This window comes from Oncorhynchus mykiss, chromosome 19 (genome assembly GCF_057628025.1).
Source record: "Oncorhynchus mykiss isolate SJ-2025 chromosome 19, ASM5762802v1, whole genome shotgun sequence".
NCBI lineage: Eukaryota > Metazoa > Chordata > Actinopteri > Salmoniformes > Salmonidae > Oncorhynchus > Oncorhynchus mykiss.
Window position 1 is genome coordinate 55703175 of NC_143040.1, and position 226153 is coordinate 55929327.

Sequence of the window (226153 nt, forward strand, 5' to 3'; positions counted from 1 at the left end):
GATATCTTTAAGAAATGGCTTTCTTCTTGCCACTCTTCCATAAAGGCCAGATTTGTGCAATATACGACTGATTGTTGTCCTATGGACAGAGTCTCCCACCTCAGCTGTAGATCTCTGCAGTTCATCCAGAGTGATCATGGGCCTCTTGGCTGCATCTCTGATCAGTCTTCTCCTTGTATGAGCTGAAAGTTTAGAGGGACGGCCAGGTCTTGGTAGATTTGCAGTGGTCTGATACTCCTTCCATTTCAATATTATCGCTTGCACAGTGCTCCTTGGGATGTTTAAAGCTTGGGAAATCTTTTTGTATCCAAATCCGGCTTTAAACTTCTTCACAACAGTATCTCGGACCTGCCTGGTGTGTTCCTTGTTCTTCATGATGCTCTCCGCGCTTTTAACGGACCTCTGAGACTATCACAGTGCAGGTGCATTTATACGGAGACTTGATTACACACAGGTGGATTGTATTTATCATCATTAGTCATTTAGGTCAACATTGGATCATTCAGAGATCCTCACTGAACTTCTGGAGAGAGTTTGCTGCACTGAAAGTAAAGGGGCTGAATAATTTTGCACGCCCAATTTTTCAGTTTTTGATTTGTTAAAAAAGTTTGAAATATCCAATAAATGTCGTTCCACTTCATGATTGTGTTCCACTTGTTTTTGATTCTTCACAAAAAAATACAGTTTTATATCTTTATGTTTGAAGCCTGAAATGTGGCAAAAGGTCGCAAAGTTCAAGGGGGCCGAATACTTTCGCAAGGCACTGTAGATCTAATGTTGATGATTTCTTACCGAAATACCGCACTGAGTGACTCAGAAACTGGATGGTCGTATTTTTGGGGTTAAATGTATTTTATATTATAAGAAAATGAAATTTCCTAACTAAATTGCATTTTCTTGCACTATGAGCCTGTGCCTGGGTGGACACCCTATAAAAAATACCTTGCATAATCATTGTGGAATGTATTCACAAATGTGGTTGTTTGAACCTGTTAAGACAGCGATGTGCATGTTCCAATGATCTAATAATCCAACGTGACAGTCTTGACGGGATGAATGGAACAGTAGGAAAAATGTCTGGTGGAGGGCTTAGCAAAAACTTTTTTGTAGGCTATTCTTAGAATGACATGACACCTTTGGAGAGTTGTTCATTACCAATGCCACTGTCTGCTTTCCCAATGTGACAGTGCCATTGTAAAAATGGCCCGCTCTACTGTATAAAATATATGGTAGCCTGACAACATTGAGTTAAAGTAATGATTTTGACCGTCCACTGGAGGGGCCACTAGTTTTTAGGATAGTCTACAGTATAGCCTACAATGTTTAATACATTATCCTATTTCATTTGATACCCTATCATGCACAGTTGCATGATTTCATTAGTAATTGACACAGAGAGCAGAGTCGATCGATATATGCAGCATTGGTCATTCAATGTTTTAAAGAATATCTCCGACCATTGGTGTGCCTGTTATGATCAAATAAGTATCTAGTTTTGCCTATTGTTAATTATTGAATGTGGAATGGCTAACAGTGCTGCGAATCACTGTTTAGAGGATCAAATTGGAGCCCAATGACATCTAGCTACAGGTGTGATCTCTACTGTTAACTGCATTTTACGGACAAGTTGTCAAGCCTGCATGTGTAGTTATGGTGACCTGCATGTGTAGTTATGGTGACCTGCATGTGTAGTTAAGGTAAAGTAAGAAAAGTGTGTTTTGGATGTCTACCTTAAAAGTGGAAAGCGACAGGTTTAACCGTCCTTGTCTTGAACACACCTGCCTTATTATCACCCTTGGCGTCAAGGGTGATAATAAGGCAGGTGTGTTCAAGACAAGGACGGTTAAACCTGTCGCTTTCCACTTTTAAGGTAGACATCCAAAACACACTTTTCTTACTTTAGCTGCTTCGATGCAGCATTTTGATAACTGTTAAGCCAATTTGGACACAATTTCTGGTGCGGATGCAAGTTGAAAGTGAAATCATATCATGGAACTTTGCTGATACACGAAGCAATTAAAATGCAATTGAAATTGCATGCAACATCCAATCTTGTCCTACATCACATTATGGTTCCATAAATAATTTGTTCATTCAAACGTTTGGTAATTGTAACAGAAAATGATGTCTGTACAATACAGCTATCTAGCCAAAATGTTGCCTATTGCCAACCATGTTTTACTAAGCTAGCTAGCTAGCAAACCAAGCTAACGATGAGCTAAGCTAGCTAGCTAGCTAGATAGTGCAGTTCATATTGGACAATTTCTGTTGAAACTGGACAGCGAAAGGTTTGGGTTCACTTTTAAAATGACATTTGAAGTGCCTTCAGAGAGTATTCACAACCCTTGAGTTTTTCAAAATTTTGAATGGATTACATTGAGATTTCTCTCAGTGGCCTACACACAATATATCATGTCAAAGTAATTCATTAAAAATGAAAAGTTGAAATGGCCTTGGCCAATAAGTATTCAACCCCTTTTGTACAGCAAGCCTAAACAAGTTCAGGAGTAAAAATGTGCTTAGCAAGTCAATTAACAAATAATAGTGTTTAACATGATTTTTGAATGACTACCTCATCTCTGTACCCCACACATTCAATTATATGTAAGGTACCCTAGTTTAGCAGTGAATTTCAAACACAGATTCAACCACAAAGACCAGGGTGATTTTTCAAAGCCTCGCAAAAAAAGGGCACATATTGGAATATGGGTCAAAATAAAAAAGCAGACATTGAATATCCCTTTGAGCATGGTGACGTTATTAACACTTCGGATTGTGTATCAATAAACCCAGTCACTGCAAAGATACAGGCGTCCTTACTAACTCAGTTGCCGGTGAGGAAGGAAACCGCTCAGGGATTTCACCATGAGGCCAATGGTGACTTTAAAACATTTCGAGAGTTTAATGGCTGTGATAGGAGAAAACTGAGGATGGATCAACAACATTGTAGTTACTCCACAATACTAACCTAATTTACAGAGTGAAAAGAAGGAAGCCTGTACAGAATAAAAATATTCCAAAACATGCATCTTGTTTACAACAAGGCACTAAAGTAATACTGAAGAAAATGTGGTAAAGCAATTCACTTTTTGTCCACAAAGTGTTATGTTTGGGACAAATCCAAAACTACACATTACTGAGACCCACTCTATATATTTTCAAGCCTAGCTGCATCACGTTATGGGTATGCTTGTAATAGTTAAGGACTGGGGAGTTTTTCAGGATAAAAAAAAGAAAACAGAATGGAGCTAAGAACAGGCAAAATCCTAGAGGAAAATCTGGTTCAGTCTGCTTTCCACCAGACACTGGGAGATGAATTCAACTTTCAGCATGACAATAACTTAAAACACAGGGCCAAATCTACACTGGAGTTTCTTACCAAGAAGACAGTGAATGTTTCTGAGTGTCCGAGCTATAGTTTTGACTTAAATCTGCTTGACAATCTATGGCAAGACCTGAAAATGGTTGTCTAGCAAATGATCAACAACCAATTTGACAGAGCTTGAATAATTTAGAAAATAATAACAGGCAAATGTTTCACAATCCAGGTGTGGAAATCTCTTTAAGACTTACCCAGAAAGATTCACAGCTGTAATCACTGCCAAAGGTGATTCTAACATGTACTGACTGAGGGACTCACTTATCTAATCAAGATGTTTAGTGTTTTATTTTTCATGATTTAGTTTTACCCTTAGAATCTTTCTTCCACATTGACATTACAGAGTATTTTGTGTAGATTGTTGACAAAATGTTTTTTTTAAATAAATGTAAGCATTTAAAGTTGCATTAATCAACATTGGGAGATTTGTTTTAATGGTCACCAATATTTAGTGGAAGATATCTCAAAGATATAGGCCTAACTATCTCACTATGTAAAATGATTTCACAACCACGAATAATAATACTTTCAGCAAGCTGAGCAAGCACATAAAGTTTCTACTGTAACGGCCTTTTCTAGTTACTATTATCATCATCGTCAGTATTATCATCATCTTTATCATCATCATGAGCAGCAGTATCACACAAACATCCCAGACAAGAATGGTAACCTTGAGCCTGCGTCTGCAGGTGTGAACATCAGACACTGCTGTGTGGCCCTCCTAAACACAGCAGTGTTATTGCATTATAGAGTCCTATCTCATCATGTGGCCGGCGCGCGACTGTGCTCCACTCCCCCTCGTCTGGCAGCCGCTGGGCTCAGAAGCAGTTCCCATGGTTCCTCTGTAGTGACGGGGCGCATCCTCAGGGGTCCGCACCCTCTCTTTGTTTTGTTTTCATCCTTAATGTGAGATCACATTACAACAACTCTCTTTCTGCAGCAGGGAGAGAGCTCTTCAGACACCAGACACCTTTACTTTCCTCCATTTGTTTTTGCCCATAAGGCAAAGGAGAGAAAGATGAAGGGAGAAAAAAATACTTTTGAATAGCTGCGTCTGTTTGAAAGCATTCATATTTAGGGAATAATTGCTTTTAAGTGCTGAGATAAAAAAGCGAAACGGGAGAGGGAACAAAGCCTTCTTATGGGGGGAAAATAAAAATGGTGCATTTACACTCTGGGCTCAGTAATGAGGGGATTTTCCTGAGAGATGACAGCAATGAGGAAGATCAGAGAGAGAGAGAGTGCTAGAAATGTGCTAACGTCCCCGACCAAGGGGGGCAATTACTGCTGATCCCAGACAAGCTTTCTAGCTGTAAAGATCCCCCTCAGATTAACTCACACATATCACATACTCCTCCAAACACATTCATACAGACATACCACTGGATCAGACACCACTATCACACTCCGCATTCCCTCTCACTGTTTAACCCCACAGGTGTCTGTGTTTTCACTGAGGCCCCTCTTTCCCAACCAGGGGTTTAGATAGTGGCACCTGGAGTGTCCTGGCTACACCCGATGCACTCATTATGAAGAGAATTTCTGTCTCTACTCTACACTGAGTAAAATCTCACAGTAGGCAGGGAACAGACAACCTGAGTGAAAAAGCTGCCACGCCTCCTGGTCAGAATCATTATTTAACATCCATCTCTCCCCGAACCTCTGTTTGAATAAGAAACACCACTGACAAGAACAAATTCACATGATTAATAGCCGAAATAGCTAAACTTTCAATTGTCAAAAGCTAGAATTATGCGAGGCCAGGGAATGCTGTATTAGTAAAGAGTAAGAGAAAAGTGCCTTCAACACCATCAACCACAAAGAGTGCCATTCCATATCAGTCCCGATGCCATTCCATATTTTGCCTACGAGCAGCCCTGGAGTTTTTCTTTATGTGGTTTTTGGAAAAGACCCCACTTTTCCGACCCTGCTCCAATTTTCTTTAAATACGACCTTAATTGGTTTGATTTCCTACCTCCGGCCCTGTGGCGAAGGGGGTGCTGGGGGGTTCTGGTGGCAGGCAGGGTGGGGGTGGAGGGCGGTGGTGAAGGAGACCCAGCCCACTGCAGGCGATCGGCACGCTTGGGTGGCTCTACAGTCTGGGCCTCCATGGCAGCGCTACCAGTCCCCTGTTTAAATGCTGTTTATGGACAGACCTTGGAACCCCATCACTGGAAACTGACATAAATTTACACAGCAACCTCCTCATACACACACTTACCCACAAGAACACACACACTTTTACTTTTCCAGTTCTAATTTTGCCAGTCTGGCTAAACCTGTCTGGATGAGTCTGAATCACGAATGCAGACATCTTCCACTCTCCCCGCTAATCACTCACTCACTCACACACACAAAAGTAAACAGATGCACACACACAAACACAAGCAAACACACACATATCACACCCCCTGCCTCCAAAATCAAAACCAGTCACTGACAAAAATCCTTTTCTTTGTAATTTCTCTCGCGGACAGACAGACAAGCCTATGAGTGCGCCTGCTGCTTGTGAGGCAGACATGAGTAATCAAAGAGGAAATAAGACGTAGCGTCTGGGCGAGGCCAAGCACAGCTCTACAGATCTGGAGCCAGGCCATTGTTCTGCCCAGCTATTGTTTCCACCACTGCTCTCAGACTGGATACCAGCCCACTGCCCACCAAACATTATACAGTACTTGTACAGGTCTCAGATTCAGACAGGCTAGAAGTGTAGGCAGAGTACTTGGCTGGGAGAGAGGGAGGTGCTGGCACATCAAAATGACAGTCGAAAGACAGTAAATACTAAAATCAAGTAAAATCTCATTTTATTAGTCACATGCGCCATATACACCAGATGTAGACCTTACAGTGAAATGCTTACTTACGAGCCCCTAACCAACAACACAGTTTTTTTATTTATTAGAAGAAGAAGACATTTTAGTAACAAGTCATTAAAGAGCAGCAGTAAAATAACAATAGCGAGACTATATACAGAGTCAATGTGCGGGGGCAAATGTTAGTCGAGGTAATTGAGGTAATATGTACATGTAGGTAGAGTTATTAAAGCGACTATGCATAGATGATAACAACAGAGAGTAGCAGTGGTGTAAAGGAGTGGGTGGGGGGTCTAATGCAAATAGTCTGGGTAGCCATTTGATTAGATGTTCAGGAGTCTTATGGCTTGGGGGTAGAAGCTGTTTAGAAGCCTCTTGGACCTAGACTTGGCATTCCGGTACCACTTGCCATGTGGTAACAGAGAGAACAGTCTTTGACCATTTTTAGGGCCTTCCTCTGACACCGCCTGGTATAGAGGTCCTGGATGGTAGGGAGCTTTGCCCCAGTGATGTACTGGGCCGTACGCACTACCCTCTGTAGTGCTTTGTGGTCGGAGGCCGGGCAGTTGCCATAACAGTCAGGATGCTCTCGATGGTGCAGCTGTAGAACCTTTTGAGGATCTGAGGAACCATGCCATAAACAGGAAAATCAGGAAATAAAAATGATGACAATGAAAATAAAATGGGTATAGAGTGTTACAGGAGGCATTTTTTTCATTGAGCAACACCATTACAGTATATCATGAATGCCACTTTATGAGGTGTGCGCAGCAGAAAGTGACTCTCACTGGGTCATCATTCATCACATACAGATAATTGTTCTCAGGTATAGTATGATGCAATGGCTGCCACTGTGGTCTACCACTGATGAGATGGTTCAAGTCAAAGACATGCTCATCATCACGTTTACAGTGAAAACTACAGCCCCCTCTCTCACACACCCTCAGAGGCTGCAGTTACAGACCTTCAGAGGTAGAGGAGAGTTTTGGCAAAGACACTGGCCTTGCTGATGACTGAGCAGACACAGTGCGCGTGGGGAAACCGGATACACACACTGAAATGCCTCAGTCTGGGGCAGGCGAGGTGTTGATTGTTACTGTAACCAGCAGCAACCAGGCCAATTGATCTGTTTAATATGGACTGGAGAGAACGGAGGAGGCTCTCCTTTTTATGAACTGTGGAAAAAAAAATAAACATTTCCAACTGATGCTCCATCCCAGGGCATGCGGTTGAGCCGCAGGAGAAATGGACCCGCGGGGCTTCCGTAGCTCTATGATTCTCCTGAGCGCTGGAGCAGAGAGAACACAGGGACTCTTCCAAAAATGGTACACACACACATCCCCGGCAGACGTCTCTGTGGAAAAATGTGGTCACAGAGTGAAAGCCCAGGAGCCAGAGGGAGAGCAGGCCAGAGCAAGAATAGCATGGTGAGTCTCTCTCTCAGGGACAGGCCAGGGTAGGAGACACCGTGCCCAGCTGGGACAGAACCCAGAGGGGCAAACTGGGGCAGGATATCCCAGGTCTCTGAACTCTCTATGGAGGATTTACTGGGCTGGTGAGAGAAAACCAATACACTGATTTTGTGAGGCTGTCTTTTAGTTCAACTCATAGGCACTACATCAAGGAAGTATCATGAAATACATGTGGACTGGTGTGTGTGTGTGTGTGTGTGTGTGTGTGTGTGTGTGTGTGTGTGTGTGTGTGTGTGTGTGTGTGTGTGTGTACCGAAATGTGTTTCTCTGTGAGTATATGGCTGCGTTCACACACGCTGCCCAATTCTGATATTTTTTTCAGTAATTGGTCTTTTGACAAATCAGATCAGCTCTGAAAAATATCTGATGTGAAAAGATCTGATTTGATTGGTCAAAAGACCAATTAGTGGAAAAGAAAATCAGAATTAGGCACCATGTGTAAACAGCCTAAGTGTCTGAGGCATGGCTGTTGTACCATCAAAGCCACTTACCCAATAATCACTTTGATTTGAAACAGCGTCGTCTACAACATATTTCACTAAAACCGAGAGGGAACTCACTCCTAATAAACAATTTTAATAAAAACAAGATGTCCGCTTCGCCGTCCAGGAAAGCAGAGCCAGACACAAGCGAACAACAAAATCGAGCAGGCTCCTCCAACCTACCCTACCTTTAAAGCTACGCCAGCCCTGCGGTCCTGCTCAAGGTTCTGGTACCATATAACACTGACTCACTTCAGACCCTGTTACCCATATCGCCCCACCCTCCCTTCCATCATTAAAGGTACAGAACCACACCATTGTTCCACCTCCTATTTTTACTTCAAGAGGTCCCGGGCCGAGCCAAGGCATTTACTGTAACATGTCCGGTGAGATTATCAGCAGACAGGGTTGAGTCTGGCCACAGCTCCCTGCAACAAAGGAGCAGGCTAATCTGGGCTTTGTGGAGGTCTTATGTTCAGAGCAGGTCTCCTGGTGAACTGACATCCTTCAGGAGTAACACTTGCTGTCTTATTAATGGTTAAAGCATTCCGACAGGCCTTCTGTTACTTACTTAAACCCTGCACTGCCTAATGGATGGCTAAAAGCCATTAGGAGAGACAACCTGCCTCTATTGTCTGCTATGGTAAAGCGGCAGGGCAATCGATAGGGCTTTTCCTTCTCCTCCTCCAGTGTTAATTTGAAATGTGATGGCAATATGGCTCCTGGTGAGTAAAGTAGACACCTTGGTTCAGATCAGAGGACTGAGAAACTGGGGGCCGGAGGAGCACCTGCGGTGAGAGGTAAGATCAGAGGTTCAGTTTGGAGAACATCGCACTGATGTCATGCTCCTGTCGTGCTCTACTCTACTAAACCATGTTCTATTGAACTCTATTCCATTCTGTTCTAGTGAACTACAGTCTTCTCCACTCTACTCTTTTCTATTGAACACACAACAACACTTTACTTGACACCCAACGTCATAACACTTTATGACACGGTCATAACCATGTCGCAATATGTCATAACACACAATATGGTGATAATACTGTCATGACACATATTTAGGCCTGCTGTGACATATACTGCATTATTTTATGGCTAGTTATGACACCTACATGAGAGTGTAAAAACCCACAACACCTACCTCACAAGGCAAAACATTCCTTTACACCATAGCCTATGTGTCAACAGTATGTTTATACTATATCAAATGTTTTGAAATTGACCATATTACATTATCATTGTAATCGTGCACACATTGATGTCGGACATGCACCTACCCCAATGCTCTGTTGCTGATGACTGGGATGAATGCGGGAGTAGATTTCGTAGCAGGACAAGACACCCTCTTTTTGACTGATGACTGACATAAGGGCATGTATGTGATAGGCCTATCTGGCTGATATGGTTATGATGGTCATAATGCTTCATAACAGTGTCACAAAGTGTATTTTCTTAGTCCAAGTAAAGTGACACAGGGTGGTCATAATGCCTCATGACAGTGTCATAAAGTGTATTTCTACAAGTTATTTAAATTATGATGAAAAAAAACATGATAATGAATTCATTATGGGTCATGACCAATGTTCCCTCACATGTTTGGAGGCACTGAGCAAATTTCAGGCCTGCTGAGCACAAAGTTGTGCATGTAGTGAAAACACACGTTTACTGTGAACACCGAGGCTGTACCTGCTTTAAGTTACAGTTTCAACAGAGGCCAAGTAGGCTACTGTGGCTATTTTATCATAATGTAGGCCTACCAGAGTGGCCTACCATCAAAAACAATGGAAATAGCTGTTCTATAATTCAGCCTACAGTACAGAGGCAGCCAATGTGTGGTGTTCAATGCAGGCCTACATACCATGAGACTTGAAGGGCTTGACATTAACCTGTTTATACACTTGTCCTTCAGACAGGGGGTGACTGAAAATATTTTTGTGTTGTTTGATGCAAGAAACCAGTTAACAAAATCAAATGCATTATTATTCCCATACCATTATTACAGAGAATCAGACAAATTCTGCTACCCTCTGACTATTGGCTATTTAGCTTTTTAAAGCCTGTCTCAAAATACAACACTGCCCATTCAAGACAAAAAAACTCTTTACTTGACTCGCTTTTCAAAGATGTCTATAAATGTACACGTTTTGTGCTCTTGTAGGAAGCAATCACTCCCCTATTGCTGACTACAAATGATCTATAACTGGACTAATAACTCACTAACTAGCAAAATATGAACAAAATGTGCACACGTGTCTACATGCATCTCTGGCTTTGATCTCAAAACAAAGGCATCTACTCATGACTACAGCTGTAAATACAGTCCAGTTCAATGTAAATGACACATATCCATATATGGCAAAGGTCTATTTGCATATAGACTTACTGCAGCTCTGATTGGTTATGCTGCACTGGTCTGTGTAGAGTACGGGCTGAGTCTTGTGTGTCAATGCAATATAATCCTACCTACTCCGATGAAAGAATCAGGAAACACCAGTATGTTGAACAAACAGATAATCCAACGTGTGTGTGTGTCTGGAAGTATGTGTCAGTGTGTGTGTGTGTGTCTTTGTACTAAAGTGAACTAGCAGGTTCCCATTTTAGACCCGTGGCACATACAGGGGGATAGAGGTCTTTGAAGTGCTGGGTCTGCCATCCATCTCCAGCTTGCGGGCTTTCATTTCATGCCAGCTTCTGTAGAGGCCAGGGATATTAAAGAGAAACGCTCACTTGGCCCCTGCCCCTCCCTACCACATCTCCATGGTGAAACTATAACTAGAGTCCTAGGCCACTGACTCAGAGACAGAGTACAGCACAACTGAATGATATGGTGAGGAAATTATTATATTTTCAGAATGCTTTAGTGTCGGGCAGAACACAATTTAGAGAACTACAGTGAAGTAAATAGAGTATGGTGGAGCACAATATAGTGTGTTCGACAACACTTTACTTGATAAACACATGCAGACAGACTTAAACACACACACAGACACACACACACACACACAGCAATATAGTCTGCCACATACCAGACAGATATGCCTTGAGGGCAACTATGACACACTAGCGTAATACATTGCAAGGCAATTCTCATTGTGGGTAGAAAAGGAAGGTGTTACAGAGCAAGTCTTTTATGTCTAATCATTTTTGGTCACAGACATAACAAAACAGACTGCTATTGAAGTCTCATAAAACAACCCACGCAACATGATCAGACATAACAAAACAGACTGCTATTGAAGTCTCATAAAACAACCCACGCAACATGATCAGACATAACAAAACAGACTGCTATTGAAGTCTCATAAAACAACCCACGCAACATGATCAGACATAACAAAACAGACTGCTATTGAAGTCTCATAAAACAACCCACGCAACATGATCAGACATAACAAAACAGACTGCTATTGAAGTCTCATAAAACAACCCACGCAACATGATCAGACATAACAAAACAGACTGCTATTGAAGTCTCATAAAACAACCCACGCAACATGATCAGACATAACAAAACAGACTGCTATTGAAGTCTCATAAAACAACCCACGCAACATGATCCGACATACAAAACAAGAAGAAGATACTTAACTCAAGTATAAGCAACTTTGCACACACATGTACTTACACACACACACATACACACACTACCTGAACACACATACACACACTACCTGAAAAAGTGCTGACCATATAGAGGAGATAAGATAAAAGCAGAACAGTTTCTGCAAGGTCAGGAAAACCGATCCCTCCAGGCTGGCTGTGGCAGAGTGTCCTCTAGTGGCCATTCTGTTGAATAATACCATAGTGGAGCCTGAGGTGCAGTCTCGCTGTCTCCCCTCCACAGACTGTAATAAGCCCTTCACTACCAGGCCAGCGCAGAGCCCGCAGTCACCACAGCCCTGCCACAGTGTGTGAGTGAAGGGGCCAGAAGGGGGTGAGACCAGACCACCTCACTGGACAGCTCAAGGGGACCACCACACCGTCCTATCTCCCACCACAGTCTCCCCCGAGCCCTCGGGAGAAACCTACCCACTCTCCCACATTTTAATTAACACTAAAACAAACAGTATGCACACAAACCCACCCTGGTTTACTGCAGACCATACGGAGAACGGCTGCTCTGAAAAGAATAGAAAAGTCTGGTTTCCAGTTAGACCGCCCTGTTAAGATGGTGGAGAGGTGACACGGCGTCACCTTGTACAGTGTGTACATACCCATACTGCTGTTGGCACCCTGCTGTGCCCCAGTTACATCCACTGTGTGTCACTGAGCCACTGGCACATTGTCATCAAAGAGAGACTGCAGGAAAGTCACTCACTCACAGACACTGTCACATTGCCAGAAACTGTCAACCCCTCAGAAGAAACACAACTAATCAGTCAACTGCAGTTAACATCAGATAGCCCTATAATAAAACATTGACCGGTGTCCTTCTGATATAAACCAAAACACATACAAATCGAAACTTTAAAATACTTCATATTAGCAGAACAGCAGATACATACAGTAAATAGCCTATACCCCCAACGGAGAAAGACCTATATATCTGTTCTTTATGGTGATTGTTGCTGTATTTAGAGCAGGCTAGGCCTATGCAGTTGATAACAGATAAGGCCTCCGTTAGGACTAACACAGCCCAAAACTAATATGCCTACATATAGGAGCATGATACGTGGTGCTTATGACTTTCATAAAGCCGGATAGAAAAACACACCTTGTTGGAGGATCAACATTTCAAACCCCCGGCGCTTTGGTTTTCGCTAACAAGTCGCAGACGCTGTTTTTTTCTTAAGGGACGTGTCGGATGCCAACATATTTTCTGCATAAAGCCAACGCTGCTGAAGATGTAAAGCGTAGATAAAGTGAGTGAATGGAAAGCATTAGGGGACTGCGAGATTTACAGAACTGGAGTCAGGGAGGAATGTTTCTGCCCCGACGCCTTCCAAGAACAACAACACACCGCGTGCCCGCCATGCCAGAAGCGGGCGCTTTTTCGCGTCTCGGGTGGGTTGGTGCGTGTGAAGGGTGCGTTAACGTTTTTCAGCAGGGAAGCTTGGGCCTATACAGTGAAAGCAGAACACTGTGCTTTGTATCGTGGCCCGTGGCACAAATCAACGGTGAACAGCTCTTGGCAGCCAAAGTGGCAGAGCAAAAACGATCATGAAATTAATATTTGTCCATAAAAGTTCATTTAACACCCGTCTCCCGTGCCTCTAAGAAAAAAAAGCGGTCCTTCATCAGGAGTAATGGGATGAGAAAGGCCAGATATTGAGTATGAATGGCATGATGTTACTTCAACACAACAGTTACAATCCACTTTAGACTGTCTGGCTCTATCAAACTAAATTGGACTCAACATAATACACCTCTAATGGGTCTGGAGAAGAGGGTGGATTTTGAAGATTGCCTGCTCTCCCCCAATGTTGAAAAGACTTAAATAAGATTAGGCCTGACTAAAGACAATCTTATGACAAAACTAAATATTTTACTCCAAGAAAGAGTGAAACAGGTCACATAATGAAGATAAACATGTTGTCCCCCACGAATGATGTGAAATGCTAATTAGCAACAGAAGCCCTCAGCAAGACTACAAATTCCTGCAGGAAGATCCTGAACGTCATCTCTAGCAACAGTGTCAGCTACCGTTCACCAGCGCCATCAGAGACTTATGCACAATCCATGATGAATCCATGTGCTGTATTGAAATGAATTGAATAAAGTGTTGAACTTCTTACACACCCCTTCACTTTCTTAGCTAGCCACTGACTACACTTTAGCCAGCTAGTTAGAAGAGCAGTAGATACAACAACGTTTTTTAGCCTAGATAATTGTTTGTACAGTATGTCAACTATTTGTCTAGTCCAGACCTTATGGCATTTTTCAAGGGTGAGTGTAAGAGCATTAAACTGTTACATTGGTGCCGTGACCCGGATTACTGGTTGCTGCGGAAAAAGGAGGAAGGTCAAAAGGGGGGTAACAGATGTGAAACTTAGTTAGCTTAGTTAGCGTGGGCGCTAAATAGCGTTTCAATCAGTGACGTCACTTGCTCTGAGACCTTGAAGTAGTAGTTCCCCTTGCTCTGCAAGGGCCGCGGCTTTTGTGACGCGATGGGTAACGATGCTTCGAGGGTGACTGTTGATGTGTGCAGAAGGTCCCTAGTTCGCGCCCGGGTATGGGCGAGGGGACGGTTTAAATTTGTACTGTTACATTGGTGCCGTGACCCGGATTACTGGTTGCTGCGGAAAAAGGAGGAAGGTCAAAAGGGGGGTAACAGATGTGAAACTTAGTTAGCTTAGTTAGCGTGGGCGCTAAATAGCGTTTCAATCAGTGACGTCACTTGCTCTGAGACCTTGAAGTAGTAGTTCCCCTTGCTCTGCAAGGGCTGCGGCTTTTGTGGCGCGATGGGTAACGATGCTTTGAGGGTGACTGTTGATGTGTGCAGAAGGTCCCTAGTTCGCGCCCGGGTATGGGCGAGGGGACGGTTTAAATTTGTACTGTTACAGGGGCAACACACCAGTTTTGTCAGGGCCATGAGGGATAAAGACTATCCCGTGTCGGTGGGTGTAGCTATTAAGTTAAGCTTAAGCATCTTAGAAATACAATGTTTTCTATACAGCGGTCAACATTCTACAAAGAACTTAATCAATTGTATAGTCATTAACCAGTTTACCCTGAATACCAGACTTAGATGAATGATAACTCAGTTCTAGAATGTTGTCATTGATGAGAATGAATAAAAACATCTATTGTTATTCAGAATGATTGACTTTGTTAAGACATCCAGTCTGTATTGTAGTCACATGACCAGAGACTAATCTCAAAGGCAGAGTATGTATTTATTTGGATTGGTACATGCATTCACAGTTTTGATTTATAGTATCCTTCCCACTGTATGATTGATAAAAGTTTGTTTACTTACAGTGCATTCGGAAAGACTTCAGACCCCTTGACTTTGTCCCCATTTTGTTATTTTACAGCCTTATTCTAAAATGGATTAAATCGTTTTTTTTCCCTCATCAATCTACACACAATAAATATCCCATTATTACAAAGCAAAAACAGTTTTTTTTAAAACTGGGAAAAAAAACTTAGGGTAGTTGTCCTGTTGGAAGGTGAACCTTTGCACCAGTCTGAGGTCCTGAGTGTTCTGGAGCAAGTTTTCATCAAGTTTCTCTCTGTACTTTGCTCCGTTCATCCTTCCCTCGATCCTGATTAATCTCCCAGTCCCTGCCCCTGAAAAACATCCCCACAGCATGATGCTGCCACCACAATGCTTCACCATAGGGATGGTGCTTGGTTTCCTCCAGGCGTGACTCTTGGCATTCAGGCTAAAGAGTTCAAGCTTGGTTTCATCAGACCTGAGAGTCTTTTGGCAAACTCCAAGCGGGCTGTCATGTTCCCTTTACTGAGGAGTGTCTTCCGTCTGGCCACTCTACCATAAAGGCCTGATTGGTGGAGTGCTGCAGAGATTGTTGTCCTTCAGGAAGGTTCTCCCATCTCCACAGAGGAACTCTAGAACTCTGTTAGAGTGACAATTGGGTTCTTGGTCACCTCCCTGACCAAGGCCCTTTTTCCCCGAATTGTTCAGTTTAGATGGTCGACCAGCTCTAGGAAGTCTTGTTGGTTCTAAAATTCTTCCATTTAAGAATGATGGAGGCCACATGTGCAATCAATAAAATGTACCATGGGTGGACTCCAAACAAGTTGTAGGAACATCTCAAGGATGATCAATGAAAACAGGACGCACCTGAGCTCAATTTCGAGTCACATAGGTCTAAATACTTACAGTATGTATTTTTTTAACAAAGTTGCAAACATTTCTAAAAACAGGTTTTTGCTTTGTCATTGTGTGGTATTGTGTGTAGATGGGTGAGGAAAAATATATTAGAATAAGGCTGTAATGTAACAAAATGTAGAAAAGGTCAAGGGGTCTGTCACAGATCCCCCGGTACTGCTGCTCATTCTGTTCACCAGCTCCGAAGGTCTACGTCACTGGCCTTCTAGGCGTCACTGAACTGGATTCATCACCACCAACCCCAGACTGTCGTCTCATTACGCATACCTGGTTCCCATTCCCCCTGATTAGTATGTGTATAATTGTGCCCTCTGTTCCCCATTGTTCTTGTCTATTATTGTCCCATGTCCGTTGGTCTTGTGAGTACCTGTGCTCTGTTGTATCGGCTTTCGTGCTACGTGTTTGTGCACTTGTTAGTACAGGTCTCGTCCCGTGTATTATTTAGATGTTTACACCTCGCTCTTTTGCTTGGGTTACATCCCTATATATACAGTGGGGCAAAAAAGTATTTAGTCAGCCACCAATTGTGCAAGTTCTCCCACTTAAAAAGATGAGAGGCCTGTAATTTTACTCATAGGTACACTTCAACTATGACAGACAAAATGAGAAAAAGAATCCAGAAAATCACATTGTAGGATTTTTAATGAATTTATTTGCAAATTATGTGTGGAGTAAAAAGTACAATATTTTCTTTAGGAATGTAGTGAAGAAGTAAAAGTTGTCAAAAATATAAATAGTAAAGTAATGTACAAATACCCCAAAAACAACTTAAGTAGTTGTCACGCCCTGACCTTAGTATTCTTTGTTTTCTTTATTATTTTGGTTAGGTCAGGGTGTGACATGGGTGCTGTATGTGTCTAGGGGTTTTGTATGTCTATGGGTGTTTACTAGTCTAGGTGTTATGTATGTCTGTGGTTGCCTAGATTGGTTCTCAATTAGAGGCAGCTGTTTATCATGTCTCTGATTGGGAACCATATTTAGGCAGCCATATTCCTTGGGTATTTCGTGGGTTATTATCTATGGTTAGTTGCCTGTGTCTGCACTTGTTTATATATAGCGTCACGTTCGTTTTGTATAGTTTGTTTAGTGTTTCTTCGTTAATAAATAGAAGAATGTAGAATGTATTCACATCACGCTGTGCTTTGGTCTCCTCCATTCAACGAACGTGACAGAATAACCCACCAAACAAGGACCAAGCAGCGTGAAAAAGAGGAGTGGAGGACATCCTGGACCTGGGAGGAGGTAATGGCAGGGGACAAGACCCTGCCATGGAAGCTTTACCAGACAGCATAGATGGGATACACATACAGAGACAGCGGGGTGTTGTTCCGTTCGCTTGGATAATCACTCCAGTGAGATACATTCAGCCTCTTGCGAATTGAAGGAAATTTATGAAACACAAAGATGAAAGAATTTTTTTAATGTTTTTCTTTTGTCTTTTTTTGGGAAGCCTGGCTTTCCATGGCATCCATGAAAACACGCCATAGGGTACCAGTCAGTCACTATGATACCAGTCAGTCACTATGATAACAGACATGAATTGGGAATATGGCAAAATATATTGTCTCTATTGGATTCTTATGTGACCACAGATACCAACAAATAAACAAAATACATATTCAGTTCTAAAGAACAAGGGTATTGGCTGAACAACTGTCATATTAGTGCATTTAATATTGTTTGGTTAAAAAATCCTTCCAACCACTTGCTCAAAAACATATTTTATGACCATATAGTAACCAGAGATACACTCATAACATGTCATTGTCTCTCTCAGGAGATAACATCACATTGACACTATGGTTATGGTGACTAGCGCCCCCTGTTGGTGATCTGGCTCCTGCCTTCCTGTTCACGCCCAGAGCAGAGACTGGAACACAGAAAAGGCTATATGTACACTCCTGACCTGCAAAGCGATATTTAACTTCAGAATTTGTTAACATTAGGTTAGGGTTAAGGTCAGTTTTAGAGTTTAGTTAGTCGTTTTATAGGTCAGGAGTGTCCTTATAGCCTCTCCCCTGCAACACAGAAAAGACTTAACATATCAGACACACAACAACCCCTCCTGGTTTCTCCCTCATTACACAATTACCATAATACACCACACTCACCTCACCCCTAATAACTGTGGTCTGACAATGATAGCCAGCCTTGTTTTGGTTACACACACACAGCTCCAATTCATCTGTTTATGTCTGGGTGGATTTCCTCTGTGTGAGTTATGAGGAAAGACAGAGACAGTGTGAAAATGTTATTTAGCCAGAAGAGAATGTCTGGGAGTGAAACGTGACACTTTAATGATCTGGAGGACACCCCTGCACCTCTTCCTGCTTGCCAGTATAACTTGTTTGTGCAGTGCAACACGGAAATAGTTCCAATTAGGAGCAGACAGGGTCCAAAACATGATGAAGCAGCTGAAGTCTGAATGTGAAGGCATCTTCAGTTGGAAGGAGGGTGGACATTCATTCCACTTTAGTGAAAACTATGAGGTCAGTTAATTAACAAACTGAGGGGTATCCACTGAAGCAAGCTAGATCTACTCAGGGTTTCCTAAAGCTAACCAGCATCAGTTAGCTTCACATTCCAGCTCAGACTTCATATATACTACAACGGTGGAGATTGCTCGTCAGCCTGCTGATATCTAGCAGGCTTGTAACTTCGCGTGCATGTCGCACATGGCTAGTCGAACGCTAAACTCTTCATTGAGACAATGCTGAAACGTTATTCCATGGGCGAGTCAATTCCGCATTTAAATTTGTGCCGAAAGAAAAGTTATCGTGCAAATTCAGCAGGCTATAGTTTGAAATAGGCTTTTATTACATATCTTTAACACCGACTTTGTTGTGCTTCTCAATACATCTTCAAATGTATCATAAAAAATTATCATACAAGTGTTTATACTGTGCGTGAAGTTTAAAATGCAATCTGTCATTACTAAATGTGTAATGTCATACTTTAACAACTTTTTTTTTTTACACAAAAACAATTGATTAATAAAATATTTAATCAGTAATCTTCCTCAAATGAAAGGGATGATGACGCAATCTTTGCAAGAGGGAAGGAATCTAATTACATTGGTCCTCAAATCGTGGCTCAGTCATTTAATTCAGGGTGAGTGAAGTTCAGTGGAGGCTGGTGGGATGAGCTATAGGAAGGCTGGCTTATAGTAATACATTGAACGTATCAAACATATGGAAACCATGTTTGACTCAGTTCCATTTATTACATTCCAATGACCCTGTCCTCCTATAGCTCCTCCCACCAGACTCCACTGGTGGAGTTAGCTGTGAGCAGGTTAGTTCTGAAGGGTTCGTTGCCATATAAACTTACCTGGCTAAAAGGTGAGCCACTTTCATATGACCCGGTTATCCCGATCAGAGTTGACCAAAGATACCTCTCTAACTCATTAAGAAAGCTAAACTTAGATATGTATTTTTGGTTGTTGAAGCAGTTAACCTTGAAATGGGCATGGTCCATCTTTGTGAAAAAATAGAAAGTGATTTCAGAATATTAAGGCAAGTTAGCTGGCTAATGCATTGATCTTGCTTTGGAGTATACTCCCCTCTGCTCTGTCTCCCCTCAATCACACATAACATAATGACATGTACAGTGACTGTAGGCCCACTAGGTAACTGATTTTAGAACCTATTGATCCTGCGTTCTGGAACAGCCCCTAGCAATCACAGCTACAAACCAGAGTGCCAATAAGAGGTTTATTTCAATGAAGTCAATATTGTTTTTAAAAAAAATCAGGATATTTTCTTCTGACATTGACATACACGTCATTACAGTGATTTTGGAAAATCTTCTGCGCAGGAGAAAACAAAAAAGGCCAAAGGAGATGTCTTCTAGTATTAAAACCCAAGCAGGTAAAAAATGCCTATTTTCCCCAAAATCAAACCAATAAGTGTACAAAATGTACACATTGAATTCTGAATAATCAAAACAAATATTTACAATTCCTTTTATGAAATGTGTATTACAACAAATGTCTGAAAAGATGGCGGCAAAACACGAGGAGATAAAAAACAAAACAATATATATTTCTGCTTTATCCACACCAAAGCATTTTGGAACTACGAAAGAAAACTACATTCACTACCTTTTGAGAGCATTTGAAATAATGAGAAAATGAAATCCTACATGATGTTCATTATATTACCATTCTCCTCTCCCCGATTCCTTTTCTCATAAATATCTTTAGTGTCATCTTCCCTGATGCCTGACTGCACATCACCGTTCCTCTGTATTCTATGGGAGAAAGAGAAAGTGTGTGGTTTTTATACTTCACTAGTTTAGATAGCAGGAGTCATTCAATCCACAGTGAGACCAGAATTAATGTGCCCTTTTTGGTGGCTGAAGTATAATATAAGCTACCACTGCTGCCAGAACAACACAAACTAAAGACGTCCCTTCATGCTTTACAGGAGAAAATAAAAAACAGATGTTATTTCTGGTAAAATAGAGCTTCACTGCCCAGAGTGTCAGTGTCTATATGGAGCTGTGATGTGAGGCAATGGAGTGATGAAGTCTATAAATGGTTGTTTTTTTCTGCTAGATATGATCTAATATTTCATTGCTACATATTTCATTAATCTCAGGTTCCATTGTCCTGAGCTGAAAACATCTCATCCAAGCACCTGCTACAGGTACATCTCAGAAACACATCTGAGCTCAGCATAAGGTCAAGGAGGAAAATGGTATCAGAGCATGGAAAACATGTAGCCTTACTTCTATTATAGTTATTGCAATTGACTTAAGCAGCGCAACAGTAAAATGAAGCATATCGCACCAGTATGTCCAACTCGGTGGTTTGGCCTAGCGTCTGTCTACATGCAGTGAAACCTGCCTTCATTTATCCTCTAGAGCCAAAAACACTGAATCTTTCAACACTGCATAAATCAACTCTGTAGCCAAAACACAAAACACAATTTCAGCTTTGTAATTTTCACTTTCATAGCAAGCCTAAAAAGCAAATTAATATTGAATAGCTGAACTGAAAATAGAAAAACACAGGTTGTGACCATATTCCCATGAGGAGACAGAGGGTCAGCCGGAAGGCCACTTCATAAGGAGTGTGTTTAGATTGCCCTCCAACACTGATAAGCTCTGATACACACCAGCCTGCGTCTGATCTGGGAGATCGCCATTCAAATCATCATATCAAAGAGAAAACCTAAAAAAAGTTCTAAACAATGGACCGTCAGTAAACTTTCTGAGCTGCTTCAGATCTCCAAAAATAAAAGGGAAAAGTAAGAACAAAGGAGCTCATGCATTGTGTTTGCTCTAAATTAGGAGAGAAGGAAAGGTAGTCCATAGTTTTCTTTCTCCTGTCTAAACAGACCAGTCCCAGTGTTGGGTGTAAGGGGGGGAGCCTATTTGATCAGCCTCTTGGCCACGTCTTGGTAGGCGATCTCGATCTCTTTGTCACTGGGGCAGGTGTTGGTGAACTCCTCGTGTGTGTAGGCGTTCTGCAGGTACTGCCAGATACCTATCATGTCCTTGGGGATGTCAAAGCCTCTGTACTTCTTGGTCACCACCTGTGGATGGAGGGGGACATTGACTAATTAATGTAGTCTTAGATAAACTTCTAGAGAAGAGGTCCCACTGTAGGCCAAAGATGGTACAAAATGATTTGGGTAGCAGAATGCATATATCATTAAGTGCTCTGGGCTTTGCTGTGTCAAGATGTAGATTTGTCCAAAATAAGCATTCCATTTTACAATAAGAATTCAACTGTGTGTGTACACTGAGTATACCAAACATTATGAACACCTTCAAAATATTGAGTTGCGCATGGACGGGGCATTCGTCGGGGCATGGACTCTACAAGGTATCGAAAGCGTTCCACAGGGATGCTGGCCCAATGCTTGACTCCAATGCTTTCCAAAGTTCTGTCAAGTTGGCTGGATGTCCTTTGGTCGGTAACCATTCTTGATACACACAGGAAACTGTTGAACATGAAACTATGCAGCGTTGCAGTTTTTTGACGCAAACCAGAGCACCTGGCACCTACCATCATACTCCATTCAAATGCACTTAAATCTTTTGTCTTGCTCATTCACCAACTGAATGACACACATACACACCAATCCACGTCTCAATTGTCTTAAGGCTTAAAAAGTATTCTTGTAGTGAATTTAACAGGTGACATCAATAAGGGATCATAGCTTTCACCTGGATTCACCTGGTCAGTTTATATCATGGAAAGAGCAGTGAGTATACAATGTTCTGTACACTCAGTGTATAATGTCATGTTTATTGGCCTCTGCTCTTACCTTGACGATGTGCAACTTGGGAAGAAGGTTGCAGTCAGCCAGTGTCATGTTGTCACCATCCAGGAACTTGCGAGTGGAGTTCTTGACGTCCTCAATGCTGTTGTGGTCGATCTCGTCGGGCAGTGGGGAGCGCAGGTACTCATCCAGCTTCTGCAGGGTCTTCAACAGCCCACGCTCCAGACCTACAGCAAAAAAAGGAACATTTATCATCTCTATCTAAGTTTGTTGGAACCTCTCCAGCTTGCTGATACTAAATAATGATTAATTTAAGATTGACTTCAGGTGTCCCTGGTGGTAATTACCACAACACTAGCACAACAACTATAAACTGCATATAGCAATCACAAACCAGCCTGCCTGCATTGTGTTGAATATTCTAGACCACTTTTCAAACCGACACCACAGGATACGCACAGCAGTTCTGTAGTCTGCCACGCGAGGGCGGCATTTTATAGCAAGATGGCAGAACTTAAGCTGCCTTGCTGAAGTATTTTGAGAGAGTACATTCCTTGATCCTAGTTTTTGGCATTATCTTGAGAGCCCAAATAAGGAGTAGTTCATACAACCAAAATAGATAGCTGGGGTTGGACTAATTGTGGCTCACTGAGCAAATTCGACTTATTGGAATGTTATGTATTCAAGTCAGTTGGAGAGTGTGTGACTGGGCATATTGTGTTTTACATTTTACAGTGTGACTGTCCTATAAATAGGGCATGCCTATCATTCAGATATGACTTTCAGCAATAAAGTACTGTTGACATAGCCCAGAAGACATTCAAAGCCAACCATAACGATAGGTCAATATTTCCACAGGGTGGAGAATAGAAAGAAACCATACCATCCAAGATACCAGAGGACATGAACTGATACTGTGTCATAAACAGCTTACCCCAGATTAACATGGCATACAGACAGAGAAACAATAGCCAATATGACGGAGGCAAAGCTACAGTATACTGTCATCTGTTGTCTTGTACAAAACAATGCCTGTTGGCAATATATTTATAGCTGTGGCATGCCTGTTAAACAAAAGCCAGGGGAGACAAGAGAGTTGCTGTGAGCTCATTTCCAGACCATCTCGCTCTGTTGTTTTTACCAGGCTGTTTGGTTGTTTCTTTAGAGAGCCCAGCCAGGTGACATGGGGTACAGGGGGACAGTGTCAGGAATGGTACTGGGGACAGAGAGAGGCCACCACGGAGAACAAAAGCTCTATGTTGACATGTTAGCCAGCCCCCCCCCCCCCCCCCCCCCGCGCGTTGTCACCCAGCCACCAATGACCTCAGGCTACTGCTGTCACCTAGCAACCACAAAACTGTTGAAGCACATAGGTTTATGTGTGTGCTTGTTAATTCTGTTATAGGGAGTGGAAGCTCACCTTCGTTGGCATTGGGTTTTGAGTTTTTGATGAAGGCTGAGAACTTGGCAAAGATGTCCATCCCAGCTGTGTTGGACTCAGGGTGTCTGGCACTAAGCTTGGTGAACCTAAACACACACACACACACACACACGATACACCTGGTTAGATCTCAAACAAGCAGAGTGTATACTGTAACCTAGGTATCTACACTTGGAGGCAGTGTGATGTACTTAGTGGGCGTGACGAGCTGTTACCACCCAGACTCACTTGGGTGGGCTGAGGACATCCTCCAAGAACTCCTCTATCTTGTTGACGTCTGTCTTGACCTCCCCGTTGAAGGTGATGAAGGGAGGGTGTGTGCCTGGGGCCAGGTTCTGGAGGTCTGCAGGCTTCCTGGGAAGAGGAGAAGACAGGGGATTTAGTGGGCATGTCACAACACACTGGTAAATACCCATATCAGCCAAATGCAATGCATACCTTTTACTGAGTAAAGTCCTTAATGTTGTTGAAATGTCTGTCTCATTTGTATGGATGACTTTGCTGCAAAACCAAGTTCCCCCTGGGGATAAAGTTTTATACTACTACTATACAACTGAGACGTCACTGATTACTCACTAACCTTTCACTTTATATCCCTATAATCCATCTGGTCTCGGTCTAGTCTTTGACAATCATCAACTATCATTAGTGTTATTCTGTTTCTTCCCAGGGCCCAGTTCTATTGCTTTCTCATGTCATTGGAGGTGGCTGTGGCCCACGGACAGGACACAATTCCCAGTCCCAGTTCCATGCTGAACTGTTCTAGACTTTTCTAGCCCTCTCTAGTGCTCCCCTCACACACACAGACCCTGGGCTGGAATTTATTTTCAACAGGATTGTGTACGTGTGTTTGTGCATGTGTGTGTATGCCAAGTTCATTCCTCTGTCCACAGTGCTCAGAGCAGGCTTGTTTTGTTCCAGGTGACTGGGAGGTGAGATATGATGAGAACACACACAACATAATGAGGATGTGATGAAGGACCTGTCAACAGCACAAAGCCCTTTGTCATGTTTCATAATGACCCACACAAACCAAATCACTAAATTACAAAGCAAAATAAAAACCTTTTTAGGTCATACAGTGTAGAAGTATTAGCATTGCCATGACTGAGTTAATTGACAAAATAATATGGAGCAAATTAACTTTGATGCAGAGAACAGCCTACCACTGACCTATCCATAGAGTGATTCACATGCAAGCCAAGTCAGTGGTTAAGATGTCCCTATAAGGGGAGATGTGAAACACATTCATAGGACCAACAAGTCACAGGGGCACCAAAACAGGAAGTGACCTCAACCCTTTGGAATGAGCACAGGAAGCACACTTGCCCCATGGCAACATTAAGGGGGAGGAGGTAAAAGTGTTCACTCAAGAAGATAAATAAAAACGCTTTAATCATAGACCAAAAATAGTTTTCCATACCAAGGTTGCAAAATATAAGATTAGAAATCGGAATTCTACATCTTTCCTTACTAAGTGGGCTACTCACAATCACATCAATGTGGAACGGTAGTAAATCAAATGTAATGTATTTTGAGTTCCATATAGTAATAAAAAGGGATAAAATAAGACAAATGATTTTGCAATACTTTGCCTTTCTGTTGACTGGAGAAAAAGTGAAGCCTTTATCAGTCCTGGTCTGAACAGCTGAACAAAGACATGTTTGACAGAGGGGGAAACAGACACTGTTAAGTGGGCGGACATCCTCCACTGCCTTTTACAAGACCTCCAGAAGCTTGTTTCCCATTACACACCCTCACCACAGACATAGACGTACATGCGCAAATACATTCACAGACACCCACAGACAACATTCACAGACACTGAACGACAACATTCTCAGACACCCACAGACAACATTCACAGACCCCCACAGACAACATTCACAGACAACTTTCCAGTACCTTCAAAAGTGAAAAGGTTGCTCTTGGTACTACTCAGTCTTGTCTTGTCTAGATTACCCTCAGGACCGACCCTGGCAGAGGTAGCAGTGTTTCTGAGCTCTCTCAGGAGAAGAGATGCAAAGCGATAGAAAAGCATCTACGTGGATGAGCTTTCCCCTCTAAAACACTTCATCAGAGAGCCTGCTTTATACTGGACTGTCTGAGTCAAACAGCAATGATGAAAGGCCCATGGAAATGAAGAGTTCATTTGACCATATCTGAAAATAATCACACATATGCCAGCAGCCTTGGCCTGGGAAGAGGAAAAATAATCAGGTTGACTCATCGAAGGACATAATGGCTGGGTAAGGAGCTGCCAGGCAGCATTACAGTGAACATGGGGAAGAAAGTTTGCTGTAGTTCCAGCCGAGGCTAAATAGTGTTCAAATGACTTTGGGAGGGGAAGATTATCATTTTAGATCCTGTTTTAGAGTAAGAAAAATAACATCTAGGGAGGAAGTGAGCACAACCTCAATTAGCCCCTCCAAAACGCAGCTTGTTTATTTTCCAGATTTCTCGGGTTTGGAAAGGTCATGAGAAATAAGACCAAATAAGCAATTAGGGCGGTGTGCCTGTTTGAGGTGTGGCTGGATCAAAGTGTTCTGCTAGGCTACTAAGGTCTTAGTGGAGAGCCCAGAAAAGCTCTGAGAGCCAATGAAAGAGGAGAGCAGAGAGAGAATATTCCCCTGGCTTTCCAGGAGCTAGTTGAGAGCTAGGGGACTGAGCTAGCTAGATAGTGTGACATGTGTTGGAGGAGTGAGCAAGCAAACTAGTGTGATGTCTGGTGGAAGAGTGAGCTAGCTAATGTGACGTGGTGGTCTGGTGTCTCCCTCACCTCTTCAGGTCCACTGTGGTGACGTTGAAGACCACTCCCTTCAGCCACAGGATCATGAAGAGTCTCTGGGAGAACGGGCAGTTCCCAATGCTCTCGCCATCACTTCCCGCCTGAGAGAGAGAGGGAAAGAGAGGGTGAGAGAGAGAGAGAGGAGAAGAAGGTTAGATTAGGTAAGACTACATCAGCATTATTCACGTGGCATTGTTTTCACACAACCACAGAGAAAATGCACCATGGCTGGAAGGATAAGAGGCAGGGAATCCAACATGGCTGACAAAGATTTAAATGGCTCTTGTAAACTGATCACAATCAAGTTAAGGTTGAGCCTTAAAATGGATAAAAGTCTTGGAACACTGATATTATCAGACCTCTGTTCTACAATCCAATGACCAGTGGTGTTTTACTGCACTGACCTATTTTGAGCAGACAATGTTTCTTTCACTCAGATTAGAGACTAGCTCCCTGAGTCCCAGAGAGCAGGCTAACCTCTGTCTCAAACCCTTTAGCACACTTCCACAGCCGCCTCCATTCATCCACACTACCAGGCAGCCAAGTGGAACACAAACCCCTGAAGTGACTGAGAGGGACTCTGAGAGGGAGCTGGACAGCTTCTTGTTTCTTTAGACCTAAAGAGAGTCTGATGTATTTGAGTGGGAGGGGGGATGATACAGTATGTCTACCAGTGTCTAATCACTGTGCTCAACCATCACCATGACAACATCACTGAAGGTATTTTGATTTGTAACACATGCATATTGATGTGTTTGATGTGTATTGAATCATGTATACAGGGCCATTCTGTGAGACAATTGGTCTCAGCATGAGTCCCTGTTAAAATAAAGGTTAAATAAAATGTCATTTATAAAATGAACAATCGACTACATGCCATCCAAACAAGAGACATGGACAAACTAGGCAACTGTTCTCAGACAATCACTGGACATGGGGAAAAACAAGCAACTACCCACTAGTACAGGCCCACTTTCACGTTGGGGATTTTCCTAACCCAAAATAGATCTGCCACCTTCACCTCCCTTTCATGACAAACTACTACCGTGCATTATGATAGTGTACACAGGCCTCCAGCCCTAGCAGTAAAAACGAGGCAGTGAGAGAGATATTCTAAACACTCCGCTGGCAGACACACTGTCCTATAAACACACCAGAGATCTCTCCAACTACCACTGTCAGCACACTCTCCCTCTCTCACTCCCGATCATCCTCCTCAAGCTGGTTCATATCAATGATGCTCTAGAGTACAAGCAAATCCCAGTTTCCAGCTTAGGTTGTGTGTACAGAAATAGTTGTGGGAGTAAGGAAAAAATGGTAGATCGAAGAGAGGGAGTTTTTGATGCAACTATCCTCCTCTCATGTAACATTAATATGTTACACGTGTGTAGTAATTACTAAATAGGAAAGTGAAATTAAATATTCATTAGTAAAGATCTTGCTTGTGTAAACAAACATACTATAGCTGGAGGAGCCAATCGCCGTTGATTTGACTCCTACTAGTAATTAGTAGGAGATTGACACCCAAACTACACAACACAAATAATTTGACTGTCACTAAAATGTCTTCTCTAGGCCGTCATTGTAAATAAGAATTTGTTCTTAACTGACTTGCCTAGTTAAATAAAGGTTCAATAAAACAAAACAAAAATTATCTTACATTGGCCCCAATGTCCCAGTTCCTTATGCCTCTTCCTCTTTTAAGAGGATCAACTCAAGCATGGTCTCAGCAGCCCCTTTCACACTGTCAAAATCTTCCCCCATTCGATTTACAGAACTGGTTATGGAGTGTTCCATAGACGGTGAGCACATAGAAGAATGCCATTCTTCTCAGTGCCAGTTAATTCTGAAGAATGCCCCGTATTCATTCATTCTGAAGTACAGGGACTGAAGGTAAAAGGAGCATTAAGAAAAGGTATGTATATTTTCTCACTGTGTATTACTTTAGCAAGTCTTGGCTCACTGAAAGGCGGCATGCTCATCAATTTGTCTCTCCTTGTCAGTCACTTTGTAGCCTACTCTCCCTTCTACCTAGCCTCCTGTCCATCTCTTTCACTTTCTCATTCCATGTCTCTCCTTCTGGCCAGTGCAGAGGGCATCTTAAGGAAGAGATAATTCCTCTCTGAGATTCAGGCCCATTCCAATGTCAAATACACTAATTAAAATGGCATACTACAGCCTTTTGAGTAATGGACTGGCGGACCTGTGCCAAGATAGGGCTGGGCTTCATGACACATTTATAAAACTTTATTTTTATTCCCATGGAGCTAACGTCCCCCTCTACCACTAGAAATCCGATAAATAATACGTATCCAAAACTTTTTTCAAAAGAGGTACGACCTGAAGTGATCTTGTGAATGAATAGGGAACTTTGTTTCCAGAATGTTCCTGGCAGTGTGTCCAGCTAACAGCACTCTGCTGGTGTGCACAGACAGTCTGTTTGTCTCTCTGTGGTGTGGAGGCCCAGTGTGTTCTCTCTGTTTGATCTGCCTGCTGGCTGTCCTACAGGCTGGAGTTGCTGTTCTGTTGTTAGAGCTCAATTCAATAAATCAAAAGGTTAGATTAGATCACAACCTTTGTTCAGTGTCCCCTCCTTATGATTCGATTCCTGTGTATGAAAGGCTTGCCATCAAATCGTATTTCTCTGTTTGGAACCTCAGGCAATTGTTATCTAACAAGAGACCAGTAGCTGATACTTGTGGGACTATAGAGACAACAATGTGTTATTTTCTGCTTTTATCCAGAGATTGTATTCTTGTTGGTGTGTCAGGGGTAGGAATGACAGCACAACATGGTGACTATTCCCATGACGATCGAGACCAGACTCATAATAAAGAACTGATTATCATTGCACAGAGGTAACCATGTGAATGGCATCTTTCAGAATAAAATGGTACGTAAACATAAAGGACATGGGCCGTGTCTGAAATCTGTCTTGCCTACTACTTACTTAAAGTGCATACTGTGTACTATCAATACTACGTACTATTTATCACGTACTGTTTGGTAAAAAGTATGCCACAGGCGAAACAGATACTTTTGGTGCGTTCAAGACAACTGGGAACTCTAAAACAACGAGCTCAGACTGGGAAAAATCGCAACATCAGTGATCTTCAGCTCAGAGAAGTCAGAGCATGTTTTTTTCCCAGTTGTCTTGAACGCACCATCTGTTATGGCTTCACATATGAACCAGACAAGATCATTTATAGCCCCACCCAGTGACCTTTCTCCATTGCCTTTCACTAACACCGGAGTGTTGTTTTGGGCTAACATTAGCTAATTAGCTAGCATTTAGAACAACATATTTGGGGTAAACTTCTGTACCGTAGGTCTATGCAAGTATCAATTGAAGAGTCAACTGAAGCTTAAAAGGAATGGGAGATGAAAAGCGCTATAGAAATATTATCAATTACTATACCAAAGATGGTTTATTTAGAACAAAAAAATATAACAAAAAATCTCTGACAAAGGCCAAGAGGCCGAAGCGTAAGCTTCAATAGAAAAAGTGATGCTAGCAAGAGCAGTGTGTAGGTTTCTTTTTCCTTTCAAGTTATCTGATCGTTACCAGTCACCTGCAACATGATAGCTCAGATGTAGGAATGTATTTTTGAATGTTGAAAGTAAAACACACCAACAGTGGATGTACTGGTATCAAATCAAATGTTTAACAAACAACAAACACATTTCAATGAAAAAAAACTGAAATCCCCCCAAAAAATGACACCAAAAACATTAGAAAATGAATAGCTAAATTAAATACCATACAAAATACATAACTACTTCATGGCCTCTAAAATGGTCATAAGACGTGCCTCCCTGTCAGTCACCTCCTTCTCCTGACTGGACCTTTCTGGGAGGGAGAGGAGCCCACAGCTGCACCTTGGGAGGATGAGGAGATGATGTTCATGACCGGTGGGGTGATGGAGTGGCAGCCCCCCAGCGCCTCATCCATCACCACTTTTAGGATGCAGCTGTGGCCTCCCCTCCCTCAGTACTGACTCCAGTGGGGGGAGCTTTCAACTCCTGAAAAATGATCACTTTCAGCATCAAACATACTACATGTAAAGCCCTGGTATTATGCCAATTACAGTACATTTCTCTGGAATACGTGAACCTTTCTAACATGTTTCTTTTCACACTTATATACATGAATGTGCAGTTGAAGCATAGGAAATATTTTTGGAAAGTTTTGGTGCTCTCAGAGAAAAGGGTAACTTTATTAGCCAAGTACAGCTCAGCAATAAATGTCAAGCTAACATACAGTAGCATACTGTGTATTTTTGCTTAAGGTTCTCCCACTTCTTTTTTCACCCATGCAGGTAATAGAGGCCCCTCCAGCTCACACTCCTTCACGTAGATCCTGAAAAGACACAAGATCAAGTACAACATTAACCAAAACATGAGCAAAGTAGAGTTGTGTGAACTTTATGTAGATAGCCAGACTGCCACATACATTATCAAATTGGAGCGCCAAGGTGAAACAGTAACGAGTGCATGTTACCATTACTTACACCATAGCAGGTTATGTGTGCAATGAAACTAGACCCATTCAAGCGGTAACCATTCAGGTATAAACTAATATTGCATGGCATGAACACTACAATCAGCTCAACGCAGATGAACCAACGTCGGGAGAACTAGAAGAGTTGTTGGGACCAGCACCGCTGTGGAAAATAGGAATGTAGGCTACCGCGTTACTAACGTTATAGCTAGTGATATTTACAAGTAGCAGCTAGCTAGCTAACATTAAATATGTTAGCTCATTAAATATAGTTGTCGCTCAACAGCAAGTGACCCTGTAGCTAAGGTTACTGTTCTAACAGTTAACTTCTAGACCTACTAAGGCATGTAGCTAGCTAAAGGCATGGTAGGCAGCAGGCTGCAGATCTGTTTTCAAATATCTATATACGATGAAATAGTTGTGATAATTTTAAGAAGAACAAAAACTACTTACATTTGAACACCACCGTAGAAGCTTTGCTATTCGCAATCTTCGAAGTTATTTACTCAAAACTTGCAGCCCCTCCACTTCCAATGCATTGTGTCTGTGAAATTCACAAAAAGTGTGCAGCGAATGCGTCATTGCGTTGTTCCCGCTATTCGTTCATTTCAGTTGGGCATCACCATATCTAATTGACAGCAGATGATCAACTGTCGTCAAATCCGAAATGAGTATGACATCCAAGCATTTCAAGTATATTTGATTTTCAAAATGTCACATACTCAAAAACAGCCTACTTTTTAGGACGAACGTATTGGTATTTGGACACCGCCGTGTATTTCAGCCATGTTTAGTATATGAATGGAGTGAGCAGCAGCTTTAGGAATGAGCTCCTCTCCTCAGGCTGCAGAACCAGTGGTCAGAGATGGCCAGCCACAGTGCAGCAGCTGAGAAACCCTTTCTCTGTGTCAGAACATGGCAGGGATGCTGTCTACTGGAACTACAGCAGCAAAGAGCAGACACAGCCCTCTGGCATGTGTTTCCGGCAAAGAACCTAGCCCTAGTCTGCTATTTCTACTGAGACTCCCTGCAGCCCTACCTTATCTGAGACAGAGGAGAGGGGAGGGAGAATGGTGTAGGAGGAGGGAATACAGGAATAGAATAGACTGGTGGAATTAGCATAAACCTAGTTAAGGAGAAAGGGAGACAAAAAGGCTAGATTGAGTGGGTGAGAAGTGTCTAGGGGAAAGAAAGCAGAGCGCAAGCCACACCCTTCTCAGCACTGTGAGCTTCAGAAGCAGCATGCTGCTTGGCACTCTCCTCTCATCCTTCTTCCACAAACTCAAACTGTTTTTATGACATAGGAACAGAGTATGTGAGCGGTTGGAAATCCAGCTCATGAAGTCACTCCATCATGTCCTTTCCAACTGCTCACTCCACGCTCACAGGAGAAAAAAAATACTGCTGCAAATTCGCACCGTTCATTAAAATCACAATTTAACCAACGTTTTTGTGCCTACCTGGACTTGCCATTTGGGTTTGAAGTATTGAAACCAAACCATATGATTTGAATGAAATATATTTGAATAAACATTAAGGTGAATGTAAGAAGCGCACATAATTTCAAATAGTCTACATGTCACATTAAATGTCAAGCTGTATAAATGATTGGAGAAAGGAGCAGGAATACGTAAGAGGGGATTTTAATACTCGACCCAAAAATACAACATGCCATGAAAGGCACTGGGATGAAGCCCAAAACAAACACGTACACAAAAACACAGGGCTGTAACCCAAACAAAAGAGCGAGGTAAAACCTCTAATAAATACACAGGATGAGACCCATAATAACAAGTGCACAACAATACACGGGACGAGACCCATAATAACGAGTACACTGTACACTCAGCACCAAAACCACAGGTACTGACAAGACCCACAAACTTGGGAACAATAACCGACAAGACAATTGTGACAAGAGGGCACATGTATACAATTACTAATCAGGGGAATTGGAATCAGGTGTGCGTAATGAGACAGTTCAGTGTCACTGTAACCCCTGTCTGAAGCCCTTAATTGTCAATGAATCATGGCTTAGTTCTGTCTCTCTGGGTGGTGAAACAGGCCATCTTAACACTGTTCTCTCTCAAGTTTCCATTGCTCTGAGCAGTGTCTCAGAACCGTTACATTCACCAGTGTGAATACAGAGGTCCTTGTGGGGAATAACAAGCAGGAATATGGAGGAAAGGCACAGAGCTCTTTTGTTCGTGGACAGTTCTGTGGGTGTCAATGGATAAAAAAACAGACCAATAAAATTTGAAGTGAGGAAATAAATTATTTTGGGCCAGCACCTAATATGGTCATGAGATCACACAGTTTCCAGAAAACAAACCAGAATCTGGGATTCAACAGTAATCGTAATTTCACATGTTATATGTGGTAAAAAAATTACTTATTTAGAAATATTACTGAACAAGTATCATTCACTACACGAAATAGCCTAGCACTATCCATTTATCTTCTTACTTTTCATGTTAAAATTAGTCAGGAGTTGCTGATGATTGCATCATATTCCACATAAATTCCTCAGAGATTACACATTGTCCCAATGTTCTTTTGGTTTGAATAGGCCCATTTCACTTACAGCAAGCAACACGTGCTACAAAAGCTGGCAATTACCAATGAACGTTAGGCTTTTGATATGAAAGTAATGAGAGAACCTGAATCAACAGAGACACGGATCGACACGTGTATGCACACACACGCACACAAACGGTCACGTCACACACACACACAGCTGTCTGTCCGTTGGAGAGGATGACTCATGCCGAAGTCACAGAATTTCCAGGGACGCCCACCGGCGCACAATGAGACCTCAGTCAGTCCCCCATCTACAGGAGACACACATACTGCCAGGTCACCAGTGGAGAGGTCATAGATCATGATATCACTTCCCCCCTGACACGGTCTGATGGTAGAGCTACTGGTGTAAAGACAGTCTTGAGCCATGTCAAGACTGATGGTACAACTATATCACAACTATATTGAACAAAAATATAAATGCATGTAAAGTGTTGTTCCCATGTTTCATGAGCTGAAAAAAAAAGTGCCAGGAGTTTTCTATTCGCACAAAAAGCTTATTTCTCTCAAAATTGGTGGACAAATTTGGTTGCATTCCTGTTAGTGAGCATTTCTCCTTTGCCAAGTTAATCCATCCACCTGACAGGTGATGCATATCAAGAAGCTGATTAAATAGCATGATCATTACACAGGTGCACCTTGTGCTGGGGACTTATGTTCCCTCTAAGCTGCTTGCGTGTGCAGGCACACAGTGGCCCAAGACTGAGAAAAGCACGAGATTGAACTCAACTCAACTTTCTTGAGTTTTCCCTGTTATTTAACACTATTCATGTTTCCCTTTACTGTGGCAATTGTGATCGAATCAACGCAATATTAGCCACTTTCAATGCAACATACCGAAACAAAACAAACTATGCAAGAGATAATGTTGTAGGCAGAACGCATCAGAGTAGGATTCTATTGAATACGACTCAGCCCGTACTCTACACAGACCAGTGCAGCATAACCAATCAGTCAAGTGAAGAGCTTTTTTTTGTCTTGAATGGGCAGTGTTGTATTTTGAGACAAGCTTTAATAAGCTAAGTAGCCAATAGTCAGAGGGTAGCATAATTTGTCTGATTCTCTGTAATAATGGTATTGGAATAATAATGCATTTATTTTGTAAAGTGGTTTCTTGCATCAAACAACACAAAAAACATGTTCAGTCACCTCCTTGTCTGAAGGATAAGTAGATAAACAGATTAATGTCAAGCCAAGCATGTTTTTTTCAAAAGTTTTTTTTTTTTTATGTAGGCCTACATTGAACATCCCATATTGGCTGCTACTGTAGGCTGAATGACAGAACCGCTATTCCCATGTTAAAATGTTATGGGATACATTTTCTCCATAGTTTTTGATGGTAGGCCACTCTGGCATTATCTACCAAGGGAATTCTCTTCGATTATAATCACAGCCGCATATATTCCCCCCCAAGCAGACACATCGATGGCTCTGAACGAACTTTATTTGACTCTTTGCAAACTGGAATCCATTTATCCGGAGGCTGCATTCATTGTAGCTGGGGATTTTAACAAGGCTAATCTGAAAACAAGACTCCCTAAATTTTATCAGCATATCGATTGTGCAACCAGGGCTGGAAAAACCTTGGATCACTGCTATTCTAACTTCCACGACGCATATAAGGCCCTGCCCCGCCCTCCTTTCGGAAAAGCTGACCACGACTCCATTTTGTTGATCCCTGCCTACAGACAGAAACTAAAACAAGAAGCTCCCGCACTGAGGTCTGTTCAACGCTGGTCCGACCAATCTGATTCCACACTCCAAGACTGCTTCCATCACGTGGACTGGGATATGTTTCGTATTGCGTCAGACAACAACATTGACGAGTACGCTGATTCGGTGAGCGAGTTCATTAGAACGTGCGTTGAAGATGTTGTTCCCATAGCAACGATTAAAACATTCCCAAACCAGAAACCGTGGATTGATGGCAGCATTCGCGTGAAACTGAAAGCCAGAACCACTGCTTTTAATCAGGGCAAGGTGACCGGAAACATGACCAAATACAAACAGTGTAACTATTCCCTCCGCAAGGCAATCAAACAAGCTAAGCGTCAGTATAGAGACAAAGTAGAATCTCAATTCAACGGCTCAGACACAAGAGGTATGTGGCAGGGTCTACAGTCAATCACGGATTACAAAAAGAAAACCAGCCCGTCACGGACCAGGATGTCTTGCTCCCAGGCAGACTACATAACTTTTTTGCCAGCTTTGAGGACAATACAGTGCCACTGACACGGCCCGCAACTAAAACATGCGGACTCTCCTTCACTGCAGCCGACGTGAGGAAAACATTTAAACGTGTCAACCCTCGCAAGGCTGCAGGCCCAGACGGCATCCCCAGCCGCGCCCTTAGAGCATGCGCAGACCAGCTGGCTGGTGTGTTTACGGACATATTCAATCAATCCCTATCCCAGTCTGTTGTTCCCACATGCTTCAAAAGGGCCACCATTGTTCCTGTTCCCAAGAAAGCTAAGGTAACTGAGCTAAACGACTACCGCCCCGTAGCACTCACTTCCGTCATCATGAAGTGCTTTGAGAGACTAGTCAAGGACCATATCACCTCCACCCTACCTGACACCCTAGACCCACTCCAATTTGCTTACCGCCCAAATAGGTCCACAGACGATGCAATCTCAACCACACTGCACACTGCCCTAACCCATCTGGACAAGAGGAATACCTATGTGAGAATGCTGTTCATCGACTACAGCTCGGCATTTAACACCATAGTGCCCTCCAAGCTCGTCATCAAGCTCGAGACCCTGGGTCTCGACCCCGCCCTGTGCAACTGGGTACTGTACTTCCTGACGGGCCGCCCCCAGGTGGTGAGGGTAGGCAACAACATTTACACCACGCTGATCCTGAACACTGGGGCCCCACAAGGGTGCGTTCTGAGCCCTCTCCTGTACTCCCTGTTCACCCTCGACTGCGTGGCCACGCACGCCTCCAACTCAATCATCAAGTTTGCGGACGACACAACAGTGGTAGGCTTGATTACCAACAACGACGAGACGGCCTACAGGGAGGAGGTGAGGACCCTCGGAGTGTGGTGTCAGGAAAATAACCTCACACTCAACGTCAACAAAACTAAGGAGATGATTGTGGACTTCAGGAAACAGCAGAGGGAACACCCCCCTATCCACATCGATGGAACAGTAGTGGAGAGGGTAGTAAGTTTTAAGTTCCTCGGCGTACACATCACAGACAAACTGAATTGGTCCACCCACACAGACAGCATCGTGAAGAAGGCGCAGCAGCGCCTCTTCAACCTGAGGAGGCTGAAGAAATTTGGCTTGTCACCAAAAGCACTCACAAACTTCTACAGATGCACAATCGAGAGCATCCTGTCGGGCTGTATCACCGCCTGGTACGGCAACTGCTCCGCCCACAACCGTAAGGCTCTCCAGAGGGTAGTGAGGTCTGCACAACGCATCACCGGGGGCAAACTACCTGCCCTCCAGGACACCTACACCACCCGATGTCACAGGAAGGCCATAAAGATCATCAAGGACAACAACCACCCGAGCCACTGCCTGTTCACTCCGCTATCATCCAGAAGGCGAGGTCAGTATAGGTGCATCAAAGCTGGGACCGAGAGACTGAAAAACAGCTTCTATCTCAAGGCCATCAGACTGTTAAACAGCCACCACTAACATTGAGTGGCTGCTGCCAACACACTGACTCAACTCCAGTCACTTTAATAATGGGAATTGATGGGAAATGATGTAAAATATATCACTAGCCACTTTAATATAATGTTTACATACCCTACATTATTCATCTCATATGTATATGTATATACTGTACTCTATATCATCTACTGCATCTTTATGTAATACATGTATCACTAGCCACTTTAACTATGCCACTTTGTTTACATACTCATCTCATATGTATATACTGCACTCAATACCATCTACTGTATCTTGCCTATGCCGCTCTGTACCATCACTCATTCATATATCTTTATGTACATATTCTTTATCCCCTTACACTTGTGTCTATAAGGTAGTAGTTTTGGAATTGTTAGCTAGATTACTTGTTGGTTATTACTGCATTGTCGGAACTAGAAGCACAAGCATTTCGCTACACTCGCATTAACATCTGCTAACCATGTGTATGTGACAAATAAAATTTGATTAGATTTGATTTGGTAGACCTACATTATGACCAAATAGCCACAGTAGCCCACTTGGCCACTGTTAAAACTGACTTAAAGCAGGTACAGCCTCAAGTGTTCACAGTAAACGCGCGCTGGAAGTTGCACAGAATTTTCACAATGTTCAAGTTTTCTCAGTGCTGAAAACAATTTGAGGGAACATTGCTGAGGACAATAAAAGGCCACTCTAAAATGTGCAGTTTTGTCACACAGCACACTGCCACAGGTCTCAAGTTTTTAGGGAGCGTGCAATTGGCATGCTAACTGCAGGAATGTCCTCCAGAGCTGTTGCCAGAGAATTGTACCATAGTTTTGGAGAATTTGGCCGTATGTCCAAGCGTCCAACAAAATTTGGAAAAAAGTGGTCTGAATAGTTTCTGAATGCACTGTAGTTAGCTTCAGGATATTTTAATAAACTGGCTACTCAGCCTTTTAACTGGTATACACAAACAGTGTATTTTTCTCACGCCCCATAACGTTTTATGGCTAGGAACATCAGCAAGAAAATCATGAGATGTCCCACTCCGCCTCCCTCTCTCTCAGCAGCTCACTTTAGGGATTGTATAAATTACCAGTCAGGTCATTTTCATCAGTGCCTTTGTAATAACGATCATCCACCTAACCTTTTAAAAAGTCCTCATCATTGAGGCCAAAATACTCCACTCAACCAAAGTGGTGGGAGATCAAAGCTTTAGACTGGGACCGGTAGCATGTCTGTTGTTTTTCCTTTGGAGAGTTCTGCCCAGTCTGCTCCAGGACTAATTTTAGTAAAATGACGGTCATATCCTCCCCTTCACTCACACTTAACATTCTAAATTGGGTGGGCTCAAATTCAAGCCACACTTTTACCAAATATGGAGCTGGCCGGCTGGCCAACAAGTGCTCCGCTGTTCTCCTCTCATCTCTCTCCCAGTGACACAGGAGGAATTTCCTCTGGGAAGGGAAGAGCCACATCATGTTATGTCACGCCTACTCTGGGCTGGACAAGCATGCAGACTGGGCTGGGCTGGGAGGACTGGGCTGGCTGAAGTTGGGCTTGGTTTGGTGGACTGGTATCGGCAGAGTTGGCTGAGGTGGGCCTGTTACTTGGAAGGGAAGGGCTGGGACAAAGGCGGACTTGGCTATGGCTGGGTGGCTGTGGCTGGGTCTGTGGTCCAAAGGATGAGAGTGTGGAGGAGTCAGACCCTACGGGAAGGAAATGCAACACACCCTGGTGTGCCTCTGATTCATGTGGACGTCATGGAGTGGAAACCAAACATCTCCCAGACAGAACCTAACGTCTCCCAGACAGACAGGCCTACAGAGGTAGTGGAGGTATGGCTTGCAACATGAAAGGTTAATTGGGACACTGACCGAGGGGTGGAGAGGGATCAAATTTAGCTGACTGAGTTATCAGTAACATGACCCATTACTCTCTCCAGGTTAAGAATAATAACACAGTATGAAATTATAACTGAAAGTCAGGGATAAAGTTGAGTGAAACATGACTCAAGTAAAGTAAGAAGCAAAGAATAAGACAGAAACAGGGGAGGGAGAAAAAGAGAGAGACACGTGCAGGAGATGTGAAGATGAAACCGTTCTGCTCATCTCCCTGTGACTGTCGTTTAAAGAGTTTGTTCCAACACAAACACTGAGGTCAGGCTGTGCTGTGACTCTCCACCGCCTTACAAAATAACAGACCCCAGACAGATGATTCCGAGACACACACTGCATTACTCACCGACCATCCCAGTCCCACTCACTCTGTACACACACATCATTAAAACACTACATGTAGTCTTCAACATTAGTGGAGGCTGGGGAGGGGAGGATGGTTCATAATAATGGCTGGAATGGCGTGGTATAAAACAGATGAAAACACTGTGTTTGATACCATTCCATTCACTCCATTCCGGCCATTATTATGAGCCATCCTCCCATCAGCAGCCTCCACTGTTCAACATGCATATGATAGAGGCAACATCAATACAAAATATGGTGGTTCCCTGAAAAGATGGCTAGTCTAGACCACTTTAAAGAACCACCCTTTTGCTCAAACATTGTACTATGGGGGTTAGCCAGTTTGACATGGCAGCTATGCCTGCACCATGGACACACAAACAAACATTAGCCTCATTGCTCATTTTAAGTATTTGGTCCAACTGGCCAGAACACCAGACAACCCACCTTTGACCTACTGTAGCGTTTCATTCTGATCCAGAGTCTGGCACACACACAAAGATGTCCCAAAGCTTATGAGCTCATTCTTACAGTAACAATGCCAAGTACTGTAAGTGGTTGACTTGAGTAGCCCATCCACACGATTGTAAAAGGTGTAGAAGTATAGGTTAAATTGTATAATTAGCATACTATGGACCTAGTGGCTAGAGCAGTTCACCCACTGACACTGAAAACCAAACATGGCTTTAAATGACAGAGAAATTGATGTGGATAGAGTGAAGGAGGGAGTTAGAGGGATGGGTCCGGTTGGTCCCTTGCTACTCTATTCTCTATGTTTGGATAGCTCACTAAGGGTTATCTACACTAGGCATGGCTCACTGTCACTCATTTTACTAGTGTGGTGCTGTGAGGATGCAGGCAGCATGTGAAACATGAGCAGAGGGGATCGGGTAGTGACAGATTGGGTTACACTGCCTGCCTCGAGGGTAGATTCTCCTCATTTCTGAGGTTGAGCACTCGAGCACCCTCTTAGCGAAGTTGATGTAACAGAGAGCTAAAGATGTCAGAGGCCATGTCTATTTGTAAACTTGTTTAAATCTGATCTATAAAGTTGAATTTCAGTCCGAATTGTTGCCTGCCCTTTCCCAACACATCCTAAACCCTTTGCTATGTCCCCCCTCTCTTCTCCATTTTCTCACTCCCTATCCATCATTCTCCCTCATTTCTTGTTGTTCTAAGCCAATCTTGTTTCCTGCCATTGGTCTACAAGATAAATGCCTCATTAGCAGAGGGCTTGCTTGGGACCAGAAGGATTAAAATGGCAACTTCCTCCCGACAGGCACCGAGCCTTTCCTCTGAACAGGATGGCATGAGGCACCGAGCCTTTCCTCTGAACAGGATGGCATGAGGCACCGAGCCTTTCCTCTTAACAGGATGGCATGAGGCACCGAGCCTTTCCTCTGAACAGGATGGCATGAGGCACCGAGCCTTTCCTCTGAACAGGATGGCATGAGGCACCGAGCCTTTCCTCTGAACAGGATGGCATGAGGCACCGAGCCTTTCCTCTGAACAGGATGGCATGAGCACACAGACACACAGTATCATAAGAAATCCCCCTAATCTTGTGTTGTGGTACATTGCTGGGTACATTTGGCCAAGGCCCAGTCCTGACAGTTTCAATGATGAAGCATTTTGAAGCCCAGATGCTGGAGGAGCAAGTCCATAGTGCAGAGAAGAGCTACCGCTCACAGTTAACAGCAGCGCTACATAACAACAGACAATTAATCTTTGTCCCCTAACTCATGATGCTGACTACAGCAGTACAATAGTGCTTGGGGAGAATAAACTGCTATATTGATTTGACTATAAAAACTGGCTACTCTCAATTGGCTTCAAATTGTCACCCCGGGGAAGAAAGAATGTCTTTACGCTGAAAGATTCAGGTAAATATGCAAACAAGGGGCAAATTAAGATTGACATGCAGAAAAAAAGGTTGAGGGCAAGTTAATACTAGAATATACTTGTGAGGCCAAAAAACAGTTCCGTTTATTGATGGTGTTTTAACTGGATCTTACAACATAATGACATGCATGACTAAGCAGAGGCAAAGGAGGGCAAAGATTAAACAAAACATATTCAAGCTATTCAAATATGTTCCTAATAATTCTCATGCCAAACTATTATTAACCTTTGATGGAAGATCTCACATTACATGGAGTCACATGCAATGTGCTATTTAACATTAAACAAATTGACAACATAATTTCAGCATGCTTATAGGGAAGGACACTCAACAAGCACAGCACTTACACAAATGACTGATGATTGGCTGAGAGAAGTTGATGACAAAATGATTGTGGGGGCTGTCTTGTTAGACTTCAGTGCAGCTTTTGACATTATCGATCATAGTCTGCTGCTGGAAAAAAAATGTATGTGTAATGGCTTTACACCCCCTACTGTAATGTAGATAAAGAGTTACTTGTCTAACAGAACACAGAGGGTGTTCTTTAATGGAAGCCTCTCAAATATAATCAAGTTAGAGTCAGGAATTCCCCAGGGTAGCTGTTCAGGCCCCTTGCTTTTATCAATTTTTACTAACGACATGCCCCTGACTTTGAGTAAAGCCATAGTGTCTATGTATGAGAATGACTCAACACTATACACGTCAGCTACTACAGAGACTGAAATGACTGCAACACTCAACAAAGAGCTGCAGTTAGTTTCAGAGTGGGTGGCAAGGAACAAGTTAGCCCTTAATATTTGTAAAACTAAAAACATTGTATTTGGACCGAGCTGACACCCCATGCATACCCCCACAAGACATGCCACAAGAGGTCTCTTCAGAGACCCCAAGTCCAGAACAGACTATGGGAGGCACACAGTACTACATAGAGCCATGACTACATGTAACTTTGTTCCACATCAAGTAACTGACACAAGCAGTTCAATTAGATTTTTTTTATATATATAAAAAACACCTTATGCTACTGCGGGAACTGTGAAGGAACAAAAACATTGGCACAGACACATGAATACACACACACACACACACACGATAACATACACACTATACATACACATGGATTTAGCACTGTAGATACGTTTTAGTGGTGGAGTAGGGGCCCGAGGGCACGCAGTGTGTTGTTGTGAAATCTGTGAATGTTTTTAAAATTGTATAAACTGCCTTAATTTTGCTGGACCCCAGGAAGAGTATCTGCTGCTTTGGCGGCAGCTAATGGGGAACCATGAGAAATACAAATAAACTCAGCAAGAAAAGAAATGTCCTCTCACTGTCAACTGCGTTAATTTTCAGCAAACTTAACATGTGTAAATATTTGTATGAACATAACAAGATTCAACAACTGAGACATAAACTGAACAAGTTACACAGACATGTGACTAACAGAAATTGAATAATGTGTCCCTTAACAAAGGGGGAGTCAAAATCAAAAGTAACAGTCAGTATCTGGTGTGGCCACCAGTACTGCAGTGCATCTCCTCCTCATGGACTGCACCAGATTTGCCAATTCTTGCTGTGAAATGTTACCGTCACTCTTCCACCAAGGTACCTGCAAGTTTCCGGACATTTCTGGGGGGAATGGCCCTAGCACTCACCCTCCGATCCAACAGGTCCCAGACGTGCTCAATGGGATTGAGATCTGGGCTCTTTGCTGGCCATGGTAGAACACTGATATTCCTGTCTTGCATGAAATCACGCACAGAATGAGCAGTATGGCTGGTGGCATTGTCATGCTGGAGGGTCATGTCAGGATGAGCCTGCAGGAAGGGTACCACATAAAGGAGGAGGATGTCTTCCCTGGAATGCACAGCGTTGAGATTGCCTGCAATGACAACAAGCTCAGTCCGATGATGCTGTGACACACCGCCCCAGACCATGACAAACCCTCCACCTCCAAATCGATCCCACTCCAGAGTACAGGCCTCGGTGTAACGCTCATTCCTTCGACGATAAACTAATCCGACCATCACCCCTGATGAGACAAAACCGCGACTTGTCAGTGAAGAGCCCTTTTTGCCAGTCCTGTCTGGTCCAGCGACAGTGGGTTTATGCCCATAGGCAACGTTGTTGCCGGTGATGTTTGGTGAGGACCTGCCTTACAACAAGCCTATAATCCCTCAGTCCTGCCTCCCTCAGCCTATTGCATACAGTCTGAGCACTGATGGAGGGATTGTGTGTTCCTGGTGTAACTCGGGCAGTTGTTGTTGCCATCCTGTACCTGCCCTGCAGGTGTGATGTTCGGATGTACCGATCCTGTGCAGGTGTTGTTACACGTGGTCTGTCACTGCGAGGACGATCAGCTGTCCGTCCTGTCTCCCTGTACGGACATTGCAATTTATTGCCCTGGCCACATCTGCAGTCCTCATGCCTCCTTGCAGCATGACTAAGGCACGTTCACGCGGATGAGCAGGGACCCTGGGCATCTTTCTTTTGGTGTTTTTCAGAGTCAGTAGAAAGGCCTCTTTAGTGTCCTAAGTTTTCATAACTGTGACCTTAATTGACTACCATCTGTAAGCTGTTAGTGTCTTAACGACCGTTCCACAGGTGCATGTTCATGGTTCATTGAACAAGCATGGGAACAGTGTTTAAACCCTTTACAATGAAGATCTGTGAAGTTATTTAGATTTTTACTAATTATCTTTGAAAGACAGGGTCCTGAAAAAGGGCTGTTTCTTTTTTTGCTGAGTTTACAAATACAGAGACATATAGACACGGAGACAGTACTGGGAGAGAAGTGCAGGACATGAGCAGCTCTTTCCGTGACATCTCTCTGGTCTGAGACTGAGGGAGAAGTGTGCTGACCTTCAGGATGTTATCCTGGGAAGACATCCCTGCAGGTGTTCTTTAAAAAGCGGTGAATGGTACATTATTGGGCTCTGTTGCCATGGTGTCCGTGTGACTCTCTCCAGCAGCACATAACACAGACAGGGACATAGTAGATTACTTCCAATGTTTATTGTCACTGTTGTCATTATTGATAGGCGGTGGAGTTGTGCCTTTATCCCAGCATGAAACAGCCTTGCCCTTGGCAAACTTGCTGGCAGAGAGACAGCATACAAAGGTAACATACAAACTAAAGATTGAAAGCATGTCATTTCTGGTTTCATCTGTGGAGTTATCTGTATTGCTTCATGTTTCATTCAGTAACTAAGGTATATGGGTGCTGGGTGATTGAGTGGCCATTGTGCATTTGTCTGCCTATAAATGGCCGATGCCCTGAGTCTCGAGATAATATGAGTCATCAAGGAAAAGTGACCACACTTCCAGAGAGGGTAGTCAGGAGGGATGATTCAGCCTGAGGTGTGGTAGGGCTGGATGGGTACAGTAGGGGTCAGATTGGATTTGAGCCATCAAAATGACACCACGGGAGTCTTCAAGCCTTCATTAAAATCTCAGGCTGGGTATCATTCTGCATAACCACTTGCAGTTCAACTTTCTCTTGGCCAGATATCCCAATTACAGTTTGCAAACCAACTGTCTCATATGAGCAAACAGATGGCAGACATTACTAACTACCTATTTGACTGCTATGAGGAGGAATCAAGAGCCAACTGAGATCAACACCATTTACTTAGTATGTGTATGCCTACTGTAAAACAATAATTCATCTGCAGGGGATCAAGGGTTAAATTGACGTCAGGTTAATTCTGGAATTCCGCATCTATAAAACCTTGAGGTCTGAACTCACTTCTACAATCCAAACAATTTCCATAGACTCCTGGCTAAACCAACAGTAAACAGTGTGAGTAGAAAATCCTGGACACTCAAATTAGCATTTGGATTTTAGTTTACTATCTTTCACACACCCGGACAATGGGGGAAGATCTTGTGTACACAAGTGCAGCAGAGAAAGATCACACAGCACAGTAACAGAGGGAGAGGTGCGGGAGAGTGGTTGTAGTCACATGTGTGGCGTCACCAGGGATGATGTAACTGCTCCTGAATGCGAGGGGTGGCTCACTCTGAGGTAGCTAGCTAGCCGTAGCTGGCTGTCGCTAACACCACCCTGTCTTCTGTTATGCAGTGAAAGCCCAGTGGCCAAAGGCAAACAGTCCAGCATTATCAATACAGAACACTCATCCTCCCTCAACAAAGGCCTCTCTCCTGGACGCTGAAGATCACCTCTGTGTCAGTAGATGAGAACAAAGGAGGATAAAGAGAGAGAAAGAGAGAGATCCCATCTGTCTACTGAACCCAAGCACCGAACAGAACAGGGCAAAGAGTTTTTGACCAATCTGTGATAACAATTAGGTATAGAGTTGTCTCCGTCTCCTTTCTCACACAGGCCGATGAAGAAGGCAGACTGCTAGATCCTGTGTCCGCCATAACTGCAGTCATATTGCAAAAAGTGAATGAGTCATCTGACAGATCGTGAGTCTGTCTATTGCCATTCACCCATTTCTTGCAGAAAAGAGACACATGTATCAAGATCTCACTGTCAGCAGCATCATAACCAGTGATGATCATAATCACTAGTGAAACACTGCTTGGAGGGGGGCAGTGAGTTTACATCACCATTAAAGCTTGTTTGCAGGCAAAAGGCCTCTGACGTTTTTCCCTAAATGAATTCAGGCCCCCAAACCCACTCACCCCTCCATTCCCCCGGGGTTACACCCCCTCCTCCTGTTTTCCCTCTCCCGCTCGTTTCCCGCTCTGCCAAGCAACTGGCAGAAGAAAATCAAAAACATTTACAGATCACAAATAGGGTTAATGGGAGTTTATAAAATATTTCAGTCCTATTCTAAGTCAGATATCAGTCTGATGTCCCGAATTTTCTAGTCTAGTTCATATACCTTTTTTTAAATTAGTAACTTTAGATTGATCGAAATGCAAGTTCAAAGATCTTCCTCACATACACTACAAGCTGTATTACTTCATCGCTAATGTATGCCAACTAAGAAGGGGGAGGTATCCTCATTCTGGCAGACTTGGTGAGGGAGAATATTGTGGGAGCCAAATGCTTCTTTCCCTTTCCTGTGTACATTTCAGAAGTTTACTCTCCGACTTCTTATAAACTTGAGGAGGGGAAAGTCTGTTTTGTTGCATTTATTTGCACCACACCACCATCACTATCAGCCTAAGCAGGACCTAATAATAAACATATGACAGTAGTTGTATAAGATATTCGTTCATTCTCTCTTAAATTGACAAATATCACAAGTTCCATCCCCCTTTCAAGTGTGCCTCGACATGACAAAATAACAACTAAGCTCCCAGATATCCCACGACCGGAATTCTGTATTTAAGTCTAGGGCAGCAATTATTTTGACCACAATGCGACCAAACCGTGCTACAATGTATGGTTTATCGATTGATTGAATGCAACAATGTTTCGCTGATTTAAGGGCTATTGCTGAACTTTCAATTACATTTACAATTCAAGCTTATTCATAAAAAAAATGTGTACCAAATCGAGACACACTTGAAAGGGGAGATGCTTTTTTCTTCCTCTCCCTCTTATGGTGGGAGAAGAGGGCCGTGGTATCCGCCCTACACGTCTGACATAAAACCACATGGCCACACTTTGGGAAGTTTCAACAAAACAAATGAACCTACTGAAATTGTGACAAATCTTAAAAGGCTTGGGCAAACTTATCACCATGTTATTTGCAAGACTCGTTGACTTGTGTAGACCTATGTACGGTAAACTACGCTTCTCCAGGCAACCGTTTTTGCAAGCAAATGGCAGCAATATAACTAAAACCAAATGGTACATAAATAAGGACAGCCCACTTTTGTAACTGTCCTACGCACTCCAATAAATAAAAGTATATATTTTTCTACTGATAAATCCACAAACGACTAAATATATTTGTCAATGTAGGCTTAATAATAATTATGCTAACTTATTATTCAGAAGAATATTGATCATTAACAAACTAAACTTTTCCCAATGCCGAATGCGACGGCCGAAAGAGAGCCTGCTACTGGACAATCTATTCAGGGACGTACCTTCACAAAGAGCTCGATAACGGGTTCGTTATCCGCCTTGATTCCATTATGGGGTACAGACAGAGACATTGTGAACTAAACTTAAAAATGTTCCAAATGAAATATATATTATTTTCCAACAAACGTGTATCTTCAGCCTACTCGCTCTTCTTCGCCACCCTCTTTCCGCGCAGTATTCGGATAACAGCTTTTCCAAGGCTAGTGACCAGCTGGACAATCGCTGCAATTCTCACACAAGAGTGCTGAGGTGCTGGGAGGAGAAAGTCGACCACGAATATAGCAATGTGCTATTGGTGCAGCCAGTCTACAAAACTGACCGCTTTCCTCAGTGTTCAGCGATCGTTGATCCCTTTGACTCTTCAGTCTTTTTGATTGCTTGAGTGCTGGAGTAGGATGAAGAGAGGAGGACGGGAGGGAATAATATTTAAAGGCGTGATGTCCTCTGCAGAGCAAACAATACAAATGTGGGCAGGGTTTCAGAGAGGAGTCTTGATGGATGAAGGATGCCTGCTGCGCTCTCTGTGCGGCATGCGCCTTTGGGCAAAGTGCGAGCCTTGCATCCACAGCCGCGGGAAGCAGGGGTGCTGAGGGTGCTTGCAATAAACCAAAATATTTTTTTTATCACAAAAGTAGTGCACTGGGCCTTTACTAGTATTAGCAGACCAATCTAAACAACTGTAGCCAAGCAATTTTGTTCAGCATTTATGCTTTGGCATGGGTGTGGTATATGGCCAATATACCACGGCTGAGGGTTGTTCTTATGGATGACGCAACACAGAGTGCCTTTAGCTGTGGTATACTGGCCATATACCAAAACCCCCCGAGGTGCCTTATTGCTATTCTAAACTGGTTACCAACATAATTAGAGCAGTAAAAATAAATGTTTTGTCATACCCATGATATACAGTCTGATATACCACCACTGTCAGCCAATCAGCATTCAGGGCTCGACCCACCCAGTTTATAACAGACCGTATATCACGGGTATGACAAAATGTTTATTTTTACTGCTCTAATTACGTTGGAAACCTGTTCATAACAGCAATAAGGCACCTCGGGGATACCATGGCTAAGGGCTGTGTCCAGGCACTCTGTGTTGCATCACGCATATGAACAGTCTTTAGCCGTTGTATATTGGCCATATACCACACCTCCTCGGGCGTTACTGCTTAAATATACAGTGCCTTGCGAAAGTATTCGGCCCCCTTGAACTTTGCGACCTTTTGCCACATTTCAGGCTTCAAACATAAAGATATAAAACTGTATTTTTTTGTGAAGAATCAACAACAAGTGGGACACAATCATGAAGTGGAACGACATTTATTGGATATTTCAAACTTTTTTAACAAATCAAAAACTGAAAAATTGGGCGTGCAGAATTATTCAGCCCCCTTAAGTTAATACTTTGTAGCGCCACCTTTTGCTGCGATTACAGCTGTAAGTCGCTTGGGGTATGTCTCTGTCAGTTTTGCACATCGAGAGACTGACATTTTTTCCCATTCCTCCTTGGAAAACAGCTCGAGCTCAGTGAGGTTGGATGGAGAGCATTTGTGAACAGTAGTTTTCAGTTCTTTCCACAGATTCTCGATTGGATTCAGGTCTGGACTTTGACTTGGCCATTCTAACACCTGGATATGTTTATTTTTGAACCATTCCATTGTAGATTTTGCTTTATGTTTTGGATCATTGTCTTGTTGGAAGACAAATCTTCGTCCCAGTCTCAGGTCTTTTGCAGACTCCATCAGGTTTTCTTCCAGAATGGTCCTGTATTTGGCTCCATCCATCTTCCCATCAATTTTAACCATCTTCCCTGTCCCTGCTGAAGAAAAGCAGGCCCAAACCATGATGCTGCCACCACCATGTTTGACAGTGGGGATGGTGTGTTCAGCTGTGTTGCTTTTACGCCAAACATAACGTTTTGCATTGTTGCCAAAAAGTTCAATTTTGGTTTCATCTGACCAGAGCACCTTCTTCCACATGTTTGGTGTGTCTCCCAGGTGGCTTGTGGCAAACTTTAAACAACACTTTTTATGGATATCTTTAAGAAATGTCTTTCTTCTTGCCACTCTTCCATAAAGGCCAGATTTGTGCAATATACGACTGATGGTTGTCCTATGGACAGAGTCTCCCACCTCAGCTGTAGATCTCTGCAGTTCATCCAGAGTGATCATGGGCCTCTTGGCTGCATCTCTGATCAGTCTTCTCCTTGTATGAGCTGAAAGTTTAGAGGGACGGCCAGGTCTTGGTAGATTTGCAGTGGTCTGATACTCCTTCCATTTCAATATTATCGCTTGCACAGTGCTCCTTGGGATGTTTAAAGCTTGGGAAATCTTTTTGTATCCAAATCCGGCTTTAAACTTCTTCACAACAGTATCTCGGACCTGCCTGGTGTGTTCCTTTTTCTTCATGATGCTCTCTGCGCTTTTAACGGACCTCTGAGACTATCACAGTGCAGGTGCATTTATACGGAGACTTGATTACACACAGGTGGATTGTATTTATCATCATTAGTCATTTAGGTCAACATTGGATCATTCAGAGATCCTCACTGAACTTCTGGAGAGAGTTTGCTGCACTGAAAGTAAAGGGGCTGAATAATTTTGCACGCCCAATTTTTCAGTGTTTGATTTGTTAAAAAAGTTTGAAATATCCAATAAATGTTGTTCCACTTCATGATTGTGTCCCACTTGTTGTTGATTCTTCACAAAAAAATACAGTTTTATATCTTTATGTTTGAATCCTGAAATGTGGCAAAAGGTCGCAAAGTTCAAGGGGGCCGAATACTTTCGCAAGGCACTGTACCACTGCTGTCAGCCAATCAGCATTTAGGGCTCGAACCACCCAGTTTATAATTAAGAACAGTATCCTGCTAGATTCAATAGTTGGAATTGTAAGAGTTGTTGCCCTGTCCCTTTCTCTGTGATTATCATTCGAATGGAATAACATGGAAAACAACCACTTTTTGTGAAGTATTAATTTACCATTCTTAAGAAACACCATGTAAATTACTGCATTGTACACAGGCTGGTCATCTAGGTTTTGTACCCGTAGACTTTCCATCACCATGAAGAAAAATAATGACCAATACAGTAATTGAGTACATTGAGACATTAAGTGGTTTGTGATGATGTGACTCAGTTGGTAGAGCATGGTATTTGCAACGCCAGGGTTGTGGGTTTGATTCCCATGGGACCAGTATGAAAATGTATGCACTCACTGCTGTAAGTTGCTCTGGATAAGAGCATCTACTAAAATGGAAAATAAATGAATAGACCATTTCAGTTTTCACATAGAAATAAGTTGCATTTGCAAAGTATTATAAGAAATATATTTTTATATTCCACAAGTATTAACAGATTAACTGTTTTGTACAGATAATTATCAGACTCAAGTTACAAATGCTGGTAAACACACAAATGCATTTAATTACATTTTTTTCACAAAAGGCCTTTTCTAGTCCTTTATTTACAGACCTATATAGAAATCTGCATCCCCTCAGCACCCCCACCCCAAAACTGCTTCCTGCGGCTATGCTTGCATCACTTGTATTGCCTGGGCTTGCAGAACAAAACAGAATAAATTATAACCTTCATAAAATGTTATTGCAATTAAAATGTGCTGCCCATGATTCCCAAAAATGTTGATACAAAACATGTGAAGAAATAGTGATTTGCTTTCAGCCAAACTACTAACTAACTTTAAAAAATTATATGGTTATGGAATAGACAATCAAATAACATATACTGAAAAAAATATGAACGCAACAGGTAAAGTGTTGGTCCCATGTTTCATGAGCTGAAATAAAAGATTCCAAAAATGTCTTTATTTGCACAAAAAGCTTCTCTCTCAAATGTTGTGCACAAATTTGTTTTCATCCCTGTTAGTGAGCATTTCTCCTTTGCCAAGATAATCCACCTGACAGGTGTGGCATATCAAGAAGCTGGTCAAACAGCATGTTCATTACACAGGTGCACCTTGTGCTGGGGACAATAAAATCCACACAGAGACATGGATTGACACGTGTATGCACACAAACACACAGATGTCGGTCCGTTGGAGAGGATGACTCATGCCGAAGTCACAGAATGTCCAGGGAGGCCCACCGGCGTAATATGAGACCCCAGTCAGCCCCCCCCATCCCCCGTCTACAGGAGACACACATACTGCCATGTCACCAGTGGAGAGGTCATAGATCCTGTTATCACCCCCCCCCCCCCCTCTGACACCGTCTGATGGTAGAGCTACTGAGCTACTAAGATGCCAGGATTTTTCTATTCGCACAAAAAGGTTATTTCTCTCAAATTGGTTTGCATCCCTGTTAGTGAGCATTTATCATTTGTCAAGATAACCCATACACCTGACAGGTGTGGCATATCAAGAAGTTGATTAAACATCTTGATCATTATACATATATACCTTTGCTGGGGACAATACAAGGCCACTCTAAAATGTGCAGTTTTGTCACACAACACAATGCCACAGATGTCTCAAGTTTTGAGGGAGCGTGCAATTGCCATGCTGACTGCAGGAATGTGCACCAGAGCTGTTGCCAGAGAATTGAATGTTACTTTCTCTACCAAAAGCAGCCTCAAACTTTGTTTTAGAGAATTTGGTAGTACGTCCAACCGGCCTCACATCCTCAGACCACGTTGTGTGGCATCGTGTGGGCGAGCGGTTTGCTGATGTCAACGTCATGAACAGAGTGCCCCATGGTGGCGGTGGGGTTATGGTATGGGCAGGCATAAGCTAAGGACAACGAACACAATTGCATTTTATCAATGGCAATTTGAATGCACAGAGATACCGTGACGAGATACGGAGGCCCAATGTCGTACCATTCATCTGCCACCATCGCCATTCTCATGTTTCAGCATTGTAATGCACGGCCCCATGTCGCAAGGATCTGTATACAATTCCTGGAAGCTGAAAATGTCCCAGTGGCATGCATACTCACCAATGTCATCCATTGAGCATGTTTGGGATGCTCTGGATTGACGTGTTCAACAGCGTATTCCAGTTCCTGCCAATATCCAGCATCTTCGCACAGCTATTGAAGAGGAGTAGGACAACATTCCGCAGGCCACAATCAACAACCTGACCAACTTAACGTGAAGGAGATGTGTCGTGCTTCATGAGGCAAATGGTGGTCACACCAGATACTGACTGTTTTTTTGTGTTTTTTTTTAGGTATCTGTATTCCCAGTCATGTGAAATCAATAGATTAGGGCATAATTCATTTATTTCAATTGACTGATTTACTTTTATGAACTGTAACTCAGTAAAATCTTTGAAATTGTTACATGTTGTGTTCATATCTTTGTTCAGTATATTTATCCCATAATCTGTATAGTGCCTCCAAAACAGTATGACTAGTTTGGTTAAGATAGCCTACGGAAAATTGACAGAGATACCCAAGCATATTCAAATCGTTCATATTCAAATTTTTTCATACAGAAATCTCAACGAGACTGTGGAGCTCTAGTCCCCCTTTGAGACCTTGTTTTGACTGGCCTCTCTGCATGTTGCCTGTGGCAACAACGCTGATGTAGCAGCTTGTTCAGCAGACACACAGCCTGCGTCAGCCCGCCTCTGGAGCTGGTGTTACAACACAATTATTAACCATAAAGACAACAGGTTGTTGTTTAGTTACTTTAAAACCTTCACAAGATCTTCACTAGTACATTATATATCAAAAACTTCAGGATGGACTATTTTCAGTCAATTTTTTAAATTCTTCTGACAGATGTTGTCATTAGTGATAGCTGGCAGATGAGATACAAGGGCACTACAAAGTAATCCGTGTATCACAGCAAATATCTTTCAATTTTGTTTTAGCCAAACTATTCATTAACTGGCTTTTTAAAATTATATGGCTGTGGAACAAACAATCAAACAAATAACATATCTATCTCATGGTCTGTACAGTGCCTTCAAATTAGTATGCTAGTTTGGATGGGTTAGCCCACGGAAAATAGATAGAGATACACAAGCATATTCAAATCGTTCATGAAAAGCAGGGATCATAAAGCAATCTCAACGACTGTGTGGAGCCGGCTCAACTCCCCATCCAGACCTTGTTTTGACTCGCCTCTGCATGTTGCCTATGGCAACGACGCTGATGTAGCACCCTGCTCAATGTGCACACACGGCTGGTGTCGGCCCGCCTCTGGAGCAGGTGTTACAACAAAATCATTAACCGTAAAGACAATAGGTTGTTCTTCAGTAAATGTAAAACCCTCACAGGACGGATTGCCCTGTTGCTGTGTGAGTGGGACGCCTCTGGCCGGGTGGAGAGGTGCCGAAGTGCCCCTGAGGACTAATGGACCAGTAGCCTTGAGGTTAGCACATTGGGTCGCTGGTTCGAATCCAGGAGCTGTGCCCTTCAGCAAGGCACTTAACCCCAATGGTGAACCCTCTCCCTGTACGTGTCTAATGGGGAGTTGGGATATGCAAGAAATAACCACCCACCAAATTACTACATACTACCTCGTTATGTGCCCAATAATGTTTGTCCCATGTTGTGCTGCTGCCATGTGTTTCCGCCATGTTGTTTTCATGTGGTGTTGCTACCATGCTATGTTGTCTTAGGACTCTCTTTATGTAGTGTTGTGGCGTCTCTCTTGTCATGATGTGTTTTGTCCTATATTTTTAATTCCAGCTCCCGTCCCTGCAAGAGCCCTTTGCCTTTTGGTAGGCCGTCATTGTAAATAAGAATTTGATCTTAACTGCCTTGCCTAATAAAAATATGAATGTAAAGCCATTCAATGCATCTGCCCGCTAGATAGCCTTACTTGCAGGTGCTTTCCACCTAGTAATCAGTCATCTAGAGCAGCTGCTCCCATAGGCCCCAAATCTGGCATCCCAACAACATCACCATACAAGACAATAAAGGACAGGCTGTCATTACTAACACAGTGCATTCTGAAGTTCTCAGACCCTTTGACTTTTTCCACAATTTCTTACATTACAGCCTTACTCTAAACTTTATTAAATTGTTATTTTCCTCATTCATCTACACACAGTACCCCATAATGACAAAGCAAAAACAGTTTTTTAGACACGTTTACAAATATAACATTTACATAAGTATTCAGACCCTTTACTCAGTACTTAATTTTACAATTACAGCCTCGAGTCTTCTTGGGTATGATGCTACAAGCTTGGCACACCTTTATTTGGGAGTTTCTCCCATTCTTCTCTGCAGATCCTCTCAATTATGTCAGGTTGGATGGGGAGCGTCTCTGCACAGCTATTTTCAGGTTTCTCCAAAGACTCTCGATCGGGTTCAAGTCTGGGCTCTGGCTGGGCCACTCAAGGACATTCAGAGACTTGTCCCAAAGCCACTCCTGCATTGTCTTGGCTGTGTGCTTAGGGTCGATGTCCTGTTGGGAGGTGAACCTTCGCCCCAGTCTGATGTCCTGAGGGCTCTGGAGCAGATTTGTGTCAAGAATCTCTGTACTTGGCTCCGTTCATCTATTCCTCGATCCTGACTAGTCTCCTAGTCTTCCCCACAGCACAATCAGTCCTTTAGGTGCCTTTTCGCAAACTCCAAGCGGGCTGTCGTGTGCCTCTTACTGAGGAGTGGCTTCTGTCTGGCCACTCTACCATAAAGGCCTGAACGGTGGAGTACTGCAGAGATGGTTGTCCTTCTGGAAGGTTCTCCCATCACCACAGAGGAAATCTAGAGCTCCGCCAGTGACCATCAGGTTCTTGGTCACCTCCCTGACCAAGGCCCTTCTCTCCCAATTTCTCAATTTGGCTGGGCGGCCAGCTCTAGGAAGAGTCTTGGTGGTTCCAAACTTCTTACATTTATGAATGATGATGGCCACTGTGTTCTTGGGGACCTGCAATATTTTTTTGGTACTCTTCCCCAGATCTGTGCCTCAAAACAATCGTGTCTTGGAGCTGTATGGACAATTCCTTTGATGTCATGGCTTGGTCTTTGCTCTGATATACACTGTCAACTGTGGGACCTTATATAGACAGGTGTGTGCCTTTCCAAATCATGTCAAAACAATTGAATTTACCACAGATGGACTCCAATCAAGTTGTAGAAATATAAATTATCAATGGAAAAAGGATGCACATGAGCACAATTTCAAATCTCATAGCAAAGGGTCTGAATACGTAAGTAAATAAGGTATGTTAAATACTTAATTAGCAAATATTCCTAAAAACCTGATTTCACTTGGTCATTATAGGGTATAGTGTGTACAGCAGAAGTCAGAAGTTGACATACACTTAGGTTGGAATCATTAATAGTCGTTTTCAACCATTCCACAAATTTCTTGTTAACAAACTATAGTTTTGGCATGTCGGTTAGGACATCTACTTTGTGGATGACACGTAATTTTTCCAACAATTGTTTAGAGATTATTTCACAATTCCAGTGGGTCATAAGTTTCCTTACACAAAGTTGACAGTGCCTTTAAACAGCTTGGAAAATTCCAGAAAATGTAATGGCTTTAGAAGCTTCAGATAGGCTAATTGACATCATTTGAGTCAATTGGAGGTGTATTTCAAGGCCTACCTTCAAACTCAGTGCCTCTTTGCGTGACATCATGGGAAAATCTAAATAAATCAGCCAAGACCTCCACAAGTCTGGTTCATCCTTGGGAGCAATTTTCAAACGCCTGAAGGTACCACATTCATCTGTACAAACAATAGTACGCAAGTATAAATACCATGGGACCACGCAGCCATAATACCGGTCAGGAAGGAGACGTGTTCTGTCTCCTAGAGATAAACGTACTTTGGTGCAAAAAGTGCAAATCAATCCGAGAACAACAGCAAAGGACCTTGTGAAGATGCTGGAGAAAACGGGTACAAAAGTATCTGTAAAATGAGTACTATATCGACAAACTGAAAGGCTGCTCAGCAAGGAAGAAGCCACTGCTCCAAAACCACCATAAAAAAAGCCAGACTATGGTTTGCAACTGCACATGGGGACAAAGATCATACTTTTTGGAGAAATATCCTCTGGTCTGATGAAACAAACATAGAACTGTTTGGCCATAATGACCATCTTTATGTTTGGAGGAAAAAGGGGGAGGCTTGTAAGTCGAAGAACATCATCCCAACCGTGAAGCACGGGGGCGGCAGCATCATGTTGTGGGGGTGCTTGCTGCAGGAGGGACTGGTGCACTTCACAAAATAGATGGCAAAGCGCTTAGTATTGGAGTGGCCATCACAAAGCCCTGACCTCAATCCTATAGAAAATTTGTAGGCAGACCTACAAAAAGTGTGTGCGAGCAAGGAGGCCTACAAACCTGACTCAGTTACACCAGCTCTCAGGAGGAATGGGTCAAAATTCACCTAACTTATTGTGGGAAACTTGTGGATGGCTACCCAAAACATTTAACCCAAGTTAAACTATTTAAAAGGCAATGCTAATAAATACTAATTGAGTATGTAAACTTCTGACCCACTGGGAACGTGATGAAAGAAATAAAAGCTGAAATAAATAATCCTCCACTATTATTCTGACATTCCACATTCTTACAAATAAAAGTGGTGATCCTAATTGACCTAACAGGGAATTGTTACCAGGATTAAAATGTCAGGAATTGTGAAAACTGAGTTTAAATGTATTTCGGCTAGTGTATGGAAACTTCCGACTTCAACTGTAGATTGACAAGAAATTAAAATATTTTTATCCATTTCAGAATAAGGCTGTGCTGTAACAAAATGTGGAAAAAGTCATGGGGTCTGAATACTTTCCGAAGGCACTGTACATAGTGTGGTGCAGGACTATTTGCAATGGACATCACTATGGTACAGTGCCCCTTTTACAAGTTTCATGCTGCACAATTAACTTCCATGTTTACAAAATTCAGTTTTTATATAAAACATATTTTAATTTTGAAAGGATGACAAATGCAGGAGTTTTTAAATACAAGTCAAATAGCACTTCCACAGCAATGAACGGCTTAATGCAAAAGAGTGGACCAGCGTGAACTCAAAGTATGACTGCATATCAACCCATGTGGGAAATCAAACCCCTGCTCTCTGGTGAGGTCAGAGAAGAAAAAAAAGGGTCTAGTTCTTATTAAACGTGACTTTTTCCAAGCCAGAATTTACAGCAATGTCAAACACCTCTATTACATAAAAAAGGGAAAATCTGACTGTTATCCATTTTAGAGAGCAAACAGCATTCCCGCACCATACAATGCCTGCTGACAAAAGGGACAGATTTAATCTGTGCATTTGCTTTAGTTTACAGTCCATTTCATGCACATCAGAGGAGAGACTCGCTGGCTGCACATGCAATCCTAAATTACCACAGTTGAATATGTTGTAGAACGAGAGACGTAGAAGCTTGCACAATGCAAGCTTCATAATTAAAGAATTCCCCTCTATGATCCTATCTTGAAAATTGAGGGATCAAAACAAAGATACTTCTACAGTTTGGATATAAGCAATAACACATTTTGGGTCAAAGATATGGGAAAAAAATTAAATTAATTGGAAGATCGCGTGTGACAATTCAAGCGCTTGATAAAAAACATCCATCAATAGATGAGCAAAACTGTAAAAACAAAACTAAAGAATAAACAATTTGTACATTCTAAAGCTGAATCAGGTTAAAGACAAATAAAATAAAGTGTATGGAAGATTGAGGGAGGGGTGTGGCCGGGCTTCAAGACAGTGGCGGGGACAGCTTTCCAGCTTTCCTCATGGAACGCAGTGCCTTCTCTCGCAGGTGCTTCTCCAGGTCGTCCAGACGCTCTTCTACTTCACTGTCTGATTCCTTAAAGAAAGGTAGCATTAATTATATCATATTTCGGTTACGTTGCAAGGTAGGTGTGGTCATGCAGCAGGATGCGTCATCAAAGTAATAGAATAAAGAAAAACATTAGCTGATGACATGCAATAAATGATAGCGGTGCACCATTCAACTTCTACAACCATGTCTAATTTGTTCATTTTGATTGAAATAAATGTGATGCTTAGATGCAGGGCTGGGCGGTAAACCTTATTTACTACAGTACTAGTCAAAAGTTTTAGAACACCTCATTCAAGGGTTCTTTATTTTGTACTATTTTCCACTGTAGAAAAATAGTGAAGACATCACAACTATAAAATAACACATGGAATCATGTAAACTCAGCAAAAAATGAAACATCCGTTTTTCAAGACCCTGTCTTTCAAAGATAATTTGTAAAGATCAAAATAACTTCACAGATCTTCATTGTAAAGGGTTTAAACACAGTTTCCCATGCTTAATGAACATGCACCTGTGGAATGGTCGTTAAGACACTACCAGCTTACAGATGGTAATCAATTAAGGTCACAGTTATGAAAACCTAGGACACTAAAGAGGCCTTTCTACTGACTCTGAAAAACACCAAAAGAAAGATGCCCAGGGTCCCTGCTCATCCGCGTGAATGTGCCTTTGGCATGCTGCAAAGAGGCACGAGGACTGCAGATGTGGCCAGGGCAATAAATTGCAATGTCCGTACTGAGAGACGCCTAAGACAGCGCTACAGGGAGAAAGGACGGACAGCTGATCGTGTAACGGCGGCACAGGATCGGTACATCACACCTGCTGGACAGGTACAAGATGGCAACAACAACTGCCCAAGTTACACCAGGAACACACAATCCCTCCATCAGTGCTCAGACTGTCCGCAATAGGCTGAGAGAGGCTGGACTGTGGGCTTATAGGCTTGTTGTAAGGCAGGTCCTCACCAGACATCACCATCACCTATGGGCACAAACCCACCGTCGCTGGAACAGACAGGACTGGCAAAAAGTACTCTTCACTGAGGAGTTACGGTTTTGTCTCACCAGGGGTGATGGTCGGATTCACATTTATCGCCAAAGGAATGAGCGTTACACAGAGGACTGTACTCTGGAGTGGGATCGATTTGGAGGGTCCGTCATGGTCTGGGGCGGTGTGTCACAGCATCATCGGACTGAGCTCGTTGTCATTGCAAGCAATCTCAACGCAGGGCGTTACAGGGAAGACATCCTCCTCCCTCATGTGGCACCCTGCCTGCAGGCCCATCCTGACAGGACCCTCCAGCGTGACAATGCCACCAGCCATACTGCTCGCTCTGTGCAAGACAGGAATGTCTGTTCTGCCATGGTCAGTGAAGAGCCCAGATCTCAATCCCATTGAGCACATCTGGGACTTGTTGGATCAGAGGGTGAGGGCTAGGGCCATTCCCCCCCAGAAACTTGCAGGTGCCTTGGTGGAAGAGTGGGGTAATATCTCACAGCAAGAACTGGCAAATCTGATGCACTCCATGAGGAGGAGATGCACTGCAGTACTTAATGCAGCTGGTGGTAACACCAGATACTGACTTACTTTTGATTTTGACTCCCCTTTGTTCAGGGACATATTCCATTTCTGTTAGTCACAAGTCTGTGGAACTTGTTCAGTTATTGTCTCAGTTGTTGAATCTTATGTTGATACAAATATTTCCACATGTTAAGTTTGCTGAAAATAAAACACAGTTGCTAGTGAGACATCTTTTTTTGCTCAGTTTAGTAACCAAAAAGTGTTCCACAAATCAAAATATATTTGATACGAGATTCTTCAAAGCAGGGACCCATCGCCTTGACTACAGCTTTGCACACTCTTGGCATTTTCTCAACCAGCTCCATGAGGTAGTCACCTGGAATAAATTTCAATTAACAGGTGTGCCTTGTTAAAGAGTTCATTTGTGGAATTTCCTTCTTAATGCGTTTGAGCCAATCAGTTGTGTTGTGACAAGGTAGGGGTGGTATAAAGAAGAAAGCACTATTTGGTAAAATACCAAGTCCATGTCAAGAACAGCTCAAATAAACAAAGAGAAACAGTCCATTACTTTAAGACATGAAGGTCAGTCAACACGGAATATTCCCAGTACTTTGAAAGTTTCTTCAAGTGTAGTCGTAAAAACTATCAAGCGTTATGATGAAACTGGCTGACGAGGACCGCCACAGGAAAGGAAGACCCAGAGTTCCCTGCAGCACATTAGTTCATTAGAGTTACCAGCCTCAGAAATTTCAGCTGTTGGAATTGGCTAAACATTGAGATATTAAATACATGATAAAGACAAAGCCTTGAAAAGAAAGTTTGTAAAAGGCCCGAAGGCTTTGGAATGTGTTTGATGGAGGAGAGGAGAGCAATGTGTTGATATAGGGAAGACAGATGGATATCTGTGGATTAGGAGGTGAGGGGTGAGGTCAGTTCTCCTTAAGGGAGTAATCAGGGTTGGTATCTGGTTACCTTTCCTGTGGAGCCATAAGACACTCCTCCCCCTTACAGTTTAAGTAGGATGTATATAAACTGTGATGTCTGAAATGTTTTGCTGTCTGATTTCAGCTGTACAGAACCCTTGGGAAGAATCAACTTGGTTAAAGCTTCTCTAGTGTCCGTGGGTTATTTACTCTGAAAAATAAGAACCTAACACAGCCCAAATAAATGCTTCAAAGAGTTCAAGTAACAGACATCAACTGTTTAGAGACTTCGGGAAAATCTGGCCTTTGTGGTCAAATTGCTTTTTGATTTGTAGTAACTTTTGGTTACTACATGATTACATGTGTTATTTCATAGTTTGGATGTCTTCACTATTAATCTAATATGTAGAAAGTAGTAAAAATAAAGCAAACCCTTAAATTAATAGGTGTCCAAACTTTTGACTGGTACTGTATACACACACCAGTACTGATGGACGGACCAGTTTGTATTTTTACTTTACCTTTCTACAAATGGTATATTAATGTATGGTGTATTAAATGTAATAACCACAGATGAAACTGGTGAAAATATGAAAGTTATGGCAATTATTACCGGCAGTAAGTTTAACAGCTGAGAACAGCCAACTTGCTAGCAAGAGCTTTAAATGCAGTCAGACTTTTCTATGAATGCTCGTTCCGTCTTTTTAGTCTAGTCTCTCTCGCTCCTCTGTATGTGCACATTCCCACCTACTCATAAACCAAGCCCATGCCACCCACAACAGAGCCCTCTTCTGACAAGCAGTTCCAAATCAATATTTTGGTTTGCTCCAACAGAATCGGTTATATGGATATAAAAAAACTTAGATATTGTATTACTGTAAGAAAATAACAACCATTATAACGATACCATGTTTATGTCTCAACTCCCCAAATTGTGCACAGAGAAGACTACTGAAAACAGGAATATCAATGAACATTGATCCTGGAAGATTGCAACGTTTGTCAGCGCGCGGCATGAAGGTACCGCTAGCAGCATTTTAGCCACAGTGTTATGTGGTAGCTGTTTAGTAAATTTGAAATGAGCATAAAAGCAATTATATAAGGAATTTTCCTTCTGTGAAATAAGCATCTTACTTGATTTCAACATTAAAACAAAGTGAGCAGGTTAGCATGCTGTTCAAACAGGTGGAGATAGACAGGAAAGTGATTAGCAGTTCAACTGTTCTACCTTGATAGCTAGGTAATAGATCCAAGTTGGCTAGAATTGAAATATAAACATTAGCTGACTACTCATCAGCACATGGGCCTGTGCTTGGCAGATTGTTTATGAGACCTGTGTTAATTTTCTATAATGCATTCGCCTGCTACAAGAGCTTGGTCATTATTAGTGGCTGTGAATTGTTCTGGTTAAATAAGTAACAAAAGGGGCATTTTCATAGAAAGACTTAAAAGCCAGATCAGTGACTACTGCAAAATGGCAGGTTAAACTATTTTGGTCCTATAGTTGTGGAAGGCTGACTGCTTGAAATACAGCGTATTGACCTTTAATTGTACAACAAAGGTAATTGAGAAAACATCTAGATGTAAATTGTTAGGGAAAAAAAATGTAGATTTTATTTTTAGGTCTTACTGCCCCGCCCTAATTCAAGTTTGATTGAACATCAAACAATCAGAATGGAGACAGACATTAAAACCACTTACAACTTATTTGTTGCCGCTCTAGTGTCATTATTATATGAAAAACTAAATACTGTCAAATTTGAAAAAATAAAACATCCTCATTGCTCACTCCTACTTAGAAACAGTGGAGCTGATGTGTGAAGCTGGCTAAACCCCCTCAGTAAATCAGAAGAGTAGACTTCACCTTTTTAAGGTCGGAGTCTACATCCTCTTCCATCCCCAGGTTCTCCTGGCCATCCCCAGCAGCAACCAGCACTCCACTCTTCTCCTTCTTGTGTTTCTTGTGTTTCTTGTGCTTCTTGTCCTTCTTGTGTTTCTTCTCCTTCTTATGTTTTTTGTTCTTCTTTCCTCCAGCCTCAGTGTCTGAATTCTGAGATGGAGAGGACAAAGCAGAGTGACTAAGTATTTAATTGGCAGTTGGGCCAAGAAGAGGGTGTGATGACGCACGTCATTACTATTTTACCGTCGACCACCACGTCAAGTCATCATAGTATTAGTACACAAAAACACACACCAGCTATTACTCACATGAGAACGCTTCCCCAACTAGCCACTTAGTTGAGTCAAACATTTTTAAATCTCACGTTGTACTATTAACAGACAGCAGCTTTAAACTCACCTTGTTTGGAGAAGGGCTGCCAGAGCCGCTGCTGGCCTTCTTGGCCAGAGGGGCTGATGGCGAGCCACTGGCCGAGCAGCCCGATGAGGGGAAGCCTGAGGCTGGGGCCGGCCGCTTCAAGGCTCCTGGTTTAGGAGAACCAGACGGTGACCTTGATGACGCTCTCCTCATAGGCTGGGGGCTCTGAGAGGCTCTGATAGGGACAGAAAAAAAATGTGATAACTGGAAAATACATTTAAAAATAGTGGTATGAGTTGTTGCTGTGCAGCACCTGCTTTGGCATCAATAAGACCAATTAGAAGCTGCTTACCTCTGGTTCTTGCGGGGCTCTGGTGTCCGGGACACCCTGCGGATTGCCCTGTTGCTGTGTGAGGGGGACACCTGGCGCCTCTGGCCAGGTGGAGAGGCGCCCGAGGAGTCAAAGCGCCCCTGAGGACTAGCAGACCCACGCATGGCCCGACCACGGTTGGCAGGGGAGGGGGAGAGGCGGTTACTGTGAACAGCAGGGGGGGAGCGCGTTCCCCGGCCTGGCCGGTTGGATGGGAGCATGGGGCTCCTCCTGTGTCGGGGGGGAGAGGTGGGGAGGGGAGGTGTGCGTCTCTTTTGGGGAGGGGGACTCCGGCGCTTCGGGGACCTGGAGGGATGGCGCTTGGGCATCGGGGAAAGGCATTTGGGAGGGGGAGACCGCGATAGCCTTCTCTTCTGTGGGCCCAGGGGAGTAGGGCTGTAGCGCCGCTGGATGGGGGGAGAGTAACGCCTGGGGGAGGGGGAGCGTCTGCGAGGAGGTGGAGAGGGAGACCTGGGGGAACAGAGGAGGACATACGAGCCAAGTTATTATTTGAATCTCAGGTGTGGTACACAATTCTGGACAATGCTCAGTACTGAGGGAATCCGAGGAAAAAAAGAAGAGTAGCAAAAGTTTTTTTTACCTGCGTCTCGGAGGAGGAGAGGGAGATCTGCGACGGCGTGGGGGAGATCGGCGTCCTCCAGGAGAGAGAGAGCGTCTTTTTCTGTACAGGAAAGCAAACATTTAAATGAGGAACGCATGATGTGGGCAAAACCTCAACTTTAACCATGACATTGAGAGGGATAGGAGAAACCGTCTATAGCTGACCTGGGGGAGCCGTCCCTGTGTCGTCTCCTGGGGGAGGAGGGGGAGCGACTGCGCCTCCTCCTGACATTCCCGTTCCTCGCCGCTGGCCCTCCGCCCGGCCTCTTGGACCCCTCGTCCTCTGATGAGGAGGATGATCCAGTATCTGTAACCAATCCAAAAGTAGACAGCACACGTCATTTCCCTGTAGCAACAAAAGGAAAAACACCCAGATGGGGATTTGGGCACAACTTCAAGACCCACGAGATGAGGGTGCAAGACGAAATGGCTAGCAAAAAGATGGGGTGAGGGACAAATAAAAACAATTATAACCTGAAGACGTCTCCCGATTCTGCCTGCGATACTGACGTCGCTGCTGCACAGGATCTGCAGTAGCCCCCTCTGAAAAGCAAAGCAGTGAGACTCCATTCACTGCTTGAGAAAACACAGACCCACCCACACCCATTGTGCATCACACCACACAGACAAACGCTAAAAGGCAGACTCACCTGATTCCGATGCCTCAGAATGCCTGGGTTTTGGAACAGGAGACAGTGAATCATTCCTTGATCCTGGTTTCTTCTTTGAACCTAAAAATCAATAAGACGTTTAAAGGGCACAAAGTCTTTCCAGAAAGATTCATTCACAAATGCACTTGCTTGTATAACACCAGTGGTAGGACTGATACATTCTGGTTTCAGCAGCCCGAAAGGAGGTTTATGATTCAGTAGTTTCCATTAGTCACGGCCTGCCATTAAGCCCCCGCCAAGGACTTCAAGTGTCATACTTCTGTAACCAGGCCTGCCTAGGAATCAAGTAATCCAGGGATTTGAGATAATGAAAAATGTGTTTCCAGGTCACTGAGTTCAACAGGCATCTTCTGGCTGTATAGACATAGCCACCCCTGGTTGATTTTTTTTTTTAGACGAACGGTATATGTGTATCACACTCAGAGACTGATCATGTAACATGATGTCACTGGCAAGGTGAGGGAGTCCCACATCTGAGATGGTGATGGAGTTCGATAGGGATGATGGGCCAAGTTCATTACAGCCCTTTGTAAACTCCGATAGTACTTAATGTACATTAGAGCAGAGATGAGAAGGTGGCATGTAGCTATATTTAGAATGGAGAGAAGTAAGAAAAACCAACATACCAGCTGATCTGGACGGGGAGGCTGAGGACCGGCCCTTTCTAGCCCGAGGGGAGGCAGAGCGTCGGGCCTTCCCAGGGGGGCTACCATTGGGGGCTCTTCTCCTGGAGGGGCTGAGGGAGGGATCAGCTGCGTGGCCGCGGGGCTGTTTCCTAGGAGGTGTGGTTGACGTTCTCTTCATGGCCTTCTGAGGTGAGCGAGGCACGGAGGAGTTGCTCCCAGAGGATGATGGGGAGCGAGAGCGCCGCCTATTGGACAAACAAAGCACAAATCAGCCACAATGCAGGTTTACATGCTGTTTGGTAAGTTGGCTAGTTAATGACAGCTTCAGTAATGGACATTTCTGCACTCTGCTACACTTGCATGGCCCTCCACTCACCTGCGGACAGGGGAGCGACTGCGCCTGTGTCTGGGGCCTGGGGGGCCACGTCTGGGGGGGCTCCTTCGACGAGGGGACATCCGTCTCCTGGGGCTCGGCCTCCGGCGTGGGGAGTAAGATCTGGACCGCGATTTAGGTCGTCTGCGGGAATGGGAGCGAGAGCGGTGGCGGGGCCTGTCCCTCCTGCCGTCCTTCTCCCTGGGCTTGGGCCTCTCCTCCTTTTTAGAAGCCTTACCTGGGGAGGGTTCTTTGACCTTCATCACAGAGTCAGGTACCACAACCACAGTGTGCGGCTTCACCAAATCACTTGAAAATTAAAAACATACCACAAATTAGATTAAAATATTTTTTTTAATCTAGAACTACCAAATCAGGAAAAATCACATCCCTGAATATTGCCAGATATGCCCAAACCAGCATCTTACCTGGTGGAAGAGGCCTCCTGAATGACTGGCTCGGGTACGGCGCTCTCAGAGGTGTCTGGCTCTGGCTGGGGCTCCTCAGTGCTCTGGGGCAATGTAACACTGACCAGGGTGACAGCTGGGGCTGTTGGTGGAGGGGAGCTGCTGGGACTGGGCTTACGCCTCGGGGAGCGGGAGTGACTCCGCTTTCTCTCTCTCTTCACTGGAGACCGTCGCCGTGGAGACTGTGACCTTGACTTCCTCCTGTACGACAACAACAAATGTGATAAGAACAAATGCTACATGAACCATCTTTAAATATTTTGATGGACATTGACTTCAAGGGATTTTACTTAATGTGATTTTCTCCCACCTTCTGGGGCTCTCCCTTTCTCTGTTATCTTTGTTTTCCTTCTCATCAATCTTCTTCAGAGAGGCAAGCTTCTCCTGCTCAATCTGCAACAAATAAATCTTATTGGTCACATACACATATTTAGCAGATGATATTGCGGGTGAAGCGAAACGCTTGTGTTCCTAGCTCCAACAGTGCAATAGTACCTAAAACTCTATAATCTAAAAGTAAAATAATGGAGCGATGTTGGAGTGGCATCGAGTAAAATACAGTATATACACATAAAATTAGTAAAACAAGAAATTAGTAAAATATTATTAACATGACTAGTGTTCCACAGACAACATGCTAGGCCAAAGCCATAAAACACATACGTGACACCAATGAGGTAATTGTGAGATTGTGTCTAGTTGCTTACCTGTCTCTGTTTGATCTCCTCTTTCTTCTGCTCCAGGAAGGCAGAGGGGATACCGGCAATGTTGTCCTGGGCACTGAGCAGCAGAGGCCACAGGTCCCTCATAAACTCTCTGGCATTCTTCCCATTCAGGAATCCCGTCAGGTTGATCTGCATCATCTTACTGTCCGGGTGCTGCAACACACACCAAGGGGGAGAGAAAAACAACACACCAATTTAACATGGAGGGAGAACTCGCGAGAGCGAGAAGGGGGGGGGGGGGTCTCACTCAGACAACTGCCTTCCCCTTTGTTTCCTCACTAAGCTACACCTGCCTGCTAAATAATGGCAGCCATCTTCAAAACAAAAGACAATAGCTACAGTATATGACCCCTGGGCCCCAAAGCAGACAGTCATTGCAACCTAACAAACTTTTGTTGACTTGAGGCTGTGATTCCTTATCTCCACCCCATTAGTTCGGTAATTGAAACCCAAAACTGAGAATAGCTGAGGGGAGACATAAGTGCTACATCATCCATGTAAAGGACACCCACTGCATGCATCAAGGCTGACTTAACCTTCATAGAATATAATCTAATAAATATTTAACTATCCCACCCATCACCATTACTGTCAATAATCTTGATCATAAATAACTAGCATTCCTGTCCTGTTGTTCTCAGCCTCCCCACAGTCTATTCTTTGAGAGATGAACAGATATCCACAAAACAGAGTGCATCAAAACCCAAAACTGCATGTACAGTCCCGGTGTCTTCAGTGTGTCCCGCGGGATCAGTGGGTATGGAGCGCCCGTGTCTCCTGCAGAAAGAGACGCTCCCTTGGCTTGCTTCCGCCTCCCTACTGCTTGAGACTCAACCACCTTCAGTTTATTGTTATATCATTTATCTAAATTGCAAGAGACGAACAAGCAATAATGAGTGCACAAGACATTTAAAAAGGGGTTTTATTTCAACATCTAAGTCAAGAATGAAAGTTGGATACCCTTTTATCTAAATAATAATGACTAATAAGGCCTTTTATCATTACTGTGATGTTATAGCATTTAGCTTCATTTCTCTTTAAAAAAAAACAAATTGCACAGAAACAAAAATTGGTAAGGCATAATTGAATGTATTTTCCCTCCCAGTATTAGGCTAAGTTCACTAAAACAGACAGTACCTTTACGAGATTCCAGCAACATATGAGAATGAATAAAAATCATCCGAGGATTGCTGTGAGTCATGCACCATTCATAAAAATAAGTTGTTGATTAATTATTAGGCTATCAGTAGAGTTAAACATTTCCTTTTTCTACATCCAATGTTTCATCCAGTGTATTATATCAAATTTCCCCTTGAAGTCATGTTTTATAGGCCAAATGCTACTTAAGTGGGGGAAGAATGAAGGCAATTATAATACACAAGTATAATTTGAACCATGCAATTGGACTTCCTAAATTGAGGGGCAATGAAATGTAACAAACTGTAGGGAAAACTTGAACAACTAGTGCACTGATGCAACTTATAATTTATGCAGAATAGGGTCCATGTGAATTGCAATGGATAATTTTAAAAGCACCGTTTTTCCGACAGCCCAGACAGAAGATACTACAGATGTCATTATACTCTACACAAATAAAATAGGGATCAATGGCCTAACAATTTCACTGTATCCTCTCAACTTTAACACACTCCAAAGATAGGATACAGAGGAGATATAAAAGACAAACTAGGGGCGCAATTCAAAGGTATATGGAGAAAATGGCATGGCATTGTCCAATTGTTTCTATCACTAGCATGTTGATCCCTGACCAAAACTCACCTCAAACCACACACTGCATCAGGGAGTTGGGCTCAGTGACACTTTGGGCTCAGCAGAGAGCTAATAAGGTGTTGGTGCTATACTTCTGATGCAAGGTATAACATCCATATTGGTTCAGGCCTTTTGAATCATAAATCACATCATCATTAGAAAACTGTGGCACAAAGGCACTTTGTCACATATCACAGCAACAACTGTGTCATTCAAATTATGTATTTTTCCTTTACACTGGACACCGGTGGTAGCTCTTTCCCCATCTGCATTTATATTGCGTTTTTTCTAAGCAATACACTTTGTTACATCAATCTATCTTTTCCTCATTAAGTTCATATAACCAACATCTGATGTATGTACAAGAAAGGGAAGGAATTTGAGTCAATAGTATTACCTTTTCTTCTAGCTGGTTAAATATGAATTCTATGACGACATCATCCTCGAACCCCAGGATCTCCGTCACTCGCTGAGTGATCCAAGGTTTGATGACTTCCAGGTTCACCTTGGTCATATCCACCTAGGGAAGGAAGAATGAATTACTAACTTAAACCCATTCCACACTTAAACAAAAATCTGGCTATAGAGAAGCTACTGCCAATACCATATAATTCGTTGTGGGAACACTGAGCATTCAATTAGAAGATGTGCTAAAAGCAGTGTTGTTTATCATACCTTCTTTTCCAGACATTCTGCAAATTTCAGTTGTTTTAGAAGTTTCTTCTGCTTGTTGCTGAAGCGATTGTCCTGTTCTGCACTTGTGCCCTGTATGAGACAAGTAATAAACAGTTTACATAACTACTAGCTATATTAACTATTTCAGTTATAAAACATTGGTTCTTTATTATTTGTACTTGTCCCTTTAGCAGAAACTAGTTACCTATGTCACAACATGGTGAAACATAATGTAAGCTAGCTGCAACTTTTGAAACAAGACTTAATTGAATAGGTGTCAAACAAAGTGGAAAATAAGTACCTAGGTAATCAAAACCCTTGTTATGGAGATATACATGTGGGTTTATGTTGCTAGCCTGCCAACTACACTGAACAAAAATATAGATCCCATGTTTCATGAGCTGAAATAATAAAAAAATCCCAGAAATGGTCCATACACACCACCTGACAGGTGTGGCATATCAAGATGATAAAACAGCATGATCATTACATGCTGACGAGTATTTCTGTCTGTAATGAAGCCATTTTGTGGGGGGAAAACTAATTCTGATTGGCTGGGCCTATGCACCCCCAAGGCCCAACCATAGCTGCACCCCTGCCCAGTCATGTGAAACGGTTTATTTTATTTAAATTGACTGATTTCCTTATAGGAACTGTAACTCAGTAAAATCTTTGAAATTGTTACATGTTGCGTTTATATTTTTGTTCAGTATAGTTGTGCTAATCTCGATGTGAGCTGAGGCTCGAATAGACATGCCCCGCCTCTTGTCTGGTTAGAATAAGCCAAACCAATTTTTCAACCAACAAGTCTAACACTAGGTAACACATGTAGCTAGTTATGACCTATAGTTACTGTACATCAGTAATGAACATAGTTTGAAATGGAAAAACACAACCTACGCATAATATAAATATATCTAGTTAGGCTAGTTTAATGCAGCCGCCATCTTTACATTAGCTTCCCATTGCAGCGGAATGGCGCACGAGCTCGTCTGTCTATAATGGCACATATTTACAAACCCAAAGGAATGTGCTATACATTTGTAACACCATTCAACAATTAATAGTAACATTGTAAATATCTTACGCGGAAGAATCCCGCGTCCATGTTATTAGCCGAGAAAGATGTAAAAGTTGATAGCGGAGTCTGGCGAAATACGTACTACCAAACCCCAGCATACAACACGCGACAGAACTCCTCCTTTACAGCAGAACGGAAGAAGTGAATGGACGATGACGAAATCGTTTTTTTTTTTTTGCTGTCAAGAGTTTTACTTATCTTTTTTTAGTTACTGTTGCCAACTTACATCGACCTATAATTTAAATATCATACATTTTGTCGTGAATAGTATGTATATGTTGCAGCCTGATACCACAGATGAATGAACAATGAACCATATCTTTCACCGGATGTATAAATGTGAGGCATCCGGTTAGAGTTACCGCTCACTACCAAATATGAGTTTGAGAGGAAGCCCGGTAGTGGAATAACGTGGAGCGAGATGAATGTTGGCCGACATTCTGCAAATTTTCTCATCGATTAAACATTTGATCTCCATACAGTTTTGTTTCCAAAACTAAAATCTGTAACAAACTGAGTGGAATGCGTTTTGTAAAATTCACCTTTGCCAAAGTTGTAAAAAAAATGGCGTTGTTTAGAAGGAGCGCAAGGGCGAATGGAGTTATTGCACACGCGCACTTCGCAGAGTAGGCGTTCCCCAACGGAAATATGCTAAAATATGCTAAAACGCGCCAATGTGATCTCAGTAGCTCGTGCTTGGCTATGCCCACCCCTTCCTTGTTCTTCCCACTGTGATTCACTTGCTCCCATTGAAAACGAAAGGCTCTGGTCTATCTTGAGTTAGTAATACAAATATTTGCTGATACTGTAGGCAACATTCGCTCTCAATCAACTGTAGGCCTATGTATCTTTTGCACAAATGATTTATTTGAATTTCAGTCCAACTTATTGCTAGATTTATGAAACCCTAATATGTATTTCAGAATGATATAGGACTAGATCTGTTCAGTAACACACAGTAGGTTCACCAGTTAGCCTACTACCATAATAAATAACCTGAAAGCAAATAACAAAACAACAGAATGAGCAAATTAAGAGATTTATTCAATTTATGATCAAAAGTACACTGCAATTTTGTTCATTACTCACAAATATATTTCTAATTAGTTGTCAATTAAAAATAAGGCTTCAATTCTGAATTTATTTGGTACCCAAAATCACACTGACTGTAAAGAAATGTGGAGATGTTTGAAAATGTACTGAAGTTGTGTTGTAAAGGCAGGCCTTTTGTAAACATTGTGGATTTTATATTTCTTCTGATAGTTGTCCCTATATCTCTCACTGCTCCTGTGTCATTTCACTGTTCCCTCTATATTACCCTAACGCAACAGGCCAGGAAGGAAATCACTGTGCCCTCTATACTACCCTAATACAGCAGGCAAGGAGGAACATTTCCTATTAGCACTAACTTTGCTGATAACTTCTTTATTAAGGAAAAATGTACTTACTATGACTGTGATATGTGGTTGTCTCCCCTAGCTATGTTAAGATGAATGCACTAACTGTAAATCGCTCTGGATAAGACTGTCTGCTAAATGACGTACTGTAAATGTAAAATGTAAATGAAACCCCTTGAGATACTGGAAACTGAAGGTAGGGTTATGACTAACTATATGTAAAATAATTTGCCTGAAGCCTATTTCCCCCAGACGTGTAAGGCCTATGTTAAACCTGCTATGATATTAAAATTCTCTATCACATTTAAAACAGAAACGGAAGACAGTCACAACATAAGAGAATGGTTGACAGTATGGTTCCCTGAAAAGAGTAAACCTGCTATTATGAGAGGGTTCGGTGTGTGTGTGTGTGTGTGTGTGTGTGTGTGTGTATCTGTGGTGTCAATGTCCACTGTTGTGGAAAGTTGAGTGGTTCTGGCTGAAGATGACAGGTTTGAAAATAGTCCCTGGTTTATTGGTGTAATATTATCCTGATCTACAGAAGAGTCCTGGTTTGGAGATGATGCTAAGGAAAGAGGGTCTGTTGTGATAGGCAGACCCAGGCTGAAGCGGACTTAAGGGAATAGTGATTGGTAAGTCACTCTCTGTGGGCGGGACCTGCTAGCTGACTGGCAGTCCGGCGTTGGTCCTCTTGTCACGGATGGAGCTCAGCATGTCTGAGACGAGCTCCTCAAGCCCATATGTCGACTTCCAGCCCCAATCTCTCCGTGCGTTGGAGTCATCAAACCTCACCGGCCAGCTGTCCGCTGCACATCAGGGGACAATCAAGGTCAAGAGTTTTTACATATCACAACTTAAGACTGTATGATGACATCATTCATGACTGGTGACCGTGTGAAAAATGAACATGCAAGGCTTTCAATATTTAATAATACTAGAAAAATACAATTTATTTATTTATATCTACTCTATACACTATGAAGGAGAAAACTTTCCATATACTTCTGCTATGGCTTATTTCAAATGATACATCTTGAAGTTCAATAACACTACACAGAACGTCAGACACACCACTAGGCTGAACAATGAACATACCAATTGTCTGGCGGACAGAGTCAGGGTTATAGGTGACCTTGAGGTGGGGCAGGTGCTTGCGGATTTCCGTGGCCACTTCCTCAGGGGTGAAGCTCATGGCATCGATGTTGTATGTGCGCAGCGACAGCTGGCATTCTGGGGCCTGCATGAACTCCACAGTCGCACGGTGGCAGTCACCAACATGCATCATTGGCAGACGCGTGTCAGCGCGTAAATAGCACTCGTGGTGACCCGTGCTGAGGGCATCGTGAAAAATCTGGACAGCATAGTCTATGGGAGGGCAAAAATGTACACAATGTATTGGAATATGTCCCTATAATGGTAACATTAATACTTTAATAAATGATTAAATGATAAATATGGGTTACCTGTTGTTCCTCCCCCAGGCTGTGTGTTAGCTGAGATGACGCCAGGATAGCGTAGGCAGCGGAAGTCCAGTCCATACTTGTGATGAAGATACTAATAGAGAGATTTAACACAATCGAAGGTACAGCAAATAACCAGCAAATGCATATTTCTGCAGCATACTTCTCTTAATCTGCCCTATCTGCTGTGTTAATGAATTTACTTACTCTCTCTGAAAAAGATAAATGGCAAACGATCTCGCTTTTCTTTCTAGATTTCTCTGTCTATAAGAGAGGACCAGCAGGTTGTGTGTGTGTGTGTGCATGCGTGCAGGAGTGTGCATTAGACAGCGATGTCGTTGCATTATGACTGCATCTACGACTGTTTGTGTGGGCATGTACAGTATGTATGTTTGTATGTGTGAACATAACAGGTCGCACCTCCCCCATCAGTTCGCCATGCACTTTGGACACCCCATAAATGGTGCGAGGCCTCTGGACACACAGGTCAGGTGCAGGGTCACGGGGAGAAGAAGGGCCAAAGGCTCCGATGGTGCTGGGGACAAAGAGACGTAAACAGCTCTCCAGAGCCAGGTCCAGCACATTATGAAGCCCTAGAAAGCACAGCAAAGAGAGAATCTTTAGACAAAAACATCCAGAAAGGGTGGTGCCCTGGATACTGTGGTAGCGTGTGTGTGTGATCCTAAAGCTGACCTGTGATATTGATCTTGCGTGCCAGGGCCACATTTGCCTCTCCCACAACACTGAGTAGAGCGCTGTAATGCACCAGCCAGGTGATGCGGTTATTCACCACCAACTCTCTGAGGTTCTTAAAGTCCAACACGTCAGCATACACAAACGGGCCTGAGGGAGAGGAGAAGAGAGACAAAGAGTTTGATAAGACTTTGAGACTTAAAATAGGATTAGTTATTTTGTAAAGGTGCTCACTAACGGAGAACAAACTGTATAAAAATAAAGAAAGTTGTACGCTATATTTTTTCCCAAAATTGTAATGGGTAAACCAAACCAACATTTCAGGTTTACCCATTGTTGGATATATATATATACTGTATACAGAGTGTACAACTTTATTTTTAATACAGTTTATTCTCCGCATTTTGAGCTGAAATGCTTAGGAAACCTAAGGTAGGAGACATGTTCTTTTATGCAGAAAATAAGAGGATTTGATAAGCACAGTATGGAGATGTGCATGGTATAGAGATTAAGAGAGAATTGTTGATCAGTCCAACAAAGAAATACGTACCACTTCTGCACACTTCTGGTGGAGGCTTCTTGATATCCGATAGGATAACGTTTTCTGTTCCGTACTGTTTCCTACACATTGATATTCAATTAATTTCTGCAATTTCAGTTCATTCCTGAATTTAACTGGAGTGAACCCCAGAATCCAAACGATCTATTTGTAGATGTTAAATGAGAATTCTACAATCTGGGGAAGATTCAGGCTATCAACATCTCTTACCCTTTGACGAAAAGATTGCTCTTTAGTTTTTTCTCACCTCAGGATTTCTGCAAGCCCCACACCTAACTGTCCAAGGCCACCTTTCCATGAAGATAAAATAAATAATACAATGCAGAATTAATAAAACACACCATCTCAATTGTTAATTTGTATTTGCTCAAAAGGTCTCAAAATTGAGAATATATGGGTGAAAATGTGTTTCTTGTATACAATATCAGAAAAAAATTGGTCTGGATGTTTTTTTCATATTCTGCTCCAACCAGGCTGTGACCTTTTTTTGTTTTCACCAAAGCTTTATGTAGCCTACAGACAAAAACTGTCCTCAAGCTATTATTCTGCCAGTGGTCACTCGCTGGGGCCTTTTTGTCCCTAGCACAGTCTGCTCACAGCCTATTGTAGTGAGGGAAAATAGGATTGCCACTTACTAAACAGTGAACACAAATCTAAATGACAAAAACGAGATTGACAACATGCCATTACCATTACTTAAAACATTTCAACAAATGGTTATATTTTCATAAACAAATCAAATGTATTTATAAAGCCATTTTTACATAAGCAGATGTCACAAAGTGCTTAAACAGAAACCCAGGCTAAAACCCCAAACAGCAAGCTATGCAGATATAGAAGCACGGTGGATAGGAAAAACTCCATAGAAAAGCAGGAACCTAGGAAGAAACCTAGAGAGGAACCAGGATCTGAGGGGTGGCCAGTCATCTTCTGGTTGTGTCGGTTGGAGATTATAAACACGTATAAAGCATATATAGCCTATAGTCCATAAAGTGTTATTTGCTATTTGAGATTTTTTTTAAATACAATTTAAAAAATGGTTTAACCTGTGATGAGAATTCGTGGGTTCTCCGCAGGAGGTAGGTCAATGGAATCTTGACTGTTCCACCGGCTGATCTTTCGGGGCGACCAACTAAAACCCCGGAATGACAAACTACGTGCCCAGCTGCGACAGCCATGGCACAACGAGCCGAATAGAGCTGCAGCGGAGGGCACACAGACCCGCATACCCGATAGCATGTCGAGCTGCTGCCCCTGAGGAAAAAGTTCGATCAAAGACAAGAGGCTATGTTATCAGTTTCATCCGTCAAATCAATCTTTCTCAGTAGGAAATTACACAACGTAGGTTATAGACACTATTAATTCTACGGATTTATGTAAATTTACCATGTTAGGTTTAGGCCAATAAGTTAGTTATGTAACATTGTTGTTTCATTTAAAACATAAACTTTCTAGTGTTCGTATTGACTGGAACACCACGCGTTATGTATCAGAAGAATTAATAGAAAACATTTTACCTGTGTGCTGACAAAAACCTGGAATCTGTCTCTGTTGATCGTGCCAACCACTTGTTGACCAAAATGAAGCTTTACAGATCGCACAAGCGCTTCCCACACTAGGCTAATAAACTAATTGATGTAAATTGCGCTGATAAAACGTTTTTCGTGGTATTTAACTCTTAGAATTAAAAGATTAGGCTACCCCCCGATTGGTCACTGAATAAGCGCACCGAGCATCCATTGGGTAACTAAATGGCTGAAGAAAGTCATGCTGGGATACGTGGTTTTCCTCGTTATGATGTAAGAACGCGAGAGGTCACGACTCAATTGTAAATTACTACAATATCCAGCCTGCTACGCTATAGGGCCAACAAGTGGGCAAACATGCTGACTACCTGCTCACAGGGGATTTGTATTGTTGTAATGTTGAACAGGGCTGCAGTGTAGAGGCTTACGTCAGAGTCAGAGAGGGGATTTAAAAAAAACTGACAAAACCCATAATGCTACTAGCAGGCAATGGGGAGGGGGGGGGGGGGAGGGGGTAGGCTACATTTAAAAGCACATCACATTAGTCCCAGGGTTCTTGGGGTGGATCATCACACTACAAATGTTGTCAAGAAATAAGCTATACAATAAATTACATTCCTTTTAATAAAACGTTTGCATATTGAGTACCTTGACATGTATCAAATTATTCAAAACAATGCTAAAATGTGAAGTGTTTGTAGGTCGAAAATAAACATACACAATACATAATTTTTTAAAAATGGACTTGCAGTGAAAACGCTATAAAAAAGGTAGATAGAAAATATATGCATGTCACCATGAGAGAAAAGTATTTAAGAGTGAGGAACTTTCACAGTATGCGATGCAATTGGATATTCTTTGGGATGGATGAATACCTATCTAATTCATGTCCATAGGAGCATAATTGTCTCACAAAAAAAGTATTTATCTGTTCTCTTCCTCAACAGTCAATCAACCAGGATGAGTGTCACTGAGTGTTCCATCAGTCCAGTGTGTCACTGTATTTTTCGACCCCACTTTATCAGTGTTTTCAACTTGCCCCACGGCACTCAATGACAAGGTTCCGCAACTCCTCCTGAGCCTTCTCTAGGTGCACAGCATGTTGGGTCCAACGCAGGAACAGACCTGATACACATCCAGACAGAGGAATCTTGGTAGTAAATAAATTTATTTATTTACATGATCTACCATTTCATTGCTTATTACTCATCAATTAAGAAATTAATGTAATACCTATTAAAATTCACCCATCCAACATTTAGCATACTGTATGTCAGAGGGCTGCAGTAAGGGAGAGCAGACTCAGATCTGCCTGTGTTACTAACTCACCTCTCCAGAGCTGCAGGGACTGTGGCTGAATGGAGGGCCAGATGGCCAGCTCAATGGGCTCATACAGGGGGTTAGAATAATGCTCCCTCTCACTGGGCTTCAGGAGGAACTGGAACAGACAGTGGGTTCTCTCCTTCACCCCTGCAGCACACCTGATGAGAGCGAAAGAAAGAGGGAGAGAGAGAGAGAGATGAAGAGTAAGTGGAAAGGTACAGACAGATGGACAGACGGATGTGGATTTAGTGCAGATACACTAAACTCTTGGACAATGACTGTAGATTTAAGGACAGTCTGGACAACGCATGAATGTCTCACCTCTCCTGGTCACTGTTGCAGAGGAATGTGCCATAGTCTGAGGCGTAGACCTCCATGGCCAGACGCAGCAGCAGAGGCTCAGAAAAGCCCATGGCCAGAGGGAACTGTCGGGCCAGCTGCCACACACAGTCCAGCAGCAGCACGAACACTGGAGCCTCCAGCCTCAGACGGGCATGGGAGTAGGCTGAGTGGGCACAGCGCTGCTGGAACGGGTGACCTGCCTGTGGAAAGGGAGTACACACACACACACACACACACACACACACACACACACACACACACACACACACACCTCAACAGATCAAATAACACACACACTGAGATAAAAACATACACACAGCTTCAGCTAGTATAGCTAGTTAGCCATTGAATGTACACAGGACTAATTTACACATTACCAGCTCTCAATCTACAGTATATGAGGGTTTGAAAATAGTTGTAACATAAGGAGGTAGCGTGTGACTATTTTAGGGGTCTCACCAGTAGCCACTCCCTCTCTAGGAGGCCCAGGAAGCCGGCCAGTGTGCGTGTGTTGGGGTCCAGGATGAGCTGGGCCAAAGAGCTCACCAGAAGGGTGGCATCTGTGCCCTCTGAGCCATGGACTAGAACAGAGTGGCCATCCCTGGCCAGAGCACCATAGAGGGTTACATAACATAGAACAATGTTACACGTAAACAAGATATTACACAATACAGGAAACAAAACAGCACATCAGCAATAAAAACAAAAAGCAAAACAACACGCATTATGACTCAGTGTAACACTATGCAGCAGTGTTCAAATCAAATTTTCAAGAATTCTTTCAGAATGCAATGCCATCGGCATTTGATGGTGTGGTATTCCAGATCGGGAGAACAAAATGACTTGAGTTCATGTACGTTACCACAATCACACCACTAGTAGTTAATTATGAAACATACACAAGAGCCTTTCCTTTTCCCAGAGAGTCCTTTCTTCCTGTCCGCACGAGAACCCTGCTGGCTGTATGGACGGGGACAGTATATCCGGAAAGAGCAATGATTCCGTGAAAGAGTATGTTACAAGTCCCTGATGTCTCTCTGGAAGAAGATCCTTGCCCTGAGCATGTTTACTTTATTGTCCAGGGATTGAACATTAGTCAGTAATGTACTCATAAGCGCTGGATGGTATGCACATCTCCTGAGTCGGACTAAAAGCCCACTCCATATTCGTCTTCTCATTCGGCAGCATCTTGGAGCAGCCCGTTACACGATGATGTACGATTATTATTTTTTTATTTTTTATTTAACTAAGCAAGTCAGTTGAGAACAAATTCTTATTTACAATGACGGCCTAGGAGCAGTTGGTTAACTGCCTTGTTCAGGGGCAAAACGACAGCTTCTTACCTTGTCTGCTCTGAGATTCGATCTACCAACCTTTCAGTTACTGGCCCAACGCTCTAACCACTGGGCTACCTACCGCCCCAACCACTGGGCTACCTACCGTCCCATTCTGAAAACATTACATTTAGGGTTATGAGAGTAGAGTGCACATCTACCTCTCCACACACTCTGCCAGTAGGCCTGCTGTGGCCAGGGCAGTGTGGACGTGAGAGAGCCATTTGGAGTTCTCCAGCTTGCTGAGCCAGCGATCCACACTGTGGGAGTGATCCCCACAAGCCTCCACCAACTTTATCAGACTCTCCTGGAGCACCTTCCCCCTGGGGACACACACACACGCACAAATATAACTATTCAGTCAACAGGCATAGAGCTCCAAAAAAGTGGTTGGTTAAAGCAGAAACACCCTGGCAACTAGGTTAGACATACGTAGCCACAAACAAATGAAAAAAACTCACACACAACAGGCAAACACACAGACAGACACCTTTCCAGTTGACGGTGCAGTCTCTTCCAGCAACTGTAGCTAGATTTAGATTCAAACCCGCCCCCTGTCATCCTGGCCTGCTGAGCCTGTTGGTTGGAGCGGGTATCAATGATGTAACCCAGCCCAGAGCCGTCAATCACCGCCTGGAGGAGGAGCTCATCCTCTCTGCAGCGCTTCCTATTGGCTCCTGTCAGGGGTTGGCTGCTGCGCATGATGACCTGGGAAACACAATTTTGCTATTTGATAAAGAAGGGTTCCCGAGTGGCACAGCGTTCTAAGGCACTGCATCTTAGTGCTAGAAGCGTCACTACAGACCCTGGTTTGATCCCAGGCTGTATCACAACCGGCCGTGATCGGGAGTCCCTTAGGGTGGCGCACAATTGGGCCAGCGTCGTCCGGGTTAGGGGAGGGTTTGGCTGGGGTAGGCCATTATTGTAAAATAAGAATTTGTTCTTAACTGACTTGCCTAGTTAAATAAATAAAACATAAATAAAACATTATTTTAAAAAACATCTAATGTCAAACAACATTAATTACTGTACATTGTAGTGACATAAAAGTATTTGTGTGTGTGACTAAGTGCATATGTGTGGATCCATGCGTATCTCACCATGCCATTTTTCCTGTGGTAATAACAGAGGACAGGGAAGCGGCCCCCTTGTCTGAACTTGGCCACCTTCACCAATGTCTCATCGTCTATGGAGTGAGGGACAATAACAGCAGGGGGGTAGGAGGGACACACAGAGTAGTCCTTGTTCACATGACTCAGTCTCCACCTGTCCTGCTGCAGAGAAGGAGAGAAGATAGGAAGACACAACACAGATCAATAGGTGCATATTGGTCACTGTTAAAAATAAGGGTGATTTAGTGGTTAAGGGCACTGTACTGCAGCGCCAGCTGTGCCATCAGAGTCCCTGGGTTCGCGCCCAGGCTCTGTCGTAACCGGCCGCGACCGGGAGGTCCGTGGGGAGACGCACAATTGGCCTAGCGTCGCCCGGGTTAGTGAGGGCTTGGTCGGTAGGGGTGTCCTTGTCTCATCGCGCACCAGTGACTCAGTGGCGGGCTGGGCGCAGTGTACGCTAACCAAGGTGGCCGGGTGCACGGTGTTTCCTCCGGCGCATTGGTGCGGCTGGCTTCCGGGTTGGATGTGCGCTGTGTTAAGAAGCAGTGCTGCTTGGTTGGGTTGTGTATCGGAGGACGCATGACTTTCAACCTTCGTCTCTCCCGAGCCCGTACGGGTGTTGTAGCGATGAGACAAGATAGTAGCTACTACAACAATTGGATACCACGAAATTGGGGAGAAAAAGGGGTAAAAAAAAAATAAATAAGGGTGATTTGCAGTTCTACAGTATAAAGAACCTTTTTGAGGGCCATATATGAAGCGAGCCATTGAACCCTTTTTGGTTTTAAATAGTATGATTTCTTATAACAGTGCCTACACCCACTATCTTGATTCTAATAGGGTCTCTTGACATAGCGATCCCCAGGTTATGTGTTTTAGAACTAGAGTAAATTCCCCATGACAAGGGCTCCACAGGAAGCTGACTAATATATATATATATATGAGCATGGATTCATGTCGTTTCTCACATGTATTGTTTACACAGTCATAATGCAGTAAGTGGAACCACAGATAATCGGCTGCAGGGCTGGTATTGCGGCCTCAGCAGGATTGATTTATCTGAATCTTGACCCTTCCGTTTGGTATCCCCAGTGAAAAACCCAGCAGCGTTACAGTTCTTGACACAAACCGGTGCGGCTGGTACCTGCTACCATAACCCGTTCAAACGCACTTAAATCTTTTGTCTTGCCCATTCACCCTCTTGAATGGCACACATACACAATCCATGTCTCAATTGTCTCAAGGAGTAAAAATCCTTCTTTAACCTGTCTCCTCCCCTTCATCTGCACTGATTGAAGTGGATTTAATAAGTGGCATCAATGACGGATCATAGCGTTCATCTGGATTCACCTGGTCAGTCTATGTCATGGATGTTTTGTATACTCTTAATGTTTGTGATGATTAGCTCTGATTGTTGCATTTACTCTAAAACAACAGGACATCTGTGTGTGTGTGTTTGTGCTGCACTCACTAGATCCTCCATTTGAGCGTAGTTCTGTTCAGGCGATGAGAGGCCCCACTGGTCCTGCAGACTGAGTTTAAGCGGTCTGTAGAAGAATGGATACATATCGGACACAATGTCCAGAGAAGAGAGATACTAGAGAGAGAGAAAGAGAGAAAGAGGCAAAAAGTTACTGACTAGTCAAAACAAAAAGCAAAACACTAATTGTAATGTTGTCTAACCTTCATGACTGTAATACTAGTTTTTACACGCTGGGTATGTATGTACAGCCTGTGTGTATTCTACCATCCTGCTACTGTACCTCAATGGAACGGGCAATGTTCAGGCACTCCTCCATGCCTGGAATGTCCAGCTGCAGAACACACAGGTCCTTACACTTGAGGGTGATTGTTCCAGAGGACACGGAAGGCCTTCATATGAAATACACACACATCATTATAGGGCTTCTGTCCAACCCCACATGTTACCCTCAACACTCCCCCTCAGGGTTCCATGATCTAGGCTGCCTCCCCTCCAAAAAAAACATTCAAAAAACCAAATCCAACCCAACCAGCTGTTGGGAGTGGAGATTCTCTCAGAGAAAGGATGTGAGGCCTGCATTTCCCCTCCATATCAAATCTTTGTCTGCACTACACCTCCAAATGTACTGTCTGAACCAGATTCATAACTGTAGTAAATGAGCACTGAAATTCCTGCATTTGGTTCTTCGCAGTTCATGACACAAAGCATATGGAGAGGATTCAAAGAGATGGCATGTGAGACAGAGCTTGAGCGAAGGTGGGATTGGTTATTATTCCTGCAGCATCAGAATCCTGTTATTTTCGCACAGTGCTGCACAGGACATGGACAGCAGCACACTGCAAAACGCACAAACACACACAGACTCACACGCAAGGTGTCACACTTATGTCAAACCTTTGACTCTGGCCTGTACTAGAGAAGAGACTGGAATAGCCCAACAGGTTTTCCACACTGGGCATGGAGGGAGAGAGACAGCGAGAAGGATGGAGGGAGAGAGACAGCAAGATAGGTTAGTGAGACATGTTTATTAACAGGCTACACAGGCACCCTGACCCAACATTCAGACTGATGTAGGCTGGGAAAATGTTAACATGTTAAACACTTTATTAGTAACTATTAGTTTCCCCCAATGTGACAATTGGCTGTCAGCACATTGAAATATGGGGTTCAGGCAATATGGTAGCAGTTCTGTATAAGGCTATATGGTCCATCATTACACCTTTGAATATGACATTTAAATACTTTAGTTGAAAAAGCGGCCACGTATTGCCCTCACTCCGTTTACCTTTTCTCTATGGCATCGATGTTTCTGAGAAGTAACAAGACCAGCCGCGAGCTGTCTCCATCTCTGTTAGAGAAGAGTAGGTGGTGGCCAGTGACACATAACGTTCCTTGCATCGGTGGATGAAACGGCCGTCTCAGAACGACATCTTCAACGTTCGCCGTCTTTATGTGCTCTGAAAACTCCATCGCATCAGCGCAAGATGACAAGAAGCGGACGGGAGATCCAAGTCGCGCGCGCCAGAAAAAGTATTCAGTTTATTTTCCTCTTCTGGATCTTGTTTAGGCTACTTATCTGAATTATTGAAATTAAACCACTTATTCTTGTCCCATGGGAAAGGGGCGTGACACGGTCCAAATGTTGACTGTAGCTTGCTGTAACTACAGCTAGGTGAAGTGTTTGTTTGAAGTTAATAACATCTTCATAGCAGTTATTTCCTTTCGTTTTCTCAGTAACCCACCCTTCCCGTGGGGACACCTCTTTAAGCCATACTTGGCTGCTTTCCAACCAGCCCCTAAAATGTGAAAACATCTTGTGGTTACAAAAGAAGGAAGTGAGCGTTTCCTGAAAGCAGTGGTGAGAGAACACAAAGTCAAAGATCCTATCTATACAGGGGCAATTCATTTCAAAATGCCTATTAGTGTGTAGCCTAATATTGGGTTTGCATTTTGTAGATAATCTTGCCTAAAAAAGTTCATACAATTCATACTCGGTTCATATTCATACCCAGTTCATGATAAGATAATGGTATCGTCTGCATCTAGTCAGTCATTATAGCGTATCCACAGGGCCCTGGTACCTGCTGGCGCCTGAAGAACTGACAATCTAAAGACAGCAAACCTCACCACTAGACCATTGGAGTTGAGTATGTATATAAATCACATGCTAGATTTTTTGAGTGAAATCAGCTGCTGACTGATTTCTGTCTCATTCAAACTGTTGTTGAACCGTACCAGACTAGTTAGTTTACATTACTCATTGATTTGATTTAGTAGCCTCTGCTTCCAACCAAGTAGATGCTACTCTAGTAACTTCAGGTCACTAACCTAAAGCAATACCCTTCTCATTTCCTGTGTGTGACCTAGTCTTTGATTTAAATATATATATATATATATATATATTAATCATCTGGAGATCAAGTAATAGGTGAGTAAATGTTTACACTCACATATTGTCTAAAACATGCAGCATATTGCTATCCATCTTTCCAGCACATAATTGGGCAATTGACCAGAAGTGTGTTCGAAAATTAACACTAGATGGAGGCATTGCCTCAAATTAAGACATTCCAATCCCTATTTCTAAGGAGTTTGTCTGTCAGGAAGACCATTAACTAATTACATTATGTTTGTACCTGCCCTATTAAACATGGAATGGCTACACCACAGTATTATCTGATCAAATCTAATCAAATAGCCTATTTTAATTACAAATATTTCATATAAACCCTAAATGTATCGAGGAGCCATCTTATAATGATTCTCAGGTACTTTTGTATACTTTTTAACCAGTAGTTCTGAAAGTAGCACTCAGGATACCAAAGTAGTCCCGAAAATTGCATACTATGTCACATATGTGCAGATATGTGCACCAGGTCATTGCTCTCACTCTCTTTCTCTCTATGCTTTTTCCACTGAGCCATTGGGCCCACACTGCTACCTTATTGGATAACACTGGACAGGCCTCTCACTAGCTTTCACTCAAATGTGAGGGGCTGAAGCTCATTTCCTAGAACTGGAATTGCTAGGGGCTGGCCCAGGTGGTGAGAAATGTAGGGAAAACAGCTTCAAGATAACAGTTGCTTTCAAACTAGGGATTTTGTGGCTAATTGAGGTAAGACAGTAAGTCTGCTCATAGATAATGCATTTATGAACTACACATCCTGCCCAAAGCTGGAGTTTTCAAAAATACTTTTTTAGTCGCTAACGTACAGGAGCATGTCTTTAACATAAAAGGTTTAAGAGATATGGCTAAATCAATTTCATCCCATTGCCATTTTAGTGTTTAAAGAATTTAGAGGGGACATTATACAAAACCTTTGAACCTGCACCTGAGTGCTGCCATAAGTGGACACAGCAAACTATTTATTTCACCTTAGTGTGGTCAGGTGGATAACATGAGGGAGGCTACTTGCATGAACTACACCTCTTCTTCATAATGGATATGGGAGGCCACTTCTGCTTCTCCTTATCATTCTATAAATAAAGGATCACCAGTACACTCCAATCTACATCTGGCAAGCCCAGTGACAGTACACTTCATGTGCTTCAAGAGGCATCGTGCTCTGTGAATAACTCATTCCAACTTTTTTGCAGCCTCTGAAATGTATTTTTACGGAGATCCTTTTTAAACGTCTAGAGCACTTGCAATGGATTTTAAAGAGCTGGGAGGTGATGATAACCCCGACGGAGATACTGATGGAGAAGCTGAGGATTTGAACAATGTGAAAGCACTTACCGAAAAACTAAAGTTACAAACCCGCAGACCATCATACTTTGAATGGCAGGAGCGCTTGCAGAGCCAACCATGGAAGGAGAACCCGAATGGTTCAAAAAATGGCCAAGAGACTGCAGAGAAATATGTGCTCTTGCCTGAAATTATTCGGGATGAGAACTCAGATCTAACCATCCGCAACATCTGTGGCTTCGATACCATTAATGACGCGTTGGAATTTCTTAGGAAAGAGTTGGTGAGCACACATTTTTTTGAATGCCAAAATTTTCTCCAACTCTGACACGGTTATTTGTACATGGACATGTTAGAAATTAATTAGGCTACACTATCTCTGCATTTCCTAGATATGTAGAATACAACGAAAATATTATAGTACATATGAATAAGCAGTGGTGTGAAGTACTTAAGTAAAAATACTTTAAAGTACTACTTAAGTCGTTTTTGGGGGTATCTGTACTTGACTTTACTATTTATATTTTTGACAACTTTTACTTTTACTCCCCTACATTCCTAAAGAAAATAATGTACTTTTTACTCCATACATTTTCCCTGACACCTAAAAGTACTTATCACATTTAGAATGCTCAACCAGGACAAAATTAGGACACTCTTATCAATATAACACTTTGTTATCCCTACTGCTGTCACGCCCTGGCCATAGAGAAGCTTTTATTCTCTATTTTGGTTAGGCCAGGGTGTGACTAGGGTGGGCATTCTATGTTGCGTTTTCTGTTTTTGAATTTCTTTGTTTTTGGCCGGGTATGGTTCTCAATCAGGGACAGCTGTCTATCGTTGCCTCTGATTGAGAACCATACTTAGGTAGCTCTTGCCCACATGGGTTTTGTGGGTAGTTGTTTTCTGTTTTGTGTCTGCACCAGACAGAACTGTTTAGGTTTCATTTAGTTCTCCTGTTGTTTTTGTCATTCAGTGTTCTGTTCTATTAAATAATCATGAACACTTACCACGCTGCACTTTGGTCCTCACCTTCTTCCACCAACAGCAGTTACAACTGCCTCTGATCTGGCGGACTCACTAAACACAAATACTGTGGTTGTAAATGATGTCTGAGTGTTGGTGTGCCCATGTCTGTCCATAATTAAAAATTATAGTAAAATCGTGCCTCCTGGTTTGCTTAAAATAAGGAATTGGGTGTATAGCATTTACTTTTACTTTGTACTTTTACTTAAGTATTACGATTTAATACTTTTTCTACCACTGTACTTAAGTACAAAAAAAACAGATACTTTTAGACTTTTACTCAAGTATGACATTTTAGTACTTTTTCCACCAGTGTGAATAAGACGCAGTGCAACTATTTGGCAAACGTAACTACCAGGTAGTTACACTGGTTTGGCATCCTCATGACGCACACGTGCCAGAGCGTAGTCTCTGTGCCAGATGCCACTGTTGTGTGACGGAGAGATTTATGGGAAATAATCGTGCTTTCACTGTTTAATTTTGCTTGAATGCTTGTCTGACTAGAGCATGACTTTGTGCTATCTTTGCATCCAAAATAATACAAACATGCTTAAACAATAGGGACCTTGTGTTAATTTCAGAGCTGAAAAATCCCCAAATAGAAAGGCAAAGTATTTTTTCACATAGATATTGTGTCAGTATCATTACACATCAATAGCACCCACTAAATGCAAAAACCTAATCCTGGGGTCCGATTGCTAGAATTTTATATTTGATGACTGATTTCTCGCCATTCTCTCTCATCTCTCTCCTTTCCGCCTGCTATCCTCAGAGGGAGATGCGGTTCCAGGACAATCGTCTGGCTCGGCAGCTGATCCGCCTGCGTGTGGAGATCCACCGGCTGAAGGTGGAGCAGGTGTGTCACCGCCACAAGGAGATGCTGGACGACGCCACCTACGAGCTGAAGGAGTGTGGTGAGGAGTCTGACCTGCTCTGTGACATCCCCATGAAGGCTGCCTTCGCCCTCTCCACCCCCCTCAAACACCTTGGCCTCACCAAGATGAACATCAACTTCCGACGCTTCTCCCTCTGTTAAAACATATTCCACCCTGTGAGGATGGATTTGCTGAATTAACACCTCTGTCTAATCTACGCAGGGTAATCAGGGGTGTTTCACTGCAAAGGTTTCTGTTATGACACGAGAGGGAAGATGAATGGCTGGAAGAGTGTGCAGACAGTAATTAGCCAAGTGGGAGGAAATGGAAACGACTCCTTTGATTTGTGCCCCAGCCCTGACTTGAGAGAGATAGATACAGGCCTCCATAGTAAAGCCCTGTAAGGGCAAAACCCAAACCCATCGCATAGCAGCACCTTTCTACTGTACCTCAGGGAAGGTGCTGACTGATAGGTCAGAGTTGACAGGGAAGATAATGATGAGGTGTGGTTCTGGGATGGAGCTGGTGCGAGTCTGGATCGCCATGGTGTCAGATATATTGCACTGTACAAAAGCAATAGTTAAGATGACCCTCTGATATAATGAATAAGACTGCCATGATGGTGAACACAACTGTAACTAGAGATGTCTCTTGAGATTTGCAAAGGGGAATTGTCTTTCTTCAGATTAAGAAACATCTATCACAGCGCTAACACACACTAACTTGAGTTCCATACTGTAACCCCAGCCCAGGAGCAAGTATATATAAGACACTAGTCACATCACTAGGGACATGTTCCCAAACTCTGTTGAAGGTCCCCCACCTCTGTGTTGGCAGAGTCCCAGACAGCAGTCCACAGGAAGCTGGAGGTCACATTCCAGCATTCTTTAACCTCTTTAGGGACCAAAAATAACAAGGACCTCCATGGGGTCATGGCTTCAGTGATATGACATAATTGAAGGCTATGTCCTATGTACTCCATGCATTTTATTTTCCATTAGATGAAGACAGATCACAGTCCAATCTGACAATGTTGTGTCAGATTATCAGGGTTGAGTTTAGATGTGTTTAAAGATATTGTTCTCAGGAAGAGAGATAGGAGGAGAAACTGAAAGTATCTTTGGGGAAATTAAGAGGGAGTTAATTTTGGACAGGGTTTGGTGGGTTTTTATCGATGTTTGCTGAATATTACCCAACAAAGTTTAAAACTTAAAAAGTTTAAAACTTTGTTACAAAGTTGTAATACATCAAAATGTAGATTTGTAAGTGCCTTATGTACAGAGTTTTCACCTATATAATGCAGGAATATGTTATGGTTATCATTTAATCTATGAGGGAAATATAAATGATTGGAGACAGAGCTGTTCTTTCAAGATGCTTGTTAAAAGTTTTTTTGTTTGCTATTAACTCACATGTAAAAAGGCAACAAACTTGAAATTGAAAATAATGTTTTTTTTATTTGTCTGTCAGTCTGTCTATCCATTAGAGAACTGGTTAAATGACCTCTGTTATTACCTGTGACCTCACTGAGTGCTCATTTAGCTGTAACCTTTCACATCCTGAAATTCCATTAATGCACAGTTTCATCTTTCAACTGCATCAGGTATTCATCTTTTTTAAATGATGTGGTATAGGCTTAATTTATCAGAAAACCCCTTAAAGGTCCAATGCAGCCATTTTTTATCTCAATATCAAATCATTTTTGGTTAACAATTAAGTAACAATTGGTAGAGCCCCACCAGCCAAACCCTCCCCTAACCCGGACGACGCTGGGCCAATTGTGCGCCATCCTATGAGGCCACTCAGGAAGTCTTTTCAAACAGTTCTTACACCATGAGGGCAGTTGTCACCATTTTCACAATTTCACAGTATTATACCAACCTCATAGTGTGAAAACATAACTAAAACACAGAAAATTCACATTTTTGACTGCACTGGGCCTTTAAGGGGTACAAGCATAAATTGATGAGTTCATAACCATGTCAAGTTGTTATCAATTATTGTACAAAAGGGGTACATATACAAGCTGTGTGAAGTAGACGTGATATACTAGTTTATGAGATGACCTCATGTATGACGTGAGAGAGAGGGAGAAAGAGAGAGAACCAGGCCAATTGTAATGAATGATAGGATAAATACAGGGTACACAGGGTCTCAGGTAGTACCTTAAGGCCTGGTCTTTCATTGGATATCCTCATGTCATTTCCTGTGTAATGTGGCTTCTATTTCTAGTGTCTCTCACCTATGCTGTTTCCATTTTTTCATAAAGACCAACTGCCCTGCAGTTAAGATGGTTTTCTCTGTCCTCACTCCCCTCATATGCACTGCTAATCAACTAATAAACTGATAGCCCTAAGTACGTTATATCTTGACTGTTTCAGCATTTTCTTTTATCCTCCAGGCTAGGGTAGGCTTACACAAGTTCATTTCCTTTGTCTGCAATCAAATACATGCAGCTTTAACTCCCTCAAGTAACTATAGTGGCACTGTATTGTGTGTCTGTAGGGAAGACAAATGTCATTTCTGTCTATGTCTGTAGATTAGTTACGATACATAGAATAGTCTCACAGTGCAGCTTGTGAAATATTGTAGTGTTTACTGACTTTATTGTCCCCTTAGGGAAAATATGTTGGTGGCATTATCTACACGTGATGGTTGTGTGCAATAAAATGTGAACACCACACAACTCAATGTAAAGTTTAATATTGCAAACTGCAGGCCAGCCCACTGGTCTAACTGACAAATAATACATAAGACTATGTAATATTACTATTTTAACCAGACATTCAAAAATGATACATACCATACATTTTCAGTAAAACAAAGATAGGGTGACAGTAGCTTACTACCCCTATGATTTAATGGAGCAGATCAGGAAGCTTACGGGAAACAAAAAGCATAGCACAAAGCATTGTTTAGTTTTGAGAATAGCGGTAAGCTCATCCACTCATCAGCAGCCAGATAACACATGTATCATAGAGAAAAGCACTGAAGTGACAGGGTTGGAAAATGGGTTTTACTGCACCTAAATAGTTATCACAATGAGCCTGCGCAAGAGACGTGATTTCAAACCCACGTTACGAATAAGTGACAATAATCTGTAGTAGAAAAGAGAAGAGGAATCCCCCTGATTTAGACAGATGCTAATTGCTGAATAGTTTTTTCATTTTCCGTCAATAGTTTTCACTCATTGTAGCTGCAGTCACTGCGAATGTCATGAGATTCCACATAATCACTTCACCAAGGTGAGGGCCTTACAATAGATTATGTTCTGTGCCTGCAGAATTGTATTTATATGGGGATAGTTGAGACATAAAGACAGAAATGTGTGGCATGTGCTTCTCCTAAAGAGGTTCCCTCAGAGTTCTGAGTAAGGGTTAATCAGTTCACTTAAAATGCACTTCAAAAGAAATTCATTAAAACCTTAGACTACCTGCAGGTATTGGATTATGTTTATGACACCAACATTACTTATCTGATTAGACGTTTACACTGAATTGGCCTTGTTGCAGACCAGGCTTCCTGAAAACGGGAAGCCTGGTGAAGATCATTTTGCTACTTCTTCTTCTTCTTTGGAGATTAATGGAGGTTGTCATCCAATATGTTGCATCACCTCCCCAAACTGGACTATAATATAAATCCATTATACTTTGTGATACAAAATGGGGGGAAAAGAAAACACCCTTCCAACTAACCCTACACTCAATTAAAAACCCACTTCCCCATTCCACTACTTTGATCCTATCTACTCCTGTACCATGCCAACGGCCTGGGAGGATGGGACACCACCACTCAACACACACTGTAGCTTCTCTGAAGTCAAATCTTGTATACCCAAATACTTCTCTGCAGATGCCACCACATCTATTTTCTGTGATTTACGTTCCATTTATGTGGTATAGTGGATAACCATTGCTATGAACGCTAAGAAGCCAACCTTACTGAAGCATATATCACTCGTTGACCTCTCCCTCTGTGCTGACACAGATCTACTACTCACAGGGATCCTCTCAGGATCCCTCCCCCTTGACCCATCTTCCTCTACTTTCTTCACTGCCACAGCATACGGCACTTTCTTCACAACTCTGACTCTAGCCACCTCAACCTACCTCTCTCGCACCGGACACTTCTGATCTCCAGCAACATGGGCACCCCTACAGATGACACACACAAAATTATCCACCGAAATTACACAATCCTCTATCCCATGCCCTGCTGCACCCTTCCCACATCTTGGAATCTCCCTCCTACAAACTGCTGCGACATGACCATAAACATTGCACCTGAAACAGAGCAGTGGATTCTGCAAAAAGCTCAAACTGGATAACTGATATCAGGATAACTGTTATCTGCTTTGCTCTTAGGAACAGGGCACCATTGAAAGGAGTGATTTCTGGGGTATAGTTAAGTGTGGAGGTGGAGTAATTGAAGTTGAAGATTCCTGGAGTTTGTGATGCCCGCTGTTTGGTGTGACGCAGACCCGGTGGTGAGTGTGGTGAAACAGAGGAGTCACTGTCAGTCCTTTTTGAGTTTTGAATCCTAACATGACTTTGACGGGTAAGACTGATTCAAAACTCAAAAAGGACTGACAGTGACTCCTCTGTTTCACCACACTCACCACCGGGTCTGCATCACACCAAACAGCGGGCATCACAAACTCCAGGAATCTTCAACTTCAATTACTCCACCTCCACACTTAACTATACCCCAGAAATCACTCCTTTCAATGGTGCCCTGTTCCTAAGAGCAAAGCAGATAACAGATCTTGACCCAAGTTCTGTGACATGGAGCGCCTGCTCCCTCTGGTCAGAAGAAAAACAAACAAATATCTCAAGTCCACTACAGGTTACCTTCACTGATTCAAGTACACACAACTCCTTTCCCACCCACCATGAAACCACAAATGGATCCACCAAAAGGCAAGGATCCACTTTCTCCAAAAATGTCACTACTACTGGACCAGATTCTTCTTTATCATGTCCATTGCTGCCAGGCTCAGGCTCCGAGCTCTTCACCATACCTTTCACCTCACTTAACTCGCCCTCATTCACTTCCATTTCCCCTACAAACTAGGTCGGGTGTAGGGTTTACTCTGTTTTGCACTTGACACCAATCTTCTTCGATACCACATCTCCATTTTTATTGCTCTCTTCCTGAAATTCAAAGCCTCATTCTGTTAGACCTCTTCTTCCTCTTTTTTTACCCTCCATTCCTTCTCAGAAATTGACCATTCTGTGTCCGTGTCCCAATATTCCTCTTCATTGTGAACAAACTCTTTATTGATGGACAGCTATTCCGAGACAGCTCCATTACACCGTGGCTGTACTAAATTCTACAGGGACTTCAGGTTACGGAAAAAAATAAGGTATGGGAACTGTAAAAAATATCTGAATATTATAAAATGGATATGAACACACACATACTCAATTACATGCTTGCTTACACATACGGACTTATACATACACACACTGTCACGTTCTGACCTTAGTTCCTTTTTTATGTCTTTGTGTTAGTTTGGTCAGGGTGTGAGTTGGGGTGGGTAGTCTATGTTCTTTTTTCTATGTTGTATTTCTGTGTTTGGCCTGGTATGGTTCTCAATCAGAGGCAGCTGTCGATCATTGTCTCTGATTGAGAATCATACTTAGGTAGCCTGTTTTCCCCATTTTGGTTGTGGGTGATTATTTTCCATGCGCTGGGAGGGTGCAGTGCGTCCTATGCCTGCGCTCCACCCGTGCCGGGCGAATGTGGGCATTGAGCCTAAGGGAGAGGTGCTAGTAGTATGCACCATATCTCCAGTGTTCACCCACAGCTCAGTTCAACCTGTGCCTGCACTCTGGAAGGTCCGGGCTAAAGTGGTCATCCAGCCTGGAGGAGTGGTGCCAAGGCTGCGCACCAGAGCTTCAGTGCTCTCCCACAGCCCGGTCGATCCGGTGCCTCCTCCACGCACCAGGTCTCCTGTAGGTCTCCCCAGCCTGGAGGGTCCTGTGGCAGCCCCACGCACCAGGCTGTCTCTCCATCTCCTCCCTCCAGGTTCTCTCTCCAGGCCAGAGCCGCCCGTCAGTCCGGAGCTGCCAGAGCCGCCCGTCTGTCCTGAGCTGCCAGAGCCGCCCGTCTGTCCTGATCTCCTTGAGCCACCCGTCTGTCAGGAGCTGCCAGAGCTGCCCGTCTGTCAGGCGCTGCCAGAGCTGCCCGTCAGTCAGGAGCTGCCAGAGCCGCCCGTCAGTCAGGAGCTGACAGAGCCGCCCGTCAGTCAGGAGCTGACAGAGCCGCCCGTCAGTCAGGAGCTGCCGGGGCCGCCATTCACTCCGGCGCTGCCGGATCCGCCCTTCACTGCGGCGCTGCCAGAGTCGCCGGAGTCGCCCTTCACTACGGTGCTGCCAGAGTCTCATGCCTGTCCAGCGCTGCCGGAGTCTCCCGTCTTTTCGGGCCCGCTGTTAGGGCTCCCAGTACGAGGTCGGCGGTGAGGGTCGCCGCTCCAAAGGCGCCATTTAAGTGGGCCAAGACTATGGTGGAGTGGGGTCCACGTCCCGCACAAGAGCCGCCACCGCGGACAGACTCCCACCCAGACCCTCCCCTATAGGTTCAGGTTTTGCGGCCAGAGTCCGCACCTTTGGGTGGGGGGGGGGGGGGGGGTACTGTCACGTTCTGGCCTTAGTTCCTTTTTTATGTCTTTGTGTTAGTTTGGTCAGGGCGTGAGTTGGGTTCTAGTCTATGTTGTATTTCTGTGTTTGGCCTGGTATGGTTCTCAATCAGAGGCAGCTGTCGATCGTTGTCTCTGATTGAGAATCATACTTAGGTAGCCTGTTTTCCCCATGTTGGTTGTGGGTGATTATTTTCCGTGTCAGTGTTTGCTCCATACGGGACTGTGTCGGTTTCCATTTATTCTCTTATTCTTTTGTTTTCTGTGTTCAGTTATATTTCATTAAAATTATATTATGGACACTTACCATGCAGCGCATTGGTCCGATCCTTCCCACTCCTCCTCAGAAGAGGAAGACGAAAACCGTTACACACACACACCTGATCTCGCTCTCTTCTCTCACACTCTCTTTTCTCTTCTCTTCTCTCCCTCTATTGTCGAGAACTGTTTTATAATTTAATGTGATTATTGTTTGTCTATCTTTTTTATGTATTTGTCTACAAGTTTATATACGTTTACAACAAGCAAGGGGAAGATATCAGAATAGGGGCATTGGGAATAATAACATATTGTACGGAATACATTTGTACTGTAGTGAAGCCATCTCTAGAGTAATGCAATGTCTCTTTCATGATCATGTGAAATGTCAATTGCTATGGAAATGCTGGGATGTGTTTTTCAATTATGTTAAAGGTAATTATGATGCAACTATGATGGTGATATGATATGGATTACAATTATCATCATGAATGTTAAGGCTATATGCACTACATGTTACACACAGAAACTCAACCATGCAAATTGTCAGAGTAATTATTTATTTGGACATCACGCATTATAGTCTTACTCTTATACAGACATTGTACACCCTCTCACTATATCACATCCAATATCATACACATCAACCTACTCAGATTTACTACACACATAATATCTTGTCTCAATTTTCTAACATCTGTGGCATTGACAGGCAAACAGGCAAGGGAATAAAACAAATATTGCTAGAACCTATTTCTTGAATTCTAAATATCAGACATTTGAAAGCTCTAGTTTTGACTAATTCCTCTGATGGCAGTAACTTTACAAACACTAATAATGGTACATTTAGACTGAGAATAGTATCTAGTTATGGTAAGGGGTGAAATAAGTATAGCCAGTTATAATTGTAACGGTTTAGCAGATCATAAAAAAATGTTTGTACCTTGTCAGCTCGGGGATTTAAACTTGCAACCTTTCGGTTACTAGTCCAACACTCTAACCACTAGGCTACACTGTACACGGCTTATTAGAAATGGAATATAATATATACTGTTTACAGGAAACTCACTCTACATCCTTAGATGAAGTTGCTAAGTTGTTAAGTACCTCAATGGACCGTAAAGGTAATCACTCTACCAACTATCATTACTGTGCCCTTAAGGAAATCACATATATTATGGACACATTAGAAATAGTGGATATTCGGAGAGTATAAAAACCCTGACATAGTGAGATATACTTAATCAAGCTAGTCGTCTTGACTACTTTCTTGTCTATTTCTCTCTTGCATCAAAGGTTAAAAAAGTTTTAATAGGAGACAGAATGCGATCAGATCATCATCTAATTGGCATTCACATAACTCTTATTGATTTTCCACATGGACAGGGATATTTAGAAAGTTTACTTGAGGACAACTTATTTTTAACTAAGACAAAATAATTTATAACTGAATTTTTCCAGTAAAATTAAGGTTCAGCAAATTCCCTTATTTTTTGGGATAAATGTACATTCAGGGGTCATTCAATTCAATATTCATGAATAATAAAAAAGCAGTTTATGGCTAAAGAGACTAGACTAACAAGGGAAATCAATGAACTAATAGTACAGGTAGATCACAATAAAAACGATACTACAGAGATACAAAATAAGTTAGAGGAAAAACAAAAAGAACTAGTTAAAGAACGATCTAATGTAATCTATTACAAAAATAAAGCAAACTGGATGGAATATGGAGAAAAATGCACAAAATTCTTTCTGAATCTCCAATACAGGAACGCTAACAAAAAGAATTTGCAGAAACTCGTTACTGAAGACTGAGTCATCTATGATTCTCTGAATGATATTTTAAAAGAGGAAGCTAATTATTTTAGGCATATGTTCTCTTTTCCATATCAACCTTTCCCACTGAATGAAGATTATGGTAAGGAATTATATTCAAATAATATAAAAATAGAAAATTAACAAATGTACAGAAAGATCAGTGCGAAGGCCAAATTGCAGAGGAATAACTTTTTGAGGCTATTAAATCCTTTCAGTTTGGAAAACTCCAGGGCTTAATAGCATAACGGTAGAGGTATATCAAGTATTATTTGATGTACTAAAAGCTCCATTGTTAGATTGTTTTAACTACTCCTATATAAATGGTAGTCTGTCAGGTACTCAGCAGGAAGGTCTGAATTTATTTTTATTTATTTATTTTATTTTATTTCAATTTCGGTAATTCTCTTATAAAACGGGTAAAAATAATGTTTAGCAACCTCAGGTGTAAAATAGTAAATAACGGCTACTTCTCAGAGAGTTTTGAATTGTCAAGAGGAGTTAAACAAGGGTGTCCGCTGTCACCATATCTATTCGTTATGGCCATTGAAATGCTAGCTATTAAAATCAGATCCAATAACAACATTTGAGGATTAGAAATCCAAGGCTTAAAAACAAAGGTGTCCATGTATGCCGATGACTCAAGTTTTATATTAAGTCCGTAAACTAGATCCCTGCAATGTCTCATTGAAGATCTAGATAACTTTTCTGTACTCTCTGGACTAAAACCTAATTATGATAAGTGTACAATATTACGTATTGGATCCTTAAATATACAACTTTTACATTACCCTGCAGTTTACCTATAAATAGGCTGACGGTGAAGTGGACATATTTGGTATTCATATCACAAAAGATATAAGCTCTCCACAATGAATTTCAATAGAAAACTGCAAGATCCTGCAACCATGGAGAGGTAAACACCTGTCTATTTATGGAAACTCCTTAGTCATATCTCAGTTTACTCACTTACTTATGGTGCTGCCTACTCCCGATGATTCATTTTTCAAATCATATGAGCAAAAAATATTTAGCTTGATCTGGGATGCTAAACCAGACAAAATAAAATGTGCCTATCTATATAATGAAAATGAATTGGGTGGGTTGAGATTATTAAATATGAAAGCACTAAACCTCTCTTAAAAGCTTCACTCATTCAAAAGTTTTATTTGAACCCTAAGTTGTTCTCAAGTAGATTACTAAAAAAAAAGCTTAAGTTTTAAAATTGCCTTTTTGGCTTTGTGCAGATTGCCATGTCTCATTTTCGATTAATTGAAAATGATACTTTTTTCAAGGTATCCTTCTTTTTCAAACAAGCATTGCAGAGCTGGCCACAATTTCAATTTCATCCACCTGAAAAGATAGAACAAATATTACAACAAATAATTTGGCTGATCTCAAATGTGCTGGTTGATAAAATACTTGTATTTATTTCTGGTCTCAGGTTCAGGAATGGTGGAAAATGCATAGCATTGAACTAAAATTGACCCTAGAAATAGTACTGTTAGGAGAGACCGGGTCAGTCAATTACTAATATACTAATACTCTTAGTAAAAGTATTTATCTTCAACTCGCAATCTGTGGATTCTATTCGATTAGATCGATTGAAATTGTACGTTAAACATCACAGCATAGTTGAAAGATATGTGTTGCGTAGAAAACCCGAAGTGGGTGGCCAGCAGATAGATGGGATGGGCTGAGGGAAACTGAGGGTTGGGATGTGGAATTGGAATTGGAGAGAAGTGGGAGTGGAGTTGCTGTGTGAGATATAGAATGAAAAGATAAGTTACAAAAAATAAATACTAAAAGTCTGAATAAAATATAATAAAAAGTACATTTGAATGACACTAAGTGGCAGTGTTTTCACAACTGATGCCGGTTTGCCTGAGGCTGATGCCGTGCAGGTGTTTGTACACATGTATGCACACTCTCATTCAAATAAACACATACAAAAACACACACATACATGTAATCGTGCCAGACATGCACACAAACATATACAGTTGGCATTGCTGTTATGATTTTAGTTGTCCTTGATGTCCTTTGTTCTAAATGTATTATTTATTTATTTTATTGGCCTCCCTGACCAGCCCTGACCCTAACGGTCGGCTATCTAAGGAGTGCACGGGGAAGGGTGGGTCTATCGGCACCAACGGAATCCCCAACCTACAGGCGAGTCCACGATCCATAAAACTCCCATCTGCGCCTGACTAGCACCTTATGCTGGAGAGAGGGAAAAAACACAGAGAAAAAAAAACAAAAAACATGTGACCAACAGGGTGCTCTGGGTGAGTTTGGTGCTTACTCACCTGGGGTGGCCGAGAAGTGTTCCGCCTGCCATCTCGACTCCCAGACGGACTCCTCCAGCACCGGTCCGAAGTGTGTCCTCTCCGCCCGCAGTAGGTGTAGGAGGAGCCTCCTCCTCCGGTCCCCCTCGATGCAGCTCCTCCCAACTCCATCGGAGTTGGAGCAGGAGGGCTGGGAGTTGGAACTGACAGGACCTCCTCTGAACGCCCGCGGGTTGCTAGCAGGTTGTCCAGCCGGATCGACAAGTCTATGAGCTCGTCGAGGGAGAGTGTGGTGTCCCGATAAGCTAGCTCCCTGCGGACGTCCTCCCGGAGGCTGCACCGGTAGTGGTCCATCAGGGCCCTGCCATTCCACCCGGCACCAGCGGCCAAGGTCCGGAACTCCAAGGCGAAGTCTTGCGCACTCCTCGTCTCCTGTCTGAGGTGAAACCCGCCGCTCGGCCCTCAGGAGGGTGGTCGAACACGGCCCGAAAATGGCGGGTGAACTCCGGGTAGTGGTCCCGAGCAGAGTCTGGGCCGTTCCAGACAGCGTTGGCCCATTCCAGGGCTCTACCCGTCAAGCAGGAGACGAGGAGGCTCACACTCTCTTCACCCGAGGGAGTCGGACGAATGGTAGCCAGGTAGAGCTCAAGCTGGAGCAAAAATCCCTGGCACCCAGCCTCCGCTCCATCGTACTCCCTCGGGGGCGCGAGACGCAACGTGCTGGGACCGGACGCCACCGGTGGAGGAGTGGGTTGCGTTGTCTGTGGGGGAGCTGGGGTGGATGTCGGGAGACCACTCTTCTCCCATCGCTCCATTCTCTCCATCATCAGGTCCATCGCCGAACCGATCCGATGGAGGACGGCTGTATGATGGAGGAGGGGACGTCGCTGCTCCTGCTGACTCCATGGTTGGTGCAGGCTTCTGGAGGTAGTGGGTGGAGGAGTCAGGCGCAGAGAGCAGAGAGCAGGGTAGTTCAAAGATGTGGATCTTTTATTTCCAAAAACAGAGTGACGGTCAAGCCACACACACAAGGGAGCATAAAGACCCAGTCCAACAAACAGGACGAAACTGTTCGGAAAAATGGAATCCACATAATATTCACACACCATATACAGAAAAACAAGCCCACACAAAAGCCGGCGGGCCTACCAGGTTTAAATAGCCCAAAACAAAACTCAAACAAGAAACCGGTGAACTAATCAGACAAAACTAAATGAAACAGAAAATGGAATCGGTGGCAGCTAGACGACCGCCGAGCGCCGCCCGAACAGGAAGAGGCACCATCTTCGGCGGGATTCGTGACACATTTTAAGAGCATGAGAAGTGGCCTGTCACGAGAATTTTTATCCCAATGGTTGAACTCAACCATCACTATAGCTTTGACCAATTCCCAGAAGTTTGAAGACAAAGCCCCCAGTCTGCAATAGGTTAGTTCTTTATTCAGAGAACGTTCTGAAGTCAAAATGAAAACACAGTCAAAATTGAGCTCAAGTGCATCCTGTTTCTATTGATCATTCTTGAGATGTTTCTACAACTTGATTGGAGTCCACCTGTGGTAAATTCAATTGATTGGACATGATTTGGAAAGGCACACACCTGTCTATATAAGGTCCAACAGTTGACAGTGCATGTCAGAGCAAAAACCAAGCCAAGAGGTTGAAGGAATTGTCCGTAGAGCTCTGAGACAGGATTGTGTCCAGGCACAGATCTGGGGAAGGGTACCAAAACATTTCTGCAGCATTAAAGGTCCCCGAGAACACAGTGGACTCCATAATTCTTAAATGGAAGAAGTTTTGGAACAAATAAGACTCTTGGTCAGGGAGGTGACCAAGAACCCGATAGTCACTCTGACAGAGCTCTAGAGTTCCTCTGTGGAGATGGGAGAACCTTCTAAAAGGACAACCATCTCTGCAGCACTCCACCAATCAGGCCTTTATGGCATAGTGGCCAGACGGAAGCCACTACTCAGTAAAAGGAACATGACAGCCCGCTTGGAGTTTGCCTAAAGGCACCTAAAGACTCAGACCATGAGAATCAAGATTCTCTGGTCTGATGAAACCAAGATTGAACTCTTTGGACTGAATCCCAAGTGTCACGTCTGGTGGAAACGTGACCCCATCCCTACAGTGAAGCATGGTGATGTCAGCATCATGCTGTGGGGAAGTTTTTCAGTGACAGGGACTGGGAGAGTCGTCGGGATCGAGAGAAAGATGAACGGAGCAATGTACAGAGAAATCCTTGATGAAAACCTGCTCCAGAGCGCTCAGGACCTCAGACTGGGGTGAAGGTTTACCTTCCAATAGCTGTGCAGCAAAGCTTCCTATCCAACCTGACAGAGCTTGAGAGGATCTACAGAGAAGAATAGGAGAAACTCCCCATATACAGGTGTGCCAAGCTTGTAGCATCATACCCAAGAAGTCTCGAGGCTGAAATCGCTGCCAAAGGTGCTTCAACAAAGTACTGAGCAAAGGGTATGAATACTTATGTAAATATGATATTTCATTATTCTTTTTTTATATATATTTTCAAAAATGTCTAAAAAACAGTTTTTGCTTTGTCATTTTGGGGTATTGCAAACCAATAAAAAAAAATCAATTTTAAGATAAGGCGTAATACAATTTGGAAAAAGTCAAGGAGTCTGAATACTTTCCGAATGCACTGTATATAAACTCCCAGTAATGTATTGGGTAAAACACCAATGTTTCTGCATCACTGTGCCTTTTACAAAGTAAAACTATAAAACATTGTTTTCTGGATACATAATACGATTTCTGAGACACACTCATGCTTCTTATTAATAGAAAAAGTCTTCAATTAAGTGGTTTAATATGTGAGAATCACACGTGGCAGTCACAGTTGCACATATTTCAGTGCACTTCCTGTACATGTTTGGGCTGACTTCTGTACATGCTCTAGAGTCTAAAGTTGCAACCTGCCACTGCAACAAAGAGCTATGTGGTCCACAGCGTTGACAACGTTCCCTCACAGAGGCACAGAAGTGAGACCAGAGAGAGGAACTGGGGACCAATGACTCATTTGGCAATTGCAACTAAATGTTGATGACACAAATTTTCCCATAATAACGGTCTCATTGCGATACACAGAAGATCTGAATCAAAATGTCTATCGACTGCCTGAGACTCTCATTTACCAAGATCTTACCCAATTCCCAAATGGCGCCGCGGTCTAAGGCACTGCATCTCAATGCTAGCGGAGTCACTACAGACCCTGGTTTGATTCCAGGCTGTATCACAACAAACCGTAATTGGGAGTCCCATAGGGCGGCACAATTGGCCCAGCGTCATCCGGGTTAGGGGTTGGCCGGGGAAGGCCATCATTGAAAATAAGAATTTGTTCTTAACTGACTTGCCTAGTTAAATAAAGGTAAAATAAATAATTGTGACTGATGGAACATTTACAAATATCTATTATGTACTTTTTAAAATTACATTGGACACATCCACCCCCCCCACCCTCTTCGGAGGACAAAAATAAACTTTTTTTGTTTACAGTTTTTTATTTTGTTGTTACATGTAAATTATACACACATTTTACATACATGCCACTTTTCTTTTTTACAGTAGTTACATAGCAAGAATAAAGTAATTTGATAACTTGATATCCACTACATCTAGATAGATATTACTTATACATTATACATCATATTTTCAGTCATAAATATCATAGAGCATTCACAAGTATTCACACACTAGGAGAGAGGTACTGTCTTGACCCATTTACAGAGGAGCCTAATGTTCCCTGTGTAACACACAGCTGCATGGGTAGCACCTGTCAGAGCCACTGCAGAACAACCCTCAACCTTTCAACGACAGGAAGCCCTTTGGGCTGCTATATCTCCACTGAGGTGTGTGTGCACGTGTGTGTATGTGTCTGTGTGTGTCTGTGTGGGTGTGCGAGTATACGTTTGGATGGCAATGCATGAGTGAGTGATGAGATCTTCACATATAAAACTCCCTGCCTGAAAAACTCACTCAACATCCTATTGTTTCTTACGTTCTCTCCAAAAGTAGTGTTATATTCTTAGTTGCTGTTTTTGATAGGATTACTAAATCCTAGATATCTAGATATAGATATCTAAATCATGGATAAAGCTGCTCTGGCTGTAGACCAGTGAAATCGCTGACACCCTGTTGAAGAACACATTGGGGAAGTTTCATGAGGTACGTCTTCAACCTGATGTGCTATATAATGCACTCATCTATATTGGTGTGTTCTCCCATTGAAAGCTTCATTTATCAGGATGATTGTACCACAATGTATAGACCTGTCTTCTACAGTAAATGAGCAGAGTCAGAAATGTTTAGGCTATATTCAATATTGAGAAGATGTTAACTGTACTGAAAAAACAACATTTGGCTTAAAAGGTCATACAAAACAACAGGGGAAAACTGGTAATTTAAGTTAAAACATCTGGTTTGGTGAACGCAATTCTTGTGGTTATTATGCTTTTATTACAAGTTGACACACAATTGTTTAGGGTTTTTGTTTGTCAGGGAGGGATCTGGTGACCAAGAATGACTTTGTGATATAGTATCCATCTTTATAGCAAATCGTTACAGCTATAGAGTATCTAATATGCATATGTAAAATGTGATAATTTCATGAAAGCAACAACATATTTTCAGAGCAGTCTGGCAGATCAGTTGATGTACTTACGGAAGGCCATCTTGTCGATGTAATTCATGAATACAGCTCTGTGAAGAGCAATGCAGGTTAGTCATACCACTAGGTAGCCTAAAGAGCAGTGTGTCCAGTCTCCACCTCTGTGTGACCAATGTCCAACCTCCAGTATGACCTTCATCACACCACATAGCATCGCAGAGAGTGGAGGTGAAACAGACAGAATCAAAAACAATGTCTCGACAAATGCAGCACAACATAATGATAATAAAGTCAACAAACCAAAGGCAGCGCACTGTGAGTCACACAAACCAATCTGGCCTTTGGCCTTGAGAGGAGGGCAGCCCATCAGCAGCTGAATATGATTAAAATACGAAACCAAGAGGGGAATCCCTTCAAATGGCACATTTTGACTGTTTCGATTTATTTCTGTAAGAGGCTGCCAGACAGAAGCAGAAGAGATGTCACCCAAAAACAATCCCTCTCGTCCTCCACCATTCCGTCCCTGAGCATCCCAGTGTAGGGGTAGACTATCGCTACCGGGGTCAGGCATTTCCCAACCCGTCAGATTTTCTCACGGATTTGTGCCCTTGGGACAGGCGGCGACTCCAACTAGTCCACTGACCCCGTTACATGAGCCGAACAATGGGATAGGAGTGTAGAACGGGCCTGAGAGCACAGGGTCATACTGTACTGCTGAGGGGTAGAGCACTCCATCCGCACTGAGAGCGTGCCACACATGGCTTAACACCGGATACGTGTGATTTTACATATAATCACATTTTCTACCAAAGAATCCAAACTATGATTCATTCTGAAATGAAGTAAAATAATTATAACACAAAATGTACCTTGTGAAACACTTAGTAATTTGGCGTCTCAACAAAAAAGGTCTCATTAAATTACACAAAAAAAGTATGTGGACATCTGCTCCTCAAACTTCTCATTGCAAATTCATGAGCATTAATATGGAGTTGGTCCCCCCATTGCTGCAATAACAGCCTCCACTCTTCTGGGAAGGCTTTCCACTAGATGTTGGAACATTGCTGCAGGGACTTGCTTCCATTCAACCACAAGAGAATTAGTAAGGTCGGGCACTGATGTTGGGTATTAGGCCTGGCTCGCAGTCAGCGTTCCAATTCACCCCAAGGGTGTTCGATGGGGTTAAGGTCAGAGTTCTGTGCAGGCCATGGAAAGCCATTTCATGAAGCTCCCGACAAACAGTTATTGTGCTGACATTGCTTCCAGAGGCAGTTTGAAACTCGGTAGTGAGTGTTCCACTGAGGACAGAAGTTTTTACGCTCTACGCGCTTCAGCGATCCTGTTCTGTCAGCTTGTTTGGCCTACCACTTCGCGGCTCAGTCGTTGTTGCTCTTAGATGTTTCCACTTCACAAAAACAGCATTTACAGTTGATTGGGGCGGCTCTAGCCGGGCAGATATTTGACAAACTGACTTGTTGGAAAGGTGGCATCCTATGACAGTGCCACGGTCAAAGACACTGAGCTATTCAGTAAGGCCATTATACTATGTTTGTCTATGGAGATTGCATGGTTGTGTGCTCGATTTTATAAACCTGTCAGCAACAGGTGTGGCTGAAATAGCAGAATCCACTAATTTGAAGGGGTGTCAACATACTTTTGTATATACAGTATAGTGTATATTATTGGCAAATCTCTTCATTTAATCTGTCACCATCTTAAATCTATCATATCCCAGCAAACTACACAGTATATGGATCAGTTTTCAGTTCCATGCAGTTCCTCATCACATTACTATTGGACAAGGCCTATACAGTTTACTGAAGGTGTACATGCCAATGTGTTGTAGTATTTGAAATTTCGATGGGGGATTTTTTAAAATCCTGCTACACTCTGGTTGTTGTGTATTGATGTGAAGCTACACAAAAACAAGAATGTGTATTTAATACCTCCTGATCCATTTCACCTTTTGGTCTGGCCAAGATTATTACTTAATTTTTTCATTCTGCTGATTTAGTCATATCAAGACATCCTGAGTTGTTTGTGCAGGGCTTGGGACTTAAGGGATATTAGATGCTTACATGAATGTTCAAATAAAATACATTCTTGGTAAAAAGTTTTTCTTATTAAAGATTTTGTTTATTTGAAATTTGAACAGCTCTTTACTTTTAAGAGGGTAATATAATAAGCTACAGATATCTAGTTCACTAAGTCTCTTGGGAACCAAGTCTAAGTATGAGGCACTAAGCAACTATATTGTTTAACTCAAGTATTCAAAAAATTGTATTATACTTTGTCAATCAATCTCTTCTATTATGTGGTGATGTACACTGACAGAAACACTTGACTATGTTCCAGGTAAAATGGGATGCAACTATAGTTCAGATTATGATGATGACTGGATAGAGAACCTAGACGAAGTGTGTGACCACTGCAACTGCCCGATTCCCCTCAAGTCAGCTAAATTGGTGAGTGTGTTTCGACGGCGGTATAGCGTCTGGACGTGGCTGGGTAACTGGAGTGGAATGTGAAAACACACAAACATCTCCAATATGCATTTAATTGAGGTATCAATGAATATTACCTATGCAACCATGGTCTACCTGAAAGGGTGTTGTGCATGTCAGTGCTTGGGAATTGACAACTTACATCATTTGGGGGGAAGTTGGCTTTTGTGTGGGCAATTCATTTGGACTGTAAACATTCACTAAATTATAATTTTTTTGGTAACTGAATTTTTTTTGCCAAAACAATTCACTTTTTGTCCCAAATACAAAGTGTTATGTTTGGGGCAAATCCAATACAACATGTTACTGAGTACCACTCTCCATATTTTCAAGCATAGTGGTGGCTGCATCACGTTATGGGTATGCTTGTAATCGTTAAGTACTGGGGAGTTTTTCAGGATAAAAATTAACAGGATGGAGCTAAGCATAGGCAAAATCCCTGAGGAAAACCTGGTTCAGTACGCTTTCTTCCAGACACTGGGAGATTAATTCACCTTTCAACAGGAAAATAACCTAAAACACAAGGCCAAATCTACACTGGAGTTGCTTACCAAGAAGACAGTGAATGTTCCTGAGTGACCGAGTTGCAGTTTTGACTTAAATCTGCTTAAAATCTTTAACAAAACCTGAAAATGGTTGTCTAGCAATGATCAACAACCAATTTGACAGAGCTTGAAGTTTTTTGAAAAGAATAATGGGCAAATGTTGCACAATCCAGGTATCGAAAGGTCTTGCCCAGATAGATTTACAGCTGTAATCGCTACCAAAGGTGATTCTAGCATGTATTGACTCAGGGGTTGAATACTTATCTAATCAAGATATGTTAGTGTTTTATGTTTTATGAATTCTTTACAAATGTTCATATTTTTCTTCCACTTCGACATTACAGTGTATTTTGTGTAGATTATTGACCAAAACGTGTAGATTTTGTGTAGATTATGTAACACAACAAAATGTGGGAAAAATCAAGTGGTGTGAATACTTTGAGGGCACTATAGATTACAGATACAGAAGAAGAGAACATGTGAATGCCATTTTGTTCTGGGCCAGTTTGTTGGCACAAAGTAAACATTATGTAAAACCTGTTAAATTAAATTTAATCTTAATCTGGTTAAAATGGAATTGTTTTTTTTACCATCAATTAAATTGTAAGTGGAAACCCCCCAGACTTTTCTATTTACTGTTCTCATGCAAATAACAACTTGAACTTCCATATTGTTAGGACACTGAATGACAATCTTTGAATTCTCAAGTGGAAACCTAGGTTATTTTACTGAACCTTAACCTGCTTTGCTCTTATCAGTATACAGACCAAATGATCCCATACCCCTCTCATCTCACGCGTCCCTCTTCCCCTCTACCAGGTATGTTCTTATACATGAATATGTGGGTAAATATGTGCCATCTTCTTGTGGGTCAAATCTGATCATTACTGTTTATGTTTTCCTAACCCATGCGGGTTTTGTGTTGTGCAGATAGCCTGGTGGTTGCCATATACAGCTATGAACCCAACCACAGTGATGACCTGGGATTTGAGAAGGGAGACAAGCTGAAGATCCTCAATAAGTAAGAATAGTAGAGGATGTGTGATGATGCCATTTACTTTTTAGAGGATGTGGTATATTTGTGTAGTTACGCAAAAGAGCGTAGTTGTTTGAAGGAGCATGACACATTGCCAAGGCTTGGAAAGTATGATATAGTGAGATGTTAGTTAGAACAGCTATACTACATGTAAGTGTTGTTGTTTTGTGTGCTGTCTAGGGATGACCCGGAGTGGTTCATGGCAGAGTCGCTCATCACAGGCCAGAAGGGCTTCATCCCATACAACTTTGTGGCCCCCCTGAACTCCATGGAGATGGAGACGTAAGTCAATTCAGAAACTCAAATAACTGTATTTAATGTCACTTGAAGTCACGTAGGAAGAACATACATCCCCCAACAGTCTAACTCAACCCCAACACCATCTCCCCATACACAACAGTCAACACCCGTTAAGGGAAAGGGATGTGGTTTTGTTTGAAGTTCTACGCCTGTTTCATGTGTTTCAGATGGTTTTTCAAGAACCTCTCCAGAAATGATGCCATGAGGCTCCTGCTAGCTCCGGGGAACACACAGGGCTCCTTCATGGTCAGAGAGAGTGAGACCACCAAAGGCTCCTTCTCCTTGTCTGTTAGGGAATTTGATCCGAACACGGGAGACACGGTCAAGCACTACCGAATCCGCAACTTGGATACTGGTGGTTTCTACATCACCGCAAAGATATCCTTCAACTCCCTGAAAGAGCTGGTCCAGCATCACTCACGTACGTGCTATGACTCACATCCTGTCTGAACTCCTGGAGCGATGCCTCCAGTCAGAACACAATAATACATCAGCCAAACAATACATATAGCTTTGGTACCAAAAACCATTACCATACCATCCATAGTGCACATACTCATCTGTTTTAAAATGTGAACCGTATAAGGTGGCATTGTTTGACCTTTGACTCTGCCTGTGTTGTATGTGTCTGCAGGTGAGGCGGATGGCCTGTGCACCCGGTTGATGAAGCCCTGCCAGTCCCGTGTGCCCCAGAAACCCTGGTGGCAGGACGAATGGGAGATCCCCCGAGAGTCCCTCAAGATGGAGCGCAGGCTCGGGGCAGGGCAGTTTGGGGAAGTCTGGATGGGTGAGTAAATGAAATGTTGTACTTTTTACTCCATACATTTTCCTTGACACCCAAAGGTACTCGTTACATTTTGAATGCTTAGCAGGACATGAATAGTCAAATTCACACACATATCAACAGAACATCCCTGGTCATCCATACTGCCTCTGATCTGGCAGACTCACTAAACACGTATGCTTTGTTTGTAAATTATGTCTGAATATTGGAGTGTGTCCCTGGCTTTCCGTAAATTTCAAAAACAAGAAAGTATATTTTAAACCAAATACTTTTAGACTTTTACTCAAGTAGTATTTTACTGGGTGACTTTTACTTGAGTCCTCTTTTCTTAAGGTATCTTTACTTTTACTCAAGTATGACAGTTGGGTACTTTTTCCACCCATGTTCAGGCTATATTCAACCACAGTGGACATTTTCAGAATACAAATGAGTGTGTTGGTTTACATCGATTCCCTAGATATAAAGCAACCAGTTGCTCAATCTGGCTTTGGGCCTGTCTCTCTCTGTGTCTGCCAGAGCAGCTTTTTTTAGGCTTTAGTTCTGCATTGTTTGTAATTTCCTAAATACTGCCATGACTGCAGGGCTTGTTTGAGCTGGTATAAAGTCTCTTGGGATTGATGTCAGGTGTCAGTTGGATTACGCAAGAGCCAGTGAGCGTTCTAGGTTGAAGATCTAGTCAAAAACCAGTCTGTAGCTAAGTCTCTCTGAAGCTCTTCACATGCCTATATTAGTTCATACATGTGTGTCTATATTACAATATTTACTATCGCCCCTCCCATTGTGACCCTAAAATCAAACATTAGACAAAAAACTCCAATGTTTTGATGGTGAGAATATATTTTAATGTAATCTAAACCCTCCACACTACTTTTCCATTGAAGGGGGAGATTTCCCTATCGTCCATCTTCATGTATGTGAACACAATGCTACATTCAAAACAACCCCCTATATCAGACCTCAAAATAGCCTGCCATGGAACTTTGTATTAACAACTTCCTCCTGCATGCGATCTTGGCAACATAATTGTTTTTCCTTTCCTCATCCGAACAGCAGCAACTGAATACACCCACATCATTGGGGTGATTGTTGTTTCAGATTAAATGTTTATCCATGCATGTCAGATTGGAAAAAATGTCATCACCATATTTGTTTTAGATAAAATGTAGAGAAGAATGCTTTCAATAACAAAACAAGTTGATTCTCACCATTACAGAATAGGTTATATAACTCAACTAGTTGAGAGTGACCGATAGTGAACTTGCATGTCCTCAACTGACTCAACTGGCCTACACATCGTATACTACACTACTGAATAATAACACTGTAGTGTGATAGTAGTATTACTATTTACTGTATATTTATTTACTGTATCACCAATGGCCTTCCTCTATGCTGCAGGTCTATACAACAACCACAGACGGGTGGCCATTAAGAACCTGAAGGTGGGCACCATGTCCATGGCTGCTTTCCTGGCCGAGGCCAACCTGATGAAGGAGCTGCAGCACCCGCGCCTAGTGCGCCTCTTCGCCGTGGTTACCCAGGAGCCCATCTACATCATCACAGAGTTCATGGAGAACGGTGAGTGTCACTATCTAGGTTAACATTGTTATTAGGCTAATGGTCAATGCTCGTCTTTCAGGGTAAGACTAACTCCCTATAGAATAGGTAACCTTGATCCTATTCTTTTCAGTTCTGTTCTTCTAGTTTGATGAACCTGCGGCACTTGCCTTAATTAAAATAATCAAATCGACCAGCCGAGGCCTCTGATGTCTACACACCAAAGGGAAGTCTGTTCTGATGGGAAAAAGGTGATGTCAAATTGGAGAGTGGTGATTCACCGTCTCATTGTTCAGTGATGGGACCTGTGTCAACCCCCATGGGCACGTGGCTCCATTCCTGTGTCAGTACACAGACCCCCCCCCACCCCCTTCAACCCCCATAATCCCCCAGTCAGACGAGGCCTTTCAGCCACTGTCCAGTGACTACTCTCTTTCTCTCCTCACACAACAAAGAGAGAGGCTGCCTGTAAAAGGGTAGCAAACCCAGACCAACAAAAATGTTACCATGGTTACAGGTGCACTGCACTGCACACAGACTGACACTGAAAACGTAACTTCATAGAATAACAACATATTTTGATACCAATATGTTCTCTCCAGTAGCCTCAGTCTTAACCTCTGACTACTGTTAGTATATCACCTGCATGTTTTCACATTGCCCTCAAAGTTTGTTGTTGCCTTTTTGAAGGCCTTACATTGCGATAGACAATAACAAAGCACATTGGAAGACACTGTTACTCGTGCATCAACATCTTCAGTATGCAAGTGCTCTGAGCTAGTGAATGTCAGGCCTTTGTATAGTCCTCTATAAACTGTCTCTTTGTTTGTGATTCACGTGTTCACAGACACAATTGTTGCCTCTGTTGTCACTAGAAAGGAAGGCTTGATGTTCCCATCCTCTCAATTTGTCCTTTTTTTAATCACTGAAGATAATACAACTGGAAAATTACAGGCATGGCACCCTTAAAACTTCTTAGGGCTGCAGTCCCGTTAACGGGATGATATGACAACCAGTGAAAGTGCAGGGCGCCAAATTCAAAACAACAGAAATCTCATAATTAAAATTCCTCAAACATACAATGTATTTTATACCGTTTTAAAGGTAATCTTGTTGTTAATCCCACCACAGTGTCCAGTTCCAAATATGCTTTACAGCGAAAGCACCACAAACGATTATGTTAGGTCACCACCAAGCTACAGAAAAACACAGCCATTTTTCCAGCCAAAGAGAGGAGTCACAAAAAGCACAAATAGAGATAAAATGTATCACTAACCTTTGATGATCTTCATCAGATGACACTCATAGGACTTCATGTTACACAATACATGTATGTTTTGTTTGATAAAGTTCATATTTATATAAAAAAATCTGAGTTTACATTGGCGTGTTACGTTCACTAGTTCCAAAAACATCCAGTGATTTTGCATAGCCATTTCAATTCAACAGAAATACTCATCATAACTGTAGATGATAATACAAGTTATACACATGGGATTATAGATATACCTCTCCTTAATGCAACCGCTGTGTCAGATTTCAAAAAAACTTTACGGAAAAAGCAAACCATGCAATAATCTGAGACGGAGCTCAGAAAAATAATCAAATTAGCTGCCATGTTGGAGTCAACATAAACCAGAAATTACATGATAAATATTCCCTTACCTTTGATGATCTGCATCAGAATGCACTCCCAGGAATCGCAGTTCCACAATAAATGCTTGATTTGTTCGATAATGTCCGTTATTTATGTCCAAGTAGCTACTTTTGTTAGCGTTAGGTACACATATCCAAACGCTTGTGCACAAAAACTTCAAAAAGTTATATTACAGGTCGAAGAAACATTTCAAACTAAGTATAGAATCAATCATTAGGATGTTTTTATCATAAATGTTCAATAAACTTCTACCTGGAGAATTCCTTTGTGTCCAGAGGAGCAACGGAACGCAAGTCGATATCATGTGGAATGCGCATGACCAGGAAATGGCTCTCTGCCAGTAACCTGACTCATTCAGCTCTTATTCAGTCTCACAACACCTGTAGAAGCCTCATTCAAGTTTCTAAAGACCGTTGACATCTAGTGGAAGCCCTAGGAAGTGCAACTTCCTTCATATCCCAATGTGAATTCAATAGAGCCTGAGTTGAAAATCGACCAACCTCAGATTTCTCACTTCCTGTTTGGATTTCTTCTCAGGTCATATGAGTTCTGTTATACTCACAGACATCATTCAAACAGTTTTAGAAACGTCAGAGTGTTTCCTATCCAATACTAATAATAATATGCATATACTAGCAACTGAGACTGAGGAGCAGGCCGTTTACTCTGGGCACCTCTGGGAACCTTTCATCCAAGCTACTCAATACTGCCCCTGCAGCCATAAGAAGTTTTACCATCCCCTGCAACCTTGGTTATACCGTGACCTTGGCTTATACTGGACCTTGGCTTATACAGCGACCTGGACACACATACATCAAAGGAGTCCTTCTGGACTGAAGCACAGAAGTCTGTTGCCTTTCTTTCCTGGAACAGTCATTCCTCTTTTCTTAAAGCATTTCCTGCTGCTAGCCTTGGCTGGCTGAGGTCCTGTGGCATCGTTCTGTTTTAATCAAACACAACATAGAGACGGAGGAGCCATGCCCTGTCAAATAGAAGCCATGCATCACATCGACTGATGGTGAACGGATTTTCTGGAAATGTTAATTTTCTCATTTAAAAATCTGTCTGAGACATCTAAATGTAGTTTGAATGGCAGTGTTAAGTGTCATTGATCTTTCCCACAAGGAATTTCACTGAACATAGTTTGAGATAACATTATTTGTGTCTTATAATAATTCCACCTACATTTTTGTAGGTCTTGCCAATTCATTGATATTAAAATTATTATTACATTCTAAAATATGTGAGAATAACATGGACATTGCCTGACTAAATAGATTGGATGCATGCATGCTGATTTTTCTGTAGCCTATGTGGCCGACACAGAGACACATAATAAACCCATGAATAGCGGTAGAATTCATCTCAACATTTGAATCTCATCATCACTTTTTATAATGACAGTGACCCAAAAACAGGTCTTCTTTTTATGGATGGATTTGTATTGGACGCCAAGTTGAAACCAACATTAGGTGTCGTCCTCATAATAACCGCACTTGGTTTTACCGCAACAGAGTCGTGCAACACCCTTTAAATGAAGTGACGGGAAACAAACGAAAGTAGCCACATCGCTCACAAAAACGGATAAAACATGTAATCACGGGTAATTATAAAGGGAGCAGGAGAACTTCTAAATTGTCTAGAATAATTACAATAACTTTTCAAGCACCAAGTAAGGAAATGTCTGATTTTCACAGGTTGGCCTATTCCAGTACAAATTCATGTTCAATAGGCTAATTCAAGCCACTTGTATTGTTTCAAATTGCAGGTGTAACATGGAAAACTAAATGTATTTGTCATGTTATTTCATTAACAGATCATGTTGTGAATAAGCCCACTAGACGATGTCATTTGTCCAGAATAACTCATATGAATAGCGTTGGGTGTTGCTCAATAGTCTGTCCTATACAAGTGTTCACAGTAGACTCGGTGTCCAATCCAAGGTACAAAAACATAAGAAAACACGAACTCATTACCTTGATGATTTCTCTGTTAAACCTAACGAGACCCTGCTGTAAATGAAACAGACAACAATAGATGATTAACCTCAATTCACTTGGGATATTAGATTCAATGTGGATTCAGGCACAATATATATTCTAGACATTCCTCACAAACACCTTTTTTCCCAGCACTTGGGCTGTTGTTGCATCGCTTCCCATATCACAACAGCTGTTCGTCACTTGACTGTCAATCGGAAAATTCCTTCCTGGTTCAGATGATGAAGTGTGAAAATATCACAGCATAACTAACCAATTGGACACCAAATGGCATTCATCAAGTATTATACATAATTACTGAAGAACCACATTAATGACAGTATCGATTTAGGTTTTAAGTATCAAGGTAAGGTAGCTTTTTTGGTTAGATGCACTCGATTTTGCAATGCCTACATTATTTGGATTTGTGTGCCCATGAAAACTGTTTTCACGCCATACCATAAGGAGACACTAAATGTTATGTAGCTACACTACATTTCTGATATCTCTATACAACAAACTGTCCAACAGCTAGATCCATGATTCTTACAGGGTTCAAGTTCAATGTCTAATTTAACTGATTGATGCTTAATATATGTAAAACGACAACTTACACTGCCATAAATGCAAGGATTTTGGACAAATCCTTCAAGACACCAACCATGATAAAGGGTTAAACATAGGTTTTAAATCAACTCTTGAATTTTATTGACTATAGCTATGATCCCCTTATATCTTAATGTAATGACATGAAGAAAATAATCTGCTGATTATTATCAATGACTGTAACATTGATCAACAGCTGTAACAAGTTGTCCGGTGTAGGAAACATTCACTGGTACCCTAGCTTATAGAAATACCTATATCTGTCATTTGAATAACTTGATCACACTTTATTACAGGCGCTCTTGTAGATTTTCTCAAGACGTCCGAGGGATCCAGAATACCCATCAACACCCTCATAGATATGGCGTCTCAGGCAAGTCCCCTGCTCTTTACTTCAATCTCAATAGCTCTCTATACACTGTCTCCCAAACTCTGTCTCACTATCCCCTCCATTCACTCTTTCATTTTCTATTCTCTCTGTATGATCCTCGTCGACAGGAAACAGCCCTTGCTATTATGAGGCTTATACTAATCTCACTGTAACAATGGAGACCCCTGTGTAAGGTTTATTAACAATAACACCATAAGACTAGACACATTGACACAAATCTAACTGTGTCACTACCACTGTGTTACTCACCCCTTGAACTTCAAAAGATCAAGAATGCAGCTGTATTGCTGCTTGAGCCTCTCGTATAAGGACAAATTACTTAGGAGTAGTTTGACGGCCAAATATCGGGCCAAAGATGGGAGAACATCTGCTTACACCGACATCTAATTTAATTGGGCTACACTAACATAATGTTATGGTTCAATTATATTAAAAAACACGAGCTGGCGCACACCCAGAAAAATAGTTTGTGTGGAGGTGATGACTAACAGCGAATAAACTATAAACTATCAAAATAAAGAAAGTTGCACACTCCATGTATACTCCCAGCAATTTCATGGGTATTTACCAACGTTTCGGCATCACTGTGCATTCTTCAGGGTTCAATTATGTACCTCTCATTTACAGTAATGGACATTGAGCCACATGGAGGTGTAATGGGGTTACAGGGATGTCAACTAGCCAAGCTCAGAGTACTTTCAAAGCCGCCTGTTACAGAGGAAGAGCCTAATCTATGGAAGGTATTATGGAAAAAGACAACGTTCCTGAGCAATAGCTAGAACACTGATGGAATTCAGCATCATAAGTTGCTGTGAACGCGTAGTGAGTAAGAACCCAACTGCCATGGAATTGGATTTAGAATTCAAATGAGTCCTGTAAGAAATGACTCTGGCCCAACAGTGGAAACTCTGTCTAGTGTATCGTGCTATTGAGAGCAGGGCTGCCTGTTTAGAGCCAGAATATCTTCACATCAACTGAAAGTGAGGGCAGAGGGGCATCTAAGATAGTTAGGGCTAAGGTTAGGGTTACTACCAGGTTAGGGTCGGGGCTTCTTGAAGATGAAGACTTTGTGTTATACTGTGTTTTTTTGTGTGTTACGTGACAGACAGTGAAAACATGAACCCTAGAGCTAGTGAGTGAAAATGTAGACATTTTTGGGCATGATGATGAGGTTAAGTTCATACAACACACGCACCTCTCTGTTTTCTCTCAAGGACCTCGGGCCCCATGACGCCTATCTGTGAGATTATTACGTCTGAAATATGCACCAATGTCTGCCTAAACACACACGTACATGAAGGGGGCGGTGAGAACACACTCCTTGCTACCACAGAAATACTTGCACACTCAAACCATCATATGTTTCATAATCATACTCATTTTTCTCACACAGGAAATGTTATGGTTTTACTTGTATTAAATTAATTTAGGGTAAAGACAAATATGATTAGATCAGCCACAATTATAACCTGCCTGTGAAAACTGGGTGGAGCACCAAGGTGAGGAACAGAGATTTGACCTGGGGAAGTGGGAACCTCCCTGTCACAGGAATCTTCCTCTGCCCTGTCTGTCTCTAATACACACACGCACGCACGCACGCACACACACACACACACACACACAAACACACACACACACACACACACAGACACACACACACACACACACACACACAGTGTATTCATAAGTCTTTGCCAGGTAAAGCCCTGCCTTATCTCAGCTCACTAGTCACCATAGCAGCACCCATCCGTAGCACGCGCTCCAGCAGGTATATTATCACTGATCACCCCCAAAGCCAATTCCTCCTTCGGCCGCCTTTCCTTCCAGTTCTCTGCTGCCAATGACTGGAACGAACTGCAAAAATCACTGAAGCTGGAGATTCATATCTCCCTCACTAGCTTTAAGCCTCATCCCCATACTGTTATTTATTTTGCTCCTTGAACCCCAGTATCTCTACTTGCACACTCAACTTCTGCACATTTATCTCTCCAGTGTTTAATTTAATTGCTATATTGTAATTATTTAGCCACTACGGCCTATTCATTGCCTTACCTCCCTTATCCTACCTAATTTGCACACACTGTATATAACATTTTTCTATTGTATTATTGACTGTATGTTTGTTATTCCATGTGTAACTCTGTGTTGTTGTTTGGGTCCACTGCTTTGCTTTATCTTGGCCAGGTCGCAGTTGTAAATGAGAACTTGTTCTCATCGAGCCTACTTAGTAAATTAAGGTGGGAAAAAATCCTTCTTATGTTGTACTGCCTCCTGCAGGTGGCTGAGGGAATGGCCTACATTGAAAAACAGAACTACATCCATCGGGACCTCCGAGCAGCAAACATCCTGGTGTCTGATGAGCTCATCTGTAAGATTGCTGATTTTGGACTTGCAAGACTCATCGAGGACAACGAGTACACAGCCAGAGAGGGTAGAATGACTTTCCTTAGTTTACACTATAAAAATGGATGTGCTTAAATGTTCTAAGTGCTTTCTGCTATGCCAGGAACTCTCTCTGTACTATAGCCCCACCAAGTGTTCATGTAGAATGCATAGGGTGCTATTGAAATGAACATATCCATAAAGTAAACCTATTTCACTTTTCAGGTGCCAAATTCCCCATTAAATGGACAGCACCTGAAGCTATAAACTACGGAACCTTTTCCATCAAGTCAGATGTGTGGTCTTTTGGGATCCTCTTGACAGAGATAGTGACGTATGGTCGTATCCCATATCCAGGTATTTGACTGAGAATACTCCACAACATTCTCCAAATAGCACCTGTATACAGTAATCCTCAAAAATTACATATTTTGTTCACCAAAATACAACACTTTTCCCATATTATCAGCCAGACTGCATCCCCATCTCTTGTCTTCTCCCACTGTCAGGCATGAGTAACCCAGAGGTGATCCAGAACCTGGAGCGAGGCTACCGGATGCCCCGATCGGAGGACTGCCCTGAAGGTCTGTACAATATTATGAACCTGTGCTGGAATGAGAGCCCAGAGAACCGGCCAACCTTTGAGTACCTGAGGAGCGTTCTGGAGGACTTCTTCACAGCAACAGAGGGGCAGTACCAAGAACAGCCTTGCTAAGGCATACAGACATGGGATAGGAGAGGAGAGGTCATGACAGACATTAACTCCAACTGTTAAAACACAGAGATATAATCCCAGTTTATATGCTTTTGATACTGTCTGTCTGTGAACCTTACTGGATCTCCTTTCAAAACACACTTTGTAATCTTAGGCTCTGTAGACAGACAGATATACACCTAATACTTTGAAGAAGGATGCAATGAAAGCATATTTAGTGTAACATTTTAGAGAGCTCAAGGAAGATACCATTGTCATTTTCATGTCATTTGTTCCATTTTGTACTATTTAGATATTGCTATAATCTATTTGTATATTTTGCTATGCGTTTGAAGACTATAAATGGAAGATGACATGATGTATCTTACAAAAGCACAAATGTTAGGCCTACTCTGTTAATTTACCTGTTAATGCCATTGACAAGAAATTCATATGAAATGTCAATGGTGCTCATTCAATAAAAAGTCAAGTAAAACATAAAAAGGAATGTAAACATTAACAATAAGTGTCAAAAGTTTTTTTTTTTTATAGTAAAAAAAAAAGAAGATGCCTACCTGAAATCCAAAACCATCCCTTGCGGGATGTGTAGCCTAGTGGTTAGTGCGTTGGGATTAGTAACCGGAATGTTGCAAGTTCAAACCCCCGAGCTGACAAGGTACAAATCTGTCGTTCTGCTCCTGAATAGGCACTGTTCCTAGGCCGTCATTGAAAATAAGAATTTGACTTGCCTAGTTAAATGCAAGCGTTGTGTCTGCAACGCCGTCTACATTGTAAACTACCACTTGATTGGTTCAAGTGACGTTCTACACAGTAACCGATTGTATACACCCCTTTTCTCAAGTACAGCTGCCGCTTTTCGCTCGTCTGTGATGTAAAATGGCGCTGAGTTCTCAAGGAACAAAGAAAAAAGTGTGCTACTATTACGATGGTAAGTACTGATTTTGCTATACATCGAGTACAATGTGCCATGTTAAAAGTGGTGCAAATGGTCAGATTAGCTAGCTAACTTCGATGTGCAAACGTGCAGCATCTCTAGCTAGCTAACGTTAGCTTTGTGAAGGAGCGAGGCATTTCCAAATTCTGTACGTTGGTCTTTGAGAAATGTTCACTATTATCAAATATTATTCTCCATTGTGTATTAACGTGAAGTTAGCGTTACTTGTCCACAATGTATATTTTCGGTTAACTTGGTAGCTAGCTTGTACAAAGGTAGAACCGATTAGTTAGCCAACTAACGTTAATTAGCTTATGCAAGCATTGGACTCCACAAAAACACTAAGCTAGCGCTACATTAGCTAGCTATACTAGCAAGCTAACAACGTTAGCTACTAGCTACCCTATTTCACTTCCTAGACGTAATAACCTTTCGATTTATAGGGATTTTCTTTTTAAAAAATGCATCGTTTCGTTGCATTGGCCAGATTGCTTGCTTAGTGACCGTCCATTCTCCTCAAATGTGCATACGTTGGTCAGAATTGTTACATCTAAAGTGATACTAAGGGATTTTGGATAAAGGCCTCATTTCCAAAATGGTCATAGCTAGAACTTTTGTCAGAATTGACTTTTCATAGCAGTTTTAGGAGAATACACGTTTCAGATGAAGGTTTGGAAAAGAGTTGGGGTTAGCTAAAACGCAACAACAAAAATATTTAAATTTTTGAATGAGTTTGGCATGCTGGTTCCCAAGTAGATATGACTGCCGTAATTCCGGGTAGTATCTCTTCAATCAATGAACAAATGGTTTGTTACTGCAAATCACTTTTGGTCCATACACAGTTAGCAGGTGAAATGCTGATGTTTATCATTAATACAGTAAATGTAAAACAAGTACACAGTACACACAAAAAATATATATATATGACCAGTCAAAGGTTTGGACACTTGTTTTTTTTAAACTATTTTCTACATTGTAGAAAAATAGTAAAGACACAAACTATGAAATAACACACATGGAATCATGTAGTAACTAAAGTGTAAAACAATTCTAAATATATTTTAGATTCTTCAAAGTAGCCACCCTTTGCCCTGATAGCTTTGCGCAGTCTTGGCATTCTCTCAACCAGCTTCACCTGGAATGCTTTTCTAACAGTCTTGAAGGAGTTCCCACAAATGCTGAGTACCTGTTGGCTGCTTATCTTCCACTCTTTCACTCTGTGATCCAACTTATCCCAAACCATCTCAATTGGGTTGAGGCCAGGTCATCTAATGCAGCACTCCATCACTCTCCTTCTTGGTCAAATAGCCCTTAAACAGCCTGGATGTGTGTTGGGTCATTGTCCTGTTGAAAAACAAATGATAACCCCCACTAAGTGCAAACCAGATGGGAGGTGTTTTGCTGCAGAATGCTGTGGTAGCCATGCTGGTTAAGTGTGCCTTGAATATTAAATAAATCACTGACAGTGTCACCAGCAAACACCATCACACCTCCATGCTTCACTGTGGGACCACACATGTGGAGATCATCCGTTTACCTACTCTGCATCTCACAAAGACACAGCGGTTGGATCCAAAAATCTCAAATTTGGACTCATCAGACCAAAGGACAGATTTCCACCGGTTTAATGTCCATTGCTTGTATTTCTTGGCCCAAGCTAGTCACTTCTTCTTATTGGTGTCCTTTAGAAGTGGTTTCTTTGCAGCAATTTGACCATGAAGGCCTGATTCACACAGTCTCCTCTGAAAAGTTGATGTTGAAATGTCTGTTTGTTACTTGAACTCTTGTACGACTGCACATGAAGAAACTTTCAAAGTTCTAGAAATGTTCCAGATTGACTGACCTCCATGTCTTAACAAGGCATGCCTGTTAATTGAAATTCATTCCAGATGACTACCTCATGAAGCTGGTTGACAGAATGCCAAGTGTGCAAAGCTGTCATCCAGGCTACTTTAAAGAATCTCAAATATAAAATATTTTGATTTGTTAAACTTTTTTTGGTTACTACATGATTCCATATGTGTTATTTAATACTGTTGTCTTCGCTATTATTCTACAATGTAGAAAATAGCAAAAAAGTATGAGCAGGTTTGTCCAAACTTGACTGGTACTGTATATATTTTTAATAATCAAATGAAGTACAATAGTAGATAAAGGCTATGCTGTACAGAACAATTAGCTAAGATTAATTCATTGGACATCTGCTGATGTCCACTTTCTTCCTTCAAAGGTGATGTTGGGAATTACTACTATGGCCAGGGGCATCCCATGAAGCCACACCGTATCCGCATGACACACAACCTCTTGCTGAACTATGGTCTCTACAGAAAGATGGAGATATACGTATGTTGAGAATCCTGGAACTATTCATAAGAGCAGCAGAAAGCCTGCAAACTCAATAGTTCTGAATTGAAAGGTTAATACCTAGGTAGTGAGGTCTCGGTAACTGATCTTCTCCCTGTCGGTCTCAGCGACCTCACAAAGCCAGTGGAGAGGAGATGACCAAGTACCACAGTGACGACTACATCAAGTTCCTGCGTTCCATCCGGCCTGACAACATGTCGGAGTACAGCAAACAGATGCAGAGATGTGAGTTTTAGGCAGAGAGGATGTCATGTCTCAATATACCTATACAATTGAGCAGTAGCCCATGAAAAGTCAGAAATAAATACTTTGAAAAGCTTTGTCCTTATGTTTTTGAGATTAACACATTTTCTGCAATTCTCACATAGTTAACGTTGGTGAGGATTGCCCTGTGTTTGATGGCCTGTTTGAGTTCTGCCAGCTCTCAACAGGAGGCTCTGTTGGTAAGTTAATATACAGGTGTAGGTCTACTCTTTTAGGTGAGACACATTTTGCCTGGATAGATGGAATATTCTCTGGCTTACTTGGCCTCATCTGTGACTGTCCATTACAAAAATGTAGCCATAGTTTCATGCTCTCTGATTGGCTTCTTTTCCCCTGTGTTTTAGCTGGAGCTGTGAAGCTGAACAAACAGCAGACAGACATTGCTATTAACTGGGCTGGAGGTCTCCATCACGCCAAGAAGTCTGAGGCGTCAGGTTTCTGCTATGTGAATGACATTGTGCTCGCCATTTTAGAGTTACTGAAGTGAGTACAACCTCTCCACTGCAGTTCATCAAGTTTGTGAAATGTAGGGAATGATATACCCTAACGGATCTCAATAGTAACTTCACTTTGGTACGCCATATTTAGGAGATTTTTATTCAACCTGTTGATGGTAAATCTTCTCTTCCCCCAGATACCACCAGAGAGTTCTGTACATAGACATTGACATTCACCATGGAGATGGAGTGGAGGAAGCGTTCTACACCACAGACCGGGTCATGACCGTGTCCTTCCACAAGTACGGAGAGTACTTCCCCGGCACTGGAGACCTGAGGGTGAGGCTGTCATGTCATCATCAGGGGATGCAATTTGGTGGCATTGTTTATTAAATGATGTCCAAAGGATAGATTTAATTCGTACTTAGAAAACTTCACGGCCTGGTGAGTGTAGTTTCATAATTGCTTTGTTGGTCAGAGCTTGTGTCCACATTTGTAGTTGACTGAGTCTGCTTTGTTATTTCTCAAGGATATTGGCGCAGGGAAAGGCAAGTACTATGCTGTGAATTACCCTCTGAGAGATGGGATAGATGACGAGTCTTACGAAGCCATATTCAAGCCTGTAAGTATACTAACTTCTTATCTTGGCTGTATTTAATCTCTCCTCCCTGTAACTCAAAACAGACCCAAGTGTAGATGGACTACATTCTACTTTCCATTTAGCCAACCAAGCTCTTCTCTGTCCTGCTACCCCAATGGTGGAACCAGCTTCCAGAAGCATCTGAAAGGGAAAGGGGGATACCTAGTCAGTTGTACAACTGAATGCATTCAACTGTGTCGTTCTGGGTAAGCGTTTCGGGTAAATTACTAAAATGTAAATTTAATTTATGTCTGTGTGTGTGCAGATCATGACTAAAGTGATGGAGATGTACCAGCCTAGTGCAGTGGTTCTTCAGTGTGGAGCTGACTCTCTCTCGGGAGACAGGCTTGGCTGCTTTAACCTCACCATCAAAGGCCATGCTAAGTGTGTGGAGTACATGAAGAGCTTCAACCTGCCCCTGCTGATGCTCGGTGGTGGAGGCTATACCATCCGGAACGTGGCCCGCTGCTGGACCTATGAGACAGCCGTGGCCCTAGACAGCTCCATACCAAACGGTGAGCTCTCCTGCTGCAAGCTATAAAAAATAAATGGTTGCACACACATTTTTGGGGGGCCCTGAAGGTGGCCGTTTTGGGGTTTTACCCAATAAATTACTGGGAGTTTATATATAGTGTGAGACTTCTTAAAGTTTAATAGCGTTATAGTTTATTTGCCATTAGCACCTCTACACTAAATACTTTTCTCTGGGTGTGCTCCAGCTCATGTTTTTTATTAGAGCCATCCTGCTACACTGTTGATTTATGTACTTTTACTTTCTAGCATTACTATGTTTACAGTAGTATTTGACAGGTCTGAGAGGGGCATGAGTGTTTTAGGATAGATTCCACTACAGTAGATATGTCACTATGTTGATAAATTCAATTTCTCCACAGAGCTTCCATACAATGATTACTTTGAGTACTTTGGGCCAGACTTCAAACTGCACATCAGTCCCTCCAACATGACCAACCAGAACACCAACGACTACCTGGAGAAGATCAAGTGAGTTGTTGACCACACTTTGTTGTGCTCTTTATACCTACTGTACTTAATTAGAACAATATTTTTGTTCACAATCATACTATATTAGTCATAATGAAGTAATGTTTTTAGATTTGGGTCATAAACAATAACCGTTATGTAAGCTAGTTATTGACGAGGTCATTTCAGATACCACATAGGTCATATTACAGCACTTGTTATACATATTATCCTTGACGCGTGTATTTTTGCCACTGTTAGTTGAAGTGATGTTGCGTAGGTTAATGCATCTCACTTGTATGTGTCCATTCAGGCAGCGTCTGTTTGAGAACCTTCGAATGCTGCCCCACGCCCCGGGGGTCCAGATGCAGGCCATCCCAGAAGACGCCGTGCAGGAGGACAGTGGAGACGAGGAGGAGGAAGACCCTAACAAACGGATATCCAGTAAGTCCCCTGTCCAAATGTTTAGACCCAACTGACAATGAGGGGGGGGGGGGGGGGTCAAATAGTGCAATTGGAAAGTATTCAGATCCCTTAACCTTTTCCACGTTTTGTTACATTACAGCCTTGTTCTAAAATGTATTACATTCCCTCCCCCCCTCAATCTACACACAATACCCCATAATGACACGGTGAAAACAGGTTTTTGGAAATGTTTGAACATGTATAAAAAATAAACATGCCTTAAAAACATATTCAGACCCTTGGCTATAAGACTCGAAATTGAGCGAAATTGAAGCTCCTGTTTCCATTGATAATCTGATGTTTCTACAACTTGATTGGAGTCCACCTATGGCAAATCCAACTGATTGTACATGGTTTGGGAAGGCACACACGTCTAAGGTCCCACAGTTGACAGTGCATATCAGAGCAAAAACCAAGCCATGAGGTTGACGGAATTGTACATAGAGCTCTGACAGAAGATTGTGTCGATGCACAGATCTGGGGAAGGGTACCAAAAAATGTCTGCAGCATTGAAGGCCCCCAAGAACACAGTGGCCTCCATCATTCTTAAATGGAAGAAGTTTAGAACCACCAAGACACTTTCTAGAGCTGGCCACCTGATCAAATTAAGCAATCGGGGGAGAAGGACCTTGGTCAGGGAAGTGACCAAGAACCCAATGGTCACTCTGACATGGCTCCAGAGTTCCTCTATAAAGCTGGGATAAACTTCCAGAAGGACAACCATCTCTGCAGCACTCCACCAATTAGGCCTTTATGGTAGAGTGGCAAGACAGCAGCCACTCCTCAGGAAAAAGCACAACAGCCCGCTCGAAGTTAGCCAAAAGGCACCTAAAGACTCTCATCAGACCATGAGAAACAATATTCTCTGGTCTGATGAAACCAAGATTGGCCTGAATGCCAAGAGTCACGTCTGGAGGAAACCAAGCACCATCCCAATGGTGAAGCATGGTTGTGGCAGCATCATGCTGTGGGGACGTTTTTCAGCGGCAGGGACTAGGAGACTAGTCATGATCGAGGGGAAAATGAATGGAGCAAAGTACAGAGAGATCCTTGATGAAAACATGCTCCAGAGTACTCAGGACCTGAGACTGGGGTGAAGGTTCACCTTCCAACAGGACAACGACCCGAAGCACACAGCCAAGAAAACGCATGAGTGGTTTCGGGGCCAGTCTCTGAATGTCCTTGAGTGGCCCAGCCAGAGCCCCGACCTGAATCCGATCAAACATCTCTGGAGAGACCGGAAAATAGCTGTGCAGCAACGCTCCCCATCCAACCTGACAGCTTGAAAGGATGTGCAGAGAAGAATTGGAGAAACTCCCCAAATACAGTTGTGCCAAGCTTGTAGTGTCATACCCAAGACTCAAGGCTGTAATCACTGCCAAAAGTGCTTCAACAAAGTACAGAGTAAAGGGTCTGAATACTTAGTAAATGTGATACATTTGCTTAACCTGTTTTTACTTTCTCCATAATAATGACAAATGATTTACTCCATTTTAGAATAAGGCTGTAACATAACAAAATGTGGAAAAAGTCCAGGGGTCTGCTTCCTGAATGCACAAAGTGCAGTGAAATGTTTTACAGGGTCAGCAATAGTAGTATAGTGCTCCTGTAGCAAATTAGGGTTAAGTGCCTTGCTCAAGGACACAGATTTTTGTTCACCTTTGTCTCGGGTATTCAAACCAGCAACCTTTTGGTTACTGGTACAACGCTCTATCCTCTAGGGTATCTGCTGCCACAAGCCTACAAGTTTTAAAACCTGACAAACACAGCCACAACACATGCGTCTCTTGGTAACACAATCTTTGCACCATTGGCATGCCTACTTTTTCTCAGAATTAACATATGAGAAATATACCTTCTATATGCCCCCACCACGCAAATCTTTGTCTGAGATGCTCATGTCCTCTTGTGCAGTTCGCGCCCATGACAAGAGGATAGCGTGTGACGAGGAGTTCTCAGACTCTGAGGACGAGGCTGAGGGTCAAGGGGGTGGACGGAGAAATGCTGCCAGCTTCAAGAAAGCCAAGAGAACAAAGACTGAAGAAGACAAAGAAAAAGAGGGAGAAGAGAAGAAAGTAGGCGATGACAAGAAAGCTGATGACAAGAAAGGTATCTCAATCAATTTTCTCATTCGTGTGGAATACTCATGCTTTTTGTGTGGTGCACAACTGCAGTCATCTAACATTTTGAAGCCTTATAGACATTAAGTTCTATACCATGTCCCATTGTACATTGAGGATCATTTTTTGTTGCTTCTTTATGATAGAAGTAAAAGAAGAAAAGTTGCCAGAGGAGGAGAAAATGGACACAACAAAGGGGTTAGCAAACATTCATTTTAAATGTTTAGGGAATATCCGATAGTCAATGTGTTTTAAGTCATTTTCCCTCTGTTCAACAGACCAAAAGAGGAGTCCAAGACACCGTGAGGAGCTCCTAGCCATCTTTTTTAAAGCATCTGAAGGCTAAATTTGTTATAATATGGATTATTTCACTTTTGGGAAACCGGGCCCTGTTGAGAATAGTCCTGTTTGCCAGACCAGTCACCTTTACTGGCTGCTGCAAGGGAAAAATCCCACCCCTCCAGATTGAAATGGACTAAACATGTATTTTCTAGAACACTTAATGTTGCAATTTTTATAAGTACTGCTGTTTTTGTATGCTTTAAGCCCATTTAGCTTTATCCTATCAATACTGCTCCCCTTACCCAAACAAATGTTGTCTACAGTATATAAAGGCCTGGCACAAAATATTATGCATTTTATAAATTTCAGATTTAATTTAAATCATAAATATGTTGACATCTCTTGTACCCCCTTTTGTATGTTGTCCTGTGCCTTTGGAAACATAGTTGAAGCATGACATGAAGTCCACTTCTTAAAGATGTATTCATTCTGTGTTACCGGCTAAAGCTACTCTGAGCAATATTGTCCGGAGGATAGAATTAACCTGAATACTACACCAGGCCTACCGTATGTGATAAAACAGAAATAATCCAATGATTTCCATGTATTGTAGTTTTTTTTAAAAACAGGTAATTGTTTAGTTCCAGTGACTAATTCGGACCCAATTTCAATTAAATCACCATTCCTGGATTGATGTTCAGCAATGATATTTTGGTAAGGGCACATTCCTTTAATGTCATGACACATTTACTGATTTTATTCTGCAAACATGAAATTGAAGATGTCTTCCCAGTAGTGCTTACAAATATGAAGGGCCACACATTAAGAAACCAATGCTATGAGAATCTACAGCTATATACTACGAATGCATTGAATTGTTTAGTCCAGAACATCTTCAGTTGCTCCTTGATTAACTTAGTGTATTCTTTTTTGGATTTACATCTGTCCATCTTGTACATTAATTTCTAGTGGATAGAACATATGTTCAAGTGGAAATAGCCTAATTAATGGAGAACTAATCAACAATGGCATTATCGTCAATTAACTCTGCAACTGCTCCAATATGACTTTCCATGTGCCAAAACATTTACAAAGTGATTTCATGTTGAAACCCTCAAATGGTATTCACTAAGCTTGTTTTACAGGTTTTAAAAAAACTTTATCGTAATTTACCTGTGATAATCTGAAGTACTTAAAAGGCCACTAGATGTCATGTGATAAAGTTCTGGTAAACCTCGACAGTAATATACCCACCCTTTGCAACCCTACTCCTTTTCCATGGCAGGGGAAACGAGTTAAGTAAACAATATTTACAGTGACATCGAGGTTAGTCTTGAACATATTCCTTTCAAGAAACAGTAATCATGTGACAAGAACCTCAAATTTGGCTAGTTATTCAATAGCACTACTTCCTCCAGTCAACATACAGGAACCATGGGTCCTGAACAGTCAGTGCAGATGGTGGATTTAGTTCAGACCCATTCACTCCTCTCGGTCGGTGAGTCAGGCTTCAGCAGTTCATGTTGCTCTGCCGGCTCTGACTCAGTTTCTGACTCAGGAGAAGGCGACACCGGTAACATTTCACCTGGAGTCTGAATGCGCACCTGCAACAAAGAGGTATAAAACATGATCCACACACCCACACATTAGTTATGAAACCTTAAGAGCAAAGTTTTTCTATTGGACAAATTCAGGTAGGTACCTCCTGTTTTGTTTGAGAAATGTTTTGCAACATAACAGGCATAATGAATATGCACACGGTCAGTGAAACGTTTAGCATTGCCGTTTGTAAGTGAAGATAGGACTTTGCAACCTGGATTTGATCAAATGTTATCCAGGCGCCTCAAGGCTGCATTAGCCCACACCTAGGGTTCAGAGCTAATACAAATCTTCAGGTCTCAGACAAGCTAACTCATCCTAAGGGTAGTTAACTTACCCTTCTGCCATTGACAATCTTCCTTCGTCTTCTGCACGTACAGAGGCGGAGGAAGGAGGTGCAGACAGCAAAACAGCGGCCTGAGAACACCACTTCCACCACACACATTAGAATGAGAGGAACCCACAGAATAATAGTCGTTTCCTAGGGAGAACAAAGGTGTGTTATACGCCTACAAGCCCGTACTAAGTCTATGTAAACAAACAACCTCAATTCTTAAAATGATCTTAATATTACAATTCTACTGTTGTGTGCATTTGAAGTTAAAAACAAGTGCATGTCATTAATAGCTTTTGATAAATACTTACATAGATCCTTGTGGGGTCAAAGGGGCACTCATTGACACTGGAGTAGCCAATCGCGTCAGGGAACTTGCAATTCTTCAGCAGGCCCCGACCTCCACTCATAATGGCCTTAACCATGGAAATGGTTAACCCCACAGTGGAGGCGATTGCCAGAAGGCCTGACACTAAACTGACCACCAACAGCGCCCACATCTGCAAGGGGCAATAAACAAAAAAAAGCTTGTGAGGGTTTGAGTGGAGCTGAAGGGTGGGACTAAAAACATGTCAAATAGTATCTGTAAAAAATGTAAAAACTGGAAGTAGAAGCTTAAGTGTTGATGTCTATTAGTTTACTCCAATTAGGGGCGGTAGGGTTATGGGAATACAGAGTGCCTTGCAAAGGTATTCATCCCCCTTAGTGTTTTTCCTAATTTGTTGCATTACAACCTGTAATTTAAAATGATTTTTTGGGGGGGATTTCATGTAAATGGACATACAAAATGTTCTAAAATTGGTGAAGTGAACTTCAAAAATGGAAAAGTAGTGCGTGCATATGTATTAGAGGTTGACCGATGAGGATTTAACGCTGATACCGATTATTGGAGGACCAAAAAAAAGCAGATACCGATTAATTATTATTATTTTTTTAAACTGCCAATTTTTATTTATAATAATGACAATTACAACACTGAATTAACTTATTTAACAATACATCAATAAAAATCTATTTAGCCTCAAGTAAATAATGCAAAAACAAATTGTTGGAGAAGTAAAAGTGCAATATGTGCACTTGCTTGCTCAGAACATGAGAACATGAAAGCTGGTCGTTCCTTTTAACATGAGTTTAATATTCCTAGTTAAGTTTTATTTAGGTTGTTATTATAGGACTATTTCCCTCCACCATTTTTATTTCATTAACCTTGGACTATTGGATGTTCTTATAGGCACTTCAGTATTGCCAGTGTAAAAGTATAGCTTCTGTCCCTCTCCTCGCTCCTCCCTGGGCTCGAACCAGCAACACAACGACAACAGCCACCATCGAAGCAGCGTTACCCTTTCAGAGCAAGGGGAAAAACTACTAGAAGGCTCAGAGCGAGTGACATTTGAAATGCTATTAGCGCACGCTAACTAGCTAGCCATTTCTCTTCAGTAACACCAGCCTCATCTCGGGAGTCAATAGCCTTGAAGTCAAACAGCGCAATGTTTGACGCACAACGAAGAGCTGCTGGCAAAATGCACGAAAGTGCTGTTTGAATGAATGTTGACGCTCCTGCTTCTGCCTACCACCGCTCAGTCAGATACTTAAATACTTGCATGCTCAGTCAGATTATATGCAACGCAGGACACGCTAGATAATATCTAGTAATATCAAAAATGTGTAGTTAACTAGTGATTATGATTGATTGTTTTTTTATAAGATAAGTTTAATGCTAGCTGACAACTTACCTTGGCTTACTGCATTGGTGTAACAGGCAGTCAGTCTCCTTGTGGAGTGCAACGAGAGGCAGGTCGTTATTGTGTTGGACTAGTTAACTAAGTTTGCAAGATTGGATCCCTTGAGTTGACAAGGTGAAAATCTGTCGTTCTGCCCCTGAACGAGGCAGTTAACCCACCGTTCCTAGGCAGTCATTGAAAATAAGAATGTGTTCTTAACGGACTTGCCTAGTTAAAAAGGTACAAAACATTTTTTAAATAAATAAAAATAGCAATTTTAATTATTATTATCCATCCTCCCCTCAATACGCTGCAGTCGTCCTGTCCCCCTTGCAGAAAAGCATCCCCAAAGAATGATGTTTCCACCTCCATGCTTCATGGTTGGGATGGTGTTCTTGGGGTTGTACTCATCCTTCTTCTTCCAAACACGGCGAGTGGAGTTTAGACCAAAAAGCTCTATTTTTGTCTCATCAGACCACATGACCATCTCCCATTCCTCCTCTGGATCATCCAGATGGTCATTGGCAAACTTCAGACGGGCCTGAACATGTGCTGGGTTGAGCAGGGGGACCTTGCGTGTGCTGCAGGATTTTAATCCATGACGGCGTAGTGTGTTACTAATGGTTCTTTCAGACTGTGGTCCCAGCTCTCTTCAGGTCATTGACCAGGTCCTGCCGTGTATTTCTGGGCTGATCCCTCACCTTCCTCATGATCATTGATGCCCCACAAGGTGAGATCTTGCATGGAGCCCCAGACCGAGGGTGATTGATCGTCATCTTGAACTTCTTCCATTTTCTAATAATTGCGCCAACAGTTGTTGCCTTCTCACCAAGCTGCTTGCCTACTGTCCTGTTGCCCATCCCAGCCTTGTGCAGGTCTACAATTTTATCCCTGATGTCCTTACACAGCTCTCTGGTCTTGGCCATTGTGGAGGGGTTGAAGTCTGTTTGAGTGTGTGGACACATGTCTTTTATACAGGTAACGAGTTCAAACAGGAGCAGTTAATACAAGTAATGAGTGGAGAACAGGAGGTATTCTTAAAGAAAAACTAACAGGTCTGTGAGAGCTGGAATTCTTACTGGTTGGTAGGTGATGAAATACTTATGTCATGCAATAAAATGCAAATTGATTACTTAAAAGTAATACAATGTGATTTTCTGGATTTTTGTTTTAGTTACCGTCTCTCACAGTTGAAGTGTACCTATGTTAAAAATTACAGGACCTCTAGATGCTTTATAAGTAGGAAACCTGCAAAATCGACAGTGTATCAAATACTTGTTCTCCCCACTGTGTGTGTGTGTATATATGTATACACACACACACAGTGGGGAGAACAAGTATTTGATACATGTACACTGCTCAAAAAAATAAAGGGAACACTAAAATAACATCCTAGATCTGAATGAATGAAATATTCTTATTAAATACTTTTTTCTTTACATAGTTGAATGTGCCGACAACAAAAATTACACAAAAATGATCAATGGAAATCTAATTTATCAACCCATGGAGGTCTGGATTTGGAGTCACACTCAAAATTAAAGTGGAAAACCACACTACAGGCTGATCCAACTTTGATGTAATGTCCTTAAAACAAGTCAAAATGAGACTCAGTAGTGTGTGGCCTCCACGTGCCTGTATGACCTCCCTACAGCGCCTGGGCATGCTCCTGATGAGGTGGCGGATGGTCTCCTGAGGGATCTCCTCCCAGACCTGGACTAAAGCGTCCGCCAACTCCTGGACAGTCTGGTGCAACATGGAGTTGGTGGATGGAGCGAGACATGATGTCCCAGATGTGCTCAATTAGATTCAGGTCTGGGGAACGGGCGGTCCATAGCATCAATGCCTTCCTCTTGCAGGAACTGCTGACACACTCCAGCCACATGAGGTCTAGCATTGTCTTGCATTAGGAGGAACCCAGAGCCAACCGCACCAGCATATGGTCTCACAAGGGGTCTGAGGATCTCATCTCGGTACCTAATGGCAGTCAGCCTACCTCTGGTGAACACATGGAGGGCTGTGCAGCCCCCCAAAGAAATGCCCCCACACCATGACTGACCCACCGCCAAACCGGTCATGCTGGAGGATGTTGCAGGCAGCAGAACGTTCTCCACGGCGTCTCCAGACTCTGTCACATGTGCTCAGTGCGAACCTGCTTTCATCTGTGAAGAGCACAGGGCGCCAGTGGCGAATTTGCCAATCTTAGTGGTCTCTGGCAAATGCCAAACGTCCTGCACGGTGTTGGGCTGTAAGCACAACCCCCACCTGTGGACGTCGGGCCCTCATACCACCCTCATGGAGTCTGTTTCTGAGCGTTTGAGCAGACACACACATTTGTGGCCTGCTGGAGGTCATTTTGCAGGGCTCTGGCAGTGCTCCTCCTGCTTCTCCTTGCACAAAGGCAGAGGTAGCGGTCCTGCTGCTGGGTTGTTGCCCTCCAACGGCCTCCTCCACGTCTCCTGATGTACTGGCCTGTCTCCTGGTAGCACCTCCATGCTCTGGACACTACGCTGACAGACACAGCAAACCTTCTTGCCACAGCTCGCATTGATGTGCCATCCTGGATGAGCAGCACTACCTGAGCCACTTGTGTGGGTTGTAGACTCCGTCTCATGCTACTACTAGATCTAAAGCACCGCCAGCATTCAAAAGTGACCAAAACATCAGCCAGGAAGCATAGGAACTGAGAAGTGGTCTGTGGTTATCACCTGCAGAACCACTCCTTTATTGGGGGTGTCTTGCTAATTGCCTATAATTTCCACCTGTTGTCTATTCCATTTGCACAACAGCATGTGACATTTATTGTCAATCAGTGTTGCTTCCTAAGTAGACAGTTTGATTTCACAGAAGTGTGATTGACTTGGAGTTACATTGTGTTGTGTAAGTGTTCCCTTTATTTTTTTGAGCAGTGTATATATACACACAAACAAAAGCACATGGACACCCCTTCAAAATTAGTTGATTCTGCAATTTAAGCAACACCCGTTGCAACATTCACTACACAGTTCCAAACTGTCTCTGGAAGAAACGTCAGCACAGGAACTGTTCGTCGGGAGCTTCATAAAACGGGTTTCCAATGCAGAGAAGCCGCATACAAGTCTAAGATTATGCAAAATATCGGCTGGAGTGGTATAAAGCTCGCTGCCATTTAACTCTGGATCAGTGGAAACACGTTCTCTGGAGTGATGAATCATGCTTCACCATCTGGCAGTCCGACGGACAAATGTGGGTTTGGCGGATGCCAGGAGAACGGTACCTGCCCGACTGCGTAGTGCCAACTATAAAGTTTGGTGGAGGAGGAATAATGATGTGGTGATGTTTTTCATGGTTTGGGCTAGACCCCTTTGTTCCAGTGAAGGGAAATCTTAATGCTACAGCATACAATGACATTCTAGACGATTCTGTGCTTCCAACTTTGTGGCAACAGTTTCAGCATGACAATGCCCCCATGCACAAAGCGAGTTCTATACAGAAATGGTTTGTCAAGATCGGTGCGGAAGAACTTGACTGGCCTGCACAGAGCCCTGACCGCAACCCCATCGAAAACCTTTGGGAAGAATTTGAACACCCAATATCAATGCGTGTGGCTGAATAGAAGCAAGTCCCAACAGTAGTCTTCCCAGAAGAATGGAGGTTGTTATAGCAGCAAGGGGGAGGGCAACTCCATATTAATGCCCATGATTTTGGAATGAGATGTTCGACGAGCAGGTGTCCATATACTTTGTCACATAATGTATTTACCAACATCAAAAAAACTCACGTGACAGGTAGACTAGGATGTACTAGGTGTATACCAATATTATTGGATAGTAAAATAAGTGGCTACACATGGTGCAGTTCAGCACAATTTTATATATAGACACACTGTACAGCGCCTATATACTGTAAAGTCTACACCCCCCTTGGATTTCCTTTCATCTTATTGTGTTACAATTGTCCTTTGTCTATGATCTATACAAAATACTGTCAAAGTGGAAGAAAATGTATTATATTTCAAGATTAATGAAAAAGAAAACACTAATATACCTTGATTAGATAATTATTAACTTCAAAACATGTTAGAAACACCTTTGGCAGCAATTACAGCTGTCTTATTCTCTGCAATATTTGGCCATTCTTTTCAAAATTCTTCAAGCGCTGTCTAGGTGTTGGGTCCATGGCTAGACAGCAAGTTTCAAGTGTTCCCATATAATTAAGCAAACTTAAGTCAAAACTGTAACTTATCCACTCAGGAACATTCACTTGTCTCCTTGGTAAACAACGCCAGTGTAGATTTGGCTTTGTGTTGTAGGTTATTGTCCTGCTGAAAGGTGAATTCCTCTCCCAGTGTCTGGTGTAAAGTAGACAACCATGTTTTCCTCTTGGATTTTGCCTGTGCGTCACACCATCCTGTTTCTTTTCATCCTGAACAACTCCCCAGTCTTTGCAGATGTCAAGCATACCCATATCACGATGCAGCTACCACAATGCTTGAAGATGAGGCAATTACTCAATGATGTGTTGTGTTTGTCCCAAATATAAGGTTTTGCGTTTAGGCCAAAAAGTACCTTTGCCATGTTTTTTTGCAGTATTACTTTAGTGCCTTCTTGAATACATATTTTCTCAATATTAGTATTGTTGTATCATTATTGTAGTCACTACAGTGTCGTTGAATCATCCTCAGTTCTCCCATCACAGCCAATGGTCGTTTTAAAAATCAGTAATGGCCTCATTGTGACATCCCCTAGCAGTTTCCTTGCTGTCCTAAGGCTTAGTTCAGAAGGAGGGCTGCATCTTTGATGTGTGTGGTTTAATACATCATCCACAGCATAATTATTAACTTGACTATGCTAAAAAGATACCGTATATTTAATGTCTGATTTGTTATTGTTACCATCTACTAGTCACTGCCCTTCTTTATGAGGCTTTCAAAAAAGCTCCCTGGTCTTTGTCGTCGAAGCTGTGCTTACAAATGAATGAGGAAGGGGTAATCATTCAAAAATCATGTCAACCCCTATTATTTCAGAGTGAGTCCATATTACTTGTGATTTGTTAAGCCAACGTTTAGTTCTGAACTAATTTAGGCTTGCCTAAACAAAGGGGGTGAATACTTATGCAATGACTATATATTTTAGTTATTGAATTTATCACATTTGTAGGTTTTTTTCACTTTGATATTATGGAGCATTTTGTGTAGATCAATGATAAAAGTATAGTTAAATCCCACTTTGTAATGCAACAGTGTAAATGTGTATATTATGCCTATACAGTATATATTGTTTGACTTGGCTGACAAGTTACAAATGATGTATGTGTATGGAGGGTGGGTTCCATTTTTGCATGTGTATTGATAATGCCTGCCTTTATTTGAATGTACATGGCACCCAAGACATTTTTGAATATGGGTTTAACTCACCCACACACATAGATAAAGAACCAGAGGATACTAAAACGTGCCCAGACACAAGGGCAAGTTCTGACAAATACAAACACAAAACAGTATTTTGCCCAGTCATATGATAGGTGGAGAAAGAAACTACTGTAGGAGAGAATGAAGCAATATTTACCAGAATCCTGTTTTTCAGGTTTTTGGATAGGACAATGGCTACTATTCCAGCTATGATTCCCTGAAGACACAGAAGTCAAGTCACATGTTAGCTAATACACTGTTCCTATTGGCCCACAGGCTAGAATGGTACAACCAACAATTCACTAACTAAAATGGCTCCAGTCTACCAAAGGACCACAAACGGAGATACTACTACTATCAGGTCACATGATAAAGTTACCAGAATGTCACCAAAAGGTCACAACCTTTACAAAATTATGTTTGGGCTCTTTGTTACTACCGGCTGATACTGTATTCCAAACAAGAATCATAACTTGATTAAAGAAAACCAAAACACAATATACTGCTCAAATGAGCAATACACAATGTAAGGACAACACAGGGAATAGTTTGGCTGCTGATGATCAGTGCTTTTATTATCTGTGCCAGCCTCCAGTCACTCACCACGAGCCCTGCCACCAGGGCGATGATGATGTAGATGGCGTACCCCATGACCCTGGCTTGAACATGCACGTTGATGTGCCTGAGCACAACGCCGTGTACCAGCGCTCCCAGCAAGAAGTTGACGTGTCCCACCAGCACCAGTCCTAGGCCCATTTTCATAAGGGTCTTGTTGTCCTTCAGGTCTGCACAGCACACACCTGGAGCAGAGGATAGAAACATTACTTCAATATTTCTCATCACTGTAGATAATCTGTGGGTAAACAGTAAACACTGACTTCAATGTACACTACAGTTCCCAAAGTATGTGGACACCTGCTTGTCGAACATCTCATTGCAAAACCATGTGCATCAATATAGAGTTGTTCCCCCTTTGCTGCTATAACAGCCTCCACTCTTCTGGGAAGGCTTTCCACTAGATGTCGGAACATTGCTGCGGGGACTTGCTTCCATTCAGCCACAAGAGCATTAGTGAGGTCGGTACTGATGTTAGGGGATTAGGCCTGGCTCGCAGTCAGCGTTCCAATTCATTGCAAAGGTGTTTGATGGAGTTGAGGTCAGGGCTCTGTGCATGCCAGTCAAGTTCTTTCACACCGATCTCAACAAGCCATTTCTGTATGGACCTTGCTTTGTGCATGGGGGTATTGTCATGCGCTAACAGGAAAGGGCCTTCCCCAAACTGTTGCCACAAAGTTGGAAGCACAGAATCGTCTAGAATGTCATTGTATAATGTAGTGTTAAGATTTCCCTTCACTGGAACTAAGGGGCCTAGCCCAAACCATTATTCCTCCACCAAACTTTATAGTTGGAACCACACAGTCGGGCAGGTAGCATTCTCTTGGCATCCGCCAAACCCAGATTCGTCCGTCAGACTGCCAGATGGTGAAGCATGATTCATCACGCCAAAGAGCGCATTTCCACTGCTCCAGAGTCCAATAGAGGTGAGCTTTACACCACTCCATCCGACGCTTGCCGTTGCGCATGGTGATCTTAGGCTTGTGTGCAGCTTCACTGTCATGGAAACCCATTTCATGAAGCTCCCAGCGAACAGTTCTTGCGCTGACGTTGCTTCCAGAGGCAGTTTGGAACTCGGTAGTGAGTGTTGCAACCAAGGACAGATCATTTTTACGCGGTTTAGCACTTGGCAGTCCCGTTCCGTGAGCTTGTGTGGCATACCACTTTGTGGCTGAGCCGTTGTTGCTCCTAGATGTTTCCACTTCACAATAACAGCACTTACAGTTGACCGGGGCAGCTCTAGCTCTAATTATACGAACTGACTTGTTGGAAAGATGGCATCCTATGACGGTGCCATGTTGAAAGTCAAAGCTTTTCAGTAAGGCCATTCTACTGCCAATGTTTGTCTATGGAGATAGCATGGCTGTGTGCTCAATTTTATACATATGTCAACAGGTGTGGCTGAAATAACCAAATCCACAAATTTGAAGAGGTGTCCACATACTTTTGAATACACTGCCGTTCAAAAGTTTAAGGTCACTTAGAAATGTCCTTGTTTTTGAAAGAAAAGCAAATTTGTCTATTAAAATAACATAAAATTGATCAGAAATACAGTGTAGACCTTGTTAATGTTGTAAATCACTAATGTAGCTGCAAACGGCTGATTTTTAATGGAATATCTACATAGGTGTACAGAGGCCCATTATCAGCAACCATCACTCCTGTGTTCCAATGGCACGTTGTGTTAGCTAATCCAAGTTTATCATTGTAAAAGGCTAATTGTCCATTAGAAAAACCTTTTGCATTCATGTTAGCACTGCTGAAAACTGTTGTTCTAATTAAATAACCAATAAAACTGTTCTTCTTTAGACTAGTTGAGTATCTGGAGCATCAGCACTAGTGGTTTCAATTACAGGCTCAAAATGGCCAGAAACAAAGTACTTGATTCTGAAACTCGTCAGTCTATTCTTGTTCTGAGAAGTGAAGGCTATTCCATGCGAGAAATTACCAAGAAACTGAAGATCTCGTACAACGCTGTGTACTAACTACTCCCTTCACAGAACAGCACAAACTGTCTCGAACCAGAATAGAAAGAGTGGGAGGCCCCGGTGCACAACTGAGCAAGAGGAAAAGTACATTAGTGTCTAGTTTGAGAAACAGATGCCTCACAAGTCCTCAACTGTCAGCTGCATTAAATAGTACCAGCAAAACACCAGTCTCAAAGTCAACAGTGAAGAGATGACTCCGGGATGCTGGCCATCTAGGCAGAGTTGCAAAGAAAAAGCCATATCTCAGACTGGCCAATAAAAAGAAAAGATTAAGATGGGCAAAAGAACAGACACTGGACAGAGGAACTCTGCCTAGAATGCCAGCATCCCGGAGTCGTCTTTCTCAAACTAGACACTAATGTACTTGTCCTCTTGCTCAGTTGTGCACCGGGGCCTCCCACTCCTATTTCTAGTCTGGTTACAGACAGTTTGAAAACAAGGCGATGTATAGTGTAATTACAACTGAATCAACATATCTAACCCAGGGCAACACCAGAAATGGTAACTGTTGTGAGTATAAAGACCAATTTTCATTCTCTGCAAGTTAATTATGCATTTGTTGAGAAGAAAATACAGTATGCTAAACAATGCACAAAGTATAAGACTATTAGGCTACCAGCCCCTGTCTATGAAAATAAAAGAGGGGCCTAGATAATTCACTTTATGCCACCTTCTCTAAAGCAAATTGAACCAGGTAGTTTTAAAGTTTAGCCTCCTCTCACCCAGCTAAACCGAAATACAATTGGTCAATTCAGGCCTGCTCCTTAGTGATGATATTGCGATCCGCTACTATTCCTCATCTACTAATCCATCAGTTGTTTACGAATAGGCATACACAACCAATATTATTATTTTACGCCCGCCTAATGAGCAATCATTGTCCAAACTGGAAAAATGACGTTATTGACCCACGTTCTGTTATTCATACTGTTTAATGTTACTATATTAAATCAGATAGCCAGATAGTTAGACTACATATGTAGACATATGCATTATACTGGAAACGACATTGCTAGAAACACGACGACATCCCATGGTAGTTCCTTTTATGACAGACCCTCTACAAAAAAAAAAAAAAGACTTCGGCATTCCGACCCCACCCAGAAAAGAATGCTCAGATTGGTAACTCACACTTCTGAAGTAGCCTACGTATCTTCACTTCCATTTAAACTACATATCCGGACAATGAATACAAGTAAACTCACCTAAATTCCCCATGTTGAATTCCGTTTGCACTCAAGTCATTTTAAAGGTATTTCTGTATCGCCAGTTGGCTCTTGAAACAGCGAACGCCGCTTCTGCTTTGTTCGTTCTCTTCTCTTTCCGCACACCTGCATGGAATCCAACCCGTGCTTCAGTTTGAGGACGCTACGCTCCGCCTCGAGTTGGCTATTACCTGTGAAATAATAGTTCTCTGTCAAAACTGATCAGAAAGGAATTTATACTGTATTTCCAATGACGTAGCCTACCTACACATATATAGGTAAACAAGTAATGTAAGGCTGCGTTTATACAGGCAGTCAATTTATTTTAACTTATCTATTATTATTATTATTTTTGTTATTTTTTATTAACTTCTTAAAGCGTTATTGGTTAAGAGCTTGTCAGTACGCATTTCACTGTACGGTGTACGAAATACACTATACGAAATACAATTCGATTTGATATTTTTTCACTAATTGGTCTTTTGACCAACCAGATCATCTCTTTTAATTTATTTAACCTTCATTTAACTTGGCAAATCAGTTAACAAGTCAGTTAACATAAGGACGCATTCTTATTTACAAAGACGGCCTACCAAAAGGCAAAAGGCTGGGATTAAAAAGAAAATAAAAAAACAAGTATTTATCCGTTATTTTACAAGGTAAATTGACTGAGAACACGTTCTCATTTGCAGCAACAACCTGGGGAATATTTTTTAATTTTTTTTATTTCACCTTTATTTAACCAGGTAGGCTAGTTGAGAACAAGTTCTCATTTGCAACTGCGACCTGGCCAAGACATAGCAGTGTGAACAGACAACAACGCAGAGTTACACATGGAGTAAACAATAAACAAGTCAATAACATATTAGAAAAAAAATAATCTATATACATTGTGTGCAAAAGGCATGAGGAGGTAGGCAATAAATAGGCCATAGGAGTGAATAATTACAATTTAGCAGATTAACACTGGAGTGATAAATGATCAGATGATGATGTGCAGGTAGAGATACTGGTGTGCAAAAGAGCAGAAAAGTAAATAAAATAAAAACAGTATGGGGATGAGGTAGGTAAATTGGGTGGGCTATATACCGATAGACTATGTACAGCTGCAGCGATCGGTTAGCTGCTCTGATAGCAGATGTTTAACGTTGGTGAGGGAGATAAAAGTCTCCAACTTCAGGGATTTTTGCAATTCGTTCCAGTCGCAGGCAGCAGAGAACTGGAAGGAAAGGCGGCCAAATTAGGTTTTGGCTTTAGGGATGATCAGTGAGATACACCTGCTGGAGCGCGTGCTACGGGTGGGTATTGCCATCATGACCAGTCAACTGAGATAAGGCGGAGCTTTACCTAGCATAGACTTGTAGATGACCTGGAGCCAGTGGGTCTGGCGATGAACATGTAGCGAGGGCCAAAACGGATGGCACTGTGATAAACTGCATCCAGTTTGCTGAGTAGAGTATTGGAAGCTATTTTGTAGATGACTTCGCCGAAGTCTAGGATCGTTAGGATAGTCAGTTTTACTAGGATAAGTTTTGCAGCGTGAGTGAAGGAGGCTTTGTTCCGAAATAGAAAGCCGTCTCTAGATTTGATTTTGGATTGGAGATGTTTGATATGAGTCTGGAAGGAGAGTTTGCAGTCTAGCCAGACACCTAGGTTGCAGGGGAGAGGAGGGGGAGGAATGAGCCAATTGTAAACTGGGGATTATTAGGTGACCGTGATGGTTTGAGGGCCAGATTGGGAATTTAACCAGGACACTTGGGTTAACACCCCTACTCTTATGATAAGTGCCATGGGATCTTTAATGACCTCAGAGAGTCAGCACCCGTTTAACGTCCCATCCAAAAGACGGCACCCTACACAGGGCAGTGTCCCCAATCACTGCCCTGGGGCATTGGGATCCTACTGGCCCTCCAACACCACTTCCAGCAGCATCTGGTCTCCCATCAGGAACTGACCAGGACCAACCCTGCTTAGCTTCAGAAGCAAGCCAGCAGTGGTATGCAGGGTGGTATGCAGCTGGAATGCTGCCATTTACAGTATATACAAATATAGGACAAAACATACATCACGAGAAGAGAGACAACACTACATAAAGAGAGACTTAAGACAACACAGCATGGTAGCAACACAACATGACATCAACGTGGTAGCAACACATCATGGTAGCAGCACAAAACAGGGTACACACATTATTGGGCACAGACAACAGCACAAAGGGCAAGAAATTAGAGACAACAATACATCACGCAAAGCAGCCACAACTGTCAGTAAGAGTGTCCATGATTGAGTCTTTGAATGAAGAGATTGAGAAAAAACTGTCTAGTTTTTTTTTGCTGAAAAAGAGCTGATGTGAAAATATCTAATGTGATTGGTCAAAATACCAATTTTGTGGAAGAAAGAATTGGGCTGCCTGTGTAATAATAGCCTAATAACACACCAAACAATAAGGCTAGCTATTAAAAAATAAAAGATTGGTCAGAAGTCAGTGATATAGGGAAACTGGTTGACAATGACATTGGTAGAAGTTTATGCATTTTTACAGTTTTTCACAGATGGATCCAAGGACCCAGATTGTGGGCGCACAGGAGCAGGCTTTTACATTCCTGAATTTTATGTGCAGATATGTAGAAGACTAACAGATTAACTGTCTGTACTCTGTTGAAATGTTGGCAATAGTGGCTGCCCTCCAGTAGGTGGAGGATGTTCAACCTGTCAGAATTGTATTATGCTCAGATTCTCTTTCTGTATTGAGTAGTTTATCCTCTGGAAAATCTAATAGGAGTGATCTACTATTGCAAGCATTAACGCTATTAAGGAGAATCGAGAGACTGGGTGTGGAAGGGAGTGAAATTGTAGACCAGATAGGCAAAGGGGCTTTAAAACTAGATATAATTGATATTCATGCTCCACTGGATGGAGCTGAGGCCAAATGTAAGATCAGAGCAATTTTGATAGATGTGTGGCAGAAGAGATGGGACTGAGACCAAGGGCCGGTATTTATATGCCCTCCAGAGAAATGTTGGTGGACCAAGATTCAAAGGTCAGAATAGGAAGGAAGAGGTGTTGTTTGCTCGGTTGCGCCTAGGACATTGAACTCGTCATTACATCTGGTTGGCAAGCATGTAAATGGTATGTGTCTGGATTGCAGGGTCGATGAAACGGTGGAGCATGTGTTATATTGGTGTAAGTATGTTGCAGAGAGGGAAATATAGAAGTGTAGGGTTATTGATGTTGGGAGGGGATGGGGTAGGGTTTTTTAGAAGTTAGTAGGGCTCTTTATTTTGTATTATCTCCCTCAAAGCCCTCCTGAAGGATTAGCATATGTTTGTATAATGCATACATCTATATTTTAGGTAACTAATGAGTGGATACAATATATATAGGGGTGACAGGAAGCCTAGTGGGGTCGGCAGGTAGCCTAGTGGTTAGAGCGTTGGGCCAGTAACTGAAAGGTTGCTAGAACGAATCCTTGAGCTGACAAGGTAAAAATCTGTCGTTTTGCCCCTTTACAAGGCAGTTAACCCACTGTTCCTAGGCCGTCATTGTAAATAAGAATCTTAACTGACAAGACTGCTTCAAAACCTCAAAAGGACAGACAGTATCTTCTCAGTTTCACCATGCTCACCACCGGGTCTGCGTTGCACCAAACGGCGGGCGTCACAGATACAGGGAATCTTCAATTTCAGTTACTCCACCTCAACACTTAACGCAACCCCAATAATCACTCCTTTCAAAGGCACCATGCTCCGGAGAGCAAAGCTAGTCACAGGTCTTGTTCTGAGGTGCGTGATGCGATGTGCCCGCTTCCTCTGGGCAGAAGAAACACAGAAAATCCTCACAAGTCCACTTCGAGCTACCTTCACTCATTTAACAGTACTCAAATTATTTTCTACCCAGCCTGATACTACATATGGGTCAGACAAAAGGCAGGGATCCACTTTCTCCAAGAACTTCACTTCCACTGAGCCAGAATCATCCTTTGCATGACCATAGGGGGCGAGGTTTGGACTCGGAGGTCTTCACCGCACCTGCCACCGCAGGTAATTCATTCTCATCAGGTTACATTTCTGAGCCATCAGAGACAGCAGAGTACAGTTTGTACTTGGTGCTATTCTTCCTCAACACGCATCTTCCCTCTGCACTTCACCTTCTTCTTCACTGCTCATAACCACGTCTATCCGTTCACCAAGTCCATGCACCTTCATCAGCTGTATTGTCTGGTAGAACTGATGGCCTTTCTCCAATATCCAGCTTCTGTTCCTTAGCACACTTTACTAGTCTGACTATCTCTACCCTCTCCATGCTCGCAAAACGTGGGCTACTCTGCATCTGAGAGCAGCGTCCTCCTCAGCTCAATCTTCAGATTCCTGGACCTTGGTGCATTTCCAATGGTGTCGGTCGGTCCACTATCGCACCCCTCTCTCATACTCCCAAAAAGACTTTCGCTTGAAAAATGAGAACAAAGCGGAAATATTACTGTTGTATGTCTCTCTTGACCCACAGTAGCAACAACATAGAAACACTTACTAAATCAAGTAATCTGTCATTAATTTATACATTTTTCAAGAGGTCATAGTTGCACAAACTTACATCAAGCTAAGATGTTTGGTGCAGTATTTCTCAAGTAAAAACATCTACATGAAAACTAGTCTTCTCTTGTTGAATGACAACAAACACTTCGGGCCGGTTTCACAGATAGGGTTTAGATTAAGTCAGGAGTAGGCCTTAATGTGTACTAGTTAAACTAGGGCATTTAAGTAGTTTTCATGAACGTGGCTTAAATTTGGCTTAGTTAGTCTGAGACTATGGACTCCTGGAGTAAGGTAAGTAAGCCTAAATGAGAACACCGGGTTAATTCTGTGTAACCGATGTGAAATGGCTAGCTAGTTAGTGGGGTGCGAGCTAATAGCGTTTCAATCGGTGACGTCACTCACTCTGAGACCATGAAGTAGTTGTTCACCTTGCTCTGCAAGGGCCGTGGCTTTTGTGTAGCAATGGGTAACGATGCTTCGAGGGTGGCTGTTGTCGATGTGTGTAGAGGGTTCCTGGTTCAAGCCCAGGTAGGGGCGAGGAGAGGGACGGAAGCTATACTGTTACACCTGATTAGGTTATGTATGAGCACATGCTGTTCATGCTGTTATGTATGAGCACATGCAAACATTTGTTTGCAGACCACCATGATATCATAGAAGTTTCCATGACCTATGTAGGCCGAATATTCTCATTAATACATTGGTGACGGTTTACATGCCCTCACACCGATCTGTGTAATGTATCAGATCGCCTATAGCCTGAGAAAGCCAGCCTGTAGCCTATAGAGTTCTATAATTGACATATTATAATAATTCTCATGTCCCAATGTATACAGTCCGTGCCATGGTGAAACTTGCACTCCTGTAGGCTAGATCTGAAATAATTGGATGGTGAAACTTGCTAGCCAACCAGAAAAGCAAAGCGATGCACTTCAGGCATTCTAAGTCTTTGTCCTGCAAATAAACATTTTTCACAGTTGAAAAACATTGCAAGCAGCAAGCCTAGGCATTTAGAATTAAATGTGGAGTGAGCATTATGGTTACATAAATCACAGTCCAAAGACACTGATGCAATAGTCTAGTATCCCATTGTAGCTACATGGCACTGAGACCACCATCTGCAGGGTACAAACAGCCCTAACCAGCACCTCCCCACAATTCCCAACCAATGCATCACCGGTACGCATCCTCTATTCATTTTAAAATGTGTTGACAGTTGGAGAAATTGCTTGATCTGCTCTGAAAATTTGAAAAGTATGAAAGCCAACAGTCCAATATTCTAGAACACTGCTGTGCATATACGTACAGTGCCTCGACTTTCTCCACATTTTGTTACATTACAGCCTTATTCTAAAATGTACTCATTTTTTCCCCTCATCAATCTACACACAATACGCCATAATGACAAAGCAAAAACAGGTTGACATTTTTGCTAATTTATTAAAAATGAAACTGAAATAACACATTTACATAATTATTTAGACCCTTTAATCAGTACTTTGTTGAAGCACCTTTGGCAGTGATTACAGCCTCGAGTCTTCTTGGGTATGACGCTTCAAGCTTGGCATACCTGTATTTGGTGAGTTTCTCCCATTCTCTCAAACTCTATCAGGTTCGATGGGGAGCATAGCTGCACAGCTATTTTCAGGTCTCTTCAGAGATGCCACTCCTGCATTGTCATGGCTGAGTGCTTGGGGTCATTGTCCTGTTGGAAGGTGAACCTTCGCCCCAGACTGAGATCCTGAGGGCTCTGGAGCAGGTTTTCATCAAGGATCTCTCTGTACTTTGCTCCGTTCATCTTTCCCTCAATCCTGACTAGTCTCCTAGTCCCTGCCGCTGAAAAACATCCACACAGCCAGGGTTGGGGTGTAACGGATTACATGTATTACGTTACATGTAAGGGATTGCAAATAATGGTAACTGTAATCCATTATATTACCAGCAAAAATATTGTAATCAGATTAGACATTTTTGAAAAACTAGATTACTTCAAGGATTACTTTGAAATTCAGAAAAGATGTTAGATTTTTTTTTACACTTCTCTGTTCTCAATGACATTCAAATCATAATTGAAAACAGGCAAAAGTTTAAGTTCGTTCCACCTGATCGAGTCTGACCACAAGTCAGAGAGCACTATGATGACACACCAAATGTGTTTGATGGATTGCGGGAAAAGCGTAGGAGTGGGCTTTTGTAGGCTACAGTCCAAACTATGTCTTCCAATGATGCGACTGCTGTCGGCAACCTAAGATGATCCAACTTGAATAAACACTCGGAGGTAAGGATGACAGCAGAGGTGTTGTCTATGGCGATACAAATATAACTTATTGATATCTACATAGCGCATTGATGTGAATCAGCATTATGCTGCCACCATAATGCTTCACCGTAGGGATGGTGCCAGGTTTCCTCCAGACGTGACACTTGGCATTTAGGCCAGAGTTCAATCTTAGTTTCATCAGACCAGAGGATCTTGTTTATAATTGTCAGAGTCCTTTAGGTGCCTTTTGGCAAACTCCAAGTGGGCTCTCATGTGCCTTTCTCATGGTCTGGCCACTCTACCATATAGGCCTGATTGGTGTTGTGCTGCAGAGATGGTTGTCCTTCTGGAAGGTTCTCCCATCTCCACAGAGGAACTCTGGAGCTCTGTCCGAGTGATCATTGGGCTCTTGGTCACCTCCCTGACCAAGGCCCTTCTGGGTAGCCAGCTCTAGGAAGAGTCTTGGTGGTTCTAAACATCTTCCATTTAAAAATTATGGAGGTCACTATGTTCTTGGGGACCTGCAATGCTACAGACATTTTGGAGTACCCTTCCCCAGATCTGTGCCTCGACACACTCGTGTCTCAGAGCTCTACGGACAATTCCTTTGACCTCATGGCTTGGTTTTTGTTCTGACATGCGCTGTCAACTGTGGGACCTTATATAGACATGCGTGCGCCCTTCCAAATAACATCCAATCAATTGAATTGACCACAGGTGGACTCCAATCAAGTTGTGTAAACATCTTCAAGGATAATCAATGGAAACCGGATGCACCTGAGCTCAATTTCGAGTCCTATAGCGAAGGGTCTGAATACCTATGTAAATAAGGTATTTCTGTTTTTTTGACATTTCCAAACACTTCTAAAAACCTGTTTTTCCTTTGTCATTATTGGGTATTGTGTGTAGATTGAGGATTTGTATTTATTTAATCCATTTTAGAATAAGGATGTAATTTAACAAAATGTGGAAAAAGTCAAGGTGTCTGAATCCTTTCTGAATGCACTAAGTATATTTTAAACCAAATACTTTTAGACTTTAACTCAAGTAGAATTTAGAAAATTGAGTACTTTTTCCACCACTAATGGGGTGAGACGCCCTCTGTGTGATAATACAGTTAATACAGTTAACAGTTCTTTTGGTTGCAACTAGTCCTGATCAACTACAATTTTCCGGGTTTTCATCAGTTTGAAGTCATTCCATCAAAACAATGAGGTAAATATATATATAATATTTATTTTTTTGTCGTTTAGAAAAAGTTGTAGATATAATCACACTTGACCAAATAAATCGTCCTCAACTAATCAAATGCTCCTTACATAAAAATTACATTATTATTTTTTTTAATTGTCAACTGCAGCCATTTTCCATCCTAGTTCATTACCATAAGCATGACCATCATCCACCTAAAAATAAAATGTTAAAAATATCCTAACTTTTTTTCAGCAATTAGTCATTGATCTTAGGTGGGTAGTTTTACCCCATGTTACCCTACACATGTCGTACTGATTTTTTGGGGGGTTTAATAAACCTGGTCAATGGCAAAAAGCTGTGGTCACTCCCAGATGTCGCTGTAGGGATTTGTGTTGAGTAGTTGTGACGGAACACCCGCCGCGCTCCCTCTTACAACGCATGCTCAGTTTTTTTTCCTATCACAAGTTTGACCCTGTCTATTTATTCTGCGCACTGCACTGTCTATATAGTGCCCATGCTTTTCCCACGCAGTCTCTTTCCCCAGCCACAAAACAACCGTGAGTGTAACTCACCGTTCTTTAACAACTTAAAAAAAAAACACAAAAAAAAAAAAAAATTCATAAGATCTCAAAAATAAGTAGCTGTCGTAATCTAAAAAATATTTTAAATCGCAAAACATTATTTGGGGGTTAATAATAGGCCTCGGGTTTAAACCGACGTTTTGGACAAACCGAATTTTCAGGAGAATACGCCGAAATTCAATGATGTTTTAGCTGTCTCTTTTTTATTTTCTCCTCAGCGAGTCGTGGAATACTTTTAGGTCAAGTCACATTTTGGTGGAAAGAGCGTCTTAGGCTCATTACGCACAGATTCTGCCCCGGCGAACAATTATCGTGGCTAACGCGAGGGAATAATTCATACATTTTATGCACTTCAAGAAATGAACACAGCGAATGAGGGGAGTTATCCAATGGCTTCTCTATATGTTGGCGACCTGCACCCTGATATCACTGAAGCTATGCTGTATGAGAAATTCAGCCCAGCTGGACCAGTGCTGTCTATTCGAGTATGTCGTGATATGATCACCCGACGCTCTCTGGGTTATGCCTATGTGAATTTCTCGCAACCCACGGACGGTAAGAAAAAAAGCATGCCTCAAAATCGGTGTTTGTTTGCATTACGGTGAAGAGTTGATTTGATCTTTGATTTGAGCATGTCCGTGTTATTCTGTGCATCTGTCTAAGAGGATACAATATAAAGCACATCTTGCTTTTAATGAGTATCAATTGTTATGATTTCCCGTTAGAAAGTACACAATATATACCAAAGTTTAGACACCCCATCAAATTAGTGGATTCGGCTATTTGAGCCATACCCGTTGTAGAAAGGTGTATAAAATCGAACACACTGCCATGCAATGTCCATAGACAAACATTGGCAGTAGAGACGAGCCTTACTGAAGAGCTCAGTGACTTTCAACATGACACCGTCATAGGATGCCACCTTTTCAACAAGTTAGTGAATTTCTGCCCTGCTAGAGCTGCCCCAGTGAACTTAAGTGCTGTTATTGTGAAGTGGATAGTCTAGGAACATCAACGTCTCATACGCTAAGTGGTAGGTCACACAAGCTCACAACAGGTCCCCGGTTGTAACACTCACTACAGAGTTCCAAACTGCCTCTGGAAGCAACGTCAGCAAAATAATTGTTTGTCGGGAGCTTCATGAAATGGGTTTCCTTTGCCGAGCAACAGCACACAAGCCTAAGATCCCCATGTGCAATGCCAAGTGTCGTTCAAGGAGAACTCTACCTGCCCTAATGCATAGTGCAAACTGTAAAGTTTGGTGGAGGAGGAATAATGGCCTGGGGCTGTTTTCATGGTTCAGGCTAGGCCCCTTAGTTCCGGTGAGGGGAACTCTTAAAGCTTCCAACTTTGTGGCAACAGTTTGGCGAAGGCCCTTTCCTGTTTAAGCATGACAATGCTCCCGTGCACAAAATGAGGTCCATACAGAAATGGTATGTTGAGATCGGCGTGGAAGAACTTAACTGGCCTACACAGAGCCTTGACCTCAACCCCATCGAACAGCTTTGGGGTGAATTGGAACGCACACTGCGAGCCAGGTCTAATCCCCTAACATCAGTACCCGACCTCACTAATGCTCTTGTGGCTGAATGGAAGCAAGTCCCCGCAGCAATGTTCCAGCATCTTGTAGATATCCTTCCCAGAAGAGTGGAGGCTGTTATAGCAGCAAAGCGGGGACCAACTCTGTATTGATGCCCATGATTTTAGAATAAGATTTTCAATGAGCAGGTGTCCACATACTTCTGAACATATCTACATAATTTACACCTATTTTTGATCATATCTCCATCATTCACACCTACGTTACCTATATAGAGCTCTTTTGTTACCTCCTGACTCCACTACCTAGTGCAAACATACCAATACAAAGGCAATCTAAGAGGTGTAGGCTAAGCCCCAACTCTGCAATTAACAAAATTAATGGGAGAGGATAAATGTTTTCCTTCACTTTGGACTCAAGTAAACTTGCTCAGAACCATGCATGGCACAGTCAGTCTACTAAAGCATACTGTACAGACTCAACGACTTTTTGCCTTGCATGGACCAACTCCGTTGAGTGGAAAAGTACACATTTGGAATAGTATCTCTTGACCCATATAGCAATGACGGCCCACTTCTTCCATCTGACAGTGTTGGAGGATTGACCAGAATCTGCTCCAAGACTCCTGCTTTGTACATGATGTAGCCAGGCTTCTGTCTGTGTTCTGCATTTACCTTTGAATAAGTGGCGCTACAGTTTTGCTCCAGAGTACTGCTCCACACTGCCTAACCCAGGGTTTCACAAACTCTGTCCTCAGGATCCCACGTTTTGGCTTTTGCCCTAGCACTACACAGCTGATTCAAATCAACTAATCATCAAGTTTTGATCATTTGAATCAGCTTTGTAGTGTTGGGGCAAAAACCAAAATGTGAACCCCTTGGGGTCTCGAGGACTGAGTTTGGGAAACGCTGGAACCCAAAGTGACCCATTTTTCAGCTCCTATTTAAAGGGCCACCAGGAAACTGTTCTGCAGTGAAATTAATTCCCATCGCCTCCCCTGCTGCCTTACACACACAGAGAGAGGAAGAAAAGGCACATCTGAACATTAACTTGTGCATTTCTCTGCTTTCTTTGGATCATGTTATGTCATGCATTTGTGTGTCATCTGATCTGAAAAGAATAAGTCTGAATAGATAGCAGGAATGTATTTGTAGAAGCAGGAACTTTTCTCTGGGATGTAACACCTATTTATGGTTGGATTTCTTGAGTAATTGTTGAAGGGTCGTGTACGTCACATCTCCATGTTCTTCTCTACATGTGGATCTGTAATGTTTTACTCATGTTTTAGGGGCTTACAATTTCTTTCCTAAATCCACTCCCAATTTACGCCATACAAGGGTACACACTTGTGGAATTTCCAGCATTTGCATTGGGAGTCAGTCCAAGCCCCAATCCTGTGGCTATTGTGAGAAGTCTGAAATACAACAGAATGTCATGCTTTGATATACCACTTGATTCAACAATCACTCTTCTCATTATCCAATGTAGAGTTATCATCTACAGTAGAATGCTGTATTTGTTGGTGAGTGTGACCTGGCAGGATTGAGCTATAATTTGTGTTCTATGAAGGTGTCTGTGTCTGCCGACTGTTTATACAGTTTGGGATGTTTTCATATTGCACCTGCCATCACTTGTCTGAGCCAGTGTAGAGAGAACCCCATGGCAATATTACCTGGAGGTTGTATTTTGATCACAAACACAATATAACGTCATGTCTAGGTCGTGAATATACAGGTTTAGACAACATCACAAACCTGTTACCAGCACCATTGCTAACTAGCATAGCTATTCCCATTGTTGCAAAGAGTTATGGGATATTAGAATCCCGTTGTTTTAAAGGCATGGTCAATTTGACGTCTGAAGTGGCCGTACAGCGTTTACTGCGATGCATACGCTAGGGCTTTCATACTTCTTGCACTGAGCAGAGCTATTGTGAAGTAAGTTGTCAAGGAAGTGAGTTTATGTTTATACAAGACCACCCGCCCCCACCTGAGATCAACAAATCATGTCAATACGGAGCTCTCTGTATTGTTTGAACATTTGAGAAGGGAAAGGCGATGCGGTACGGCGCATGATTTGGCCTCTGCATGCCTCCCGGGGCTTCGTTATGCCGTCACACTCTCCAGACGAAGTCTCCGACTACATTGTTGGGTCAAGCATGAGTTTGCTTTTAATCTTTGTCATCTTCAACCTAGCATCATGTCAGGAAGTAAAAGTCTAGTACAACTACTACCACATACACTGAACAAAAATATAAACTCCACATGTAAAGTGTTGGTCCCATGTTTCATGAGCTGAAATAACAGATCCCAAAAATGTTCCATACGCACAAAAAGCTTATTTCTTTAAGATTTTGTGCACAAGTTTGTTTGTCTGTTAAGTGAGAATTTCTCATTTGCTAAGATAATCCATCCACAGTAAAAGGCCACTCTACAATTTGCTGATTTGTCACACAACACATTGCCACAGACGTCTCGATGTAAAGGTAGCGTGCAATTGGCATGCTCACTGCAGGAATGTCCACCAGAGCTGTTGCCAGAGAATTTAATGTTAATTGCTCTACCATAAGCTGTCTTCAATGTCGTTTTGGAAAATTCGGCAGTACGTCCAACCGGCCTCACCACGCCAGCCCAGGACCTCCACATCTGGCTTCTTCACCTGCGGGATTGTCTGAGACCAGTCACTCGGGCATCTGATGAAACTGGGTTTGCACAACTGAAGAATTTCTGCAGAAACTGTTAGAAACCGTCTCAGGGAAGCTCATCTGCGTGTTCGTCATCCTTACCAGTGTCTTGACCTGACTGCTGTTTGGCGTTGTAACCGACTTCAGTGGGCAAATGCTCACCTTCGGTGGCCACTGGCACACTGGAGAAGTGTGTTCTTCATGGATTAATCCTGGTTTCAACTGTACTGGGCAGATGGCAGACAGCATGTGTGGGCGAGTGGTTTGCTAATGTCAACGTTGTGAACAGAGAACCCCACCTCCACCATGGGGCAATGGCATGGGCAGGCATAAGCTATGGACAACGAACACAATTGCATTTTATCGATGGCAATTTGAATGCACAGAGATACCATGACGAGATGCTGAGGCCTATTGTCGTACCATTCATTCACCTCCATCACCTATGTTTCAGCATGATAATGCACGGCCCCATGTCGCAAGGATCTGTACACAATTCCTGGGAGCTTAAAATGTCCCAGTTCTTCCATGGCCTGCATACTCACCAGACATGTCACCTATTGAGCATGTTTGGGACGCTCTGGATTGACGAGTAAGACAATCTTCCAGTTCTCGCCAATATCCAGGAACTTCACACAGCCATTGAAGAGGAGAGTGTGACATTCCACAGGCCACAATCAACAGCCTGATCAACTCTATGCGAAGGAGAGGCAAATGGTGGTCACACCAGATACTGACTGGTTTTTGGATCCACACCCCTACCTTTTTCATTTTTAAGGTATCTGTGACCAACAGTTGCATATCTGTATTCCCAGTCAAGTGAAATCCATAGATTTAGGGCCTAGTGAATTTATTTAAATGAATTCAGTTCAGGTATTTCCTTTTATATGAACTGTAACTCAGTAAAATCTTTGAAATGGTTGTGTTTTCATATTTTTGTTCAGTGCATTTGAGAAGAGTAGTCTTCCTTCATGTGTCTGAAGTCGCTTTGGCTGACCATCTCCACTTTCAGCATGTCACCGCTGCATTTAAGTCTCAAGACCTGGTCTTGATCATCTGAACATTCTTGTTGAATGTGTCTCCCATCAATGGCAGGCAGATAATGCTCAACTCACATTCCACACCAGCACATACTCTCAGTACCCCTCTCTAAATATCTCTGTCAGCCTAAATATTCCCTGCCTATAATATCTAAAACCCTATAAAGTCTCCATTTAAGGGTAATGTTTGACAGAATATATTAGGGTTGCTACCTGCCTCACCTAGAATAAAATATCCAGTTTTCAGTTTTGACAAAATACATTTCTAGTATATCGCATTGACCTGTGAAGTTCACTTCAAGGGTTTTGTGTGTGTTACATTCAGTTCACCTCTTGTTTGATGTGTTTATCTATTTCTACTATTCATCCATTCAGCAATCCCAGCTCCACATAGTGCTAATGTTTTTTCATCAAGGTTGGCCATGGGAACCTTCCAGAACTAGACGGACAACGAGAAACCATCACACACCATCTCTGAGCTGGTTTGTGTGAAGTACAATGGCACAGCTAACTGCTGATGCCAGCAGACGCAAGGGAGCTCCGTTTTGTTTAGCTCTAAAGCCCGGGTGTGTGTTGCTGTGGAGTGACGGAAACAAAGGGGAGGTCTCTGGTTGGCACGTGTGCCCAGATGAACATGAGCAGCAGGAAAACGCTAACTGGCACAACATAAATAACGATAGGCAGATCTAGAAATGTAAATCGAAGTGACAGCACACTGGCAGCAAATGTAGTTTGGACAAATTAAATGAATAGTGGCTGGTATTAATTAGAACCTCTAAAAGAGAACCTGTTAAAGAATGTCACGTTTTCAAGAGCCATTTGCCCCATTTGAATTATAACCGTACATGTACAGTATGTATCCCATTGTTTATATTCATTATGAGTGTGCATAAATGATGACTTAGGACCAGAAGTGCCTTGCAGGCCACATGTGTCTGTGAGCGCCGTGTGCCCTCCCCTAACAGCTGGTCAGTGTGGTGGCAGGCGGGGGTCAGACTCCATAGTCACATGGTCTAGTTAGTAGTTAGGACACTCCAATAGTAGTGTGGGTTCTTTAAAACAATGTGCCTTAAACTGGGGCCAGTACTTTTTTCTGACCACATGACCAGGAATAACTTCTAGTCTTGTCCACTAGGGCACAATTTGGTGGAGTGAATGATTGGGAGGCGTACATTTGGTGTAACATGCAGAGTGGTGTGGTGTCCATGATTCCAAGTGGGCACTAAATAGCATAAACAACATGGTGTAGTGGACCCAGTGGATGAGATGTTTTTAATGTTGTAAGTTAACACCCTGACTCTACCCTCTGACCTCTCCCCCTGCCCTCTAGCCGAGAGAGCCCTGGACACCATGAACTTTGATGTGGTGAAAGGGAAGCCAATCAGAATCATGTGGTCACAGCGAGATCCCTCACTCAGGAAGTCTGGGGTGGGCAACGTGTTCATCAAGAACCTGGACAAGACCATTGATAACAAGGCCCTCTATGACACCTTCTCTGCCTTTGGGAACATCCTTTCTTGCAAAGTAAGATGGAAGTGTTTCCGGCCAGACATCTGTATGACCATGTATTCACATTATGTGTATACATACTATGTAATATATTTTTTAAACGGCATCCATTTTTTTCTCAAACAGGTTGTATGTGATGAGAATGGATCCCAGGGATACGCGTTTGTGCACTTTGAAACGCAGGACGCAGCTGACCGCGCCATCGAGAAGATGAACGGCATGCTTCTGAACGATCGCAAGGTGTGAGTGTCTGATTAACTAGGAGAGGGTGGGGAATGTTGGTTTTAAGTTTTGGCTGACTTTTCTTGGTGAATTGAATTATGGGAAATTTCAGGCCCGGAGTGACCATAATTGTACACTTGCTAACTCGATCAAAAACGAGGGCTGAGGGGCTTAGGTTGCCAACTTCCCTTGCTTGGTTAATCATTTGGACCAATGACAAAGATGGCTGCAGGGATTCCCCCAAGGGCATAAGGCGAGGGTAAGTGGAGGAGGGTATGTCTTTAATGAGTTTGAAACGCAGCCCCTGTTCCTGGAAATCTACCCTCTTGTAGGTTTTCACTCCAATCCCAGTTGTAACTAACCTGATTCAGCTTATCAATCATCTAATAATTAGAATCAGGTGCACTAGATTAGGGTTGGAGTGAAAAATTACAGGACGGTAGACCTCCAGGAATAGGGTTGGAGACTCCTGGTTAAGATCAATCAAGGGCAGTTAGGATGTTGATAAGGATTGTAGTAGCTCATCTGTTTACCTATACTGTGACAAGGCAAAAGACAATTCAACTTGTTAAGGGGGAAGTTAAAAATGTCTGATAATGAAGGTGAATGAGAGAACTCAAAAAGGGTTCTTTGGCCATCCCCATAGGTATAGGAGATCCCTTTTTTCGGTTCCAGGTAGAACCCTTTCGGGTTCCATGTAGAACCCTCTGGAAAGGGTTACACATGGAACCCAAAGGGGTTCTACCTGGAACCAAAAAGGCCTGTACATAGATATAATGAGCCATATAACACCCCACACTCAGTCCCCATAAACCATGGCTTTCTTTGTGGTTTGTTGAACTACACAACTAACAGTGAATGTTTTTTTGCAGTGCTTACTGGAGTGCTTACTTTACCACCTCGCTTACTTTTTTGAAACCTACAAAACATGTCCACACTCTGGTCACCTCACACCCCGTGTCAGCTGAATGTCCGTCTGTACGTTTGTCCACCCTGCCTGCCTGGCGTGTGTATGTGTGTCTAACCACGCTTGTGTGTTTTAGTGATGGAGCGAGTGCAGGAATGCAATACTGGAGCACGGATTGGGAGAGGTCTGCATAGCAAGGTAAAGTCTGAGGTGAGGAAGATGCTCCAACAAGCTCGTTTGATCCTCAGCTTTCCTCTTTATGAACCTCTGTCCCTCCATCCTTCAGGTCTTGGACCAGGAAATGTCATTGTTTGTGTGCTGTGTTCTGGGTGTATAGCATGAATGCTCTGTTTTCCTGATTGTGGTGCCATAAACCGTGCAAGAAGGTTGATCAATGTTGTTCCTGAGAAGTCCTTGACTGACTCAATGTGGTTTTGTCTTATACGAAGTGCTTCCTTCTATTTAGTAGTCATGTCTGGGCATCCTCAATGTCAGTGCTGTGAACACCAGCTTGAAGCCAGAAAACATGTGTCTCAGATGAAAAACATGAGAGATGGATCACAGTCCCTTTCTCCCTCCTGCTCAGGACTGTTTTACAAGAGTTGTCGCTGCTCTCTCGCTGTGTTTAGGTTCGTTGGACGATTCAAGTCTCGGAAGGAGAGGGAGGCAGAACTGGGGGCCAAAGCAAAGGAGTTCACCAACGTCTATATCAAGAACTTTGGAGACGACATGAATGATGACAAGCTAAAGGAAATGTTTGATCAATACGGTAAGCTGCGACACAGATTCATACTGAGTTTTCTCATTAGTGGAGCCATTTAGTTTTTCACATTAGTCTTGAAATCCACCCAAGGAACCTAGACATGAACTTGCCTTTCTCCAAACTCATATACCGGAGTCCAAATTATTCCCTTTTCCTCCCTGCAGGTAAAACTCTCAGTGTGAGGGTTATGGCTGACCCCAGTGGCAAATCCAGAGGTTTTGGCTTTGTGAGTTACGAGAAACACGAGGACGCTAACAAGGTAGGTAGGTATATTATACCCACACGACAACAGTTGTCAATACAAGTCGGTGGGATTTCATGGTTGGTGGAAAAATACTGAAACAATCACTCATCACATTGTTAACTTATGGGTTTATTACATATACACTGCTTGTAAGAATGAATCTCTACTCAGGCATGTGAGGAGATGAACGGTCTAGAGTTCAACGGGAAGACAGTCTTCGTGGGGCGTGCTCAGAAGAAGATGGAACGGCAGGCAGAGCTAAAGAGAAAGTTTGAGATGTTGAAACAGGAGAGGATCAGCCGTTACCAGGTCAGTCACCTCCTCTGGCACCACTATGTCTAATAGAACACTGATAAGAAACAAATGCCATCATTCAACCTGACATATTGTTTCATAGTACCCACCCATTAGACAACAAGCCAGGCTGAGTATGTGTGTGGGTCACGACTGTATTTCTGGTTTCAGGGCGTTAACCTTTACATTAAAAACTTGGACGACACCATTGACGACGAGAAACTGCGAAAGGAGTTTACCCCATTCGGGTCCATCACCAGTGCCAAGGTGAGAGAGTTTAGCAGAGGTAAATGTGGTACAACAACAATGACCCCTTTTTTAGTTTTGTATTTGTAGTATGTTATCCAGAAAAACACAGCTGACTTCTCTCAATGCAGGTGATGCTGGAGGAGGGGCGGTCCAAGGGCTTTGGGTTCGTCTGCTTCTCCTCTCCTGAGGAGGCCACCAAGGCTGTGACTGAGATGAATGGGCGCATCGTGGGCTCCAAGCCACTCTACGTGGCCTTGGCTCAGCGCAAAGAAGATCGCAAAGCCCACCTCACTAACCAGTATGTGCAGCGCATCGCTGGCATGAGGGCCATGCCAGCCAACGCCATCATCAACCAGTTCCAGCCCGCCAGCGGATACTTCATGCCTGCAGTGCCACAGGTTAGTGTTGAAAGGAGAGCGGGTTCAAATGGGTTTGAAAGTTGTGTGCTTTACTGGAAATGCCCTTCACAACAGCCATGTCAGGGTTCTGCCAGTTGATATGATAGACTGCTGTGCAAATGCCAGTAAGAATCAGTATTTTTTTAGAGTAAGATTGAGAACTAATATTGTGCAACATTGTGTGTGTGCACGTCAGGCCCAGAACAGGACCACCTACTATGCACCCAATCAGCTGGCCCAGATGAGGCACAACCCCCGCTGGCAGCAGCAGGGTGGCAGAGGCCAAGGTGAGGGTTAGAGATGACATACACAATCTATCATGAGTTGTATATCCAGGCGATGTTTATTTATGTACTACATGTCCTGGTGACATACTGTATTATGGGGACTAACTTCTGTCTAATAATAACCCTGCCTCCACCTTCCTTCCTAGGTGGGTTCCAGGGAATGCCCAACTCCCTGCGCCAGCCTGGTCCACGTGCCAACCCGAGACACCTGACTCCCAATGCCAGCGCCCAGGGCCCCCGAAGCATGGGGCCTTCTGGAGCTCAGAGAATTGGTAAGTCTGGATTGCCTCAGTACTTCTGATTACAATTGACATTGTGGAAATAATACCTCATCAAACTACATATGCTTGGCTCATACATACTTTGTTTAATCCCTACCATTAGGAATTGCTGGCCAGGCCATGGGTCCTCATCCCTCCATGGGAGTCCCTGCCCCTCGGGCCATGACATCCTACAAGTACACCACAAGCGTACGCAACACTAACCCCCAGGTGGTGAACCCCATCGCCTCACAGCAGGTAAAACTCACTAACCTGGCCTCCCGGGTGGCGCAGTGGTTAAGGGCGCTGTACTGCAGCGCCAGCTGTGCCATCAGAGACCCTGGGTTCGCGCCCAGGCTCTGTCGTAACCGGCCGCGACTGGGAGGTCCGTTGGGCGACGCACAATTGGCCTAGCGTCATCCGGGTTAGGGAGAGCTTGGTCGGTAGGGATGTCCTTGTCTCATCGCACACCAGCGACTCCTGTGGCGGGCCGAGCGCAGTGCGTGCCATCCAAGGTTTCCAGGTGCACGGTGTTTCCTCCGACACATTGGTGCGGCTGGCTTCCGGGTTGGATGCGCGCTCTGTTAAGAAGCAGTGCGGCTAGGTTGGGTTGTGTATCCCGAGCCCGTGCGGGAGTTGTAGCGATGAGACAAGATACTACAACAATTGGACACTACGAAATTGGGGAGAAAAAGGGGTAAAATTCAAATAAAAAAAGAAAAAAAAAACTCACTAACCTGGCGATAGGTAGCTTAGCGGTTAGAGCGTAGGGCCAGTAACCAAAAGGATGCTGGTTCAAATACCCGAGCCGACAAGGTGAAAAGTCTCCTTGAGCAAGGCACTTAACCCCAATTTTCTCCAGAGGCGCCGTATTACCATGGCTGACCCTGTAAAACAACACATTTAACTGCACCTATCTGGTGTAGGTAACCATGAAACGCATATACAGTTGAAGTCGGAAGTTTACATGCACTTAGGTTGGAATCATTAAAACTAGTTTTTCAACCACTCCACAAATGTCTTAACAAACAATAGTTTTGGCAAGTCGGTTAGGACATCTACTTTGTGCATGACAAGTCATTTTTCCAACAATTGTTTAGACAGATTATTTAACTTATAATTCACTGTATCACAATTCCAGTGGGTCAGAAATGTACATGCACTAAATTGACTGTGCCTTTAAACAGCTTGGAAAAATCCAGGAAATGATGTCATGGCTTTAGATGCTTCTGATAGGCTAATTTATATCATTTGAGACAATTGAAGGTGTACCTGTGGCTGTATTTCAAGGCCTACCTTCAAACTCAGTGCTTCTTTGCTTGACATCATGGGAAACTCAAAAGAAATCAGCCAAGACCTCAGAAAAGAAATTGTAGACCTCCACAAGTCTGGTTCATCCTTGGGAGCAATTTCCAAACACCTGAAGGTAGCGCGCTCATCTGTACAAACAATGGTACACAAGTATAAACACACCATAGGACCACGCAGCCGTCATACCGCTCAGGAAGGAGACTCGTTCTGTCTCCTAGAGATTAACGTACTTTGATGCGAAAAGACTTCAGGAAACATTTTTTTACCTCCACAAGTCTGGTTCATCCTTGGGAGCAATTTCCAAGTGCCTGAAGGTACCACGTACCATCTGTAGAAACAATAGTACGCAAGTATATATACCATGGGACCACACAGCCGTCATACCGCTCAGGAAGGAGACTTGTTCTGTCTCCTAGAGATGAATGTACTTTGGTGCGAAAAGTGCAAATCAATCCCAGAACAACAGCAAAGGACCTTGTGAAGATGCTGGAGGAAACGGGTACAAAGTATCTATATCCACAGTAAAACGAGTCCTATATCGACATAACCTGAAAGGCCGATCAGCAAGGAAGAAGCCACTGCTCCAAAACCACCATAAAAGAGCCAGACTACTGTTTGCAACTGCACATGGGGACGAATATTGTACTTTTTGGAGAAATGTTCTCTGGTCTGATGAAACAAAAATAGAACTGTTTGGCCATAATGACCATTGTTATGTTTGGAGGAAAAAGGGGAAGGCTTGAAAGCCAAAGAACACCATCCCAACCGTGAAGCATGGGGGTGGCAGCATCATGTTGTGGGGGTGCTTTACTGCAGGAGGGACTGGTGCACTTCACAAAATAGATGGCGGAACTGAAAAAGCGTGTACGAGCAAGGAGGCCTACAAACCCGACTCCGTTACACCAGCTCTATCAGTTGGAATGGGCCAAAATTCACCCAATTTATTGTGGGAGGCTATCAGAAACGTTTGACCCAAGATAAACAAAGGCAATGCTACCAAATACTAATTGAGTGTATGTAAACTTCTGACTCACTGGGAATGTGATGAAAGCTGAAATCATTCTCTACTATTATTCTGACATTTCACATTCTTAAAATAAAGTGGTGATCCTAACTGACCCGAGATGGAATTTTTACTAAGATTAAATGTCAGGAATTGTGAAAAACTGAGTTGAAATGTATTTGGCTACGGTGTATGTAAACTTCCGACTTCAACTGTATACATACATACACACATACATGCATACATAATACAAGTCAAATGTTTGGACACACCTACTCATTCAAGGGTTTTCCTATATTTTTACTATTTTTTACATTGTAGAATAATAGTGAAGACAAACTATTAAATAACACATGTAATCATGTAGTAGCAGAAGTGTTCAACCAATCTAAATATATTTTATGTTTGAGATTCTTCAAAGTAGCCACCCTTTGCCTTAGATGACAGCTTTGCACACTCTTGGCATTCTGTCAACCAGCTTCATGGAATGCATTTCAATTAACAGGTGTGCCTTGTTAAGTTAATTTGGAATTTCTTTCCCTAATGCATTTGAGCCAATCGGTTGTGTTGTGACAAGGTAGGGGTGGTATAAAGAAAGCCCTATTTGGTTAAAATACCAAGTCCATACCAAGTCCAAGAACAGCTCAAATAAGCAAAGAGAAATGACAGTCCATCATTACTTTAAGACATGAAGGTCAGTCAATACGGAAAATGTCAAGAACTTTTAACGTTTCTTCAAGTGCAGTCGAAAAAACCAAGTGCTATGATGATAAACTGGCTCTCATGAGGACCGCCACAGGAAAGGAAGAACCAGAGTTACCTCTGCTGCATAGGATAAGTTCATTATCAGCGTTATCAGCCTCAGAAATTGTAGCCCAAACACATGCTTCACGGATTTCAAGTAACAGACACATCTCAATATCAACTGTTCAGAGGAGATCGCATGAATCAGGCCTTCATGGTCGAATTTCTGCAAAGAAACCACTACTGGACACCAATAAGAAGAAGAGTTGCTTGGGCCAAGAATCATGATAATTAGTTCCAACCTCCGTGTCTTTTGTGAGATGCAGAGTAGGTGAAAGGATGATCTCCGCATGTGTAGTTCTCACCGGGAAGCATGGAGGGGGAGGTGTGGGGGTGCTTTGCTGGTGACACTGTCTGTGCTTTATTTAGAATTCAAAGCACACTTAACCAGCATGGCGACCACAGCATTCTGCAGCGATATGCCATCCCTTCTGGTTTGCGCTTAGTGGGGGCTATCATTTGTTTTTCAAGAGGACAATAACCCAACAAACCCCCAGGCTGTGTAAGGGCTAATTGACCAAGAAGGGGCGTGCTGCATCAGATGACCTGGCCTCCACAATCTCCGACCTCAACCCAATTGAGATGGTTTGGGATGAGTTGGACCGCAGAGTGAAGGAAAAGCAGCCACCAAGTGCTCAGCATATATGGAAACTCCTTCAAGACCGTTGGAAAAGCATTCCAGGTGAAGCTAGTTTGGGAGAATGCCAAGAGTGTGCAAAGGGTGGCTACTTTGAAGAATCTCAAATATAAAATATATGTTTTTGTTTAACACTTTCTTGGGTACTACATGATTCCATATGTGTTATTTCATAGTTTTGATGTCTTCACTATTATTCTACATTGTAAAAATAAAGAAAAATCCTTGAATGAGTAGGTGTGTCCAAACTTTTGACTGGTACTGTATATTCATCACTGCCCTGTTTTTAAACTCTTTGTGGCCTGTCTTTCTATTCTCAGTCTCAACAAGCTGTAGATGTGCAGGGTCAGGAGCCTCTCACAGCCTCTGTGCTGGCTGCTGCACCATCTCAGGAGCAGAAGCAGATGCTTGGTGAGTGAGTGCTGGAACAGATTGGCGGTGTGTCATATTGTTCTTTGGAAGTTCTAGAGTCTAGACCCTTTGGATGGATTTTGAACATCAATGCAACAAGGTGCAATTATACAGTATCATTTTACCTGTGAGAACCATTCTTAACCTTCCATCTCGCTCTCTCTCAGGGGAGCGCCTGTTCCCCCTGATCCAGCCCATGCACCCCAGCTTGGCAGGGAAGATCACTGGAATGCTGCTTGAGATCGACAACTCTGAGCTGCTGCACATGCTGGAGTCCAACGAATCCTTGCGCTCCAAGGTACCAGCAACAGGATAATATCAGAATAAGATCATAAGAAGGGATCTAAGAGTCATAGTTTTGTCCAAATCTCTGACTGTCTCCTATTTCACTGTGTGTGTTTGTGCAGGTGGAGGAGGCTGTTGCCGTGCTCCAGGCCCACCAGGCAAAGAAAGATGCCACACAGAAAGTGGGAGTCATCACTACAACCGCTGCTGCCACTACCTCCTGATGTGTAAAGACCGCTTACTAAATGTTTAAAAATAAGAATAATATTTCTCATCCTATGCTTGTTTTGCTTTTTTTTTTTACACAGGCAACTGGGAAAAGACGGGTAGAGATTACTACATTGGTCGCAAATGCCTGGGTCTTCTACAAAATCCTATGCAAAAATGTAAAAAAAACAAGGTTATAAAGAATACCTTTTAACGTACTTGAGCATTAATAAACAAAATATTACAATACTTAATTTTTCTAGTTATGTAACAATTTAAACTTTACCAAAAGTAAAGGAATTCTTCTAACTAAGTCCCTTTATTTTGTGGCCAGGACATAACTTTTTTCTATAAGGAAAATGAGCTTTGCTCTTAGTTCTTTGTTTGAAAGTTTTGTTTAATGATTTGAAAAATTGGATTCCTCTATCCCATCATGTTATTGGTTTGGTGGTTTGGTATATGTTGTTCTCAATAAAGGGATTAATATATCAAGTTTACCACATTGTCTGTTTTTTTCTTTTCCACTATAGTTTGCATACTACCGTAGCCCCATAGTGTGTACACATTGCATTGCTCAAGTGAAGCGTTGAAGAAATATTCAATTTTGGTCAAATTATTAATTCATTTCACAAAACCAAAGGATTATGGTACATTAAACTACCTACCTTCACAAACTGGGGAGCATAAAGTAAATATAATTTGGGAATTGAGGACTGAGACCACTATTATACCAACTAGCCAACAACGGTGACAAAAAAAAATACAATTTTGATGAGTTGACGAGGCCATATGATTCCAGCTTGGTGGAGTGTCACTGGGCTGTAATCATGCCAAACAGTACATTTTGCAATGACTACTAGCATTTCTATTGGACAGGTTCAGCAGACAGGGAGGGACCTACAGTACCTGAATCTGTCCAATAGAAAAGCTTGTTTTAGTTGCAAAACAGAACGTTTTACAACTATTTAGACTAATGATTACACCCCTGGTTATGCCTAAGCCAGCATTTTTAAATGGCACAACTGGCTGGCGCCAGAGCTCAAAAGTGGATCACCAGAGTGGCAGGCTTTGGTATCCCACCTTGGTTTCTCCCTCAGCCAATGTTAGACCTAGGGTTGCTTGAAAGGCTAAGAGCTGGTGAGGAAAGAGTAGATTCAGTAAACGGTGTAAGTGAACATTTAAGAACTCAGTACTATGCTTTCTTGAATATATTCACTGATGAATCTAAAGACCCTAAAACGGGGAGCACAGGTGCAGCTTTTAGTGTTCCTGATGGCTGTGACAAAAAAACAACGGATCATTTATCTGTATACACAAAGGTGTTCCTGGTCATACTCATGGCTACAGAGTGGGTGGGGGAGGTGAGGCCAGACAGGGGTAGTCATCGTCTCGTTCAGCACTGATTAGCTTAAATTCATTTGTATCACAGAGCAGACGATGTATTGTATGAGATTTTTCAGTGCCGGGTTTAGGTTGAGACAGATGGGGGTATTCGTGAGGTTCCTCTGGGTACCCGCTCATGTAGAGGAGGTGAATGTTCTCGCCAAGCAGGCTCTCAAACATCCTAATGTTGACATGGAAATGTCAATCAGTAAATTCCAAAGCCAAGGGGTTAATAAGAACTGTGGTTAAAAACAAATGTCAAGAGTTGTGGAACAGGGAGGGAAAGGGAAGACCCCTGTATACAATTCAGGAAAAAGTGGGGACAGGGACGTCCTGGGGTCAAGCGATAAGGGTGGAAAGTGTAATCACAAGGCTGAGACTGAAACGCAAAGCTCAACAGCACATTGAAATGGTTAGGAAATCATCCAACTGGGAAGTGTGATCACTGTCAAGAGGAGATGGAAACTGTGGAACATGTACTATTTCAGTGCCAGCACTATTCAATGGGAGGGAAAGGGAGATATTGTAATTCGATTTAATAAGGAGTAACGGTATTCCAGAGCTAAGTTTAAGTGAATTGTGTAGTTCGTTTTTAATAAGACTAGAATTAATGGGTAGGGTTATTAGACCTTCCCTGTCTCTGGTTAACCGTCCAGTCGGTGGCGGTAATGTACCTTTAAAGTTGGTTGCCTACCGCCATATAAAATCCACAGAAGAAAGTGGGCTTTGGTTGTAATGGACCAATCACTAGTTTTGCAGGGGTCAATGGTTCGTGATTTTCCCGAAACGCGGGGGGCTACTGCTAAATTACACTAAGGCCGCCATGGCATTTCTCTTGAAAAATATACATTGCACTGTGAAACGCTGCTGACTATCAGACTGGCAGGCTGTGACTGAATGGTTGGTGCGGCAGGTAGCCTAGTGGTTAGAGCGTTGGGCCAGTAACCGAAAGGTTGCTAGATCGAATCCTCTTACGTTTAGCAACTTATTGGTTGTGAGAGCTAAAACCCCATTCATTGTTTTAATACGAAGTCAAAGACACTTAAGAAACCGTTTAGTTTATCTGATCATTAACTACTTTGATTGACTAGCTAGCGAACGTGACTGTAATGTGTTGACACAGGTGGACTGCAAGTGCTGCATGCGTTCATTCCGTTCTGGGATATCACAGGTATTCAGATTCCAATAGACTATGAAACAGGTGAGAGGAAATACCTTCACCATTCAGTGTTTTGCATAAAGGTAAAGCGCAACAGTGAAGAGAAACTCATCCATCCTGCCTGGCAATTTAGCCAGAGTTAGCTGCTTACTGGAGATGAAAACCTTAACGTTAGAGCAGAAGTTTATGTCTCATGAGTGTGTTCATAAATTCAATCTGGAGTGCGCTCTGGGTGTATATAAATCTAGAGCGATGTCAGATTGTCCGTTCGTAAATTCAGAGCGTTTCGCTCTCTAAACTTTCAGAGTGCACACTGGACGCTCTGGCGGGTTGATCCGGGCGTTCAGACCTCACAACGGCATCCAAGCTAACGTTGGATAGTTTACTTAGCTACTTAAATACTTCCAGACACAAATGAGAACACCTCACTGACCATTTTACCGTCCAAGCAGAGCTGGTTAGGCAGTTTTTATGTTATCCAGAGCGTTGATGACTAACTGCTGCTGGCAACAATTTAATTGTGTTTTTTGCCAACGTTTACTGACACCGGCCATATTCAATGGGTGTTAAACGTTGTTTGTAAATTCATCAGTTATTCTGTGCTCTGGCACGCTCAGGCGAGTGTTCTGAAATCGGAGTAGATGGCCAGAGTTAATTTACGAATGCACCCTATATTGTTTGCTTTGCAGAGAAGCACAGAGGATTCGCATTTATTGAATTTGAATTGGCTGAAGTACGTTTAATCAACCTCTATGCAAATATGCCATATTATGTTGGATATGGCCAGTAAACAAATGTGTGTGTATTGTAATGGCTCAGGGTTCAGCATGGACCGCCATCTAGTGGTTGTGGTGGACGGTCATTGGCTATCAAATCAAATGTTATTTGTCACTTGCACAGAATACAACAGGTTACGGTGAAATGCTCAAAATAATGATTGTGTAGTGAAGTTTTGCTCCAGCCACCCTAGTCAGACTGTTCTCTCTGCTACCGCACAGCAAGCGGTACCGGAGTGCCAAGTCTAGGTCCAAGAGGCTTCTAAACAGCTTCTACCCCCAAGCCATAAGACTCCTGAACATCTAATCAAATGGCTACCCAGGGGGCTTGATAGTAATCAGGGGCTCGATAGTAATCATTTCACTGTAATGTCTACACCGGTTGTATTCGGCGCATGTGACTAATACAATTTGATTTGCTGTGATTCTTTCATCCCCCAGTTCATCTTCCACAGGATGTTGCTGCTGCTATTGATAACATGGTGATTGAAACACTGTCTGCTTCTAAAGTCAGTTTGGTTTAACTAATAGACATTTGCATTATCCCCTGTTTTGGTACTATGTACTCTGAGACAGTGACTCTCATTTTTCAAAGGTGTGGTTTGAACCATTCTCTTTCATGCAGGTTTTCCCTCTGTATTATTGACAGAATGAGTCAGAGTTCTTTTGAAGAACCATCCGGGTCAACATCGCCAAACCTATGAGGATCAAAGAGGGCTCTTCTCGTCCAGGTGAGTGATATGCATTAGTCTCTCTATAAATACTTCAACTGCCCCATGGCTTTGACCTATAATGAAACCCCATTGATGTGATAAAACCGCTAACTTTATGCCATTTCCTCAGTTTGGTCAGATGATGATTGGCTGAAAAAGTTCTCGGGAACGACTGCCGAAGAGGCTGAGGTGACGGAGTCCACTGGAGAATCAGCCAAATAAAAAACAACAGATGCAAGTTGTGTGTGTGTTCCTGTCTGTCTCTGTGAGTGTAGTACATTGTGTAATAACATCTTATATTGTAAAAAGCCTGTCACAATAATATATTATCATTGATTGCAGAGTGAGCCCCCAGCCAAGAAGGGCAGAACAAACCCCCAGGTTTACATGGACATCAAGATTGGCAATAAGCCAGCAGGGAGACTGCGCTTCCTGCTCCGAGCAGACATTGCTCCTATGCCCGCAGGTATCCATGTTCCTCCTTGTTATAATGTATCAGGGACATTTCTGAAAATAGAACCCTGTCATTAGAGGAATATTTGGACTGTATCAAAAGAGATCATATGTAAAGCTGGAAAGATTCAGCCAATTAAGTTTCTCGAGTCTGCAGTTTGTCATGCCTGTTAAATAGAAGCAGCCTCCCTTAAAATCTACTACTCCTCTGCCCTGACATCTCCCGTAGAGAACTTCCTCTGCTTGTGCACACATGAGAAGGGCGTTGGCTTCAAAGGCAGCTGTTTCCACCATGTCATCCCACAGTTCATGTGTCAGGGAGGAGACTTCACCAACCACAATGGCACTGGGTGTAAGTCTATCTACGGGCGAAAGTTTGAGGATGAGAACTTTGTCCTCAAACACACTGCTGCAGGTGAGACATGTCCCTGTACAGCTGTAAATATGTCTGTCTGTGAATGAATGTGTAGAGTGGTGAGGAAGTGGATGATGCATTGCCATATTGCTCTTAAATGCAAGTAAAACTAAATGCATTCTCTTTAACTGATTGCTGCTCGCACCTACCCACCCGTCCAACATCACTACTCTGGACAGTTCTGACTTAGAATATGTGGACAACTACAAATACCTGGTTAGACTGTAAACTCACATTAAGCATCTCCAATCCAAAATTAAATCTAGAATCGGTTTCCTATTTCACAACAAAGCATCCTTCACTCATGCTGCCTAACATACCCTCGTAAAACTGACCATCCTACCGATCCTCGACCTCGGCGATGTCATTTACAAATAACCTCCAACACTCTACTCAACAAATTGGATGCAGTCTATCACAGTGCCACCCGTTTTGTCACCAAAGCCCCATATACTACCCACCACTGCAACCTGTACGCTCTCGTTGGCTGGCCCTCGCTTCATACTCGTTGCCAAACCCACTGGCTCCAGGTCATCTACAAGTCTCTGCTAGGTAAAGCCCCGCCTTATCTCAGCTCACTGGTCACCATAGCAGCACCCACCTGTAGCACCCGCTCCAGCAGGTATATCTCACTGGTCACCCCCAAAGCCAATTCTTCCTTTGGCCGTCTTTCCTTCAAGCGCTCTGCTGCCAATGACTGGAACGAACTGCAAAAATCACTGAAGCTGGAGACTCATATCTCCCTCACTAGCTTTAAGCACCAGCTGTCAGAGCAGCTCACAGATCACTGCACCTGTACATAGCCCATCTGTAAATAGCCCACCCACTACCCCATCCCCATACTGTATTTATTTATCTTGCTCGTTTGCACCCCAGTATCTCTACTTGCGCATTCACACATATATATATATATATATATATACTGCACATCTACCATTCCAGTGTTTAATTGCTATATTGTAATTACTTCGCCACCATGGCCTATTTATTGCCTTACCTCCCTTATCCTACCTCAGTGCACATACTGTATATAGACTTTTTCTACTGTATTATTGACTGTATGTTTGTTTATTCCATGTGTAACTCTGTTGTATGTGTCGAACTGCTTTGCTTTATCTTGGCCAGGTCGCAGTTGCAAATGAGAACTTGTTCTCAACTAGCCTACCTGGTTAAATAAAGATGAAATCAAAATAAAATATGCAGATTTGAATGAGTATAGTTTCTGATCACATGAGGATAAATGCACCTCTCCTCTCCTCGTCTCCTTCTCAAACCCATTGGATGAGAAAGCCAGAGGTCGCTACCCTTTTAACTTTCTCCTCCAATGGGTTTTGAGAAGGAGACTATGAGAGGGGATGCGAGGAGTAGGCAATTGAGATTCTCCCATGGAGGGGAAGTAGGGTCCTATATGTTGTTACAGACTGTGAAGAAGTTGTGTACCAAGACTCATGTCATGTTGTCTGTCACCACACGCAACAAGGAACAAAAGAAGGCAAGACCAAGCAGAAAGTGATCATTTTAGACTGTGGAGACTATGTTTAACTTGAAGCACAGAAGAGTGACTGTTGTAGCTGAGTGTGTGACTGTATGTGTAAAAAAATATGCAGTGTCAGACTGAAGAATGGTAAACTGCTCAGTTTTTATCATGTACTACACATGTCCATGACTCATCTGCTGTACATGGATTCTCCCTGTTCTTCCCACCTTCTCTGTGATGTAAATATTACAATAAACACTTGTTTTATAATAAACATAAACAACTGCTGTATCAACGTCACATTTTCCAAATTGTAAATAAAACGTTTTCTTCGTTGATACAGTATAGGACTGTATAGTGAATCTGTCTTTTAGGATTTTTCATTCAAAATGTACCCCAGCATTTCTAAGAAGTTGCATTATATATTCGATCATTTAAGTTTATGGGTCTTCAATGAAAAAAAAAAAAACTCGATATTTTTGACTAACGGTCTGAAATAAAGCCTATGACCAGCCGCTCCACTCTGAATAACATTTAAATGACCGGCGAAAACACTCCGTTCGATGGTTCGTTCACGAGCCACACCTGGATAAATGGAACGTTGTACCGTAACGTCGTTATGTTAATTCCTTTCTGAAATCTTCATAGATTTTCATCTGTGGGGCGCAGTAAAACCATATTTCTCCATTACGATACGAACTGCAACTTTCCCGACGGAGTTTATGGTCCTTTCTATATAAAGTCATTTTGAAGTGTAAGTACATTTATTTGTTTAGATTCCCACCTGCGAATCAATAGCTGTACTATAAGGTTATTATATAAAGACTGCGAGAGATCAAGTTTGGGTCCTTTTTGATGATTGCAGTGATTGCATTTGAGACAATTTTTCTCAGCAGAGCACTGACTAGAATCAACAATTAGGAAATAAACTAGTTTCCACAGCCTAACTGTGTTATAAAAACTATAAATGTGTCCGGTATTAATGTTTAGGCCTACTATGAATGCAATAGTTAGTGTCTTCAGAAAGTATTCAAACCCCTAGACTTTTTCCACATTTTGTGTCACAGCCTGAATTTAACATTTAATCAATTGATGTTTTGTCAGTGGCTTACACACAATACCCCATAATGTCAAAGTGGAATTATGTTTTTAGGATAATTCACAAATTACAAAAAAATGAAAAGCTGAAATGTCTTGAGTTGATAAGTATTCAACCCCTTTCTTATGGCAAGCCTCAAATAAGTTCACAAGTAAAAGTTTGCTAAAGTCACATAAGTAACATGGACTCTGTGTGCAATAATAGTTTTTAAACATGAGTTTTGAATGACTACCTCGACTCTGTACCCCCCACACACACAAGTATCGGTAAAGTCCCTCAGTTGAGCAGTGGATTTCAAACACAGATTCAACCACAAAACCAGAGGTTTTCCAATGCCTCTCAAAGGACAACTATTGGCATATGGGTAAAAATGAAAAAATCCATTGAATATCCTTTTGAGCATGGTGAAGTTATTAATTACACTTTGGATGGTGTATCAATACACCCAGTCACTACAAAGATACAGGCGTTCTTCCTAACTCAGTTGTCAGAGATGAAGGAAACCGTTCAGAGAATTTACCATGAGGCCAATTGTGATTTTGAAACAGAGTTTGGCTGTGATAGAAAACTGAGGATGGATCAAAAACATTATAGTTACTGCACAATACTAACTCAATTGACAGAGTGAAAGGAAGGAAGCATGTACAGAATAAAAATATAATAAATATGCATTATGTTTGCAACAAGACACTAAAGTAATAATGCCAAATCTACACTTGAGTTGCTTACCAAAAATACAGTGATTGTTTGTGAGTGGCCCAGTTACAGTTTGGATTTAAATATGCTTGAAAATCTATGGCAAGACCTGAACATTTTTGTTTAGGGCAAATGTTGCACAATCCAGGTATGGAAAAGTCTTAGAGACTTACCCATAAACTCACAGTTGTAATCGCTGCTAAAAATGATTCTAACATGTATTGACTCTGTTTTGTTTACAAATGACATTATTGCGCATTTTGTGTAGATCGTTGACAAAAAAATGACAATTAAATCAATTTTATTCACACTTTGTAACACAACACATTTTGAAAAGGTCAAGGGGTGTAAATACTTTCTGAAGGCACTGTAACTTGCTACTCAACAGAAATCCTGTCATGTGTTTTTAGGACATGGGGGCTTTTATCATCCTTAATATATTAACTTTATCATTCAATTTAATTTTAAAAGAAGACCGCAAGTGTGATAATAGCTACCAGTTATTTGGTTGGGAATGACTTTTTACACTTGGGAAAACAGGTGACACCAGTTGTTTGCGTCCTTTTGTTCACTCATACTCAAAGGCCTAATCTTTTCCCCACTTCCTCTCTCTTTTTCTAAAGATCGCTGAAAGTGAAGAACACTCCAGAATTTTACCTGAGATCTCAACCAACAGTTGAAATAGTTTCTCGCACTAATTATTCCGTAATAACTTTCGTCAGGGAGGTAGATTGTGAGTCAGTCTCACAATGAACTGGGCATTCCTCCAGAGCCTCCTCAGTGGGGTGAACAAGTACTCCACGGCGTTCGGCCGCGTGTGGCTGTCCGTTGTCTTCCTCTTCAGGGTCATGGTGTTTGTCGTGGCAGCCGAGAATGTGTGGGGCGATGAGCAAAAAGACTTCACGTGCAACACGGCCCAGCCTGGCTGCCACAACGTCTGTTACGACCACTTCTTCCCTGTGTCCCACGTCCGCCTGTGGGCCCTGCAGCTCATCTTCGTCACATGTCCCTCTCTCCTGGTGGTAATGCACGTAGCCTACAGAGATGAACGTGAGCGTAAACACACACTAAAATACGGTGAGGGCTGCCAGAAAATCTACATGAACACCGGTAAGAAGCGTGGAGGGCTGTGGTGGACCTACGTCCTGACCCTGGTCTTCAAGGTGGCTGTGGACGCCACCTTTGTGTATTTAATCTACCATATCTACGAGGGCTATGACTTCCCCTCCCTCATCAAGTGTGAGCAGAAGCCCTGTCCCAACAAGGTGGACTGCTTCATTGCTCGCCCCACTGAGAAGCGGATCTTCACCATCTTCATGGTGGTCACCAGTCTGGCTTGTATCCTGCTCTCCTTCTTGGAGATCCTGTACCTGGTCGGGAAACGCTGTAAAGAGGTCTTCACCCGTATGCACAAGAACTCACCCTCCTCCACCATCCAGCCACGCCAGATGGCCATGGCTACCTCCCTGGTGGTTGGTGGCAAGAATGGAATGCAGTCCAACTCATTAAAGCTGCCCTCAATAAAGCTACCCAGCAAGGATACCTCAGCCCCATCTTATAGCGTTGTCGTGTATGCCTGAGGTAAAGACTGGTCAAAGACATTAGAGACTGAATGAGAGAATGCAAAGAAGACATAAGTATGGAGACAATGGGATATATCTTCCATTTCTCTTCAGGCCCTCACTGGGCTAGAGAGTACCTCACTGCCATTCAAGACTGTCTTCTCATTGCCTGAGCTACAATGGAACTGGATGGCTCTTGACATTCCTGGATAAATTGTTTACCTACCATTCTGTCATTGACCGGGTAATTAAACAAATCAATTAGTCACTTTAAATAAAATATCCATCATTTACAGAGGAAAGTTTCACGCTAGGGCTGGGAAATGTAATTTATTCTTATGTTATTTGTTCGCTGTCTACCACACCTCACAACTTTACCAGTGCTATTTTTATGAAAGGACTCAACCATTGCCACACCGTGCCCATACCACTGCTGTTCTTATGCCCTCGAGAAGTTGTTTTCCCTGTCTCATCCTTCATTACGAATGGCAGAGACTGCATCAGGCTTTGTTGGGAAAAAGATGAAGCAAAGAGCAATGTATTTTCAGACAATTAAAAAGATGTAATTTCTTCTATGGACTTTGAGAGTATTTTTCTGGTCATACTGATGTTAGTCCATTAGATATGCACAAACATGGCTTGAAAAATGAGTATGGCTATTCTGTGTTTATGCTTATTGCATTGTATATTCTAAAATACATACACTCTGCATAAAGCCAGTAGAGATCATGATTTTAGTGGGTTTCTGTAAGCTGTTGATGAAACTGTGTATCTCAAAATACATGGATGTAAACATATTTGGGGATATTTACAGTGTCTTCAGAAAGAGTTCATACACTTTTACTTGGTTCATATTTTGTTGTGTTACAACCTGAATTCAAAATGTATTAAATCGTTTTTTCTCTCACCCATCTACACATAATACCCCATGATGACAAAGTGAAAACGTTTTTAGAAATTTTAGCAAATTCATTGACAATTAAATACAGAAATATTCAATTTACAGAAGTATTCACACCCCAGATTCAATACTTTGTCTTCTGGATAAGTCTCTAAGAGCTTTCCACACCTTGATTGTGCAACATTTGTCCATTATTCTTGTCAAAATTCTTCAAGCTCTGTCAAATTAGTCATTGATCATTGCTAAACAAACCATATTCAGGTCTTGTCACAGATTTTCAAGTAGATTTAGGTCAAAACTGTAACTAGGCAACTCAGGACCATTAACTGTCTTCTTGGTAAGCAACTCAAGTGTAGATTTGGTCTTGTGTTTTAGGTTATTGTCCTGCTGAAAGGTGAATTAATCTCTCAGTGTCTGGTGGAAAGCAGACTGAACCAGGTTTTCCTCTAGGATTTTGCTTGTGCTTAATTCCATTCCATTTATTTTTTATCCTGAAAAACTCCCCAGTTCTTAACGATTACAAGCATACCCATAACATGATGCAGACCCCACTATGATTGAATAAATGGAGAGTGGTACTCAGTAACGTGTTGCATTGGATTTGCCCCAAACATAATACTTTGTATTCAGGACAAAAAGTGAATTGATTGGCCCCATTCTTTGCAATATTACTTTAGTACCTTGTTGGAAACAGGATGCATGTTTTGGAATATTTTTAACATACAAACAAGAGACCATACTCATTGTGAGAGAAACGCCCCTATACAGTACATTTTTCTATGATGTCACCTGTGTTAATTCGTTACAGGCAGTATTCAAATGTTTTTTCTTAGTTCAGAGACTTAGATAAGGATCAAGACCATGAAAAGTCCCTTAGCATTGAATTTCCCATTCAAAAGGAAACAGTCGTCTTAGCTGATTTCAAATCAAATCAAATTTTATTTATCACATGCACCGAATACAACAGTGAAATGCTTACTTATGAGATACTAAACCAACAATGCAGTTAAAAAATTTCAATTAAATAAAAATCTAGGTAAGAATAAGAAATAAGTAATTAAAAAGCAGCAGTAAAAATAACAATAGCGAGACGATACACAGTGGGGTACCGGTACAGAGTCAATGTGCGGGTGTACTGGTTAGTTGAGGTAATTTGTACATGTAGGTAGAGTTATTAAAGTTGTAGCGGTGTAAAAGAGGAGATGGGCAATGCAAATAGCCTCGATAGCCATTTGATTAGATGTTCAGGAGTCTTATGGCTTGGGGGGTAAAAGCTGTTTAGAAGCCTCTTGGACCTAGACTTGGCGCTCCGGGACCGCTTGCCGTGCGGTAGCAGAGAGAACAGTCTATGACTAGGGTGACTGGAGTCTTTGACAATTTAAGGTCTTCCTCTGACATCGCCTGGTGCAGAGGTCCTGGATGGCAGGGAGCTTTTCCACACTGATGTACTGGGCCGTACGCACTACCCTCTGTAGTGCTTTGCGGTCGGAGACCCAGCAGTTGCCATACCATGCAGTGATGCAACCAGTCAGGATGCTCTCGATGGTGCAGCTGTAGAACCTTTTGAGGATCTGAGGACCCATGCCAAATCTTTTCAGTCTCCTGAGGGGGAATAGGTTTTGTCGTGCCCTATTTACGACTGTCTTGGTGTGCTTGGACCATGTTAGTTTGTTGGTGATGTGGACACCAAGGAACTTGAAGCTCTCAACCTGCTCCACTACAGCCTCGTCGATGAGAATGGGGGCGTGCTCGGTCCTCTTTTTCATGTTGTCCACAATCATCTCCTTTGTCTTGATCATGTTGAGGGAGAAGTTGTTGTCCTGGCACCACACGGCCAGGTCTCTGACCTCCTCCATATAGGCTGTCTCGCCGTTGTCAGTGATCAGACCTACCACTGTTGTGTCATCTGCAAACTTAATGATGGTGTTGGAGTCGTGCCTGGCCGTGCAGTCATGAGTGAACAGGGAGTACAGGAGGGGACCTGAGCACGCACCCTTGAGGGGCCCCTGTGTTGAGGATCAGCGTGGCGGATGTATTGTTGCCTACCCTTAACACCTGGGGGCGGCCCGTCAGAAAGTCCAGGATCCAGTTGCAGAGGGAGGTGTTTATTCCCAGGGTCCTTGACACAAGTCATTTTTCCAACAATTGTTTACAGACAGATTATTTAACTTATAATTCACAACAGCAAAGGACCTTGTGAAGATGCTGGGGGAAACAGGTAAAAAAGTAACTATATCCACAGTAAAATTAGTTCTATATCAACATAACCCGAAAGGCTGCTCAGCAAGGAAGAAGCCACTGCTCCAAAACCGCCATAAAAAAGCCAGACTACAGGCCTCCCGGGTGGCGCAGTGGTTAAGGGTGCTGTACTGCAGCGCCAGCTGTGCCATCAGAGTCCTGGGTTCACGCCCAGGCTCTGTCGTAACCGGCCGCGACCGGGAGGTCCGTGGGGCGACGCACAATTGGCCTAGAGACTATCTTGTCTCATCGCTACAACTCCCGTACGGGCTCGGGAGAGACGAAGGTTGAAAGTCATGCGTCCTCCGATACACAACCAACCAAGCCGCTGCTTCTTTAACACCCGGAAGCCAGCTTGGTCGCAAATGGGTCTTCCAAATGGACAATGACGCCAAAGCAAACTTCCAAAGTTGTGGCAAAATGGCTTAAGGACAACAAAGTCAAGGTATTGGAGTGGCCATCACAAAGCCCTGACCTCAATCCTCTAGAAAATTTGTGGGCAGAACTGAAAAGGTGTGTGCTCCTCTGTGAGGAGGAATGGGCCAAAATTCACCCAACTTATTGTGGGAAGCTTGTGGAAGGCTACACAAAACATTTGACCCAAGTTAAACAATTTAAAGGCAATGGTACCAAATACTAATTGAGTGATTGTAAACTTCTGACCCACTGGGAATGTGATGAAATAAATAAAAGCTGAAATAGAATTCTCTCTACTATTATTCTGACATTTCACATTCTTAAAATAAAGCGGTGATCCTAACTGACCTAAGACAGGGAATTTTTACTCTGATTAAATGTCAGGAATTGTGAAAAACTGAGTTTAAATGTATTTGGCTGAGGTGTATGTAAACTTCCGACTTCAACTGTAGGTGTTCCTTTTGTCCAGGTGGGAAAGGGCAGTGTGGAGTGCAAAAGAGATTGCATTATTTGTGGATCTGTTAGGGCGGTAAGCAAATTGGAGTGGGTCTAGGGTTTCTGGGATAATGGTGTTGATGTGATCCATGACCAGCCTTTCAAAGCACTTCATGGCTACAGCCCGTGAATGCTACATGTCAGTAGTCATTTAGGCAGGTTACCCAAGTGTTCTTGGGCATAGATACTATGGTGGTCTGCTTAAAACATGTTGGTATTACAGACTCTGACAGGGAGAGGTTGAAAATGTCACTGAAGACACTTTCCAGTTGGTGAGCGCATGCTCGCAGTACACGTCCTGGTAATCCGTCTGGCCCTGCGGCCTTGTGAATGTTGACCTGTTTAAAGGTCTTACTCACATCGGCTGCAGAGAGTGGGATCACACAGGTTTCCGGAACAGCTGGTGCTGTCATGCATGTTTCAGTGCCGGGTATGAGTGCTGAGATTAGTCCCATATTAGCACTAGTGCATTTGTCACATATTAATGACAATCATTATATATGGGGATCAGAACATACAGTATGAGCAACACTCTAATTGTATAAGAGGACCGGTCCAATCACCAGTTTTATACGTTAGCCAGAGTGGTAGACGACCCTCCCAGTGGAGGAAATTTACCTGTCAGTCTCTGGGACAGGTGACTCCTCTGTTTACATGGAAATTAGAGATCATAAAAGGGATGATATGTGTAGTAAAGGTGAACACAGGGCTGTGAAGTGAAATCGAACAAGTTAGTCTCACTTTGTATTCCAGAAAGGGGAATTTCAGTTGTTCAATGAAGTGTATGTTTTTGTGTTCTGTAAAAATTAACTCTGTAATAATCAACCAGGAATCAAGGTTGGACCTGGTCTGTTGACACTATTCAACTATTCTGTTGACTCTATTCAGCCTCTTGAATCAGGACTTGTGGGTCTTTCACTGTGTAGACAAAGAAAATAACACACGTTGGCAGCAGGTAGACTGTACAGGATTCTCTTTTAGTTCTGCCCTAACTCCTCATTTTCCCTGTTAGCACTTGCCCCTGCTGTTTTCACTGTCTAATAGACTGTACAGACAGACACAGAACATTGTAGTCGTTTTCCTGTTCTCTCGGCGTGTGGAGACATGGTGTGCATTCTGTCAGGTGCACCCAGCAAACTGCCTGGACCAGTTCTCGAACTGGAGCGAAAAAAGGAACTCCCTGTCGCCTAAAGTGCATAAAATACAGGAAGTGTTGCCAAGGCAGATGTCTTATACACTGAACAAAAATATAAACGCAACATGCAACAATTTCAAAGATTTTACTGAGTTACAGTAAGGAAATCAATCAATTTAAATACATTCACTAGGCTCTAATCTATGGATTTCACATAACTGTGAATACAGATATACATCTGACCTTGTATTCCTTTTTTTGTGTTCCCTGACGAAGGCCATGCAGCCGAAACGCGTCGGTTTAAAAAAAACGTTGTTTCTATTTAACATGCCATACTAATAAAGGCATTTTAATCAATTACATGAAGAGTGCCCTGGTCCTACTTTCTTTTTGATGACAGATATACATCTGGTGGTCACAGACCCCTTTAAAAAAAAGGAAGTCAGTACCTGGTGTGACCACCATTTGCCTCATATAGCACCAGCAACTCTCCTTCGCATAGAGTTGATCATGCTGTTGATTGTGGCCTGTGGAATGCTGTCCTACTCCTCTTCAATGGCTGTGCGAAGATGCTGGATATTGGCAGGAACTGGAACACGCTGTCGTGCACGTTGATCCAGAGCATCTCAAACCTGCTCAATGGGTGACATGTCTGGTGAGTATGCAGGCCATGGAAGAACTGGGATATTTTCAACTTCCAGGAATTGTGTACAGATCCTCCGCCATCACCTCGTGCTGTAACATGAGGTGATGGCGGAGGATGAATGGCATGACAATTGGGCCTTAGGATCTTGTCACTTCATCTCTGTGCATTTTAATTGCTATCGATAAAATGCAATTGTGCTGGTTGTTCGTAGCTTATGCCTGCCCATACCATAACCCCTCCGCCAACATGGGGCACTCTGTTCACAACGTTGAAATCAGCAAACAGCTTGCCCACACGATGCCACACATGGTGTCTGCCATCTGTCATGTACAGAGTGAAGAGCACACTTCTCAAGCGTGCTAGTGGCCATTAAAGGTGAGCATTTGCCCACTGAAGTCGTTCACGACACCGAACTGCAGTCAGGTCAAGACCCTGGTGAGGACGACAAGCACGCAAATGAGCTTTCCTGAGGTGGTTTATAACAGCTTGTGTAGAAATTCTTCTCTTGTGCAAACCCACTGTTTCATCAGCTGTCCTGGTTTCTGGCCTCAGACGATCCCGCAGAGGAAGAAGCCAGATGTGGAGGTCCTGGGTTGGTGTGGTTGCACGTGGTCTTTGGTTGTGAGGCCGGTTGGATGTACTGCTAGATTCTCTCAAATGATGTTGAAGGTGGCTTATGGTAGAGAAATTTACATTAAATTCTCTGCCAACAGCTCTGGTGGACATTCCTGCAGTCAGCATGCCAATTGCACGCTCACTCAAAACTTGAGACATCTGTGGCATTGTGTTGTGTGACAAAACTGAACATTTCAGAGTGGCCTTTTATTGACACCAACACAAGGTGCACCTGTGTAATTATCATGCTGTTTAATTAGCTTCTTGTTGTGCCACACCTGTGGAACACCTCCCTCTGCAACTGGATACTGGATTTCCTGATGGTCCGCACCCAGGTGGTAAGGGTAGGTAACAACACATCCACCACACTGAACCTCAACACAGGGGCCCCTCAGGGGTGCATACTCAGGTCCCCTCCTGTACTCCCTGTTCACTCATGACAGCACGGCCAGGCACAACTTCAACACCATCATTAAGTTTGCAGATGACACAACAGTGGTAGGCCTGATCAACCGACAACAATGAGACAGCCTATAGGGAGGTCAGAGACCTAACCGTGTTGTGCAAGGACAACAACCTCTCCCTCAACATGATCAAGACAAAAGAGATAATTGTGGACTACAGGAAAAGGAGGACAGAGCACACCCCCATTCTCATCGACGGGGCTGGAGTAGAGCAGGTTGAGAGCTTCAAGTTCCTTGGTGTCCACATCCCCAACAAACTAACATGGTCCAAGCACACCAAGATATTCGTGAAGAGGGCATGACAAAACCTATTCCCCCTCAGGAGACTGAAAAGATTTGGCATGGGTCCTCAGATCCTCAAAAGGTTCTACAGCTGCACCATCCAAAGCATGACTGGTTGCATCACTGCCTGGTATAGCAACTGCTTGGCCTCCGGCGGCAAAGCACTACAGAGGGTAGTGCATATGGCCCAGTACATCACCGGGGCTAAGCTCCCTGCCTTCCAGGACCTCTGGACCAGGCGGTGTCAGAGGAAGTCCCTAAAAATGGTCAAAAACTCCAGCCACCCTAGTCATAGACTGTTTTCTCTGCTACCACATGGCAAGCGGTACCGGAGCACCAAGTCTAGGTCCAAGAGGCTTCTAAACAGATTTTACCCCCAAGCCATAAGACTCCTCAACATCTAATCAAATGGCTACCCAGACTATTTACATTGCCCCCCCCCCCTCCTCTTCTATGCTGCTGCTACTCTCTGTTATTATCTATGCATAGTCACTTTAATAACTCTACCTACATGTACATATTGCCTCAATTACCTCGACACCGGTGCCCCTGCACATTGACTTTGTACCGGTACCCCCTGTATATAGCCCCGCTATTTTTATTTACTGCTGCTTAAATTATTTGTTATTCTTATCTCTGACTTTTTTTTCGGTATTTTCTTGAAACTGCATTGTTGGTTAAGGGCTTGTAAGAAAGCATTTCACTGTCTACACCTGTTGTATTCAGCGCATGTGACAAATACAATTTGATTTAATTTGATGAGGTGCTGCATCAAATGACCTGGCCTCCACAATCACCCGACCTCAACCCAATTGAGATGGTTGGACCGCAGAGTGAAGGAAAAGCAGCCAACAGGTGCTCAGCATATATGGGAACTCCTTCAAAACTGTTGGAAAAGCATTCCAGGTGAAGCTGGTTGAGAGAATGCCAAAAGTGTGCAAAGCTGTCAACAAGTTAAATAGTGGCTACTTTGTAGAATCTCAAATATAACATATATTTTATTTGTTTACCAATTTGTTGGTTACTACATGATTCCATATGTGTAACATTTCATAGTTCATTTCTTCACTATTATTCACTATTATTGTACAATGTAGAAAATAGTAAAAATAAAGAAAAACCCTTGAATGAGTAGGTGTGTCAACTTTTGACTGGCACTGTGCATATAGGAACCTTTTTTGCCTTTGTTGTTGTGTCATGTGTGAGGACATACAGTTGAAGTCGGAAGTTTACAAACACCACTAATTTCTTGTTAACAAACTATAGTTTTGGCAAGTCGGTTAGGACATCTACTGTGTGCAAGACACAAGGATTTTTTCCAACAATTGTTTACAGACAGATTATTTCACTTATAATTCACTGTATCACAATTCCAGTGGGTCAGAAGTTTACTTACAGTAAGTTGACAGTGCCTTTCAACAGCTTGAAAAATTCCAGAAAATGATGTCATGGCTTTAGAAACTTCTGATAGGCTAATTGACGTCATTTGAGTCAATTGGAGGTGTACCTGTGATGTATTTCAAGGCCTACCTTCAACCTCAGTGCCTCTTTGCTTGACATCATGGATAAAATCAAAAGAAATCAGCCAAGACCTCAGAAAAAAATTGTAGACCTCCACAAGTCTGGTTCATCCTTGGAGGTAATTTCCAAACGCCTTAAGGTACCACGTTCATCTGTACGAACAATAGTACACAAGTATAAATAGCATGGGACCAAGCAGCCGTCATACCGCTCAGAAAGGAGACGCGTTCTGTCTCCTAGAGATGAACTCAATCCCAGAACAACAGCAAAGGACCTTGTGAAGATGCTGGAGGAAACAGGTACAAAAGTATCTATATCCAAAGTAAAACGAGTCCTATATTGGCATAACTTGAAAGGCCGCTCAGCAAGGAAGAAGCCACTGCTCCAAAACCTCCATACTAAAGCCAGACTACAGCTTGCAACTGCACATGGGGACAAAGATCGTACTTTTTGGAGAAATATCCTCTGGTCTGATGAAACAAAAATATAACTATTTGGCCATAATGACCATCGTTATGTTTGGAGGAAAAGGGGGAGGCTTGCAAGCTGAAGAACACCATCCCAACCGTGAAGCACGGGGGTGGCCGCATCATGTTGTGGGGGTGCTTTGCTGCAGGAGGGACTGGCGCACTTCACAAAATAGATGGCATCATGAGGCAGGACAATTATGTGGATATATTGAAGCAACATCTCAAGACATCAGTCAGGAAGTTAAAGCTTGGTCGCAAATGGGTCTTCCAAATGGACAATGACGCCAAGCAAACTTCCAAAGTTGTGGCAAAATAGCTTAAGGACAACAAAGTCACGGTATTGGAGTGGCCATCACAAAGCCCTGACCTCAATCCTATAGAAAATTTGTGGGCAGAACTGAAAAGGTGTGTGCGAGCAAGGAGGCCTACAAACCTGAGTCATTTACACCAGCTCTCTCAGGAGGAATGGGCCAAAGTTCACCCAACTTAATGTGAGAAGCTTGTGGAAGGCTACCCGAAACGTTTGACCAAAGTTAAACAATTTAAAGGCAATGCTAACAAATACTAATTGAGTGCATGTAAACTTCTGACCCACTGGGAATGTGATGAATGAAGTAAAAGCTGAAATAATAGTGTTGAATAGAAGCAAATCTCCAAACAGAGCTAACATGTTCTGACATGGATTGGGCATTAGCACAAGCAGACAGATGTTCTTTTCCATTCACCAATGGCAATGTTTGTGATTGCCCACAAATATTATCCCAACAAAGATGCTCTTATGGCCACCTGAAAAGACACTGAGACACTTTGTCCTATGAACATCAGCCCAGCAATACAGTAAAAGTTATTGTGAACACTCTATATGAAAGCTTGTCTCTGAAGTCTTCTCATAAAAGTGGTGGGGTATCAAAGAGATTAGCCACATCCCATTTTCTTGGAGATTTGGATTTGGATTGATCTCCATTTTCCATAGTAAGCCACCCCTGGCCTCTCAATGTCCATGAATAGTAAGAACAAGGGAAGGGAATAAAGAGACCACATAAGACAGATGATACTTCTCAACTATCGCTTTCTGAAGCAACCATGTCAATGCAACAAACAAAAGTCAAAATAATGTTTGTTCAATGAATTGAAGGGAAAGAAACCCAACGAAAATGCAGGTAACTTAAAGGTCCAATGTAGACGTTTTTATCCCAATATCAAATCATTTCTGGGTCACAATGAAGTACCTTACTGTGATTTTCAATTAAAATTATTAAAAAATAAACAAATATAGCTTCTTAGCAAAGAGACATTTCTCAAGCAAGAATATTGCTTGGACTGTCTGGAAGAATACGCTGATTCGGTGAGCGAGGTCATTAGAACGTGCGTTGAAGATGTTGTTCCCATAGCAACGATTAAAACATTCCCAAACCAGAAACCGTGGATTGATGGCAGCATTCGCGTGAAACTGAAAGCCCGAACCACTGGCTGAGGTGACCTGAAACATGACCGAATACAAACAGTATAACTATTCCCTCCGCAATCAAACAAGCTAAGCGTCAGTATAGAGACAAAGTAGAATCTCAATTCAATGGCTCAGACACAAGAGGTATGTGGCAGGGTCTACAGTCAATCACGGTTACAAAAAGAAAACCAGCCCAGTCACGGACCAGGATGTCTTGCTCCCAGGCAGACTAAATAACTTTTTTGCCCGCTTTGAGGACAATACAGCGCCACTGACACAGCCCGCAACTAAAACATGCAGACTCTCCTTCACTGCAGCCTACGTGAGGAAAACATTTAAACGTGTCAACCCTCGCAAGGCTGCAGGCCCAGACGGCATCCCCAGCCGCGCCCTCAGAGCATGCGCAGACCAGCTGGCTGGTGTGTTTACGGACATATTCAATCAATCCCTATCCCAGTCTGTTGTTCCCACATGCTTCAAGAGGGCCACCATTGTTCCTGTTCCCAAGAAAGCTAAGGTAACTGAGCTAAACGACTCACTCACACTCACTTCCGTCATCATGAAGTGCTTTGAGAGACTAGTCAAGGACCATATCACCTCCACCCTACCTGACACCCTAGACCCACTCCAATTTGCTTACCGCCCAAATAGCTCCACAGACGATGCAATCTCAACCACACTGCACACTGCCCTAACCCATCTGGACAAGAGGAATACCTATGTGAGAATGCTGTTCATCAACTACAGCTCGGCATTTAACACCATAGTGCCCTCCAAGCTCGTCATCAAGCTCGAGACCCTGGGTCTCGACCCCGCCCTGTGCAACTGGGTACTGGACTTCCTGACGGGCCGCCCCCAGGTGGTGAGGGTAGGCAACAACATTTCCACCCCGCTGATCCTGAACACTGGGGCCCCACAAGGGTGCGTTCTGAGCCCTCTCCTGTACTCCCTGTTCACCCACGACTGCGTGGCCACGCACGCCTCCAACTCAATCATCAAGTTTGCGGACGACACTACAGTGGTAGGCTTGATTACCAACAACGACGAGACGGCCTACAGGGAGGAGGTGAGGGCCCTCTGAGTGTGGTGTCAGGAAAATAACCTCACACTCAACGTCAACAAAACTAAGGAGATGATTGTGGACTTCAGGAAACAGCAGAGGGAACACCCCCCTATCCACATCGATGGAACAGTAGTGGAGAGGGTAGTAAGTTTTAAGTTCCTCGGCGTACACATCACAGACAAACTTAATTGGTCCACCCACACAGACAGCATCGTGAAGAAGGTGCAGCAGCGCCTCTTCAACCTCAGGAGGCTGAAGAAATTCGGCTTGTCACCAAAAGCACTCACAAACCTTTACAGATGCACAATCGAGAGCATCCTGTCGGCCTGTATCACCGCCTGGTACGGCAACTGCTCCGCCCACAACCGTAAGGCTCTCCAGAGGGTAGTGAGGTCTGCACAACGCATCACCGGGGGCAAACTACCTGCCCTCCAGGACACCTACACCACCCGATGTCACAGGAAGGCCATAAAGATCATCAAGGACAACAACCACCCGAGCCACTGCCTGTTCACCCCGCTATCATCCAGAAGGCGAGGTCAGTACAGGTGCATCAAAGCTGGGACCGAGAGACTGAAAAACAGCTTCTATCTCAAGGCCATCAGACTGTTAAACAGCCACCGCTAACATTGAGTGGCTGCTGACAACACACTAACTCAACTCCAGCCACTTTAATAATGGGAATTGATGGGAAATTATGTAAAATATATCACTAGCCACTTTAAACAATGCTACCTAATATAATGTTTACATACCCTACATTATTCATCTCATATGTATATGTATATACTGTACTCTATATCATCTACTGCATCTTTATGTAATACATGTATCACTAGCCACTTTAACTATGCCACTTTGTTTACATACTCATCTCATATGTATATACTGCACTCAATACCATCTACTGTATCTTGCCTATGCCGCTCTGTACCATCACTCATTCATATATCTTTATGTACATATTCTTTATCCCCTTACACTTGTGTCTATAAGGTAGTAGTTTTGGAATTGTTAGCTAGATTACTTGTTGGTTATTACTGCATTGTCGGAACTAGAAGCACAAGCATTTCGCTACACTCGCATTAACATCTGCTAACCATGTGTATGTGACAAATAAAATTGGATTTGATTTGATTTGGAAGTGGGAAGGGGAAAACTGAAAACTAGCTGTTATTGGCATGGAGATTTTGAACTCTCTTTCTTAGTTGTCTATTAACTAACTAAAAACAAAAAACTATGTTTTAAGTGAAGTTGTCTGAAGCCGAAAAATAAAGGAAATTCACATGAGCACCACAATGCCTACTCCACCCAAACTCTACTATGTTTTCCAGCACACAGCTTTGACCTACTACAGCTATGTTGATTTATTGTTCTTCAAACAATGTGTATGAAGGTTGCTTAGGATTCAAACCTTCACAAACAGCTTAATGCATACTCTTAGAGGAGGTGCTCCCACAATCGTCACGCCTACTTCTGCTCCCTCGACGGTCTACTAATCACCCTTCCTGGCAACCATCATTGCACAAACCTGCTCCCCATCGTTGAGCACACCTGGACTTCATCACCAACCTGATTACTCTCTCTTCATATAGCCCTCACCACCCTCAGTCATCAGGCAGTACTGGTTCTGTTTTTCATGTCCAGACACTTCTCTTGTTTTGTAACTTGCCATGCTTGTTATTATTAAACTCATCATCTGCACCTGCTTCCTGTGTCTTCGTTACAGAATACTGCCTCAAAAATACTGGAAGCAGCAGATGATTTCACCATCTTCCAGACGGTCGAAGAACAGTGTCACCGACTGCAGCAACACCACGCCCAGCTGGCTCTACTGGGTACAACCATGAAGGAGGTCCTCCGCGTTCTCCACCGCCTTGACACCACCAGCAAGGTTCTCCATACCTCTGACGGAGGGCCTCCTACAATGGGTCGTCACAGTGAGCCAGTCCCCCAGCCTACCCAGCCGTCCACCTAGGTCAGCGATGCCCAACTGTCCCTTCCGGAGAAGATTGATGGCACTCCATTGAAATGCTGTGGCTTCCTACTCCAGTGCTCCCTCTATTTTGCCTATCAGATGGGAGCCCCCACCACCAAGAGGGCCAAGGTTGCCACGGTAATTTCCTTGCTGACCAGATTGGCATTGGAGTGGGCTAATGCCATCTGGGAGAGAGGAGAGGAGGAGCTCTCCTATGAGAGGTTCAGGGTGGTCTTTGACCATCCTTCAGAGAGGGGAGGTGAGCAACTTTTCCAACTCCAGCAGGGTGCCCAGACCACTGCGGAGTACTCCCTCACCTTTCGGACTGTGGCAGCCTCCAAAGGATGGAATGAGCCGGTGCTCCGCACTCTATTCCGCAGTGGACTGCACGAAGAGGTCCAAACAGAGTTGGCATGTCGAGATGACAACATATCCTTGGATGCTCTTATCGCGATGGCCATCCATCTGGATAACCTTCTTCGGAGCGTTGGTGTCCACCTCGCCACTCACCTCCCTGCTTTGGCTGTCCTGATGCAGAGCCTGAACCCATGGAGGTAGGGGCCACACACCTCTCCACGGCAGAGCGGCATTGCCGGAGACAGCTGGGGCTCTATCCCTATTGCAACCAGAAGAGGCACCAGCTTCAGTGGTGTCCGGTGCGTCCTAACCCAGGTTCCACAAGAGCAGAGCTGTGTAGGCGTGAGTCTTCCATTATCGTTAACACCAAACCCTTTCTGGTTCCCATTTCACTGGCGGGCTGTCCCTCAGGTGTTGTCTCTACAGCTCTAGTGGACTCCGGTGACGCAGGGAACTTTATCAACCAGGCCCTTGCCTCCTCCCTGAAGTTAACCTCATACCCTCTCTCCTCTTCTTTTCCTGTCCAAGCCCTGGATATGCGACCATTGGGATCCGGCACAATTACTCAGGTCACAGCACCACTCACCCTCACGTGGGACCCAAGCACCAGGAAAGCCTTCCCTTCTTCATCACCGTACCCGCACACAAGGTCACCCTTGGCCTCCCGTGGCTCGAACTCCATAACCTCAAGATCTCTAGGTCAAAGATGAGCATATCCGCCTGGGGACCAGGATCCCGGAAGACCTTCTTTCCTGCACCCTGTGGTTCCACGTCAGTGGAGGGTCCTGTGAGTGTCCTCCAGCCCATCAAGCGGTCCTCCTGTATCGTTGGCCTCATGTTTTGGGATATAAATGTGTACATCGTCCAGGCTCTGGAGAGGGAACCCGCTCCTGCCATCTGCCCTCCAGAGTGCATGTACGTCCCCATGGGGATGAGAGATCAGCTGTTGACCTGGGCACCCACATCCCTCGCCACTGAACACCCAGGTATCACCCGCACCATCCAATCCCTCTCAGATAAATACTGGTGGCCCACCTTGGCACCTATGTTCTGTATGTACTCAATGTCAAACCCTGTCTTTCAAAGATAATTTGCACAAATCCAAATAACTTCACAGATCTTCACTGCAAAGGGTTTAAACACTGTTTATAATTGCTTGTTCAATGAACCATAAACAATTAATGAACATGGACCTGTGGAACGGTCGTTAAGACACTAACAGTTTACAGACGATAGGCAATTAAGTCACAGTTATGAAAACCAAGGATACTAAAGAGGCCTTTCTACAGACTCTGAAAAACACCAAAAGAAAGATGCCCAGGGTCCCTGCTCATCTGCGTGAACGTGCCTTAGGCATGCTGCAAGGAGGCAGGATGACTGCAGATGTGGCCAGGGCAATAAATTGCAATGTTCGTACTGTGAGACGCCTAAGACAGCGCTACAGGGAGACAGGATGGACAGCTGATCGTCCTCGCAGTGGCAGTCCACGTGAAACAACACCTGCACAGGATCGGTACATCTGAACATCACACCTACGGGACAGGTACAGGATGGCAACAACAACTGCCCGAGTTACAACAGGAACGCACAATCCCTCCATCAGTGCTCAGACTGTCCTCAATAGGCTGAGGGAGGCTGGCTTGAGAGCATGTAGGCCTGTCGTAAGGCAGGTCCTCACCAGACATCACTGGCAACAACGTTGCCTATGGGCAAAAACCCACAGTCTCTGGACCAGACAGGACTGGCAAAAATTGCTCTTCACTGACGAGTCGCAGTTTTGTCTCACCAGGGGTGATGGTTGGATTCGCGTTTATCGTCAAAGGAATGAGTGTTACTCTGGAGCGGGATCGATTTGGAGGTGGAGGGTCCGTCATGGTCTGGGGCGGTGTGTCACAGCATCATCGGACTGAGCTTTTTGGCATTGCAGGGAAGACATCCTCCTCCCTCATGTGGTACCCTTCCTGCAGGCTCATCCTGACATGACCCTCCAGCATGACAATGCCACTAGCCATACTGCTCATTCTGTGCGTGATTTCCTGCAAGACACGAATGTCAGTGTTCTGCCATGGTCAGCGAAGAGCCCGGATCTCAATCCCATTAAGCACGTCTGGGACCTGTTGGCTCAGAAGGTGAGGGCTAGAGCCATTCCCCCCAGAAATGTCCGGGAACTTGCAGGTGCCTTGGTGGAAGAGTGGGGTAACATCTCACTGCAAGTCTGGTGCAGTCCATGAGGAGGAGATGCACTGCAGTACTTAATGCAGCTGGTGGCCACACCAGATACTGACTGTTACTTTTGATTTTGACCCCCCCCCCCCCCTTTGTTTAGGGACACATTATTCAAGTTCAGGTTATGTCTCAGATGTTTGAATCTTGTTATGTTCATACAAATATTTACACAGTTTGCTGAAAAGTTTGCTGAAAATAAACGCAGTTGACAGTGAGAGGACCTTTCTTTTTTTACTGAGTTTAGTTTCCGACCGTGGTCCCCAATTCAAGTCACGGGTCTGGAAAGCCATCATGGAGAAGCTGGGGGCCATGGTCAGCCTCACATCCGGGTACTGGCCTCAGTGTATGAAACTCCACCAGGAGCGGTGGAGGTTCATAAGGAGTCACTGCCAGGAACGGCAGGGGGAGTGGCCCGGTTCCTTCCCTTGGTGGAATAGGCTCAACTCAACTCCTACAGCGGGCTTACTCCCTTCCAGTGTGTCCTGGAATATCAGCCGTGTGGAATATCGCCCACGGGAGGCTCCAGCCTCCGTCGTCAGAAGGATCAGGCGGACCGCCACTGCAGTGAGGCTCCCGTGTTCCATCCTGGTGATCCCGTCTGGCTCTCCACCAGGAATCTTCCGCTCCCTCTGCCCTGCCGGAAGTTGAGCCTCCGATCTGTGGGGCCTTCAAGGTCCTCCGGAGGGTCAATGAGGTAACCTATCGGATAGAACACCCTGTCAACCACCAGATCTCACCCTCCTCACTCTCATGTTTCCCTCCTCAGGCCGGTGGTTTCTGGTCCCCTGGCTGATGCCACCCCCCCCCACCCGGGACATCGAGGGGACCCCTACCTATGCTGTTTGGCTTCCGTCTGGCCACTCTACCATAAAGGCCTGATTGGTGGAGTGCTGCAGAGATGGTTGACCTTCTGGAAGGTTCTCCCATCTACACAGAGGAACTCTGAAGCTCCCCCCGATTTCTCAGTTTGGCCGGGCGGCCAGCTCTAGGAAGAGTTTTGGTGGTTCCCAACTTCTTCTATTTAAGAATGATGGAGGCCACTGTGTTCTTGGGGACCTTCAATGCTCCCCAGACCTGTGCTTCGACACAATCCTGTCTCGGAGCTCTACGGACAATTCCTTTGACCTCATGACATGGTTTTTGATCTGACATGAACTGTCAACTATGGGACCTTATATAGACAGGTGTATGCTTTTCCAAATCATGTCCAATCAATTGAATTTACCACCGGTGGACTCCAAGTTGTAGAAACATCTCAAGGATGGTCAATGGAAACAGGATGCACCTGAGCTCAATTTCAAGTCTAATAGCAAAGGGTCTGCATACTTATGTAAATAAGCTATTTCTGTTTTTTTATTTGTAATAAATTTGCAAACATTTCTTAACCTGTTTTCGCTTTGTCATTATGGGCTATTGTTGTAAATTGATGAGTAAAAATGTGTATTTAATACATTTTTCAATAAGGATGTAACATAACTACATTTGGAAAAAGGGAAGGGAGCTGAATACTTTCCGAATGCACTGTATTTCTTATTTAACAAAACTGTATGAATATAGATTTTCTTCTAAATAAAGTATAATCAACTTATAAAATGACTAACTATAAGATTTCACCTTCCTTATAACTGTAAAATATGTATTTGTATATTTAGTGTTAGAGAACATGTCTGTAAATCGATATCTGAATGTGCTACAGAGTTATGCTGCGTTATGATGTAATGATTCCAGGCATATGTGTTGTTAGTGGCTGTGATGTAGGGTTCAGCCAGGAGTGGATGGACGGTAGGAAGAGCGAATGAAATGGAAGGAGTGACATCCCAGCTTCAAGTGGTGTCAGATTTCCCATCCTGCTTCACACAGGCAGAAGATACAGTAAGTAATAGGTAACATGATAAGTAATTGTTTTGCCTTTATGGAAAAAGCTGAAAGGATTAATTCCCTTGATGATTTGAGAGTGCCCCTGCCATGCCCTACCTCTTCATCCCACAATAGAGAGAGCTACCTTGCACCAGGTAAACCTTTGATACTTTCCACCAATCGGGTGTGAGGAACAGCAGAAGAACAACAACTGTTATTCACCTCTGGGTGTGGTGGTCTCTTATTTTAGTGGAGGGCTGGAGGCCTTCTGGAACACATTTTAACTGGAAGAAAGGACTGTGCATTGAAACTATTTATTGTGTTAGTATTTTTTTTTACATTTGGTTTGAGTATGTAATATTGTAGTTATTTCATCAACACATTATTAGGCTAATCCATTGTTGTCACTAAGAATCACCTGACATTAACCATAATATCTGAGCTCTAATTGATGGACACAGTAAACTATATAACATGGGTCTATTTGCTTTTGTGCTAGTAAGGGAATAACACAGGATAGTTTAATAATTAGCCAAACCAGATGTGTTTTTATTGTATTTGACATATAATATGCCATGAGAAGGACAAATTCACAATTTCTTTATCATTGTAAAAGTGCAGTCTGGACTGTCAGGAGGCAGATATCTATCGAACTAGTGTGATTAGTGGATGCATCAGACCGATTAGAAAAGAGCGAAGAGTTGTGTGTTCCAGCGAAAAAAATCTGTAAATCCTAAAGCTACAAGCATTTTTTCCCTCACCCACAGGCATAGTCCAAAAACCCATTACTCAAGACAACGACGTTCTACCTGTAGAGCGGGCTAAATCTCTGCGTAAAACGAATTAACCCAAGATAAATCTACAGAAAAAAGAAGTGATTTATGAACAAAAGCACAAACGGATTAACATTTGTTAAGTAAGTGGAATGTAGGCTATCTATTTTTAAATGTAATTTGTTACTTACTTTTGGTGTGTGAATGAGTTGAGCATGGGGTGTAGGCATTTGTATTGTTTTATTGCGTTGATTTTGAATTGTAGCCTACGTTTTGACATGCGTCACCTATTCAATTGACGTTGTTTGACAAAATTCGGAGATTTACCGTACATTGTACCAACGTATCATAAAAGTTTATACAGCCACCTGAAAATGCGCAATAGAAGAGGTTATGAGTAAAAGCTAGTTTGATGAAGAACCATGGTGCCTGTACGTTGAACTGTATCCATTCCTTTTGGGGGGATAATGTTGGAACAGTTCACATTGGCTTTATACCAACATGTTACATTTTTAAGCAGGCATGAGCAATGAGGGGAACAAAGAAAAAAATTGAGAAAGATGATGGGCACTGATGTCCTTCCCTGTACAGCCAAACAGTAAACATCTGATTTATTAGGGAAATCATACTTATCCAATATCACAGACATCCCAACTGTTATAGCTAGGTCGGTGTGTGGTAAAGCAAATTAAAACAAGACCTACTATAGCAGCATGTGCCTTCATTTGCATTCCCACCTTGCTCAATTGTAATTTCCCAACCCCAAATTCGAATTGATCAATTGCCACATTTACAGTGCATTCGGAAAGTCTTCAGACACCTTGACTTTTTCCACATTTTGTTACGTTACAGCCGTATTCTAAAATGTATTAAATTAAATACCCCAAATTGACAAAACGGGTTTTTAGAAATGTTTGCAAATGTATTACAAATAAATACCTGATTTACAAACAGTACCAGTCAAAAGTTTGGACACACCTACTCATTCCAGGGGTTTTCTTTATTTTTACTAATTTCTACATAAAGTCACCGAAAGACTCTCAGACCATGAGCAACAAGATTCTCTGGTCTGATGAAACCAAGATTGAACTCTTTGGCCTGAATGCCAAGCATCATGCCTGGAAGAAACCTGGCACCATCCCTACAGTGAAGCATGGTGGTGGCAGTTTTTCAGCAGCAGGGACTGGGAGACTATTCAGGATCAAGGGAAAGATGAATGGAGCAAAGTACAGAGAGATCCTTGATGAAAACCTGCTCCAGAGTGCTCAGGACCTCAGACTGGGGCGAAGGTTCACCTTCCAACAGGACAACATCCCTAAGCACACAGCCAAGACAACGCAGGAGTGACTTCAGGACAAGTCTCAATGTCTTTGAGTGGGCCAGCCAGAGCCCGGTCTTGAACCCGATCGAACATCTCTGGAAAGACCTGAAAATAGCCCCATCCAACCTGACAGAACTTGAGAAGATCTGCAGAGAAGAATGGGAGAAACTCCCCAAATACAGGTGTGCAGAGGTGCGTCAGAGGCGCTTCAACAAAGTACTGAGTAAAGGGTTTGAATACTTATCTAAATGTGATATTTTTTATTTTATTTTTATAAATGTGCAAACATTTCTAAAAACCTGTTTTTGCTTTGTCATTATGGGGTATTGTGTGTAGATTGAGGGGGGAAACGGTTGAATCAATTTTAGAATAAGGCTGTAACGTAACAAAATGTGGAAAAATTAAAAAGGTCTGAATACTTTCCGAATGCACTGTACCTGTGTGTAAACCTTTTGGTTGTGAAACCTTCTCAGGTAAATATTACAAGGATAAAAGGTGATCTTTGTTGACAAAGTTCACTTTATATGCATGTCAACATGTGGGATATGTGGAAATATACTAATGACAAATCTATTGAAAAGGGGAAACAAAATGCCAGTGCATTCAAGTTAATTTCTCAAAAAATAGATATTATACCTCTGGTTTCTATAAAAGGCACATCAAAGTAATAGCCCTACACCCAACAATCTTTAAGTGTTTGTGAAATTAATTCATACCATACCATATATTGATGCCTCTCTCTTTTATCTACTCAGGTTGCTCCAGTAATCCATAGTAATCAAACTAAAGAAAGCTCATTCTAAAAAGGTGGGCTGTCAACATCCAGCCCGAATCATGGATTGGAAGACCTTCCAAGCCCTCCTGAGTGGGGTGAATAAGTACTCCACTGCGTTCGGCCGTATCTGGCTCTCTGTGGTGTTTGTGTTCAGGGTAATGGTGTACGTGGTGGCGGCAGAACGCGTGTGGGGCGATGAGCAGAAGGACTTTGACTGCAACACCAAGCAGCCCGGCTGTGCTAACGTCTGTTACGACCACTACTTCCCCATCTCCCACATCCGCCTGTGGGCCCTGCAGCTCATCTTCGTCACCTGCCCCTCCTTGATGGTGGTGATGCATGTGGCGTATCGCGATGAACGTGAGCGGAAGTACCACGCCAAGCATGGCAACAAGGCCAAGCTGTACGAGAACACAGGCAAAAAGCACGGCGGCCTCTGGTGGACCTACCTGCTCAGCCTCTTCGTCAAGACAGGCATCGAGATCTCCTTCCTCTACATCCTCCACAAAATCTATGACAGCTTCTACCTGCCCAGGCTGGTCAAGTGTGAGGTCAGCCCATGCCCCAATCAGGTGGACTGCTACATCGGCCACCCCACAGAGAAGAAGGTCTTCACCTACTTCATGGTGGGCGCCTCGGCCTTCTGCATCGTGCTCAACGTCTGTGAGATCATCTACCTCATCTCCAAGGGCATCGCTCGCAAAGCACAAAAGATGAAGAGAAGAAAGCGCACCTTGGCCTTGCATGAACGGTACAACAAGGAGAATTCCTGCAGCGACTGCAGCACTCTACCTATGTCTCGGCTGGAGAAACAATCCTTAAATCCCCAGTTTCCAGGCCACCTACAAGCCACCTTACCGGCTCATATGCATGCTTCTGCCCCTAACCTGTCCTAGAGTGGATGTCCACTCTATCCCAAGACTGAACCAAACATTAAGGCCTATGGAGCCAGGCCTCACCTTATTGGTCAAGCCTGTATGAGAGACAGACTTTTCTCAAAGTCTCTACTGCCTTAGCTATTACTGCCCTATACTGCCATGGAGCAAGGCTTTGTATTGATGTACATGACCCTGGGGCTAGACAAGCCTGTCATGAGCCACATTCCATTTTATACAACTAAACTCTTACTGCCAGACTGAATAACCAACCATTCCAACCCATTTCCCTTTACTATCAACGTTTCCCTTTCAATGCAACATAGCGAAACAAAATGAACTATGCAAGAGTTAGCATGCAAAACTACTGTCACTATGCAATACATTTTTTTGTAGGCAAAACGCATCGTAGTAGGATTCTATTGCATTGACACGTCTACACAGACCGGTGTGGCATAACCAATCAGAGCTGCAGTAGGCCTATTTATTGGTTTATGGCCAATATACATCGTGCATAAGGGCTGTTCTTAAACACGACGCAATGCGGAGTGCCTGGACACAGTCCTTAGCCGTGATATATTTGCCATATACCACAAACCCCCGAAGTGCCTTATTGCTATTATAAACTGGTTACCAATGTAATTAGAACAGTCTGATATACCACAGCTTTCAGCCAGTCAGCATTCAGAGCTCGAACCACCCAGTTTATAAATGCAAATTGATCATTGCCATGTATGGATCTGTGCCATTCGCTTTGAACTTGACTGTGTTTACAGCATGAGCGGTCGTGAGTAGATGCGCTTTTTTATTTATCAAAGCGAGAGCTGCTTGTAGCTACATGTGCACATTTTGTTCATATCCTTTGCTAGTTAGTGAGTTATTAGCCCAGTTATAAATCATTTGTAGTCAGCAATGGGGGAGTGATTGCTTCATACAAGAGCACAAAACGTGTAAATTTCTTTGAAAATATGAGTGGAGTATGAGCTTTTTTTTTGTCTTAAAGGGGCAGTGTTGTATTTTGAGACAGGTTTGACTAAGCTAAGTAGCCAATAGGCAGCAGAGGGTAACATAATTTGTCTTATTCTCTGTAATAATGGTATGGGAATAATACTGCATGTTATTTTGTAAAGTGGTTTCTTACATCAAACAATACAATAACCTTTTCAGTCACCTCATTGTCTGAAGGACAAGGTAATGTCAAGCCCTGCATGTTTTCTTTTAAGTCTCATGGAATGTAGGTCTACATTGAACATCACACATTGACTGCTACTGTAGGGTGAATGATAGAACAGCTATTTCAATGTTAAAATGTTATGAGACGCACTTTCTCCATTGTTTTTGATGGTAGGCCACTCTGGTAGGTCTACATTATGATCAAATAGCCACAGTAGCCTTCTTGACCACCGTCTGAACCTGAAACTTAAAGTGGGTACAGCCTCAGCATTCACATTAAACGCGCGCTGGAAGTTGCACAGAATTTTCACAATGGTCAAGTTTGCGCTCAGCAGACATGAAATTTGCTCAGTGGCAAAAAATATTTGAGGGAACAGGTGGGAGGGCGAAGAATGAAATGCTCATAGGGAACTATTTTGTCAGAGTGACAAGCATGTATTCAAGACACACCTGGCGGAGGTATTCACCCACATCACCAATACTTTGGAGGTGTGCTAAGGCGCTCTAGAAACAGAGACTACTAGAAAGAAAATGCATTTCAGAGATGTGCTTATTAATTACTGAAATGTGTTGTTTCTTGCCTTAAAGACATTTGTATACTCTCTGTTTTATGACTTCAATATGAGACAACAGAATGATAACAAATATCTTTGCTTTGACAGTGTTGGTGCAAGATTAGTCTAAACTGGACAGTGGCTTACCACTACTTGGCGATGGTGCACCAACATAATTAATCATTTATTTAAAGCATGCATTCTAATAGAAGCTCTTCTATCATTTAATCACTTTTTAAATTGTTTTACTCTATTACAAGACTACATCTGCATGGGTCCTCTCATATTTATGTTGTAATGCCACAACAGATTGTCTGTGTTTGTACATGTTTGTACACAAATGTTCCTCATCCAAGGCCTATGTTGATTCAAATGAGAAACAAGGAATGTTGCTGTTTAATTTATCAAGTCCACGTATGCAAGTAAATGCTGGCATCTTGGAAAGCTGGAGCACAAAATCTGACTACAGAGTAAAGTGGATAAAACAGTGTTTCTCAGCGAACAATGGTGTGGACACCTGATAGCCTCACATGGTCAGGAACAGAACCTTCACAATCAGCTTCAAACTTCTGTTTTGTATATTATTTTTTATAAATAAAATATGAACATTTATTTTACTTTGGTATCATTCATATTACAGTAGTGGACTTCATTCCTGTTCCTGTTTCACTTTATCTGGAAAGTTACTCTTCAGGTAACTCGGTATTCAGTAATATTCGATATTTGGCCCCATTTCTGTCTGACTTAGCCTGAGTGACTAGATCAGAACATATCTAATCAGGACCTTAAAACAGCCCCACGTGACATACAGGACCAAGCCAGCTTTGCGACCTTTTGCCACATTTCAGGCTTCAAACATAAAGATATAAAACTGTATTTTTTTGTGAAGAATCAACAACAAGTGGGACACAATCATGAAGTGGAACGACATTTATTGGATATTTCAAACTTTTTTAACAAATCAAAAACTGAAAAATTGGGCGTGCAAAATTATTCAGCCCCTTTTACTTTCAGTGCAGCAAGCTCTCTCCAGAAGTTCAGTGAGGATCTCTGAATAATCCAATGTTGACCTAAATGACTAATGATGATAAATACAATCCACCTGTGTGTAATCAAGTCTCCGTATAAATGCACCTGCACTGTGATAGTCTCAGAGGTCCGTTAAACGCGCAGAGAGCATCATGAAGAACAAGGAACACACCAGGCAGGTCCGAGATACTGTTGTGAAGAAGTTTTAAGCCGGATTTGGATACAAAAAGATTTCCCAAGCTTTAAACATCCCAAGGAGCACTGTGCAAGCGATAATATTGAAATGGAAGGAGTATCAGACCACTGCAAATCTACCAAGACCTGGCCGTCCCTCTAAACTTTCAGCTCATACAAGGAGAAGACTGATCAGAGATGCAGCCAAGAGGCCCATGATCACTCTGGATGAACTGCAGAGATCTACAGCTGAGGTGGGAGACTCTGTCCATAGGACAACAATCAGACGTATATTGCACAAATCTGGCCTTTATGGAAGAGTGGCAAGAAGAAAGACATTTCTTAAAGATATCCATAAAAAATGTTGTTTAAAGTTTGCCACAAGCCACCTGGGAGACACACCAAACAGGTGGAAGTAAGTTGCTCTGGTCAGATGAAACCATAATTGAACTTTTTGGCAACAATGCAAAATGTTATGTTTGGCGTAAAAGCAACACAGCTCATCACCCTGACCACACCATCCCCACTATCAAACATGGTGGTGGCAGCATCATGGTTTGGGCCTGCTTTTCTTCAGCAGGGACAGGGAAGATGGTTAAAATTGATGGGAAGATGGATGGAGCCAAATACAGGACCATTCTGGAAGAAAACCTGATGGAGTCTGCAAAAGACCTGAGACTGGGACGGAGATTTGTCTTCCAACAAGACAATGATCCAAAACATAAAGCAAAATCTACAATGGAATGGTTCAAAAATAAACATATCCAGGTGTTTGAAATATCCAATAAATGTCGTTCCACTTCATGATTGTGTCCCACTTGTTGTTGATTCTTCACAAAAAAATACAGTTTTATATCTTTATGTTTGAAGCCTGAAATGTGGCAAAAGGTCGCAAAGTTCAAGGGGGCCGAATACTTTCGCAAGGCACTGTATCAACCAGGTAAGGACAACATTTTATTTTAATGTTTCTCTGGGACTCTGAAGTGTAAGCAAGCTAAAGGAATCTCAGTATAGCAGGTCCAGCTTCTCCGTCAGGTTCTCTGTCGCTTACTACTAGGTGTGGAAGACAAACGCTGCCTGTTTGTTCTGTATCACTTGCTTTACATTAAGTGCAAAATCCCAACCTCTCAGAATATGACTCAACCATTACCTCCCACCACTGAGATGACGGTTAGGGTTCCATTCAATCAGTATCGCTTAAGCGTTACAGATTGCGTGATCTACATTTTCGACTGAGCAGACATATGCAGCGTTTACTGTGAATGCAGTCTCCGCTAACATGGGAACATTGCCTTTACATTTCTATCACGCTGTAACACTGAACTTCAGCGATACAGATTAAATCCACCCCTTAGTCCATAGAAGACTCCGATTCGATTCCTGTACAGTACGTCCTATGGTTTACAAGTATCTCAATGGTACTGCCTTTGATTGGTTTTGGAGTGCCATTAATTAATTATTATATACAGTGGGGCAAAAAAGTATTTAGTCAACCACCAAATGTGCAAGTTCTCCCACTTAAAAAGATGAGAGAGGCCTGTAATTTTCATCATAGGTACACTTCAACTATGACAGACAAAATTAGAAGAAAAAAAATCCAGAAAATCACATTGTAGGATTTTTAATGAATTTATTTGCAAATGATGGTGGAAAATAAGTATTTGGTCAATAACAAAAGTTTATCTCAATACTTTTATATACCCTTTGTTGGCAATGACAGAGGTCAAACATTTTCTGTAAGTCTTCACAAGGTTTTCACACACTATTGCTGGTATTTTGGCCCATTCCTCCATGCAGATCTCCTCTAGAGCAGTGATGTTTTGGGGCTGTTGCTGGGCAACATGGACTTTCAACTCCCTCCGAAGATTTTCTATGGGGTTGAGATCTGGAGACTGGTTAGGCCACTCCAGGACCTTGAAATGCTTCTTACGAAGCTACTCCTTCGTTGCCCGGGCGGTGTGTTTGGGATCATTGTCATGCTGAAAGACCCAGCCACGTTTCATCTTCAATGCCCTTGCTGATGGTAGGCTTTGTTACTTTGGTCCCAGCTCTCTGCAGGTCATTCACTAGGTCCTCCCGTGTGGTTCTGGGATTTTTGCTCACCGTTCTTGTGATCATTTTGACCCCACGGGGTGAGATCTTGCGTGGAGCCCCAGATCGAGGGAGATTATCAGTGGCCTTGTATGTCTTCCATTTCCTAATAATTGCTCCCACAGTTGATTTCTTCAAACCAAGCTGCTTACCTATTGCAGATTCAGTCTTCCCAGCCTGGTGCAGGTCTACAATTTTGTTTCTGGTGTCCTTTGACAGCTCTTTGGTCTTGGCCATAGTGGAGTTTGGAGTGTGACTGTTTAAGGTTGTGGACAGGTGTCTTTTATACTGATAACAAGTTCAAACAGGTGCCATTAATACAGGTAACAAGTGGAGGACAGAGAAGCCTCTTAAAGAAGAAGTTACAGGTCTGTGAGAGCCAGAAATCTTGCTTGTTTGTAGGTGACCAGATACTTATTTTCCACCATAATTTGCAAATAAATTCATTAAAAATCCTACAATGTGATTTTCTGGATTTTTCCCCTAATTTTCTGTCATGGTTGAAGGGTACCTATGATGAAAATTACAGGCCTCTCTCATCTTTTTAAGTGGGAGAACTTGCACAATTGGTGGCGGACTAAATACTTTTTTGCCCCACTGTATTCTTTAACCTTTATTTAACTAGGCAAGTCAGTTAAGAACAAATTCTTATTTACAATGACAGCCTAGGAACAGTGGGTTGTTCAGGGGCAGAACGGCAGCTTTTTACCTTGTCAGCTCAGGGATTCAATCTAGCAACCTTTTGGTTACTGGCCCAACGCACTAGGCTACCTGCCGCCCCAATGTGGATTCCTCAACTAGTCTAGTGTTATAAACTCACCAGAACTCTAGGTGATTCATCTCCATGTCCTGGTTGGGTAGGCAGTGTCATGTTTCATCATGTGTCATATTTCGGCTACACTTCCGTAGCTGTGTCACAGACACTGGCTGTGTAAATGCACAATGCCATTTGTTCAATTAAATATGCATAACACATTCATTAAAGAGTAAGTATTTTTTTTATTTAAATTCAGCAAAGAATTTAGCTTCCTTAGATTTATGATAAACTTTTCTAACAGCGTCATTTCAGAAGTGCAACCTTTTACAATAAATATTTACATTCACAATGAGACACACCAAAACCGAGAATTAAACAGACGAAAACATTCAAATTCTATTCCAACTGCTGGAATGACGGACTTTACTGCCCTAATATGGTAGGTTTGCAAATCCCAAGTGGTTTTCAAGGAAGGATAGTCGGAAGATTTGGAAGATGACAATAACAAACATGACAACACAATGGCTAAATCCTGTGACTCCCTGTCCCATAATATAAATCAATTTGTTGATTCTCATCAATAGATCTGTTTTCTATTCCACTCTGCAAATATCAAGGTCTGTTTGTACACCCAAATGGTCAATACAACAGTAACTGTCAATAATACCTTCATTTAACTTTCTGTTGATTCAAGTTTGGTATGAGATACATATTCAACAGCATAATTTACTCTGAATAAACCGTTTGTGCATTTGCAATGATCATGTAACACACAGAGGGAGAGGACAACAAGGCACCAGGTGTATGGAGGACATGAGAAGAATGAGAAGGCACCACTTGAGCAAGGCTTTCCAACTATTTGGATGTTTTCATTTATAAGAAAGGTACTTGACTTATATCAAATAACGGAACACACAGTTCTTACAACCGCTTTTACCTACAGCTAAATCAAAGTATTTTACATCTAAGTGGCACAGGTGTGTGTGTGCCTTGCCTTGGTAATGCCTTCTGGCCATGTCTGTAGGTATCATTTGTGACATCCCTCTTATAGGCCTTTGTGGAGCCAGGTTCAGAGTTTGCAGGTTGCCTGGGCCACTTTAGAGCTAGTCTTTCTGTTCAGGGAACGACAGATGAACGCTCCAGCATCCATCAGCTTGGGCAGGTCCACTCCCTGAGACAGAGGGAGAAGGAGGACAACAGAGTCACACACTGAAACAGGGAACTTTACATGTGTACTGACCAGTTTAAAAAGGGAACTGGGACTCCTCCAGGTCAAACGTGTTGTGTTAAAAGTAAACACTGAAGACAATTCATTTTTCAATACACAGGAAGTAGAACATTTTCTCGTTACAGATTGCCAGACTATTGGACTGAGGGAGGAAGTGAAAGAGGGAGACTGATAAAGAAAGAGTGGGAAGAGGTGAATTCTCACCGTCTGAATGCCGAGTCCATGCAGCATGTACACCACATCCTCTGTGGCCACATTCCCAGAAGCCCCTTGTGCATATGGACACCCGCCCAGGCCAGCCACAGATGAGTCCACAACGCTGATGCCCATCTGCAAAAACAAACAACATCTTCATGCCAAAAGTATTGCAGTACTTTTTATACACCAAATCAGAGGAGTCCTCTATATTGCACTCAGTTTCAGGTCTTACTATGCAGTACCTGCAGGGCGATGAGGATGTTGGCCAGAGCCTGACCATAGGTGTCATGGCAGTGGACTGCCAAGGCGTCAACAGGCACCTCCCTGCTCACTGCCTCCAGCAACTCAGCCATGCCGCCCGGTGTACCCACACCTATGGTGTCGCCCAGAGAGATCTCATAGCAACCCATGGAATACAGACGCTTGGCTACCTGCATTAGAGGAAGCAACAAGTGAAATCTTCAAGCAGGTTTAAACCTCTATGACACTGTTAATAAAATCTATTTGGAGTATAATTACATTTATATGGGAAGATGAAGAGACAGTTCTCAGTGACAAGTAATAGAATGCTGGGCTTGGTCTGAGTCAGAGGAACTCACCTGAGCCACTTTGTCTGGTGACACCTGGCCCTCATATGGGCATCCCAGCACGCATGACACATACCTGAGGGAACAGAGCAAGGAGGTGAGACTGATGCCCTGGAGTCAAACAACATGACGTCTTAGAGAACTGTAAACAACCCTACAGCATTTGACAGACTTTCCCATTGAAAATCACGACCATTCCCATTTTCTTCCTCTGCCTCTCCCTATGTCTGTCTGTCAATCTTACCCTCTGACTCGCACACCGGCCTCTTTGGCTGCTTTGGTGACCTCCTCAAAGCGCTGCAGGCTCTCATCCACAGAGCAGTTGATGTTCTTCTTACTAAACAGCTCAGAAGCAGCCCCAAATATGGCCACCTCTGCTGCTCCTGCCTTCACCTGAGAAAATAACCAGCAACATACTTGCTCAATACCTACAGTCTAAAAATACCACAGTGCTTACAATGGTTTAATAATTAGCTGATGGAATTATTAAGTTACTGAGTTACATGAGTTACTCAAACATCTCTGTGTTTCTGTTATGTGTATATTTGATGTTGAGGTGACACAGTAAGCACAGTAACAGGTGCATGGAGCCAATCAGAGGTATGTACAGCTGCCTGGAAGCCCTTGAGGTTGGGGGTCAGTACGGGATAGGACACACCAGGCCGTCTGTTGATCCCCTTCATCACCTCTACCTGGTCGGCCATCTGTCAATCAGGAGGGACACATCACAAATGATGCAATTGCAACTATTTTCATAGTTGAATGAATACAGTATCCATGATACACATCTGTAAAGCAAACTATGGTCGTCACATGGACACCGATATTCAGTGATGATCTGGAATATACAATGTGAAAGGACATGTTGTTGAGTAAACAAAACACTCTAGTAAGCTCACCTGTGGGACCCATTCTGGAGAGACAAAGCTTGTGGCTTCAATGACAGGAAGGCCTGCCTCTGAGAGCATGTCAATCAGGTGAATCTTAACTTCAGTAGGGACAAGAGTCTAACAGGGACAGCAGGAGAGAGACATGAGTTATGACAATAACATCTGCAACAGGTGACTTTTCACAGTTCCCCAGAACTGTAAAAATACTTCCTGGTTCCTCACGAGTTTAAGCGACACCCACCCAGCCACACCTGCTCTATTCAATGCGCCACAAAAAAATATGTAATTCACCCAAAAAAAGCACAAAATCCTAATAATGTGGAATACTACTACACCTTTTCATTCTGAAGACCATCTCTGGGTCCAACCTCCACTATCTTTACCCTCTGTGGGAGAGCCTTCCCTGCAGATGCACCAACTTGAACCTGTCAACAACAGAGGTAAGTGTGAGACAGTAGACGTAGCTAACTACAACACACACACACACACACACACACACACACACACACACTATGGCTATGACATTGCTCGTTATACCAAAATAGAGTATTTCACACACATTTTAAAAGCGGTCTTTAGCATTAATTTAACCAACAATTAGCTAGTACTGTAGTAATCTTAGCTAGCTAAATTAGGTTAATAACAGGCACTTGTGTTTATCAAATAAAAAATGGATTTAAAATAACACTGCACTGGAGAGACGTTGAAGAAAGAAAACACACGGACTTACTGATTTCGCCACTGCTGCTGAACAACTGAAGGATAAACATTGATGACCCATTCTAGAACCAAAGGTGCTTCTGTTGACAAATCTCATGACAGCCGCCATGTTCGTCCAGCCTTAGCAGTGACGTAAATTTCTTCTTTGGGATTGGGTTGGCAGATAGCATCCAACTTTAAGGTGCATACACCGCCACCTACTGTACTGAAGTGCGAGGCCAGCCCCGGCCTACCTACGTTAAATTCTCTTCATTATTCCTGTTCTTAGGAAAAAAATGCACCACCAACTAACCCTACCCCTATATACCACTATTTCCTAAAAATTCAAATCACCACCCCATTAAGTCTTCTGCAGTAATGTCTCATACACCCAGGTTATTCTCTGCAGTTAACACCTACACTCATTAAAAACTCACTACCCTATTCCACCACTTTGACCCTATCTGCTCCTGCACCATGCCAATGGCCTGGGAGGACGGGACACCACCACTCAACACACCCTGTAACTCTTCTGAAGTCAAATCTCGTATACTCTCAGGATTCCTCACCTTTTGACCCATCCTACTGTACTTTCTTCACTGCATCAGCATACAACAATTTCTTCTGCTGGTCCTCTACTCCACAAAAAAGTAGTACATTACTGCCACCTACTGACCAGCCCAGGTATAGCCTACATTTGCACCAGGTGTAAAGTTGACTTGAAACACCTCAAATTGTTTTGAAAAGTATATTGGAAAGCGAAGTTACATCATGAACGTGAGTGACTGTAGTGTCTTTAACGTTTTATTCTATCTCGTAACCTTTATTTTGACTTTGGTTCAAAACATTATAAATAATTTGTGAGCAAAGAACAGCCGCAATATGGCCCTAGACCCCACCATAGATAATCAAACTCAAATTGAAAGACATTTCCTGATGAATCAATAAAACAAAGTCAACTTGGAATTCTTATAAAAATATACATTTTATGTGTGTAAAATAAGTATAAAAGATAATAAATAAACATCAACAATAATCATGGTCAAAATAATGTGTAGTAATTCATTTGTAAATAAAAACAAACAATTAATAGTAAACAATTAACAGAGTAAAACATTCTCTACACAAAAACGTGCAAACACTGTCCACTGTAGTTGACTTAACATGAAAGGCATTGGCAAACATATATAAATACCATTGACGTCCCTTAAAATCCTCACTAACATCAAAGGTGTGAGGAGTATTTGGCTGGAAATAATATTGTTAATATTAATGTTAATATTCTTGATGCAAAGAAAGATAAAAGCTGACAAACAAAATGGTAACATTGTACATTGAATATCAAACACTTTCTTCTCATATTAAACTGAAAATACAAGCTTGAAAACGTCTTGTTAAGAATAAAAGCAGTCTATTATATTACAAATTCTAATATTTACAGTTATAAACAATTATTATTCAACATAACTTTCTCCAATGAATAGTCATTAAAAATGTGGATGCTTATTTATATATAATCACTGACAATAAACGTTGAGAAATATAGCAGACACTCATACACAAAAGTGCCCAAGCAAGCAAGCAAGCAAGCACACACACACACACTTTCACTGAAGCTCCTCATCGCTGTCTTCCACTTCCTGGATGATAAGGTCAGCTCCTGAGTCTTCTGCCAGGTCGTCATCATCGGTTACCAGCCAACTCCTCTGTGTGTCTCCATCCTCCTCCTCCCCGTCCACCCCCAGCAACAGGGCAGGCTCCTCGCTAGCCCCCTCCAGGCCATCGATAGGCAGATCCTCACATCCCGTCTCCTGGATGCACTCAGTACACATTCGGTAGCGCCGCAAGCCCTCACACACTACCCGCCCACTCTGCTCTGTCACCTGACGCTTACACTTCCTGCACACCAGCTTCCTGGCCTGATGGATCTGTAGAGCATCAATCAGGGAAACAAATAGAGAAATTATACAGGAAAAACACTAATAGAATGTCTACACCTGTAAATCTGCCCACCATGTTTTAGCCCTAGATGACTCACCGTCTCGAAGTGGCTGCGAAGGTGCTCCAGGCGGGTGAAGCGTTTGTTGCAGGCCTGGCAGGGATACGGCCGCTCGCCCGTGTGACAGCGCAGGTGCCTCTTCAGGTCTGCCTTCCTCTTGACCGTGTGAGTGCAGAACGGGCACTTGAAGCGCATGGAGGGGTTAGGGTCTAAAGTGAGATTAGGGGGACATTAATTAGAACCTGTTTTAACCCTAAGAACCTAATAATTAGTAAGGGTCAATAATAATATCACCGCGCTCACCTTTGTTAAAGAGTCCCACAACACCCACAATGGTAGGTAGAGTGGCATACAGTTCGTCTGCCTTCTGTGCCGTTTGTGACCGGGCCTCTTGTATGGCCAGGGCCTCATCTGTTGAGGAGCGCATGCAGTAGGGTTTCCTCTTGCCAGCTCCTTTCCGTCTGCGCTCCGCACGAGGCCGGGCAAACTGGGGCTCCTCTGCATCCGGCAGCACCTCCACCTCAGGGCTGTGCTGCTGGCTGGGCTGAGGGGAGCTGAGATCCTGCTTCAGGACTGCAGCATCCAGGTCCAACTCCTTCACCAGGTACCTGGAGGACTGGGGCCTGGAGCTGTCGTGGGTCCAGAGGGCAGAGGGAGGGCTGGTGGAGGTGGCTGCTTGGTGGTCTATGGCGTTGTCCTCCCTACCCGCCTGAGGATAGCTGTTCTCAGACAAGCTGAGGTAGTGGACATCATCCTCTTTGGCACTGATCTCCAGGGAGGACTTGATGAAGTCCTTGCAGTAGCTGATGACGTTGTTCATCTGCAGGTAGCTGGCAGCGGACATCACCTCGATCACATTGTGGCTGGAGAGGTCCAGCTGTCCAGAGTAGATGAAGTCCAGGATGACGGTGAACGTGTCGGGGCTAAAGACCTCGAAGGAGGTGCTGACCGGCTCAGCGTTGTCATCGGCCCCATGGGAAAGCAGCATACGGAAGTAGCCGCTGCTGCCGAAAAGGACATTGCGGTGGGCCTTGAAAAGCTGGCCCTCCACCAGAACGTTGCAGTCACAGAACAGCTCCTGACGCCTCTGATTATCCAACTGCTTCAGCAGATAGCTCTGGTGATTGGCTGTGATGTCCGTATGGTACCACCGCTGGGCCTGTCTGCAACACACAACAGACATATGTGACAGGTGAATATAATGTCACACAAAAATTATAATAAAGAGGAAAATTGTTGAGACTGATCACATGATCTGGATTGTAAAATCATTCAACATACAAATATGAATTCACACCAACAGGATAAACTGAAATAAAAGTGAATTCAATTAATTATTTATGAAAACAATTATACACCCCGAAATGTGCAACTCTCATCCTCTTGTGTAACCATCACTGACTGCCTTTTGTTTTCTAGGTGGAGCCAATCCAACTCAATGGTTTATATACACACTAGATGACTGGTGGGGCGCTGTGTTGAAGCCACTGTGCCTCTATCTTGGCACTCCCCCACTTTGTAAAAAAATATTTGAAAGCTATAGTAATTACTTTATTAATGTCTACATTCATTTTTGCAACATTCATATTTGAATCCATACTTTTAAACTATATTATGTGAGCTAAACATACAAATAAAATAACTGTAAACTATATTTTTAAAAATTCCTTTAAGTATTATATTTTTTTAGATTACTAATGTTACTGTCCCCACCACAGCAAAAAAAAGATGGACAAAAGTACATGTATTTAAGTCTTTGAAACATTTAATTGAAATACTGCAGTATTCCATTCATTCCTATGGAGGACTAGGCCTACTAGGGAGTGCCAATATGGCCGACTCGTGGCTTCAAAGCCTCTCAATGGCCAATACATAAATATACAATCCAGGGTTTATATACGCCACTGATCCAACTCTTCAGAGAGTCAACCTACTAGTCCCCAACCTGCACCGTGAGTGGTTGCCTCAGCCGTCAATCAAGCGCTTTATTATCTGAGGGGCTACACCCGACTCACTGACACCATCGGGTAACGAAACCCTACAATCATCCCACAGGAGAATATAAACCCTCACCAGGAAACTCTTCACAAATAGAAAATGACAGTAATGAGACATTATGAATGTGTGCTGCTCTCATACACAGTGGGTATATTTGCTTTGTGGATTTATTGTAGGTTTTGGTTGTTTAAAACCATGTCAAAATGTTCTCGTTTAGCCATGTATTTATCCCTAATTACTTATATCTAATTAGCTGATAACGTTTTTTTTGTTAAATCAGCATTTCGTAATAAATATATGGAATACACGAAGAGCTGCATGCAGCACTGCGCCCACTTAACGCCCGGTTGGAGTGGATACCCTAGAAATCAAAACAACGAACTAATTCCCTCCAATATATATAAATCAATATACTATTTAATTCAAAAGCATTTACGCATCTATATCTTAAAATTACTGTGAACAATAATAGGCTACTACAGCGCATCGAAATAAAATCGGGTAGCTTCAGTGCCTGTGCGCGAGCGCAGGAGAGACGCCCACTTACAGCTCCCGCACAATGGAATTACAGTAAAACATAGATATTATGGTAGACTTCAATCGATCATGCACAAACAAATACGAATCATAGTTATATCCCAGGTGCCAACGGACCGCATCACATTCACACCCGATTTTGGTTCCATTGATCACCCCTTTCATGCCCAAACTCCAGAGCTCAGTAGGCTATGAGCAGCGAAGAGAATTTCCGTGCTGCGGAACCTAGTGCATTTTCCTCAGGCGAGCGATGTCCGCAGGACCCGCTTACGCCCTATAGGCTAGACTGCTTACCCGCGCTCTCTGCTTCTGCCAATGCTCTACCCACGACAAAGGTATCGATACTCACAGGTGATTTGGTTCGCCCGTTGCCCGATATGCCAAATTCGCCCCCATCTCTGTCACCATTGCCATTTTTTTTATTTTTTGTTGGCAATTTTACTCCTTCTTTTACTGGTTCGGGGTACACATTCGCTCCACTTCCTGCTCAGCCCTAAAGACCGAAACCCGTTTATAGACCGAGAAAAAACGGCAGTGCTGACGTGGGTGTTTAACTGAGCGCCCGAGGGCCAAGGAGCCACTTAAAGTACAAGTGCCCCTTTTAGAGACTATACTCGCCTTTTTCGGCCTTGAAATGGGAAAGTATTGAAAGAGTAACATTCCTAAAATACCCGATCCTCCTAATTTTTGTTTAAAACACAATTTGAACAGATTATTTGTTTCAAAAACATAGCCGATCCCATAGCCACAGGAAGTATGGTGCTGAGGGTGCTGCAGCGCCCCCTGATAAATCAACATGTAAAACAAATAATCAAGAAAAATAACATAAATAAATATTGTTCAACAAAATTTGTGAACTTGGACTTTATTACTCCTGTATTTATACTCCTTTGTTACCGGGGCGGCAGGGTAGCCTAGTGGTTAGAGCATTGGACTTGTAGCTGGAAGGTTGCAAGTTCTAATCCCTGAGCTGACAAGGTACAAATATGTCATTCTCCCCCTGGCAGAAGAATTTGTTCTTAACTGACTTGCCTAGTTAAATAAATAAAAGTATTAGCAAGAAATACTCCTCAAATACTCTCCCCCCAACACATAAAGGGTCAAATCACAATACAATTTCTTTATTTCCCCATTTTATGGCTCTAGACTCAACTATTAAATAATTACAGAACATGTCTATGACAATATGTATAAATGACAAGACAAATAGATAAGACATGGTATTTTTTTTATCTAAGCATTAGAGAATAGTCTTAGTGAAAGTAGCTATAAGGAATCAACAACATAATATTAAATCATTATGAAATATAAATCATTCATTTTGTCTTGAGGTCTCTTCATGTGTGAATGTGATATTTTTTTTTGCTTTGGCCCAGTAATTTAGGAGGAAGTGAAGAAGGTACTCAATGAGATTAACATCTCATGAAGACGGGCCGTTATTGGTGAATCCGGTTGGGTTTTTGGACTGCCAGCGCCACAGGTCCTTACCTTGGAAGACATTACCAGAGGCATGACATTATTACATTTTAGTCATTTAGCAGAATATAATTTATCTTATCCAGAGTAACTTACAGGAGCAATTATGGTTAAGTGCCTTGCTCAAGGACACATTGACAGTTTTTCACCTAATTGGCTCGGAGATTAGAACCAGCAACTTTTCGGTTACTGGCCCAACGCTCTAAACAGCTAGGCTACCAAGCATTACATTATGCTCTATAGAATCAGGATTGTGCATTGTGCTGAGGACTGGGGCTGTCGTGGTGTGATGACAAATGATGTATAAACTCAGAGTAACAGTTACACTAAGTGGTAGGTAGTTCAATAAAGGTTTACTTACACATTCTCTCCAGGTTGAAGTCAGCTTTCCAGCCCAGCTCTTTCTCAGCCAGACGGGGGTCAGCATAGCAGGACGCTACATCTCCTCCTCGTCGGGGGGCAATCAGGTACATGATCTGTGGCAAAGACAATCATAACAGTACAAACACCCCCACGTGAAATTGTTTGGTCTGAAATTAGCGGTCAGACAGGTATCGCTTGAAGTAGCTGCTTTCTACACATGAAGACCTAAAAAAGATTCCATTCCCTGTGATTAAGAAGTAATATATATAAAATACAGGAATACTGATGGATGAAGGCTCTGAAGTTTTTAAAAGAGGGTCAAGTCACTCACCTCTATCCCTGAGGCCTTCTCCATAGCCTTTACCATCTGGAGCACAGAGTAACCCGTTCCTGTTCCTAAGTTATACACCTAGAGGGAGATGAGGGGAAAATGTCACGTTTCTATAAGACAATGGATGAGACAAGAGAAATTGTGAATGAATGAGGAAAGACAGGACACATGAAACATGTAACAGTGGGGTCAGGTAAGCCAGCCTGTATACTGTACTTTGCATCCACAATTGTCCTTCAGTTTCTTGAGAGCAGCTATGTGTCCTTTGGCCAAATCCACAACATGGATGTAATCTCGCACCCCTAAAGAGAAGAAGGATTATTCACAATTGGATGCATTTCTGTAAAATAAATATGATTTGACATTTACCATTAGACAAGGTTATGACTGATTGATTGAAAACAGCATTAAATATCAATCAACCCTCTTTTTTCTTTAAGCATAAAGTCAGTCATCATTACCTGTTCCATCAATAGTGTCGTAGTCATTCCCAAACACATTGAGGTGTTTTCTTCTACCAATGGCAACCTGGGTTAGAGAAGAGAGAGCCACAGCACCTAAAGTTAAGTCAATTATTACTCAACAAAAATATAAAAATGCAACAATTTAAAAGATTTTACCGAGTTACAGTTCATAAGGAAATCAGTCAATTGAATTCAATTCATTAGCCCCTAATCTATGGATTTCACATGACTGAGAATACAGATATGAATCTGTTGGTCACCGATACCTTAAAAGAAAATGGGCCTCACAATAAGCCTTAGGATCTCGTAATGGTATTTCTGTGCATTCAAATTGCCATTGATAAAATGCAATTGTGTTTGTTGTCTGTAGCTTATGCCTGCCCATACCATAACCCCCCTGATACCATGGGGGCACTCTGTTCACAACCTTGACATCAGCAAACGACTCGCAAAACACCACGCCATACACGTGGTCTGCGGTTGCGAGGCCGGTTGGATGTGCTGCCAAATTCTCTAAAACGAGGTTGTAGGTAGCATATGGTAGAGAAATGAACATTAAATCATCTGGCAACAGCTCTGGTGGACATTCCTGAAGTCTCAAAACTTGAGACATCTGTGGCATTGCGTACACATGTGTAATGATCATGCTGTTTAATCAGCTTCTTGATATGCCACACCTGTCAGGTGGATGGATTATCTTGACAAAGGACAAAATGCTCACTAACAGGGATGTAAACAAATTTGTGCACAACATTTGAGAGAAATAAGCTTTTTGTGCTTATGGAACATTTCTGGGATCTTTTATTTCAGCTCATGAAACATGGGACCAACACTTTACATGTTGCGTTTATATTTTTTGTTCAGAGTACAAAACTACATCCCAGTGAAAATAACAGAAATTAGAAAAGCAATAGTTCAAAGTGGGATACCACATCATTCATGGTGGATAAACATTATTTGTGGTTACCTGGGCGACATAGGGCAGCAGGTTGTTGGGGATGCCCTGAGGGTCTTCTCCGATGAGCCCAGAGGAGTGAGCCCCAATGGGGTTGAAATACCGCAGCAGCACCGAGTTCCAGTCCTGGGAATACATGAAGTAGTATGGGCATTATTATCATTATACACATTGTTATACAAACTGTTATTCAGGACATCTATCATGCATGGGATGTATGTGACAGATGGTCAGGGTGTGTGTTGAAGAATAGAGAGCCTGGGGTAGGTACAGTACCTTCTCTGCCTTACACTGGTCCATAATCATCTCCTCTATGAAGTACTTGGTCTTGCCATAGGGGTTGGTGCACCCCCCAACAGGGTGCTGTTCATCTATGGGAAGCCGCTGGGGGTCTCCATACACCGTGGCTGAGCTGCTGAAGACCAGATTGCGCACGCCATGAGTCTGCATCACCTGGGAGACATGCAGATGCACACACGACACACACACACGGACAGCAGCCGTTGAGACAGCAATCTAAAGCACACACGCTTAAGCATACAGACTAACATCCCGAGGTTGGTTGAGATTATTGCAAGCATCGCGTAAACATTAGTAGCTGGTCATAAAGTAAAAGACAATCAATACACACCGGCACCCATGCACTTAGTTAGCAGTTCTCGGAAAGCAGCCATTATAGGTCACTTCAAATGATGCAAGGCAAGCTGAGATTGGGGTGTTCTAACTTACCTCAAGCAAGTTCATGGTTGCAGTGAGGTTAACCTGATAGTACCTCAATGGCTGCTCAACTGACTCACCCACCGCTTTCAGACCAGCAAAATGCATTACAGCACTGAATGAATGCTGTTAAGACATTAAGACAGAGACAAACAAGTAAACACTTAATAAAGACAAAGGTGAGTGATGTCTTGAGCAAAACTAATAATAGGGCCAGGAGCTGTCCCGGAACACATGACCTGAAGAGTAAAACTCTGGTGCCTAGTTAAAGCAAATGCATTGGAACACTGTTCAGCAGGGATGAGTGTAGTTTCTAACCTGTTTGAAAAGCTTCTCCAAGCCTGGGCGGTCCAGCAGGTCCAGCTCATGGAACTCAATGCTGGTGTCCAGGATCTTCTCTATCCTCCGCAGGCTCTCAGGGACATCTCCTTCTCCTCCATAAAACATCAGGATGTGGAACAATGATCAACACACACACACACACACACACACACACACACACACACCCACACACACACACACACACACACACACACACACACACACACACCTTTACTGTAACTGTTCTCACCCAAAACAAACAGTAACTGTCAAACAGATAACGTGCGTTACATCACTATCCCTCTCAAAGTTACGCCGGGCAAACTAAGGACACTTACCTCGGACAGCATTGCTGAAGTTATCTATGACCACGGGGCAGAATCCTGCCTCAATCAGTTCCACCACACAGTGGCTGCCGATGTAGCCTCCTCCCCCAGTCACCAGGACCTTCTGTGCCATCCTGAATGCCTGCCGTACAAAGACAGAACACATCACACAACAGCAACACACATGACAACAACATTAGTGGACACAGCAACATACTAGAGACGTGCTCAGATCGACCTTATTGAAATCCTAAAGATCAATGTCTGACTAGTGCTTTGCAGGAAAAACAAATGCGGAGGAGCATGTTTTATGATGAACAACTCATGGTGTGATTATAGGAATGCACAAACCCTTAAGAGAGTTTATGTTCCCTGCTTATCTTGTGTAATTTCTCCCAGTGTACATACGTATAGATTGCATTTGATTACTGCTACAGTGCTATTGGGCTTGTTAAATCAGATTTGCTCCACCATTCTTCATTTCTTGTATTTTTTCCCATACATTTGAATTGTTTGACATTTTACTGCATTGTTAGGAGCTACACAGAACAAAAATATAAACCCAACGTAAAGTGTTGGTATTTCAGACAGAGGAGTATTTCTGTCTGTAACAAAGCCCTTTCATGGAAAAAACTCATGATTGGCTGGGCCTGGCTCCCAAGTGCTGGGCCTATGCCCTCCAAGCCCCACCTATGGCAGAACCCCTGCCCAGTCATGTGAAATCCATAGATTAGGGTCTAATTTATTTATTTAAATTGACTGATTTCCTTATATGAACTGTAACTCAGTCAAATCTTTGAAATTGTTGCATGTTGCGTTTATATTTTTGTTTGTGATGTAACACAAACTGTGTACACAACCAATAAACTTTGATTTGATCTGACTTTCATTAGACTGTAACAGTATTTCAGGAACAGCCCAGGTCAAGAGAGCAACCCATAAAACCCGGAGGGCTTGTCAAGCTAGAATTTTTTAAAGAGGTATGCGGTTTCGGCTATTCAATTTCAGTCCCCCACCCCACCCAGTCCCACGTCACCATTCAGTGCACCTGTTCGACCAGGATATAGAGGATGAAAAGATAACATTGGTGCAGTAAAGAGAGGCTGTGTTCGAGAGGATAAAAACCATAATGTATCATGGGTAAATTGTGACTGACTGACTAATCTACAAACCTATTTATAACTCGACATCATAAATAACTACTCATTATTATTTGTAGGTCAGTCAGTCACAATTTACCCATGAGACATTACGGTTTTGACCCTCTAATATCCCTAATATCAGATTACACTGTAGATGCATTGAACATGATCTGGAATATGACTGATTCCTGGCCTTTTTTGTGCATTTCCTGACATCAAGGAGACACATCAGCATAATCAGTCATTTATAAAATGTCATTGGACTGCTATGTTATGCTTGACTCTCTCAATCCTGTCTATAATAAGTCATCCGCCACTAAAGTCTTAAATCCATTATACAGTTTATAGCGGCAGTAAACAAGTAAACATTCATTCAACTCTTCTGATTTTAGTTATTGCTAAGCTGTCATCACTGGATAAATCCTAACACTGTCATTCACCCAAAAAATCATTCATGAAGGAAAATACTTACTTGTACGTCCTTTACACCAAATTAATTGTATTCCCGGGAAGGAAGACGTCCGAAGAATATAGGAGTGTGTAAAGGACTGCTTTGACAGAATTAAGCTATCACCTGAAAAAAGGGACGTCTCTCCCTGTCCTGTTTTGACATATTTCTTGCTTCCTGTTCAGAGAGAGACGTGGAGCTGTGTTAAGTCAGAACAATCAGATACTACATCCGGTAGCGTATAGCTGTTTTTTTTCTCAAAATAAAAGCCATGTTTGCTGGATTGAATAATATTCACTTTTTTGTGCCTCCTCATGACTACTTAAACATATATTCCTGCAGTAGAGCTTTCTCTTCATGGAGACGTAAGATGTTATAATTGTATTATCAGAAATTATAATATTTGACTTACAGAAATACGTTCTATTTTCTATTTATCAGAGAGGACTTTTATTTTTGTAAAGTCACCCGGTTCAGTTAGAAAATCTACGGACCACTTGCGCTAACTTCCTGGCACTGATAAGTGAATGGCGTCAAACAAGGAAGCCTCACATGCTCCGACGTCAGAAATCACTCGATGGAAACCACGCCTTTGACTATTAGACAGTACAGTGACTGTGGTGGCAGAGAGCTTGGGGCACTATTGACCAGAGGCCAGATGTACCTATCTATGCCCACATTTAAGGCATGGAAACTTCAGAAAAAAGTCTAACAATTCAACCCTTCCTCTCTCTCTTGCTCCCTCTCTCTCAATTCAATTTCAATTTAAGGGGCTTTATTGGCATTGCCAAAGCAAGTGAAGTAAAGAATAAACAAAAGTGAAATAAACAATACAAAATGAACTGTAAACATCACACTCATAAAGTTCAAAAAGAATAAAGACATTTCAAATGTCATAATATGTCGATACACAGTGTTGTAACGATGTGCAAATACTCAAAGTACAAAATGGAAAATAAATACAAATAAATATGGGTTGTTCTTCACTTGTTGCCGTTTTCTTGTGGCAAAAGCTCACAAATCTTGCTGCTGTGATGGCACACTGTGGTATTACACCCAATAGATATGGGAGTTTATCAACAAGGTAAGAAGGGCCTTCGATGCCATCAAAAGGAACATCAAATTTGACATACCAGTTAAGATCTGGCTAGGAATACTTGAATCAGTTGTAGAACCCATGGTCTTTATGGTTGTGAGGTCTGGGGTCCGCTCACCAAACAAGAATTCACTAAATGGGACAAACACCAAATTGAGACTCTGCATGCAGAATTCTACAAAAATATCCTCAGTGTACAACGTAGAACATGCAGAGCAGATTAAGGCCGATACCCGCTAATTATAAAAATCCATTGAAGAACACACACACACACACACACACACACACACACACACACACACACACACACACACACACACACACACACACACACACACCACAATACATTTATAAGCTTGTTGATACTATCCCCAATGGGTACACACTGATAGAATCAATGTTGTTTCCACGTAATTTCCATGAAATTACATTGAACCAATGTGGAATAGACATTATTAAATTGACATCTGTGCCCAGTGGGTCTTCGCTAATGAAACACGAACCCTCAAGGCAGAACAATGCCTCTTTGTTTGTAGGCCTAAAACAATTTCTTTAACAAATAAGAAAAAAAACATGTTTCAAAATTGCACAGTACAACTGATATTAAATAACACTCTTTCCCATCTATTCCCTAAATGCAGACAGATTCACTGACGTACACGAAAAGCTGCCAGTCCCAGCAATGTCCCACTGCCCCAATATAGAGTGTGGCTCTGAGACAAGGGGAGAGAGGGGGATGATACAACCGAAAGGATTTCATCATAAAATCTACATTTAGATGTCATATTATTGTAGATGTGTGTTTCAGTGTGTCATCTGTAAGGTCCTTATGGTCTGTGCAGTTGACAGATATAAAGGAGTGGAGGCATCCCCACATGAATGCCTATATGACATAATATGTTGTGCCATTTTTGAAACCCTTGCGGCAGTCCTGCCTTGCCAAGGAACACTGGCAGACACTGTGACGGAGGCAGACACTGTGACGGAGGAGAGAAGAGGGAGAAAAGAAGAGATGAGAATTTGGGGGGTACAATTTCCTCACACCTCAATTGCTTTCTCTAAAACTGGGGGAACATGAACTGAGGGGAAATTTTTGAGAAAGGTAAACAAAATACTTTTGGAACAAGCACAGATAAAAATCCAACAATCCAGGAGGCCCAAACAAAGCGTGGCACTAAATACAAAAGGGAACATTATTATTCAGCTCAGAGAAGAACAACACATGTTTTTATTTATTTAACTAGGCAAGTCAGTTAAGAACAAATTCTTATTTACAATGATGGCCTACTGGGGAACAGTGGGTTAACTGCCTTGTTCAGGGGCAGAATGACATATTTTTACCTTGTCAGCTCAGGCATTCGATCCAGCAACCTTTCAGTTACTGGCCCAACGCTCTAACCACTAGGCTACCTGCCGCCCCATGAACCACAGGCTTTCACAGATTAACAGCCGGACCAACTTTCTCGAGCTTTGGACTGAGTTAGGGGATTTGACTCTACAGAAACAACCCTTCTGCAGTTTGGTGCTGGATATACGTTGGTGTCTCCTCTCTCTGTAAGTTTCTAATAAGAAATTGCTCTGTCTGTGTTTGACTCGGAGAGCATTTGTGTGTGTGTGTGTGTGCTTGCTGTAGGATGCAGGTGCTATGGCCTAGGCTGGGGTGTGGTTGTGTGTGTCTGTGTGAGTGTGTGTGTTAGTCCGATCCTTGGGGTGCCCCTCCAGCACCGTAGCTGGCTGCGTCTAGAGGAGAACCAGGAGAGGACGGAGGGGGAGTGGACGTGGGAGGGGAGAACCAGAACTTAAGTGTGTGTGTGAGGCACATGGTTCTGTGTGTGGCTCTGATGGATGTACCTACCCCAACCTGTGTCAGCTGAGAGAGGCATCCAGCCGGAAAGGGACCACTCTGAGGCTCACTGGACAGGGACCATGCTACTCTGGTGACTATAATCAATTATTATTATAGCATCAGTCAGGTAGAAGCTATTGGACCATGAATACAGTATAGAAATTGTTGCTGTTACATGGTTTATAGGTTTATAACTTAGGGCTTAACTATAGATCCTATTTTTTTAATTCACTACATTATTACATTTCTGAAAAGCCATGTGGATATGTTGTGTCAAAACAGCCCGAATGTAAGCTCACATGTCTATATGCCGTTCCTCTCTTGCACAGCCCCTCGCATCTCCAGAGCCCCCAGAGACCTGTCCAACTATACTGGGAACAACATCACGTTAGAGCCCCTAGAGACCTGTCTAACTACACTGGGAACGACATTGTGTTAGAGCCTCCAGAGACCAGTCCAACTACACTGGGAACAACATCGTGTTAGAGCCCCCAAAGACCTGTCCAACTACACTGGGAACGAGTTCTTGTTAAAGCCCCCAGAGACCTGTCCAACTACACTTGGGAACGACATTGTGTTAGAGCCCCCAGAGACCTGTCCAACTACACTGGGAACAACATTGTGTTAGAGCCCCAAAGACCTGTCCAACTACACTGGGAACGACATCTTGTTAGAGCCCCCAGAGGCCTGTCCTACTACACTTGGGAACAATTACAGCCAGGAGTGTTAGAGCCCTCAGAGATCTGTCTTCCCATTACCGCCTCCTTTCTCCCAACCTTTATTGACACTCTCATCTCTGAAGGGACCAACCGGAGCTAAGAGTTTTGGAAAAGCGTTCCAGGTGAATCTGGTTTAGAGAATACCAAGAGTGTGCAAAGCTGTCATCAAGGCAAACGGTGGCTATTTGAAGAATCTCAAATATAAAATATATTTGGATTTGTTTTACACTTTTTTGGTTACTACATGATTACGTGTGTGTTATTTCATAGTTTCGATGTCTTCACTGTTATTCTACAATGTACAAAATAGTAAAAATAAAGAAAAACCCTTGAATGAGTAGGTGTTCTAAACTTTTGACCGGTAGTGTACACAGTCTCTACCTGGCTGCAGATACAGAATCTCCATCTCTCAGATGCAGGGATCTACTTCTGCATCTCCCACAATGCACTGTGGGAGACATCTGCGTCCACCCGTCTCACAACGCTCAGACAGGGTGAGTCAGAGCTGCAGATACTAACCATAAGGGACTCAATATGTAAGAAAGGATGTTTTTCCAGTCAAACACTGACTGTTGACACGTTTTGATATGTATCTCCATCAGAGCTGAGGGTTCTGAAAGGCCGTCTGGACGAGGAGGAGGATGAGGGGAATTACTATGATGATACTGAGGAAGGCAGCGATGACAGGCGGACAGAATCTGGAGACTAGCTGGTGAGCTGTGGGTCTATACAACAACAACAGTGTTTAACTTACAGAAAAATGTAACAAACTGACCAAAGGGGAAGTGTTAGGCAGAGCATGTTGTCTAGAGCATGACATTTCTTAACTAAATGTTATCATACTTAGAAGAATACCACATATCAATGGACTAGTTTGTATTTTAGTGCATCATACGTATCATGGCACAAAGAGAATAAAACACTGTCGTTAATTTTTTGTATGCTTTTATGTCATTATTTGCAACATGCCGTTGAATTGCAACATTTTCAATTTGCTTGCACTCTGCATGTTGTTCCAAATCACAGCAGTAGAGGGTGCAATGCCCACTGGGAGTCTGTAAATACTTGCATGGTCCAAAAGAAATCACTGGTCCCTTTACATAAGAGAGAATAACAGAGCGAGAGAGAGTCTATCTGAAAGACTGAAATATGTGACCATCCAGAGGGACTGTCTGTGTGTATGTGTATGTGTATGTGTATGTGTGTGCGTGTGCGTGTGCGCATGTGCGCGTGCGTGCGCGTGTGCGCGTGTGTGTGTGTGCGCGCGTTCGTGTGCGTGTGTGTGTGCGCGTGTGTGTGTGTGAGAGAGTGTGTGTGTGCGCGTGTGTGCGTGTGCGTGTGTGTGTGTGTGTGTGCGCGTGCGTGTGTGTGTGTGTGTGTATGTGTGCCTCTCCCTGCCCGAGTGCTTGTTAATCCTCTCCTCTCTTCAGCTCATCCACTGGTCCCTGCTGGATATAGAGGCTCCATATGAATGGCAGCCTGCATTAGCACTGAGAACCTTTCACAGCAGTCTGTGTTAGTCAATGCTGATTAGAGATTAGAAACCTGTGGGGAGACACAGCCTATCCAATCTTAACTCTCTCTCTTCCCTCCATCTCTCCTTCCTTCCTTTCTCTCTCTCGCCCCCTCTATTTCTCACACATGTATTCCTTCCCTCTCTTTGTCTTCCCATTACCGCCTCCATTCTCCTAACCTTTATTGACACTCATCTCTGAAGGAACCAACCGGAACTAAAAGTTCCTTTCATTTGGCATGCTAATTGATGATGTCATGAGACGTTTCCTCATGGTGTGGAGGCTTCCCTTCCTCTGCTAATTACCTTGCACAAACTAGAATCTGATATAACGGATATGAGTCACAAATACAATTATTATAGGCTAACAAATACAGATTGAGATGCTGAGGATGAGTGACAGACTGAGAGCAAGAGAAAAAACAGAGAAAGAGAGAGAGAGAGAGAGAGAGAGAGAGAGAGAGAGAGAGAGAGAGAAAGAGAAAGAGAGAGAGAGAGAGAGAGAGAGAGTGAGCATTTCACTGTTGTATACGGCGCATGTGACAAATAACATTTTACTTGAAGATAGTTGTCAATTTACTGTAATTCATTCAAAGCAGGACAAAACTTACACACGTGCACACACACACACGCACGCACGCACGCACGCACGCACACACACACACACACACACACACACACACACACACACACACACACACACACACACACACTCCATTCCCTCAGATACGGTAATGTCAGTACTGTGGTAATTATCCTCATTAGGGCAGCAGCAGTAGAGAGCTCAGTGTGGCTAGTCCTTCAGACTCCACCCCAACCATCTCTCTCATTAGATCTCCCTTGACTGAAGTACAATAATACTCATCTGTGCCATATAACTTAGAGCTACTTGGCCAGCAGAATTGCATATTATGGGATGAATATCTTTGAATTGAACTAATATATCTACACCCAACAACTGTAATGTTATCGATGCCTTTAACCATTGGCCTGAATGCCCATCTGTTTAATGAAGCTTGGTGTGGAAAAGGAGTAGTCTGAGAGGAAACAGTGGTAGCAGAAGGGGATGTGGTGTAGTGGGTACTGTCGTTACAGTTTGTTTTAATCGCTGTGGTACTATTTTCACAAGTTTTCACAACTCTTAGTACAAAACTCCAAACTGGTCACTCTTGTAAGTCTTGGTTTCATCAGACCAGAGAATCTTGTTTCTCATGGTCTGAGTCCTTTAGGTGCCTTTTGGCAAACTCCAAGCGGGCTGTCATGTGCCTTTTACTGAGGTGTGTCTTCCATCATCACAGAGAAACTCTGGAGCTCTGTCAGAGTAACCACTGGGTTCTTGGTCACCTCCCTGACCAAGGCCCTTCTCCCCCGACTGCTCAGTTTGGCCGGGCGGCCAGCTCTAGAAAGAGTGGTTCCAAACTTCTTCCATTTAAGATTGATGGAGGCCACTGTGTTATTGGGGACCTTCAACGCTGCAGAAATGTTTTCAATTCCTTTGACCTCATGGCTTGGTTTTTGCTCTGACATTCACTGTCAACTGTGGGACCTTATATAGACAGGTGTGTGCCTCTCCAAATCATCTCCAATAAATTGAATTTATTTTTTATACATTTGCTATAAACAGATTTTTTTTTAAATACATTTGCTAAAAAGTCTAAAAACCTGTTTTTGCTTTGTCATTATGTGGTATTTGTCACGACTTCTGCCAAAGTCGGTCCCTCTCCTTGTTCAGGCGGTGTTCGGGGATCGACGTCACCGACCTTCTAGCCATCGTTGATCCATTTTTCATTTTCCATTGGTTTTGTCTTGCCTTCCTTCACACCTGGTTCCAATCCCATCAATGACATGTTGTGTATTTAACCCTCTGTTTCCCCTCATGTCCTTGTCAGTGATTATTTGATTGTATGTTATGTGCAAGTTATGTTCTGGTGTGCGACTGGTTTTGTGCCCACTATTATTATTTAGTATATTTTGGTCTTCGGAGTTTTGTGAGCACTTATTAAACGACTCTGTTTATACCAAGTTCATTCTCCTGAACCTGACTTCCCTGCCACCAGCACACACCCATTACAGTATTGTGTGTAGATTGATGAGGAAATGTTTTTATTTCATCAATTTTAGAATAAGGCTGTGACCTAACAAAATGTGGAAAAAGTCAAGGGGTCTGAATACTTTCCGAATGCACTGTATGTCTTTGTTGATGAAGATGAATGCTCGGCGCCGTGTGCGGAACCTCATTGGCCAACGGGCGATTGTCCAAGTGCCTGGACAAAGTTCAAGTGCCTGGACACATATCCATGCGCGCAGTTATCTCTGAAGATGGTGTGGTAGTACGTAGGCCATTACTTGTATCCTACAAAGCTGCACACCTCATTGTGTTTCTCAATGAAATTGAGCAGGCCTAACAAGGGGAAGGATTAACTTATGTCATTGTGTGGTAGAATGTCAGGTTCCACAATGCAGAGGTGGTTCAGGCATGGTTACGGGCCCATCCTCAATTCGTGACCCTATACAGTACATGTCCCAAAACTCTCCTTCCTCAACCGTATTGAGGATTTCTTTGCAGCATGGAGGTGGAAGGTGTACGATCACCATCCCCATGAGCGTGCCACCCTTTCTATTGATAATGGATGAGGCATGCGACAACATCAATGCAGACCAATGTCAAGCTTGGATTCACCATGACAAAATATTTTTCCCGAGGTGCATGAACAATTCACTGTGATTTGGATGAGAATTTATGGCCAAATGCACAAAACCCTGTTTGATGCAAATTAACGCTTGCTAACCGCTATGTTTCATTTTCATTCATTTAATTTGTTGCATTTCATTTCTTCCGTTTGATTACAGACAGTACACCTATGTTTTTTTGCATGACTGATTGTTGAGGATGTCTTCATTGACCACACCCTTGACTACGCATTTCTGTCAATTTTGTTGGGGAAATGCAAGTGTATTGCCTAATGTGAAAACTGTGTAATCTACTGTAACTTACAGAACTGTAGCATATTACTATCAGCACTTCTAAGGTCCATTTGAAACACGTATCTTGCAATGCTTGCTATTGCATTAACTAGTAGTTAAAACGACTCAATTAAAAAGATACTGTATCATTATGTTGTGATCTGGTGATTAAACCAATCTTCTCATTACATTTCACAATAAACGTATATGTTGAATCAATGGTTATGTGGTGAGAGATGTTTACAATCCAAATGAATGCACAATGAGAGGTTTTTAATGAAAGACCGGCTCCGTTACAAGTGTGACCAGTTTGGAGTTTTGTACTCTGAGTTATGGAAATGTACCACATACTTGTGAAAATGGTTCCACAGTGAATGCAATCCAGTAACGGCTAATAACAGTAAAGCAAATACTTAAAATGCCAAACAACATCTGTAATTCATGTATTATAAACAAGAAACAAGAATACATGGGGAAAAAAGCTATCTCTAAGGGTGTGTATACATTCTTACCTCCTAAAAAGTCAAAGCTGTGTGTGTGAGTGAGTGAGTGTGTGTGTAGTGAGTGAGTGTGTGTGTAGTGTGTGTGTGTGTGTGTGTGTGTCTCCCTGCATGTGTGTATTTACAGAATCTGAGTGTCTGTTTGTCTGTGGATCAGCCATTTACAATCTCACAGATCCACATAAATTCTGTGTTGCATGCTAGGTCATTCCAGTTCTTCAATACAGGCTGGGTATGGTAATAAAGGCTGACACAGTCCTCTCCATTCACAGCTCCATCATTAGGCTCGTCAGTGGACCAAAACCTACAAACCATACTGATGTTACATTTCAACTCATCCCAAATCATGTGTTAAAAATACTTTGACCGTGCCGGAGTCTGGTCAAGCAATGGTTTAATAATACGTTTAAAAAATGATGTTATGAGAAACCGTTACGATCTCTTACGCTGTGGTCAGTGGGGTTCCGTCCACCCATTTCCAGGTCCCCTCAGAATCCTTGTCAGTCAGACCTATCCAGGGCTTGGTGTTCAGTTGACTGATAAACACCTTGGAAGAAAGAAAGCAACAGTTACGTCATGATACAACTTCACTGAATGCAGGGACGTTTTGATGAGACCTGTAGCCTGAGGATCATTGGTTTGAACCTCGAAGGTCTGAACTGACAACAGGCAATCTCTCTCTCTCTCTCTCTCTCTCACTCACTCACTCACTCACTCACTCACTCACTCACTCACTCACTCACTCACTCACTCACCTGTTCCTCTTTGCTGTTTATGACTGCCAGGTCTGCTCCTCTTTTCAGACAGTCCTGTCTGCTGTCTTCCCAAGTTTTATAGTCGTTGGAGACGTAGTACAAGCTGGTGTTAAACGTCCTCCATTCTTTCACACAGAGATCAGGAGAAAATATGAAAACATGAAAGTGCTTTCTACCAGCTGGAGTGTGCATGAGCTATTAGCTGATCCAACACACACCAGTGTTCATTTTAGCACTCTTTTTTTTAGATTTAGTTTAATCTTACTAATTTTGACTAAAATATAATTCAGTGTTAGCCACTTTTTTTGTCATTTGAATAATGATTTAGTCTAGTTATTATCAAAATTATGAAAACAGTGGGCCATTTTAGCTTAATGCCCTTTATTTTTAGTCATATTTTAGTCACATCACATTTTGATTGCTTCATTAGCCTATAGTAAACATAAATCACTGATTTCTATTTGCACAAACATAGCTTTGTACCTTGTACTACCAACTAGCCAACTACCATAGCCTTGTACTACCAACATATTTTTCTGCATAACATTCTATCGCATAATTTTCTTCCCAACAGCCAAATTAGTAGTTATTCTAGATTAAAAATCACACCCCTTGACAGGTCTCTAACATTTTCCCCAGTGCCACCAACTTTTTCAGTTGGCGTCACTCAATAGAAAATATATTTAGACCAGGGGCTCCCAAACTTTTTCACTCGAGGCCCCCCTTCCAGCATTGGGGAACATCCCGCGTTCTGCTTTAGACTGTGTAATGGACTACTGAGATGGTAGGCTATTCAATAAATATCTTGTTTCTAACATCTAACATGTCCAAGCAGGAATGCATGATTCAAGATGGGTAAAATGGGTAAAAAGAAGAAAAAAAATATATACAGTTGAAGTAGGAAGTTAACATACACCTTAGCCAAATACATTTGAACTCAGTTTTTCACAACTCCTGACATTTAATCAGAGTAAAAAGGTCAGTTAGGATCACCACTTTATTTTAAGAATGTGAAATGTCAGAATAATAATACAGAGATTGATTTATTTCAGCTTTTATTTCTTTCATCACATTCCCAGTGGTCAGACTTTTACATACACTCAATTAGTATTTGGTAGCAAAGCCTTTAAATTGTTTAACTTGGGTCAAACATTTCGGGTAGCCTTCCACAAGCTTCCCACAATAAGTTGGGTGAATTTTGGCCCATTCCTCCTGACAGAGCTGGTGTACCTGAGTCAGCCATTTTGCCACAACTTTGGAAGTATGCTTGGGGTCATTGTCCATTTGGAAGACCCATTTGCGAGCAAGCTTTAACTTCCTGACTGATGTCTTGAGATGTTGCTTCAATATATCCACAAAATGTTCCTTCCTCATGTAGCCATCTATTTTGTGAAGTGCACCAGTCCCTCCTGCAGCAAAGCACCCCCACAACATGATGCTGCCACCCCCGTGCTTCACGGTTGGGATGGTGTTCTTCGGCTTGCAAGCCTCCCCCTTTTTCCTCCAAACATAACGATGTTCATTATTTCCAACAGTTCTATTTTTGTTTCATCAGACCAGAGGACATTTCTCCAAAAAGTACAAACTTTATCCCCATGTGCAGTGGCAAACCGTAGTCTGTCTTTTTCATGGCGGTTTTGGAGCAGTGGCTTCTTCCTTGCAGATCGGCCTTTCCGGTTATGTCGATATAGGACTCGTTTTACTGTGGATATAGATACTTTTGTACCTGTTTCCTCCAGCATCTTCACAAGGTCCTTTGCTGTTGTTCTGGCATTGATTTGCACTTTTTGCACCAAAGTACGTTCATCTCTAGGAGACAGAATGCGTTTCCTTCCTGAGCAGTATGACGGCTGCGTGTTACCATGGTGTTTATACTTGCGTACTATTGTTTGTACAGATTAACATGGTACCTTCAGGCATTTGGAAATTGCTCCCAAGGGTGAATCAGACTTGTGGAGGTCTACAATTTATTTTCTGTGGTCTTCGCTAATTTCTTTAGATTTTTCCATGATGTCAAGCAAAGAGGCACTGAGTTTGAAGGTAGGCCTTGAAATACATCCACAGGTACACCTCCAATTGACTCAAATGATGTCAATTAGCCTATCCGAAGCTTCTAAAGGCATAACATCATTTTCTGGAATCTTCCAAGCAGTTTACAGGCACAGTCAACTTAGTGTATGTAAACTTCTGACCCACTGGAATTGTGATACAGTGAATTATAAGTGAAATAATCTGTCAGTAAACAATTGTTGGAAAAATTCCTCGTGTCATGCACAAGGTTGATGTCCTAACCGACTTGTCAAAACTATAGTTTGTTAACAAGACATTTGTGTAGTGGTTGAACAATTATTTTTAATGACTTCAACCTAAGTGTACAACCTAAGTGTAGGTTACACAACCTACGTGTAATATACTTCAACTGTATATTAAAAAAATAAATCCTATTGACTTCAATATTAACAGATGACAAATAAAAAGCAAGTACACAGAAAGTTGAGAACAATAGTAGTTGTGTCCAATGTATTCATACCCATTGACTTGTTCCCCATTTTGTTATAACTGATCTGTAGCTGTTTTTTCTCTTCAGTAAGGTTGTTATAACTGGTCTCTAACCATTTTATCTGTTCCTCCAAGAAGTTAGCTGGAATAAGACAGAGAAACTGTGGTTGAGTTTGCTGAAAGAAGCTGTGTGTTTCTTATTTAATCAGTGGACAGAATGTATGATTTTTATTTGAGAACTTCAGAAAGGTTACATTCCACATTACTGTCCT

The 226153-nt window shown here is 42.7% G+C and overlaps 16 protein-coding genes across 52 annotated transcripts in view; 7 read left to right on the top strand and 9 right to left on the bottom strand.

The window, feature by feature from the left end:
- Positions 1 to 19643: 19643 nt before the first annotated feature.
- LOC110498013 (chloride intracellular channel protein 4) lies at positions 19644 to 47847 on the bottom strand. 6 transcript variants are annotated; one of them, XM_090211402.1, is made up of 8 exons: positions 31645 to 32060; positions 31361 to 31451; positions 30678 to 30766; positions 26398 to 26507; positions 23847 to 23972; positions 23598 to 23704; positions 22223 to 22404; positions 19644 to 21484 (listed from the first exon to the last, which is right to left on the bottom strand). In XM_090211402.1, the coding sequence occupies exons 4-8, from the start codon at positions 26451 to 26453 to the stop codon at positions 21320 to 21322; spliced, it is 636 nt and encodes a 211-aa protein (XP_090067528.1). In that variant the 5' UTR covers positions 26454 to 26507; positions 30678 to 30766; positions 31361 to 31451; positions 31645 to 32060; the 3' UTR covers positions 19644 to 21319. The 6 variants fall into 6 exon arrangements, with proteins under 6 accessions (XP_090067528.1, XP_036810834.1, XP_090067529.1 ...); XM_036954939.2 differs by having other exon boundaries at positions 30668 to 30766; positions 31645 to 31947; XM_090211403.1 differs by having other exon boundaries at positions 31361 to 31914.
- Positions 47848 to 57108: 9261 nt separating this feature from the next.
- Positions 57109 to 70424, bottom strand: LOC110498014 (uncharacterized). Of its 6 annotated transcripts, none has more exons than XM_090211407.1 (17): positions 70090 to 70212; positions 69003 to 69092; positions 68725 to 68847; positions 68337 to 68456; positions 66540 to 66710; positions 66143 to 66225; positions 65794 to 66033; positions 65369 to 65674; positions 64993 to 65237; positions 64346 to 64426; positions 64170 to 64238; positions 63861 to 64002; positions 63676 to 63756; positions 63057 to 63545; positions 62747 to 62939; positions 62312 to 62497; positions 57109 to 58027 (listed from the first exon to the last, which is right to left on the bottom strand). In XM_090211407.1, the coding sequence occupies exons 5-17, from the start codon at positions 66693 to 66695 to the stop codon at positions 57917 to 57919; spliced, it is 2382 nt and encodes a 793-aa protein (XP_090067533.1). In that variant the 5' UTR covers positions 66696 to 66710; positions 68337 to 68456; positions 68725 to 68847; positions 69003 to 69092; positions 70090 to 70212; the 3' UTR covers positions 57109 to 57916. The 6 variants fall into 6 exon arrangements, with proteins under 6 accessions (XP_090067533.1, XP_090067535.1, XP_021430221.3 ...); XM_090211409.1 differs by having other exon boundaries at positions 57109 to 58020; positions 70090 to 70207; XM_021574546.3 differs by lacking the exon at positions 68337 to 68456 and having other exon boundaries at positions 57109 to 58020; positions 70090 to 70424.
- A 682-nt stretch (positions 70425 to 71106) lies between these two features.
- On the bottom strand, positions 71107 to 76022 carry LOC110498016 (L-threonine 3-dehydrogenase, mitochondrial). 2 transcript variants are annotated; one of them, XM_021574549.3, is made up of 9 exons: positions 75710 to 76022; positions 75239 to 75446; positions 74440 to 74482; positions 74184 to 74254; positions 73634 to 73783; positions 73361 to 73533; positions 72944 to 73034; positions 72576 to 72845; positions 71107 to 72286 (listed from the first exon to the last, which is right to left on the bottom strand). In XM_021574549.3, the coding sequence occupies exons 2-9, from the start codon at positions 75429 to 75431 to the stop codon at positions 72141 to 72143; spliced, it is 1137 nt and encodes a 378-aa protein (XP_021430224.2). In that variant the 5' UTR covers positions 75432 to 75446; positions 75710 to 76022; the 3' UTR covers positions 71107 to 72140. The 2 variants fall into 2 exon arrangements, with proteins under 2 accessions (XP_021430224.2, XP_090067538.1); XM_090211412.1 differs by lacking the exon at positions 75710 to 76022 and having other exon boundaries at positions 75239 to 75680.
- Positions 76023 to 76324: 302 nt separating this feature from the next.
- Positions 76325 to 83103, bottom strand: zgc:154055 (PH-GRAM_MTMR9 and Myotub-related domain-containing protein). Of its 17 annotated transcripts, none has more exons than XR_016489006.1 (11): positions 82598 to 83084; positions 82207 to 82263; positions 81593 to 81701; positions 81301 to 81426; positions 79818 to 79991; positions 79208 to 79425; positions 78879 to 79040; positions 77843 to 77984; positions 77363 to 77579; positions 77048 to 77199; positions 76325 to 76843 (listed from the first exon to the last, which is right to left on the bottom strand). XR_016489006.1 is itself a non-coding variant. In XM_021574553.3 (11 exons), exons 1-11 carry the CDS (start codon positions 82780 to 82782, stop codon positions 76749 to 76751), a joined length of 1641 nt encoding a protein of 546 aa, XP_021430228.1. In that variant the 5' UTR covers positions 82783 to 83103; the 3' UTR covers positions 76325 to 76748. The 17 variants fall into 17 exon arrangements, 6 of the variants coding, with proteins under 6 accessions (XP_021430228.1, XP_021430229.1, XP_021430225.1 ...); XR_016489013.1 differs by having other exon boundaries at positions 77363 to 77583; positions 79179 to 79425; XR_016489004.1 differs by having other exon boundaries at positions 82180 to 82263.
- fam167b (family with sequence similarity 167 member B) lies at positions 82609 to 89265 on the top strand. 2 transcript variants are annotated; one of them, XM_090211413.1, is made up of 2 exons: positions 82609 to 82842; positions 86799 to 89265. In XM_090211413.1, the coding sequence occupies exon 2, from the start codon at positions 86805 to 86807 to the stop codon at positions 87060 to 87062; it is 258 nt and encodes an 85-aa protein (XP_090067539.1). In that variant the 5' UTR covers positions 82609 to 82842; positions 86799 to 86804; the 3' UTR covers positions 87063 to 89265. The 2 variants fall into 2 exon arrangements, with proteins under 2 accessions (XP_090067539.1, XP_021430232.1); XM_021574557.3 differs by lacking the exon at positions 82609 to 82842 and adding an exon at positions 84331 to 85283.
- Positions 89266 to 92000: 2735 nt separating this feature from the next.
- Positions 92001 to 117489, top strand: LOC100136287 (LCK1). Of its 2 annotated transcripts, none has more exons than XM_090209492.1 (12): positions 92001 to 92266; positions 104884 to 104993; positions 106336 to 106396; positions 106508 to 106598; positions 106794 to 106895; positions 107081 to 107334; positions 107548 to 107700; positions 109096 to 109275; positions 113793 to 113869; positions 116165 to 116318; positions 116495 to 116626; positions 116779 to 117489. In XM_090209492.1, exons 2-12 carry the CDS (start codon positions 104889 to 104891, stop codon positions 116982 to 116984), a joined length of 1515 nt encoding a protein of 504 aa, XP_090065618.1. In that variant the 5' UTR covers positions 92001 to 92266; positions 104884 to 104888; the 3' UTR covers positions 116985 to 117489.
- Positions 117490 to 117832: 343 nt separating this feature from the next.
- LOC110498019 (putative histone deacetylase 1-B) lies at positions 117833 to 126068 on the top strand. 2 transcript variants are annotated; one of them, XR_016489017.1, is made up of 13 exons: positions 117833 to 117912; positions 120149 to 120261; positions 120390 to 120507; positions 120651 to 120725; positions 120891 to 121029; positions 121181 to 121322; positions 121513 to 121605; positions 121889 to 122138; positions 122517 to 122625; positions 122918 to 123048; positions 124791 to 125178; positions 125336 to 125387; positions 125468 to 126068. XR_016489017.1 is itself a non-coding variant. In XM_036954944.2 (13 exons), the coding sequence occupies exons 1-13, from the start codon at positions 117861 to 117863 to the stop codon at positions 125493 to 125495; spliced, it is 1497 nt and encodes a 498-aa protein (XP_036810839.1). In that variant the 5' UTR covers positions 117833 to 117860; the 3' UTR covers positions 125496 to 126068. The 2 variants fall into 2 exon arrangements, 1 of the variants encoding a protein (XP_036810839.1); XM_036954944.2 differs by having other exon boundaries at positions 124984 to 125178.
- A 112-nt stretch (positions 126069 to 126180) lies between these two features.
- Positions 126181 to 138533, bottom strand: tmem54a (transmembrane protein 54a). The gene is made up of 6 exons (XM_021574559.3): positions 138323 to 138533; positions 135118 to 135314; positions 134672 to 134731; positions 127716 to 127904; positions 127408 to 127551; positions 126181 to 127075 (listed from the first exon to the last, which is right to left on the bottom strand). The coding sequence occupies exons 1-6, from the start codon at positions 138333 to 138335 to the stop codon at positions 126944 to 126946; spliced, it is 735 nt and encodes a 244-aa protein (XP_021430234.1). The 5' UTR covers positions 138336 to 138533; the 3' UTR covers positions 126181 to 126943.
- An 8221-nt stretch (positions 138534 to 146754) lies between these two features.
- On the top strand, positions 146755 to 162440 carry LOC110498021 (polyadenylate-binding protein 4). Of its 4 annotated transcripts, none has more exons than XM_021574560.3 (14): positions 146755 to 147444; positions 153483 to 153676; positions 153788 to 153903; positions 155420 to 155559; positions 155718 to 155812; positions 155969 to 156106; positions 156263 to 156358; positions 156469 to 156738; positions 156935 to 157025; positions 157172 to 157297; positions 157410 to 157543; positions 161361 to 161451; positions 161619 to 161749; positions 161859 to 162440. In XM_021574560.3, the coding sequence occupies exons 1-14, from the start codon at positions 147249 to 147251 to the stop codon at positions 161958 to 161960; spliced, it is 1920 nt and encodes a 639-aa protein (XP_021430235.3). In that variant the 5' UTR covers positions 146755 to 147248; the 3' UTR covers positions 161961 to 162440. The 4 variants fall into 4 exon arrangements, with proteins under 4 accessions (XP_021430235.3, XP_036810841.1, XP_090067540.1 ...); XM_036954946.2 differs by having other exon boundaries at positions 157410 to 157516; XM_090211414.1 differs by lacking the exons at positions 146755 to 147444; positions 153483 to 153676; positions 153788 to 153903 and adding an exon at positions 154927 to 155000.
- A 1783-nt stretch (positions 162441 to 164223) lies between these two features.
- On the top strand, positions 164224 to 169391 carry LOC110498369 (peptidyl-prolyl cis-trans isomerase E). Its single transcript, XM_090209707.1, is given in 9 exon segments — positions 164224 to 164239; positions 164450 to 164527; positions 165175 to 165218; positions 165717 to 165743; positions 165911 to 165992; positions 166105 to 166208; positions 166317 to 166440; positions 166657 to 166842; positions 169387 to 169391. Coding segments are annotated over 9 exon segments (666 nt in total).
- On the top strand, positions 168764 to 172249 carry LOC110498023 (gap junction beta-4 protein-like). The gene is made up of 2 exons (XM_021574562.3): positions 168764 to 169073; positions 170738 to 172249. Exon 2 carries the CDS (start codon positions 170864 to 170866, stop codon positions 171692 to 171694), a length of 831 nt encoding a protein of 276 aa, XP_021430237.3. The 5' UTR covers positions 168764 to 169073; positions 170738 to 170863; the 3' UTR covers positions 171695 to 172249.
- Positions 172250 to 189673: 17424 nt separating this feature from the next.
- LOC110498024 (gap junction beta-3 protein) lies at positions 189674 to 195871 on the top strand. Of its 2 annotated transcripts, XM_090211416.1 has the most exons (3): positions 189718 to 189943; positions 190556 to 190704; positions 192638 to 195871. In XM_090211416.1, exon 3 carries the CDS (start codon positions 192717 to 192719, stop codon positions 193551 to 193553), a length of 837 nt encoding a protein of 278 aa, XP_090067542.1. In that variant the 5' UTR covers positions 189718 to 189943; positions 190556 to 190704; positions 192638 to 192716; the 3' UTR covers positions 193554 to 195871. The 2 variants fall into 2 exon arrangements, with proteins under 2 accessions (XP_090067543.1, XP_090067542.1); XM_090211417.1 differs by lacking the exon at positions 190556 to 190704 and having other exon boundaries at positions 189674 to 189943.
- A 3661-nt stretch (positions 195872 to 199532) lies between these two features.
- LOC110498025 (hydroxymethylglutaryl-CoA lyase, mitochondrial) lies at positions 199533 to 203086 on the bottom strand. Its single transcript, XM_021574566.3, has 9 exons — positions 202944 to 203086; positions 202549 to 202638; positions 202223 to 202330; positions 201932 to 202027; positions 201568 to 201716; positions 201336 to 201399; positions 200979 to 201167; positions 200743 to 200868; positions 199533 to 200481 (listed from the first exon to the last, which is right to left on the bottom strand). The coding sequence occupies exons 1-9, from the start codon at positions 203040 to 203042 to the stop codon at positions 200380 to 200382; spliced, it is 1023 nt and encodes a 340-aa protein (XP_021430241.1). The 5' UTR covers positions 203043 to 203086; the 3' UTR covers positions 199533 to 200379.
- A 792-nt stretch (positions 203087 to 203878) lies between these two features.
- On the bottom strand, positions 203879 to 208017 carry zbtb8a (zinc finger and BTB domain containing 8A). 2 transcript variants are annotated; one of them, XM_021574567.3, is made up of 4 exons: positions 207796 to 208017; positions 205215 to 206074; positions 204951 to 205120; positions 203879 to 204840 (listed from the first exon to the last, which is right to left on the bottom strand). In XM_021574567.3, exons 1-4 carry the CDS (start codon positions 207858 to 207860, stop codon positions 204520 to 204522), a joined length of 1416 nt encoding a protein of 471 aa, XP_021430242.1. In that variant the 5' UTR covers positions 207861 to 208017; the 3' UTR covers positions 203879 to 204519. The 2 variants fall into 2 exon arrangements, with proteins under 2 accessions (XP_021430242.1, XP_090067544.1); XM_090211418.1 differs by having other exon boundaries at positions 205215 to 206070; positions 207796 to 207959.
- Positions 208018 to 208551: 534 nt separating this feature from the next.
- gale (UDP-galactose-4-epimerase) lies at positions 208552 to 214182 on the bottom strand. 2 transcript variants are annotated; one of them, NM_001165248.1, is given in 11 exon segments: positions 208659 to 208934; positions 209284 to 209398; positions 209617 to 209694; positions 209833 to 209918; positions 210078 to 210144; positions 211048 to 211161; positions 211312 to 211488; positions 211765 to 211878; positions 212071 to 212186; positions 212412 to 212541; positions 214014 to 214182. In NM_001165248.1, coding segments are annotated over 10 exon segments (1056 nt in total). In that variant the 5' UTR covers positions 212533 to 212541; positions 214014 to 214182; the 3' UTR covers positions 208659 to 208866.
- An 8492-nt stretch (positions 214183 to 222674) lies between these two features.
- The window catches only part of LOC110498027 (C-type lectin domain family 4 member E), a 4452-nt gene continuing 973 nt past the window's right edge, over positions 222675 to 226153 (bottom strand). The window contains exons 3-6 of the mRNA XM_090211767.1: positions 225913 to 226023; positions 223383 to 223507; positions 223074 to 223174; positions 222675 to 222931 (exon numbers count right to left, since the gene is read on the bottom strand). Coding sequence (XP_090067893.1) covers positions 222781 to 222931; positions 223074 to 223174; positions 223383 to 223507; positions 225913 to 226023 — 488 coding nt within the window. The 3' untranslated portion in view covers positions 222675 to 222780. The remainder of the gene's footprint in view (positions 222932 to 223073; positions 223175 to 223382; positions 223508 to 225912; positions 226024 to 226153) is intronic.

Excerpts from the sequence above, each read along its gene's own strand:
- LOC110498016 (XM_021574549.3), bottom strand. The coding sequence starts at position 75,431 with ATGCTATCGGGTATGCGGGTCTGTGTGCCCTCCGCTGCAGCTCTATTC. Across the intron at positions 74,483-75,238 it reads CCCACGAATTCTCATCACAG|GTGGCCTTGGACAGTTAGGT; the intron begins GTTAAACCATTT and ends CTTCATGGAAAG. Across the intron at positions 73,035-73,360 it reads ATGGCGAACTGATGGGGGAG|TATCTTCATCACAAGTATGG; the intron begins GTGCGACCTGTT and ends TCTCTCTATTAG.
- LOC110498025 (XM_021574566.3), bottom strand. The coding sequence starts at position 203,042 with ATGGCGGCTGTCATGAGATTTGTCAACAGAAGCACCTTTGGTTCTAGA. Across the intron at positions 201,168-201,335 it reads CACCAGACAAAGTGGCTCAG|GTAGCCAAGCGTCTGTATTC; the intron begins GTGAGTTCCTCT and ends CCTCTAATGCAG. Across the intron at positions 200,482-200,742 it reads ATGGACTCGGCATTCAGACG|GGAGTGGACCTGCCCAAGCT; the intron begins GTGAGAATTCAC and ends CCTCTGTCTCAG.
- LOC110498013 (XM_021574543.3), bottom strand. The coding sequence starts at position 47,346 with ATGTCTCTGTCTGTACCCCATAATGGAATCAAGGCGGATAACGAACCC. Across the intron at positions 26,508-47,277 it reads TTATCGAGCTCTTTGTGAAG|GCGGGAAGTGATGGCGAGAG; the intron begins GTACGTCCCTGA and ends TCTCTCTCTCAG. Across the intron at positions 21,485-22,222 it reads CCAAGTTGCACATCGTCAAG|GTGGTGACCAAGAAGTACAG; the intron begins GTAAGAGCAGAG and ends CTCCATCCACAG.
- LOC110498019 (XM_036954944.2), top strand. The coding sequence starts at position 117,861 with ATGGCGCTGAGTTCTCAAGGAACAAAGAAAAAAGTGTGCTACTATTAC. Across the intron at positions 122,139-122,516 it reads AGACAGCTCCATACCAAACG|AGCTTCCATACAATGATTAC; the intron begins GTGAGCTCTCCT and ends ATTTCTCCACAG. Across the intron at positions 125,388-125,467 it reads AAAATGGACACAACAAAGGG|ACCAAAAGAGGAGTCCAAGA; the intron begins GTTAGCAAACAT and ends TCTGTTCAACAG.
- LOC110498023 (XM_021574562.3), top strand. The coding sequence starts at position 170,864 with ATGAACTGGGCATTCCTCCAGAGCCTCCTCAGTGGGGTGAACAAGTAC.
- LOC110498024 (XM_090211417.1), top strand. The coding sequence starts at position 192,717 with ATGGATTGGAAGACCTTCCAAGCCCTCCTGAGTGGGGTGAATAAGTAC.
- gale (XM_090209500.1), bottom strand. The coding sequence starts at position 212,532 with ATGGCACAGAAGGTCCTGGTGACTGGGGGAGGAGGCTACATCGGCAGC. Across the intron at positions 211,162-211,311 it reads ACCAGTGTAAGGCAGAGAAG|GACTGGAACTCGGTGCTGCT; the intron begins GTACTGTACCTA and ends ATGTATTCCCAG. Across the intron at positions 209,399-209,616 it reads AGAAGGCCTCAGGGATAGAG|ATCATGTACCTGATTGCCCC; the intron begins GTGAGTGACTTG and ends TCTTTGCCACAG.
- tmem54a (XM_021574559.3), bottom strand. Across the intron at positions 134,732-135,117 it reads CCCTGGTGGCAGGGCTCGTG|GGAATCATAGCTGGAATAGT; the intron begins GTGAGTGACTGG and ends CTGTGTCTTCAG. Across the intron at positions 127,905-134,671 it reads ACCTGAAAAACAGGATTCTG|ATGTGGGCGCTGTTGGTGGT; the intron begins GTAAATATTGCT and ends TGCCCCTTGCAG.
- LOC100136287 (XM_090209492.1), top strand. The coding sequence starts at position 104,889 with ATGGGATGCAACTATAGTTCAGATTATGATGATGACTGGATAGAGAAC. Across the intron at positions 106,896-107,080 it reads AACTCCATGGAGATGGAGAC|ATGGTTTTTCAAGAACCTCT; the intron begins GTAAGTCAATTC and ends CATGTGTTTCAG. Across the intron at positions 113,870-116,164 it reads TCATAGATATGGCGTCTCAG|GTGGCTGAGGGAATGGCCTA; the intron begins GCAAGTCCCCTG and ends TGCCTCCTGCAG.
- zbtb8a (XM_021574567.3), bottom strand. The coding sequence starts at position 207,860 with ATGGCAATGGTGACAGAGATGGGGGCGAATTTGGCATATCGGGCAACG. Across the intron at positions 206,075-207,795 it reads ACGGGCGAACCAAATCACCT|ACAGGCCCAGCGGTGGTACC; the intron begins GTGAGTATCGAT and ends TGTGTGTTGCAG. Across the intron at positions 204,841-204,950 it reads TTCGCAGCCACTTCGAGACG|ATCCATCAGGCCAGGAAGCT; the intron begins GTGAGTCATCTA and ends GATGCTCTACAG.
- LOC110498021 (XM_021574560.3), top strand. The coding sequence starts at position 147,249 with ATGAACACAGCGAATGAGGGGAGTTATCCAATGGCTTCTCTATATGTT. Across the intron at positions 153,677-153,787 it reads GGAACATCCTTTCTTGCAAA|GTTGTATGTGATGAGAATGG; the intron begins GTAAGATGGAAG and ends TTTCTCAAACAG. Across the intron at positions 157,026-157,171 it reads GCAGGGTGGCAGAGGCCAAG|GTGGGTTCCAGGGAATGCCC; the intron begins GTGAGGGTTAGA and ends CTTCCTTCCTAG.
- zgc:154055 (XM_021574550.3), bottom strand. The coding sequence starts at position 82,782 with ATGGAGTTTTCAGAGCACATAAAGACGGCGAACGTTGAAGATGTCGTT. Across the intron at positions 82,264-82,597 it reads ATCGATGCCATAGAGAAAAG|TGTGGAAAACCTGTTGGGCT; the intron begins GTAAACGGAGTG and ends CTCCATGCCCAG. Across the intron at positions 77,584-77,842 it reads TAGAGAGGGAGTGGCTACTG|GCAGGTCACCCGTTCCAGCA; the intron begins GTGAGACCCCTA and ends CCCTTTCCACAG.
- fam167b (XM_021574557.3), top strand. The coding sequence starts at position 84,963 with ATGGATTTTAAAGAGCTGGGAGGTGATGATAACCCCGACGGAGATACT. Across the intron at positions 85,284-86,798 it reads AATTTCTTAGGAAAGAGTTG|AGGGAGATGCGGTTCCAGGA; the intron begins GTGAGCACACAT and ends TGCTATCCTCAG.
- LOC110498014 (XM_021574545.3), bottom strand. The coding sequence starts at position 70,110 with ATGGACGCGGGATTCTTCCGC. Across the intron at positions 65,238-65,368 it reads AGTCGCTCCCCTGTCCGCAG|GCGGCGCTCTCGCTCCCCAT; the intron begins GTGAGTGGAGGG and ends TTTGTCCAATAG. Across the intron at positions 62,498-62,746 it reads GCAGCCCTTCTCCAAACAAG|AATTCAGACACTGAGGCTGG; the intron begins GTGAGTTTAAAG and ends TCTCCATCTCAG.